The 288,358-nt window shown below is 35.4% G+C and overlaps 1 protein-coding gene, 2 long non-coding RNA genes, 2 other non-coding genes and 1 pseudogene across 53 annotated transcripts; 2 read left to right on the top strand and 4 right to left on the bottom strand.

Annotated features, from left to right (window-relative positions):
* Positions 1-80,377: 80,377 nt before the first annotated feature.
* On the top strand, positions 80,378-85,367 carry LOC144294388 (uncharacterized). The gene is made up of 3 exons (XR_013361787.1): positions 80,378-80,481; positions 83,909-84,034; positions 85,082-85,367. It is a non-coding gene; the product is annotated as an uncharacterized LOC144294388 (long non-coding RNA).
* An 8,046-nt stretch (positions 85,368-93,413) lies between these two features.
* LOC144294164 (uncharacterized) lies at positions 93,414-258,447 on the bottom strand. 49 transcript variants are annotated; one of them, XR_013361563.1, is made up of 13 exons: positions 258,283-258,439; positions 240,974-241,136; positions 231,303-231,486; positions 229,408-229,498; positions 227,074-227,182; positions 127,407-127,669; positions 123,790-123,879; positions 122,100-122,189; positions 120,380-120,537; positions 115,505-115,629; positions 114,032-114,312; positions 94,447-94,513; positions 93,432-93,582 (listed from the first exon to the last, which is right to left on the bottom strand). XR_013361563.1 is itself a non-coding variant. In XM_077865910.1 (6 exons), exons 3-6 carry the CDS (start codon positions 240,989-240,991, stop codon positions 207,888-207,890), a joined length of 330 nt encoding a protein of 109 aa, XP_077722036.1. In that variant the 5' UTR covers positions 240,992-241,136; positions 257,959-258,092; positions 258,237-258,447; the 3' UTR covers positions 207,751-207,887. The 49 variants fall into 49 exon arrangements, 7 of the variants coding, with proteins under 7 accessions (XP_077722039.1, XP_077722040.1, XP_077722036.1 ...); XR_013361564.1 differs by having other exon boundaries at positions 93,433-93,582; positions 127,407-127,592; XR_013361570.1 differs by lacking the exon at positions 127,407-127,669 and adding an exon at positions 257,959-258,092 and having other exon boundaries at positions 93,434-93,582; positions 241,054-241,136; positions 258,283-258,432.
* LOC144294449 (U6 spliceosomal RNA) lies at positions 130,507-130,608 on the bottom strand. Its single transcript, XR_013361827.1, has one exon. It is a non-coding gene; the product is annotated as a U6 spliceosomal RNA (small nuclear RNA).
* Positions 155,102-155,237, bottom strand: LOC144294422 (U4 spliceosomal RNA). Its single transcript, XR_013361805.1, has one exon. It is a non-coding gene; the product is annotated as a U4 spliceosomal RNA (small nuclear RNA).
* Positions 155,409-167,566, top strand: LOC144294168 (uncharacterized). The gene is made up of 2 exons (XR_013361599.1): positions 155,409-155,490; positions 166,355-167,566. It is a non-coding gene; the product is annotated as an uncharacterized LOC144294168 (long non-coding RNA).
* On the bottom strand, positions 172,281-184,381 carry LOC144293594 (hsc70-interacting protein pseudogene; annotated as a pseudogene).
* Positions 258,448-288,358: the final 29,911 nt, after the last annotated feature.

Genomic DNA, 288,358 nt, shown 5'->3' with positions numbered 1-288,358 from the left:
ACTAGTACATTATTTTTAAATAGTGCAAAACAATATAACCAAGAATTATATTGCTGTAAATGAGCAGATAAATGGAAAATGCAGTTTATATTTTCTAAGAAATTATAAATCTTGTGAATTTCAAGGAAAACTTTTTCTGCCAAAAAGTCTACATTATATACTGGCATATCACATTTTTGCTCTCCCCTCTCCCCATCTAAACACATGACTCTATCCATTGCCACTTTGGGGTGCATCATAATTACTACTTGGAAAGTTTCATTTTCTGTATTGATAAGAGTATAGGATATTTTCACTAGGGTTTCCTGCAAGTGTAAGTAAGTAGTTCTTCCCAGGCATCAGGAGCAAGCAAGAATCTAGGGATATTTAGTCTGTAAAAGAGAACAATTAGAGGGATATAGTAGCTGCGTTTTTTAAAAGTGAAAGATTATCCTGTGGAAGAAAGATGAGTTTTACTATCAGAGCATCCAAAAATAGAATCAGCACCAATGGATAAAGGTTTATAATAAGGAAGAATTGTCTTACAATTAAGCATGATTGAAGTTGAATGGCATGGAGGTGGCCAATTCCCTGGTCTTGGAGGATTTTTGCAAATGTTTAGTATCTACTGAGTTTACGAAAAGAGATAAGTGACAGATGGAAGGTTGAAATAGAGCAGTTTTTGAAAACTCTGGGTCACACTACATTAGAACATGAAATCAAATTAATGGATCTTGATCATCATTTTTAAATAAATATGTTAATTTTATACAAGTAGTCATTCATGTTTGTTGCAGAAATATGCAAGTATAGGGAAATCAAAAGAAAAAAAAATCCAGGAACAATATCATAATCATCTTAATCATTGTACTTTCTTCCACACATATTTTTCTGTAGATATATATTTATGCTCATTTATTATCTATCTATACATACATTTGTGCATGTTAAGTCATATTTAAATATATGTATATATGTGTACATGCACTTTAAATATTATCTATACATATAATGGGATACACTTTTTCTCACTTGTGTGGACAGCTAAAGAGCCCTATACATTAAATTAATGCCATGATGATAAAAATGTGGCAAGCCCTGTGCTTTGTACTCTACATATATTAGTTTGCATAGCCCTTATATCCACAATGATGTAGATGTTATTATCAATAAATGAAACTATGTTGTATATTTATACATTAATAATGAACTATCAAAAACAGAAATTAAAAAAAAATCCCATTTACAATTTCACCAAAAAAATACCTAGGAACACATTTAATCAAAGAGGTAAAAGATCTATATACTGAAAAATGTAAAATATTCAAAAAGAAGCAACATTAATATTTCATGCTCATGAACTAATAGTGTTAAAATGTCCCAACCATCCGAAGAATCTACACATTCAATATAATCCCTATAAAAATTCCAATGTCATTTTTCACAGAAATAGAACAATCTTAAAATTTGTATGGAACCACAAAAGGTCCTGACTAGCCAAAGTAATCTTGAGAAAGAAGAATAGGCTGGAATCATTATGCTCCCATATTTCAAACTCTATTGCAAAGCTAGTAATCAAAACAGTATAGTACTAACATAAAAATAGACACATAGATCAATGGAATAGAATAGAGAGCCCAGAAAGAAACCAAAACATATGTAGTTAATTGATTTATGACAAAGGAACTAAGAATATCTAGTGTGGCAAGGGCAATCTCTTCAATAAATGGTGTTGGGAAAACTGGGCAGCCATATGCAAAAGAATGAAACTGGATCTATCTTACATCATACATCATACACAAACATTAACTCAAAATGGATAAAATACTTGAATGGAATCTGAAATCATAAAAATCCTAGAAGAAAACATAGAGGGCAAGCTTCTTGACATGAGTATTGGTGATAATTTTTTTGGATTTGATATCAAAAGCAAAAATAAGTAGAACTGGGGCAGCCTGGGTGGCTCCGTGGTTTAGCACTGCCTTCGGTCCAGGGCGTGATCCTGGAGACCCCGGATCGAGTCCAGTCCCACGTCAGGTTCCCAGCATGGAGCCTGCTCTCCCTCTGCCTATGTCTCTGCCTCTCTCTCTCTCTCTCTTTCTGTGTCTCTCATGAATAAATAAATAAAATATTTTTTTAAAAAGTAGAACTACATCAAACTAAAAAAAAAAAAAAGACTTCTGCATAGAAAGGAAACCATCAACAACATGAAAAGGCAATCACAGAATAAGAGAAATAATATGCAAATCACATACTTGATAAGGGGCTAATAAGCAAAATATGTGAAGAAATCATACAATTCAATAGCAAAAAAAAAAAAAAAAACACAAAAAACCCCCCAAAACCCAAAAATCCAACTTAAAATATGAGTAGGGGATCTGAAGAGACATTTTTTCCAAAGACATGTGCCAGCCAACAGGCACATGAAAAGATACTCGCCACCACTAATCATCAGAGAAATGCAAACCAAAACCATGAGATATCACCCATACTTGCTATAACGGCTGCTATGAAAAAGACAAGAAATAACACATGTTAGCAAGGATGTGGAGAAAAGGAAACTCCTGTGCACTGCTAGTGTGAATATAAATTTGTGCAGCCACCATGAAAAAATACTATGGAGATTTCTTTAAAAAATTAAAAATAGAACCAGCATATGATCCAATAATTTCACTTCTGGGTATTTATCCAAAGAAAATAAACATACTGGGGATGCCTGGGTGGCTCAGTTGGTTAAGCATCTGCCTTCGGTTCAGGTCATGGTCTCAGAGTCCTGGGATCGAGTCCCACTTTGGGCTCCCTGCTCAGGGGGGAATCTGCTTCTTCTTCTCCCTCTGCCCCTCCCCCGCTGCTTTGTGCTCTCTCTCACTCTCTCTCTCTTTCTCTCTGCCAAATAGATAACCAAAATCTTTTTAAAAAATGAACACAGTAACTCAAAAAGATATCCAAAACCTCATGTTCACTGCAGCATTATTTACAAAAGACAAGACATGGATATAACCTGTATGTTCATCAGTAGATAAATCAGTGGGTGAATGGACAAAGAAATTGTGGTATATACATATAATGGAATATTAATATATTATACACTGTATTATATAATAGTGGGATATTACTTGGCCAGAAAAAAAAAAGAATGAAATCTTGCCATTTGCAACAGCATGGCTTGATGTTGGGAATATTATGCTAAATGAAATAAGTCACACAGAACAAAGATAATTACATGTTTTACCATTTCCCCTCCCCCCAGCCACTGGCAGCCACCATTCTACTCTCTGCTTGTATTAATTTTATTATTTTAGATTCTTCATATAAGTGGAATCATATTTGTTCATTGATCATATTTGTAGTGTTTGCTCTTTAGTGACTGGGTTATTTCACTTTGGTTAATGTCCTCTGCATTCACTGATTTTGTCACAAATGGCAGAATTTCCTTCTTCTTAAGACTGAATAATATTTGTATGTAAATACAGTATTTTCTTTATTCATTTTTTGAGGAACATTTAGGTTGCTTCCATGTCTTGGCTATTGTGAATAATGCTGCAGTAAAGGGAGGATGCAGATAGTTCTTTGAAATGGTGATTCATTTCCTTTGCATATACACAGAAGTGGGCTTGATGGATCATATAGATCAATTGGGGGTTCTATACTTAATATTTTAAGGAATCTCCTTAATGTTTTCTACAGTGGCTATTCCAATTTATATTCTATATCAACAGTGAACAGGTTTATCATTTCCCTACATTCTTGCCAACACCTGATCCATACATACACACAAATATTATGTATGTATTTGTATGTATAGTATATATTACATATATTGTATGCATTTATGCACACACACACACACATATATATATATATATATAATTTTTGTAATAGTCTTTCTAACAGGTGTGTGGTAATAGTTCATTGTGGTTTTGATTTGCATTTTCCTGGTGATTCGTGATTTTGAGTACTGTTTCATATACCTACTATTTGTATTTCTTCTTTGGAAAAATGTCTATTTAGATCCTTTGACCATTTTTTATTGGATAATTTAGATTTTCTTCATCTTATTTTGCTATTGAATTGTAAGAGTTCTTTAGGTATTTTAGATTTTTAACTACTTCAGATATTTGATGTGCAAATATTTTGTCACATTCTGTAGGTTGCCTTTCCACTTTGTTGATTGTTTCCTTTGGTATGCTGGAGTTTTTTAATTGGATGTAATCCATTTGTCTTTTCTTTTTCTTTTGATGCCTGTGCTTTTGGTGTCATATCCAAAATACTATTTTTCTAATGGATTGTTTTTGTTTAATCAAGCAGAGTGGAATAATGCCTCATTCCTACAGGAATTTGATATGGTTTCTGTGAGAGAAAGTAAAATCCAATTTCAGATGATAGTTATAACATCTGTCACTCAACCTCTCTACTTTTACATTATTAATATGTCAAAGTTTTTTGGCTTTCTTTTTGTCTGAAAAGAAGAAAAACACATACGCATTGAAGTTTTGCATTCTACGAGACGAAAACAGGCACTCTGGTTCTTCCAGTGTCGTCTCTCTTTCCTTGTAAACATATGGGTGATATGTTTTGAAGTTCTGTGGAAGAATGCTATAAATTAAAGTATTTTAACATAGAAGTCTTTCATCCATCCTCAGGAGGAAGATGGAAACTTTTCAAGCTATAAGAGTTTCTTAAAATTTTTTTGAAAATTACTTTTGTTCTTTTTATATAATTATTACTGTATTTTAAAAGGAAATACAATAATCTAACTTCAATTCTAGCCCCACTGTTTCAGAATACCATCTTTATCAAACAGTAAGAGCAGCAAATCATAATAGCCTAGCATTTTGAGTGTTTCCCTTGGACAAATGTCTGGTAAATGCTCTATGTAACTTGTCTAATACATGTATGCAACTTGTCTAGTCACATCAACACATTAGTTGAATACTTATATATTCATTTTGCCAATGAAGCTGAAACACAAGAGCATAAGTAACTTTACTAATAATAAAAACAATACATTTTTGTTATTAACCTATTCAATTTGTTTCCAGTGCCCAAGCCATCAACCACTGAGTAAATACTACCCTGCTCCTACAGTATCTTATATGCAATTATATGTCAGATGTCTTTTTCCTCTAGTATAAATATTATGTTATCTTAATTACCATTGGTTTATAGAATATGAAGCTGAGATCTGGTGTAGCAAGTTTTCTTTCATTGTTCTTTATTATTTTTAAATAATATTCTATATTGTGTATTACTCATTAATTGTATATTATCCATATAGTAATTTTGAATTAGAGTGTCAGATTTCATAATACACACTATAAGGATTCTGATTAGTATTACATTGAATATGTGATTGCTTTAGGAAAAATGTTTTTTATATAATTTTGAAGTTTTATGTATACAACATGGTGTGTCACTTGATTAAAACATTTTACATGCCTTCCATAAAAGTTTATACTGTTTTATTTAGATCTTCAATATTTGCTGCTAGCTATGTTTAAAAGGGCTCAGGAGTATTTTTGCTATTTTGAATGGCATTATTTTCTCTTTAAAAAAAAAAAAACGTTAATAAATACATTATTGAGGTTAGCCCAGGTGGCTCAGTGATTTAGCGCCGCCTTCAGCTCAGGGCATGATCCTGGAGACCTGGGATCAAGGCGCACGTCAGCCTTCTTGCATGGAGCCTGTTTCTCCCTCTCCCTGTGTCTCTGCCTCTCTCTTTCTCTCTCTCTCTCTCTGTGTCTCTCATGAATAAATAAAATATTTAAAAAATAGTAAAACAATAAAAAATACATTATTGATGGTTTATAAAAACTTGACATTTTAGAGTTAATTTTAAAATAATGTTATATTTTTTTAATGGTATCCTATATACCTTTCACTTAGTGAACATCATGTATGTCAATGGTGTAATGATAAGTAACAAGAAATCAATATCCATGCAAATATTATCAACTGAAATAAAGATGCTATTTGGATTTCACCTACTATTAAGGTCCTTTTTCTGTTCCAGGATCCCACGGTGAATTTAGTTTTTTCCTTCAATATGTGACATTTGTCCAACTTTTCATTGTCTTTCACAGCTTTGGCATTTTTAGAGTACTGAACAATGATTTTTTTAATTTTTTTTTTAAATTTTTATTTATTTATGATAGTCACAGAGAGAGAGAGAGGCAGAGACATAGGCAGAGGGAGAAGCAGGCTCCATGCACCAGGAGCCCGATGTGGGATTCGATCCTGGGTCTCCAGGATCACGCCCTGGGCCAAAGGCAGGCGCCAAACCGCTGCGCCACCCAGGGATCCCTGAACAATGATTTTTTTAAACTGTCCTCAATTAAGGTTTATCTGATTTTTTTTTTTAATTTTATTTATTTATGATAGTCACAGAGAGAGAGAGAGAGAGGCAGAGACACAGGCAGAGGGAGAAGCAGGCTCCATGCACCGGGAGCCTGACGTGGGATTCGATCCCGGGTCTCCAGGATCGCGCCCTGGGCCAAAGGCAGGCGCCAAACCGCTGCGCCACCCAGGGATCCCTATCTGATATTTTTTCATGAATAGACAGACATTATGTCTTTTTGAAAGAATAATACAGAAGTGACATGTCCTTTTTAGTATTTTTATGTCATTGTCAATGACAATGCTTGTTACTGGTAATATTATTCTTATCACTTGGCAAAAGTGGTGTTTGCTGGGTTATAAACATCTTGGGGGATATACTTTGAGACTATGCAAATATTGCTTTTTTTCTCAACCTTTGGCTCTCTAATTTTGCTACCCATCCTTAAATCTTGCCCATAGCAATCCTTGTCATTTTTTCATTCCGTCATTCCTTTTACATTTGGAATTCTTTAAGGAAAAACTTCTCTCCCCTTGTTTGTGTATTTACTTACTCAAGTGTTTATATCCATTTGGAATCATAAATATTAATTTTATTCTAGTTTTTAATCCAGTACTATCCTTACTTATTTTCTTGCTCAACCATTCCAGTTTTGTCTTTTGGGAATACTTTCTGTTTGGCCCCTGCACACTTTTTGACAGGTCCTTATCCTTTTTATGAGCATTTTCTTACTTTCTGGCAAAAGAGGTTCCAGGACCTCTACCCCCTCTCTGGGGAGCTGTGGTTCTGATTTTTGTGTGCTGATACTGAATTTTAAAGTATGAATTAAAAAAAAAGTTTGACAGGATATTTTCTATTCTGAAGTATGTTAGAAAATATTTCCTTAAATATTTTTCATCTTAGTTTATCATTATGTGTCTTTATCATTATATGTTTCAGTTTATCACTATGTGTCTCTATTTCTATTTTATAGAAAATCAAAGGACACGTATTTTTTTTAATGACCTAGATCTCATAGCTATGGAATGGCAAAAACCTGGGCTTGGTAGTGTTCCTCTGATTTCCGTATGCATGCTTTCTGTCCATACCACTGAGCCTGTCCTAGGTGGGGACATCCAGCATCTTCTTATCAGACTCTTAAGCATGTAAGCCTCTGTTCTTGTTAAACCATGGTGTTTATAACTTTTGTAGTTCTCCTGAAATCTCCTGCTAGGCAGCCCTAACACTGCACTCAACCCATTCAAGGTCATACACCTACTGTCTGGTAATGAGATTTGCACTCAGGTTCACCTCAATTTAAATGCTATCCTACCCTGAATTCTTGAAACATGAGCAGTCTGATAAGATATTAAATTTCAAAAGCTTTTCTGATGAAAAATATTAGTTAATGGCATCACAAATCTTACAATTTTTATATACTTTGATCAGTCAATAATCAATAATTTGCTTGAATAAATATGAATAATACATTCTTTGCTTAAGCTATGGATACAAATGGAACCCTTTTGTCTATGGCTATATATTATCTTCTTAATTTCAAAAAGATAGTAGTAAAATAGATAGTTCAACGCTAAAGAGCTATGAGTAAGGTGGACAAACACACATTTGTTGTGGCCCTTAATTATTTTCTTAATCTAAAATAGTTCATGTTCTGGCAAGTGTGACTTTTGCAGGGACAGTTTTTGCATTTGTTACTCTCAGGCCACCTAGAATGTAGTTCTCTATAGAAATTTCACAGAAATAGCTCCAAATAGGAGAAAATAACCAATTCTATAACTTGAAACATCTGAGAGAAACATAAAATCCCAGTGTACTTCAACAGCAGCATGAGCTTTGGAGCATGAAATTTGACACAGTTTTCATAAGTCACTGGATATTTTTGATTTTGGTTTGCTAATCACTACAGTGTTTTTGATAATATCTACCCATGAAGGTAGTGCAAGGGTTAAGTCAGATACTATAGGTAAAGCCATCAGCACACTGCTTGGCATGGATGAACTGCTCTGTTAATGGTGGAAATAACTGATGGTCTTATCATTGTAGTTGTGAATGTTACTGTTATTACTAATATTAAAATTAAATAAAGTCTCCCATATATGTGCCTGTATTTAGTCTGAAATTGGATTTCTTTTTCCTTCTTTATAAAACAAGTTTAGCTGACCTGGTGCAGCTACACTCAGAGATCCCTGCAAGTACTTTGCTAACACCTGAATTTGGAAACTATGATCCTGGCAATGATTGAAGAAAAGGACAAGAATCCACTTCACTCAGCAATGCTTTATAACACAGTTTCAAAAAGGACAAGTGCCTTTCCCATGACGGTTTTATTATTACAGCTTTTGTCTCCACAGGCAGAATAAATACAACCTTCATAAGATGTGCTCCGGATAGGCCAGCAAATATCTCACTGATTTCTGACACAGAAAACACTGCTATTATGAATGTAATATCATCATGTTTGTTTTGTCCTTTGGAAAACCAGCTAGAATATTGAATATAAACCTGTTTTGTAGAAATGTTAATCATCTGTTAAACTATATTATATGAAGCAGTCTCTCTTTCCATTCTCCAGATCTTGTACTCTTTCTATTTGCCATACAAACATGCAGGTTATAGATTAATTGCTCTTTATATGAAGGTACATGTGACTTCCAGATGAGATTAGAAAACATGCTGAAGTCTGCCTTTAGATATTTGCATTAAAAACATTCAGGGCAAGCTTTGAAATACTAAGGTAACACTTCTCATTGAAAAAAAGTTACAATAGACAAAATTGAAATCATTACTCTTATTTCAGTTCACATCCTCAATTCTATCTTAAGGATATAATCCTAGATTTAAAGTTGCTGATTTTGGGCAGCCGGGGTGGCTCAGTGGTTTAGCACTGCCTTCAGCCCAGTGCATGATCCTGGAGACCCAGGATCAAGTCCCACATCGGGGTACCTGCATGGAGCCTGCTTCTCCCTCTGCCTGTATCTCTACCTCTCTTTCTCTCTGTTTCTCATGAATAAATAAATAAAATATTTTAAAAAATAAAAAAACAAAAAAAAGTTGCTGATTTTAGGAATATGCACTTTGAAATATATTAGTTACTTGAGTAATCTTTGAGCTCTGAGTTGGGTCTGCCTGAGTTCATTTTCTGCCTTCTTACCAATGATGTGATTTAGATAAATTTTTTGGCTTCTCCATGCACTGCCATTCATTCAATAGAGATTTATTGAGCTTCAGCTATAGGCCAAATATCATTCTGAGTTCTGGGGACACAGGCAGCATTCTACGAAAATAATAAAAATCTGTACCCAGTAATGCTTACATATTAGAGGAAAATCAAATTATAAATAAATGTATGTCAGATAGGGCCTCATGGTTCTCTGTTTCTGTCTCTGTCTCTGTCTCTCTCTCTCTCTCTCTGTATGTATACAGGCAGAGACAGAGACACAGATTTATTTTTAAAGAATCAATGCATGCAGTGGTGCCTGGGTGGTTCAGTCTGTTAAGTATCTGCCTTTTGCTCAGGTCATGATCCCAGAGTCCCAGGATCAAGTCCCACATCAGGCTCACTGCTCAGCAGGAAGTCTGCTTCTCCCTCTCTCTCTGCTTCTACCCCCACTTGTGCTCTTTCTCTCTTTCTAAAATAAATAAATAAAATCTTAAAAAAAATAATTGACTCATGCAATTACAAAGGCTGGCGACTCCAAAATTTGCAGAATAGGCTGGCAGATTGAAGACCCAGAGAATAATTGATGTTGCTGTTTGAGTCCAAAAGCCATTATGCCAGCAGAATTCCTTCTTTTTGGGAGGGGAACTCAGTATTTTTCTTAAGGCTTTCAACTGAATGGACAAACCCTACCCACATGATGAGGACGAATCTGCTTTACTCCAAGTCTACTGATTTAAATGTTAATCTTATTTAAACAATATCTTCAACACATTTGACCGAATGTCTGAGCTCTGTGGCCTAGCCAAGATGACACATAGAATTAATTATCATAAGCCCACTCCTTGTCAATTTGGCACCCATAGTCATCTTAAAACATGATTAATCTTTGAGTAAGCTTAGTAGTAAGGTAATACTTCCACCAAACAAGATGTAACTATACTGCATATAATAATAATAATAAAAAAAAAGCACTAACTCTTTCCAAGGAGAGGAAGCAGAGTCTTTGGGTAATGTTCATTCTTTTCCTATAACTTAAACACTGTCATATAAAGTCAGTACATATTATGTTATCTGGTAAGAGGATAAGATAGAGAGGAAAGCAAAAATACTTAAAACACACAAATATAATTAAATAAGAAATACATATGGAAAATTACAGTGCTTATTTCTGTAATTGGTCGCATGATTGTAGGTGGCATTTGCAACTATCTTCTTCTACTACCCCTTCCATATCCCCTTTACCCTCAGCAAGCACCTTAGCTGGTTGTGGCTCTCACCAAAGTATCCTTATCCCATCCCAGTTGGCTTATTTGCTTATTTCTCTACTGAGGACATAATCCCAGAGTTAAAGTTTCTGATTGTAGGAAATTCAAACCCTCATTCCTAAAGTGTTTGGGCCATAAATAGTTCTGCTTGGATTGGGTTGTTGTAGTTTGCATTAACTTTAATCACAGGGCATGGAAATACTAAGAGAGATGCTTTATGAGATCTCTCTTGAATTGCAAGCATACTATTCCTTACTTTTCTTTGGATTTGCAGTCCAACTTCCTCTTGTTAATTGTGAATTGTCCCAGCCAGGACAGTAACTTTCTTCTTTGATAGTGAATCAGAAGCATGAGGAACTTAACGTAGCCAGGTGGCCCTCTTAACTTCTAGTTCAATGGAATTATTGTTTCTTCTGGTAAAAGACTTGTTTGTTCCCTTTAGAACTAAGACCTCTAGGTCAACAGAATATAAATTGTAGTGACAGAGGCAATAATTTTGTTAATATGTTATTAGGAGTAAGAGAGATTGGTGCCACTCCTGCCTTTACTCCTTGATTCCTAGATCCATAAATCCTGGCTATGAAAGAAATAGCACCACATATTGGATGCTGATGGAGTATATACAACCTTCTGAAAAAATTGGTCTCAGCCTTTGCCCAAGATACTACCATTTATCTGGCACTGTTACCAAGTCCTCAAAAAAACATTTCGCTATTCTATCAAGTTAACTGCTTTGGGATTGTGGGGAACATGGTAGCACTAGTGCATTCCACAATCATGAGCCTATTGCTGTACTTGCTTTTCTGTGAAGAGATTTCCTTGATCATAAATAATGCTGTATGAAATACGATGGCTGATAAAACATTCTATAAATTTATTGATAGATTTTTGGCAGAAGCATTGCATGCAAGAAGGCAAATATGTATTCAGAGTAAATGTCTATTCTAGTGAGAACAAAGTGTTGCTCTTTTGATGAAGGAAGTGGTCCATCAGACTGTCAGGTCTACCAAGTAGCTGGTGATTACCCAGGGGTTGGTGCCATTTCAGGAGCTCAGTGTTTGTTTCCTCTGTTGGCAATTTGGGCACTCAGCAATGGCTATAGCTAGATTGGCCTTGGTGATTAATACGCATCTTGTGAGTCTATGCATTGTCTCCATCCCTTCTGCACAGGCTAAATAGGCAAGTTGAACTTAAACAACATAAACTTAAAGGACACTACATCATTTAAGTTTTTGATTGAGGCATTGATCTCTGCAGTCCCTTCAGGAGTGTAGTGTTGGTTTTGGTTTACTATTTTCTTAGGTAGAATAAATTTTGATGGGTTCTACCTGGCCTTTTGTACCATAATAGCCCTTACCCTACATTACAGAGGATAACCTTCTTTATTCAAAGTCTACTGATCTAAATGTTAATTTATTTTAAAAAATACCTTTACAGAAACATCTAGAGAGAGTTCGAATATATGGATACCACAGTTCAACCAAATTGACACATATAATTAACTATCACACAAGGAAACAAAATAAGGTCATTTCACAATTTTGTTAAGCCTAGGCAAAAACAAAGTCAATGTGCCATCCATAAAATGTCAAGCATATACTTTCTTCAAAAATGAATGACCATTAACTACTTCTTTACAAACTCAAACTTTATCCTCATTTTCTTTCTCTACAGATAAGATTAACTGAGATATTCATACTATTGAAACACCAATGCTTTCGGAAAGTATTCAATTTAGAACAAACTCCTATTTTCTTAGATCCCCAACCAAGTTACTTAGCCAAAATCTAAATCCTATAATGAGTTCTGATACCAACTTAATGAAATGTCATATGATTCCTGTGGTATATGTCCAATCTGTGCAAGGAGTAATAAAACCAACTTATTCAACTGTAGATATATTCCTGATGGTCACTCTGGCTCTAAGGTATTGACATGGATAACACTGTCATGTAAATTTACATATTTGATGGCTTAAAAATAAAAAATTTATTAGGTATATAGTCTATGATTTACAAATAGTGTAATATAGTCTGTTTAAGAGGATGTAACTTAAGGGCAGTGGGGTAAGGTTAGTGAAGAGAGTAGTCTGGGTATCACATGACTAAATATCTATATTTTATCTTAAGGAAAAAGAAGTAGATAAGCTTTTGAGAAGTAGCAGAATCAGATTTTAGAAGCACTGAGACACCTTATGTTATTTACTTTCCATCTGTATTAGGTTGGTCACTTCAGAACTGATTATCTTATATGAAGCATGGAGGCCATCACTTCAGTTTTTATAGAGAGAAGCTGAGCCCACTTAGAAGGTCTGTTCCCCATTAAATCCATATGGATGAGATTTATTTTTTTTTCATTTTTTTTCAAGTTTTTGTTTAAATTATTGTCAGTTAACATATAGTGTAATATTGGCTTCAGGAATAAAATTTAGTGATTCATCACTTATATATAACATCCAGGGTTCATCACAAGAACTACCCTCCTTAAAACCTATCATCTTTTTAGCCCATCCCCCATCTACCTCCCCTCCAGGTACCCTCAATTTGTTCTCTATAGTTAAGAGTTTCTTTTAAGATATGCCTCCCCCTTCTTTTTAATTTCTCCTGTGTTCAACTGTTTTATTTCTTGAATTCCACATATGAGAGAAACCATATGGTATTTGTCTTTCTCTGAAGGACTTGTTTTGCTTAACAGAATACACTCTACCTCCATCCATATCATTGCAAATGGCAAGATTCCATTCTTTTTGATGTCTGACCAATGTTCCATTGATTATATATGCTACATCTTCTTTACCCAAATGTCCATTGGGATCTTTCCATATTTTGGCTATTGCTGATAATGCTGCTATGAAATTAGGGTGCATGTGTCCATTCAAATCTGTATTTTTGTATCCTTTGGGTAAATACCTAGAAGTGCAATTGCTGGGGCATAAGGTAGTTCTATTTTTAACTTTTTTTGGGAAACCTCCATACTATTTTCCAGAGTGGTTGTACCAGTTTGTATTCCCATCCACAGTGTAAGAGGGTTTTCCTTTCTCCACATCCTCACCAACATCTGTTGTTTCCTGTGTTGTTACTTTTAGCCATTCTGACAGGTATGAGGTGACATCTCATTGTAGTTTTGATTTGTATTTCCCTGATAATGAATGATATTGAGCATCTTTTCATGTGTCTGTTAGCCATCTGGATGTCTTTGGAAAAATGTCTATTTAAGTCTTCTACACATTTCTTGACTGGATTTTTTTTGGGGGGGGCTTGAGTTTGATATGTTCTTTATAGATTTTGGATACTAACTCTTTATCAGATATGTCATTGTAAATTTATTCTCCTATTCTTCTATTATGCATAAAATTTAGGCCAACAGGAAGACAATGTAGCAATGTGGGTTGGTTTTATGATCCCATTTCTTTCAGAGAATGAAAACTGAATAAATAATAAGCACTTCCATATAGCTTACAATGATGGAATATCAAGTTATTGGAGGAAAGGGTGCATTAGAACAATAGATCTTATTTTAAACAAAGAAACCAAATCTCCAAAAATTAAGAATTAAGAGTGTATGTTTACTAAGAATTTTTTTCTTAATTTCTTTTCTCACATACCAGACCTTACACATCATCTTCTTAATCCTTACAAATACCCTTGTTATTTAATCACTTTATCTTTCTTTCTAATTGAGTATGGTCGCATTACTTCATTACATTCCTGTTTCAGAGATTAGCTCTCAGTATGTCCTTGATTTCACCTTTTTGTACCTTTTTTTATACTTTGACCAATCATTTATTCCTTTTCTCTCAGATTTTGGCATGTTTACATCTGAGAAGATAGAACAAGTAAGTGGTCAGGAAAATGTTATACTATTATTAACTAAGCAATTTTTATGGTTAAGAGAAAATCCTAAACTGTGAAAGGTAATCCTTGAAATCACTAGCATAATTATCACAGCAACAAGGTATAGTTGTTAAATGACAATAACATGATCAGATTTCTTTTTAATGTTTTACATTAAATATTTCAATAATTACAGCTATCAATATATTTTCTGAATATATGATTTTATTTTTATGTTTTAGTGCTAAGGAGCTTACATCCTTAATATTAAAAAATCAAAAGTTACATGAGAACCATGTAACAATAAATTCCATAACAATTAAATTGTACTGAATTAATCCTGCTGAAACATCAATGAACTAGCACACTCATTTTAAAAAACAGCACCAAGAATAATTATGTACTATTACAGGGTCCTCTATCAAGGGTATAAAAAGGGGATGAGTAGGATGGATAAGATAAATAATAGAAAATGAAATCATTTGGACCAATAAGGAGATAAGGAGTAGGTAGGACATACTCTGAAGAACATAGAAGGTAATCATGTCATTATGGCTACCTTACATTTCAAGAGCTGGTACGGAAGGTGAAAAATTGTTCAGATTTCCATATTTACTGATAAAACTAGGAGACCACAGGCAAATTCTTTTTAACACATCTGTGACTGAGTTTTATCATCTGGAAAATAGGATAATAATAATAACTACTTCACAGAATTGTTGCCACATTTTCAATTAGAAAATCTGTGTGATAATCACCCTGTTGAATGAAAAACACTAACTAAATGTTACTGTTGTTTCTAATATTAGTTCAACTAAGTGGGTATTGTTAAGAAAATTTATAAAAATATTCAACCTCAGGGATTGTAAAATACCCACAGTAAATGAGGTACTATTTACTAAAAAAGAAGACCAGTCTTTATTTCCACTACTGATCAACCAAGAAAATAACTCTTCAAAAGCATTAAATTAAAAAAGATTGCCATATATAATTATTTTAGAAAAGTGACAAGTATAATTAAATAAGTTATTAAAATTATTTTTGAGTATAGCTGACACACAATATTATATTAGTTTCAAGTATACAACATAGTGATTCAACTTCTCTATAAGTTATGCTCTGTTCAATAAAAGTGTAGCTCCTCTCTGTCACCGTAAAACACTATTACAATGCCATTAACTATATATTCCCTATATTGCGCCTTTTATAGTCATGACTTATTCATTCCATAATTCAAAGCCTGTATCTCCTACTCCTCTTAATCCATTTTACTCAGCCCCCCAAACTTCACCTTCATCCAACCATCAGTTTGTTCTGTGTATTTATAGGTCTGATTCTGCTTTTTGTTTGTTTGCTTATTCATTTGTTATTTTTATTTTTTAAGATTCTAAATATGAGTGAAATCAGGTGGTGATTGTCTTTCTCAGTCTGACTTATTTCACTTAGCATAATAACCCCTAGTCCATCCATGTTTTCACAAATGGTGTGATCTCATCCTCTTTTATGACTGCATAATATTCTATTATGTGCATATAGTACATCTTCTTTATCGATTTCTCTATGGATGGACATTTACATTGCTTCCATATTTTGACTATTTATTATAATAAATGTAGGCATGTATCATTTCAAATTAGTGTTTTCATTTTCTATGGATAAATGCCAAGTAGTAGAATCACTGGATTATTTCTATTTCTAATTTTTTTGAGAAATTTCCATACTGTTTTCCACAGTGGCTATACCAATTTACATTTAATATAGCATATATATTTCTGCATGTGGTATTGCATTGCACAAAAATTTTTAAAGTTGAAACAATGCAAAAGCTAGTATATACATACATAAATATATTTAAAGTGGGAAAGGTGACATAATTAAACACACCAAAGATGTATTTAAAATCACAAAAAAATGCATAATTCAACAGTATAATTAAAGGACAATATACCATGACTTTCTTCCAGAGTCATGAAGTTTCTTCCAGAAATGCAAGGATAGAAGAGTATTAAGAAATCTATGAATAAAATATATCAGATAAATGGATTGAAGGAGAAAGATTGCACAAAGATATATTATATATCCTGAAAAGACATTTGAAGTGATAATATCTGCTCTTAATAAAATATCCTAATAAAATTCATAATATGAATATTACCTTAGCATGAAGAATATATATGCCTATTGGGGAACATTAGATTAATTATGAATAACGTCCGAAGGCCTAAAAAACTGTTCTAGAGGTTTTATCCAACAGAAATATAAAAAAAGAAAGAAATGGTCCATGTAAGTATTGGAAAAGAATATTTAACATGATCACGATTTTTAGATGAATTAAATGTTTTCTAATGGGATCAAACAAACTCTCACAAATGATAGAAAGTTTTAAAAGGTTGTTGAGTAAAACATGTATTAGAGTTTTATATTTAAGAGACATATGAGGAAGAACACATTTGGCAACTACACCAAAATAAAACACCTAGTAATAAATATGCAATACCAAGAAAAACTGTATTAAAAATATATAAAATCTCTAGAAAGAAACTTAAAATGTTACCATGGGATACAAATGAAAACATAAACAAAAGGAAACATAAAGCATGATAAAAATAATAAGTATCATAAAAAGAAATTACTTCTAAGTTAACAATTATCACAAAACCCCAAAAATTGTCAACAATTTTTAAAAGTTGATATGGAAAAAAACTCGAACAAACAAACAGGAATTTTACCAGAGCCTAACCTGCTGAGGTTTTATCAGATCTTGGGGAAAGGAAAATACCCAAATATCCAAAATACTCTCTAGACATTCTTCTCATTTAAATGGGCAGAAAAGGGGCACATGGGTGGCTCAGTGGTTGAGCATCTGTCTTTGGCTCAGGGCATGATCTCAGGGTCCTGGGATATAGGACACATTGGACATCCCATGGGGAGCTTGCTTCTCTCTTTGCCTATGTCTCTGCCTTTTTTTGTGTGTTTCTCATGAATAAATAAATAAAATCTTTAAAAAAATAAATAGGAGGAAAATAATTGAGAAAAACTGATGAAGTTAACAGTCCAGGAGCTCACCTAAGGACAGCCCTAATTATAGGACTGTAAAATGTCCCCCCTCCCACTACATTACTAAAGACCTATTTACCACAATTCTTTTTACTAAGTACATCATGTCCACTTTTTAATAAAAAGTTACAAGGCATATTGTACTAGAAGGCAAAAAGCACACTGAAGGGACTAGATCAGTATGAAAACCAGACTCGGATATGGCAGGGATATTGGAACTTTAAACTACAAAACTCACAGAAGATAACAAAGGAAGAAACCTAGATAACTTTGGGTATGGGGATGTATTTTTAGACTATATCTTTTCAAGTTAGGGTAAATACCCAATAATGGAATTACTTGATCATACAGTATTTCTATTTTGAATTTTTTGATGCATCTCCATAGTGGTTCCACCAATTTACCTTGGTATATGAGGATTCCCTTTTCTCCACATCTTTGCCAACACTTATTTATTATATTTTTGATACTAGCTATTCTGACAGTTGTGAGATAATATCTCATTGTGGTCTTGATTTGCATTTCCATGATGATAAGTGATATCAAGCATCTTTTAATGTGTCTTTTGGCCCTCTATTTCTCTATGGAAAAAATGTCTATTCAAGTCTTCTGCCCATATTTTGATTGGATTTTTTCTGTTTTGGTATTGAGTTCTTTATGTATTTGGGTTATTAACCCCTTATCAAGATAACAAAAATATTATCATTGCTGTATAATGTATGCAGGTAAACAATTATAATAAATTTTATTATAATCTTTGGGTATAAGAGATATATAAATATACCTAAACACTTAACAATATCTAATTAGAAATAAATGTTTTATTTAGGAATATGGTTTTCAAAATATATTTTAAAACTTTATAGAGAAAATAGTTAAAATATTTAGGAACATAGAATGACACTTAAGTAGATGGAGACGTGTTTTCTTTGTCATAAAAATGATGATTTAGTACCAATTACTATATAAATGATCACCTTGTCACATTCTCACAACATTAGTTTATGTGAGAAGACTAGATGGTCTTTGAAGACAAATCACTAAGCAGCATCACTAAGGGATGCCCAGTGAATGAAAGAAAGAATTAAAAGGAAGAAGTATCCAGGTCAAATATCTTTGTAAATTTCGTAGTAAAAACTCACTTAAAAAGAAGATAGTGATATTGGCTTTAGTAAAGAAGCCTTTATTAACCAATTCTATTTTCAGGATATCTAGGATATTCGAGATACTTGTTTATCTAGGGTTTCTTCTGATAAAGAGTCTGTAATTTAGATCTATAGCATGTGGCTCCATGTAAACTATGTATCTGGGTATAACATGGAGGTGTTTCAGGAGTGCGCACCTTGTTTAGAGACCTTGTATGTTTTTCTGGAAACACACAGTGGCTTGATTCTGAAAAAAAAAATCTGTATGGCTTTGGAGGTCTGGGACTTCTCCCTCTTTTACCTGTACTTTGAGATTATTTGTACCCTTGAAACTAATAGTCAAGTTTGATAAGGATAAGGTTTCTGATTCACATTAGCTGATGTGGCACTTTAATACTTTATGTTATCTCAAATACAAAAATTAATATGGAAGAGTAAAAGGGAAACATAGCACATGATTTACTATGATTTTAAAAGAAGAATTGGAAATATTGACTGGCTATGCCAAATATCAAAGCTCACTTTAAATCCATTGTAATGAAATCAGGTACTTTGGGTGAAACCAACACTCTATAGCCAAAAATGGTATTTTAGATGATGTGTAAATCAATAACTTCTGTTCATAGAAGATAATACCCAGAGAGTAAAAGGTAAATCTCAGGATGGGAGAAAATATTTGCAAGACAGCATATTTTATTTTACACATTTGCTCACTAAGAAGATTATTCTCTTTGGAGATTTGATTAACAAGTGAACATTTTTTAGTGAACATCATTTTTAGTGAACATCACACTTGATGGTACACTTTTTTATGGTATACATTTATGAAACATCTTTTTAAGAGCAGATTGGAGAGTCATATTCAATTTATTAGCACATTAGAAAAACATCAAATGGATTTTTAAAAATAATTTATGATCCTTCACTTAAAATATTTATGATAAACCATTCACAATTACAAAAATAACTCCTCACTATGAAGATGGAATTTTAAAAGATTTTCATTTCTCCCAAGCAGTGTGTGTATCTATGTGTTCTTTAAGGCATACTTGGTTTAGCGCTTCCATGCTATGCCGCATTTAGATGGTTGTCATGGAGACAACTTCTGCTTAAGCTTAGGTGAGAATTTAAGTTAATTTTTTTAAAGTTAATTTTAAATGAGTTGAAGGAGTGAAATTTTTATAAAGTGAATAGTAACTATATTTATCTAGCATATCAGTTTTAAACACTCAAATCATTAAAGTTTTTTTTTATCCATAGAGTTTTTTCTCCTTTTTAACCTGTGCCTATTTCTTCCTTTAATTCCTACTTTTTCCTTTCTTTTTATTTTATTTTTTGTCTCATTCCATTTCTTTGACATGTTCTTCCCTACTTCACCTTCTGCTTCCTCCTACTTCTTAATGAAAATAATAAATTTTTAGTATAATTTTAACAAATAACTAGAAAATAATTTTACTTTTCTAAATTGAGTATGCTCTTGTTTTGATTATTTGGTTGTCTGTAACATTTTTACAGTGGCTACAAATACAGATTATCATTCAGATTACTTTCTTTCAGTGTAGCGAGTACTTCTCTTTTAACTCAGCCTAGGAGAGTTTTCAGAAGTCTGCCTGAAGAGCGTCGTATGTGTGTGTTGAAATTGGTGGAACATTGCAGAGTCAGATCTACACCTCAGTAAGAGGGTAAGAGGCTAGCTGCAGTAGTCTGTAGAGCAGAGAAGAAGTCTGAGATTTGGGCAATGTCTACTTGTACCCTTGGCAGAAGGAATGTGCAAGTTTCCTATGGAGCAGAGGTGGAGAAAGAAGACTGGATCAAAGACAGAAAAAGAAGTAAGACTCTGTAGGCCATGGAACCCTGAGAGAGCCTGTTAGGAGGAGAAACTGTGTATGGGTGGATGAGTTCTGGGTAGACAAAGAATCCCCACATTAGAGGATTCCCAGGGCAAGGGGGAGTCTCCCAAGAATCCATAAAACCATCCCACAGGAAACAGGCTCAACATGCCTCAAGAGGATACAAGAGTCACATTTTTCAAGGAGACTCAGGAAGGGAGACATGTGTCCTTAACTATCTTCTCTCCCAGCTCAGCAGTGGAGGTGCCAAGAACTGAAGCTGACTTAGGAAGTAGGGGGAAGCAGGAAAAATCACAGAAAGGTCAAATTTGTCCCCTCTTCTCAACAGACTTTCCACCATTGCCAGGCTTGGGCTGATTGAAAGGAGAAGCTTTAACTTTAAATCATTTTGAGGACTGGGCATCTGAATTATTAAATTGACATCATTCTTGTGTATAGGGACCAATGGCCTCTTTCTTTAGTTACCTAAGAGTAAATAGAGAAGTGATGTTTCTTGGCTAAATAGTCATTTACAGACAAAGGGAAAATTAATCTGAGAGGGAAGGTCACTAAGAAAGATGAGATCTGAGAGAGATGGGAAGTTCTTTGACGATGATTTCCTCCTTATTCTGTTTTTAGATTCACCATGCCCACTAAATAAACATTCCAAGTCATCAATCTTTTAGCCATCTCTAAAAAAACAGTGTTTATCTGTTATCTTAGAATCCAATGGTTTGTTTAGCAACCCACTAAATTTGGGGTCCCAGTGACTCTAACATTTTTTAGTGTCTCTTAAACTTTATTTATGGTAAAGTTGTTTTTACTTTGCAGGTGGTAAAGAATCAAGCACTGCTAAAGTGACAATTACAGTAATCTACTATTTCTATAAATATGGGCCTTTGGATAATATTTCTTTTAAGTGTTAACATACTAACACTGCAAACATACCATTTGATCAATAGACCAGCACGTTACTGTTATACTGACAAGGGGAAGTGCACTGTTTACAAAAATTCTGAGTAAAATCACCAGTCAACATCAGAAAGGCCACATTTCCAGACTGATACTTTCAAATTAGTATTTGCATGATAAAACAATCATTACTCTTCATAAAAAATAAATCACTCAAACAGTGTCTAATGAATGTGAAACACATCACTTTTGTAAAATACATATAGTGAATAAATCAAGATTTAGTTTGACAAAACAGCACACAATTTGGTAAACAACAATTAGTGTATCATGAGTTTGCTAAGACCTTGGTATGACAAATTTTCATTTAGTTTAGATGGAGAAAAAAAAAACAAAACAAACTTTTTGTGCACTAGATGTATAAATAGTGTAGGTCTTTTCCTGCTTTTCCTCATTTGATCTTTCCAAAACATGTCTCTAAGGGAGTTATTATTGTTTGCCTTTGACAAATAAAGAATAATTGATCACAGCAAATTTTTCAAGTCTTATTTTGCTGTATCTCTTCAGATCTTAAGAAGTACATCTTTAGCTCCTTTAAATCACTCCTTCCTTGGCTTTGGAAATACTGCTCCCTCCTGGCAATGTTACCTTTCAGGGTCTTTCTTCTCCCCCTCAGTCTGGTTCCTGTTAGATGCATAGTTAAAAGCTTTCCTAGAGAGATAGCAAAGAATAGCAGAACATCTACTATTGTTACTTCTACATCATTATGCTACAGGCCCTAGCTAGTGCAATATGGCAAGAAAAAATATGAAATATATAATTAATCGGGAAAGAATATTTTTTTTGTCAGATAATATTATCATAACCAGAGAAAAATACAAAATAATCAATGAACTATAAGAATTAATAAGTAGAGCAGGTTTTACCACATTTAACCTGTTATAAAATTAATTATAAATTGCATAAAAATATTATTACAGTAACATCAAATAGCTCAAATAAAAGAAATAGATCTAATGAAAGTTGAACAAGACTTCTAATCTGAAAACTACAATCACATCAAGAAAAATTAAAGAACATCTAAATAAATAGATGGTCATGTTATTATGTTGGACAACTCACTATTGTCATGATGTAGCAGCTCTTCTTCAATTGATCTATAGATTCAATCCAATCTCAATCAGTATCCCAGCAGAGCGTTATTGGAAATTAACAAATCAGTCCTAAAATGCAAAATGGAATACAATAGGCCAAGAATATTCAAAGCAAACTTGAAAAAGTAGAACAAATTTGGAGTGGTTACACTATATTATATTAATTTAAAATTACAATTTTCACACTTTTTTTGTCCAATTAATTCTCATTCAACTTCCAAATTTGATCTTAAATTCTAGACATTTCAAGACCTCTAAATAATTTGGTACCATAATCCCATTCTTTCCCTTGTGCTACTAAGCATTCTTTTTATAATTTCATTTATTATTTGTAATCCTCAAAAATTATAAATGTTTCATACATATAGAAGATATTGTAACATGCATGTCAGCACCTATGAACCAGATTTAACAAGTATTCAAATATGTTAATTTTAATATTTTTAAAAAAGATTTATTAATTTATTTGTTCATGATAGAGAGAGAAAGGCAGAGACACAGGCAGAGGGAGAAGCAGGCTCCATGCAGGGAGCCTGACATGGGACTCGATCCGGGGACTCCAGGATCGCGCCCTGGGCCAAAGGCAGGCGTTAAACTGCTGAGCCACCCAGGGATCTCCTGTTAATTTTAATATTAGCACTATATTCTAATGGTGATTTACATGTAATCATTATACCTATGTATGCATGTATCTGTATATAATCACATTTAGTGCGTGGAGCCTCAGGATGATATTGAGCATTCTATAATGCACAAAATAACCATTAAAGAAAGAATTTTCTGATGAGAAATTGCAATTGTGCTGTTGATAAATCTTTTCACATGGACAAATGTATCCTCAATTTCATTCCTCCTTCCCTCACTAGCCAGAAACTGCCAGGTTCCTGAAGTTAATATGCACATTTATTCTATTCTTTGCTGGATCATAAGCCCCTTGAGGGTTGGGATTGTATCTTTCCATCTTTGCTATATTCCAGTATCTAACACATAGCATCTAACATAACGTCTGTGTTCCAGGCCCATATACACTTAATATATTTTTTATCTGATTGTCTATATTTTTAACATATTTTTCAGTATTACATTTTGATTTATCTGCTGGCACCTTGGCTTCATCTTTTTATATTATTGTTATGCATTATTATCGTGTCTTCTCTGGGAATTTCACTACACATAACTTTTCAAAATCTGTTTAGAGTTAACCTCTTCAAAATGTAGCACTTCAAAAAGTAGAAACCTTTTGTAAGACTACATAAGTCCCTGGGATCCCTGGGTGACGCAGTGGTTTAGTGCCTGCCTTCAGCCTAGGGCATGATCCTGGAGTCCCAGGATCGAGTCCCATGTCATGCTCCTTGCATGGAGCCTGTTCCTCCCTCTGCCTATGTCTCTGCCTCTCTCGCTCTCCCTCTGTGTCTCTCATGAATAAATAAATAAAATCTTAAAAAAAAAAAGTCTACATAAGTCCCTTTGACCATCCCCAGTGTAATTCATGTTATAGTTTTCCATATATATTATATCTACATATATTGAAACACAAAAGCAGGCAAATTTTACTCTAAATGGTCATATCTATATTAAAGAAGTTAAGAAAAATATTTTATGTCTATTCAGCTATTTACCATTTCTATCGCTCTTTATGTTTGAAGATGCAAATTTCCCTTTAATAATATTTCTCTTAAACCTAAAGAGTTTTCTTTAGGATTTCTTATAGAGTCTATATGCTGGTAAGCAATGTTCTCCTACTCTGACTTCACTTGAGAATCTATTTAATCTTTATTCACTATGAGCATTTCTTCTTGAAGATCTGATTCTTTTTGACCACAGTGGAATGGTGATCCCTATTCCCCCAGATTTTTTATAACCTACTAATGATTTGGTCACAGATATCTCTTCTGTTAAGGTGTAAGATCCTTAAAAGTATAGCGATAGTCTATCTCCATGTCTCTGTTACCTAACACAGTATCCGATACTTACGTGGAACTCAAAATATGTTTGCTGAAGAAATGAGTGAATGAGGCTTTGAGAATTGAGATACTTCTAATTTCAAGGTCTGGGGTATTTCTACTAAGCTAGTTTGAGTTTATGTAAGATTTTACCAAAAATTATTTCATTTGCTAGCATATAAACATTCACACACACACACACACACACACACACACACACACACACACACAGAGGAAGCATTTCCCCTGGTGGTTCTTTACAATTTATCTGGCCTGAGAGAATTCTCATTCCCATCCTTTCTGCTCTCATTCTTATCTGATGGCTTGAGTATTACCATCTTTACAAAGGCATGGGAATATTGAGCACACATTTTCATTTTTGTCTTTTTCCTTTCTCTCCTGCTGTATAATTCTCACTGCAAAAGGACTCACCATTGCAGATTTCCTTGTACTAAATAGTATAAAACTCAAAAAGAAGGGGAAATTGGTATTCTTTAAATATCTGGTTGTTGTCAAATGCTTTACTTAGCTTTATCTCATTGTATTTTTCAATCTTAAAAAATTAGTATGCCAACATGCATTTTCAAAATGGGGAAATTGAGCCCTGAGTGTTATACACATTTGATGAACTCTACGTCTGAAACTAATGATACACTTTATGTTAGTTAATTTAATTTAAATAAAATAAGATTTAAAAAATAAATGAGGAAATTAAGGTAAGGAGAATTTAGTATCAGAGATAAAGTGAGTATCAGAATGAATTGAGGCTACAAATGCCTGCTTCCTAGGTTTGCTCTAGTGCATCAAGCTGTATGATTGTTGTTAGGACCAAAAGGGGTATGGCTGTGAAGATTTACTATTATTTGTTATGTAGATGTATAACTCTTATAGGAAATTAGGCCAAAGTGAAAAATTAAATATCAGTTCCAAAAAAGAGAAATGTAAGCTAAAGACCAAATAGCTATTAGAAAAAGAGAAATATTTATGAGAAGTGGACTGAGGAAGACTGGAAGGAAATCAGAGGAAACTCAAGTCACCATTTGTATCATTTTGTTCTGTCTTCTCTGGCTTCTTTGAAATTCTGTTCCATCAGATAAAGTTTCTCACTTCTTCTTCTGGCTCTTTCCTATCTATCTCACAACTCTGTTAATTAAACAACAACAACAACACTTACCTCCTCTTGTTAGTGATACCTTCTTTGTTCCTGTCTATCCTCACATTTATATCTCATTTTCAAACATTTTGGAAGTATAAGTTTTCACACGTATGCCCCTATGCTCAAACTTTGAGCTCAAACTTTTCTTCCAGCTGTAACTTCTTGGAAAGACATCCAGAGCTGGATGATCACTAAATCAAATGTCCTTTTCCATCCTTCTCAGCAACTCAACAGATCCTACATGATTAACACATGTCTTTCTTTGAAAATATTTATTTCTTGGACTTCTCTGTGAATCTTATCTTTCTCTGATTCTAACTTTACTGATTCTTCTTAAACATCTATTTTTCCTCCTTTTCTTGCAACATGCGTGTTTCCTACTCCCCTATTTCTACTCTTTTTCTGCCTTACACTATCACCACACACAAGTTCCTTCTATTCCTCTGGTGAGTATTATCTCTGCTATCTACATGACTCTAAATCCCTTGAGATGACTCCATACTTCTGGTAATAAAATGATACATAAGAATTCTGACTGACTTTTCCCTCAGAAACCGTAGCTCCAAACCTCACTGCACATCTTAATCTTCAGTTCCACATTTGCAGTTGTTGTCCCCCCAGATGTTTCTCTGACATTTCAGATCAAAAGTAACTTAAGCAGGACTTACCCTCTTCCCATTTACTTTTCCCCCGACATCTCTATTGTTAATGGCAATAAAATGACTCGAGTCATCCAGTCTTGAAACCTCAGATTTATCTTGGTTTTCATCTCTCCTTTGACATTTTCACCTGCCCTTAAGAGGCATTCTTTGATAAATTTATTCCTGAAATATCATATCCCTTACTTGAGATGTTATGAGGTATTACTCAGGAGGCAGAAGTTGAAGTTGACCATTCAATTTTGGATCTTAGTTCTGCCACTTATTGGTGGATGAGATTACATAAATCACTTAATCTAGACAATTGGAACAAAAACATTTCATAGGATGGCTGAAAAATTAAACGAATTCAGGTGTATAAACCACTTGGCAGGATTCAGTAAATATTAGCTTTTATTATTGCTCAGGCAATCCTTATTAGTTTTCACTTTTTCTTTTCCTTCAAAATGAAGACCTATACCAATTTATGCTATGTATTTAGGCAGGGATAATTATTTTCAACTCCTGAAATTTCTTTCCATGTGCCTGGAGCCTTCCTTTTCACTTATCTCTGCCTATTTTAGTGTAGGTGATATGAATTATCTTCCTGATAAACACAGAGATAAACCCATCTTGGAGACTCAGATCAACTCCTCTGCTGACAACTAGCTTGCCCTGAGTCACTGTTCTAGGACCGGCTGGGTATGTTGGTCTAGTTCTGAAGTTCAGTTGGTAGCCCCTTTAAGTTTTCACACTAAACTCTAATTTAGTTTCTATCAGCACTAATGACCACAGTCTGGCCAATATCTCTCCCTCCATTATCTCTTTTCTCAAAAGCTGAGGAGATGAGTTCCTCTTCCCGATGCCCCTTGGAAAAACACACACATACCACTACCAAAGCTCACTCCCATCATGCCATTAAAAAGAAAAATTATGGGATCCCTGGATGGCGCAGCGGTTTGGCGCCTGCCTTTGGCCCAGGGCGCGATCCTGGAGACCCGGGATCGAATCCCACGTCGGGCTCCCGGTGCATGGAGCCTGTTTCTCCCTCTGCCTGTGTCTCTGCCTCTCTCTCTCTCTCTCTGTGACTATCATAAATAAATAAAAATAAAAATAAAAATTAAAAAAAAAGAATAAAAAAAAAGAAAAATTATATATTTCTTTAGACATTCATTCAACAAATACAAGCTAAAGAGGGGCTTGGGTAGTTAGGGGGCAGTGACAGTATCTAAATAATAATTTGGTGCATGTTGAAAGAGAAATGAAGTAAAACCACTGGGCTGGGCTTACACTTTTCCTCACTGATTTTTTTGTTTGTTTGTTTTATGCTTATAGGGCCTCTATATTGCTGAACTTTGTCATGAAAGACTGATTAGATAGATGCGAGCCTTTGTCTTTTGTGCTTCTACTGCATTTAGTTTATACAGCTCTCATCATATTTATCACACCTCTCCCTGTATTATACTTTCGTGATTTTTTATTGTAGCTATCCAATGAAAAAGCAAGCTTGTCCATGAGAGATACTATATTTCTTTCTTCCTTTTTTTTTTTTGTATATATATTTTTTTATTGGAGTTCAATTTGCCAACATATAGCATAGCATCCCCATGCTCATCCTATCAAGTGCCCCCCTCAGTGCCCATCACTCAGTCACCCCAACCCCTGCACACCTCCCTTTCCACCACCCCTTGTTCATTTCCCAGAGTTAGGTGTCTCTCATGTTCTGTCTCCCTCACTGATATTTCCCACTCATCTCGCCTTTCCCCTTTATTCCCTTTCACTATTTTTTATATTCCCCAAATGAATGAGACCATAGAATGTTTGTCCTCTGATTGACTTACTTCACTCGGCATAATACCCTCCAGTTCCATCCATGTTGAAGCAAATGGTAGGTATTTGTCGTTTCTAATGGCTGAGTAATATTCCAGTGTATACATAAACCACATCTTCTTTATCCATTCATCTTTCAATGGACACTGAGGCTCCTTCCACAGTTTGGCTATTGTGGACATTGCTGCTAGAAACATTGGGGTGCAGGTGTCCTGCCTTTTCACTGCATCTGTATCTTTGGGGTAAATCCCCAGCAAGGCAATTGCTGGGTGTAGGGCAGGTCTATTTTTAACTCTCTGAGGAAACTCCACACAGTTTTCCAGAGTGGCTGCACCAGTCCACATTCCTAGCAGCAATGCAAGAGGGCTCCTCTTTCTCCACATCCTCTCCAACATTTGTTGTTTCCAGTCTTGTTCATTTTCACCATTCTCACTGGCATAAGGTAGTATCTCATTGTGGTTTTGATTTGTAATTCCCTGATGGCCAGTGATGCAGAGCATTTTCTCATGTGCTTGTTGGCCATGTCTGTGTCTTCCTCTGTGAAATTTCTGTTCATGTCTTTTGCCCATTTCATGACTGGATTGTTTGTTTCTTGAGTGTTGAGTTTAATAAGTTCTTTATAGATCTTGTATACTAGCCCTTCATCTGATATGTCATTTGCAAATATCTTCTCCCATTCTGTAGGTTGTCTTTTAGTTTTGTTGACTGTTTCTTTTGGTGTGCAGAAGCTTTTTGTCCTGATTAAGTCCCAATAGTTCATTTTTGCTTTTGTTTCCCTTGCCTTCATAGATGTATGTTGCAAGAAGTTGCTGTGGCCAAGTTCAAAAAGGGTGCTGCCTGTGTTCTTCTCTAGGATTTTGATGGAATCTTGTCTCACATTTAGATCTTTCATCCATTTTGAGTTTCTCTTTGTGTATGGTGTAAGAGAATGGCCTAGTTTCATTCTTGTGCACGTGGCTGTCCAATTTTCCCGGCACCATTTTGAATAGACTGTCATTTTTCCAGTGGGCAGTCTTTCCTGCTTTGTCAAATATTAGTTGACCATAGAGTTGAGGGTCCACTTCTGGATTCTCTATTCTGTTCCTTTGATCTATGTGTCTGTTTTTGTGCCAGTACCACACTGAGAGCTACACTATATTTCAAATAACTATATCAAGAACTAATGCACCAAGAAAAATGTCAATAAATATTTGATGAACAAACTAATATATACCAGTGGAAACTGTATTATCTTTTTGATTAAATAAACACAAAGTTAATATCAGCTTTTTCTCTCACTAGGCACTCTTCCTTCTCATATATAAATTGGAATAATAATATAGAAGTGATCTTACAATTAAATAGAATAATGTATGTGAACACACAAATCACAGTACCTGGAGATGGTAAATGGTAGATACCTATTAATGTGCTCACACATTCCCTAAATATTGGAAAGATATGCACACCTTGCAAGAACATTTGAAAAGTACAGAACTCAATTGCCTTTCATTACCAATTTCTTCAAATTGCCCAGTATAAGTACTTGGAGAAACTACTTCGATAGTGACACTCTGCTTTCTGTCTAGTGTGTATTATTTAAGTGTTAATATCTGTGCTGCATAATTTACATTCTTGGAACTGTTAGTTTATCAAAGAATTCAGGATTGCTGACAGATGCCCAGGTAACTGTAATGAAGCCTACATTGGAAGATATGTCACCACCTAGCATTAATGACCATTAGTGAGGCAGTAGGGGAGCTCAGTGGGTTCTCAAATCTTACTAACAAGATGACATTATTTAGATTTTTGTTTAAGTTGCTTAGTTACAAGTTTCTAAATCTTTTTCATGTTGCTCATAAGAGTATTTTTTTAAAGGAAATGTTCATGGTTTTCCATTTTTCTTAAAAAATAACACACATGCAAATCTAAAGAAGACATCTCTCTTCTTAGGAAAGTTGTGATTAGAGAATTATAGGTGATTAGAAGGATTGATACCCCCTAGGTAAAATTCTGGGGATAGAGAAGCTAATAGTTACAGTATTTTGGAAGAGAGATGAAGCAAACCAAAGCAAGCATTGACCAGCAAAAGAACATGGATTGATATGTTCTAACATTACTACAAACAAAGCCGTTGTCTGTTCATTAACATCAAAAAAGATAAATTACTATTTGGGGCACTTTATTTGGACTATGACTTGATGTTTATTTATTATATTGCTTTTCATTGACTTGTCTGAAAAATTGGTAAGGACATGTCTGTCTTCTGAGCATCAGTTAAGTCATGTTTGGTCCATGACATTAGAAAGAACTCAATTGATACCTCTGACTTCATTTTTTACTCCTATAAAACTGAGATTGGAATTAAAGAAGATACTACCCCGATGTTTATAGCAGCAATGCCCACAATAGCCAAACTGTGGAAGGAGCCTCGGTGTCCATCGAAAGATGAATGGATAAAGAAGATGTGGTCTATGTATACAATGGAATATTCCTCAGCCATTAGAAACGACAAATACCCACCATTTGCTTCGATGTGGATGGAACTGGAGGGTATTATGCTGAGTGAAGTAAGTCAATCGGGGAAGGACAGTGTATGTTCTCATTCATTTGGGGAATATAAAAAATAGTGAAAGGGAATATAAGGGAAGGGAGAAGAAATGTGTGGGAAATATCAGAAAGGGAGACAGAACATGAGAGACTCCTAAATCTGAGAAACGAACCAGGGTGGTGGAAGGGGAAGTGGGTGGGCGGTGGGGGTGACTGGGTCATGGGCACTGAGGGAAGAACTTGATGGGATGAGCACTGGGTGTTATTCTATATGTTGGCAAATTGAACACCAATAAAAAATAAATTTATAAAAAAAATAAATAAAGAAGATGCTAATTTAAAATATATTTATTATAGTAAATTACACAAAGATTAATGAAATTGATTATCTTAACCATTTTAAAGTGAACCGTTCAGTGTTAACTACATTCACATTATTGTGTAACTATCACCATTATCTATTTCCAGAACTGTTCTCATCTAGCAAAACTTAATCTCTATGCCAATTAGATAATGGCAATTTTCCCCTTCTCTCAGCTCCTGGGAACTGCCATTCCACTTTATGAATTTGGCTGCTCTAAGTATCTCATATAAGTGAAACCATACAATGCATATTTTTATGATTAGCTTACCTTACTGAGCATAACGTGCTCAAGGTTCATCCAGGTTGTAGCATTTGTCAGTAATTCCATTCCTTTTTTTTTGAGGTTGAATAATACTCCATTGCATGTATATACCCCATCTGCTTATTCATCCATCTGTCAATTAATACTTGAGTTGCTTCCACATATTAGCTTTTGTAAATAATGCTGCTATGAACATGGGTGTACAAATAATCTCTTCAAGACTCTGTTTTCAATCCTTTTGGGTTTTCATCCAGAAGTAGAAATGCTGAGTAATATAATAATTCTATCTTTAATTTTTCTGGAGAGCACCATACTGATTTCCATAGAGGCTTTACCGTTTTATATTCCTGCCAATAGTGCACAAGGGTTTCAATTTCTCCACGTTCTCACCATGTTTGTTATTTTCTCTGTGTATGTGTGTGTGTTTCTCTCCTTTTTTGATAGTAGTTATCCATACAGATGTGTGGTGGTATCTCTGATTGTAGTAGTTTTGTTTGGCATCCCCTATTGATTAGTAATCTTGAATGTCTTTTCATGTGATTGATTATTGACCATTTGTGTATCTTCTTTAAAAATATGTTTATTCAAGCTCTTTGTTCATTTTTTAATTTTTTTTGTTTTTGTTACTGAGTTTTATGAGTTCCCTGTATATGTAGGATATTAATCCTTAACAGATACACAATTTGCAAATATTTTCTCCCATCTTGTAGGTTGCCTTTTTACCTGGTTGATAGTATATTCTGATGCACAATTTAAAAAATTAATGGTGCCCAATTTTTCTGTTTGTTTTTCTTTTATTGACTATGCATTTGGTGTTATAGCCAAGAAATTATTGCCAAATCCGATGTCCTGAAGCTTTTCTCTGTTTTCTTTTAAGAGGTTATTTTAAGGTTTTACATTCTGCTTTTGTCTTTGATTCATTTTGAGTTAATTTTTGTATCTGGTGCTAGATAAGGATCTATGTTTATTCATTTGCATGTGGATATCAGTTTTACTAGCACCATTTGTTGAAAAGACTGTCCATCTCCCATCGAATGGCATTGGCTTCTTTGCTGAAAATTATATATGAAGGTTTATTTCTGGGCTTTTTATTATAGTTCATTGATCTTTATGTCTGCCTTTATGACAATACCATATGGTTCTGATTACTGAAACTTTGTAGTCAGTTTTGAAATCTGGAAGTCTGAGTCCTCCAGTGTTGTTTTTCTTTTTCAAGATTGTTTCAGTGATCTGGAGTCCCTTATGATTCCATATAAATTTTAGGAAAGATTTTTCCATGACTGCAAGACAATATGAACATTTTGATAGTACATTGAATCTGTAGATTGTCCTGGGTAATGTTGCCATCTTAATGATATTGACTTCTAATCCATGAGCATGGAATTTCTTTCCAGTTATTTATGTCTTCCTTAAATTCTTTTTTTTAAAAAAGATTTTATTCATTTATTCATGAAAGACACACACAGAGAGGCAGAGACACAGGCAGAGAGAGAAACAAGCTCCTTAAGGGGAGCCTGATGTGGGACTCGATCCCAGGACCCCAGGATCATGACCTGAACTGAAGGCAGATGCTCAACCACTGAGCCACCCATGTGCCACTGTCTTCTTTAAATTCTTTTAGCAATTTTCATTAAATAAGTAATTTTTCATTAAATAAGTCTTTCACCTTCTTGATTAAGTTAATTCCTAAGTGTTATTCTTTTGATGCTACTGTGAATGGTAAGGCTTTTATATTTCCTTTTCAGATTGTTTGTAATAGTAATACAACTGATTTTTGTGTGTTGATTTTTTATTTTGCATTTTGATGAATTTGCTAATTACTTTATTTATTTATTTATTTATGATAGTCACAGAGAGAGAGAGAGAGAGAGAGAGAGAGAGAGGCAGAGACACAGGCAGAGGGAGAAGCAGGCTCCATGCACCGGGAGCCCGACGTGGGATTCGATCCCGGGTCTCCAGGATCGCGCCCTGGGCCAAAGGCAGGCGCTAAACCGCTGCGCCACCCAGGGATCCCTGTTAATTACTTTTAACAGTTTTCTGTACAGTATTTAGGTTTTTCTATGCATAAGATCATATAATTGAAAAGGATCAGAAGAAAATCTGCTCATTTGTGAGTAGAAAAAAAATGTTTTCTATATATTATTTGGATGCCTCTTTTTTTTTTCCTTGCCTAATTGTTCAGGTTAGTACTTTCATTATGATGTTGAATAAAAGTGGTAAAAACAGGCACCCTTTCCTTGTTCTTGATATTAGAAGAAAAGGCTTCAGTCTTTCACTACTGAATATGATGTTCTCTGTGCATTTTTCATATATAGCATTTATTATGTTGAAGTAGTTTCCTTCTATCCCTAGTTCCTTTTAAGTATACTATCATGAAAAGGTGTTGAATTTTGTCAAATGATTTTTCTGCATCAATTAAGGTGATCTTTTTTTCCTATGTTTTATCAGTGTATTGTATTCTGTGGATTTATCTTTATATGCTGAACCATCCTTGCATTTCAGGAATAAATACTATTGGGTCACTATTTAATATGCTTCTGAATTCAATACATTGCTATTTTGTTAAGAGTTTTTGTACCAGTGTTCATAAGAGAAATAATTGCAGTTTTCTTCAATTAGTGTCTTTGGCATCAGGGTAATGATAACTTCATAGTATGAGTGGGAGAAGGGGCATATTCTGAGCAAATGCTTTTGGTAGGTGAGTAAATATTACAACCAAACATTTACCATTTAATCTAGCAAAATGGTGATCATTGGTGTCCTGGCCTTGATAGAATAAATTTCAATAGAATTGAAGTTGCAAACTTGATTGAAGTGGTCTCAAAGAGAATGGGAAAAGAGAAAGGGAAGACAGTCATGATTTCTTTCAAGGAATTAGTTGTAAGGGTATGGAGAGAAATGATGCATATTCAGGGTGAAGTAAGTAAAGAGGGGCTTGTGTTTGTACAATTGAAGCTTTGTTCAAATGGAGTAGTAAGAACTGGTTTTAATGCTGATAGGATTTATCCAATAGTGAAGAAAATCATATTGTCATATCTACTGCACAAATAGATGAACTGGCTTTCAGTAGGAATATAGATACTTCTTTTGGTAATGGAGAAGGTGGAGCATGTAGACCCCAATTTAAGTGGCTGAGTTTAAATGGTGGGAACTTATGAGTATGCTTTTTGATTGCTTCTATTCTTTCAATAAAATAGAAACAAGGACATTTGCTGGTAATTAAGGTGGAGAAGAAGTAATGGTGTTTTAACTTGCTGGTATTTTTTTTTTTTGTTTTAGATTTGGATTTAAATATATTGTGTCTTGGAAAAGATATTTATTAATAAGACTCAGATGTCTGAAATATAATTGTTCCTTTTCAAGAGAGCATTTATATTTTTGTAAAAATCTTCAGATTCCACTGTTCTTAGACTAAGAGAATTCATGTGTACTAGCTTGGGAAGGTTTGTGTTTTGTTTTGTTTTGTTCTGTTTTTTCTATGATGATTGAAGACTTGACCTATTAGGCAGAAGACATTGGGAAATATTTAAACCCAGTAATGTATTTTCCAGCATGCATATATCCCCGCACATTTACAGAGACAAGAGAGAGAAAAATAGTCAGCCACACAGTATTTAACAGCATGAAAACAAGTATGAAACTTTCCAGAACATACAATTTCCCAACTAATAACAGTTTCATTCAATTTGTCAGGGATGAGCGTTCATCTATCTCAGATGATAAAAGATTACAGGACTTTTCCAGGCAGAGAAAGGTTTCCATTTAAACAATAAACTCCAGACACTCTTTCTAGGTAAATGACCTGAAATATATTCTATAATTATGACAAATAGGAGACAGTAGCACCACACATTGAGCTCATCAGCACCCTGCATCTCCACTGGAGAAAAAATTCAAGTGATCATTCATCATTTCAATTGTATTACACCATGTGCCTGCATTATTTTAGCATTAACCTTTCTCACCTAATATCTTTCAATAGAATTTACTTTAAATTGCTCAGAGAGAAGGTGGCTAACTTCTTTCAATTTATGCATTTGGTTGGGGGTGGGTGGAGGTACATCTACAGGGGAACAAGTTAAACAAATTTTTATTTAGTTTAAAAGCTAACCATTCAAAACCTAATGATTATTTGCATCTGGTTGATTTATTTTAGGAGGGGAGAAGAGAGACAACAGTGCCATATATTTTATGAGAGACTTGTATATGTGTGCATATATGACATACAGATTCTTTTTTTTTTTTTTTGACATACAGATTCTAAAGTACAGTATAAAGTATACAAAATCAACACAAATTTGGATGTAAGGGCCAAAATCTGGCTATTTATCATTATTTTCCCACTGAAACATAAAATTGGTTTCTTTTCCCAAAATAAGAACATTTATTTAATTCTTCAAAATCTCTTCTTATGGTTAGGAAAAAGAGGAGCAGATTTCCTTTTTCTTAAAATAGCTTTAGGGAGACAGGAATTACTTTGTAATCCAAGTGCCTACTTGATGCCTTAATTGGGAATAAAAAACAGACAAAAGAAATAGAGACTCTGAAGTTTTTCAGAGGCCTTAGAAGGTCAATCTTCTATCTCAGGGTTTGGCAACTTTTTATCTAAAGTGACAAATAGTAAATGCTTTTGGTTCTGTCCGCCATAGTTCCATCGTCTCAACTCAACTCTGCCCTTGTAGCTCCAGAAAGGTCAGAGGCAGTATATAATGAATGGGTATAGTTGTGTTCCAAGGAAACTTTATTTACAAGAATAGGAGGTATGCAGAATTGGTCTTTGAGTTAAAGTTTGCCAATCCCTGTTTTGTCCTATAACATATCTCTTGTTTTTCTACTAAAAAAAAAAAAAAAAAAAGTAATTATTGTTTTTCACTTCAGAAAACAGTCAATAAATAATGAAATAAATCTAATTGGAAATACAGGGAAGTTTTAAAAATTCAAATATAGAGTTTCTTAGTAAAAAAAATCATTAACCTCAACTTATAAAATGAGTGTATGAAAATATGGTTTCTTTACTAGCACCAAGTACAATGTTGCAATACATTGTCAGGGTGGTCACGAGGGTTATTGGAGAGTCAACACTGAGCATAACCCTTATCCTCTACTAGAGTCACACTTAACCTATATTTGTGTAGGGCCCTAGGACAGGATGCACAAGATATTAATTAATTGTATAGTCAACTCAGTGTCTCTTGGAGAGAAGGTCCAAGGAGAAGGCACCATTATCTCTAGGCTTGTGGTGTCATTTGTGACTTTGTCCTGAGGATGAAGATGTTCAGAATACATGTATTTCTGCTGTAATGCCATATATGCATTATGAGTGTATGTGTATCTGTATCTATATACTTGTGTGTGTGTGTGTCCCAGGAAATCTCAGCAACATAGGACACTAAAAATTACGGAACCTATGGTGAAAATACAGTAGAAGAAATCATTAAAATTTATGAAACTTTATAACAATAACACTGGAAAATATTAAAAATCAAAACAAGCAAAATGAAAAAAAAAAATACTAGCATGGTTAAACCTCCACTGTCATCGACATCATTATCACAAATACCTCAGCCAGTTGATTCTTCACAACCTTAAACTGGATCATGTGCTTCTTCCTCCCAAATAAGGCCCTTGAGGTCATTTGCTTTTAAGAGAAAAAGGTTCTTTATTTATTTTTTTAATTTTAAAGACTGTATTTATTTATTCATGAGAGATACAGAGAGGCAGGGATATAGGCAGAGGGAGAAGCAGGCTCCCCATGGGGATCCTGATGCGAGATTCAGTCCCAGGTCTCCAGGATCATGACCCGAGCCAAGAGCAGGTCTTCAACCACTGAGCTACCCAAGTGCCCTGAGAGAAAGTTCTTTAAACTAAAAATCTAATCTAGAGTGTAGAAGTCTTAATATTCAATTATTTTAATCCTAGGAAAATGTCTTTGTAGCTACTTCATCTATATCCTGATACTTCATAAGGTTCCCCATATAATTTAACATGATGGAAAGTATGGCAGTTTTTCAATCCAGTAAAACAATTGTATTATTTTTCTATTGTGTAATAAATTATCACAAGCTCTGCGACTTACAGCAAAGCACATTTATTATCTCACAATTTCTGTGGGTCCAAGTCTGACCAGCTAAACTTGGTCCTCTGGTCAGAGTTTCACAAGATGGCAATTCAGGTGTCAGCCAGACTGTGTTCCTTTGGGAGCTTGCAGTTCTTGCTTAAGCCACATGATTGTTGGCAGAATGCAGTCTCTTGCTATTGCAGGACTGAGATTCCCCTCTTCTTGCTGGCTGTCAGTGGGGGCTAGTCCAGCTTCTAGAGGCTACCCATAGATCCTTGCCATGTGTCCTCCTCACAGGCTCTCACTTAACCCTCTGATAACACTGCAACTACTTCTAGGCTATAAGGACAATCCATATTGCAGTCTGCCAAGACAAAGTCTAAAGTAATTTAACTTAATCCCTACAGTACTATTCCCATCATCTTAGTGATATTATATTTACTTGAAGAAAGTTGCAGGTTCCAATCACATTCAAGAGGAAAGGATTATATAAAGGCCTAAGTTATCAGGGGCTACCTTAGGATGTATCAGCCATACCAACCAACCAGTACTCGCACTAAAAGAAGGCATTTTTCGAAGACTTCCACCTTTTAAAATAATGCCTTCATACATTGCAAAGTCTTTCTCTTTACATGAAGACACAGTCCAGAATATTTCAAATCATTAATATATTGAGGGAAATCTTGTATGAATCAATATAATTTTGATGTTTTATATATCACTCCTCTACCAATTGGATTGAGAATATTTGGATTAAAAAACAAGTAGTCATACAGTTGTATTTGTCTCCTTTGTACTTCAAATAATTTTGAGACTTAAATACAAGAAAAAGTGAGTGAAAAAACTGAGGAGTTAGCATGCAGTGGGTATCATTGAGTTAGATGGGATACAATGGGATATAGCTTAGGCTTCACTGGTTTGACTGGTTGGGAACTCCTGTTATAAGAATTATGAGGATGAGTGGAATTTTTAGACTCAAGAAAGTATGTCACTTAAGATGGGGTCTTATAATAGACAAAGGGTGAGCAAAATTTAAATTTAATGTATCATTCCCCTTGGCAATCACCACTTTGCTCTGTATTTAAGAGTCTGTTTTTCATTTGTTTATTTGTTTGTTTGTTTTTTAGGTTCCACATATAAGTGAAGTCATATGCTATTTACCTTTCTCTGACTTATTTCACTTATCATAATACCCTTAAGGTCAATCCATGTTGTCACAAATGACAAGATCTCATTCTTTTTTATGGCTGAATAATATCCCATTGTATATATACATCACATTTTCTTTATCCATTCATCTATCTATGGACAGTTGTGTTGCTTTCATATCTTGGCTATTGTAAACAATGCTGCGATAAACATAGGGTGCATAATAATGCATAATGCATAGGGTGCATTTTCAAATTAGTGTTTTTGTTTTCTTGGGTAAATATCCAGTAATGAAATTACTGGATCCTATGTCATCTCTATTTTAATCTTTTTGTCTACTTTTAATCTTTTTATCTTTTTAGCCTAACCTCCAAACTGTTTTCCACAGTGAGTGCACCAATTTACATTTCTATGAACAATGAATGAGGGTTCCTTTCTCTCCACCGATACTCATTATTTCTTGTCTTTTGGATACTAGCCATTCTGACAAGTATGAGGTGATATCTCACTGTGCTTTTGATTTGCATTTCCCTGATGATGAGTGATCTTGAACATTTTTTAGAAGATGCCCAGTTTTCCTAAAAAGTTTTTTGCTGGAATCAGGGACCTAGAATAGGAATACAGAGCAAAGTCTTTCTCAGAGTCTCAGTATGGAGGACACCAAGCCTCAGTAGAAAGAGGAATCTAAACTAACACACCGTAGGTTTTCTCTGGAGAGATAAAATCAAAAGTGAAGTGGATTGAAATAATCCTGCAACCTAACATCATGTGGCTAAATTGTGGAATGGATGGAAGTGAACAACCACCAATCCTCTCTACTCAATGAAGCAATGACAAGTCTTCCAGGGGGAAATCATGCTGAGCATTTTCTCTGACCACAGGGAAATTACACTAGAAATCTGTAACTGAAAGTAAGTTTGGAGAGTAAGAAACATTTCTAAAAAGTCTCTTGATCAAATAAAAATTCATAGGGAATTCTTTTAAATTTTGAATAAGGGAAACTTTTTAAAACCATGCATCAAAACTTGAAGAGAGCAAATAAATTCATAACTATAAGTGCATATATTAGAAAAGTGGAAACCAGTGATTAAGATTCCATCTTAGAAAACTGGAAAAATAAGAGCAAACTGAACCCCAAAAACTTAAGAGAAGCAATAAGAAAGATAAGAGCAGAACACAGATGCACAATTTAGTCAACAAAGACTAAAGCTGGTTCCTTGAAAAATAATAAAATAAGTACCTGGTAAAATTGATGAAGATAAAAAAGCACAATTTTCCAATATCAGGAATAAAAAAGAAAACATCATACTATAGATCTTCTAGACATTAAAAAAAGATAATTAGAATATACTACAAAGCATTTTTTGCTTATTATTACAAAATTTAATGAATTTTTAAAAATCTCTGAAAAACTGAATTTATATCATTATGGACACAAGAAAAAATAGAAAGTATTAATATTCCTATATCTCTTTTATTTTCTTTCTATCTACAAAGAATAGTTCCAGACATTTAAGAAATAAATAATACCAAATATTTCATAAACTCAGGGAGTAATTGGACAGAGTATGTTTTCCAACTTACTTTGTAAATTCAACATACTGCAAGGATCTGGCAGAGACGAAATGTATAGGCTGATAATTCTGAGGGAGACAGATACAAATGCACTAAAAAATTTATCAAATTATAATGAAATTTAAGCAAAATATTACAAAAGTTATATATAAAAATATGACTCAAGTGACATTTATTCTAGGAATTCAAGATTGATTTAACATTTGAAAAGCAATCAGTGGAATTTACCATATTAACAGAATAAAAGAAAAATAATCATCTCAAGGTGCAAAGAATTTGTTATAATTCAACACCAATTCATGATAAAACTCCCAGCAAAGTGGTAATATTAAAATGAAAAAAAAATCTTATTTATGTAACACTTAAGTTTGTCTATTTCATATGTGAAATTTAAGAAGCAAAACAGATGAACATAGGGAGAGGGGGAGAGAAAAAGAAAGGGAGGCAAACCATAAGAAACCTAACTATAGAGAACAAACTGGGGATTACTGGAGGAAGGTGGGCAGGGGATGGGTTAAATGAGTGATGGGTATTAAGGAGGGCACTTGTGATGAGCACTAGGTATCATATGTAGGTGATGAATCACTAAATTTTACTCCTGAAACTAATATTATACTATATGCTAACTCACTAGAATTTAAATAAAAACTCAAAACAAGCAAATTAATTTAAAAATCCAATCCAGCTCAATTCATATGAGCATTTGTGTGCCAGCACTGAGTTCCTAAGATACTTGCCATCAGCATTATGGAAGGGGTCAGGAAGAGAGCAAAAGAGATAAATAATTTAACAATGATTTTTTTTTTCCTTTAAAGTACACCATAAAGAAAATAAAAAGACAGCACACACAGTGGGAAAAAAATATTTGCAAATTATATATCTAATTAAGGACTTACCATCTAAAAAATAAAAAAAATTAAAAAAGGACTTACCATCTAGAACATATAAAGAATGCTTACAACTTGATAATAAAAAAGATAAATAACCCAATTTAAAAATGGGCGAAGGACTGGAATAGATATTCTCCAAGGGAGATATACAAATGGCAAATAAGTACATGAAAAGATGTTCAACATCATCATTAGGTATCAGGGAAGTGCAAATCAAAACCACAATGAGATATTACTTCATACTTACAAGGGTGGCTAGGATAAAAAAAATCAGATAATAAGAAGTGTTTATAAGGATTGGAGAAATTGGCATCATCATATATTGCTGATGGGAATGTGGAATGATGAAGATGCTTTAGAAAATAGCCTGAAGGTTCTTCCAATGATTGAACTTACAGCTGCCTTATGATTTAGCAGTCTCATTCCTTGAATATGCCAAGATAAATTACAGCATATGCCTGCACAAAAACTGGTGTCTGAATGTTTATAGCAGCATTATCTGTAGCTAAAATAAGAGCTGAAAGGTAGAAACAACTCAAATGCCCATCAGCTGATGAATGGGTAAACAAAATGTGATCTATACATAAAATGAAATAGTATCTTAAGTGAAAGGCAGTTACATTGGTCCATATACTATATGATTAAATTCATAAATGTCCAGAATAAGGAAATATATAGAAACAGAAAGTAGATTAATGGTCAGTTATGGCTAGAAAAAAGGTTATAGCTAAGGGATTTCTTTCTGAAGTGATAAAAATGTTCTAAAATTATATTTTTCACTGCATATATTTGTGAATGACTAAGAGCCATTGAATTATTTACTTTAGTAAATTGTATGTTGTATGAATTGTATCTCAAGCTGTTAGAAAATGGGTGTTATAAATGGAATCTTCAAGAAGCAAGAATGATATTCAATATAAAGAAAAAAAACTAAATACAACGAGTGCTATTTAGTAAAAAGAGTACAAATCTTAGCATCTTAAATGGGTTCTATTGTGAAGTCCCCTGATGACTATTTCTATGATTTTAAGCATCAGAGGCTGCTTTCTCATTTGGATAATAGAGATATCATCACCTACTTTAAAAGTTGTTTTTAGAATTCATTGAGAAAATGTGTGAAAATCATTTGCACGGTGCCTGACACACAGCACGTTCTCCCAAAATGTGTTAATTTCCAATTCCACCTCCCCGTTCTATGGAATGGAATCACATTAGAAGTGCCATGGTATCACATGCAAGAGAGCAACAATTGGCAAGTAAGGCCTGAGCTCTGAGTTGGGTTGAAGAATGCTAAGGATTTTACCAGGAGAGATTGTGGGACGTGGAGGGGGAGATGAAAAGTCAAGTACAAGGGGCCTATTTCTACCAGAGCAAAGGGAGGGAAGTATGTGATAGATAGTCAAAGTTGTATGTACATTTCCATTTTAGAGGCAAGCAAACGGAGTCTTACAAGGGTGAATGACAGATCAAAGTGCCTCAACTGATATGTGGCGAGGTGACACATGAGCACAGATCTTCTGACACCACATCTGAAGGATCTTTACAGTGAAAAATGGAAAAGTCCTTTCCTTTCTAAGTTTCTATAGGTGAAATTAGCTGTCATCAATGACGCCAAGTTCCCATATATCCTAATTCTTATGTTATCCCATTTCAGTCTGGTGAGTAGTCTTTGCTGTGTGTTCTCTCACAGATCCTACTACCATATACTCAGTGAGACTGTGCATCTCAGAGGAGGAAACATGTCTAGTTTGGTATCCAGCAAGACAAACATCTTCATGATTAGAAGAAAATGAGTTAAGTACAGTCATCTTCTACTTTTTGAAAGATCAAGTTATGGCACTTCACTTTTACGAAAGAAAGATCTACCTTAGTCCCTGTTTTCTTTAACTGAAAGAAATCTGAAAAGCATTTACATGTATATGAAAAAAAGAGAAAAAACAAAAATAGCACTCAGCAGGTGTTTTGCCCTGAGTAAGTATGGAGGCAGTGTGCTCCCCGAGCAGTGACAATGGCACCACCAAGCTCCTTCCCTGGGATTCACATTCAGTACCTCAGCATTAAGCTGCCATAGCTTTGACTGGTACATGTGAGCATCTGTGCTTTATCTCGATTTATTGTGTGTGTCTGTTAGCAAGATGTGTCCTGAGGTATCAGAATAGCATAAGAAAGGTCATTTTTGAGAGTCTGGGAATGCTAAAATTTTTCCATGTAAGTCAATGATAATTGCTTCTTTGCTTTATGCCATTTCAGTTTATGAAAAGTTTCATAGGAACCCCATACTTCCAGGTAGCAGGGGAAACCTGTAAAATGTATTCAATTGTAGAAGGTGTAATAATAAATCTGAGTGTTTTTGAACCATAAACACCTTGAATTGTCTTAAGGAACAAATCATTTTTTTAAAACGACTAGCTGGAACTCTTTGGAAAATCAGGGTTATTTCTAAATATTTTGGACCAATCGTGTATAAATTCTGATGCATTTAGAGAGGCAAAGAATGAAAAATAAGTGTTCATATCAAATATTCATTGAGATATGCAATGCAAAGATTTCTTTTGCCACAGAATAATATTGTAATTGCTCTCCTGTGAGTACTCAAAATATAAAATTCTGCACCAATTCCAAGAGAAGCTCCTTTATAATAAATAGATGATGCCTGTGCTTGCCTTTGTGGGAGCGCCTAATGGTAGTGCTTCAGTTTTTATCCCTCTCTGCTGTCATAAAAGCATATTTCAAACATTTTTGGGCTGCGATGTTCAAAGACACCTAACATCTTGATGCAAACATATTTAAAAATTATTCCCAGTAATAATGAAATCCCAAGCACAAGGTCAACAACCATCTGTAAAAGTTTTCCGTGAGTTTATTTCACAGTTCACGCAGACATCTGCAGATGAACACTAGCTGTGATTGCACTCAGTGGAATATTAAAAGTACATTATCCTTTACATTTTTCATAACTTTCACTTCAAAGATGTTGTCTGTACATATTTTGAAGGTTTTGTGCTTGTGTTGTGTGTGTGTGTGTATGTGTGTGGTGTTTGTTAGGGGATGGAATTTTTTTTTTTAAGATTTTATTTATTTATTCATGAGAGACACACAGAGAGAGGCAGAGAGAGAAGGAGGTTCCATGCAGGAAGCCTGATGTAGGACTTGATCCCAGGACCCTAGGATCATGCTCTGAGCCAAAGGGAGATACTCAATCGCTGAGCCACCCAGGCGTCCCTAGGGATGGAATCTTTCTTTAGTAGTTTGTTTTCTCCAACTGTCTCTATGTTACTATTTTTTTCTTGCCAGTTCTTATCTCTTTCTTCCACAATTTGATATGCTTAGCCTACAGTATTTAGAAATAAATTACATTTTAAATGTATATTTCTATCTTACATTATATTTTTATATTATATTTTAGTGGTACACTATATATTAATATTATGGGTTTTATCTGTATTGGGGGCGATTGGTGGCCTGTTTAATCCCTTTTACTAGACCAATGCGCCCATCCCTCTCCTACTGTGTGTGGTAGCTGCTGATGACTATACCAACCCCCCTCCCCCGCCCACTTCTACTTCTTTTTAGAGAATTGTTCTCATGTGAATGGAATATACCACTCTGGAAGTCGTGGCTCTCATTCACCTGGGAAGCCAGTGCCTGACTCTTGTGTACAAAAGTCTTCCTTCCTTCCTTCGTTGATTAGGCCAGGGATAGACTTACACTAAGATGCCTTTGCTCAGTTGTTTCCTTGTTTCTATTTTACTCTCAGAGTTTTTCTTAGAAGGAGGCCATCAATAAGTCACTTATAAGAAAATTCCCATCTCAGCCTGTTTCTGGAAAAGCTGACCTTAGGGGTACCTGGCTCAGTGGTTGAGCATCTGCCTTTGGCTCAGGTCGTGATTCCGGGGTCCTGGGATCAAGTCCCACATCAGGAATCCTGCAGGGAGCCTGCTTCTCCCTCTGCCTATGTCTCTGCCTCTCTCTCTATGTCTCTAATGAATAAATAAACAAAATCTTAAAAAAAAAAAAAAGAAAAGAAAAGCTGACCTTAGTTGCAATCCCTGCATACCACTACATCTATCTACGTATAGTTTATTCACTATTTAGTGAGACTTTATTCTAGGCCCAAGAATTGCCTTAAAGACCACTTAATGCTGACAATAATTCCATGAGGAGAAGTAAGCAATATTTTTGTTTGTTTCTTTACATTCTCATATCTTTTGAAATGGAGCCATACAGGGACCTCCAAACTAATGCAACAGTTATGCATGAGAATTCATACTTATTAAATGTAATAATAGGCATGGAAATACTTATGAAATATATAGAAAATACAAACAGAAGCTATAATATAACATAATGTTACATAATATAACAAAATATTCTAAACTTCTTCACGTTGCTAAGGATAAGGTCCTGAGCAAGCTCTATTGCCTGCCCTCATGCCCAGGGGATATAAGGAATGACAGGTATGGAGAAAGTATACAAGTTAATAATTATATTGTGTTTGTGAAATTTCCCAAGCAGTAAAAGTAAGGATCGTTTAATAAACATTAATTCAACAGTACTGGAAAAGAATTGGAATATAGTTATAAAAGTATATTTGAAATATATATATATTATTAAAATAAGGATTGTTTATATAAATGTCCATTTTTTCCTCATGGGCTTCGTTAATATAATTGAATTTTTGTATGTTGAAATTGCATTGAATAACTCCAATCCTAGAGGAAATTCTTAGAGGTGGTGGGAATGCAAATTAGTGTTACTCTTAGAGGAAAATTTGAGACTCAAAATAATATATATATTAATTATTAATTATATAATTTAAATATATAATTAAATATTATATAATATATATTATATATTAATATATATGTTAACCGAGTAATTTTACTTTTAGTTTTATTTCTTGGAGAAAATTCCTATGTGTATACAGAATAGAATGTACAAAGTGTTTTTAGGGTGCCATGTATAATAGAAAATCAATGGAAATCACCTAAATATCTTTCAATAAATAAATTATACTACGCTCATATTATGGAATACTCTGCAAGCTTTACAGGCAGGAAATATGAATTGTCAAGAAAAGGGATATGACATTTATTTCTTTATTTATGTTTTTATTTTTGAGAGAGAAATAGAGCAGGGATGAGGCGGTGGTGGCGGTGGAAGGACAGGGGGAAAGGAAGAGAGAGAAATTTAAGCAGGCTCTATGCCCAGCACAGAGCCTGATGCGGGTCTGGATCTCAAGACTCTGAGATTATGATATGGACTGAAATCAAGAGTTAGAAGCTTGACTGACTGAGCCACCCAGGCACTCCAGGACATGACATATTTTAAGTGAAAAAATAAGTTGCAGAAAATGTACAAGATATATTTGTCTTTGGGTCATAAATGTAAGTATAATACATATTTGTTAATATAAATACATAATTATACACCTAGTGGATGTTCCTAGAAGTTCATAAACAATATACTAATAGAAGTTAACAAAGTTAAGAGAATTCAACTTTCTACCTTACATATTTTCTAATTGCTTGGTTTTTAAAATTTGTGCATATTTGGTATTTTGTAAACTTGAAAGCAATAAAGAAGGAAAAATAATTTGTGCTAAAAATTTTATCTATTTATTTGTTTTTAATTTTATTTATTTATTCATGAGAGACACACAGAGGCAGAGATACAGGCAGAGGGAGAAGCAGGCCCCATGCTGGGAGCCAGATGTGGGACTCAATCCCAGGACTCCAGGATTATGCCCTGGTTGAAGGGAGGCGCTAAACCGTTGAGCTACCCTGGGATCCCCTAAAGATTTTAATTTTAAGTGAGATTATTTTGTGGAATCTCTGAAGCATCCCAATGTATACTCTTCAGATGCATCAACTACCCTTGGGTCCAAATTAATTTTTCTGTAGCCTTTTCATAATGTTCAAATCTTGCATTACTCATTACAAAATTATTTCTTCTGAGTATATAGCTGATTATACAGGAGAAAAGTTGGACAATATATATGCCTTTATGAACAGAATTGGGAAGCTAATACTCAGAACTACAGATCCCCTGTTCAGTTTTACTTCAAATTAATGAGATTATGCACCCGATAATTACATTCATTCAGGTCTCTCTTCACCATTACTCAAAGATAATTTAAAAATATGAGTTACTTTTTCTCTCCATTCTGAGGCAGCAAGAACAGTGGACCCTGTCCTTTCAAACACACTTGAAATCTTCTTTCTTAAAAACATTTCAATTTATTTAGACATGTCAATGAAATTTTAATTGTTCCTGCTTTATAAAAGTGGCAAGGTCACCTATTTATTTTGTAGAATGTAATTCTTAAGAATTACTATGTGGCTAAAAGTTCTACTAAACTCTCCTTTTGGATGGAGGAGTAATAGTAATTTTCAAAAAGAATCTTAAGTCTTTGAGAATAAAATTAAAAAGAACTATTAGAAAATAAAACCATTTTGCAATTTTACAATTTGATGTATTACACTATGAATAGCTCTTGCCAGAGGAACATGTTTAACTATGCCACGAAATGCGGCCAGTGAGGTTAACTCTAATCAGCAGAATCGACATTCTCAAAGTTTAAAACTCCTAAATTGTTGATTGGGTAAAACATTTTTACATATGTTTTCACTTACTTCTGCTTTAGTCAAGTTGTTTTGGCCAATAACTTATTTATGGTTGAGGAATACATCCTCTCAACAGGGTTGTGTATATGTGTATATATGCATGACATTTGTGCATTTTTAGAGATTTAGTGTATTTCCAAGATTGATTTATTTTATGCTGAGAGAGAGAAGAAAAAATGTCAAGCCTGGTGAATTTCCTTTAGAGCAGGACAATTAACAAAAAATTAAAGTAGATATTGATCAAATATTAAACTTTGTTTATTTTTAAAAAGTGTCTATAAAGCAACTGATAGGAATTTTTATGCTATCATTCCACAAAGTAATTTACTAGGTTTCATGGAAAATTAATTATGATAAGAACCTTCAAAAGTTAAACTGGTATGACAAGCTCTTGAATTAATAAGCTTAAACAGGACATAAAGAGAAAGGGACAGGAGTGCACATCTAACTATTGCAGTATTTTTGGTATAATTAGGAAGGGCTTATGAAACATTTGCCAGACTGTAGAAATCTTTCCATAGATCATTTATTGGAAGCGGAATTTGGGAATCATAGGTAGATAAATAGGCAGGTAAATGGGACTTGTGGAGGTACCTGGGTGGCTCAGTGGTTGAGCACTGCCTTTGGTTCAGGTCATGATCCTGGGGTCCTGGAATAGAGTCCCACATCAGGCTCCCTGCAGGGAGCCTGCTTCTCCATCTGCCTGTGTCTCTGTCTTTCTCTCTGTGTCTCTCATGAATAAATAAATAAAATCTTTAAATAGTAACTGGGACTTGTGAATGTTTAAATAATACCATCCTATAAAAGATTTTTTATATTAAGGCTTGATATACAGCAATCAAGCAACAAATAAATAAATAAAGCCACAGAAAACATATCTTCATTCTAAAGTATTTCAGTTTTATTAATCACTGATCACTTTAAAGTTCCATATTATAAACTTACTTTGAAATTTTGTAACAAGAAGATACATCTCTGATTTGTTGCTTTATTTTTTTCTTTGAAATGAAATTTAGGTTTCTTTCTTTACAATGTCTTCCAGAAACCTTAGAAATAGATTTAATATTCATGCACATTAATAGATTTGCTTAGAAGATGACTGGATTTGACTTCCGTTCTGCAATTTGGATTGGACATGTTCCTGTGTATTTGTGTATATGTGTGTGAGAGAGAGAGAGAAGGAAAGAGATGCTCATTATAGTTGTAAGACACTTCAAATCCATTTGAAGGAACATGCTACCAGATGGAAACTTGGTTCTTCAGGAAGCAATGAAAAATATCAGCTATAATTTTTTAAATTGTATAAATATAAAAGATTATCTTTTTTTCTGTTAGACTTTTAGATTTACTTGATTATTTAGAGCAAACATTTAACATTGTCTTTTGGGATTTACATTATATAATGATATACATTACAACTGTAGCCTAAAAGGCCTGGGAAGGGGAAGGGAAAGAAAATAAAGTAAAATAAAAACAGAGGCAAACCATTAGAGACTCTTAAATATAGAGAACAAATGGAGGGTTGCTGAAGGGGAAGTGGGTGGGGGGATGGGCTAAATGGGTGATGGGCATTAAGGAGGGCACTTGTTGGGATGAGCACTGGGTCTTGCATGTAAGTGATGAATCACTGAATTCTACTCCTGAAACCATACTACACTATATGTTAACTAAAATTTAAAAAAAAATAAAAATCTTTTAAAAAGAAGACAATATTCAGCAGCCCCTTCGGGACTCATGCCCTGCTCTCCACAAAGCATTGCAGCATCTTTTAGAAATGATCAGCATTTCTGAGTGTGTCCTTTTTTAGGTATAAGAAGAAATTTTCTATAAATGTTCTATTTCTTTCCTTCTAAACCACGGATGACCTTGGAGAGGCACTCACATTTTCAATGCATTTTCTAAATATTAAATACTGTAAAGGAGATTGAAAAGATTATTATGAAATTAACAGCCCCCAAAGTAGAGGCAGGGTTTATATTACAGGCTGATTATATGTGAAACTATTCTCCTTCTTCTATTTTTTTTCCTTTGGATACCTCCAAATCACACACAAAAAACATTTTAAAGTAATAAAGTAATAAGAAATACACTCAACTTTCAATACATGATATGGTATTAACATTCTAATTATTTGGGACCATTGACTGGGTATATTTCTGTGAGCAACTGTAAAGAAAATGTCTTATTGTTCGTCAGTGCTCTTGGTTTTCAGTGATATTGTGATTTTGCTGACAGAAATTGCTGAATTGATTGGGGTATTACGGTTTATACATTTTCACATGTAGTTTTATTTTATTTTTTAGCCAATGATTCCACTATGAATTAATTATTTTTTAAGTTTGTGCTCGACATGTAACATTTTTCTAGGTGCTGTTCAACTCTCTGCTTCTAACTTTTTCACATCAGGATTCTGGTGGCACAGCTTCAGAAAAGAATTGTATTTAAGTAGTTATTCATAAATATGAAGAGTTGATAAACATATTTGAATGCTCACAATGTAGAAAAATATAGGTGTTCATTTTAGTATAGGAAGATTGGTAGTCTGTAAGCTGATCCTGAGCAGGAGAAGCTGAACAAGCTTAGCTCTTAGAGTAAATACATTTCTTTTTTTTTTCTTCAAAAATTGGTATCAAAACAGCAGGATTTTATGTGATTATTGCATTTATATATCTTGTTTTAGCTATCTGAAGTTCAACAAATATAATTTTGCTTGCATCCTAATTACAATTTAGTATCTCAGAGCCTCTCAATTATGGTTTGAGCTTACTGTTTAACTCAAGTTAGTTCACATAATGATTCAAAGGATTTGTCACTGGAGTGTACCATATTTGGAGTTTGGACTCTACATTTTGATATTGTTTCATTTAGTAATAAAGGGTGGCATTGGTGTCAAAGAAAATTGCTTAATTAATATTTTGTACGCAGGTCTATATTTCAGTTTTATATTTATTAATGGTAGAATTAAAGCTTCCATTCTCATTACATTATAATAACTGGAAACTTCTGGGAACACTGAACCCTGACTGGATGTTCTAAGTGATAATTTTCCCCTGAAGTTTGTAGTTCCTGTTATGAGGCCTTAGGCAAGTCCCTTACATAGTTTGACCATCATCATTCTCTGTGAAAAAGACTCTGGACTAGGCAAAATCTCCATCTAGTTCTAATATTTATCCTACGATATTCTTCACATACTAGTCATTGAATTGTGTTCAAATGCAATGAGCTTTGTCTTAATGAATAAAACAGATGAAAGTATAAAAAACTGAAAGTTTAGAGGAGGTGCATATATAGAGTGACTAGGTATTTTAACTAGATCATCAATAACCTGTTTCCTTTTGTCTCTTCTCTGCCCAGACTTCTGGGTTAAAGTATCTCTAATTGAAGTCTAGGAAAAGATACCCTGACTTCTTGCAGGTATTCCAGAATAACAGAAATCTGTGTCTCCAAAGCCTCCATAATTCTTGCCACAGTAATTATTGACTTAAACTGGATACATAATTAGAACTGGTTCTTGAGCTAGGTAAATGCAGTGTGTGGACTGTTGTACAATTAATCAAGAAAAACTTGTTCTGAAAGGCAAGGACACTATCGATGACTACTGGACTATGTCCAAAGGACACAAGAATGGATTTGAAAATCTCTCACTAGTCAACGATGTAATAATTTAAACATAATTTAAGCACACCAGAAGGTGGCCCAGAGACAGTAGACACTGGACATGCTAAAATGGGGGTGGTAAAATCTGATCTGTGGGATTGCTTTTTGCTTCCTGTTTATTGAGGCTTTGTTTTTTACAGGCACATATTCATTTACATTGTCATGACTTTCCTATAAAAATTACCTTTTTATTGTTTTGAAACACCTTTCTTTATTTCTGATAATACTCTTGCCTAGAAGTATATTTTATCTGATGTTAATATAGGCATACCTCATAGATATTACTAGTTTGGTTCCAGACCACCACAATAAAGTAAACATCAGAATAAAATGAGTCAAATGAGGCTTTTTGGTTTTCCAGTGTATATAAAAGTTATGTGTACACAATACTATAGTCCATTAAGTATGCAAAAGCATTATGTCTGAAAAAAATAACATACATACCTTAATTTAAAAATACTTTGTAGTTAAAAAATGCTAACCATCATCTGAGCTTTCCACAAGACATAATCTTTTTGCATATGGAGGGTCTTGCCTCTATGCTAGTGGCTGCTGACCCATTAGGGTGGTTGTTGTTAAAGGCTGGGATGGCTGTGGCAATTTCTTAACATAAGACAACAATAAAGTTTGCCACATGGCTTGGCTCTTCCTTTTACAAATGATTTCTCTGTAGTATGAGATGCTGTTTGACAGCATTTTACCTACAGTGGGGTTTTTTTTCAAAATTAGTCAATCTTCTCAAGCCTTGCCACTGCTTTGTCAACTACATTTATATAATATTTTAAATCCTTTTGTTGTCATTTCAACAATCTTCAGAGTGAATAGATCCCATTTCAAGAAACCATTTTCTTTGCTCATCCATAAAGAGCACCTTCACATCCATTAAAATTATGATGAAATAGAAGCAATTCAAATATAATAATAATGAAAAAAATTGAAATATTGCAAGAATTACCAAAATGTGACACAGAGACACAACTTGAGCAAATTCTGTTGGAAAAATGGCGTCATCAGACTTGCTTGAAGCAGGGTTGCCACAAACCTTCAATTTGTAAAACATGTAATATCTGCCAAGTGCAGTAAAGCAAAGCGCAATAAAACAAGGCGTACTTGTATAGCCAATTCAGCTGTCTTTTCCTTTCATTTGTTTTTACCCAGTATGTGTCTTTATATGTAGAATGTGTCTTTTATAGCTAGCATATTACTAGATCTTGTCTTCTTATACACCTTGATAATCTCTGGCTTTAAATTGGAATGTCCAGACCATTAATATAAATGTAATTATTCATTTGGTTAGAATTAGATATGTCATCTTTTATTTTACCCTTTGTATCTCTGTTTTTTTGTCCCTCTGTTCTCCATTTTTTAACTTGTTTTTATGACTTGAATTCTTTACTTTGTTCCATTTAATTTACCTCTTGGCTTTTGGCTATATATCTTTGTATTACTCTTTTAGTGGTTTTCTCTAGGAATTAAAATATGCTTTCTTAAACTTTCAAAGTCCTCTATCAGTAAATATACCATTTTACAAAATTATGCAATAAACCTATAGCCATAGAGGTTCCTTTAGCTACTTCCTGATACTCTTTATAGAATAGTTGTCATATGTCTTACCCTTACTTACAGTAAGCATTCAATAAGACCATGTTATAATTTTTGCTTTAAATAATTATATATATCTTAAAGAACACAATGAAGAAGATAATATTACATATTTACTGAGATATTTGCTATTTCTAATGTTCCTAATTTGTTTTCATTTCTTTTTTTTTTTTAAGTTTTCCTTTAAATTCTAATTAGTTAACATAGAGTGTTATATTACTTTCAGGTGTACAATATAGTGATTCAACACCTCCATACAACATCCAGGGCTTATCCCCATCCCTTATCTGACCCATCCCCACCACCATCCCCACCACACCTGACTCTCTCTCTGGTAACCATCAGTTTGTTCTCTACAGTTAAGAATCTGTTTCTTGATTTCTCTCTCTCTCTCTCTCTCTCTCTCTCTCTCTTCCCACTTTGTCTGTTTGTTTTATTTCCTAAATTCCACATGTGAGTGAGATCCTATGATATTTGCCTTTTTCTGACTGACATCTTCCACTTTGCTCCATCCACATCATTGCAAATGATAAGATTTCATTCTTTCTGATGGCTGAGCAATATTCCCTTAAGTATATATACCATTCTTCTTTCTCTATTCATCAGTCAATAGACATAGGCTGTTTCCATAATTTGACTATTGTAGGTAATGCATTTCTTTCTAAAAATATTTCTTTCTGATAATTTCACTTCAGCCTGAGGAACTTCTCTTAGCACTTTTTCCCTCCTAATATAGACCTGAAGGTTATAAAGTGTCTTGATGTTCTTCAGTTTAAAGTGTCTTTGTTGGGACACCTGGGTGGCTCAGCGGTTGAGCTTCTGCCTTTGGCCCAGGGCATCATCTTGGAGTCCTGGGATTGAGTACCACATCAGGCTTTCTGCATGGAGCCTACTTCTCCCTGTGCCTTTGTATCTCCCTCTCTTTCTATCTGTGTCGCTCATGAAAAAATAAATAAAATCTGTTTAAAAATCTTTAAAATAATTGTTAAAAAATAAAGTGTCTCTGTTTGGCTTTTATTCCTGAAAGATATTTTTACAAGATATAGAATTCTGACTTGCCAGTTTTTCATTTTTTTAAAGTACTTTATAAAGTTTGTGCTCCGCTGTTTTCTGGCCTCTGTGATTTCTCATGAAACATCCATAGTCATTACAATTATTGTTGCTCTATGTGTAATTTTTTTTATTTTTTCTACTTGAATTTCTTTACTTTTTAGCTTTTATAAGTTTAAATACCATAAATTTGGCTCACTCCTTCCTTTCCTTCCTTCCTTCTTTCATTCCTCTCTCTCTTTTCTTTTCCCTTTCTTTCTATTTATCCTATCTGGGGTTTGCTGAAATTCTTGATTCTGAAAATTGATGCCTTTCAACAAATTCAACAGTGTTGATCAATAGGCCTTCAAATATTTTTCCTGTCCTACTCTTTCTCCTTTTCTTTCTGGTACAAGAGTTGTACATGAGTTAAAACTTTAATGATGAACCCATCCCCCCTCCCCATCCTTAGCTGATTCATTTTCTTTCTTTCTTTCTTTCTTTCTTTCTTTCTTTCTTTCTTTCTTTCTTTCTTTCTTTTCTTTCTTTCTTTCTTTCTTTCTTTCTTTCTTTCTTTCTTTCTTTCTCTTTCTTTCTTTCTTTCTTTCTTTCTTTCTTTCTTTCTTTCTTTCTTCTTTCTTTCTTTCTTTTTTTCTTTCCTCTGCAGATTGGATAATTTGCATTAAATAGTTTCCTTTGTTTATATTCTACTAGTAGTCCCAGTGAATGTTTTATTTAATATAGTAATTTTCAACAACAACAAAAAAATAATATACTAATTTTCAGCTGTAAATTGTTATTTCTATTTATTTGCTGAGATTTTTCATGATTTTATCTATTTTTTAGTGCATTTCCCTTTGTTTTACTGAACATTGTTAAAAATAGTTGATTTCACATGTTTGTCAATTGTAACATCTGGATTATTTTGTGGTCATACTCCTCTGATTTTATTTTCTGTTGAGAGTGGGTCACACAAATTTTCCTGGTTCTTGAATGTTAAGAAATTTAGGGGTTGGTCTTGGATATTATGAATGCTCTGATATGAAGATTCTGAATTCTGTTACATTCTGTCAAACAATTTGATTCTTTTTGGTCGTTGTTTTATTGGGCAATTAATTTGTTTTCATTCAAGCTAAACACTCTGACTCTTGAATAACAATAAAATTCTTAGTTCAGATCATTTATTCTTTAAAGGATGATTGAATATGTCTTGCTTAGACATTATTTAGTGGTCATCCAAGTACTTAGACAAGGCTATGCACTGATTTAGAGATCGCCTCCTGTGGCTCTCCTTCATGGAACTACATATCACTTTTCAAATATCTAGATTTTCTATGCTTTATTTCTCCTTGTTTTTCAGGTCAGAAAGATAGCGTGATTTCCATTAAAGTTCTAGCAGCTCTTTGCACCTAAGTGCATTCTATATTTAGAACAAAACCTATAGGAGACTGGAAAACCATTTTGTGGCACTCCCTTTTCCTTAATGTCAGCTTTCTACAATGTTTGTCTGCTTTTTATATTTTCTAGAGCTTCTGATAGTTCTTTTAAAAATATTTTTAATAGAGTTTAAATTTATTATTTCAGATCCAAAAAAAAATGTCTTGGAAGTTATCACTTTTATCCATCAGAAAAATCTGTAAAAACTAAAAATAAAACTAATTTTTCTGGACCATCAGAGAAGTGAAGCTGTAGGATAAATTATTAACTCTGGAATCTGGTGTATTCAGAAACTTAGGAACTGAGATTCTGCTCACTAGGAGCAGAAGCTGCTAAATCCACAATCTAAAAAGATAAAGCAAGCATCAGAACTAGTCTCAGATATGACACAAATGCTGTATATTACTTGGGTATATGAAGTAACTAGGATTAATATGTTTAAGGATCTAATAGAAAAATAGAAAATATGCAAGAATATATGGGTACTGAAAGCAGAGAGATGGGAACTCAAAAAAAGAACTGAAGGAAGTAACAGAAAAAAAAAAAAAGAAAAAAGCTCCCACTGTAACAGAAAATAGAGTCTCTTTGACAGGCTCATCAGAACACCCAAGAGAGAGAATCAGAGGACTTAAAGATAGGTCAACAGAAAATTCTCACATCAAAAAAAAAAAAAAATTCTCACATCAAAAATCAAAGAAAAGGTATTTTTAAAAATGACACACAATAACTATGGGACAATATAAAAAGCTGTAACATATATTTTAAATAAACAGAGGATAAGAAAGAGAATGAAACAGGACTATTTGAAGTATTAATAGCTGTGAACTTTCCAACATTAATTATCAAAAGCAAACCAGAGATCTAGAAACACAGAAAACACCAAACAAGATAAACTTAAACCAACTAAACAAACAAAAACCAACTATATATATTATATTCAACTACAGAAAACTGAGTAGAAAAACTTGAAGGAAGCCAGAGAAATCTTAGAGTTCTATATCAACTGAAAATCCTCCTTTAAAAATGAGGAAGAAAAAAGACTTTCTTAAAAATCAAAAATTGAAGGAATGCATTAATCAGTAGACCTGCCTTAAAAGAAATATTAAAAGAAATTCTGCAGATGGATGTAAAATGATATAGGTCAGAAACTGCTGTCTCATAAACAAAACAAAACAAAAAACAGAAAAGTTCAGGAGAAGGAATAGGTAAACATAAAATAACATTTTCTGTGTTTCTTATTTTTCATAGGTATAAAAGATAACTGTTTAAATAGTTTTAATAATTAATAATACTAATAATATCCTGAGTAGCATATGTAGCATGTGGATGAGTGAAACGAATGACCATAGTATCACAAGTATTGGAAAGGAGGAATTGGAAATAATCTGCCATAAGGTACTTGCACTTGGAGTGGAGTTATATAGCAGTATTTGAATCAGATGTGGGCCATTTTAGTGAATGTATATTGTAAATTCCAGGGCAACCACTAAATATAAAAACAAACATAATGATACAGGAGCCAATTCTCTAAAAAGACAAAAGAATCCTTACTGTGTATAAACCTGACAGAACTTCAAAATACATGAGGCAAAAGCTGGTGGAATTGAAAGGATGAATAGACAAATCCACTATTAGAACTGGAGTCTCCCACAATTTTCTTTCAGCAACTGATAGATCAAGAAGGCAGAAAATCAGTAAAGGTATGGATGACTTGAAGAGCATGATCAATCACCTTGACCTAATTGACATTTATAGGTTTCCCATCCAACAGTCACAGAATGCACATTCTCCTCAAGCTTGCATGGAACAATCACCAAGAAATAACACATTCTGAGCCAAAAATACACTCGAATAAGTCGAAAATAACCAAAATGATACAAAATATATTTTCAGACCACAGAGGAACTAGACTAGAAACAGGTGACTAAAAATAGCTTGAACCCCTCCCTCCAAACAAATATTTGGAAATTAAATGACATATCTCTGAATAAACTATGGGTCAAAGAATTATCAAGACAAACAAAAAATTCTTTTAAACTAAATGAAAATATGCATTGTAGATTGTACATTAATTATCTTTCAGTCTAGTAAGACTTACCTGGCCATTAAATTATATAACCGTTCTTAGAAATATTATCTTACTTCTTGTTTTTAAATACTATTTATACTATATAATGCAAACTGTTATTCTCTGGGATTTATCTGGTAAGTTTAATTTTTTCATGTATATTAAGATTACTGATATACTTGGTCTTTCTAGGTTTTAAATGATCAATTTTTTTCTCTACATCTTTCATTTTTCACTTCTGGCCTTCTTAGATTCATAATATTTTCATTAGTTCCTCCAATTTCTTATCTGTTAGTAATGTTCTTAATACTTGATGTGATATGATATATGAGCATGTATAATATTTAACATAATTGTTAAGATGCAAATTATCATTACAGATCCATAGTAGCTTATTCCAATCCCATGGTGCTAGATGTCTTTTTGCTTCAACATTTTTCAGATCTTAGAAAGATAATACATCCATTACATATTATGTAACATCAGGAGCAGGATCTGGAGAGGCATTTCTTAATTGCACATCAATCTGTCTGCACTGAATCATGTGGTCGTTGATACTGAATACGACAAATAAGACCTTACATATCCTTGCACATTAGTTAAGGTCACATTTTGCTGCCAAATTAGCTTTACTTCAAATTGAAGGGAAAGATTTCAAAAATAATTTTTATAATTTTTCATATTTCAGAATATCACATCAGAGGTTAGAAACCTGAATCTTTATCTTGCTTCTGTAGTAATATGGACCAAAAAAAGTTTTTATTAGAATCTTGCACACCCATCATCTTCTGTGTTACCCTTTATCAATATTTTAGCTCTATTTTGAATTTAAACTCCCCAGCACAGTCATCACTATATTTACAATAACATTTCATTTAGATTTGGCAATATGTTGCCTCTTATTCTACTTACCATTATTTCTTGCAACTCATTCCCTTTTCTGTGTGTCTCCTTTTGTTCTAAGGAAAATACTTTAGCATTTATTTAGTTAGTCTATGATTGGTAAGCACTCCCAGTCTTTCTAAGTCATGTATTTTCTTTTTCACATTCACTCTTGGATAACAGTGTAGTTGTGAGTAGAATTCTAGGTTTATACTTTCTCTAAATGTTTGAAAGACAACATTATAGTTGGTTTCCATTTTTGCTGATGAAATGGCTTTTGATTCATGATCTTTCTTTTATAGAAAAGTCTGGGTTTTTAGAAGTCTGAGAACTTTTAATATTTTCTCTCATTCTCTGAGCTCATATGTTTGTGTTTTGAATTTGAAAGATTGTATTTTTCACATCTAGGGTTTCTATTTGGTACTTTTTAAGATATGCCTATACCCTTCTATTCTTGCTTTTGATCATCTTTATGTTTTACCTCTTGATTATCTGAAACTCTTATTATTTCAAGAGCTTAGAATTCTTGTGTTTGGAGGAGATGTGATCATCTCTTTCTTGGTGCTCTCTTCAAATATTCCCTGAGAGACTTAGGGATTGTCTCAATGGGTACATCAGTCCAACCTTTACTATCCTATTATTATCCCTGTACTGAGTCCTCAACTTTGAGCACAAGTTCACTGGTATTACTTCCACGGCCAATGACATCCAGCATCAGCACCATTTCCTTTCTGCCACAACCAGCACCATTGCTACAGGTACAGAGGCTCTTGCAACCCCTTCTGATAATGTCCAACATGGATTCAGTTATATGTAGACCCCTGAAAATGAATACTTTCTCAATTCACATCATTATGCTGGAACAAAGTAAACATGGGAATTCTTTCTTTCTCTACATTGAGATATTTTCTATTATATGGAAACCATAACAAGAGTGTTTGAGCCTCATGATGTTATAATAAATTATGTTCTCAATTTCACAGAAAGATATTTTTTCTCCAAGAAACACACATGGAATTTCTTGAAGTTTCCTAGGCCACAAAGCTTTCAACGAACATCTGTGATGCTCAGTCCAAGACTACAATTATCCTTGGAAATGTTCACTCTCCTGCTCATTTTGGCCTTATTCTCAAGGCCTATGGAAAATTCGTTGCAAATGGACATTTGTACCCCTCCTACCCTTCAAAACCTCAGATCAAAAGATGTACCTGTTTGTTTCAGAGCAGTTTTTACAGAATTGAAATTCTTATGCCAGAAAGTGTGTTAAACTCTGTATATGTACTGGAACGCAAACAAGGATTACTTAGGAAAATCTCTATAGATTAGCAGTATGCCGATATATCTCTGATATGCCCCTACATATGGGCAAAAGATATTTTCTCTTCCAGATTTGTTCAAAATCTAGTAGTGGAGGTGAACAAAGGAATAGATCATCGCAGTACTACATAAGTGCAATTGTGAAGATAAATATTACCTCCAGTCAGACGTGCTCAGAGTATAAAGGACTCACTTTCTTGCAGGACACGTCTCAGTGAGTTTAATGTTGTATTTGCATTTGTTTTGTTTAGTAGCTGCATCAAATGACAGACTCATTAAGCCAAAAACTCAAAATAATTCATTTGTGAAAATATTTCACTACTTCTCTACTGTGTAGCCATAGTAGTTTTCGGAGGGAAAAAAGTAAAAGGAAAAGCATAATAGAAAGTTACAACAGAAAATTCTAACAAGATTTCTACTATCCTTGTTCAACTGTTAATTTAGTTTCACACATTTTGGGGGGCTTTTATTAGCTTTAATAGTGAAACTTAGAAAGTGGAATGAGTAACATAAAATTTTATTAGTAGTTGGAGCTGTTACAGATCATAGTTGAATACAGACATGCATTATAATGAAAAGCAAAAATAGATACATCTAATATTTTCTATTGGAAGAAAAAAGATCCTATTAAAGAAACGAATGTGAAAAAGAGCAAGTAGTAAGTATGGCTATTCCAGTTAAAGTTTTCAGAAGGGAGAAAATATGATAGCTAGCATTTATTAATTTATTCATTTACTCAAGAAACATTTATTAAGTATCTACTGTCTACCAGCTCCTGTATTAGATGCTGATGAAGTACCAAAGAGCAAAACAAGTAAGAATCTATGTTTTTCTGGGACTTAGTTTCTAGTGTGAGAAAAAATAATCAAACATTAACTAGAAAATATATAGATTATGGAAGTGGCCAGTGCTATGGGAAAAAATAAAGCAAGAAAATAGGACATAGTGTCAGAAAACCATGACTTTACACTGGGCACTAAGCAATTCCTTGTGGCATAGCTGATGTTTGAGTAGAGCCAGTGGAGGCAAGTGGAGCAAGTCATAGGTCCATCAGGAGGGAGAGCACTTACTTGCTGTGTTTTACAAGCCACATAGAGAATAATATGGCCATAGAAGAGTAGATGAAAGGAAAGTAGTACAGCTCAAATGTAAAACCAGAGAAGTAATTTTTTCAATATTATGGAGTCATTTCTAAAAGACTCCCCTTGACAATGGAAGCTAGCCTCATCTTACCTTACCAGCCCAGTTTCTTCCTGTTATCTTCTCTGATATCAGGGAGATATCTTGCCATCTATCTATGCTCTGAGCTTATTGAATTCTTGCTATCCTTCCTCCAGATTATCTGTGTTCTTTTCAGCCACCAAGATTTTCACAAAGAAATTCCTTTGCTTAAACAGTTTTCCATTATTCCTTCACTTTAGTGTCAATACTAATCTTACTCAAGAGCTTAAATATATAATTCCTTTAGATTTTCCTTCTCCTAGAATTGGTGAGGCATGACTCCAAGTGCTACCATATTACAATGTGCCTAACTCTTACCACTTACAATCACACCATGTATTAAATGCTGGTTCTGCTTACCTGTCTCTCTATGTCTTCTTGAGTTAAAGAGCCTTATCTTATTTATATATATTTTCCCTATATGCAGCTCAAGTCTTGGCACAAATGTTTATGAATAAACAAAAATTCATTTGGCCTTGAAAATGATGATTACCACGATTACTTTAACCTCAAAAATCATAATAATCTTGCTTTGTAATGAAATGTTCACTGAACATGAGATAATATATTTTTAAAAATTTGACGTTCAGTTTGATTGATTAGCATTAGAAACAGAAAATCCACAAAAAGGGGAATCTAAACACTGAGAAAAAAATCTGAACGATTTCAAGGAAAGCAAAGTAAATTGCTGTTGATATGATTAGTTTCACTCTTTGACACATGTATCTCAGAGGGAAAAAAAACTACTTATGAAGGAGATTAGGCTGTTGATTAGCCTCTAATATGAGAGCAGTATTTCTTATGTATTCAAACTATGTCCTATGAGTGCTTGCACTGAGGGCTTGCATTTCCAAATTTCCAGCACTATTCTCTGTTTGAAGTACTTGAGTTTTTAAATTACATAGATAAGGATCCTTAAAAAATGGTGTCAGAAGAAAAAAAAAGTAGCTGTGATACCTTAATATTTTTGTTAATAAATTAAAATGTTTCATGTAAAACATACCCTCTTATAATGGATATTGCTTTTCCTTATTTCAGTATTTTCAGGTATACTTACATAATCTTGTTAGTTAATGCTATGAAATGGTATTTTAATAATCACAGACAGATGGCTTCTGTTGGTTAAATACGCATCATGCTTTCATATACTTCCATGTCTTGTTGACTAGGGCAAAGGTGAAATTAACTCCAATATATGGCTCCTAAAATTAATCATGTTAGTATGACCACAAATAACTTATGCCAGGATATGTTGATTACTCACTAAAAATATTACTTGCATTAGTAAAAATATGTTATCTGGGCAAAACATACCCCTGATATGAATAAATATCTCAGTGCAATCTTGCATGAATAAAAATATAGACACATATTTTTTCCTGATGATAATCAAATAAGAATGGTTTAATATGATTTGCTTCACATATATGTATGTATAATGTAAATGTATATACATTATTTCTTTCTTTTCTGCTTGCTTCTTTTATTGTTTTCCTCTGTGAAAGTATGAGTGACCAAGTTTAGTTTTGAACTTTAAGCCCTATATTCCTTCATATGCTGTTTTAGCTGAGCTAATAGTAAGATTTATAATAACTAACAGGAAGTGTGATTCCAAGTTCTCTTGATTAATTTCTGGAAAGAGCCATGAAGACAGTGAATAGTTTACTAAATCCAGGTTTGGAAACAACAGGGTATAATTAAGAATACAATGTGAATAGATATTCCTAAAGTCACCTCTAACTGATGCATCCTTACATGGATCTTGTACCTGGCATCCAAAGTATTGCCTAATGTCACTTGCAAAGTGTACAGGATCTATTTTCAAAATATTACTGAATAGATGGAAATAATCATCTGCAGAAAAATAATAGCAAAGAAACCCAGCTTGACATCTTTGGTTGTCTTTGTTTTTATTTTTCTCTGTACTCAAGATCAAGTGTGTTCAGCATAAACTGACCATGATCAAAAGAAGTGTCCCAAAAATCAGTCATCGTAAACACAGCTCACTACACACCATAAATCTAAAAGCTGAATACAGGTAGGTGTCTTCACATGTCTATAAGGTATGTCAGATTTCATTCTCTATCCTGGGAAGTCATTAGATCCAACATTGAATCTTATATCTGGACTTATAAAGAGTTTTCCACTGTAGACTCATCAGAATTGATGAATTAAAAAGACTAATATTACCATGAATTGGCGAACATACAACTCTAAAGGAATGCTCATACATTGCTGGTAGGACTGTAAATTGATGGGAAAAAATTGGTACATTGGTATAAACAACAACACTTTGTTTATATATTTATAGCAGAATTATTTACAATAGCCAAAATATGCAAACAGCTCAAGCATGCATCAATTGATGAATGGATAAATAAGATGTATACACACACACACACACACACACACACAAATATTATTCAGCCATAAAAAAGGATGAAATTGTGTTCCCATTTGGACATGGATGGAGCTAGAGAATATAATGCTAAGTGAATAAGGCAGTCTGAGAAAGACAAATACAATATAATTTCACTTATATGTGGAGTTTAAGAAACAAAACAAATGAGCAAAGGGGAAAAAAGAAAGACAAATCAAGAATCAGACTCTTAATGACAGAAAACAAATTCAAACTGATGGTTACCAGAGGGAGGTGGGTGGGAGCTGGATGAAATAGGTGAAGGAGATTAAGAATACCCTTATCTTGATGAATGCTGAGTAACATAAAGAACTGTTGATTTGCTATATTGTACACCTGAAACTAATATAACACTATATGTTAACTAACTGGAATTTAGATAAAAACTTAAAAAAAAAACATTTTGAAGAAACTTTTGCAGTTTCTACTAAATCTAGGTATACAAATTCCCTTTGACTCAAAAATTCTGTTCATTGGCATATAACCAAAAGAAGTTGCATGCTTATGTATATTCAAAAAATATATGCAAGAATGTTCTTAGATGTTTTAATAATGACAACTAAAAGCAATAAAAAGTCCCACATACCCATTGACAGTAGAATAGGTAAATAACTGTGACATATTGAGAGAATATCACAGAGCATTGAAAAAGAATCAGCTCTGATATACTCAACAGAAAGGATATATTCCATAGATACAATATTGAGTGAAAGAAACCAAACACAAAAGTAGTGAATTTTATATGATTACACTTATACAATGTTCAAAAACTGAAAAATAATCTAAGGTGATAAAACCTAGAATAGTAATTACCCTTGAGGTATACTTATGTGGATGCTCTACATCTTGATTTGGACGGTGTCACATGGATGGTATTCTGTGAAAAAAGCATCAGCCTATATAGATTTGGAATGTGTGTATTTTGTGTTTGTATGCATATGCTTTCTCTCACATTCAGAATATAACCACATCAACTGTCTCGGAACTTAGAGCTCCCTTCTAGCAAATATGCTGGAAGTAGGGAGAGAGCTCTGAGCTGCACAGCAGGTTGATATGGTGATAGGGTAATCAGGCCTTCGACTTGGGACAGGGAGTGTCATGAAATCAGCTGAGGGTGGATTGAGAAGCTAGAAAACAAATAGCAGAGTAGGGGGGAAATACAACTGGGCAATGGGGGAACAGGAATCAGATTCCAAGTTAAGGGGGCGCCTGGGGGGCTCAGTCAGTTAGTCGTCTGCCTTCAGCTCAGGTCATGATCCCAGGACCCTGGGATGGAGCCCCGCATCCGTCCCTGCTGAGCAGGGAGCCTGCTTCCCCCTCTCTGTCTGCCTACTGCTCCCCCTGCTTGTGCTCTCTCTGTGTGTGTCAAATAAGTAAGTAAGTAAGTAAGTAAGTAAGTAAGTAAGTAAATAAATAAATAAATAAATAAATAAATAAATAAATAAATAAATAAAATCTTTAAAAAAAAAAACAAAGGATTCCAAGTTGAGGATTGGGAATAAAAAACAGACAAACATGAGAAGGTTCCAGAGGTTTACTCCAGATACAGGAAGAGGGAGGTACCTAAAGAGTACCTTAAGGCAAAAGGGCAGGTATCAAGAATGTTGAGTTAAGTTAAACATAAGATGTCCTTCTTATTCTGTCTCTTGGGCAGTGATTTCCCCTGGTTCACTTCTGCTCCGTGGGCTTCCTGACGTTTGGAGGCAAGCTCTGTCACATACCTCTCCAGAGTATACCACTGGACAAGCATGTATGGAACATGTACAGTGTGCCAGGTTCAGCAATCATCATTGCATCATCAGATTTAGCACTTGCCTCAAAGCTTCCTCAGTTTTCACAAACCAAGTCATTCCAGTCTGTTACCAAGGCTAGAAGGTAGTGAGTAAGAAATTAAGGAGGCTTGTGCCTGGAATTTTGAGCTATTACTAGAAATACAAGTGTGAATGTATATAGGCCCTGTCTTAACCAGCACAAGATTTACTTGAACATCAAGTTCAAGTATTATGTCTTAGTCAAGATTCCATTCATTAAATGCTGACCGAAATACTGATCAAAAGAAAGAATTCTCATTTTGCTATCTCTGCAATGATGTATATAAGTGAATCAACATGCAAGACTCCAGATTTCAACTGTTTGTTAATGACACCCATTTTGCTCTCAAAAGTATCATGGATAATAACTTAGTTGGATAATAGTAACTTAGTCGGTCATTGGATAATAACTTAGTCGGTCATTCTACTTACCTTGTGGGTCACCCTACCTATGATCTATGCATGTACATCATGTTAATGATTGTCATGTGATATTGAAATGTATTGCTTTTCTGTCTCCCTCCATCAATGATAATTTCATTTTTGTACTTGCCATGTATTCCGTGAGTATTTTCTGAGTGAATATGTGAATCACTGATTTAAAAGCCTGGATGTTTCATGGGTTTCTGGGTGGCTCTGTGGTTGAGCATCTACCTTTGGTTCAGATCGTGATCATGGGGTCCTAGGATCAAGTCCCACATCAGGCTCCTGGCAGGGAGCCTGCTTCTCCCTCTGTCTATGTCTCTACCTGCCTTTCTCTCACTCTCTCTCTCTCTCTCTCTCTCTCTCTCTCTCTCTTTCTCTCTCTCTGTGTGTGTGTGTGTGTGTGTGTGTCTTTCACAAATAAACAAATAAAGTCTAAAGAAAACCAGACTGTTTCTATAGTTTGGTGAAGTAGAAAGTAATATGGATAACTAATATGGGAGTTGTTTGCCTGGATGTATCACAAAGCTGGCTCAGGAGAGCAGTAGTTTAAAAGTGTAAAACAAAACAAAACTAGTGACTACAATAGGCATCCAGAAGAAGCATTTATTAGCTAAATATATTCTAATTCAGGAAATAAAATCTCTCTTGGATATTTCAAGTTATGCTAGTTAGAATTTATAATCAACCCATAGTCATTTATCTCATTTCAAAAATAGACAATTATACTGTCAAGTTCAGGTCAGGTAGCTTGTTAGGTAGAGTTTATCTGGAATGAAGTGTGGAAAAAGGAGGAAATCATCCATCACTTAAAGCTATATTAAGAAAGCTAAGCCATCACTGCAAGTATGTGCTTCATCAGCATGATTGCATATTTTTGTTAACATTTTTAGCTTCAAAGTCTCTTCTTTTAATTGAAATCCAATATGTGTTTATTGCTGACACATGTTAAAAATCTTGCTTATACAGTACATAGATCTCTCTCCCAATCCAATAGTCCTACATTGTTTGTTTCCTAATTAGCACAGATACTATATGAAAAATGCAAGAGACACTGCCAGGTGAAGATGCCTATCAGTTTTAATTTTTTTTTTTTTTTTTTTGTCCTGGATAGTCCAGAGGTACTGATGGTTTGGGCTCATCTTGAAGGCTCTCTTAATGAGCACATTTTCCAGGTGTGTTTCACATAATACTAATTTGGAGGTATTTTTAGTAAGTTCTAGATTCACCTCACATAGTGATTGGTGGCAGTGTTGAACAGCAGGGATCATACTTTCTTGTCTAGATTGATCCAGAGTTTGAAATGAAGTCAAATAGGGTAAGTGTCCTGATAACAGAATGGCATAAGCTGCAGAAGACTAATTATAAAATGTGCTCTTTACTTTGAAGCTATTTAAAAAACTCACTACCTAGTCTGCAGCAGAGCTTGAGAAATAGACTTCAAATCTTCTATAGAATTATTATTTTTAATTAAAATACATTTGTTCTTGTGTTCTAGCCACAGCTAGACAATTAGTGGCCTATGGACTGTATTTATGGTACCATGCAATACCCTCCCTGTCTCTACCCTACACACACACACTTTACAATACACCAGCCTTATATGTATAATGAAATTTGTGCCCCTGTGCTGGCACTGACTAGTTATTTACTTTCTCTTTACTGTCTGAAATCAAAGCCATTCCTGCCTTCATTTTTGTATTCCTAATGTGTGGTACATTATCTGATATACTGAAGGAGCTCAGTAAATAATTGATAAATGAGTAAAACCTTGGGCAAACTATGATAAGCTTGTGTCCTCAGCTATAAGATGGAAATGATAATATCTGACCCATATTGCTATTGTGAAACAGATACCTCACACAAAGTATGAAATTCCACATCTAAAATACAAAATAGTATACCAAGGAATTAAGAGTTATATTTTCAAAATAAATTAATATGATTTTCTTTTCTTGCATATAAGTATCCCTGAATTTAGCCGGGAATATCTATGGTCTCAGAAAGGATTAAGATGAAAGATAGCTGATCATTTATTTAAAGGGAGTTGTTCGTTGGTGGAGGAGGGTAGTGGTGGTAGTGCATTTGCACACAGGTCAACACTAAATGTATTAATTCATTCCCCATACGTGACCACTGTCAATTAGAGAAGTATGCTGACATATACTGAGAGTCAACTTTATTCCTGTTGCAGCGCTATTTAATTTACAAACATCTTGTCAGCTAGTCATTACAGCAAACTCTGAGTTTGAAATTATTACCTACATTTAACAAAGGAGGGCACTAAGGTGAGAGAACTCATGTGCTGATGGTGGATTGGTATTCAAAATGCAACTTTCTCAGAATCATGTTTCTTAGGGGTCCAGCAGCCTGAGAGAGAAGAAAAGGGAATGTTCTAGGCATAGGGAAGACCTGAGTGAGTGCATCATGAAACTCCCAGATGCGTCTGTGAATTGTCTTTTCTAGTTTATATTCCCTACAATCTTTAAATCAGAGCAAGATAGAGTTAGACAAGACTTCATTAAATTTGATCTAACTCCCTGACCTTATTTATGTCAATGATAAACTATTCAGTGGCATTTTGTCTCTGTCCTTCTTCAAATTTCTCCTCTTCACCAAGAAAACCCTCAGGTTTCTTAATCCAAAAGGAAGTAATTACAATCAGAAGTATGGCTATCATTTGCTTAGTACATTTTCTAGTAGCAGCCAGTCTTCTAAATGTCAAGCCTGTAAGTTAATTTTATCCTAATTTTACAGATGAGTAAGCTGAAGCCCAGAGACATTAGTGGTTTATTCAAGGTCAAAATTTAGTATGGGACAGTCTCTTCTCTCTGACTCTAACATCTCTTTTCTTTACATCATGCTTCATCTTAGATTGAAATCGTTCAGCATAGCATACACAAAAATCTAACCAAACCAACCAATACACAAGCAAACAAACAAAATGAGGCTGGAAAGTCTTGTGCCAGAAATAATGCACTCCAAAGTAAATGGAGATGTGTCAGAAAGGACATCAGATTTTGAAAAGTCTCCAGTTTATCTGTCACTTTACTTCATTCTATTGTTGCTGCTAATTATTACTGCTCCATATAATTAATTACTTCTGACCTCTAGAGCATATATATTCTCTCCTATTTCTTTGTTTTTACACACTTTCAACTGCTATGATGTAATTCATGATCTGGTTGTAATACTCACTTATCTACTGAATGCCTATTTAAACTCTAAATCTTTTGATGGACACCGAGACTCCTTCCACAGTTTGGCTATTGTGGACATTGCTGCTATAAATATCTGGGTGCAGGTATCCCGGCGTTTCATTGCATCTGTATCTTTGGGGTAAATCCCCAGCAGTGCAATTGCTGGGTCATAGGGCAAATCTATTTTTAACTCTTTGAGGAACCTTCACACCGTTTTCCAGAGTGGCTGCACCACTTCACATTCCCACCAACAGTGCAAGAGGGTTCCCTTTTCTCCACATCCTCTCCAACATTTGTGGTTTCCTGCCTTGTTAATTTTCCCCATTCTCACTGGGGTGAGGTGGGATCTCATTGTGGTTTTCATTTGTATTTCCCTGATGGCAAGTGACGCAGAGCATTTTCTCATGTGCTTGTTGGCCATGTCTATGTCTTCCTCTGTGAGATTTCTGTTCATGTCTTTTGCCCATTTCATGATTGGATTGTTTGTTTCTTTGCTGTTGAGTTTAAGAAGTTCTTTATAGATCTTGGAAACTAGCCCTTTATCTGATATGTCATTTGCAAATATCTTCTCCCATTCTGTAGGTTGTCTTTTAGTTTTGTTGACTGTATCCTTTGCTGTGCAAAAGCTTCTTATCTTGATGAAGTCCCAGTAGTTCATTTTTGCTTTTGTTTCTTTTGCCTTCGTGGATGTATCTTGCAAGAAGTTACTGTGGCCGAGTTCAAAAAGGGTGTTGCCTGTGTTCTCCTCTAGGATTTTGATGGAATCTTGTCTTACATTTAGATCTTTCATCCATTTTGAGTTTATCTTTGTGTATGGTGAAAGAGAGTGGTCTAGTTTCATTCTTCTGCATGTGGATGTCCAATTTTCCCAGCACCATTTATTGAAGAGACTGTCTTTCCTCCAGTGGATAGTCTTTCCTCCTTTGTCGAATATTAGTTCACCAAAAAGTTGAGGGTCCACTTCTGGGTTCTCTATTCTGTTCCATTGATCTATGTGTCTGTTTTTGTGCCGGTACCACACTGTCTTGATGACCACAGCTTTGTAGTACAACCTGAAATCTGGCTTTGTGATGCCCCCAGCTATGGTTTTCTTTTTTTTAATTCCCCTGGCTATTCGGGGTCTTTTCTGATTCCACACATTGGAATATTACTCAGCCATTAGAAATGACAAATACCCACCATTTGCTTCAACGTGGATGGAACTGGAGGGTATTATGCTGAGTGAAATAAGTCAATCGGAGAAGTACAAACATTATATGGTCTCATTCATTTGGCGAATATAAAAAATAGTGAAAAGGAATAAAGGGGAAAGGAGAAAAAATAAGTGGGAAATATCAGAAAGGGAGACAGAGCATGAAAGACTCCTAACTCTGGGAAACGAACTAGGGGTGGTGGAAGGGGAGGTGGGCGGGGGTGGGGGTGACTGGGTGACGGGCACTGAGGTGGCTTGACAGGATGAGCACTGGGTATTATTCTATATGTTGGCAAACTGAACACTAATAAAAAATAAATTTACAAAAAAATATGCAAAAATGTCTTAATAAATTCATAAATATGAAAAAAAAACCTCTAAATCTTAGGTTAAAATCTCCCTCCTCCTTGATATCCTTTTCAACTGCCTTACAAGGACTTAAGGCTTTCTCTTCAGTATGCACATATTAAGTGCTTCCATTCCAGGTATAGTTTATCATTATATTAACTCAGAGTTATTTGAGAGTTGTGATGTTTACTTTTATATGTCAAGCTGGCTAGGTCCTGAGATGAAGATATTTGATCAAATATTATTTCAGATTTTTCTAGATGAAATTATTTTTATACAAGATTAACATTAAATCAGACTTTGAGTAAAGCAGGCTATCTTCCATTCTAGTGGGCCTCATCCAATCAGTTGAAGGCCTTAATAGAAAAAGACTAACCTTTCCTGATGAGAAAAAACTGCCAACAGTCAGCATTTAGACTAGAACTACAGCATCAACTCTTTCTTGGCCTCCAGCATGCTGGTCTCTTCTGTATATTTTGGACATAACAGTCTCCACAACTATATTAGCCAATTTCATAAAATAAATCTTTCCAGATAGATAGGCAGATAGGTAGATAGAAAGATAATATAGATACAGGTATAATTTTCTGAGTGTTCTGTTTTTCTGGATAATTCTAAGACAAAAACCCTGTCTTGTCATCTTGGTATTCTTAGATACTAGAGAGTTTGGAGCAGCATGTTCTCAAAGAATGAAAGGATGAGAGATTTCATAAGAATGGGAAAAAAATGGGATGGTACTGGGTGATATGGAAAAGTCATAAATATATTTAGTATAACAAGAGCAAAGAGATTAGATTTGTTTAGGTTATATGAGAGTAGGTTTTTTTTTAATTTTTATTTATTTATGATAGTCACAGAGAGAGAGAGAGAGAGAGAGAGAGGCAGAGACATAGGCAGAGGGAGAAGCAGGTTCCATGCACCGGGCGCCCGACGTGGGATTGGATCCCGGGTCTCCAGGATCGTGCCCTGGGCCAAAGGCAGGCGCTAAACCGCTGCGCCACCCAGGGATCCCGAGAGTAGGTTTAAATTAAAATGCTTTTAAAAATTATGTTCTACAGTGTGTTGGCATATAGTATATGCTGGCCATTAAGAAAAAAATGTTTTTCTATTCATATACGGAAAAAATAGATGGAGTCTTTAAATAACCATTCAAAGAACCTTTCAAAAGAAGATATCACAGAAATCTCTAGGGTATTAGGTCTATAGGATAAATCAGTATTGTACCATATGGAAAGCCGGTTTGCAATAGATGATTGGAATCTTGGTCTGGCTAACCACCAGGAAAGAATTGTGGAATTATCCAGTGATTCTGCCTGCATATATTATGTTATATTTGAACAGAGTCTAAAAACCATGATTGCTGGATACATGGAAGACATATGAGTCAAAAAAAAAAAAAAAAAAAACTGTCTTTTTCACCTAAATTGTGAATTCATATATACGAAAAGTATTCTTAAATTATATGAAAAATGCCTTTGAGCAAATTCCAAATTACTCTTATTATAAAGAACTAAATTATACAAAATTGATACTATATTTGATAATTTGAGACCTATAATCATATTAGCTTAAAGTGTTTAACACTCTTATAGAATTAAAGCACCTTAAAGATAAAATAAGTTCTGAATTCTTATAAGGCAGAGCTTCTCAACTAGAGTGTGATTTTGCTCCTCCTGGAGGATATTTAGCAAAGTTTATAGATATTTTCGATTGTCACAAGTCAGAGGCATACTACTGGTACCTAGTAAATAGAAGTTAGGATGCTGCTAAATATTCCACATTATGAAGGAAAGCCTCCCACAGTGAAGAATTACTCAGTCCAACAGGTCAATGTGCCAAGTTGAGAAACCTATCCTAGAGATTTTGGATTTTCCTTGAGGTGATCTGGAGCCATCTAAATAATTAATATCAGCATTTTCAAGGTCTTTACAGAAGCAGACCTAAACAACGCCTACCTCCTTGGATGCAGATTTTATTATTTCCCTTTCTCACTTGTGGCAATAAACAAAGGCCATCGAGATGAAAACAAGTGAAGGTTATCTTTATATATAACCCAGCCATCATCAATTTGTGTTTTTGGTCTCTAACAGCCCCACCCACAGACATAACTGCATGGGTTCCAGCATGAATGCTTGACTTAGATCTAAGGATGTCCACTACTAGGCATCTGTGACTCAACCCAGAAAGCACAATTTGAAAGGTTTATACAAATGAGTTTCCAAGTAGGAGATGAGACAATATGTAACTATTAACTTTAGAAAGTTTAAAAAGGGGATCCTACTCTCTTTATAATTCCATTATAGTTTATACATATGTTATTTTTCATGGGTACTCCCAACTCTATGCCTTGATCTTTTCTGCTTGGATTGTATATTCCTTATTTCCTTGCCTGCAAACTCTAGGTCAGTCCCTTCCAGTACAGAGCTCACAAAATAGATCCGAATATGGGAATAAAATTTAAAACAATGAAAACTAAGCCTCCCTGCTTCTGGCATCAACAAGGTAGCAGTTATTAACAATTCCAGGAACAACATGAGAAAGGAATAATCCCAGATTATAGCAGCCCAGGAGGAAGTAGTATTTTACTGGTGAGTCTTTAAAGAAGCATCTTCAGTTCCACAGCAACACACGATAACTTTTGGACTCTGACCCAGACACATCAATACTTTTGGTGCATGGGAATCATGCCTCTCTTTCAGCCATCTTCTTCACTCCTATGCCCCTAGTCTTCTTATACCAGGTCCCTACACTCATATAAGTATATTCAGTGTACCTATTTATATAGAGATATACATCTATCTATCTATTGAGAGAATTACTACTATATACAAGATTCTAACCAATATACTCATAAGTAATGCTCTGGGGAAAATGTTGAGGCTTTGAAAAAGAAACTTTAATTTCACTTAATATAAGTAGAATTTATTAATATCTGATATTTATTGAATATCAGATATTAATTGACTCATGGTTGAACTTAATCTTATCAACAGTGTATTGTTCAAGTAGCCAAGACTGGTTCAAGTACCTGAAGACTCTTAATTCTTTACTTCTACCTCTGTTATGAAGAATCATTGTCTGAGTTTTTTCAAATATGTTACAGAGAAATTACTTCCATTAATTTCCATTAATGAAATTTCTTCCATTATTGTTGGTTACAAAAAACATGCTTACTCAGCAAAGCCATCTATGATGTTCGCTTGGCTACCTTGAAAAACAAAGTATCTACTTTTCCTTTTGGATCATGCTTCCTGTTGATAAACCAAATACAGTTTTAGAGAGTGAAGGGTCATGCTGCTACATCAGCTTCTTCTTAAAGCCACGTCTATATAGGGCTAGGTTCTTTCTGAAATAAATATGCCTTGTAGTAGAATATTTAAATTTTCTAATTGCTTTTCCTTTAAAGCCATCTCTTGTGTTTGGAAAGAAAAGAAAAAGAAAAGGAAAAGAAAAAACTCTGTCTCCCTCACAATGCACACATCCCTTTACCTCATTACACAAGGCTTTCTTGTATTTAGTAAGTTTTCCTGATTTTATTTACATCAGAATACAGATTTAGAGTTCAGTTCTAATAAGATTGAAACAAGGTGTGAGTAGAACCTAAGATGGCAAATTTTGCAGTAATCTTTCCATTACTAGAATCCAATTTCTGCATATATTGTCTTAGAAATAAAGCTGGAATGACAGCAAAAGAAAAAACAACTCATTCTTTTCAGCCTAATTGATTTAGGGAAAGCAATAATCCTTTGATAATTTCTTCCATCAGAGCATATGTTGTAAAGAAGCACATTTAGAACAAAAGTAAGCTACATCAAGTACCAAGAAATAATGCAAAGAATGGTTTGCTTTCTGAATATGTGAGATTTTCAAGAAGCAAAGAAAGAGCCTTTTTCTATGGGATATGCAAACTCTTTCTAAGCAACAGCCACAAATTCTTGTGGGATACCAATCTTGCTATTTCAGGTTATTTCAGAGTGATACTGACTTCTTCCCTCATGGACTATGTTGTTTGAAAGTTGTAATCCAATTCAAAGTAATTTGGATTGCAAAAACACCAATTTTGAGGAAAAGTGTATTTGTTTTAAGAGATAGAAGTATCTCACAGTGTATCAGTTGGCTTCTACTGAAAAACACACCATCCCAAAGCATAGTGCCTTCATCTTAGTCTGTTTAGATTGTTATAACAAAAAAAAAAATTTATTCTGGGTAGCTCAAACAGGAAACATTTGTTTTTGCACAGTTCTGGAGGCTGGGAAGTCCAAAATCAAGGTGCTGGCAAATTCAGCTTCTGGTGACCGTCCATTTCCTACCGAGTTCATAGATAGCTATTTTCTTGCTGGGTCCTCACATGAAGGAAGGAGCAAGGAGCTCTCTGGGGTGTCTTTTATAAGGATACTAATCTCATTCAAGAGGGCTCCACCCTCTTGAGCTAATCATATCCCAAGGCCCCCACCTTCAAATACCATCATATTGGACATTAAGTTTCAACATGTGAATTTTGGGAGCATACAAACATCAGTCTTTAGCAGCCTTAAAACAAGAAACATTTATAGGCACCAGGGCTCTGCCAATTATGGGTCATGGACCACCATATCAGACCAGCAGCCAGTTCTAGTATAATTCAAGGGTGGTTTCCACACTTTTAAAGGATTATAAATGAACAAAGAAGAATATGATATAGAGAAGTTATTTGGCTCACAAAGCCTAAAGTATTTATTTTCTGGCCCTTTCTAGAAAAACTGTGCCCACATCTGGTTTAGCTCATGCTTCTGTTATTCAGAAACACCCTGGGCTCAGCAGTCTGGGTTGTTTTTTGGGTTTTTTGTTTGTTTGTTTGTTTTGTTTTGTTTTGTTTTGTTTTGTTGGTGTTCACTAGGTTCTGTCACTCACCTATGGTCAGAAGCTTGTCAATTAAGGGGCTCTGCTTGTGGAATTAATGGCTGTTGATTGGGAGTTGGGAGTAACCAGACTTATCATCCACTAAGTAACCCAGACTTCTTTACATGGGGGCTCCAAGAAGGAATACAGTAGTACCCAAGGCTTCTCCTTCACATTTTATAGGCTAAAGTAAGTCTCAAGACTGGGGGATGAGAGGGTTATGTGTAGCTGTGTTTACAAACTACCACACGCAGAAAACAAGGGCTACAAGAGCAACGGACATTTCCCTGAACTGTAACAACAAAGTGGAAAGCTTTCAGCCACTGTAACCTCCATCCTGAGGCTCTCCTGCTTTCACATTTACATTTTGCTTTCTCTGTATTTTTTTTTTAAGATTTTATTTATTTATTCATGAGAGAGAGAGAGAGAGGCAGAGACATAAGCAGAGGGAGAAACAGGCTCCATGCAGGGAGCCCAAGGTGGGACTCAATCCCGGGTCTCCAGGATCACGCACTGGGCTGAAGGTGGCGCTAAACCGCAGAGCCACCCTGGCTGCCATTTCTGTATTTTTATATCTTGGTATCCACTCTTTGGCATGGTTCCCATGCCTCTTCATTCTTAGCCTTCTGTGGCTTTCTCTGCTTCTCTTTACCTAGATGCCAACTGTATCTCAGCCACCCCGAGCTCATATAGAACTTCTGGGGTAAGTAGTATCCTTTTCCTCTGTCAAACACACTTGGCAAATGAAGCACAGGCTGGTTTTTAGGCAATGTAATTTCATGGGTAAAACTTGCAAATTCATTTCCAGGAGCCCTAGTCACAGCCTAGTTCCAGATGCCTATGTATCTGCTCACTATGAGTATCAACTAAAACTGACTTCAGCAAGAATCTGACTATGTCTCGTTTCAAATACTTGTTCCTGGCCTATTTGGAGCTCACAGGTGACTAGAGGCATCCTGTGTCCCAACACCTATCCTGGGAGAAAACATCAGCACAAGCTCTGAGAAGCACAACTGGTCAAACTTTTAAAAGAGGTTGTAGAGAAGAAATGATTAGGAAGAATGGCTTGGACTCGTGAATATATTTTGTGCTAGAAATTGGAAGAAGGCTGAGCTTTATTTTATATTTACCTAGAGATTATAAATGACACAAGAACACATTTCTATCTCTGCTATATGTTTTGTATGTTATTATATAAAAACAACATGCTATAATAAACTGATTAAAGAAAAAGGTTTTGCTTTCATAACTTTTTCTCAGTGGGTACCTGAATATTGATGTAATTTTTTAAATAGGTTTTCTCAACCCATGTATCATTACCTCACTATCTGGAAGGATATAATGCCTGGAAAATTTAATAAAATAACACAAAGATGAGGTAAATATTATCAGATAATACTTTGCAATGAAAACTATGTAAAATTTACCAGTTTACTCAAGCATAATTGCATATAATTAAAAACATGCTATGAGATCTGTTATGAATTTTCAACTAATGAAAGCATTTAATTAGTTCTGAGTAAGAAAAGAGGCTACATAACCAGTATAGATTTTCTTTATCGTTCAAATTCTTTTCTTCTGGATAATTCATGCTCTGTTTATCGCCTTCCCACTGGTGCTGAGAAATCAGTATATGGTCTTTTATTATTATTATTATTATTATTATTATTGTAAGATTTTATTTATTTATTTATTTATTTATTTATTTATTTATTTATGAGAGAGAGAGAGAGAGAGAGAGAACCCAAGCAGAGGGAGGGGCAAAGGGAGAGGGAGAAGCAGGCTTTCCACTCAGTAGGGCTCAATTCCTGGGCCCCAGAGTCACAACCTCAGTCAAAGGCAGATGCTTAACCAACTAAGCCACTCAGGTGCCCCTCAATATCTGTTCTTATATTCCCCTATTCCATATTACTTTCCTCAGTTTCTAAATGCATTATCAAACCACATTATGTAACTTAAAACTGTAAAGTATTTATCAAGAGTGCCTCGTTTCCTCCAGAAACCAGGGATGCCTTCTCATTTTACTTAGTACTGTCTGTCTTGCTCGGTGAGGGGGCAAAAAAACAATTTGCATTTGGTGATCTCTTTAGCAAAAAAGATCAGTGGATCCATGCCTATTTCTGTCATTTTGTATGCCTCTGTTTTTGGTACAAAACTCAGAAGACTTACTCTGAAAGAATTCCATGTTCTATGTTGGGGGGCCCTGGCTCATTTTTATTTTCCTGTGTCTTTCATAATCTTTCAAATAACTTTAAGGGTAAACTGGAAGGTGAGTTTTTTGGGCAAGCACAGGTGACTCTGAATCCCAGTTCCAGAATGTATAGCTGGGTAGGGTTTAAGTAAGACACTTACACGTTCTAAGTCTCCATTACAACGTCTGCAAAATGGAAATAAAAATATGTATCTCATTATACTGCTGGGAAGATTAAAAAAGAAATACATATGCATTCTGTGTCTGGGACATTTTTAAATTACTGGAAACTATGTTATTTTGTATTTTTAAATCTAAATAAAGGAAATTCTTTTGCTCTCTCCCTTCATCACCTTCATAGAAGTTAATGAGTGACTCTGCTCCTATTAATACTCTAACAGAGACTTAGTGTATAAGCATTTTATACTAAATGAAGGACTAACCTTTCCTTAAAAGCTGCATCTTTAGGATTCAGCCACATATAAAAGTAATCAACACATGCAGTTCAACTATGTTTAGATTTCACTGATTTTTTTCTCAGATTACAAAGCACCTAAAGGCAGGAGGTCTAGGATTAGTACAGTAGTTTCAATAATACTCCCTTTATCTTCTGCTCTGCCATCCTGTCACAGAATGGCTGTGACAGGGCTTTCTGGGCATTGTGTCTGTGCTCTAGGCTGAAGGAAGGCAGGAGGGGGGAAGCAAAGGCATGACACCTCAACCTGCCACTATTTATATGTGCAAAAACAGCCTTCTTGCTTGTCTTGACCAGTCAACTTCTGCTCATATCACATGGACAATGCCTATACATTGCCTATACGTTGCCTTTTTAAAGACATATTGTCTTACCAAATAAGATTGGAATTCTGTTAGCAAGAGGGCAATGGAAAGTGGTTATAAGTGGGCACCTAGCAATTTTTCACACAGATACCTACAGGCACTTCAAAGACAGCTTCTCCAGAAATATTTTAGCTCTCTTATAATCAGATGAAAGTGTAATGGTAATATTGTCCAGTAGAATAATTCAGACTTCAGTAAATACGGTGATGAGTAAAGTTCTGCCCATGGGTTGAGTTGTGAGGGAAAGATAGAGGTCATCCTCTCTAGATGAGGGGTGGTGTTCCCCTCAAAATGATGGGACAATCCCCACACTGTAGGTATAAACTAAAAAGTGTGGCAGAGTATCCAGATTAAGAACTGAAACATATCTACAACGAAAATCATTTGATATGGTCTTAAATTTTGGAACATTTTTTTCCTCCCTTGAATTGGGAGGAGGAGTACAGTAGGTATGCTATGTAATTTTTTTAAAACTCTCTTAGTTTTCTTTACTGTGTCCTATATATCATTAAAGTATTAAGCACTCACAGAGCCTAATCAGATGCTGTAGGGAATAAAGTCCTGAGACAGTAGAAGGAATCCTGGTCCATTGCAAGTCTTGTTCCCTGCTGCCTGTTGACATTTGGGATGAATTAGCAGTGGTCTCTCAAAAGAACTGTGCATGTAATTCCAAGAGGTGCCCAGTGATGAAGTCTGAGGTGGTTTGCAGGAAGGAATGATTATGAGGAGCTAGCATCTAGGTAGGCAGTCCAAGGGTTGAGACAGCTCCATCTTTCCCAAGATAGACTAGAGGAAGAGGTTTCTTGAAAAATTGATGATGGTGCCAGATTAGCTCTAAATTTCCTATCTGAAAAATTATTCTGGGAGTCTGAATTTTAATGTAGATCTGATGAGTTTGGAGAGGAACCAAAATGCTTTGCAATAATCAAGGTATGGAATGAGCTGCAAATCAGGCACTCCCATTTGCTCTCCAGCATAGTTTTGAATTGGTTCATCTAACAGGAAAGAGCACTGCATTTCTGTTCACCTGTATTATAAGGGGGTGGTACTAAATGTTATTACCAAGCACTTGCCCTGTTTCTCAATGCCGAAAGCATTTTATCCATTCTACAACTGTTCATAAAGAAATATTCTAGACAAATTAATGCATACATGGACTGCCAGAGAAAGCTGCCTGGGAAGTCATTAGCTATCATGTAAATAATAGAAAATTGCTACCAAAGTTTTATAAAAGGACAGATGAAGGAAAATTTTCTTTACCTAGCGGATTAAGGAGTCAGTGGGAAAATGGCCTTTAAGCTGAGCTTCAAAATATGTGTAGAATTTAATGGGTAGAGAAGGTGGGTGGTGTATTCCCAATTAAGAGAATAATGTTGGAAACTCATGGAGTTATAAATTAAAAGGTTAAAACAGAGAGGTGCAGTGGGAGATCCATAGTATTAACTGGAGGAAGACAAAGATAACTAGTTATTTTTCTTCTTCCTGCTTTACTCCTTCCACTCCCTCCCTCCCTTATTTCCTCCCTCCTTCCTTTTTCCCTTCCTCTTTTATCCTTCCTTCCTTCTTTCATCCCTCCCTCCTTTCTCCTTCCTTCCTTTCTCCCTTTCTCTTTTATCCTTCTCTTTTCTTCTTTCCTTTTTTCCTTCCTTCCTTCTTCCCCCTTCTTTCCTTCCTCTTCCCTCCCTCCCTCTTTCCTTCCTTCTTTTCTTCTTTCCATCAATTTTTTTTAACAGATTAATAAGCTGATTCAAGGAAGGAGAAGGGTTTTATCTAAGGTCACATTATTAGCAGCTAGGTATTGTGGCGTCTAAAAAATAAGAAAAAATCAGATCATGAAGCCCCTTGAATTCTACAACAGTTAGACTTATGACTTAGGTAGTCAAATGCCAAAAGAGTAGCATAGCCTTTCTTGGGATTTAGAAAAACAGTTCCAGAACTACTGGAAAGAATATGATTAGAGTTGGGACAATTAGTAAGAAAATAGTTGTAATCTGTAGGCAAGACCTGAGGAATATCACTGTAAAGGATTGAGAGAAGTTGAACATGAACAAAATGAAGATTGTTTAAATGTTCACATTTTGACACCTGAAAAACCTTGTCACAACATTCCATTCTTTATAGATGTGATTATCTATGCAATGCTACTATGACATAGTGGTGACTATAAGATACTGAGAATGTAGATAGATGAATGTGTTTCTTCTTCCATTCCCATTTGTGGGAGAGAAGGTTGGCCTTACATCTCTTCTTGTTCTATTGTCAGAACGCTGCCTGGGTAAGATAGAGCAGTGATTGCTGTTCTACTGCAATACTTACTATCAAAAATCCGTCCCCTGCATCAGTGCCAGATTACCTGTTCCCTACCTCCTTTATCCCTATGGTCAAATATATCAAACTTCTCAACTCCACTATCAATCCCTAACAATACAAACTCTTTTATTTTCATTTATTTATTTACTTTTAGTTTCTTCTAAGTTTAATCTCAGAAAACGTATATATTTAAAAAAAAAAAAAAAAAAAAGAGGGACACCTGGCTGGCTCAGTTGATACAGCATGTGATGTTTGACTTTGGGGTCATGAGTTTGAGCCCCACATCGGATATAGAGCTTACTTTAAAAAAAGAATAAAATAAAATACTGATACGTGGTACAATTAAAAAAAGAGAAGCGATTGAATCATATATCTAAAGAGTATGGGGGACTGTGCTAATTGTTCAGCTAAGTCCTACATCATTTTATAGCCTATCTAGCATGTTACCTACAAGTAATTTCCTCAAACATGTCTTCTATCCTTCAGTAGCTAGTATCATGCTTCTAAGCTTCTGTTTTCTAATTTGGATAGATGAGTGAGCTTGGCTGAGGGGATGCATTGTCAAAGCTGATTTATGTTGTTGTCAATCCAAACTGCTTAGCTCTGTAGCTGAAATTATCCTTTATATGCCCATTGTTCAGAGTTCAGAAAAACACCGTCTGTTCTATTGTTCATCCATAGTCAGGATACAGATTTCCTGCGCTGCTGTTGTTCTTTTCCCTATGTATCAAGCTTTACTGCAATAGCAGATGACTTTACTGCAGAGGTTTTTGGAAGCCACTCATGAAAGGAGAGAGCAGTTTTACAAATGGGCCACAGTGTGCTGGAGGTGATGTAAAAAGAATATCTGAAAGCCTAAATAACTTTACCAGTCATTTTTATTTTCATAGAATACATTAAAATACTAATGAGAGAAACCAGTTTATTTTTTCATTATAGAATAAGCCATTAAAACCATAGTTCTTAGAGAAGACAAAGACAGCAGCATGTCAGAAGTATACATAAAGTGTGCTTAGTGATTATCTATGAGAAGCTCTGAGTAATTTCTCCGACAGTAGAGGGAATGGGGCTTTTCTATATATGCCTTTCTTTGATCAAACAGAATCTAAATAGAAAACAAAAGCTATACTCAAATTTGAGTAATTTGAGAAAGTTTGTTTGTAAATGAATTGTAAAAGGTAAAAAAAAAAAAAAAGGTGCCTGCATTGATCTTGGGAAAACTTTCTATTCTTACCACCCTGCACCAGAGTGAATTGAATGGTTATGGGATCTAGAACTAGAGAGCTATGCAGACAGTTACCTTGAGAGAAAGACTGGCTTTTGGTCAAAGGGACACTGCTAGCACCAGTGTCTCAAGGAGGAAACTAGAGAAACATAGAAGTCCCTACCCTCCTACCTTTCTCATATCTATTGGAGCTCCCCATTGGCTAACCAGAACTGGGAACCAGAGAGCAAAGAATCCCAATGCTGCTGCTATAGGTTACAAGGCAACCTCCAAGATTAAAAAAAAAAAGCAGGATGGAATATGGAGAGGGGCAATCTGGTAAATTATTTCTTAAATTTTCCAATACTTATTTTCTCCTTGAAGTCACCTTTTCTTAAGGTTAATATCTTGACCTATTGATCACTGCATTTTCTTCAAGATCAAACTAATTTATACGTGGTATTTTTTTTTTCTCTCCATACTTAGAGTCTTTACACTAATGCTTAGGAGGCTACGCCTCCCAAGGCTAGGCCTATGACAAGATGTGTGGCCAAGGAATCTGCTCAGAAAGGAAGAAAAAGGATTTTCACCAACTGTATCACCTCTCAGCATGGTTACAAAATGTTTTCCAGTGCTTTACCTTATCCAGTTCTCACAAGACCATGAGATAGGCAATTCTATCCCTGCATCTGAAATAAGAAAACTAAAGCCAAGAAGCTGATTTTTCTTGGGTAGCATGGTACTTCTTTCTTTCTTTTTTTTCAAGATTTTATTTATTTATTCATGAGAGACACAGAGTGAGGGAGAGACATAGGCAGAGGGAGGAGCAGGCTCCCCTCTATCATGGAACTCTGGGATCATGCCCTGAGCTGAAGGCAGGGTCCCAACCTCTGAGTCACCCAGGTGTCTCAGCATTGTACTTCTGTTTTGGGTTCTATATGCTTGGCCCTGAGTCTCTGTATGTTCCTTGGGTCTGGAGAAGTTGCTATCATAATGCAGCTTCTAATGTTTGCTACTGTTTAGAAAACTTCACAACTTTGAAAAAAACTGTACACATCTTGCTTAAGTAAACCAATTCAAATCTTGAAAAATGAGTCATTTATAATAAACAACAAGCATCTGAACAATGGCTTCTGGGTTGTTCAGAGTTACAATTACATCTGCTGGACTGGAATGATTTACCTTTAGCCTCAGCATTATTCATAGCCTTTATATTACATGAGAGCCAAACAGTCTTTGGAATGGTTTTGGATGAATCTAGCAACAGCCCTGCAACTCACATCTTTAAGCATAAGGATAAACTTTGGAGTTCTTCATCTGACCTTTGCTGAAAGAAGGAAGTGAATTTCAAGTGAATTCAACTTTTCCAAGTGAATTCAACTTCTCCTAAGATCATCATTTTATTATATTATTAGACCTAAAATTCCATTTTTCCCCAAAAAGGATTGCTAGCACAGCATATACAGCTTGTCAAGAATTTTGGAGATCTTCCTTTGGAATAATCCTTTGAAATTATTATTATAATAATTCCTTTGAAATTATTCCTGACCTAAAATGAGGGTCTCACTTTCTTTCCTGATTTTAATGACAGCTTAAATCACTTTTGCTTTTAGCAATGCCTGTATTCCCAAAGTGAGATCTTGTATTTCCCCCACTGTGTATGGAAAAGTTAGACTCAAACTGGAAGTGAACATTTTGTTAGTCTTAATTTAAGCACTTTGTAAAACATCAAATATGAGCATTTACCTAGAGATGGGAAATATACTGTAAAAAATGGTCCTATTCTTTCCACTTTATAATGTAAATTGAACTGAAGAAATTCATGGATTTTTCCTTTTTGCAGTTAGTTAGCTTTCAATAGTTTCTTAGTAAAATGCATTTCAGAAAAAAAAATTCAATGAAGTCATTTTTGAGCTTCTTTCTTCCCACATTTGTGCTAGTGAACAAGAAACAATCACAGCAATGAATTAATTACTCTAATAACATCTCTCATAATCACATTCTTTAAAGAACAAGGGTCTTTTTCCTTCTTGTATTGAAGAGCAGCCAATCAAAATACAGAGATAATTGTTCTAAAACCTCCTTGCTCTCCTTTTTAATATAATTATTTTAAATATCTAGGGAGAAAAACTAAGGAGGCACAATCAGAGGGGGAATTAATTACTCTATTAACTTTGCTTTTACCCAGTTTCATTTATTCACAGTTCTGGAAGGGGCCCTCCAGAGGTCACCATTCCATGTATCTGCCACCTGTCAGGGATGCTTCTAAGCTGTGCAGACAGATGGGTACCCTCCTAATGTTTTGCTCCACCATGTAGGTTTCATTTTTTTTTCTTTCTCTGTCTTTCATTATTCCTTTTTCTGTGCCTTTGGGCTATAATTACCCGGAAGAATAAATAAATTATATATTATATACATCTTGTACATCTGTATATATATATACAGTATCCTCTCCTTTTTTTAAAATAATTTTTAATAATAATTTATTTTTATTGGTGTTCAATTTGCCAACATATAGAATAACAACCAGTGCTCATCCTGTCAAGTGCCCACCTCAGTGCCCGCCACCCAGTCACCCCCCCAGGCCTCCTCCCCTTCCACCTCCTCTAGTTCGTTTCCCAGAGTTAGGAGTCTTTCATGTTCTGTCTCCCTTTCTGATATTTCCCTCTTATTTTTTCTCCTTTCCCCTTTATTCCCTTTCACTATTATTTATATTCCCCAAATGAATGAGACCATATAATTTTTGTCCTCTCCGATTGACTTATTTCATTCAGCATAATACCCTCCAGTTCCATCCACGTCGAAGCAAATGGTGGGTATTTGTCATTTCTAATGGCTGAGTAATATTCCATTGTATACATAGACCACATCTTCTTTATCCATTCATCTTTCGATGGACACCGAGGCTCCTTCCACAGTTTGGCTATTGTGGACATTGCTGCTAGAAACATCAGTAGCCTCTTCTATCATTGTCCCTTCCCGCCATGATAGGTAGCAGATGAGCAGCCTGGCGGTGGTGCAGGGAACCCACCCTTTGCTTCAGTGGGCTCGCCTGCATCCCCCAACAGGTGTTCAGGACCCAAATGTCAGCAACACTCAGCCCTCCTCTTCAAAGTGTGCTCCTGAGGGCTCCACCCAGCATCACTGTAGCACAGTGTGTCACTAACCTTTCTTTTTGTGATATGGAAAAAAATGCTATAAATGTTAGAAGTAGTCATTGTATGTTGTACAAGCATTTGTGGACATGTAAAATAAAAGTTACATAATGCTTCTGTTTAAAAAATATATATACATATACATATACATATATATATATATATATATATATATATATCTATCTTCATTTTTCATTCTTTTCCAGGACCTTCTCCAATTTCTTGAAGATAATACACTATGTCAAAAGCGTACTTCATTAAATCTAGAACTTATTTTTGGAAAGGTAGCATGTCTTTAAAAATCTGTTTCTATTTTGAAGATGTAAGCTGAAAAACTGCAAGATGGATAATGATAGCATTCAGGAAACACTCCAGGGAGTAGAAAAAGACATGTTGGTAATACTGCCTCATTCCTACTCCTGGCCTTAAATTACATTTTGAACAATTTATTGAAAGCTTATTGCTGAGATTTTCTTTAGTCCTCTGCATGTTTATCACCTTTTAAACATTCTCTTTTAACATTTTAAAGAGAAAAAAATAAATTTTTCAAAATAAAAGTGATCATGTTTTTGTGTTTTGTTTTAATCTAGTGCAGTAATATTCTTTTGGAAAAAATTGTAAAATAGTTGAAAGACTCTGTGCTGGGGAATATCAGAGGAAAACTCCTCTAATCTTGTCCCATAAAATGAATGGCTATTGCAACTAGTCCTATATCCACATTCTCATGCTTTCTCCTTCTCAGCATTCGGGAGTTCAGAATTTGAGTTAAAAATTGAGTAGATATAAGTTATAACCTTTGAGTCCACATCTAAAGTCATAATGATTCTGATTTTCAGGAATTTTGGAGCAGAGTCTAGGTAATAATAGTTCTTTGTCCAGAGGCACCCTGTAGCCAGGAGCTTCTGTGGAACTAAATTCAAAAGATTAGATATTTCATACATCAGTCGGGATTCATGTTCAAAGATGCCTAATGATCTCAGGTATTATATTTCCTCTATGTATCTTTTTCTCCTGTGTGATTCTTATGAAAGGTTAATTAACAATACTGCAGTATCTTCAGCACTGGTGTTTATTATATTCATTTCTCTCTGAGCTCTAACAAGGAGGATGTTCACAATCTCGCAAAGAGAAAGACTGGAGTTATGTTCTCTCTGTTGTTTTAAGTTGATTTTGATATCAAATCTGCTCCCAATAAAATGAATATGGACAGCTGCATTAGCTTTTGCTATGGAAAAACATTTTAAAACAGTGGCTTAAAGTATCAACCATTTTCTCTAGTTCAGTTATGAGTTAGCTTGATGTTTCTTCTTGTACATCTGTGGTCATCTGGTAGGTTGGATGGTGGTTAGATAATCCGTGACATGGCCTCATTTGGAAGTTTGGTGGTTAGAAGTCTGATTGGTCTATTGGGGTCTCACGTGGTCTTCTGTCTTCCAGCAGGTTATCCCAAGCTTCTTCACATGATATGTACTTTTGAATAATGCTCCTTCAGAATTTTTGCCTACCTGGAACCTCAGAATATAACCTTATTTGGAAACACTATCTTTGCAGACACAGTAAATTAAGATGAGGTTAAATGGATTATAAGTGGGCCCTATAACCAATTATCCAATAACTGGTGTCCTTATAAGAAGGCAAGAAGACACAGAGACACACACAGAGAAGGCCATGTGAAGATGGAGGTAGAAAAAAAGAAAAAAGAAGATGGAGGTAGAGATTGTAGTGATATAGCTATAAGTCAAGGTAAGTTAAGGATTGCTGAGAGACACCAGAAGTTAGGGGACACATAGAACAGATTTTCCTTCATGACCGTCAGAAGGAATCAACCCTACTGTCACTGTGATTCTAGATTTCTAGCCTCTAGATATGTAAGAAAATAAATGTGTTTTGTTTGTTTGTTTTCAGTACCAATTTACAGCATTTTTAATGGAAACTCTAGGAAACTAATACATGGTGATTTCAGGAATCCAAAAAGAGAAAAGATGAGTAAATCTAATGTCCAAGTGTTTCCTAAGTCTCCATATCACATATGCTAATATTTCATAGATCGAAGTAAGTTATATGGCTAACCAGAGTGAAGTAATGAAAAACAATCTCCAGTTCTTGGTAGGAGGAGCTGTAAGTCACATTGAAAAGAGCCATGGACATATATGAGGATAATATCTGGCTGGTTTTTTTGCATTTCACCTCTGCAAACTTGAGATGTGGCTCCTACCCTATGTCTGAGGGAAGCACAATTTAGTCTATGGCTCAGGTATGCCCCTAAGGAGCATGTTGTTTTGAAAATGCTAAAAAAAGGACATTATTTGATTAACTGATAAAAAAGACCGCCTTGAGTTGTGCATTTAGGTTCTTGAATTTACAGATCAGAAATACAGTCTCTTGCGAAGAATGAACTGCAATTTAGATTTCAATTGGACATTTTGGACAGTTACAAAGAAGAAATTCTCATAGTTGCCCTATTGGCATAAAGACCTCTTAGAAGACAGGTTTGACCAGGAAGTTTCCTAAGGTCATATTCCTGTTTCTCTGATTTTTTTTTTTTTTTGTCTTCTACATGGCTATATCAGTTTCATGCAAAGGCATAAATGACAAGTAACACAGCATCTTTGTTATTGTTGGTTTCTTTTGGTGCGCTGGAACATTAAGAAAACAATTCCCTGCAATTTCTCATATATATTTGTTCAGATGATGTACTAACTAAGCTTAAGTTTCAAATGACTTTGTTCTTTTGAAAATGACATAAAGGACATTACTAAGCCAAATGACAAAATTTTTATGTGGATTTTAGAGTAGACAAAATTACCTTATCAATGTAAATTTATAAGTGTGTCAACTCTATTGGTGGTATGTAGGGGAATATTCCCATTCTTAGAAAATACTCACTGAATATTAGGGGTATCAGGGACATGTATACAGCTTACCTTCAAATGGCTCAGAAAAAATTATGTAAACATCACACATAAGGCATGCAATAAATTGTAACAACTCAATAGAAGTAAAAATAGGTGTTCTTTTTACTATTTTAATTTTTACATTTTTAAGTTTGAAATTACTACAAAACATAAAAGCATCTTATTATTTTACAAAATCAAATAGCAATCAACTCACATCAGTTCTAATTTCTCAAGTTTCTTCTCTAACATTGCACAATATTATTTTTTTATTCTGGGAAAGAGGTGACATTGCCTTCTGTGGGAAGATTTTTATCAGGTCAGCTCAACTTTGGAAAGGCCAAATTCTTATGATTTTTTATACTCATGCAGAGGGTCTAAGTAGGCAAGCAATCTGTCTGTCAGGCTGCACCAGATGTCCCAGCTATTAAGTTGATCTACTACCCAGTGCCCACACTCTCTCAAAGACAGGCTAATGGGAGAGAAAAACAGGTAAGTGAAATGTCAAGGAGAACAGCAGTAAAAGCTCTGAATTGTATTCTAGTCTGCTTTGTAAACAAGAAGATGGATAGAACGTAAAGGCATTATGTTCAATGGCCCTCACTGAAGATGAAAAATAACTTTTTCTATATTAATAAATGGCATTAGGTATATTCATGCCTCCCTTTTATCACAGCCAACACAGTCATGCAGTCACAAACCCAATGATGAATAAGAAAATAGTCAATGTCTTAAAAATCATTTATTCAGTAACCAGTTTGTCAAGAGGGCTCAATGTGGTAGGGTTTAAAGGTGAAATGGCTTTATTTTTTCCATCACAGCTTTGTCAAATTTCACATTGCTATTCATTAATGATATGTGAATTTCACAGCTTTCCATTCACTCACAGTTATTAGAATTTGGACCATGTTAAAGCTTTAGAAACCAAACCAATTCACTGGCAGTTATTAAAATTTGGTCCATTTTAAAACTTCAAAGTTGAACTCAATTTGAAATTCATTTCCTTACCATACTCCACGTAATCCCCCATTCTCCTCCCAGCATCACTGGCAGCCAGTGCAAGCTTGAGCTAGGATGGTGGCTATAGAAAGAGAGGGTAAGATTTCTGGCTCTAAGACCCACACACGTCTTCTAGTCCAGCTCATTGAGAGAGCAGCAGAGGAGCGGGGAGGCATAAGTGAAATTTCTCCTTTATTAACCAGATAGAATTTTAATATTTTTGTTACGGACCATTCCTGTTGCTTGGTCAACACTGGCTGACCCTGGTTATCTTCTAAAGGCAGACCTGCTTTCCTCATGCATCTCACTGATGCATGATATATGTTTGACTATCACATTGTGAGGTCTCCCCTTTTTACCTCTCCATGCTCCTGAGTTTGGAGATCTTAAATGGCACCAGATGACTCAAACTCAGCTGCCATTTGACTCATGGAAAACTCACATATTCCTCTCAGGTGTCTGCTATGTGCCAGCTCACTCTACTTCTCTTCTTATATCCTTAGAAAGATCCAGTGGATTTACTGGTCCTTTGCCCAAGCAAGTGTTCAACCAAACAATTGAAAACCAACCCCTCTCCATCTTGTAGCCATTCTTAACCACTTGTAGTCACTTTCATTTTCTTTGACAAGGAATAGTTGCTTTATTTTTCCTATCTACAAAACTTAAAAGATTTCCAATCCAAATCAAATATAACGTGATTATATTCACCAGATTTCTGATACAAAAATGTTTTTTTTTTTCCATGTTCTATTTCAAGTGTCCTGAAAAAAACGTGTCCTGAAAATTCCTCATAAGGAGCCTGGAATTCCATTATCATTAGGCTATAACAAGGCACTCCATCCCCACTCCATTCTTGCCAGGGGAATGATAAAGTATGGAAAAATGGGGAGCTGAAATTGTCACCCATGCTGGGTAATAATGAACCCCTTTGCAATTCCACCTTTCCATTTCTGTATCCCCCACAATGTGCTTGACAGTGGAGACTCCTATTCCCAGCTGGTAATACTGAGTATGGAGTTACTTCTTCCTTTCCCCAATGGGTTGATGTCAGAGGGGTTCTAGTGGAGAGGTAGGAGTTTTCCAGCCACTCTGCTGTAACTAGAACATTCACAACATGATGTAACCAGCCCCCTGCTCCCACATGGTAAGCTAGAATTCCCAGTCCTACTCAGCAGTAATAAAAAGGCTCTTTCCTTGAATATGAACAGAGATTGCTTGGGAAACCTAGACATTCACCTTCCACTGGCAGCAATGAGATAGCATTACTCTTTTCTTAATGCAGCAGTATCAAAGGAATACCACTTAAACAAAAAATTTAAGTAAGATTCATGTAAATACCCCAAATTCCAGGTTCAAATGAAAAATAAAAACAATTACCTGTCATATCAAGAACTGTGAAAATAACTTGATTGGGAAAAGACAATAGACATCATAAAAAGGGTGACATGAATATTAGAATTCTCTGAAAAGGATTTTTTTCAGAAAACTATAGTTTAGACTACTTTTTGATTAGAAAAAATAATATAGTACAGGGAGTTCCAATATAACTCACCTCCATTTCTCTTATTATTATTATTATATTAGTATGGTACATTTGCCACAATAAATGAACCATTACTATTACTATTACATTGTTAACTGAAATCCATACTTTAATCCAATGTTCTTATTCTTTGCCTGGTGTCTGTTTCATTTCAATTATCCTTTCTAAATAAAACATTACATTTGGTTTTCGTATCTATTTAAGCACCTCTTCTTAGTGACAGTTTTTTAGACTTATTTTTGATGATCTTGACCATTTTGAAGAATGCTGGTCAAGTGTTTTGTAGTATTCCCTTCTATTGGATTCTGCCTCATGTTTTTCTCAGACACAGGCTGGTGCTATGACTTTATAAGAGGAAATTCATGGAAGTAAAGTGTCATTTTCATCATATTGTCACAAGAATACCTACAAGAATACCTAATATCTACATGATTTATTGCCTTTGGTATTGACTTTGATTAATTGGTGGAGATCACATTTGATGTCTCCACTGTAAGGTTCCTCCTCCTCCTTTCCATGGTCTAGGTTCTGGAAGAAATTCTGTTTGCAAAATTAAGACATAAAGAGTGGAGACTTATGGTTGCCTATCAGATTATTTACATACATTATTTGGAATTCTTCTGCAAGTGAAATTTATCTCCTTTATTAATTTATTTATTAAATCATTGCTTTATATCAATATGAATATTGATTTTTTAGTTTGTGATCCAATACTACTTTATTTATTTTATTGTTCAAATTGTTTAAGATTTGGCCTTTGGCAGCACTTTCAGTTGGCTTCTGAACCCATTCTTTTTAGACTTTTTCAGTGAACAGAGAAAAAAATATATGTGTTTATACTAATCTGTGTATACACAAATATTTATAAATATTTCTATGTTTAATTATCTCAATATTAAACAAAATATAATTTTTTACTAATGTCTCTAACTCTAAACCATTAATATATGACTCATTCTTATTTCTAGTCCTTGCTCACATGTGAATTCCACTCCAATGATAAAAAAGCTGGCTACCACTATCTGTCATCCATTTAATTAATTCTTTAATCCTAATATACATGTATGGTGGTTTCCAGTATAAAGTAAACAGACTGGTGACAAAGGACCTAGCTCAGAAATAAACCTATGTAAATATGTTAAACTGACCTTCAACATATGTACCCAGAATATACAATGAGGAGAGGATATGTATATAAGGTTAACTGAATACAAAATGAGGAAGTACAGTGTTGAGAAAAATGGATATCCATATGCAAAAGAATGAAATCAGACCCTTATATGATACACACACACAGACACACACACATACACACAATCAAAATAAATTAAGGACTTAAACATGAAACTATGAAACTCTGAAAAAAATATAGGTGGAAAACTTCATAATATCAGTTTTGGCAATTATTTCTTGAATATGACACCAAAAGCACAAATAACAAAAAACAAAAATAAGCAAATTGGACTACTTCAAACTAAAAGGCCTCTGTACAGCAAAGGGAACAATCAACAGAGTTAAAAGACATCCTATGGAATTGGAGAAAATGTTTGTAAACTATATCTTTAATAAGATGTTAATATCCAAAATGTATAAGGAGCTCCTAGAAAAACAAATAATGCAATTTTAAAAGTGGATGAAGGACTTCAGTAAGAATATTTCTCAAAAGAAGACATACAAATGGCCAACAGGTATAATGAAGGGTGGTCAGCATCACTCATCACCAAGGAAATGCAAATTAAAACCACAATGAGATGTTACTTCTCATCGGTTACAATGGCTAGTATTAAAAAACAAAACAAGCATTGGAGAGAATGTGAAAAAATTGGAACCTTTGTACACTATTGGTAGGAATAGAAAGTGATATAACTGTTATGGAAAATAGTATGGAGATTCTTCAAAAAATAAAAATAGAACTACCATATGATCTAGTAATCCCACTTTGAGGTTTTTGTCAAAAACAAACAAAAACAAAAACCAGGAATCAGAATCTTGAAGAGATGGCTGCATCCCTATGGTCATTGAGGCATTATTCACAATAATCAATATATGGAAGGAACCAAAATGTCCATTAATAGGTGAATGGATAAGGAAAATGTGGTATATACATACAAAACAATATTATTTATCCTTAAAACAAACACAAATCCTGCCATGTGCAACAACGTGAGTGAACCTAAAGGGCATCATGCTAAATGAAATAAGCCAGTTACAGAAGAACAAATACTGCATGATTCTCCTTATCTGAGAGATCTAAAATAGTCAAACTCAGGATGCCTGGGTGACTCAGTGGTTAAGTGTCTACCTCCGGCTCAGGGCGTGATCCTGGAGTCCTGGGATCAAGTCCCACATTGGGCTCCTTCATGGAGCCTGCTTCTCCTGCCTGTGTCTCTGCCTCTCTCTCTTTGTGTCTCTCGTGAATAAATAAATAAAATTCTAAAAAATAAAAAAATAAATAAATAAATAAATAGTCAAACTCATAGACACAGAGAACAGAATGATGGTAGCCAGGGGATGGGGGAAGAGGGAATGGGAATTTGATGTTCAATGTTTATGCAAGATAAGTAAGTTTTAAAGAACTTATTACAGATCTGCTACATAACATTGTGCCTATAGTTAATGCTATGTTGTGCACTTAAAATTTTAATAAGAGGCTAGATCTCATGTTAAGTGTTATTACTATAATACATACATACACAATTGAAATTGAGACCAAAAGGAAAGAGAGAAAACAAGAATTACTAATATCAGGAACGAACTGGAGGACATCACTGAAGACTCTACAAAGGTCAAAAAGAGTGCACTACAATAAGGTGCACTGCAAACAACTTTACACTATAAATTTGACAACTTAGATAAAATGGATCTAATCATCAAAAATCACAAAGTGCCACCACATGGTTAAAATAGATAATTTGAATAGTTCTATAATTGTTAAGGGAATTGAATTTTCTTTTTTTCCCTTTTTAAGAAAGCTTTTTTAAATTTAAATTCCACTTAACTAACATACAGTGTAATATTAGTTTCAGGTGAAGGAAATTGATTTTTTTTTTACATTTCTCAATATTTATTATGATCTGAAAGTCAAAACTATTTAAAAAGACAAAAACGGGGTGCCTGGAAGACTCAGTCATTTATGCACCCAACTCTTGATCTTGGCTCAGGTTGTGATCTGAGGGTCATGATATGGAGCCCCAAGTAGGACTCTGCACTGGGCCTGGAGCCTGTTTAAGATTCTTTCTGTCCCTCTTCTTCTGTCCCTTCGTCTCTTTCTCTAAAAAACAAAAATAGACAAACACAGAAATCCTCTTCTCTGCTTCAACCATTCCATTTCCCTTCCTTCTGTAGGCAACCATTTAAATTGCTCTCTTGTTTATCTTTCCAGCTGCTTTGTGCAAACATATGTATATATTCTTTTTTTCCATTTTTTATTAGCTTCAGAGGTAAAATTTAGTGTTTCATCAATTGCATATAACACCCAGTACTAAAAACAACAACAACAACAACAACAAAAAACCACCCAGTACTCATTACATCAAGTACCCTCCTTAATGCCCATCACTCACCCTCCTTAATGCCCATCACTCAGTTATACCTTTCCCTACCTACCTCCCCTCCAGCAACCTCAGTTTGTTTCCTAGAGTTCAGCATCTCATGGTTTGCCTCCCTTTCAGTTTTCATCTTATTTTATTTTTCCTTCCCTTTCTTTATGTTCAATAGAAAATCTCATGAAAAAGAAATCTCTAGGGCTTGAATGTTTTTATTGTAGAATTCTATCAAACGTTTAAAAAGGAATTACTGTAGCATCTCTTCCAGAAAATAGAAGGGGAAAGAATATTTCCGAAGTCATTTTATGAAACCTTTTGTCACTACCTTGACACCAAAACCAGAGAAAGATAATATAAAAAGAGGAAAAAAAGCAAAACAAACCCTACATATCCTACATGAACATGAATAAAAAATTCTTAAGAAAATATCACCAAGTATAGTTCAGCAATATATTTAAAAAATTATATGTCATCAGACTTGGCCTTAGGACACCAGGAATAAAGAGCTTCTTCAGCTTACTGAGGAATATCTACAAATAGCCTACAGCCAATATATATAATGCCTAATAATGGAAGACTGAACGTTTTACCTCCAATATTAGAAACAAAGCAAGGACATCTACTCTCACCACTGGTATTTGACATCATGTTGGAGACCTTAGATAGAACAATAAGACAAGAAAAGGAAACAGAATGCACATAGATCAGAAAGGAAAAAAATGACACTTTATTTATAAATGATATGACAATCTTCATGGAACATTCTGAGACTCTAAAAGTAGAAATAGCAAAAACAATAAAAACTCCTAGAATTAATAATTTAGTTCAGCAAAGAAATAATGTACTATATAAGATCAACATGTAAAATTCAATTGTATTTCTATATACTCAAAATAAGCATGTGGAAATTGAAATTCGAAATACAATATTTTTTACAACAGTTTAAATAATAAAACACATAGGTGTAAATCTAACAAAATATGTATAGGACTTAGATTTTGAAAATTAGTTCTATATTAGTAGACATAAATACTGTATCTAGTTGTTTATAGATCTGTCTTTCCCAGACTATGTGGTTCTTTAGTAGAAGTCATATCTAAACATTTTGGTATATCAGTATTAAGCATTCTTCTTATTTTGTAAATGTTATGTTTTGTTTTACAAAGAGACTAATAAGTAGATGAAATAATTACAAGTTGTATTTGGAGGTTTGAAACGTAGAACTTAATTTGGTAGTTAAACATCTTTTAATCATTAAATCCGGGCAGTGGAAGTTAACACTGCCTCATGACTTCTGTGTTATTGTGAAGACTAGACTTCATTGTGATTCGAATCTTCAAATGCCTTACAGCTTTCTCTGTGATACTTCCCCATTCTCTTCTAAACATACTTGAACTTTAGCTCTGCTAAAAAGGCAGGGAGGGACTGACATAAGAAGATTTAAAAATAATAATTTTCTAGGAGAAATACCTGCTCACCCTAAGGACATAGAGCAGTTAGTTAATTAGGGTCCTTAAAATCTCTCAAGGAAAATATTCCAATGCCTGTGACCTTTGTTTTGGTTCAAGTTCTTGATTTCTCTCTCTTCTGTGACTTCAATTTTTGCTTTGTTTTATGTTGATTATATAAATCGACAATTAAATGATCTTTAAAGGCAAGAGCATGGCATTATACATCTTTATATCTCTCACAAGTATAGCACAGCCATAATGCTTTGCTCATAGTTAAGTGCCCAAAAATAGTTGAGGAAAAAAAGAACAACTATTTATTTATTGCCTATGTGCAAAGCACTGTGTTACATTTTGAAACACACTGGTGAAAAAAAAAAGACATTTAAGGGTAGGAGGCATACATTAAAACAAATAATCACATATGGAAATGTAAACTTACGTAGTATTATAACTAACATTAAGGGAGATAATTGATTAATATGACTATGGTGGGAGTAGAACTATGCTCAGAGCCATAAAAAATATCTCTGAATAAATTATATTTAAGGTGACCTCTGGGCTGAGGAGTATACCAGGTAAAAAGCAAAGAAAAGAGCAGTCTAACAAGAAGGAGCAATTTTTATGAAAAGTAGGCAAATCCTTGGAAAACTGAAGTAGGTAACATAATTAGGGGCCCTCCCTATCTCTCTCTCCCCCCACTCCATATTCCTTCTCCATCTTTCCTCCATGTAAGAAGTTAGAAGATGCTCATCTCCCAAAGAAATAAGCTAGTTCACTAGAAGGTAGCTCCATCTTACCCATATCTGAGATCTATAGCAGCTGGGGCTATCTAGTCACAGCAAGAGACACAAATATGTGTACCCCTGTTTCTCCAGTGTGATAAAACAAACAAACAAACAAACAAACAAACAAACAAACAAAATCTTACTAACCCACCAAGGTTGGGAGACTTACATAGTCAGGTAACCCTGATGTAAAAAATATTGACTATCTTCCTTATTCTAATGACTTTTGTCTTTAGTCAGTGACTGCTGAATTTTACTAACCTTAGCTACAGCCTAAATATTATTTTGTGTCTGGGAGGTTCATTTTTTTCATTTGGCAATTTTAAATCAAGTGCATTAAAGCACATTTTAGATTTGTTCAAAGTAGAGATACAGTTAATGAACATACCACATCAAATTGTGGGAGACTAAAATATGAATATAAAAAGATTTACTGTGTCTAAATTTTATGTGATTTGAAATTATTGATAGATATACAGTAAATTGAAATTTTTTCCACATCCGTGATATTATCAAAACTAGTTCTCTTTTAAATGACATTGGAAATGCTGTATCATTAAGAAAAAGAAAATTATGTTGAAACCCTAATCAACCTTGATATATAATGTAATAGCCATGCCTGCTATTATTATTAGCCACTGATGTTCCAAATAATTTGAAAGCATAGAGAAGATAGTTTTGTCACAGTGGAGGTCATGCCAAGTAGAATAAACACTAAGCTAAAAAATTAACATGTTCTAGAGAATTCTGGTAAGAGGTAATTTGTACATTTTCCTTTAATTTCTTTTTGTTCTCTTTTTTCAACTTGGGAAATTATCTAGACCAGTCTTTTGTATTTGCTTTTCCAGTAATTGTCAAGTAAGTAAGTCCTATAGCTTAGTATTCTCATAGAAACAGCAGCCCCTATTAACCATCTGTTGTCCTCTTAATTATGGTTCACTCTGATGACCAGAAGCATTCCTGTTAGCTTGAGAGAGTATTTCTATTCGACATCTTTTTATTCCACATTCCAAAACCCATCAGGGAGTTTTATAAGATAAACGTTTGATCTATTTGACAATGGTGTATTAATAAATGATGCTTTTCAATAATGTTTAGGTTTAGAATAATTTAAAGGACCTCCGTCACACAGGAAGAATATGGTAAATTGATGAGTGCTTTGTAGATATAAGCATAACTATTTGACCTCAATATTTATTTTTTTCAAATTTACATTATGAGAAAATATTCAGGTGAATTATTCTTTCTTTTTTACAGCTAAAAGAAATGGAAATAGAGACAAGTTAGATACATAGCTACCAGAAAATTCCTAGTGACACCACAAGCATTTGATATTTGAACAGAGGACTTGGAAAACACAAACTAGGCTCATACTTTGAAAATATCCCATTTCACATGAAAGAATAGGAAAATAACCATTGTAATCAGTGTTTAACATTTGGATTGAAAAAAAACAGTCATATGTTTTGAATTTCCACTATACTTTTTTTACTCAAAAAATAACATTTTAGACAATGAGTTAGGGTAGATAGATTCTGTATGAACATAATATAATTGTGAACTATTCCTGAAAAATTTTATAGTTATGAGACTTTGGAAAAGTTATTCATGTTTTTTGGGTCTAGGTGTTCTCAATAACTAAAAGCTTGCATATTAAACAAAACAATTAAAAGTTGAATATCGTGACTTCGAAATAATCTGTATTTTTCCTTCCTCTAACTTCTTTCAAAATGTTCTCCTTGTCTTTGGTAGCTGCAGTTTCATTATGATGGTCTAGCTATGGTTTTCTTTTTACTGCGTTCAATGTGGGATTTGTTGACCTTATGAAGTCTTTCTATTGCTGTTGTCATTTGTTTTGGAAACTTTGCCTTGCACACTTAAAATATTGCTTTGATCACATTTTATTTCTTATTCTTGACTAGAAATCTATCTGGGCTTATACTTACTATCTATCACTCCCTTTACTCAGGTATCCTTGGTCTTCTATCAGCTTTCTTTTTCTTCTAATGTATACAATTTTATTGAAATATAATTCACATACCACAAATGTTGCTAATGTAAAGTGTGTAATTTCATAGTTTTTAGTATATTTACAGAGTTGTTCAAACATTGCCATAATTAATTTTAAAATATTTTCTTCAACCCCAAAAGAAACCCTGTAAATATTAATCATCACTCCTCATTTCCTCTAAAATGACCCCCAGTCACAGGCAATTAGTAATGTACTTTCTGTCTCCATAGATTTCACTATGGTGGACATCTAATAAAAATGAAATTAGTCAATAGGAGGGCTTTGTAACTTCTTCTTTCACTAAGAATAATGTTTTCAGTGTTCATCCATGTTGTATCATGCATCAATTTTTCATTCCCTTTTATTACCAAATAATCTCTTGTATAAATATACCAACTTTATTTGTCCATTAATCAGTTGATGGACCTTTGGATTATTTCCACTTTGGTTATTATGAATAATGCTACTATGAATATTTGTTGTGGGTTGAATTGGGTCCCCTTTTCATATGTTGAAGCCCTAGCACCTAATATCTCAGAATGTGACTGCTTTTAGAGATAGGGCCTATAAAAAAGTAAATGTGTTAAAATGGGATCCTTGAGATGGGCTATAACTCAATACGACTGATGTCCTCACAGGAAGAGATGATTAGGACACAGAAATGGAGAGGGATTAGCAATACCATGTGAAAACTCCCAAGGAAGATGATCAGCTATGAGTCAAGGAGAGAGGCTTCAGAAACAGCCTGACTTATACCTTGATCTCAGAGTTCTAACTTCCAGACATATAAAAAAACAAAACAAAACAAAACAAAACAAAAAATTTCTATTAGTTAAGTCACATAGTTTGTAGTATTTGTTACAGCAGCCTTAGAAAACTAATGCAAGATATGTCTACAAGTTGTTTTTTTAAAAATATTTTATTTACTTATTCATGAGAGACATAGAGAGAGAAAGAGAGGCAGAGACACAGGCAGAGAGAGAAGCAGGCTCCAATGCAGGGAGCCTGACATGGGACTCAATCCTGGGTCTCCAGGATCAGGCCCTGGGCTGAAGATGGCGCTAAACCACTGAGCCACCCCGGCTGCCCAGTCTATTAAGTTTTTATGTCAATATGTTTTCATGTCTTTTGGCTGCATGCATATAAGAGTGAAATTGTTTGGCCCTGTGATAATTTTTAAGTTTTTTAAGCAATGGACAGACTGTTTTTCAATATGACTGTACCATTTAACTTCCCATCAGTAGTGTAAGAGACTCCATTTCTGTTTCCTAATCATCTCTTCCTTTTTTATGTTGTGTATCTTCTTTGGAGAAATTTCTATTCAAGTCCTTTGCCCATTTTTATGATTGGGTATGTGTCCTATTATTGATCAAAATTTGTCTTATATTCTCTAGATGCAACTCCTTTATCGTAAACATATTATCCAAGTATTTTCTTTTTTCCATTCCATTGCCTTTCCACTTTCTTAATGGTGTCTATTTAGGTTGCTGGATTTGGTTTGTTAATATTTTGTTGAGGACGTCTTCCTCTATAGTGATGGCAGATATTGATCTGTAGTTTTCTTATAATGTTTTGGTCTTGTTTGGTATCAGGATAGGACAACTCACCAAATGACTTGAGAAATTTTACCTCCTCTTCTATTTTTTTTTTTTGGAAGAATTTGTGAAGAAGTTATTAATTCCTTACATATTTGGTGGAAATCATCAGTAACACCATCTAAGTCTGGGCCTCTTTTTGTTTGTTTTGCCCAAGGATTTAAAACCTCTGTACTTGTAATAGGACTATTTATGTTTTGTATTATTTCTTGAATCAGTTGATATTTGCATATTTCTAGGAATTAGGGTTTTTTTCTCTAATTTTTCCATTTTTTTTGTACATTTGTTCATGGTATTACCTTATACTTTTTAAATAAAATTTAAATTTTATTTCCTTAAGTTATGTATCAATGTCTTCTGGCTCTAGTCATTTGAGTTCTCTCTCTCTCTCTCATTCTCTCTCTCTTTCTTTCTCTGTACAGTCTAGCTGAAAATTTTGTTGTTCTTTTCAAAGAACCAACTTTTGATTTTGTTGATTTTCCCTACTGTTTTTTTTTTTTGCCAATTCTCTATTTTATTAATTTCTACTCTACTCTTTATTATTGGTTCTTTCTGCTTGCATTACATATTGTTTCCTCTGTTTTATCAGTGTCTTCTGGTAAAAAGTTTTAATTACCGATTGGAGTTCTTCTTTATTTTTAGTACAGACATTTAGAGTTTCTCAATTGTCTTTAAGCACTGCCTTAGCTATATCTCATAAGTATGTGTGTATGTGATTTAATTTATTTTTTTACTAAGACTTTATTTTTTAGAGCAGTTTTTGGTTCATTTTTAAAATGAGGAGAAGTCACAGAGATTTCTTATATGCCTACCAACCACTCCCCAAAAAGTACAGATTCCCCATTTATCAATATTCCCTACCAGAGTGGTATATTTGTTACAGTTGACAAACTTACATCATAATCACCAAAATTCCATAGTTTACATCACAGTTCACTCTTGGTGTTGTACATTTTATGGGCATAGGTAAATGTATAATAACAATATTCATCACTGTGGTATCATAGAGTATTTTCACTGCCCTAAAAATCCTCTGTGCTTTATCGAGTTATTCCTCTGTCACCAACATCTGGCAATCACTGACTCTTTTACTGTCTCTGTAATTTTACTTTTTCTAGAATGTCATATAATTAGAACCATGTAATAAATGTGTTTTATTTTTTTAATATTTTATTTATTTATTTATTCAGGACAGACACAGAGAGAGAGAGAAAGAGAGAGAGGCAGAGACACAGGCAGCGGGAGAAGCAGGCTCCATGCAGGAGCCCCACTCAGGACTCGATCCTGCGTCTCTAGGATCAGGCCCTGGGCTGAAGGGCTGAAGGTGGCACTAAACTGCTGAGCCACCTGGGCTGCCCTAAATGGACTTTCACATTATCTTGCTGTGCTTAGTAATATGCTTTTAAGTTTCCTCCATGTCCTTCATGGCTTGATAGCATTTATTTTTAGCACTGAATGATACTTATTTTTAGCACTGAATTATATGCCATGCATAGATGTAGAAAAAATTTTATCCATATACCCACTGCAGGACATATTTGTTGCTTTCTGGTTTTGGTAATTATCAATAAAGCTGTTATAAACATCCATATTGCAGGTATGTTATACATATTTGTAAGGACATAGTTTTTATTATTTGTTCTTTTTGTTTATATATATATATATATATATATATATATATATATATATATATGTCGATTTTAATTACTGTCTGGTGCTACTTAATTTCATTCTGAAGTACTTCCTTTAACGTTTTTCATTCAATGGGTCTGCTAGCATCGAGTGCTATCAGTTTCATCTAGAAATGGATTCCTTCTGCCTTTATGTTTTTCAGTTTGTTTTGTTAATGTCATATATTAGTACGGTATATTTGTTGAAACTAATAAATCAGTATTAATATATATTATCTATATAAATATTAACTAAATTGAATAATTTATTAAGATTTTCTTAGTTTTTAACTAAATGTTCTTTTTCTGTCCCAGAATCCCATTCAGGATATTGGGACAAATTACATTGTAATGTAATGTCTCTTATGTTCCTCTTAGTGGTGACTATTTATCAAATCTTTTATTTTTTAGTTTTTGATGACTGTGACAGTTTGGGGAAATAATCATCAGATATAAGTAGTCATCAGGTGTGTCAGGGGATGTCCCTGTACTGGAATGTTTTTACACATTATAAGCCTAGAGTTATGTATTTTCTCTTCATTTTTAAAAGATAGTTTTCTGGGATATAAGAATTTGGGTAGCTTTTTTATTATTATTATTATTTCTTGTAGGAGTTTGAATATGTCATTCCACTGTCTTGTGATCTACATTATTTCTGATGTGAAATCAACTGTTAATCTTATTGGAATTTTTTTTTTTTTTTTTTTTTTTATGTACTAAAAGACATCCTTCACTGCTCTCAAGATGTTCTCTGTGTTTCAATATCTATGCCATGATAGGTCTGGGTGTGGATTCCATTGTTGCTAACCTACTTGGTATTTTTCTTGCTTCTTGCATTTGCAGGTTAATGTTTTTTATTCCATTTGGAAGGCTTTCTTACCATTATTTCTTGATTATTTTATCTATTTCTTTCTCTATCTCCTTCTGCTAGTCCCAGTATGCACATGTCCGTAAGCTAAATGAAGTCCCACATTGCTCTGAGGTGTTTATTCATTTTCATTTTCTTTCTTTAGTTTTTCAAGTCACATAATTATTGATCTCTAAGTTCACCAATTCTTTCTCTACCATCTTAAATACACTTTTTTGTAACTTCTATTACTTTATTGAAGTTATCTATTCAATGAGACACTGTCACTATATCTTTCTTTAATTCTTATAGTTTTCTTTAGTTCTTTGAACATAGTTATGGTAAACTGTTTTTAAGTTTTGTCGGTTGAATCCTACATAGGGGTACTCTTACACTCAAATTTTGTTCCCTACATTTTTTCCCTCATGCATGGGTCAAATGTTCTTGTTTCTTTTAGTGCTTTGTGGTTTTTGTTGTTGAAAACTGGAGGTTTTAAACAAAATGTTGTGGTAATTTGAATAGTTATGCCCATTCCTCTGGGGGTTGGTGTTGTTGTTTGTTTGCTTATTGCTCTACTGGTTTAGTGAAAAGTCACTCCTCTGGAAGCACAGCCTTGGCATATGCATAGTTACCCTAGGATGATTGCTTTCAACAGGACTGTCTTTAGTTATCTCTGTCCTTGATCTCTCCATTAAACTGTCTGACTTTGTTGGTCTCACATAAAGCTGTTAGATTCCATTAATTGCCAGCTGATTGCTTATTGATTTTGATAATGTTCCAGGACATACATTGCTCTATAATTTGAGTTCCATAAATTAAAGCCCCTCCATGGTGGTAACTTTGAGGCCAGTCTTTGAGGTTTTTTTTCTCAACCCCAAAGGGCTCTTAGTTGCCTCTTTCTCCTGTTTTCTCTGGCAAAATAGCTGGCCTAGAGTTTAGTTTGGTACTCTCTTGAAGCTACCAGCTTTCTTTTAATTGCTTAACACAAAAATTCTCCATTATTTTCATAGGCGTTGAATTTCTTGAATTTCTTTATACTCTATTCTAATAAAGTTAGCCATTTCATATGATGGGGGCTTCAGAGCTCTCTGTTCTTATGGCCTCTCTCTCACCCTGAGCAAAATCTCTATTTTACTACTCTGGACTTGAGAGCATGATCAATGGCTAGCTTCTCTTGGAGTGACAACTGTGCATTATGAGTTGGGAGCTGGGCAGGGACAGTGGCTGCTGTTTTCCCTAGCATGTCTCTCCCAGCATGGCTTCCATACTATGAGGGGCTGGGGAGAGGTTAACTGAGGACCTAATATACTGGTCTGACACTCCTGGAGGAAAGATTTCACTTCATGAGTGGAGGATGGGTATAGGACAGGAGTCTCTTACTCTCAGCTGTGCTCATCTAGAATTTAATGTCTATAACAAAGATCTGGGAGGATAGGATGAAAATGGTCTTCTTGGTCACTCTCACCTTAAGTGGACATGGAGGTGGTAGGAGTAGCAGCTTGGGTCTCATGTACCATACACATCAGTTCTTCTTTACTCAGATACAGTAGATTTTCTTAAACAAATGTTCTCCATCTTTTGTATGCCTTGAAAACAATTTCTAGAGACTTCAAATAGTTGTTTTTTTAAATAATTTTCATAAATAAATAAATAAATAGATAGATAGATAAATTTCATCAGTTATGATTGTTTCATTGGGAAGTGGGTCTGTGGTTGTCCTCATAATGTCATTTCAAAATCAGATTCTCTTTCCAGTCTCTTTGTTTTTCTTTCATTTTCCTAACTCTATCTTTAATTGTGCACAATGCTTTATATTTTTTAAATTTCAATTGCTTTGTAGTTTATTTCTAGAAGTTTTATAATTCATTTTTAATCATCTATGTAATTTCTTATAGTTCCTAATCTCTGCATTTATTTTCAAATTTGCTTCTTATTTCCTTAAACTTTTCATTATAGTTGTTTTATAATTTCTCTTTTATCTGTTTGTGGTAAATATACATAACAAAACATTAACCTTTTTAACTATATTTAATTGTACCATTAATGGCTTTAATTACATTCAGATTGTGCTCTCATAACTTGATATCTATTTCTTATGTATGTTATTTCTGCTGGTTTTTTTTTTTTTCATGGTGCCTGCTTTCTTGCATGTTTGATGAATTTTTAATGTAAGTCATTGGTATTTTTGGAAACATATTTATGTTTGAGGGCTGCAGTAAAGCTGTGTTTTTCCAGAAATGTTTGCATGAGTTTATTCCAGATACCTAAGAGGATACCCAAGTACCTCCTGAGAGGTAACTACTGTCACTTAAATTAATACATTACTTGAATATTTTTGGATTGCCTCCTATTATAGGCTAAGCAATGACCCCTGAAGATAGCAATGTCTTAATCCCTGGAAACTATGAATATGTTATCTTATTAGATGGGAAAATAAACTTTGCAAATATAATTGAGTTAAAAATTCTGAGATAGAAATATTATTCTCAATTTTCTGGGTAGACCCAATGTAATCACAGAGGTCCTTATTAGAGTGAGGCAAGAGGGTCAGAGTCATAAAAAGAAGATGTGAGGATGGAAGCAGAGGTCAGATAAGAGAGAAGATACTAGCCTGCTGGCTTTGAAGATGGAGTAAAAAAAAAAATGAGAAGGCCTCTAGATGTTGGAAAAAAGAAACAGATTCTTCCACAGAACCTACAGAAAGAACAAATCCCTTCATACCTATCTTAGAATTTAGAGAATATTTAATTATGGTTTACTCTGACTTGAAAAGTATAGTCTTTGGAGCTAAAGTTTTGGGGGAACTGTCTCCTATTAAACTCACTTTGGCTAGGCTTTAGGATTTTCCTCTCTTCTCTGTACTCACTGAAGTTTAAAAGACATCTTGTATTCCATTGGTTTGGCAAATGTCCTCAGGACAAATTATTTTAGGGCTTTGTTTATTTCTTACATTTTATGCATTTATGTAGATACTACCCTTTCCCTTTGTCATCTTATTGACAATTTTAAGATATTATATTATTTTGTTTTAGTTTTGTTCTATTTTGTAATTGTTATATCTTAAATGCTAACATGAATAACTTTCCATATTATCAAAAACCAGAAAATTGTATTATTTCTTTAATCTTTCCTCCTACCTTTATATTTAATGTTATATATATACATACATATACTTTAAATATCTAATATTTAATTTATATTTCACACTATAAAGAACATTTTAGATAATGTAGTATTATCTTCAATCTCCATACTCATTCAAAAGTCCTGTCGTCATTTTGATGCTGTGTTCATGACTATAAATACTTTATGTCATTAAGTTTGCTATCTCATGCTTTCATATGGATGACTCTCCTAGACAGTGTTGATTTTTTTAAAGATTTTATTTATTTATTTATTTATTTATTTATTTATTTATTTATTTATATTAGAGAGACATTGTAGTAGGGGGACAATAGAGGGGGAGGGAGAAAGAGGAGGAAAGAACCTCAAGTAGACCCCATACTAAGTAGGGAACCCAACATGGGACTCAATCTCATCACCCTGAGATCATGACCTGAGCCCAAACTAAAAGTCTGACACTTAACTAATTGAGCCACCCAGGCACCTTGGTGTTGATTTTTGTTTGAGCACTCCTCATGTGCTTTGGATTGTCTGTATATGCTAACAATAGCTGCACACACAGCCACCATTTGAGGAACAATGGGTCATGTTGCTGATCTGTTTTGTATTATATTGGTGAAGGAAAAGGTATGCTGAAATGTGGGCTATCTTAATGGATCTTATCTCTGTATTTGTACACACAGCTTAGCAAACACTGGAAAACTGACCCAAATACCCTCATTTATTGATCTTTCTTAATTATAGGTATTTGAACTCTACCACCAGTATCAAGGGGACCGAATGGAAATAATGCAGTAAATAATTCACTTGGAAACCTTTAGGGAAATTCAAATTAAAAATCCTGTAAATAACCACTGTGTCTCCTCCTACTCTGAGTACTTATATCTTAAAGTAGAAAGCAAATACTTGCATGTATTGGTCAATAAAATTCTTTTTTCCATTTTTAAGAATGGTAAGGAATTTACTCATTTTTAGATTTTGGAAAATTAGAGTAAAATATAGCATGTGTCTGATACAATAACTTGAAATCAATATATAGCATATAGAAATTAGTATAAGATAAATTAATGTATATAAAGTATGACTCTGGAAATCAATGAGTTAAGGATAATTTATCCAACAAATTCTGTTGATATAATTATTTAACTCTTTGAAAAATTGGAAGATATTGTCAGATCATCATGTTTAAGAGGCTGTTTTAGTCATAGAACAAACAGGAAAAATGATAGATTTGACAATGTAAAAATTGAATATTTCTTTTTTTAAAACTGAGGAAATAAATTATATAGTAAACAATTCACAATAACACTTAACATAATAAAAATTTATCAGTTTACTTTTGACTCCCCCAGAACTTAACTAATAGTCCACTGTTGATTGGAAGCTCTGAGTAACAGAAACAGTTGATTAACACATATTTTGTATGTTATATGTATTATATACTGTATTCTGACAATAAAAGAAGCTAGAGAAAAGAAAATGTTATTAAGAAAATGATCAGGAAGGGCACCTGGAAGTCATGATACCAGCAAGGATCCTGAGATTGAGCCCTACATTGGGCTCCCTGCTCAGTGGGGAGTTTACTTCTCCATTTCCCTCTGCTGCTCCCCCTGCTTGTGCTTACTCTCTCTGTCACATAAATAAACAAAATCTTTAAAAAAATAATCATAAGGAGGGCAGCCTAGGTGGCTCAGTGGTTTAGCGCCGCCTTCAGCCCAGGGCCTGATCCTGGAGACCCAGGATCAAATTTCATGTCGGGCTCCTGGCATGGAGCCTGCTTCTCCCTCTGCCTGTGTCTCTGCCTCTCTGTCTCTGTCTCTGTCTCTGTGTCTCTCTTGAATAAATAAATAAAATCTTTAATAAAATCATAAGGAAGAAAAAATAAATTGATAGTACTGTACTGTATTTATAAAACAAAATCTGCTGTCTATATATATTCATCTGATGTTCTGTAATCCTTTCAAAGCCAGAAAATGACCTTGTAAGCAATGAAAGCTTCTAAGTTTTTTGAGTAGATGAGTGACAATGTTAAAGTGTGTGTGTTTTTCTGCATATATGTGTGCATGTGTGATGGTTAATATGGTGGAAACACACAGTTTGATGTATTATAAACTGGGGGTGCCTGGGTGGCTCAGTCAGTTAAGCGCCTGACTCTTGATTTAAGCTCAGGTCTTGATCTCAAAGTCCTGAGTTCAAGCTCTACATTGGGCTCCATGCTGGGTGTGGAGCCTACTTTAAAAAAAAAAAGGTGATGTATTACAAACTGTATGTTCAGAGCTAGGGGTGTAAACTGAAGTATTATAACAAGATTTGGGAAAGGAAGAAAGAGAAAATCTAAAAGGGGTTTCACGATATTAGAGAGAAGGATTAATAATTTATTGATTCTCATATTAAAGGAACCAGAAGAATGAGGGAAGAATCAACACTGTTTATACTCAGAGTGAAAGATTTTTTTTTTTTTGAGTGAAAGTTTTCTGAAAATCTTTTGAAAAGATTCATGAGAATCTCCTTTGATAAGTGCTGATACTAAAGCCAGAGAACCACCTCCTTCTGAAGATGTACATTTAGCCAAGAGTAGGAAATGTGGGAATTATATTCATGTTTCTTTTTATCTTTACAGGATTCTAATATTTTATTGCAAGAATTACAATGATTAGAGCAATGTAAAACAAAATGAAGGCTTCATTGAGTTAGCAATTTAAACTTGTGCTATGTTAGCATCATGCTGAATTATTACTCATCCTTGCTAATACAGCATTTAACAGGGAATTACACTGTCATGCCAGTCTAGTGTAAAAAGAAACCCTAATGGGGCATTTATCTTGCTGTAACATAAAATAAATCCAGATGTAAGCAGCATAGAGCTAGCTTAGAAGCTTTTGTCAGAGACCCATCCTGTTCCAGCTCTTCTTTGCCATCCTTAGGTCACCAATGGCTGATCAATAATGGCACCAATTCTTCACACTTCTCCTATTTAGAGATGAGGTCTATGTCCCCTCTCCTTGCATCTGGGCAGAATAAGTGACTTCTTTGAATAATAGAGTATGGCAGAAATAACACTGTGCCAATTTCAGACCTATGCCTCAAGGTACTGTCAGTTTCTACATCCTCCTTCTTGAAACACTTGTTCTTAGAGCCCTGAGCTGTCATGTAATAAATCCAGCTAGCCTACTGGAGAGATCATCCAGACAAGCTCAGAGACTATATAAAGGCAAGGGACCCAGCTGGGTTTCACCTTTTAGCCATTTGTTTCACAGTGCCAGAAATGAGAGTAAGTTGTCATGGTTCTTGCAAACCAGCCCTGCTGTCCAGCTAATTTTCAATGGGAGACCTCAAACAATGCTCTATGGAACAGAAAAATCACAAAATTGAGATATATAATTATATGTTTGTTTTTTAAGACACTAAGTTTTTAGGGTATTTTATATAAGTGCACCAATGGATATATTAGTAGATAATATATCCATAGATGCTGCAAGTATCACCTTGTGGTGCAAGATAAATTTAAGCCATCATATCATGTTTCAGAAAGACATACAGCAGAAAGGAGAAAAGACAAAAAAGTATATAATCCCTAACTTTAGGAAGACTTCTCAGAATAACACTTCTTTTTAAATGCAGTTGGCCAAAATTTGGTCACATTAGCTACCCATCCAAACAGATTCAGTTATTTTACCAAAGAAGAAGAGGAATGGACGTTGAGTGAGACAAATAGAATGTGTAATATATCCTTTCAATTCTTTCATTAATATAATCAATATTTTTTCTCATTAATTTTTTGATAATTTATTTTTAGGGAAAATTCACTTCACAGCAAAATTGAGAAGTTTCAGAAATTTCCCATATAGTCCCTGCCACCATATGCATAGCCTTCCTCATTATGATACTCCCCACCACAGTGGTATCTTGTTACAATTAATAAATTTACAATGACACATCATAATCACCCAAAGTCCATAGTTTATGATTCATTCTTGGTGGTGTGCATATTATGGGCTTGGACAAATGTATAATGATATTTATCCATCATTATGGTATTAGTATAGAGTATTTTCACTGTTCTAAAATCCTCTGTGCTCTATCTATTTTTTGCCTAAATCCACATCAATCTCTGACAGCCATTTTTGGAGATCTTTTTACCATCTTTATAGTTTTTTTTCTTATTTCAGAATGTCATATTGTTGGAATCATATAGTAAGTAGCCTTTTCACATTGGCGTTTTCGCATAATAATATGCATTTAAGGTTCCACTATGTTTTTTCTTGGCTCAATAGGGCTATTTTTTTTAGCCCTGAATAATATTTCATTCTATGGATGTACCACAAATTATATTTACCTATTCACCTACTGAAAGATTACTTACAAATTTTGGCAATTATGAAAAAGCTGCTATAAACATCCATAGGCAGGTTTTTGTGTGGACATAGATTTCAACTACTTTGGGTAAATGCCAAGGAATACAATTGCTGCATCATATGATATGAGTATGTTTAGTTTTGTAAGAAACCACCAGACTGCCTTCCAAAGTGGCTGTACCATTTTGCAGTCCTACCAGCAATGTATGACAGTCCCTGTTGCTCAACATCTTCATCAGCATTTGCTGTGTGAGCATTTTGAATTTTGGCAATTCTAATAGGTATGTAGTGATACTTCATTGTTTTGATTTGCCTTTCAATGATGACCTCTGTATTAAGTTGAGGAAGTTCACTTTTATTCCTAGTTTACTGAGTTTTTATCACTGGATTTTGTCAAATAGTATTTCTACATTAATTAATATGATCATGTGATTTTTGTTTTTAGCCTATGGATGTGATAGACTATATTACCTGATTTTTGAATGTTTAATCAGCTTTATATGACACTTGGTTGTGGTGTATATTCTTTTTCCATTCTTAGATTCAATCTGTTAATATTCTGTTGAGGATTTTTGTATCTATGTTTATGAGAGAGATTTGCGTGTACTTTTTTTTTCTTCTAATATCTTTTCCAGGTTTTGATACTAGGATAATGCAGCTTCTATCCTTTGAAAAAGGTTATGAAAAGCTGGTATAATTTCTTCTTTAAATGTTTGGTCAAATTCACCAGTGAACTCATGTGGGTCTGATGTTTTCTCTTTTAGATGGCTATTAATTATTGACTCAATTTCTATAATAAATATAGGTCTATTCAGATTTATCTTTTTCCTTGTGTGAATTTTGGCAGCTGTGACTTTCAAGAAATGATCCATTTCAGGTTATCAGAAATGTGGGTAGAGTGTTGTTCATAATATTTTTGTATTATCCTTTTAATGTTCATGGATTCTGCAGTTATGTCCCCTTTTCATTTCTGATATGAATAATTTGTTTCCTACTCTTTCTTAGCCTAATCAACAGTTTTTGAACACTTAACATATTCTCAAATTTTCTTTTTTTCAAAGATTTTATTTATTCATGAGAGACACAGAGAGAGAGAGAGAGAGAGGCAGAGACACAGGTAGAGGGAGAAACAGGATCCATTCAGAAAGCCTGACAAGGGACTCGATCCCGGGATTCCAGGATCATACCCTGGACTGAAGGTGGAGCTAAACTGCTGAGCCACCAGGGCTGCCCTCAAATTTTCATTAGAAAAAAATAATACACAATAAATTTTTATTACTTTTTATTGCTTCATAACAAATTACCAAAAATTTAGTAGAATAAAAACAATATACATTAATTAGCTTCTAATTCTTTAGGTCAGAATTCAGGTGGGCTTGACTGGGCTCTGCATAAAAGTTTCACAGGGCTGAAATCAAGGTTTCATCTGGGCCTATTATGCTAAGCAAAATAAGTCAGGTAGAGAAAGACAAATACCTTATGATTTCATGGGCAGCCTGGGTGGCTCAGTGGTTCAGCACTGCCTTCAGCCCAAGGCGTGATCCTGTAGACCGTATGATTTCACTCATATAAGGGATATAAGAAGCAAAGCAGATCAACATATGGGAAGAGGAACAGAGAAAGAGGGAGAGAGAAACAAATCATAAGAGACCCTAAAATAGTGAACAAACTGATGGTTGATGGAGGAAGATGGGTGGGGGGATGAGCTAAATGGTGATGGGCATTAAGGAAGGCACTTGTTTGTTTGTTTGTTTTTAAGATTTTATTTATTTATTTATTTATTTATTTATTTATTTATTTATTTATGAGAGACACAGAGAGAGAGGCAGAGACACAGGCAGAGAGAGAAGCAAGCTCCATGCAGGGAGCCCGATGCGGGACTCAATCCTGGGACTCCAGGATCATGCACTGGGTGGAAGACAGATGCTCAACCACTGAGCCACCCAGGTGTCCCAAGGAGGGCATTTGCTATCATGTGCATTGGGTGTTATATGTATGTAATGAATCACTGAATTCAAATAATATTATAGTATACGTTAACTAACTAGAATTTAAATAAAATTTTGAAAAGAAAAAAAGAAATAAAAATTTTAAAATGTGTCACCTGAGCTAGTGTTTTATTAGGATGTTCTGATGAAGAATTTACTTCCATGCTCTCACTCAGATTGTTGGTTGAGTTCAGTTCATTGTGATGGCAGGACTGAGGTTCCTGTTTCTCAGCTGGGGAGATTCCCTCAGCAACTTGTGCCATCTGTGCTCCTCTTATCCAGTTTCTCCATCTTTAAAGCAGCAGCTCTGAGCTGAGTTCTCACACTTTGAACATCTCTGACATCTTAGCGTTCAGCCAGAAAAGCCTCCGTATTTTAAAAGATAGATATGTTTGGATTGGGCCCACCCAGATAATCTCCCTGTCTCAAAGTTAACTGCATGTAATACCATATTATTATAATATATTCAAAGGAATGATATCTCATCATATTCACAAGTTCTGTGGATTAGAGAGGAATATCTTTGGGGGTATATTTTAAAAATTCTTCCTACCATAGAATTCAATCCTATATTCATATTTACATGAAAGTTGACACTAAATTCTTCACCAAAATATAAAGTAAAAATAAAGACTAGGAAAGAACCATGTTTGTGATTTGTGCTCACCTGGCCTTTTATGAGTACAGCACTTTTTCATTCTTTCTCTTTCAAGTTCTCTATTAAACAAAAGAGTTTCATGCTTCTATGTCTCTGCCACACTACTAAGAATTCAGTTTCCTAAATGTGTGTTAGTGATCCTGGTTTTCAGATCTTAATTCAACTATTACTTCCTCTATGAAAGATTTCTCATTCTCCCCTTTAGATCCCAATAATGCTGATAATTCCATTTTTGTTTTCCTTGTATGTTCAACAGACTTCTATCCTTGTTTTCCTTGTATGTTCAACAGACTTCTATCCTGAATTACTATCCTGAATTACTATCCTGAATTACTAGAATTGTTTGCTCATATTCTACTTTGCCTACGAAACTGAAAATTATAAGCATGCATTTGTGTATGTCTATAATATTTAGCATTGATCCTAATACATGGATATCTGACATATATTTGTTCACCAGAGGAAAAGCTAGAAGACATTGAAACTAGTTTAAGTGGCCTTTAGGAGGACTCCACCACCCTGCAAGCATATATAGAAGAATTCAGGGAGAGAGAAACCATTAAACAAGCTGTAATTTAGACATTTACCTCAATAATTTTTTCTGCTGCTTAAGCTTATGCATAACAGTGAGAGAATTCTTTATTTTTCCATTGGAATCTAGAGACACCTTTTATTTTCTTTAAAATGGTTCTTAGATACTGTCCTACATAAAAAATCACTACTACTTTTAAATTTTTCACAATTTGGGACGCCTTGGTGGCTCAGAGGTTGAACATCTGCCTTTGGTTCAGGGTATGATACTGGAGTCTCAGGATTGAGTCCCACATCAGGCTCCCTTCATGGAGCTTGCTTCTCCCTCTACTTAAGCTTCTGCCTCTCTCTCTCTCTCTGTGTGTGTGTGTGTGTGTCTCTCATGAATAAATAAATAAAATCTTTAAAACTAAAATAAAATAAAAATTTCACAATTAAATTGGATTGCCTATGTGAAGAGCTGGTTCCCAGTGCCATCTTTTGCATTGTGCAATTTTGGGACGTCATTCATTCAAATATTAAGGATTGAGTTTGAAAAATTGATGTTCACAGGATGGGATAAAGCTATAGTGTATGTATTGGAGAGTCCCAAAGTTCAATGGGGAAACAGACAAGGAAATAACTGAAGCTAATATCATTTGGACTAGTTTGGTCATGGGCAGCCCAGACTATATTAAAAAACAGTAGTGATGTCCTGGACTTTAATGAAAGGGAAAGCTTCCATGAAAAGTGACAGCAGAACTAAGTGTTAGCATCAGGGGAAGTGATGGTGGGGAGGAGAGGTCCAGCAGGGTTTCTTCTTTCTGCAATAAAATTACAAAATTTTCTATTTGGAGTTTAAGGGAAAATCAAACTGCCCTTGAGGGAGCAAACACAGCAAACCGTACCCTCCCTGCACTTTTTAGACTTTAAACTCCAAAGACAAGATTATCATCACACATTGTATATTGGAAATATTTACAAATAACAGTATGAGAACTTTGTTCCTGCTTTTTGACTCTAGACGTACCTTTGGTTTTTTGGTTTTTTTTTTTAAATGGCTGCTAAATCCTGTCTTACGTTACTTTTTAAAATTTCACAATTAAATGGTTAATCACGTACCTTAATTACAAAGGGAAATTGAAGGATACCATTATTAAATAGAAATGGCACATTAGTTACCTCTAATGAAAAAACTCAACAGACTGGATCATAGGACTTCAATGAGTTTAGAAAACAATAGGTAGATGGGGCCAGTATTTTGAATCACTGTACATAATAAATTCTTCCATGGGTCTGCTCAGAAAATATTTTTCTGCTGGTTGCTCCTGAAGAGTTCTGAGTTTGTCCTCCCTTTGACTTTGAATCTCTGTGTGTAGTAGTTTTCAGAAATTAGCTTTTATGTGATCAAACTGCTCGTTTTTGATTCTGGATTCAAAGCTTTTGTAATTATGTTCAGAGCACTGTAAAAAAAAGTATAAATGCATCTTTAATGTATGGAGATGGGGAGATCAGCAGTCAAGTGAAACTCTGCAGCATAGGAGAGAGTGCACAGGAGGTCAGTGGAACTGTTGAAAAGAATAGAAATTAGATCCTGTCAAAAAGAGGTGAAAGAATCAGATTCATCCTAGAAAAGAGCTGCCAAAGAGGAATTTAATAATGTATTCTTTTATTTGTGGAGGCAGAATATTAGACATTTATAAAAATGTAGACAATATGAAACCTGGCAATACTCACTACCTACTTACCCACCTACCAATTCAGGAAGAATCCAATTATTAGGTATTTTAAAAGTTCTATTGCATAGACAGCATTTGCTGAACATTAATGGAAATGTACAGCAGTTCACAGAGTGTTTACAAATATCCAAGACTGAGAAGGAAAAAGCACATACAAGGTAATATATGTTACATTATGAGAGATTTTTTTAGACCTCCAAAAATAAAAAGAATTGTAGAATTAAAAACTCTTCTAATTATTCTCTTATGGTATAAAAATCAAAGTGTGTCCTGGAGACGAAATTTTGAAAAAAAACACAAACAAACAGTACCTCACATTCAATGTACTTTTTAGATTTCTGAACGATGTACCTTTTTGCAATAAGCCCCTTGGCATATGCTCATTACCAAGGAAAATAAAACAGTGATATGACTAATTAGATTTCAGTATATCAGTTCAGGAAAAGCCTGACAACCCACCCCTTGTTATCATAAACTAATGATGCCTCCCCACATTACATGAAACAATCAGTGGTGGTTCATTACAGCCATGTCGTCTTGCTCCATGAATGTCAAGAGATTAAAAGTGAAAGCTTTAGCTTCACGTTTTTTGTAGATGGGTTTTTAAAAGTTTAATGTAGTTGGATTATTTTAGGTGACAGTGACAGTTTCTTCATGATACCAAAATGTCTAGTAGAAAAGTGAAAAAACTGGTCAAAAACTTCTATTTATTCCTATTTGTATTCATATCAAATACTTTGTTTTATTGATTTCTTTCTTTTACTGTAATAGTTCACTGACAGGGTAAGCCAATGTTTGGAGTTTTAGAGACAAAAAGGCAATCTTTGTGTTTCTCAAACAGTTTATGGTGAATGAACTTTGTGCACACACAGTGCTCTAATTGCTTAGCATATGAACTTCACAAGCACAAAGGTACCTTTCTTTTAAGATGTTCACAGCTTTCAGAAAGTCTGTTGTTTCATTTAGTTCAGTTCAGCATCTCCATGGTTTTGTAGTTAAGGCAATCTCTCAGTGTGCAATACTGTATAGAAATGATGTTCCCTGAAAAAAAAAAAAAACACTATGGGAAAAGCTGTTTAAATTACAGTGTGGAATGTTTGTGACACACTCAACTCTGCATGAAAATTCTGAATCATTCATTGGAATAGATTTCTATAATAATGACAGGAGTCTATAGTAGCCTTCTCACCAATTTAAGCCTTTTACTGAATAGAAATCCCTTCCCTATTCTAGTTCCCTAATTATTCCCTCCAGAATTCAGTAGGAAATTAGAGATCACAATTAGGTTGGTTGAGTTTGAGGGTTTCTTTAGGAGTTTTTCCTCAGCTAGAAAAAGAGAGTTGGACTAAACAATTTCTAAGATCATTTGGAGCTTCTAATCTGATGTCTCAATGACCTAATTCTGTGACTAATTAATACCAAAAAAATCCCATTTCCTAAATGCTTTACATCCTTCATTATTATTTCAATATTCAACTATCCCAAAAAATACTATAGATTAAACAAGATGGAACACACAAAATCCATGGATAAAGTAGCAATAACAAAAGTAAAAAGCAGTAACATTTTTTGACATCTGCTAAATGCAATACATTCTCTAAATATGTTACTATGATTATTTTACTTAACCTTCATAGTAAACTTTCCTGCTGCCATACTAATAGTTCCCATTTACAGATGAGATTGAATCTCAAAGAGTTTGTGTAAACTACTCTATAGTTTACCCCTAGAAGTGGAACCATTTGGATGCAAATCCGGGTCAGGCTAATTTCAGTTTCATTTCTTTTTCATGTTATTTTGCTGGTATTACCATAGAAACAATCAATTTTAAGTTGAATGAAGAAAAAGAGATGGAAGCAAAAGGCATTTTCAAAAAAAAAAAAAAGGCATTTTCAAAGAATGGAAAAACTAAGGAGAATCTGACTACAGGCACCCACTAGTAAAGCCCCGGGTAAGACAAAGTGAATATAAAATCTACTTAACTGAGAATATATTCTCAGAAAATAAAAAAATGCTGATAAAAATACTGAGCTGAAAAAAATTGAACTGAACACCTGATTTGTATTCAAACAATTAGATTGCAAGAGCAGGTTTTGTTTAATTTGAATTTTTCATATTCACATTTTTGTTTATTTTAAGAACTATCTTAATGTTTTAAGAACCTGCATGCCACACGAAGCAGGGGATAAGAAGTAGTGTCATGGTTTTTATTGGATTCTGGAGAAATATGGACTGTTAATGAGACCAAACCCAGACTGCAGTAAAGAGGGTTGTTGAACTACAGGAATTTAAACTGTGATGAAGTGAAAACAATTTTGTTAAAAAAAAAAAATCAATTGTTTTTAGAAATCTAGGCTTTTAAAAAATTTTCAGTTCAAAGATATTAATGCTGTCTCATGTTTAAGACACTTAAAGCATATTTTAGTGTTCTTTTAAAGAAATGAAGAAGAAATAAATTTCCTCTGAATAAGATTTTAGCAATTGTGTCAGTAATAGTCTAACTTCTCAGAGAAAAAACTAAAGGAACATTTATTTCAGGGATGATGGGGAATCTAGAAAACCAAATCAATTTTCCACTGAGATGTTATTCAGTTGCTAGAGAAGACATGATAATGGTCATAATAGAGTGTGATCAAAGGGTTAAAATAAATGAGAAGAAAAAGAAAAAAAGACCCAGAGGAAAAGAATGCCACAAGAAAATAGGCCCACTAATGAATGAGGAAGGGCATGAAATTAATGATGGCTCTAAAACGGCTGAGTTATTGAACTCATTTTTTAAATCTGCCTTTAACAAGAGAAATGAAGCAAAGAAATATAGACAATTAGAGAGTAATGAAGACATTGCAAAAATTGCTCTGGCCAACATGAAGATAAGGGAATTCCTTACTTGGCAAACATTGAAAGGCCCACATCACCCTGAGTTATTCACAGGATAGGTCAGCATGTTTACTAATCCACGCATGTTCATTCTTAGAAAATGAAAGAATGTTAGAATATTGGAGAATATGTAGAAAAGAATTTCTTGAAAGGCAATGGAAACTTTTGCCCAGGAAGGTAACCATCAGTAAAGGTGTGGCATATGATACCCATGAAAAATATTAAGAATGGGAAACTGGTCTACTACCTTCAAAATGAATAAAATGGGACATACGAATTCATACCCCAGAAGAAACTGAAGGGAAAGTTTTTAAAAAAGCAAAAGTCAAACATTGGGACATTAGGGTCACTTTTGATTTGCTAAGTCACCCAGTTGTGCATGAAAAATTAATCTGATTCAAAGAAAAGTGATTTAATCATGGCTTTGGAAATAGGTCAAAGATCATCATGAGTGATGAGAATATATGGCAAATTATATAAATAACTAATGCATCTCAGTATGGGCTGGTATTGGTTCTGTTTTGTTCTAAAGCCTTGTTATTTATGATTAGCAATTGTTTAAAAGATTTTAAAATGGTATTATTCTCTTTGGCAGGGAATACTTGCAAAAAAGAACCAAAAAGATCAAAGCAGAGATTTACAAATCTCTAAATGAAGGTTATGCTAAAATGGAGGGGAGTGGTGAGAGTTCTACAGATCTCAGGGTCTGAGGTAGAGAATTATGCAACATCTTGCAGTTCAAATGGTGCAGAAGGTTAACATTTGTGGGAGCAGCAATGATGAAAGAGATCCCTGCATGTTCCCTTTCATCTTAGCTGTGCTAAAATTCTCTCAAAACCGGAAAGACTAGTTAATGTCATTTCTAATTTCATCAATAAAAAGCATGGGAAACATTGCATCTTGAGAACTGTAGATTCATAGAAATGCCGCTTAAAAGAAAAAGAAATGGACACAAAAGAACCTGATGATGAGCAAGAATGCATTAACAAATCAGAAAACTTTGAGAACCTTAGTTCTGGGCTCCAGGTTTTTGTGAGGAAATTTAGCAGACGTACCCAATTCAGAAAGTGAAAAGACTAGGAAAAGTAGAACCAGATGAGAAAAGTTCTGGTCGAGTTGGTGAAAATAAATAGATTAACAGGAAAATATAAAGTCACAGAATTCGAAATGAAGCAAAAGGGTAGAGTAAGCAGTGATGATTTGGCAATGCAAAGAAATAAGTCATAAGGCATCTAATGAACACTTGCTGTTGCCTGGGATAACTAGGATGTGACAGCGGTAACTTCATCCACAGAGTGAGCTGGTGGGCCTTCTGATGCCTCTTGTATTTCACTCATGAGATGGAAGGGGAGGTATTCTAACTACCCAGTTCAAGGCATTTAAGTTCTTCTATTGATGAAAAGGCATCACTTCTCAAAGAAGATACATTATGTATTTTCCTTCTTTTCTTTATATAAGCAAATACTCTCTCAGTGTTAAGGAGAGCTATACCCTAACAAACACTTGCAATGTCTGACACACTATTTTTTTTAAAAAAAAAATTTTAAGACTTATTTATTTTATTTATTTATGATAGACATAGAGAGAGAGAGAGAGGCAGAGACACAGGAGGAGGGAGAAGCAGGCTCCATGCTGGGAGCCCGATGCGGGACTCGATTCTGGGACTCCAGGATCGCGCCCTGGGCCAAAGGCAGGCGCTAAACCGCTGAGCCACCCAGGGATCCCCTGACTCACTGACTATTATCACTACCATTCACATCACCCTTCCAGGGCAGACATTGTTATTTATGCATCACAATAAGGAGAGGGATAGCATCTTCAAGTAGCATTTCCAGTGTTGCATAGTGAGGAGGTGAGGAGGCTGGATAGCAAACTCCGGTAACAGGCTCTAGAACCTCTTCTCTTGTTCCACGCACTGAGACCAACTTAAAGTGCAGGATATTCTGTTCCTCTCACTCTCTGTAAAATCTCTGGTTTCACACTTTCTGTCAATGCTCTTTAATATATATATAATATTAATTAATTTATTTATTAATTTATTTGAGAGAGAGAGAAGCAGCTGAGCAGGGACCCCGCTGTGGGGCTGGATCCCAGGACTCGGGTATCATGACCTGAACCTAAGGCACACACTTAATGACTGACATTGTTCTTAATCCAAAGGAACTGAATTGTGTCCTTGGCAGAGTCAGTGATCTCAAGTGGAACAGCCCAAAAGGATTGCTAGTGATGAAGACATTTCCCTCCCCTGAAAGGTCTATGTCACATTGGCCCAGTGGTCACAGTTCTGACTACGGCCTTTGATGACTTGCCCTTGATACAAAGCATCCGCAGTAGTTCTGTAAACACAACCAGTGCCTGTAACTCCCATGGCAGTTGAGTTGTAGTTTCTGTGCTCAATAGCTATGTTTTGCCTGAACAAAATTCAGCAAGAGATACGGGAGTTTTTGTCTTATATCCCTCGCACAACCATCTATATGCATACCATATACATACAACATCTATATACATACAGGCACTCATCTTGGTGGCCTGTGATTTCAAATTCTTAATTCAAGGTTTTGGGGGTTTGTGCCAGATATCTAATTATTCAGAATAGCTGTTGATAGAGATGTAGGTGTCATTGGGTTCCTTTGAAATTCAGTATCTTCCTGAGCATAGCTTTATGTGAAAATATAATGTCAATTACCCAAGTAGTTCATTCATTCATTCATTTATTTTATTCATTCATTCATTCATAGAATCATTATACTTATATGTGCTAAGCTCTGACAGTATTTCAGGCATGGCATCCATCTTGGAACACAAGGACAAAAGCAAAAGATTCCATATATCCTCATCTTTTACTGGTGAATCTATTAAATTATGAAGCATTTGCTATTATTCGTTAAAACACTAAAATTTACAGATGACTTACCTATTATATAAAATAGATTCAAGGTTTTCCTTTTAATGTTTCACTCCCATGATTCTAATATGCTTTCCTAAATATGGAAGCAAATGAATTACTAACATAGAAGAATAAATAGCTTATAATTTTGAATATCCCCTTGGGAGTATATTGCTTAAGTGAACCTGTGGTTAAAACAGAAAAAAAAATAAAGTTGAAAAAGACTGGTTATTCACATACAAAGTGTGTATGAATGACATGCAACCACAAATGTTATGCTATACAAAGCACTGTGAGAACACAGAGTATACTGGGCAGTTTCCTATCAAAGTTGAAATTAGAAGTGGTCCACAATAGAGGAATCAGGATGATGAACCCTACCAGTGCAAGAGCCTAGTGCAGAGAGCTGGATTGGTGTCATGGATTTAAGCAGTGGTTTTGTCTAAATGGAGCACAAAGTTTATGAGCAAAGTGCTAGAATGAGCTAAGTTGGGAGAGGTGTCTGAGGGCGTTTTAAAATCATGCTAAGCATGTTTTGGACTGCATAATATAGTTATTGGCAAGCCTGCATACAACTACAGAAAATTTCAAAATACCACTCTTTTCATAGGCTTCTTTTCAAACTGCAATTATGAGCTAGGTCATCCAGGGCAAAGCAGCTTCTAGGTTCACGGAGAGTCAGTTCTGAGTTTGAGCCAGGCAAATTTCAGCCCCTAAACCCTCTCGGCAACAAAGGACAATTGAGTCTAATCCACCATGATGCCCAGCCCTGTGTACCTTATTCACTGTCCCAAAAATCTCAAGCCATCAGTCTTCCACTATAACTCGACTGAAACCATTCTAGATGCTCTGCCTCACCCAGAGTTTTTGATGCCTTCTCCAACTCTCAAATATTTTTCTGTGCCTTTGAGGTTTCTACTTCTTAACTAGAAAATCCTCATAGGCTCTTAACCCCTTCTCTGAGTGTATTTGTGTTAATTGAAATAAAGCTTTTACCAAGTACACTTTCTCAAGCTGCACATCTCCTCATCTTAGAGAAGCCTGGATAATTTGTCATGGGTCAGATTTGCAAGCTACATTAGGGAGAATTCTGGACTTTTAAACAGTCTACATTTAGCCCAGGTCAGAGGATCAAGAAGGCCAATGGGAATATTTCTTATTTAGGAAAACTTATGTAGACAGAGAGGGTTTAGAAATTAAGAAATCAGATATTCTATAAAAGCAATAAAAACAGATTTGAATCCTAATCGTTAGTTATTAATGCTCTTCTATTCTAGGATCTCATGATTCCTGTATGAAGTTCAAACTTAAAAAGGCTTGTTTTGGGAGACAAAGAGAAAGTATGAACTATTAATATTAATACACTGTAAAATCTGTTGTAGTTGAAGTATAAATAAATGTTATGTGAATATCCACAGAAAAAAAGTTTTGTAAAACACTAGCTTTCTCCTGAAGAAGTCCAGTTTGAACACTGAATCCTCATAGTATTGAGTTTCGCTCTATAGCCCCAGTAAATTCCCACCAATTCTCCAATGTGTCAAACTCTGTGTTATTACTTCTCTTCTGTCTGAAACATCCTTTTCCATCCAATACCTTTACTCACTTGACTAAGTCCTTCTCGCTTTGTAGATTGCAGCTAAGATGTTACTTTTTTTCTGAAAGCCTGACCTTATTCACCAAGTGAAGTTTAGGTGCCTCTAATATAAGTTCACATACAACTTATATTTTCCTTTATTTTAATACATGCCATGATATGCTGCCACTGTTTGTTCCATATTCCTTGATTTCCAACACCTGGAACAAGGCTTGCCATCATCAGTGTTCAATAAATATATCACTTGAACAAATAAAAGATGGAATGGATGAATGATAAAATTAGTAAATTGATGGATGTATATAGTTCTTTTTTTGCTAGTTTCTGAATGTTATACCAGAGAAAGTTACCATGTATAAAAAGAATGAAGTCAAATGAACTCAGAATTTAATCGAGAAATATACAAAAGTCATATTGAATTTATTTATTCTTATTCAATAATCAAATATTTATTAAATGCCTAGTTGTTATATCAAAAGTAACCCTTTTTAAAAACTGATTAAAACGTTTATTGGATTCTTACTGTGCATGTCATAAAGTATTCTTGCTACTTTGCTCCAATAATTTGTAGTTTTTCATGTGTTTTAGAAGTGAATCATGAGCTAAACCATTAAAAAACAACCTATCAGTTTTGCGTATAGCACATATGTCAAAAGCTTGTTAATATTTTTTCTCTTTTCTTTCAAAGGACTTTTAAAGCATACATTAAAGAATACGTATGCATATTCAAAATAAGTGATTGCAAATCAATAGGGAAATTAGCTCTGTTCTGTCTGTATAGAGATCTCATTCGTAGTTTGGTGATCAGCATTCAGAACAGCTATAGCCCTAAGATTGAAGGAGAGCTCTGTCGATATACAGTCCACCATACACTAAGAATTACTTCAAGAGTTGAAATCTTGTTTCACTTAAGAAATTTTTAAAAAATCAAGGTGAAACTAGGCACATGCAAAGAGCAATACTTATTTCAAATTAGACCTGAACTTCTGGATATCTAGTCAAATAGAGTAAATTGTCTTGAAGGTGGAAGAATGTTTGTAGATGGAAAAAAGATCTCTGAATATACCAGCCTTCATTCCTTATAAATCCCATGCCTTGTGGGCACCAGTGCCATCATTCTCCCCATGTTTGGAGTTGGCTCACTATCTGTCCTTAAATGACCTACTGATAATGTTACTATACTTACCAAGGTGTGGAAGCAAGCACTTTTTACCCAAAGAAACATGTAAATATCTCCAGGAATTTATGTAGTGTTTTTATCAGTATAGGGGCAGAAAGAACAAAAGTAAAAGAAAGGATGCATATAAAGTTATTAATATGGATATTGAGATAGATTATATAGATAGATCTCATACATAGAGAGATTATATATTCTAAACTAGATTTGGATTGTCACTGTTTATAAATTAGATGAGATTCTCCATTCCAACTACAGCCAACTTCTAGCTTTTGTTTGTAGGCTATATTCCAGTAAGACCCCTCTTACCTTAGGCTGGGTTGCAGATATTAAACCTTGACTTACCTGGCTTGTTTCATGAGAAACAGTTTATGTTACCACCACTAGCGGCCAAGCTTATTTTTAGTAGCTTTTCTGAGTTTCTAGAGTAATATGTAGCAAAACAAATCTCATGAGAATGAAAAAATATTCAGTGATCTCTGACAGTGCAATGTAATCAGGTTCCAGAATGTTTATAGCCTTTGTCAAAAGAATGGAACTAAGAGGAAACTAAGGTACTTGGTACAATATTTCACAATCCCTCCCATCACCATAACAACAGATAACCCAAGTATCTGGGACATTAGTAGCATATCGAGACACTCAGCTTTCCTTTGTGAACTTTACCTTCAATTTGTAGATGTTTGCCTTTGGAGGTTTCATGTGCTTTTTCTTAAGAAGTTTTGGCAGCTTAGGTCAGTATGCACAACTTAGGATCTGGAAAAATATTCCCAAGGGGACTAGATGTAACCAACATTTTTGACATTATGCATATTACTGTTCTTGCTTCTATACAGACTCAATAGGCCAAAAAATTAAATAAATTAATCTTTTATACTATCTTAATAAACTGAAAGGTAGTAGAGAGTGAGTTGTGTTACTGTCTAGGGTAAAAGCCATCCAGACAAGAGAAATCAAGGATGCATGAATCTTAAAACAAAAGAACCCAAGGAATGTTTGACAAGCAACACAGAGATGCATCTAGCAGGAGAGGAGAGAGAAGGAAGAATGGAAGTGGAGGCTAGACCACACAGGGACACATACATCTTTGCGAGGCTTTTGGAAGCTCCTCTGTGTAACATGAGAAACCATTGAAATATTTTTTTAAATTGAGGTGAAACTCACATAACTTAAAATTAACCATTTTATTTTTTTAAATATTTTTTATTGAAGTGTAATGAACATACAATACAGTCTTATGTTAGTTTCAGGAGTACAGTACAATGGCTCAACATTTCTATGTATTACTCAGTGCTCATTACAATAAGCATACTCTTAATCCCTTTTATCTATTTTAAAGTAAACAATTCATTTAGTACATTATAGTGTTGTGCAACCACCACCTTGATCCAGTTCAAAACATTTTCATCAGTCTAAACTAAGACTCAGAATACATTAAAGAATGACCCCCCATGTCTTCCTACCCTCAACCCTTGGTAACCATCAATCTGCTTTTTGTCCAGTGGATTAACCTACTCTGGATATTTCCTATACATGAAGTCCTTCTGTGACCTTTTGTGACTGAGTATACTGTTTTTTAGGTTCATCCATGTTGTAGCATGTATTAGCACTTCATTTCTTTTTATGGCTGAAAAATATTGCAATAATATATGAATACATGAAGATTAATTTATCCATTCATGTACTGATGGACATTTGAGTTGTTTCTACCTTTTGGCTATTGTGAATAACGTTTCCATGCACATTCATTTGCAATTTTGTTCGACACCCGTTTTCAACTATTTTGGATATATACCTAGGAGCAGAATTGCCTAGTTACATATAATTGTGTATTTAACTTTGTAAGGAACAAAAACTTGTTTTCAGTGAAGGAATTTTGGTAAGAGAAAGGGCCTAATACAATTTATGATTTAAAAGATTTTCTTAGTACTATGAAGAGAATAGCTTTCAGAGGATCAAGGCAGAAGCAATGAAATAATTCAGGTTTTAACTGCAATCATCTGCCTTGAAGCAGCATATAAGCAATGGAGAACAGAGAAAAGTGCTCCAATTTAGGGTAGTAAGGAAAAGATGACAAAATTTGCTGATGGCTTGGACATAATGGAAATAAAGGTGGCAAGGATGATTGTAAAATATCTGACTTGAGGAATTGGAAGATAGAAATGACCAGTGTTTTCTAAAAGGGAAACTGAGGAGTATTGGGTTTAGGGAATATAACCAAAGGTTCAACCTTGTATATCTTAAATTGGCAATATCTCTTTAACATCTGTATCAGATGCTATAACTATGTAACAAACTGCTACAAAATTTTGTGGTTTATTTGGCTTATGAATCTTTGTATTAGCAACTGGGTCTGAGCTCAGTTGACTGGTTCCGCAGACCTCATAGGGGGTTACTTGTAACCACAATAAGCTAGTGGATTAATTGCAGGATAGTTGACCTATGGTGTCTAAGATGGGTTAGATCATTCACCTCCACACGATCTTGTCCTCTGATACACTATCCTAGGTTTTTGTTTTTTGGCTTTTGTTTTTGTTGTTGTTGTTGTTGTTGTTTTACTTTGAGTGAGAGAGAGAGAGAAAGAGAGGGAGGGAGATAGTATGAGCAAGGGGAAGGGGGGAGGGGGAGAGGGAGAAGCAGACTCCCTGCTGAGCAGTCCCTCCCCTCCCCCGCTGATGCAGGGCTAGATCCCACGATACCGGGATCATGACCTGAGCCACAGGTAGATATTTAACTAACTGAGCCACCCAGGAGCCCCCATCCTAGACTCTTTTATGTGGAAATTTCAGGGCAAGATAAGAAAGTATGAAAATTGCAAGTTACTTTGAGTTTTGGCTTGCAACTTACACAATATCACTTTCACTACATGAAAGAGATCAATGAAATAAGTTATAGATTCAACCAAGATTCGATGGGGCAAAGAAGATTCAACCTCTTGATAGGACTATCAATATCACATTGAAAAGATATATATATATATATATATATATATATATATATATATATATGAAAGAAAAGATATACATAAAGCCAGAGTAGAATCAGTGGCTTTTTAAAAATAGTTTAATCTATCACAGCATCAAAGTTGTGATATTGTACACATAATCAGTTACATGTTCCTGAAGTTCAGGAGGGAAGATTTGGCTGACAAGTGCATGGAGACTGATGAAGAGAATCTTTCCAAATGCTGAGCCCTGATGTTATCTGGAAATTTGAAAAACAATGAAATAAGGAGGAAACGGATGTATCAGGGAGGTAAGAGGAGACCAAGTAAAAGTTGTGTCCAGGAAGTTAAATTTGGCATTGAAATGTGCCAAAAATGACTGTGCATTTGTTGTTTATGCAGTAACTAGTGGCTTTTCTAACAGTTAAATATCTTTGAAGTTACCTGACCAACATAGTGACTGTTTTCTCTGTAGCCCTAGGCTAAGAGAGGGGCAGTAGTTTATGTGAATACCAAAATTCTTTCTGTACTAAGCTCATTAAAAGATCTAAACTTCCATTAATATCCAGGGAAAGTAGGCCAGAAATTGTCTGCAATGCTAATGGGAGCTATGAATTTGAATTTTCATTGAAGTAATAAGGCCATGTGTTTTAAACAGTGGTAAAACTCAGTGGTGAGGGCAATTGAAAGACATTCACTTTATAACCATGTTGAAAAGCATAATATTTATTAAACATCTTCCTATCCATAAAATTTTTCTAGGTCCTCACAATTACAGAAGATTGAACAAACCACTTGATCTTGTTTTCCAATGAGTTGCCATTTAAATAGGACCTCATAGATGAGATAATGAATTGTACAAACTGCTAAGGAGAAAAGAAGACTGATCATATTGACACAGAGACATACCTATGCAAATCATGGAAAGATATACTTAGTAACAGAGTATAGGAGAGAATGCATACATTAAAAAAAAAAAAAAAAAAAAGAGTAAGCATTAGGGGGCCGGAGCAAAATCCCAAACAATTAGTAGTGTCTATAAACAAATCTCTTAGTCTAATAAAAACATCAGCTCTCATTTATGGTTTTCACAATATTTGAAGCACCATTCTAAGTACACCCATATCTATTTACTTAGTCATCGCAGCAACTAATAAGGTACAAAACATTCTCTTGTGCTTACTTGTTTGCAGTGCACTTGGCCCGCACCCACCTCCCACAAATGCACATTCTGTGACTCTCTGCTTTCCTGCCTCTCAGAGTTCCTCTAAAGCCTTAAAGCCACACAGGTTGGGAGCAGTCCTTAACCAATGAGGGACAGGAGTGAGTGGATAAATACCTCAGCTTTCTTCCCTTTGGAGAGATCATCTTGAGATGAATTCTGTGGAGTTCCTTGCACAATCCCCAGAGCAACTGAGCTTTAGTTGTCCACCAGAGAAGCTAGTTTAGAGATGCATCTTTCATTACCTTTTCTTCCTTTATTATTTCATTGTCCTGTTTTCCTCACTCTGCTTTCTGTGATTACCTTTCAAATGAATTATATCCAAATCCATGTCTCAGGTACTGTTTGTAGAGAGCCCAAACTAATCCAAACAAATTGTTCTTCATTTTAACAGATAGAAAAAGGAGGTTATAAACATTTAAGAATTTGATCAAAATCATCTACAGACATTATTAGAATTTAGATTGGCCCCTAATCTATCATTAAACAATACTTAATCTCTCAGAATCAAGATTTTCATTATTTAATTTTTACACATAAATAAAAGATTTATAAACTCCACTGTAGGATTCTATGATTCCAAATTATAATTTCTTATGCATAAAATAAAGAAAATGTACTTTCTTGATAAGAAATTAAGACAGAACACTAAATATTCTGTGACAGAAAAGTTGTATTTCTCTACTATTCTCAAAATAAATTATTAAAGGAATATTCTCATATTTTAATCTCTGAATGCTTTATTGCCATAGGTAATACATTGAAAGATCCTATTTTTAGGATTCTTAAAAGGTTTTCTTTGTAATCTCTAACTGGTGGTTAAGATCCTTCCTCCTGGATTTACAGGGACTTAGATGACAATTATAGCCTCCACTTATATGCAATTTTATTGTTTAAAGTACTTGCACATATGTTATTTCCCTTAACTGTTACAACAACATTATGAGGTAGACGAAATAATTTTACAGATGAGGAAACTTAATTGCAGCGATTGAATCTTGCCCACACTAATGTACTTGGCATATAGCAGAGCTAGGTAATGAATCTATATCTTCTTGTGACCCAAAGCAGGGATTTGTCTCCCGTAGCTTAGCCATTTATGAAGTCTTTGACTACAGCCAATGCTGAGGAAGACAGTAAGAAATTAATTCTCGGGGTGGGTCATGTGGAAAGGAGATGGTTTGTGAGTTTACAATAGCGGCTTCCTGTGAATTGCCATCTTTTATTCTCTACATTTCCAAAGTCCATGTGGATGCATAGAGAAATTGGGTTCTAATAGAAGTTACAGAAAAGAAATATAGTGTTTCACTACCAAGAACTTAAGTTTTAGATCCAGACAGGAATAGGTCATTATTCAACTCCACTGGAAATTCTTACCGCTTACAGTTCTTCAGTCTCTTCACCTTCAGTTTGTTAACCTTCATAATTTATTTTAAAGATGTTCTTTATTTGTTCATGAGAAACACAGAGAGAGAAGCAGAGACAGAGACAGAGGGAGAAGCAGGCTCCCTGCAGGGAGTCTGATGTGGGACTCGATCCCAGAACCCTGGGATCACCACCTAAGCCAAAGGCATATGCTCAACCACGAGCCACCCAGAAGTCCCAGTTTGTTCATCTTTAAAATGATACTGATAGGGGCAGCATGGGCGGCTCAGTGGTTTAGCGCCTCCTTCAGCCCAGGGCTTGATCCTGGAGACCCGGGATCAAGTCCCACGTCAGGCTACCTGCATGGAGCCTGTTTCTCCCTCTGCCCGTGTCTCTGCCTCTCTCTCTCTCTCTCTCTTTGTGTGTGTGTCTCACATAAATAAATAAATAAAATCTTTAAAATAAAAAAATAAAAGTAAAATGATACTGATAATGATGTTTCAAATAAATATGAACATGAACTTAATTTCAAACATAGAGCGGAGTCAAGTCATAAATAGCCATGATCAATCTTTTGCTAATTTCTATATTCTGTTTTTCAACACATTGAAAAGGAGAAAACAAAAGAATCTATGTAAAATTACTTCACACTGGCCCTTTCTTAAAAGAGAAATCATTTTTAAGTTAGTTTTTTCAATCTGAGCAGTTTTATAGGGCAAGATTTTATATGTTCTTCATCCTTTCACCCCCAACTGAAGAGTGAGAAATTCTATCTGCATGATATTTTCATGTAATATTAACAAGTCAACAATACCTACTCTGATCTACAATACCCCAAGCTCTGTTCTAATCTGTTGACACCATGTCTTCTTTTTTTCCTACAAGTTATTGATATCCTTTAAAACGTTTATTTTGGTAAAATATACATAAGATAATATTTATCATCTCAACTCTTTTTTTAGAAGATTTTTATTTATTTATTCATGGGAGACACACACAGAGAGAGGCAGAGACACAGACAGAGAGAGAAGCAGGCTCCATGCAGGGAGCCCCATGTGGGACTCGATCCCGGGTCTCCAGGATCAGGCCCTGGGCTGAAGGCAGCGCTAAATCACTGAATCACTGGGGCTGCCGTATCATCTCAACTCTGTAAATTTATTCACATGGTTGTGTAACCATCACTACAATCCATCCTTATAAACCCTTTTGTTCTGTAAAATCAATATTTTATATATATTAAACAATAACTCCTCTTCTCCCCTCTCACCAGCCCGTGGCAACCACCATTCTACTTGTTGTCTCTGAATTGGACTACTCAAAATACCTCATATAAGTGGAATCATGCAACATGTATCTTTTTGTGGCTGACTTATTTCACTTAGCATTATGTCCTCTAGGTTCATCTCACATTGAAACGTGTATCAAAGTTGCCTTCCTCTCTTTGAGGGCTAAATAATATTATACTGTATGTATAAACAACATTTTATGTATCCAATCATCCATTGATGATGCTTGGATTGCTTCAACTTCAACTCTATTGTCAACAGTGCTGCTCTGAACATGGGTGTATAAATATCTCCTAGATTGTGCTTTCAGTTCTTTTAGATTTAGTAGACTTGCTGGATCATTTAGTAGTCCTATTTCAATTTTTTGAGAAAATTCCATGCTATTTGCCAGAAAAGAAGTTGCACCCTTTTTCATTCCCCTCAACAGTAACCAAGAGTCATGAGGTGACTGCTTATTATAGTTTTGATTTGCAATTACCTAATGATTGAGTATCTTTTCACATGCTTGTCAGACATCTGTATATCATTTTGGGGGGAGATCTCTAAACATCTTCTTTGCCCATTTTTAAAACTATGAATATTTCATGTGTTTGAATATTGTCCTTGCACCAGAGCCTGTTAATCTTCTCTGTATCTTTATAATTTTAGTATATATGCTGCTAAAGCAAACATCTAAGTTGTTGATGCTTAGTTTGAATTTTTAGTGTTTCATTAACACATTTTCCTCTTCCCAACAAACCACCATCCCCCACTGTGCACCTACAGTTAACATTTTTTCCCATAAAAAACATAAAAGGAGATTTGTATATATTCTTGAACTTATTTCTTGTTCATGTTAAAGTTATTGTATCTTTCCCTTGCTTGATTATTTATAGTCTTTGAGTTTTGTTTTGTACTTTTTCACATCACTATGTTTAGGGAAGTGGAAAACTTTAAGGTCTGACTTAATGATGCCACCTTAAACAGCCTGATCAAGGTAGAGATGAGTAAGGAGCAATATTTCAACCTTGCATCTAAAGAGGACATTAATCTTGTTCTTTTTAAAAAATTTTTAATCAGAAGTTCCTAATTTTCTCACCATCGATGTAAAAATCATTTATGCTTGCAGTGCAACCAACATAAATCATTAACACACAAAAGAATAGTAAGCAATCTTTAATCAATATCATTTCCTTCTATGAGACTCAGTGGAAATGAAAAAAAAATACAATTTGTCATCGATCAAGAGTCTCGCAAATATTTATCCAGGGTCCCATATCTTCCCAGTTACCTACTTTGCTGTAGCCATGCTGGCCTTTTTTATGTTTTTAGGACAAATCAAGGTCATTTTCTTCACATGAACTATGCACATTTTTTTTTTTTATTATTTCATCTTTCATAGAGGTTTTAGCTCAATGTCATCTCCTTAGAGAGGCCTCCTGACATCTAACTCAATGGTGCTATCTCCTGGCCTGTCATTTTCTATTGCTGCATCCACTTTGTTTTCTTCGCAGCACAATGACCTTCTGAAATTATCTTATTAATTATTTACTGGTACACTTTTATTTTCAGCCACCCTCCCTCATTATGATATATGTTCCATGATTGCAGAGGACTGTGTCCTTGTTCACTTCAGTGCCTGAACCAGTGCCTGATTAATAGTATATGTTTAGGGATCCCTGGGTGGCTCAGCAGTTTGGCGCCTGCCTTTGGCCCAGGGCGCGATCCTGGAGTCCCGGGATCGAGTCCCGCGTCGGGCTCCCGGCATGGAGCCTGCTTCTCCCTCCTCCTGTGTCTCTGCCTCTCTCTCTCTTTCTATCATAAATAAATAAAAATAAATAAATAAATAAATAAATAAATAAATAAATAAATAAAACTTTAAAAAATAGTATATGTTTAATAAATATGTGATGAATTAATACTTGGCAACAATGTCAATTAGAGATAAAAAACATTTTCTGTAAAAGGACAGATATTTTAGGTTTTGCAGACCATATGGTCTCTGTTACAACTGCTCAACCTTGCTAGGGTAAATCAAAAGCAGCCATTATAAAAAAAGAATAAGCTTGACTGTGTTGTGTAAAATTTTATTTACAGAAACAAGGAATAGACTAGATTTGGCCTATGGATCATAGTGTACAGACTGTCAGAGTAGATCATCTCTTGTCAATTTTAGTGGCAAGGTATACTCAGGTGCTGATTCATTCATTTTGGCTAGTGTTTGCAAAAGAAACAAAGATAAAATTGAATTTACTTCAAAACTATAAGTAATAATTTAAAGATTAAAAGAATATTCCAGATTTTCTGTGGAGTAGTATAATTCTTGTTCAATCAGCAGCATTAGTGGGAAAAGGCAATTGGTGTTAAAGATAACATGTTGGTAGGAGAGAATGTGAAATCATCTTTACTGTATAGCAGTGGTACTAATACCTGAGTGTGCTTTCAAATCATCAGTGATTGCCAGTTCACACCCCAAGGTGACCAGTAACTCTGGGGTGGTGCCTGAGAATTTGTGCTATCTAGTTCCAGGTGATGCTAATGCTGGTGGGGTAGAAGCTGGTAAATGGAGAGGAGATGCATGTGAAGATGTGGCTAAGGTAATATAGGTAAGAAATGGTCCGCATGATGGTAGGGGCTGTGGAAAAGATGAGGGAATTATCCAGAAGAGTAGTACACACAAGAGTTAATTTATAGAAAAACTGAATTTATGGGAAAAAGATGAAATGGCCCTTGGGGGATGTACTGAATAAGAAGAGAATAAAGCCTCAGAAATAAACTATATTAGATTAACTGCATTTTTTTTTTCTTTAACAGAAATACTAGACTCTAGTCATATGGCTGCATTGGATTACACATGGCATTTGATGATATATTTCCTGATATTGGATGAATCGACCCACTGACTTTGACAATATATGGCATTAGCACCTGCTTTATGAATGTAGGCAAAGGATGTTGACACATGTGCAGAACAATTGCGAAGGAGGATGACTAATGGTGGCAGTGTCTTCCCTCAGCCATATACCATTGACATATATGTCAGGATGGCTAAATTGATGTTTTTGACATAAAACTAGAGGAAATATGTTAAATGAGAGAATGTTTGTGACATGATGAAGTAAAAAGTTAAATCTTATCACATTTTTTTAAATAAACAAATAAATCTAGCTCTTTTCCTAGTAGGAAAAGAGAAACAACATGTGGAGCTGAAAGATATCAATACTAAGATGGGATACACAAACTTAAGTGTTTATGTAATCTAATTAAGTATAAATGGACCAAACTTTCCAATTAAAGGAAGAAAGCTTCAGATAGGCTCAAAATTTAAAATTAGAAGTTAAAAAAAGTCAAAACTGGACTATATGTTGTCTACATGATAAGTTGAAAACAAAGAATAGAAAAAAATATGGCATGTACACTTTAACAAGAAGAAAAAATACTAAACAAAGTATATTTTAAGACAAGGCTTATTACCCAAAATAAGGTGGAACGTTCCATCATGATAAAAGGAAGTTACCTAGGAAAATATACTAATACTAAATGTGAATATACCTAATAAGAGAGCTTCAATAGGCATGCAGCAAAAGCTATCAGAATCAAAGGAAGAAATAGAAAAATCTACAATTAAACTTGTTAATGTTCATTCCCCTCCTTCAGTTATTGGCAGAACAACTAAGCAAACAATTCAGTAAATATATAGTGGACTCAACATAATCAGCTTGAATTAATCGACGTTTAAGGAATCTTCTCCTAAAAGATCAAAAGCTATAAACTTTTGGAGGAAAAGAAGCAAGTCTCTGAGTGGCTCTCCACATTTATTATTTTCCAGGCATATTAGACATAGCTATAGGAGTATATGTCCTTTTTGGGACCTGTGCACCCTCTGCAGCCCACTTCCTATTGAGAGTTATTTTAAGACTTGCCAAAACAATAACAGAACTTTCAGATGAGGCTAATGTTCTTTGCAACTTAATTTTTTCAAAATCTGATTAGCTTTCTTATTTTTTTACTTCTAATCAGTTTTATGTATGAGTAGCCACACCAAAAATTATTTTTGAAACAGTTCTCCGATGTTCTTTATTTACTTGTTTTCCAGTTCCCTTAAACAGCTCAACTTAACAGCAGAAACCTAAGGAGATGAGGCCTGAATACAGTACACCTCAAATCTGACCACTTTACTGAAGTAAAAATGATCATCATGTCTTTGTGAAAAAAAAACCCCACAAATTTCTAAATGTCCAATTTTTAGTTCGCTCCTCAACAATGTAAATGCGAAGTTCCATATCCAAAATAATTATATTTTCTAACTATTTTTTTTATTTTCTAACTATTGACAAAGGGTGTAAGTTCAGCTTAACAAGCACTTCATTCATTTGTTGTTATTAAATTATTTGCAAATAACAATTTCATTTAGTTACATAATTTTGTGGGTTAGGAATATGGGAAGGGTTTAGATGAGTAATTTTTCTGTTCCATGTGGTTTCCATTGGAATCATTCATTGCTGTTTTAACTGGCAGGTGAGTTTGAAGTGTTCAAGATGGCTTCATGTATATGGCTGTTGTATTCAAGGCCAATCTTACATAGAACCTCTTCCTATAAATGAATTCATAGGGTTTTTTGGTTCTATCTCTCTAACAGAATAATGGAACATTTTCCAGTTAGCTCAGACATCCAAGAGAACCAGACAGAAGCTATCAGTCTTCTAGACTCGGAACATAGAAGCATAAAATCACTTCTGCCAAAATCAATGCAAAGGAAATATTCTCCATGTTGCATATGTTTTGCATAGGACATAGTTTTTGTAAAGGGGACATCTTGCCACATGCCTAAGCTTGCAGACAGAATGAATCAGATTAGTATATGCTCATGAAAGGGCCCAAGGCTTTCTTGAGCAAGTCAGTATTCTCAGAAACAGAAACCAAATAGCAACCAGGTTTAGAAGCATGAAGCTCTGTCTTTCTGCTTATTTAATTTCAACCAGAATCAAAAATAAGAAACATTGCCCATGTACTCAAACAGTAGTCTAAATTATACCTTATTTTGGAGATTGAGAAAGAGAGCACAGCCAAATGTGAAACCCAACTTGGGTGCAATACAGGGGAGAGGCAGTTCAGGCATACGTTTAGTTTTTGTGCCTTTCCTTCAACAATCCAGGGAATCTGAGAAGCTTTAAACACTAATATGATCTAATTTGGGCTACAAAATCTTAAGTGTTTTACCTTGTTTCTGAAGTGTATCCACCACCCACCCTTTAACTTGCAACACCCTTAACTTGTTCCTTGTCTCAGCTCACTAAACCTTCCTGATATATCCCCATCCTTCTTTTAAGAAGCTTATTATTATCATTATTATTACTTTGCTTTAGTAAGAGGTGGGAAAGAAGTCTTCATTATGTAAAATGTGATATATAAATCTGTGTGGAGTGCTTCTAAAAGTAGAATGTCTGCCAAGTTCTTTAGCAACGTTACCAGTGTATAATTAAGTACTCATTTAAACTATAGTTTATGTTTGTGTGAAGGGAGAGTGTGGAACTCAGAAATAGAAGTTGTTGTGGGGTGGGATTTTTTCTGTATTTTTAAATTATATGTTAGATTCCGTTTTTGACAGCTATGACTTTTAAAGTCACAAAACTAGATTTTCAGTTCTAACAATATGGTGGTCTTGGTGACCAGAGCAATCCTTGAGAAATATAGTACTTAAAAAAGTTCTGGATAAAATATAAGATGTAGATTGAAATAAGACAATTTACAGAGGCCAAATATTGAGAAAGAAAGTAAATTTAGAACAGTATTGAGTATTGACTATGGTACATTTTCTGGAGTATTTGATTATCTCTGATGGCCTAGAGCTAAGTATTTAAGTCAGTCTTTTTGTGTTAGAATGGAGATAAAGTCAGAGACCCATGCAATGCACGTGGATTTCATACAAGACCTTGTTATTAAATCTGCATTTATGAAAGCCAAAACCCACAGTGAACTGAAGAAAAAATGATACAGTGGGAGATGGACCAGATAGCTGTATTTCATCCTTGATTTTGAATGGAAGGTAATTAATATATAATAAAATAACTATAATTAAATATACATACATAGATTCATACACATGCACAGTTATTTTGCGAGTTGCTAAAAATAGTGACAAATTTAAATATTTGTGTAGCAAAAACCCTCTCAAAGACAAAGTTTAGTTTAAGGTCATCCTATGTTGGTTAAATGTCCCTACATGAAGAAAAACTGAAATAAAAAATACTCTCTGGAGAAACATAACTTAGAACTTAACCTTCAGGAATCAAAGATGTTTTACAGATAAGGTTTCAAAAACTCATGACTTCACAATAGAAATAACAATAATAATAAATAAAAATATCTTATACACAAGAAACCAAGCCACTAGGAATAGAACTTCTGGTGAGAGATTAAAAAACAAAACAATACAAAACAAAAAATAGTGAGATCACATATATTAAGACAGTAGATCTTGAATTTATCAGTTGAATATATTTAATAAAAACATATTAGTACGACTTTTTAAGATTCCATTATATGTATGAGGAAAGAATAAAAATCAAATTAACAGATATACATCTGTAAAAGACAAGAATTATAACAATTATATATACATGGATATAGATACAGATAAATGTATAGTTTTATTTTTTTATTTTCATTTCAGTTTATGTACATAAATAATATATATGTAATTAGAAAATGGACAATCTAAAGAGCATATTAGACAGAGTGAAAGAGAGAAATAACCAAGCATTGCTATGTCTGATAATGCAGCAGACTGCAGACATTAAAAAGATGAAAACAACATACAAAAAAGATGCTAAATGACAATGATGAGTAAGGAGTCTAACTTGAAGACAAATGCAATTCTAAGGAGAAAACCTCAATGAGAAAAAGAATTAATATTTGGGAAAAAAATAACTGAAGATTTTCCCAAATTTATGAAAGAAGCAAATCATCAGATTCAAGATAACCAAAGAATCCTCTAAACTCAATATTAAAAAAAAAAACAACTAAAAATAATAAAAATACCTACACCAGTATATCATAATTTAAGTTAGAAGACCAGAGTAAGAGAAACTATAAGCAGCCAGAGAGAAAAATAGGTTATCATGAAATAATAAACTGAGAACTGACCTCCCAAAAACATTAGAAGAAGGCCCAAATCAGTCTGATAATATCAAAAATATGGAAAGAAAAAATTGCAAATCTGCAAGTATATTTAACCTTACATGGGGTAAAAAGATGACATTTTAAAAGACAAAATATATTTTGTATTTAAAGACATTAATTGATGACATATCTAAAAATGTGTACCTGAGGTGAAAGAAGTCTTATTAAACAAAGGAAATACTAAACATGTGAATAAATCTAAATAAATGTTTATAATAGTACTAAGAGTCTTTAGTGTTAAAAAAAATTACAAGGTAAGTGGGTCAGTAGGTTAAGTAGCCAACTTTTGATTCTGATCAGGTCATAATCTCAGAGTCCTGGAATCAAGCCCAGTAGAGACACCCACACTCAGCAGGGAGACTGTTTGAGGATTCCCTCTCTCTCTCTCCCTCTGCCCCTTCCCTGCTAGTGCTGTCTCTCTGTCTCTCTAAAATGAATAAATATATCTAAAAAAAATAAGGTAAATTTTAAATGTACACAGCCTAAAACATAGATAAGAAAAGGATTCAATAATACCTAAGATCTTTATTGGAATTTTAGACTTGTCTAAATGTGTAAATTCTGATCTAACTTTATATTTGTTTTCCTCTCTGTTTCCTTTTGGACATTTTCTTATTGAACTGTTTTTAGTTTTCTTAAAACTAAATTTAGTGTTTCTTAAAACACCTTTTACTGTAATCATTCTATTTTTGAACATATTTCCCAACTTGGATATTGTATTGTTCATTTTCAGAATGTCCCTTTGGTTCTTTAATATAGGCTTCAATTCTTTATTGAAATTCACCATATTATCCATCTTTTCTTCTATTTCCTTTAACTTAATAATCATAATTTTTAAGTGGGCTAGTATATAGTCAGCTCTTTCATTGATCATAAATATGTTTTATTTCCTTCTATACATATCTAGTAATTTTTCATTTTATGCCAGACATGGTAGCAAAAGAGCCTACTAAGATTTAGATATTTGTATTTGATAAATTAAAATTCTCTTTAGGGAGGAAAAAAGAGAAAAGTTAATAACATTAATTCAATTTTAAATTAATCTGAGTTAGGAGTACAGTATAATTTGAAAGGTTTAATCTTTTGAGTTCCCCCAATCTTTGGTTGAACCCAACCAGGATTTTGACTCAATCCTTGTGTCTTGTGGGTCTCAGTTACTTCAGCTTTAAGGAGTGGAGTGAGAGTGGGGTGTGGGGAGAAGGAAAACTTCAGGAGACAGTGTTCTGTCATCTGTCATTCAGTTTCTAGCTCAGGTTCTTGGTATTTTAATTCTGTAGGTCTTTGTTTCTTAAGAAGCATAAGACCAGAAGATAATACTCTCTGCCTTTCAGAATCTTTTAACTTGAATCTGTAGCTTTCCAAGCAGCCATAGCACTCATCAAATGTCCCATAGGGAAAACTGACCATTATTTGTGTTCTCTCAAATTTCTAATTTGTCATGCTAGCACCATTAATAATTTGCATATTTCTATAACACTTAGCAGAGGTTCTCTGCCAGAGCAAGCTGGATCCTCAACTTGCATCCAATAACAGAAAATTTTCTGGTAAAATTTTTTTTTTTGAGAGTTGGAGAGTTCTAACTTGTCTCAGAGATGTTCTCTCACCTCTGAAATTTAATTTCTGAGCCTCATTGCTTCCATTCCTCTACAATGCCTTTAAATTATGAAATTTAAATTTTTTTTCTATTTGTTGCAGGAAAATTGTTCTTCAGTGAACTTCCACATCCTATCTAGAATTCTTGAATTTCCCTGATGGCAATGATGTTGAGCAAATTTTCATAGATTTACTGAACATTTGGATATCCTCTTCACTTCTCTTGCCAAGATTTTTGTTTTTTTAATATCTGTTCTTATTGATTGATAGGACTTTGAAAAATTTAGTGAATGGGATCCCTGGGTGGCGCAGCGGTTTGGTGCCTGCCTTTGGCCCAGGGCGCGATCCTGGGGACTCGGGATCGAATCCCACGTCGGGCTCCCTGCATGGAGCCTGCTTCTCCCTCTGCCTGTGTCTCTGCCTCTCTCTCTCTCTCTCTCTGTGACTATCATGAATAAATAAATAAAATCTTTAAAAAAAAAAAAAAGAAAAATTTAGTGAATGATTCCTTTGACATTCGTAGACATTGCAAATATCTCCTGTTTAGAGCTTGACTTTTTACTCAATTGATAACAGGATTTTTTAATTACAATTTAGTTCAGATGTGTAAATTTTTTTTCTTAGTAGTTAGTGATATTTGAGTCTAGTTTAAAATACCATTTCCTATTCCATGGTCATTAGTATATTCCTCTATGTTAAGTCCTTGAAGATTTATTGTTTCATTTTTCACATTTAGGTAAAAAATTTACCACAAATGATTTTTATATGAGGTTACCTAGTTATGTTACATTGTTTTTCTATGTTCATATCCAAATAATCCAATATAATTTGGTGAGAAGACTGCCATTTTTTTACTCTTCTACTTACCAACTGTATCATAAATCAAAAGTTCATACATGCATCTGCTAACAAATACTGTTGTTTCTTTTGTTGTTTGTTTATCCTTTACCAGACAACATACTGTCTTAATTAATATAAATGTTTTATTCCTTAGTATATAGTATAATAAATCTCCCAACATAGTTCATTCTCAAGATTATCATAGCTTTTCATAGCTCATTTCTCTTTGTGAGTATGTTGAAATACTATTTACTCAGACTAAAATGCACATATCAGTAACTATATAGCTTAATAAAATTTTATATATGTTACACCTATATAACTCTCACAATAAATTCAATTTACACAAAAAATACTTGCTGAGATTTTGAACGGGTTTTGTTGTAGACTGACTTCTTTACTGGCCCTAATTATTGATCTCCCTCAATCTACCCTATGTAATATAACTTCGCTGTTTATCTCGAGAAATATAGTTTATTTCTATTCTTCTTAAATCTAGAATAGCCTTATAATTTGCATGGCCAATAAGATTTAGCAAAGGTGACATTGTCTCAGTGCAAACCTAGGCCTCAAAAGGCCTTGCTTACTTCTACTTGGTCTTATGAACCTCTTCCTTTCCATGAAAGAATTGCCCGACTAGCCTGTTCGAGGGATATAAGAGCAACACCAACAGTTAGCCAATCCATGGAAACAAAGCTACCTAATTTTGAAGCATGACAGAAACTGGTTGAGATAAAGAGTGTCCAGCTAAAAAAAAAAAATGTGTGTCCAGCTACAGCCATATATCAACATATAGAATTATAAGCTATATAGGATATTGTTATTTTATGTCACTATTTTTTGTAGGTTTTTTTTCTCCCATAGCATTATTTTGGGAGTAGATGGCCAATATAGGTTTCCATTATTGCATTATAAATCATTTCAGTATAATCAACATCTTTACAATGTTAAATTTTCTGTTTCACGAATATAGATTAATCTTCCATTAATTTAAATCTTTAATTTCTTTCAATAAAATGCTATGTATGTAGAAGTCTTACACACAAGCTTTTAGATTTAGTTCTAAATATTGACTATTCTTATGCTATACCTAATCATCCCTCAGACTTATTTCATGATCATTATTATAACATAAAAATAGTTATTGGTTGTGATTGTATTTCATCAAATTGATAAATTCATTTATTAACTATAATACATCTAAATATTTTTTATTTATATGAATAAAATCTGCAATTAATGGCTGGTTTTGTTTTGTTTTCAATTCACATAACTTTTTTTTAAATGCTTCAAGTTTTTATTTAAATTCTAGCTAACATGTAGTGTAATATTAGTGTTAACATGTAGTGAAATATTCGTTTTAGGAGTAGAATTGAGTGATTCATCACTTCATATATAATAGCCAGTGCTCATCACAAGTGCCCTCCATAATACGCATCACCCATTTAACCCATTCCCTACCCACTTGCCTCCATCAACCCTCAGTTTGTTCTTTATTGTAGTTTCTTTTGTTTCTCTCTCTCCCTCTTGCTTTCTCTCTTCTTTCCCTTTTTCATATGTTTATCTGCTTTATTTCTTAAATCCCATATATAAATAAAATCATATGTTATTTGCCTTTCTCTGACTTATTTCACTTAACTATAATACCCTCTAGGTCCATCCTGTCGTTTCAAATGGTAAAATTTCATTCTCTTTTATGACTGAGATACATATATTCTTTACCCATTCATCAGCTGATGAACATTTGAGCTTTGTCCATACTTGGGCTATTTTTGATAATGCTGTTATAAACATCAGGGTGCATGTGCCTCTTCAAATCAGTATTTTTGTACTCTTTAAGTAAATACCTAGCAATGCAATTGCTGGTTCATAAGGTAGTTCTGTTTTTAACTTTTGCAGGAAACTCCATACTGTTTTCCAGAGTGGGTACCTGAGTTTTCATTCCCACCAACAGTGTAAGAGAGTTCCCTTTCTCCCCATCCCCACTGAAATCTGTTGTTTCCTGAGTTGTTAATTTTAGCCATTCTGACAGATGCGAGGTGGCATCTCATTGTGGTTTGATTTGTATTTCCCTGATGATGAGTGACGTTGGGCATCTTTTTATATGTCTAGTAGCTATCTGCATGTCTTCTTCGGAAAAGTGTCTATTCATGTCTTCTACCCATTTCTTGACTGTATTATGTTTTTTAGGTGTTGAGTTTGATAAGTTCTTTATAGATTTTGATACTAATGCTTTATCAGATATGTCATTTGCAAATATCTTCTTCCATTTTTAAGATTGCCTTTTAGTTTCTTTGATTGTTTCCTTTGCTGTGCAGAAGTTTTTACCTTGATGAAGTCTCAGTAATTCATTTTTGCTTTTGTTTCTCTTGCTTCCAGAGACATGCTACAGCTGATATCGGAAGTTGCTGCTTGTGTTATCCTCTGGATTTTGATGCTTCTTTGTCTCACATTTTGACCTTTCATCCTTTTTTATTTTATTTTTGTGTGTGGTGTAAGAAAATGATACAGTTTCATTCTTCCACGTGTTATCCAGTTTTCCCAACACCATGTTTTGATGAGATTGTCTTTTTTCCATTGGATATTATTTCCTGTTTTGTAAAAGATTAGTTGACTATATACTTGTGGGTCATTTATAGTTTTTTATTCAGTTCCATTGGTTTATGTGTCTGTTTTTGTGCCAGACCATACAGTGTTGATAAACTACAGCTTGTAATGTAGCCTTAAATCTGGAATTTTGATGCCTCCAGCATTGCTTTTCTTTTTTTTTTAATAAATTTATTTTTTATTGGTGTTCAATTTACCAAGATACAGAATAACACCCAGTGCTCATCCTGTCAAATGCTCCCCTCAGTGCCCGTCACCCATTCGCCCCCACCCCCCACCCTCCTCCCCTTACACCACCCCTAGTTCGTTTCCCAGAGTTAGGAGTGTTTATGTTCTGTCTCCCTTTCTGATATTTCCCACACATTTCTTCTCCCTTCCCTTATATTCCCTTTCACTATTATTTATATTCCCCAAATGAATGAGAACATATAACGTTTGTCCTTCTCCGATTGACTTACTTCACTCAGCATAATACCCTCCAGTTCCATTCAAGTTGAAGCAAATGGTGGGTATTTGTCGTTTCTAATGGCTGAGTAATATTCCATTGTATACATAAACCACATATTCTTTATCCATTCACCTTTCGATGGACACCGAGGCTCCTTCCACAGTTTGGCTATTGTGGCCATTGCTGCTATAAACATCGGGGTGCAGGTGTCCTGGCATTTCATTGCATCTGTATCTTTGGGGTAAATCCCCAACAGTGCAATTGCTGGGTCGTAGGGCAGGTCTATTTTTAAGTTTTTGAGGAACGTCCACACCGTTTTCCAGAGTGGCTGCACCAGTTCACATTCCCACCAACAGTGCAAGACGGTTCCCTTTTCTCTGCATCCTCTCCAACATTTGTTATTTCCTGCCTTATTAATATTCCCCATTCTCACTGGTGTGAGGTGGTATCTCATTGTGGTTTTGATTTGTATTTCCCTGATGGCAAGTGATGCAGAGTATTTTCTCATGTGCGTGTTGGCCATGTCTATGTCTTCCTCCGTGAGATTTCTGTTCATGTCTTTTGCCCATTTCATGATTGGATTGTTTGTTTCTTTGGTTTTGAGTTTAATAAGTTCTTTATAGATCTTGGAAACTAGCCCTTTATCTGATACTTCATTTGCAAATATCTTCTCCCATTCTGTAGGTTGTCTTTGAGTTTTGTTGACTGTATCCTTTGCTGTGCAAAAGCTTCTTATCTTGATGAAGTCCCAATAGTTCATTTTTGCTTTTGTTTCTTTTGCCTTCGTGGATGTATCTTGCAAGAAGTTACTATGGCCGAGTTCAAAAAGGGTGTTGCCTGTGTTCTCCTCTAGGATTTTGATGGAATCTTGTCTCCCATTTAGATCTTTCATCCATTTTGAGTTTATCTTTGTGTATGGTGAAAGAGAATGGTCTAGTTTCATTCTTCTGCATGTGGATGTCCAATTTTCCCAGCACCATTTATTGAAGAGACTGTCTTTCTTCCAGTGGATAGTCTTTCCTCTTTTATTGAATATTAGTTGACCATAAAGTTCAGAGTCCACTTCTGGGTTCTCTATTCTGTTCCATTGATCTATGTGTCTGTTTTTGTGCCAGTACCACACTGTCTTGATGACCACAGCTTTGTAGTACAACCTGAAATCTGGCATTGTGATGCCCCCAGCATTGGTTTTCTTTTTTAAAATTCCCCTGGCTATTCGGGGTCTTTTCTGATTCCACAAAAATCTTAAAATAATTTGTTCTAACTCTCTGAAGAAAGTCCATGGTATTTTGATAGGGATTGCATCAAACATGTAAATCGCCCTGGGTAACATTGACATTTTCACAATATTAATTCTGCCAATCCATGAGCATGGAATATTTTTCCATCTCTTTGTGTCTTCCTCAATTTCTTTCAGAAGTGTTCTATAGTTTTGAGGGTATAGATCCTTTACCTCTTTGGTTAGGTTTATTCCTAGGTATCTTATGCTTTTGGGTGCAATTGTAAATGGGATTGACTCCTTAATTTCTCTTTCTTCAGTCTCATTGTTAGTGTATAGAAATGCCACTGACTTCTGGGCATTGATTTTGTATCCTGCCACACTGCAAAATTCCTGTATGAGTTCTAGCAATCTTGGGGTGGAGGCTTTTGGGTTTTCTATGTAGTGTATCATGTCATCGGCGAAGAGGGAGAGTTTGACTTCTTCTTTGCCAATGTGAATGCCTTTAATGTGTTTTTGTTGTCTGATTGCTGAGGCTAGGACTTCCAGTACTATGTTGAATAGCAGTGGTGAGAGTGGACATCCCTGTCTTGTTCCTGATCTTAGGGGAAAGGCTCCCAGTGCTTCCCCATTGAGAATGATATTTGCTGTGGGCTTTTCGTAGATGGTTTTTAAGATGTTGAGGAATGTTCCCTCTATCCCTACACTCTGAAGAGTTTTGATCAGGAATGGATGCTGTATTTTGTCAAATGCTTTCTCTGCATCCAATGAGAGGATCATATGGTTCTTGGTTTTTCTCTTGCTGATATGATGAATCACATTGATTGTTTTACGAGTGTTGAACCAGCCTTGTGTCCCAGGGATAAATCCTACTTGGTCATGGTGAATAATTTTCTTAATGTGTTGTTGGATCCTATTGGCTGGTATCTTGTTGAGAATTTTTGCATCCATGTTCATCAGGGATATTGGTCTGTAATTCTCCTTTTTGGTGGGGTCTTTGTCGGGTTTTGGAATTAAGGTGAGGCTGGTCTCATAGAATGAATTTGGAAGTACTCCATCTCTTTCTATCTTTCCAAACAGCTTAGGAGAATAGGTATGGTTTCTTCTTTAAACGTTTGATAGAATTCCCCTGGGAAGCCATCTGGCCCTGGACTTTTGTGTCTTGGGAGGTTTTGATGACTGCTTCAATTTCCTCCCTGGTTATTGGCCTGTTCAGGTTTTCTATTTCTTTCTGTTCCAGTGGCTTTCCAGGAATGCGTCCATTTCTTCTAGATTGCCTAATTTATTGGCGTATAGCTGTTCATAATATGTTTTTAAAATCGTTTGTATTTCCTTGGTGTTGGTAGTGATCTCTCCTTTCTCATTCATGATTTTATTAATTTGAGTCTTCTCTCTCTTCTTTTTAATAAGGCTGGCTAATGGTTTATCTATCTTATTAATTCTTTCAAAGAACCAACTCGTGATTTTGTTGATCTGTTCCACAGTTCTTCTAGTCTCGATTTCGTTGAGTTCTGCTCGAATCTTTATTACCTCTCTTCTTCTGCTGTGTGTAGGATCTATCTGCTGTTTTTTCTCTAGCTCCTTTATGTGTAAGGTTAGCTTTTGTATTTGAGTTCTTTCCAGTTTTTGAATGGATTTTTGTATTGCGATGTATTTCCCCCTTAGGACTGCTTTTGCTGCATCCCAAAGATTTTGAACAGTTGTATCTTCATTCTCATTAGTTTCCATGAATCCTTTTAATTCTTCCTTAATTTCCTGGTTGACCCTTTCATCTTTTAGCAGGATGGTCCTTAACCTCCACGTGTTTGAGGTCCTTCCAAACTTCTTGTTGTGATTTAGTTATAATTTCAAGGCATTATGATCTGAGAATATGCAGGGGACCATCCCAATCTTTTGGTATTGGTTAAGACCTGATTTGTGACTCAGTATATGGTCTATTCTGGAGAAAGTTCCATGTGCACTTGAGAAGAATGTGTATTCAGTTGAGTTTGGATGTAAAGTTCTGTAGATATCTGTGAAATCCATCTGGTCCAGTGTATCATTTAAAGCTCTCGTTTCTTTGGAGATGTTGTGCTTAGAAGACCTATCGAGTATAGAAAGAGCTAGATTGAAGTCACCAAGTATAAGTGTATTATTATCTAAGTATTTCTTCACTTTGGTTATTAATTGATTGATATATTTGGCAGCTCCCACATTCGGGGCATAGATATTGAGGATTGTTAAGTCCTCTTGTTGGATAGATCCTTTAAGTATGATATAGTGTCCCTCTTCATCTCTCACTACAGTCTTCGGGGTAAATTTTAGTTTATCTGATATAAGGATGGCTACCCCTGCTTTCTTTTGAGGACCATTTGAATGGTAAATGGTTCTCCAACCTTTTATTTTCAGGCTGTAGGTGTACTTCTGTCTTTTTTTTTAAATTTTTATTTATTTATTTATGATAGAGAGAGAAAGAGAGAGGCAGAGACATAGGCAGAGGGAGTAGCAGGCTTCATGCACCGGGAGCCCGATGTGGGATTCAATCCCGGGTCTCCAGGATCGCGCCCTGGGCCAAAGGCAGGGGCCAAACCGCTGCGCCACCCAGGGATCCCGTACTTCTGTCTTAAATGAGTCTCTTTTGGACAGCAAATAGATGGGTCCTGCTTTTTTATCCAGTCTGAAACCCTGCGCCTTTTGATGGGGTCATTAAGCCCGTTCATGTTTAGAGTTACTATTGAGAGATATGAGTTTAGTGTCACCATGATAACTATTCAGTCCTTGTTTTTGTGGATTGTTCCAGTGAACTTTTTCTTAAAGGGGAATTTTAAGAGTCCCCCTTAAAATTTCCTGCAGAGCTGGTTTGGAGGTCACATATTCTTTCAGTTCCTGCCTGTCTTGGAAGCTCTTTATCTCCTTCCAGTTTGAATGAGAGCCTTGCTGGATAAAGTATTCTTGGTTGCATGTTCTTCTCATTTAGGACCCTGAATATATCCTGCCAGCCCTTTCTGGCCTGCTAGGTCTCTGTGGAGAGGTCTGCTGTTACCCTAATACTCCTCCCCATAAAAGTCAGGGATTTCTTGTCTCTTGATGCTTTAAGGATCTTCTGTTTATCTTTGGAATTTGCAAGCTTCACTATTAAATGTCGAGGTGTTGAACGGTTTTTATTGATTTTAGGGGGGATCTCTCTATTTTCTGGATCTGAATGCCTGTTTCCCTTCCCAGATTAGGAAAGTTTTCAGCTATGATTTGTTCAAATACATATTCTGGCCCTCTGGCCCTTTCGGCGCCCTCCGGAACCCCAATTAAACGTAGGTTTTACTTCCTTAGGCTGTCGTTTCAAGATTGCTTTGGCTATTCAGGAAATCAGGAAAGAAGCCAAACTTTCACTATTTGTAGATGACATAATACCCTATGTGGAAAATCTAAAAGACACCACCAAAAAAATTGTTATAACTATTACATGAATTTAGTAAAGTTGAAGGATACAAAATCAGCATACGGCAATCTGTTATAATTCTATACATCAATAATGAAGCAGCAGAAAAATAAATTTAAAAAATTCTGTCTTATTTGTTTTACAATTACATCAAAGAACATAAGATACCTAGGAATAAACCTAACCAAAGAGGTAAAAGATCTGTACTCTGAAAACTATAAAACACTTATGAACAAAATTGAAGATGACACAAAGAAATGGAACAACATTCCATGCTTATGGATTGGAAGAACAAATATTGTTAAAATGTCTATACTACCCCAAACAATCTGCACATTTAATTCAATCCCTATCAATCCACATATCTTTTCATTATTCTACTTGCTTCATTGTGCTGGCATGGGTTTTTAGCCCATTGACAAACAGACCGTTCAAAAGGATGTTTTTGTTAGTCATTTACAGATAACTTTATATAAGATAAAGAAAGTACTCTTTTATTTCTGGTTTATTAGAGTTATTTTTTTCATAAATTTCTGATAAGTTGTATCAAATGCTCTATCCTTTTCTCTAAGACAGTTAAATTAGATTTATCTACATCCATGAAAGAAGCTGGTCTATATTTTGTTTCTTTTCAGATATCCTGTCAGAATTTGGGTATCAGATTCTATTCTACTCATAGTTACCTAAGAAGATATCATAGATCTGCTTGGTGGTATTTGCCATGGAAGGCAGGTAAGCATTGAGATCTCCATGTTTGAATGATTCAATTGTAGAATCATTAAAGAGTTATAATATAAGCTGTTTATTTATTCTTATATTAGTTCTTAGAATATATCTATTTCTTTTTAAAGATTTTATTTCTTTATTCATGAGAGACACACAGAGAGAGAGGCAGAGGCATAGACAGAGAGAGAAGCAGGCTCTATGCAGGGAGCCCGATTTGGCACTCAATCCTGGGACTCCAGGATCATGCCCTAGGCCAAAGGCAGATGCTCAACCACTGAGCCACCCAGGTATCCCTATCTATTTTTTGGCCAATTTTCAAATGCATTGCCATATTTCATATTTTTGTATCTTTTAAATATTAGTAGAATCAATATTTCTGCCTCAATTATTCTTCCTCATATCAGTCATTAAAAAAATCTGTCTTATAAGAATTTTTTAATCTAATTATATGTATTTTTTCATTTTGTTTATTTTGTTTCCTTTGGTTTCTTTTATTTCTTTTTTAAAGTGTATTTTACAGCCACCACGGGGCTCAAATTCACAACCCTGAGATCAAGGGTCATACACTCTACTGACTGAGACAGCCAGCCACGTCTAATTTGTTATTTTATTTCTAACTTCTGTAGATGATTGATTTTTAATCTTCCTTCTCTTATAATACATGCATTTAAGGCTATGTATGTCCTTGTAAAAACATCTTTAGCTATTTTCCAAATATTTCATAGATGCTGTTTCTTTCACTGAATTTGAATTTTAAAATATTGCCTAATGTCCATTATTAGTTAATATTTTATCCATTCATCATTTAGAAGTGTATGAGCTAATTTCCAATTATTCCTGATATTTTATGTTGTTCTATTTGTTATCAACTTTTAACTTAGTTCTATTTCTATAAGGGAACATCTCAGTATAGTTTCAATCATCTGAAATTTGTTAGAATCTGCTTTCTGGTCCAGCCTAGTATTAAATTTTCTAAGTGTTTTATATGTGCTTGAAAAATATGTATTCTATAGTTTTGAGGTATAGTGATTAATGTATCGGTTACATTTATTCATGTTACTCAAATCCGATCCATATCTTGTTTTTTTGCATTATTTGATGAGTTACTGTGTGTTAAAATCATCCACTATGTCTTCAATTGCTATGTTCAGAAGGAGAAATGATAAAGAGGTACAATAAAACTTTCAGGAGTGACAGATACATTCATCATTGTGATTGTGGTAGTGATCTCAAGACTGCATATACATGTTACAATTTATCAAATGATATACTTTTAATAGGCTAAATTTACTATATGTAAACTGTATCTCAATAGAGGTGTTAAAATGAGCCAACATATTTCATTACTTAACAAAGTAAAGGGGAATGCAAGGTGATCATAATAGACACAAAAATTCATTTGATAAATTTTAATTCATTCATGAAAGAAGATATTAGTGTATTAGAACCTGATAGAAAATTTCTTAATCTTTTGTAAAAAAAAAAAAAAAAAAATTGCTGAGGTGGTTAAGCAGTGTAGCATCTATCTTCAGTGCCGGTCATGATCCCAGAACCCTGGGATAGAGACCCACATCAGGTTCCCTGAGCCTGCTTCTCCTTCTCCCTCTGCCTGCCACATTCCCTGCTTGTGTGTGCATGCTTGTTCTCTCTCTCGCTCTCTCTCTCTGTCAAATAAAATCTTCAAAAAAAAAAAAAAATGAAAATAACAGACACAGATACTTTCTCTGCTTTATTAGTCATTTTTAATCAACTTTATGTGAAACTTCCTATTGAAGTTCCAATTAAAGCCAAAAAGATAAAAGGGTTTCAATACTGCAAGTTTTCACTGGAGTATCCTATCAACAGAAACCAGTGCTGGGTATACACATGCACAACTATGGCTATCATGATATTTAGTGATGAAGTATTCAAAGCCTTCTTCAGTAGAATGAGAATGAGTTAAGTTCACCCTCTATTGCTCTATATATTATATATTAAACACCATACTAGTTAACTTAGATATAGTTAAATCTATACTCAAATTAGTGATTTAAAAAATATTGACAGATAAATAAATAAATGTGTCAAGGATCAGAAATTGTATTTCTAAGAATACTTCCGATCTCTATCAAACACTTAACTGTGATTCTTAAAATGACTAAGCTTTAATGCCCTAACTCATCTATTACATTTAATGAATGAACTTCTATGCATCTAGATGGGCAAAAGTTCTATATCATTATTAGGAGAACTTAGAAAGTAGTCACTCTAATCATTTTCTGTGTTCCAAGGCTCAGATGAAGAACTTGGGTTGAATAAGGCTGATTGAGACCATGATTAAAGATTCTAATCACACATTTGTAAAGATTTCTTAGTACAGATCTTCTTTAATTTATCATGGGGTTCCATCCTGATAAATGCATCATAAGCTGAAAATGCATTTAATACACCCAAACTAAAGAACATAAGTAGGACCACCCTACCTCAACCATGCTCAAAATACTTATATTAGCCTAAAGTTGGGGAAAATCATATAACATGAAGTCTATCTCATAATAAAGTCTTGCTATCTCATGTAATGTATTGAATATTGTGGAAGTGAAAAAACAGAATGGTTTTGTGGGTACAGAATTGTTGTAGGTATATTTGTTGTTTACATTTGTGAATGGGTAGGTGACTGAGAGCTGAAGCTTCCTGCCACTGCCCAGAATCATATTACATATGATTGCTCATATTACATATCACTAGCTTGGGAAAAGATCAAAATTCAAAATTCAAAGTACAGGTTCTATTAAATGTGTATCACTTGGCACCATTATAAGTTGAAACATTGTAAGTAAAACCATTGTAAGTCAAGGACCTTCTGTACTGTACATGTGGCTGTAGAGCAATCATTATGTTCAGTGAGTCTTTTTCAAAGGTTTATCGTTTTGAAGAATTTTTTTTTTTTGATGGCATACAGAACTTAGGGTATGGATACCTAACAGCAAATAAAATAGCTATCATTCACTTCATTAGATGATATTAACTATAAATTGAGTGACTGTCCTCAGGAATATTTATGAGCCTTTCCTTTAACAAATGTTACTCTTGTTCTGAATCTCCTCCATCTGCTCAAGTACTTCTGGATACTTTTGCACTGCCCTCAGTAAGTTTTGTCAGCAAGAAAACTTTGTAAGTTTCTGCTCAAATGCAACAATCACTACTTGTTATTTTTCAATTTAATTTCAGTATAAATTAACTTATCTCTGTGCAAGTAGCATTAAAGCTAATAACCCTAAAAAGGATTAAGATTAGAAAGTAACGCTGTCAGTGACAAAGCTCATTAACAGCTTTTATCACTACAAGCTGATGAACTACATCTAGGATAATTGGTCTAATTATAATACATTTGTTTCTTTAGCCAGGTATTCTTTGCTTCACTCTCTACTGATTACTTATGGGTCTCAGTTTGGCCAATTAAATTTCTCTTCCCACTCTATCCATTTCTAAAACTGATAGCATATAGCTCAGATGTCAGTATACCTGTTCTCTGAATAGAACTTCCTTAAGGAGATAAGAAATAGGCAAAGGGATAGCTTTATCCTAGGGTGTAGGTCATAAAACAAGATATAGAGTGAATAACAATTCTTTTAGGGTTTCCACCCTAAAATTTTAAGTGGAGTTGCTAAAATTTATTTAAAACCTAACTATCCCATAGACCCCTAATATATTCTACTTGCATCATTCCCATAGAACACATTCGTTTATTTTTTACTTTCCTAGCAAGGAACAGAACATCCAACTAGAAGTGACTTAACAACAAAAAGAGTTAAATTACTTTATATAACAGATTATCTGAAGTTAGAGAATTTCACATTTGGAAAAGTAGCTAATGAGTATCTCTAAGGAGATTTTTGCTCAGCTTCTACTCTATCATCCTCAGGATATCAGTTTTTCTTTCTTGTACCTATAAGCCCTCATTGTCTCAAGACTATTTCCATAGTTCCAGGTATCTGGACCACACTCAAAGCCTAAAAACAAGACAGAAATTAGAACAGAGAAAGTGAGTCATCACATGATTTTCTTTCCTATTGTCAGAAAAGCAAAATAGTTCCACAAGACCTTCCCTTACATTTTATTGGCCAAAAACTGATAATATATTCATGTCTAATTGAGAGACATTGGGAAAATACCTGATTTTTCAGTGTTTTTACTTAGAAAGGGAAGGAATAAAAGTGTTTGGTAATGACTTTTGAATTTCCAACTAAAGGTGTACTTAAGAGGAAGATTGTCCCTTTTTTAGTTAAGTGGAAATCTCCATGAAACTTTATTTCTCCCTATTTATCCTTACTGTATTGTGTGTATTATAAAGGGATGAATTTGAATTCAAGTACTTGGAGATAGATCAGTATTTCCAGCTGAGTTCTCCTTGAACATTAGGATTCACTACAATGACAGTGATCAAGTTATTCATTGTCCAGAATAGATATATTTGAGACTGAAAATGGGGACTAATTACTCTTGGACAAGTGAAAGCTCAGTAATGTCCCAAACAAACTGGTACATGCGGGACCTTACCTTTAAAAGCCCTATGTATATCAGAGCCATAATATCACTGATTCCTAACTGTTGGTTTTATGACCAAGACAGGTAAAAATGACAGATTAATAACAGATAAAACCATTGGTGAAAGAGTGAAGCAACTGCTGCCAACTGATACCGAAATACATAGGTGATTCATATGTAAAACCAGCCTGAAACCTCTTCTTTCCCCTTCTCATTGCCATTGTCAACAAAAAGGAAAAGCTTCCAGATCTGAAATTCATCGATACTCCTCAGGCTGCCCTTGACAAAAGCTCTCACTCTGACTACAAGGCTTATTTGTACTCCAACTAAAAAACAACGGGGCAAGTAAAAGTAAAAATACTACTTAAACTGGATTTAAGAAGTGGTTACCTGCAACCCAAACCTATCTTTTGGTTGATCAATCTATCTCTCCCCTCAGTCACATTCAATTTTACAGAGAGAGAGAGAGAGAGAGAGAGATAACTGTCTTATATTAGGGTTTTAAATCACATATGTATTTTTAGATTTTATTTATTCATGAAAGATGCACAGAGAGAGGCAGAGACACAGACAGAGGGAGAAGCAGGCTTCTCGCAAGGAGCCCAATGCGGGACTCAGTCCCCAGACCCGGGATTATGACCTGAGCGAAAGGCAGATGCTCAATAGCTGAGCCACCCAGGCATCCCTTAAACTATATTTTATCACAAGTTTGCCATGGGCTTGTTTCAGTTTCAGTAAACTGAGTATACATAAACTTTATTTATGGGTTCATTAAAAATATTATATTAAATAGGGCATATTAGTCAGGAATTTGCATTTAGCTGCGTGTAACACAACCTTCTCCCACCCATCACATACACATGCACAAAGTTAGTGATTTAGTAAAATGAGACTATATTATGTTTTCCTTGGAATAATAGCTTTGAAGTTATGAAGTTGTAGTTTGTGATCCTATGGCTCAAATACTTTTCAACAAAAGAATTCTCTTGGCTTTTATTTCTTAATTACAAGAGGTTGGTACAGTTTCAGCCATCAGGTCAATATTCCAGGCAAGAGAAAGGAAGGAGGTGACAAAAAAGAACACCATGTGCCTTCCTCTGCCTTCTTTAAAGAGTATTCCTCGAAGTTTTACCTAAAAGTTACCACTTAAAGCTCAATGAACAGAAATGTGCTATCAGTGTACATATATATCAAATAATTAGGTTGTATACTTAAATTAATACAATGTTATACATCAATTCTGTTTTAATAAAACTGGAAAAAAATAGTATGTTACTATCATTTGGAAGCAAATTAAGCTGGACACATTGCTGCATTAAAAGAAAACTGGTTTCTTTTAATAGGGATGAGAAGATATATACTGCAGAAGTCCTTGTAATATATATGGTATATAATAATGTGACTGATCATTTATCAATGGAAATTTAACCATCCTTTCCCTCAATTTTCACTATTATTATTAGTATTTCACATCTGTCTTTAAAGTGATGGTAACAGCAACGCAGTATCATAAAGTTTCCCTCTCTCAAATTTGACAAAACTATATCAAAATATAAGCTATGATCAATTAGTTTTTTCTTTTGTTTTACTCCCCTCACCAAAAAGTGGAAAAAATTCTCAAACTTTTCATAGATACTCTCAACTTAGTTGGGAAGAAGGGTAAGGTGACAACCTGGGAAAAAAAGTTTGTAATGCTCTTCTCTCCTAGAAATGTCTATTCTTTTATATGCTTCACTGTAATGTTTTTCCCTACTTCCTTTCAGGAAGGTAAATTGCTATTTATCCTTTGATTATACCTAAAAACCACACTTCTCTAAGCAAAATGTTTTCTATCCAATGGTTCTTTTCTTATATGTATTCAGAGATCATACACCTGTCTTTCAGAATACTTAAACAGCATTTGTGCTGGTATTATCTGTGTGATTGTTTAATTATTGTCGTATTTTACTGTATACCTTAAGTGCTCTATATTGAAACAATAATAATTAATTTTATAAGTGTATATTGAATGTTTATGATATACAAGGGATTGTCTAGTGCTCAGGATACCATGGTTAACAAGACACAAACAGGAATAGAATATAGTGATTTAGATGAACTGTATTTGATAAGGCTAGTACGGAAGACATTTAAGAATAAATGTGATACATGCAAGTTAAAGATATAAAGAATTAGAAAGAAATAGATATTTAAAAAGCACGAAGGAGTAAGTAATATCAGACTTACAACCTAGCTGTAAAAATTCTAAAAATGGATAAAACATTCGAGGCAACTGTGTCTGGCACTCAGAACCATGACAGTTAAGAAGAAAAATAAACAAGCTGATCTTCTGACTGTAACAGGCCTAATGGAGTAGGTCTTCTGTGGGCTGATAACTGAACTGAGAGAACACCCAAGATTACATAATGCTGGTTCCAAGAATAATTTTTTTTAAATGGACGAACCCTAATAAGAATAAAAACAAACCTGACAGGAGTGAAACGACCTGCCAATAATTTATCTGTTTATAAAAGCAAAAATTACCCTGTGGAGGAAGGTAGGTATTCCAAACTCTGTACAACGTATCATCCATGATTTTCAGAATAAATTAAAAAATACTAATTATAAAAGTAGTAGAAAACATAGCCAATAATTAGTTTTTAAAAAGTCAATAGATTCTGATACAATATAAATGTTGGAAATAGATTAGAAACTTTACAACTAGCAATAATGGTGCCTTGGATAAACCTAATTGACTACAATACTACCACTGTGCAAAGCTAGGTTAACAACTTTAATGCAGCTAATAAAAGTATGTTTGGCATTTTAAAGAGAAATAAGGCATAATGGGCGATTAGAAAGGAAAACTTAGAAATTTTAAGAAGGTAGAATGGAAATTCCAAAAATAACAGTACAGTAATTGAAATGTATAATTCATCCAATTTGCTTAACAGGAAGAGGTAGAGGGCAGAAAAGAAGAGCCAACAAATTAGAGAACAACCTAAAGAACACAGAAACTTCTGAAAGCAAAGCAGGTAGGTTATTAATGATCAGTATGCAATGTGAAGGGATTTTTTTTAAGATTTTATTTTGTTTTTTTTTATTTATGAGAGAGAGAGAGAGAGAGAGGCAGAGACACAGGCAGAGGGAGAAGCAGGCTCCATGCAGGGAGCCCGATGTGGGACTTGATCCTGGGTCTCCAGGATCAGGCCCTGGGCTGAAGGCAGCACTAAACCGCTGAGCCACCCGAGCTGCCCAATGTGAAGGGATTTAATATTAAAATTTCAGAGTCCCAGAAAGAGAAGGGAGTTATCAAAACAGAAAGAAATAAAAATAAAAATAATTAAATTTGAGAATTTTCCAAATTTGATTAAAAATATAAACTCACAGAGGCAACTAAAACTATATATAGACACAAAAGTGCCAAAAACCAAACTCAAAGAAGAAATCTTAAAAACAAACCAAGAAAAAAAAAAAAAAACCACATTTCTTAGAAAGGAACAAAAATAGGATTAATGGCTTACTTTTTGTCAAAAACAGTAGAGACAAAGACATAATAGGATTAGAGGTAAGACTAAAATTAAGCAAAAAGCTACCCAGAAGTTTATATACCCAGAAGTTTAGAAGTTTATCTATAAGTGAAGATATCCTTTAAAAAATAATATTAAACAGAGCCATTTTAAGATAATCAAATGCTGAGAGAATTTATTGACTGCTGATGTGCTCTACAAGTAATGCTATAGAAAGTTTTTCAGAGAGAGGAAATACACCATAAGGAAACTTGAGTCTACAGAAAAAAATGAGAAACAAAGAACATGACAAATATGAAAGCAAATATAAGATATTATACCTTGTTCTTTCTTTTGATTTCTTTATAGACAATTGAAATTTAAAAAAAAATTATAACTTTGTAAATTGTTATATACAACATATAAATTAAAAGCTCATGGCAACATTACCACAAAAATTGTGGTAGAAGAGTAGAATTATACCACTGAATGTTTCTTACACTTTACACAGAGTGGTACAATATTAATTCTAAGCAAACAGAGATAAGTTAGGACACACACACACACACACACACTCACACACATAAACAGAGGATCAACAACAACTAAAAAAAGTCCATGGAAGTGTTAAAATAAAATATTGAAAGTAACATATTTAAGCCACAAGTAGGAATAAAATAATGAAAAAGGAACAGGAAACAGAATGATCCAGTGGGGAAAAAAATTCAAGATGATATATTAAATCACAAAAAAAATCATACATTAAATGTAAATGGGCTAAATACTCCAAATAAATGCAAAGATTGTTACACTGATTAAAAAGAAAAAAAAGTCAGTGTAGTTTGTTTATAACAAACTATATAAGGATATATACCTTAATGGCTCACATAGTTGAAAAGTAAAAAGAGGGGATCCCTGGGTGGCGCAGCGGTTTGGCGCCTGCATTTGGCCCAGGGCGTGATCCCGGAGACCCGGGATCGAATCCCACATCAGGCTCCCACTGCATGGAGCCTGCTTCTCCCTCCGCCTGTGTCTCTGCCTCTCTCTCTCTCTCTGTGACTGTCATAAATAAATAAAAAATAAAAATAAAAAAAAAGAAAAGTAAAAAGATGGAAAAGAATGTATATTTAAAAGCACGAAAAATCATTTGTTATTCTTAATGTTAATCAAGATAAAATCCTAGACACTTAGTATTACCAGAGAAAAAAAGGGGAATTTTATAACACTAAAAAAATCAATTTGTCGAGATATATATATCCAAAAGTATATACATGTAAAAACATTAAAAATATATTCAACATAAGTGAGAGAAGAGGAAAAATAGACAAAAGGATAATTTCTAACCAAGGTATTGATAGAACCAATAAAATACCACACTAGTTTTCCCTTTAAAATGCCCATTCCTCATATTTTGTATGGCTGACTAAAATGCTCCTTTCTCTCATCAATTGAGTCTTAGCATTCTAATTCAAAACAGCCTCCCTTAACATTCATCTAGAAGGAAACATGACTGACTAGTATTTTTTTTTAGTGTTACTTTTTTATGTAGAATGTATTGGTTTTATTTATTTATTTATTTATTTATTTATTTATTTATTTATTTATTATTTATGTTGTCATTGCTAGTTTCTCATCTACCCAAATGTAAGCTCCATGACTGCAGTCTTCTCTGCCTTACTGCTCGCTGTTATGCCCCCACACCAGCAGTAGGGTCTGACAGAGAGAGGCTACACAATTAGTATGTCCTGAATGTGTAGATACCTGAACATAGAATGATAAGTTTATGATCTAATGTTTTTAATTGAAGACAATATGTGTTGATTATGAAGAAATACAATGTTAAGAATCATAAACATTTAAAGAAAAGCTTTGTAACATAATAAAAAATTTTTTTAAATGTGTTTGTGTAAGAAAAAATAGAGTACTGGCAATGTAAATAGGAGGCAACATGCCTGGGTGGCAAAGTTGTTTAAATGTCTGACTCTTGATTTCAGCTCACTTTGTGATCTCAGAGTTGTTAGATCAAGGCCCTGTGGGGCTCTGGGCTGGGTGTGGAGCCTGCTTGAGATTCTCTTTTTCCCTCTCCCTCTGCCCATCTCTCCTTCTCTCTTTCTCTCTCTAAAAAGAAAAAAGAGAGAGAGAGAAATAGAAGAAAATAGGATGTTAAACAAATTTAAACATACTAATTTAATTACCTTTCATAGTAGGAAATTATTATACTAAAAAGTTGATCAATTAAGAAATTGAGATGTTAGTCTCTCATTAGAAAATATAAAGGCGGGATCCCTGGGTGGCGCAGCGGTTTAGCGCCTGCCTTTGGCCCAGGGCGCGATCCTGGAGACCCGGGATCGAGTCCCACGTCGGGCTCCCGGTGCATGGAGCCTGCTTCTCCCTCTGCCTATGTCTTTGCCTCTCTCTCTCTCTCTCTCTCTCTGTGACTATCATAAATAAATAAAAATTTAAAAAAAAAAGAAAATATAAAGGCAAGCAGCAGTAATAAATTAAAATTTAGGCTCTATACATTTCAAGTGACTAAAGATAAAATAAAAAGGAAAGCAAAAGCAATATAGCAAATATAACACATATAACAAAAGATAGATACAAAGGAAATAAAGTTAATTCTAACAATGATAAAAGTAAACTGGAAAATTTGGCTGAGTAAATGGGAAAAACAATGTTATGGAACGTTATTCTTGTATAAAAGAGACATATGTAAAAGAAAGTGACACATTATTATTGAAAATAATAAGTATTGGCAAAGACACACAGGCACATGCAAACAAATATTAAGCAGGGTCCTGACATTAACATCACATGAGAGTTAATTAAAGGCCAAATGCATTGTACAAGACAAATGTGCTGTGTGCCTTATAATTATAATACATGCAATCTACAGAAATATGTAACAGTTATGAATCTTTTTATAAACCAAACAACTTGGCATCAAAAATATAGATTCAAAACTGGATGAAATTAAAGTAGAACTAAAAGCTCAATAATTCTTTCAGCCAATAGTAGATGAAAAAAATTAAAATAAATAAGCCTATAGAGCCTTTGATTAATAATTTGTTCAATAAAACATACTCTTTTAAAGTTTTCTTAAAATAATTTAAAATGGCTATACATTAAGCCACAAAAAAATCACAACAAATTCCAAAATCTGTAAGCATATATTATAATCTTTTGAATACTAGTGGGAAAAAGTAGTAAAAATTAACTAAATTCTATGCAATTTAAAACTATCTCTCTCAAATAATTCTTGAGTTAAACAAGAACCGTTTTTATCATTTATTTATTACATCTTTAAGACTTTACTTATTAGAGCAATTTTAGGTTTACAATAAAAATGAGAGAAAGGTGCAGGAATTCTCATTCACCTCTTCCCTCACATATGCATAATCTCCCCTATTATCCACATCACTCACTGAAATGCTACATTTTTACTGGGGATGAACCTACACTGACACAACATAATCATCCAAAATCCATAGCCTACCTTAGGGTTTGCTCTTAGTGTTTGTATAGCCTATAGGATTGGACAGATGTAGAATGATAAATATTCATCACTGTAATCCTATACAGAGTACTTTCACTGCCTTAAAATTCCTCCATGATCAATCTTTTCATTTCTCTCCTTCTCATAGTTTATTTTTTAATATAAGTGAAATATATCCAAACCCACAGAGTGTAAGTAACCCTAGTGTAAAAGGGAAATTTTTGCCTCAAACATTCAGATAACTGAAGAAGAAAGAATAGAAATGTGTAAAATAGTGAAATTCAATTTGTTTAAATTGGAGAAAAAAAGAAAAAGAAAAATTTAAGAGGAAGGCATTTGCAAATATAAAGCAACACTTATATGCTTATAAACAAGATACTTACAAGATAATAACAAGCACACATGATTTAAAAGCTTAGTGAATTATTAGGAAAACAAAGAACAAAACGAGTCACTAGATAAATAAAAAGATAAAAGTTTATAGACTGAGAACTGAGAATTCAGAAATAATTACAAACATATGGATTTGGAAATAAGTAGTGAGAAGTATTCTCCAAGTCATGCAAATACATTTGAAGGTCTATACAAAATAGATGGCTTCTCAAAAAACATCTTGACAAAAATTACTCAAGAAGAAAAAGAAAATATAATTAGATCTATGATTACAGAATATACTAAGGAAGTTAAAAATAATGTCGGGTCAAGGTGTTTTCTCAGTTGAATTATTAAAACCTTCAAAGAGCAGGTATCTTAAGTGCTATATAAATAGGGCATAGAGAGAGAAAAAAAAAAGTTTTAAAAATAATCCTAGAAAAGCAACAGGGAACAAATAACACAATATGCAAAATAGCAAATAGGAAAGTGTAGACCTGCACTGCCCAATATGGTAGTGACTAGGCCAATGTGGTTTTATTAATTTTAACTTTTTAAGATTCAATTTCTGAGTTGCACTAGTCACATGTCACATTGCAACTGTTTTTTAGCTTTTTATTTTTTTTTAATTTTTATTTACTTTTATTTTTTGACAATAAGTTCAATGTTTTTTGCATGAATTCCTTCTGCATTTTTTTTGTATATTTTTTATTGGAGTTCAATTTGCCAACATATAGTATAACATACAGTCCTCATCCCATTAAGTGCCCCCCTCAGTGCCTGTTACCCAGCCACAACATCCCCCCCGCCCACCTCCCCTTCCACTACCCCTTGTTCATTTCCCAAAGTTAGGAATCTCTCATGTTCTGTCACCCTGTCTGATTTTTCCCACTCATTTTCTCTCCTTTCCCCTTTATTCCCTTTCACTATTTTTTATATTCCCCGTATGAATGAGACCATATAATATTTGTCCTTCTCCTATTGACTTACTTCATTCAGCATAATACCCTCCAGTTCTAGCCCCACTGTGCAACTGTTTAATAGCCACATTTGGCTAGTAGTTTCCCTGCTGAATGTTTGAGAAACATAACACTTCAGACTTCACAAGCAGTTGTAGAAGAAAGCCCTAGTGAATTCCTCATTCTTGAACACATCACTGAGAAACAAACTGGGATAGTCTAATTGGCTAAACTTGATCCATCAACCCACCTCTGAGGCCAGAGAACAGGGATACAGGGAGACACTGTGATTTATGGTTCCTGTAGAATCTCAAGGTAAAACAAACAATCCATGTCACCACACACTTTAAAATACACTATACTTCCTTGGCACAAAAGCTTTCTGAGACACATAGACATCACACAGAATACAAACAGAAACTCACAGACAGAGACACTAGGAAATTGCTCAAGCTCATTCTGCTGAAAAAAAATGCCAAAGCCAGCTCTTAAACCTAGCTGTTCTGAATATAGGCCCCGTGGAGTCCTTATGATATATCACTGGATGCTTGCTCAAAGCAGGTACTTTGGCATTCTCCTGGTGCTTAGAATTATTGGCATAGCATGTGTCCATGTTACTGAAAGATAATTTGTAATCCACAAGAGCCTACAAACTCTTAAGTGTAGCATATAGAATCCAGCATGTAGATTTTCAGTAATAATATTAGCACTTGTCATTTGCCAGGTTTGATAAACATTATAACATTTAATATATTGTATGCAAAAAAGAAAGAGAGACAGATGTGGGGAAAGAAATTATTTGGTAAAAATAATAATATAAAGGAGATTGGGGAAAAAATAAAGGAGATTGGGGAACATAATGCTGATCCAATTTTATACAGAAACAGATTAGGAAAATAAAATATTCTTTGTGAAAATGTCTAGCACACATACACATGGTAGGTACTTAAAAAATGTCTGTGGCTGTTGTTGCTGGAAAACTTTAGAGAACTGAAATGTATCTCCCATACTTTACAAACAAGTAATGGCCTTTTTTTTCTTGGAAACCAGCTATCTAACAGTAGGGCCTAAGAATAAATTAAGGAACAAGTACTATATATTGTAATATTTGTCAATCTAGTGGCCTCCTTTTTGGTTTGACTATATAGGATCAGTGTCAGTGGAATAATTGAGCTGACCTCAAAACAATCACAAACTGAACTCTAAAATAAAATGCCCCCATTGCGGTTTGCTGCCATTCACTTCCATAGCAGCATCCATGCCCAAAGCACATGCAATGGCAGATCTGATGCTAGCAGAGAGGGGAGATTAATCTGACTACAGATTACCAAGCTCATGTAATGCATATGTCCTGACTCTGGGTATTGACACAGCTGCAGAGTGTACCACCAGGAAGCCTATTTCTGTGGACGTGGCCAGGAGAGTTTTCCTCTTAGGCATCAGTGGAAGACCCAGGAGCCTACTTAACCATGAAACTAACTGGAAAATTGGAGTGAGGAAAGGGAGGGAGGTACATTGAAGAATGAAATTCACCACTCTGAAAAATTCGAAATTGCTCATCCTAGGTCTTGGGCATGGTTCAGGAAGGTATTAAACTGGCAGAGTTCTAACAACACATTTGGAGAAGAGAATGCTATAGATAAGACGACCAGTGAGAACACTAACAGTTTCAAAATGGATGCTATAGTGGGGTTGGGAAGACAATGGTTCAGAGTAAGAGACATCAGCAGTTTGATGCACTGATTTATTCACTCAACCAAAATTGATTATCTATTATAGAAAAACTCTTTTTTGGTGAGAGGCTATGACAAAGAGAAGAAAAAATGTCCAAAACCCAAGCACCTATGTTTCAAGAAGTCGCAGACTAGAGTAGACAAATACATATCAATAAATAATAAAAGTATACTAATAACTTCCATTTGGTAAAATCTATGAGTAAGAAGAAATAAAGTATGATAGTGATGTTTCTGAGAAACATAATGAGAACTGACCAAAGAAGTAGGTTTCCTATAACAAGATAAGAGATTTGCTTTTGTATATAAGTTTAAGATTCCAGAATAGACATGTGTGCTAAGGGTATGAGCAGGGAAAGAGACATAAATAGGATGAACTAACAGGCAAAATCAACACAAAAAAAGCCAAAAAGTTCATTTTTATCTCATTTTAACACAGAATGTTGCATTTGAAGTACCAGGGAAAAGCATATGCTGATACCAGTATCTAGTGGTAAGGAGGAAATATTTATGGCATAAAAAACATGCAGTTCTGGTAGTGTGGAATAAGACCTAAGAGAAATTGCTTATTAACTTTAAAAATTCATTTAAAAATCATAAGAAGTCAACTATGTCATTTTTGTGAATAAGAAAAGTTAAAATTTACTTTAAAAAAAAAGGCACAGGTGCTGAATGAATGCAGCTGCAGTATCCATGTTGTGATCATAGATGATGAATTTCTCCTAAATGGCATCCTTCCCACCAGTGGAAAATAAAAAATGGTGAGGATCGGTATACTCACCATGGTCCTATGAGACATCAAGAACTTTAAAAGTGTATGGAATTATGGGACGCCTTGGTGGCTCAGTGTTTGAGCATCTGCCTTCAGCTCAGAGCTTAATTCCAGGGTCCTGAGATCGAGTCCCACATCTGGCTCCCTGCAAGGAGACTACTTCTTCATCTGCCCATGTCTCTGCCTCTCTCTCTCTGTGTGTCTCTCGTGAATAAATAAATAAAATCCTCAAGAAAAAATGTATGAAATTAAAAATGCTTTCAAGTACTTAGCAGCATTTTTTTTTAAATTGAAATGGGCAAATTAAGCATGGAAATTCAAAGACAAGACACTGTTCAACTCTTCAAAAGTCCAATTGAGAATTAAAACACATTAACAATTAAGTATGGGAAAACAAAATGCTTTGTTAAAGGCATTTATTTATCTGTTTACAAAACACATTTTTTTCTTTGACCACTTAATTCTGACACTAATGCAGAGATAATAACTTAGTAATAATAGATTTATCATCCTATAACATAGATGAGGAAAAAGAACCAAAGATCGCTTTATTGACTGGAAAATGGTTAAAGTTTTTGCAGGACAAGAATCCAGGTTTTCTAATAGTGAATGATTGAGTTTTGCATTCAAGTAATAATAGGCTTCCAAAATAAGAAATGGATTTTTCCTTATTATTGAAATGGTAAAGATACAAAACAAGACACCATGTCTATAGAAAACCAAAAAATCAGTCACATTACTCAATGATTCAGTATATTATCTGGAAATACTTTCTCCATGATGTTATTTATCTACATTATTTGCCTTGTTTACCAAGTTGGTCAGACATTTTGGCATGGCTTCAAGATGGATGGTAGCCTAACATTGGAAAAATATTTCACCCAATGACTCCAAATGCTATTTACATGATCTGCCAAGATTGCCTTGCTGCCACTAGCACATATTCTTAGACTAAAAACTATCAAAGGTAAGAAAGACAGCACATTTCAGGCAGATGGTTAATAAATGATAAAGATTAGGCTTTGTACAGTCTTACCTTCACTTCAGTGACGGCAGAGAAGAGAGAAGATAGTGAGGCACTGAATCTCCAAGGGATGTCCACATTCAGATCTCCATCCCCAGATCAAGGGATCCCCACATCCCTTCCCAGCTCTTAAACTCCCTAGCTACCTTGGAGAGAATTTCAGATATGTCTTATATTGGTCAATCCTTGTATAACTTTGGATTAAATCGGAAGATTAATGTGAAGTCCAGCTACCAAAATTATCCTCAGAATTGATAACCTCAATGTAAAAGGATAATAAAACTTGATATTTATCAAATGCCTACTTATTTTAGGCCCTTGTCTTAATTTAAAATATTGTAAGATAGATGGTGGTGTGTTTTAATTATAAATTCAAGAATTCAAGGAATCATGGAAACAATAGCTTGACTACACAGTGCATATTTTATTTCCCTCCATGAGGTACACTAAGCTGTCATCTAGCTGACTAAGCACCTCTATTTTAGGCTTCTGTATTATTTGACAACAGATCCATTACTTCTTATGCCACATCGCACAATTTTCTATTCCCTTTTATTTCATCCATTGCTGTAGTAGACACCTAGACACAGGGGTAAATCGACAACATTTTGTCTCAGCTGTCCAAGGGTATATATTGCTTCCATAGGTATTCTCAAAGATCATAGAGATCTACAGGAACCCCCTCACTCTCACTTATACACAAATATGGAAATATGAGGGATTTAGCACCTCTTGTGACAACTCTTACCAATGAGGCATGGGAGCCAAAAGAAAACTGCTCTATTCCTTGAGTAGAAAGTTCTGGGGTGCATGACATTTTGAGGAATCCAGCAGGGGACTGATTCCCAGTTGCCAGAGCAATGATAAGCTAAACAATGCACTCTTTGAATTGCTTTCTCTCTTTTCTGCTTTTGTACTTGCCTTTTCTGCATTCCTGTACCTTGAATCACTTCCTAAAATAAAGTATCCACTTGTGTACCTTTTTCTTTGGCTTTGTTTACTGAAACAGAGACTACGACAGGACAGTCACCAGCCATTATGAAGAAAGACACTTTCCAACCCTGACTTATCATGTACAGTAGCCTCAAGGCTCTCTTCTCTCATTTACGTGTCTGATTTAAAAGGGATTCATATTATCCAATCCATGGATAGATGAGTGAATAAGCCAGGGGAGTAAATGTGGCTAAGTTTCATGTGCTTCAAATTAAAGTAATCTCTAAGGTTGAAGAAAAGAGCCCAAAGTATGGCTTCCAAACTAGTTGTAGGCAAAATGTGAAATATGAAGGGCCTAGGGTCTATCCAGTTTCCACCATGACACTTCAGGATTCCAGTAACATAACACTAATGCAAAACCAATTAACCTGTATTGTGGACCATAAGAATAATGATTCTTAAAATATTTCAATACTAATAATCTGGAGGCATAGTTTAAATAAATGAACTCAAAAGTGGTGGTAGTAAAATCCGTAGGGTGTCTCTCTTTAGGTATGCAAGCTAACATAAGAATAAAGAGTGAAAATAGGAATATGAGGAAACCAGATGTGGTAAGTTAGAATTCTGGGGGTAGTACTATATATGTCTATGTATTTTCACCTGAGAAAGACCATCTCTAGTCTTGAGTCTACATGTACCTGTGTATGTGCTGATCCCATTGAGAGCTGGGACAGTTGGAAATGTGTCACTAAGCAATAACTGTTTACTGTTGAATTGAACATCTACCAACTGGAAGTCAATGTGCCAAGCAAAAGGATATATTCTTATTCACCTGACTTTGAGTCCAAATACTTGATTTGAGTAGCTTAGTAGCTGTGTATCTTGGACGAGCACAGACTCACAAGGTCTTGCTTTACTGTTTATAACAGAGGGTGTTCATTCTTTATTGATCTGTCTTACAGAGTTCATAAGAGTGTAAAAGGAATATATGTGTGATAGAGAATTTTGATCATACAATATCATATACACTTGAAATATTATTGCTGATTGGGACCCTCCCAGATCAGGCCACTATACCTGACTGAGGTTTGTGTTTTCCAGGGCACCTGGAGCAGACTACTGGAGAAATGAAGCCTTTCCCATTGAGTCCTCAAAAGATTGAGAAAATAATTCAAAGGCTGAAAGGATTGATCTACAGGGCAAGATTAAAGGAGGACATGTAGTTTATCATTCTGTTAGGCAATGCCTAATGGAGGGTCAGGCCTGCAAAGATATATTTCAAAGGGGTAAACATTAAAGAGGGGGAAGAATTATTTCTGTTGAGACAAAAAGAAATAAGTAAAATCATTGAAAATGAAATGAAAAGTATGTGGATAGCAGAAAATGATCAAAGTTCTTTTATTTGGAATCTTTCAAGCTAACATAAAAAGCCTGGGTTTTTCCATCTTTGCTCCAGTTTGTCATTGAGATGGTCTCCAACGGTATTGCTCTGACCCACTGACCCCCTCATTAGATAGATGCTCATCCTGAATCACAATCTTATCTTTTGAATTCAGATATCCATAGGAGAAAAATCATCACAAAATATGTTATTTGTTCCAAGGTATCAAAATCTTTTCCATTTAGCTTTTTAAAAATTTTTGAAAAGATTTTCTTACCACAAACTTTTCATTTCATATTTTTCTTGGGGAATACTTCTGTGAGTGTATGAGTGGAACTAATTGAAAAGATCAAATTTCATAGAATTTAAACTTACTAAAGGGGGAGGTAAGTTTAGTTGCATTACTATCTGAGGGGATGTGACAAGACCAAGTGAGATCTTAAGAACAGCTACTGGAACAGCTCCGTAAATGTTGTAAACACTGGAGTCTGCTTTTATATTCCTTGAAAGAAGATAGACATAATTCAAATAAGTTGTCATAATTTTTTAATCCAGAGGGGCACATATCAGTATGTTTTATTCTGGCAAAGAAATGTGGTCCAAAGATGGGAAAGAAAAAAAAAATAAATTCTTCCCACTCTCAAAATAGCAAGACTATATTTCTCTTCAGATTCAATAAAGAATTGTTGTTTCATTTGAAGAAGGCAATAGTTTATATGATACTTTTCAAGGGATAAACCATTGACAAAACTGTGACACTGGGTAAGTTTGTTTTCAACTTGGCTTAGAGTCCATCTTGAGTTGGTCTTGAGCCCTAGACTTCTCTTTTCACATTGATGGAAGTCAGTTAGTTACCTGGATTCCCATTTAGGCCTCATTCCCATTTAGGCCTGCTGAAAGTAAATGATGATGAGGACTTGCTGTACAGTGTAGCACAGCCTTGTATGTATTTGGTTTTCCCAATAATAGTAGGCATATTGATTCTTAAATTCAGAGGTCCCTCCACTTGCTCCCATTGTATAAAGTTCTCATGTTCTGGTACTTTTGATCCTGGATCTTCCTTGCCATCAAAATTACCCACTTTGTGACTTTTTTTCCATCTAGGGACTGTCATGAGCGAATCCTGGAGGTTGTAGGAATTTAGTCTTTAATTTCAGGGTTGTGAGTTCTTGCATTAGTCACCCACTTCTTTGACTCTGTTTCTGCGTGTAATTTAAAGACAAGATGGTTTTTAAACATTCTGTCCCATCACCTTAAACCAGGACTTTTCAAATTTAGCACCATTGACATTTTAGGGTGGATAGTTGTTTGTTGTAAAAGGATGACCTGTGCCTAATAGGGTCTTTAGTAGCATCCCTGAACTCTACCCAGTGGATGTCAGTGGTCAATAGCACCTCTCCAACAGACATCAAAAAAGTCTTCAGATATTGCCAAATATTTTCTGGAGGGGCTAGGGCTTAGGGGTGTAAAATCACCCACATTAGAGAGCAATCAATCGAATTTCACTTTAAGAAAGCATTTCCTCTTACAAAATGGTAACACAGGTCTCAGGCAATTATCTTGAGGAAATTCCTCAATCCTAAAGTGACCTAAAATATGAATTCCATATTTAGTAGAAATCCATTGCCCACTTACCATTCCTGCAATATAGCAGATCCATCTTTTCTCTTTCTCCCCTGTTTAATGCTGCTTCTGCATCACCATATGTGGCCTGATCAAGGCTCCCTGGACAATGTGTTCCAAGACGATTTGCCACAGCTGGTGCTGCTACATTCAGTTACAGTTTCTGTCTGTGGCTACAAGTAGGCCTGTTCCAATATCAGTCTTTGTGCCATCTTGTTATGCTCCTCTCCTCCCCTCCCTGAAGTCCTATCTGCACACTCACCTCACCCTACTCTGCCCCACCTGAAGAGGTTCATGGTTTCCTTTTTATGGCTTACCCACCCCCACCATGACTGTTGAGGGGAGCCACATCTGTGAAGAACTGTTTCTCCACCTGCACTGTGTCTGGAACAACCATGCTGCTGTGTTCTCTGGGTGATGTGCCCACATCTCAACACTGTGCTATTGGGGAAAATGTATGAATAATAATCGGTGCATGTGTAGCCTGATGCTATGAAATGAATATTTGAAAGTCCATGCCTTATATTCACACTCTTTTTGGATTTAGCACAGGCATGCTATATAATGCCAAAATTAAAAATCATTTATAAGCATTATTTTATATACTTGTTAATAACAACTCTATATGGATTAAAAATGTGTTGATATATGTTGAAGACTTAAAACAAAAGCTTTAGTTTTGTTTTTGCCAACAATGCAAAAAGAATCTTTTGGATTCTTTAAATAATTATGTATTCCCTTTTCCAAGACCCTATTGGGAGGATTATTTTCATTTGAATTACTAGGGGACAAAACTCTGTCATAAATACAGTCTCTGGAAACATTATGTAGATAGATTCATTCATGTGACAGTCAGGCCTGAGATATGCCAGGCAAAAGAGATCTCTACCTACCTAGAAGTTTAATAAGTTTTGGAAGATCTGATGAACAGTAATACTTCCATTCTACATGTCATCATTTCTCTAATACTTCTGCCTCCACTAGTAAATATTAATGAGAAAAATTGTTATAATTAGTAAGTACAATGGTGTCTCTTACCATGATTATTGCATTTACTAATTTCAAAGTTGGTTAATGGCCTGTTTGCATGATCAAAACTGCTCCAAGGCAAGGCTAACTAGGACTGGACTTTTCTTTCATTTCATTGGGCCATCAAGAAACCAAGGAAGCCATTTGTCATTTACCAGGCACAAGATGGGATCCTTAGTCTGAACTATAAGAAGCGGAATTCTGGAACCAGCCATTGATGTGTGTTCTAAATTCTTTGGCTCTAGGCACCAAGAACTTCCCTGGAGCAGTGAACAATCTAGTGAGAGACACAGACTAAGCACAAAAAACATACAGGAGAGAAAATCAGTGGCATATGTTCCCATCCAGGTGCAGTTCTTCACTAGATGGGATGGTCCATACAATAAATGGAAATAGTTATCATGAAGAAGATAGCAGCATAAAGGATTCATTTTCAAAGATAACAGCTCTGTCCTTAAAATTCAACTCTGTCCTTAACATTTTCTCTGTAAGAAGGCCCTCATGGTTAATACAGTCCCTTGGCTGCTCTTAAACAACATTTTGTAAAACATCTTCATTGAGATACAATTCACATGCCATATACTTCACCCATTTAAAGTATACAATTATCTTTGGCATATTACACGATTAATTAATTTAAGTTGTGATAAAATGCATGTTACAAAATTTGTCATTGTTATCTTTTTAAGTATATCATTCATTGACTTTAACTGCACTTACAATGTTATGCAACTATTACTTCTGTTTCCAAACTTTTTCATTATGCCAAACAGAAGCTCTATACCCCTTAAGCAATAATCCCTCCACTTCTCTCTCTCTCCAGCTCCCAGGGGGGAGGGTCTAATCTATTTTCTATCTCCTTGAATTTGCTTATTTTAATTATTTCATATAAGAGAAATCATATAATATTTGTGCCTGGCTTATTACAATATTTTCAAGACTTATCCATGTTGTAGCTTGTTCTGCTACTTCATTCCTTATTATGGTTGAATAATATTACATTGTATATATATACAATGTAATATTATATATATATATATATATATGGTACATATTGCATTTGGGTTGTATCCACCTTTGGGCTATTGTGACTAATACATCAATGAACCTCGGTATTCAAGTGCCTATTGCCTTCCTACTTTCCGTTCCTTTGTTTATATCCTAGGAATGGAATTGCCAGATCACGTGGGAATTCTATGTTTAGCTTTTGGAGGAATTGCCAACTCTTTTCCATAGTGTCTGCACCCTTTTATAATATCATTAGCAATGCATGAAGGTTTCAATTTCTCTATATCCTTGCTAAGACTTGTTATTGTCTTCTTTATTATGACCATCCTAGTAGATGTTAAGAGGTATCACATTGTAGGATTTTTTTTTTAATTTGTCTTTCTGTAACAATTAACAATGTTGAGGATCTTCTCATATATTAATTGGTCATTTGTATGTCTTCCTTGGACAAATGTCTACTCAAGTTCTTTGCTCATTTTAAAATTGGATTGTATTTTTTTTTTAGTTATTTATTTTTAAAGATTTTATTTATTTACTCATGAGAAACACAGAGAGAGGCAGAGACAGAGGCAGAGGGAGAAGCAGGTGCCATGCAGGGAGCCCAATGTGGGATCCTGGGACCATGGGATCACGACCTGAGCCGAAGGCAGATGCTCAACTGCTGAGCCACCCAGGCATCCCTGGATGTCTTTTTATTGTTGAGTTTTAGGAGTTCTTGATATGTTCTGGAGATTAGCCCCTTGCCAAATATATGATTTCCAAATATTTTCTCCCAGTTTATAGGTTGTCTTTACATGTGCTCGATAATGTATCTTGATGTAAAAAAGTTTTTAATTTAGATGAAGTTTTTTATCTATCTGTTTTATTTGCATGACTTTTAATAAAGCAAGAATTAAATTAAAGTCAAAATCTAACACTTAAATATGAAATTATTGGCCAAGTAAGAAACTACAGCTGTTATGGGTATTGCCTTACATAATCACTATAGGTATTACATATTATACCCAGCATTACAGATGCTTGCCCAATTAGTATTAGTATTGCCCAATACCATTATTCTGTGAAGAATAATAGTATTGATGATGACAATGAACAAGGACTATCTTTTGCCCAAAAAGAGAATGGAGCAGAGGGAGGCATGGTGAAAACAAGTAGAAAGCACCTAAAGAGATGGGTATTTTCTCTTTCTCCAGGAAAGGTCACTCTAAACACAGAAATATAAAAAGAAAACTATTCCCTTATTGCCCCTATGTGGAATAATGCAAAACATGTATTTTCTATATCAGTTGAGAACCCGGCTAAGTAATCCAACTCTACTGCAGCATTATAAAAATCATCCCTTCACCACAGTATAAGATTTAAATGCATCTGCACAAGGGTGCACACTATATAGAGGAGTAAAGTTGCTGCTACCCTGCCAACCACTTCTGGTCCTGACCCAAGTCCTACTGTAATATCAGTGGTCTGGATGGTTTTATCCAAATCAATCATATTTTAGAAATAAAGCATTTAAAAAGACAGGTCAAAGTGTCTCAGTAACCATATCTCCAACTCAATTTCATCTATTTAAATGTTATATTTGCCTTCTGCTAATAAGTCTTTATTTCACTCAAACTAAGAGATAAATCTTCTACACTGAGTATCTTCCTTGCCCAATTAGTCCAAAGGGAAAAAAACCCTGAAATTATTAGTAAAGAAAAATGTAAGGACTAACACACTATTTAAATAAGTTTTTTAAGTATTTTTAAGGTTTAAAAAATGTTTAAAGTTTGTAATTCCTAGTAGGAAGACATCTGAATGAATACCCAAATGGCAAACCACTGCAGAATGTTTCAGTTGTATATGCCACAGAGGGGTATGAATTCTCTTCACAGTACACCAGCTTTCTTCATGAAACGGTCAGAAGTATACTGGTTTATATTATTGTGACATCCATTGGTGATCAAAGTTGTTTTTCCTTCAGGAAAGGCTTTATTTTTAAGGACATTACACATGACCTCTAAATTTGGCTAACAATTTACTGATCAGATTCATCACCTTTGGGTTACTCTGATATTTTGACATATTTGTTGGGTTCTGGGTCACATCCTGGAAGGCCACCACCACTTCTGGATCCTGCATAGCTTTAAGAACCTCTGGATCACTAAGAATTTCATTGACCCCAGGCATTCCTGCCACTCCAGGCATCTCCCTGCCATTTCAGGTATTCCCCCTGGGAAAATTACCAGGCATTTTCCTGAGAAAGCCACCTAGGAAAGAGCCATACTGAGCTCCTGGTTGTCAGCTGACTTCTTGCTCCCTCTGGGCTCTCTGATGTTCTTCCAAAGCCTTTGCAACCCTTTCTATTCTTTTTTTGATCTTTCACTCCACATTTTTGCTCATACTTTCTCTGACACTCAGCAATTTTCTGGGCCCTCAGTTGAACTTCTTTCAGCATTGCACTAGCATCTTCACCATAACCCAGTTTACCAGCAAGGGCAAGATCATGTGCTTTTTTCCCCCAATGGCCCAGAAGTCTGTGTGCTTTCCCTGGCCACTTCTAAAGGCTGAGCTGAATCAGGATTTCAATAGCTCTGTCACAGTCTCGAATGTGGCTTCTGTAATTTGATGAAGACACTGGCCCTCTTGGCATACAGAATGGCCAAGTGAGGATTCAGTTTGATGGCAGTGTGAACAAGTCAATGGCTTTCTGTAGTTCACCATCATTTAGGGCATCCACAGCAGCCACTTTTTTTTTTTAATCATTTACCTGATCCATCATTTCCTCGGTTATCTGTACATTTTCATCTCCTGTTTCTTGAGGGGAATCAGTATCTGGTTCAATCAGATCTTCATTGTCAATTTCTAGATCACTGTCCTCAGTTGATGGTTCTTCTGTCTTTATGTTTTCCTTCTCCTTCTTACTATCTATTTTTTCTTCCTTGATACTGTCTTCTGATTTAGTTTTTTGAGCAGCAGGTAGCATTTTACCCCCCCCCATACTCTCCACCCACCCCACAGCAAGGACATGTCTTTGGTGTGCAGAGCGCTCAGATCCGACTTACACATTTTCATAAAAGCTAGAAGCTCCCTAACTTTACAAGAGTCTATATGGTCCAGAGGTGTGGCAGGCCTTGCTAAGGTTGGGGCCTGATTCCAGGCATGGGTACTAGCTCAGAATGACCGTGTGGAAGGGGACAGCTGTTGTGAGGCAGAATAGACTAGAACCTCCCTGGCCATTGGATCCTCTTACCCAACAGTCTCCTGACCCCAGGTGCTTTGATGGTCAGTTCCTTCCCACAATCTCTGCCTCTGCCCCTGCACACTGCCTAAAACCTTCCAGAAGTGTGTCTGTAGGTTGCTTTTTAGTTTTGTTGGCTGTTTCTTTCACTGTGTAAAAGCTTTTTATTTTGATAAAGTCCCAATAGTTTTATTTTATATTTTATTTTATTTTATTTTATTTCCTTTGCTTCATGTGACATATCTAGTAAGAAGTTGCTGTGGCTGAGTAACATCAAAGATGTTACTGTGTGCTCTTCTCTAGGATTTTGATGGTTTCCTGTGTCACATTTAAGTCTTTCACCGATTTTGAATTACTTTTGCGTATGGTGTAAGACAGTGATCCAGTATCATCCTTCTGCATGTTGCTGTCCAGTTTTCCCAACACAATTGGTTGAAGAGATAATTTTTTTTCCTACTAGATAGTTTTTCCTGCTTTGTCAAAGATTAGTTAACCATACAGTTGAGGGTCCATTTCTGGGTTCTCCATTCTGTTCCATTGATCTATGCGTCTATTTTTGTGCCAGTAACACACTGTCTTGATGACTACAATTTGTAGTAGGAATATAGCTTGAAGTCTGGAGTTGTGAGGCCTCCAGTTTTGCTTTTTATTTTCAACATTCTTTTGGCTATTCAGGGACTTTTTGGTTTCATAATATTTTTTAATAATAAATTTATTTTTTATTGGTGTTCAATTTGCCAACATACAGAATAACACCCAGTGCTCATCCCGTCAAGTGCCCCCCTCAGTGCCCGTCACCCATTCACCCCCACCCCCCTCCCTCCTCCCCTTCCACCACCCCTAGTTCATTTCCCAGAGTTAGGAATCTTTATGTTCTGTCTCCCTTTCTGATGTTTCCTACCCATTTCTTCTCCCTTCCCTTCTATTCCCTTTCACTATTATTTATATTCCCCAAATAAATGAGACCATATAATGTTTGTCCTTCTCCGATTGACTTACTTCACTCAGCATAATACCCTCCAGTTCCATCCACGTCGAAGCAAATGGTGGGTATTTGTCGTTTCTAATGGCTGAGGAATATTCCATTGTATACATAAACCACATCTTCTTTATCCATTCATCTTTCGATGGACACTGAGGCTCCTTCCACAGTTTGGCTATTGTGGACATTGCTGCTAGAAACATCGGGGTGCAGGTGTATCTTTGGGGTAAATCCCCAGCAGTGCAATTGCTAGGTTGTAGGGCAAGTCTATTTGGTTCCATAATAATTATAAGATTACTTCTTCTGTGAAAAATGTTGGTGTTATTTTGATAGGGATTTCATTAAATGTGTAGATTGCTTTGGGTAGTATAGACATTTTAACAATATGTGTTCTTCCAATCCATGAGCATGCAATATATTTCCATTCCTTTGTGTCATCTTCAATTTCTTCATCAGTTTTTTATAGTTTTCAGAATAGAGATCTTTCACCTGTTTGGTAAGTTTTATTCCTAGATATCTTACATTTTTTATGGAATTTGTAAATGAGATTGATTTCTCTTTCTGCTGCTTCATTATTGACATATCAAAATGCAACAGATTTTTGTATGTTGATTTATATCCTGTGACTTTACTGAGTTCATGTATCAGTTCTAGCAAAATTTTGGGGGGAAACTTTGGGTTTTCTATATCATGTTATTTGCAAATAATGAAAGTTTGCCTTCTTCCTTGCCTATCTGGATGCCTTTTATTTCTTTTTGTTGTTTTATTGCTGAGGCTGGGACTTCTAGTACTGTGTTAAATAACTGGTGAGAGTGGACAACTGTCTTTTTCCTGACCTCAGAGGAAAAGTTCTCAGTTTTTCCCCATTGAGGAACATATTAGCTGTGGGGTTTTTTGATATATGGTCTTTCTTATGTTGAGGTATGTTCCTTCTAACCCTACTTTGTTGAGGGTTTTTATCATGAATGAATATTGTACTTTGTCAAATGTTTTTTTCTGCATCTGTTGATAGGATCATATGGTTCTTGTGCTTTCTTTTATTAACGTGGTGTATCATGTTGATTGATTTGAGAATATTGAACCACTCTTTCAGCCCAGGAATAAATCCCACCTGATCATGGTGAATGATCCTTTTAATGTACTGTTGGATTCAATTTACTAATACTTTGTTGGGAATTTTTCCATCCATGTTCATCAGGGATATTGGCCTATAATTCTCTCTTTAGTGGAGTAAATTTTGGTGGTTTTAGACTTAGGGCAGTGCTGGCTTCCTAGAATGAGTTTGGAAGTTTTTGTTCCATTTCTATTTTTTGGAATAGTTTGAGAAAAATAGGTATAAACTCTTCTTTAAATGTTTGGCAGAATTTCCCTGTGAGGCCAACTGGCCCTGGACTTTTGTTTGTTGGGAAATTTTTGATTATTGATTCCAGTTCTTTGTTAGTTATCAGTCTGTTCAAGTTTTCTATTTTTTTCCTGTTTTCAGCTTAGGTAGTTTATATGTTTCTAGGAATTTGTCCATTTCTTCCAGATTGCCCAATTTGGCATTTAATTTTTCTTTTTTTTTTTATGATAGTCACACAGAGAGAGAGAGAGGCAGAGACACAGGCAGAGGGAGAAGCAGGCTCCATGCACTGAGAGCCCGACGTGGGATTCGACCCCGGGTCTCCAGGATCGCGCCCTGGGCCAAAGGCAGGCGCCAAACCGCTGCGCCACCCAGGGATCCCTAATTTTTCATATTCTCTTATAACTTTTAAAATTTCTGTGGTGTTGGTTGTTATTTCTCCTTTCTCATTTGTGATTTTATTTGAGTCCTTTCTCTTTTCTTTTTGATATATATGGCTAGGTGGCTATCAATTTTATTTTTATTTTTTTCAAATAAACAGCTCCTGGTGTCATTGATGTATTCTACTGATTTTTTAGTTTCTATATAATTTATTTCTACTCTTATCTTTTTTATTTCCCTTCTTCTGCTGGCTTTAAGCTTCATGTTATTCTTTTTTTCCTATTTAAGTTTAAGTTTAAGATTAGGTTTAAGATTAAGATTAAGATTAGGTTGGTTGATGGGGTGGTGGAAAGGGAGGTGGGTGGGGGCTGACTGGGTGACAGACACTGAGGGGGGCACTTGATGGGATGAGCACTGGGTGTTATGCTATAGGTTGAACTATAAATTGAACTCCAATTAAAAAAATATGTAAAAAAAAAAAACTACTGAAAAAAAATAAAAAAAGATTAGGTTGGTTGTTTGAGATTTTTCTTGCTTCTTGAAGTAGGCCTATATTACTATATACTTCCCTCCTAGGACCACATTTGCTGCATCCCAAAGGATTGGACTGTCCTGTTTTCATTTTAATTTGTTTCCATGTATTTTTTAAATTTCTTCTTTGATTTCCTGGTTGATCCATTCATTCTTCAGTAGCAAGTTGTTTAGCCTCCATGTATTTGTGGTCTTTCCAAATTTTTTCTTGTGGTTGACTGCAAGTTTCATGGTCTGATTAGAAAATATGCATGGTATGATCTCAATCTCTTTGTACTTGTTGAGATCTGATTTGTGATCCAGTACATGATTTATTCTGGAGGATTCCCGTAGTCCACTAGAAAAAAAAAAAAATGTGTCTTCTGCTGCTTTAGGATGAAATGTTCTGAATATATCTGTTAAGTTCATCTAGTCCAGTCTCATTCAAAGCCATCGTTTTCTTGTTGATTTTCTGGTTAGATGATCTTTCCATTGCTATAAGTGGGATGTTCAAGTCCCCTACTATTATTATATTCTTATCAATTAGTTCCTTTATGTTTGTTAGTAATTATTTTATATATTTGGGTGCTTTCAACTTGAGTATATAAATATTTACAACTATTAGATCTTCTTGTTGGATAGACCTCTTTACTGTGATAGAGTGTCCTTCTTCATCTCTTATCTTTGGTTTATTTATTTATTTTTTTAATTATCTTTTTCTTTTTTTTTCTTTTTTTTTAAATTTTTATTTATTTATGATAGTCACACAGAGAGAGAGAGAGAGGCAGAGACACAGGCAGAGGGAGAAGCAGGCTCCATGCACTGGGAGCCTGACGTGGGACTCGATCCCGGGTCTCCAGGATCGTGCCCTGGGCCAAAGGCAGGCGCTAAACCCCTGCGCCACCCAGGGATCCCCTTATCTTTGGTTTAAAATCGAATTCATCTTTTATAAGTATTGCTACTCCAACTTCCTTTTGACTTAAAAAGGGACTTTAAATTTACAAAAAGAACAGTAGGTAAAGAATATTTAAGCTAAAGACACAAGCTTGAGTGTTTGCGTAGCTTGGAGACAGGGGGTGGAGATTACCAATGTTGATAAAGCCACACACCTTTATTCTTGTTTTTTTCAGTTTGGCATTTTGTTGATCATTTTTCTATTTTTAAACATTTGTTAAGATATAATTCCCATCCTATTAAATTTACTCACTTAAAAATGTACAAGTTAATGCTTTTTCGTATATCCAAAGGGTTGTGCAACTATCACTAAAAACAAAGTTTAGAACTTATCCCCCAAAGGATTGCCATACCCATTAACAACAACTACACATTCCTCCCATAATTCCTTTTCACACCTAGCCCTAGGCAACCACAAGTATACTGTTTGTCTCCATGGTTTTCCCTATTTTGAATATTTTCTATAAATGGAATTTTGAAATTATGTAATCTTTTGTGACTCGCTTCTTTCACTTAGCATGTTTTCAAGGTTCATCATGCTGTGACATGCATCATTTGATTCCTTTTTATTGCTAATAATTCATTCATAGTTAATGTTATGATTGATTTGGTTATATTTGCACCTGCCATTTTGCTCTTTATTTTCTGTTTCTTGTTTTAGTTATTTCTCTATTCCTCCACATATTGCTTTCTTTTGTATTAATGGAATATTTATAATATTTTGATACCTCTAATGATTTGTTAAATATATTTTTTACTTTTCCTAGTGATTACACAAGAGCTTACAATATATATCTTATCAAAATCTATTGTAGAGTCACACTTTTACTGGAACTCTTGTTTGTTCATGTGGTTTTTATTTATTAACTGGTTTTCCTTGGTTTCAGCCTGGAAAACTTCTTTCAGTATACCGTATGAATCAGGAATATGTAGCAACAATTTTATAAGATTTTGTTTTTCTGGCAATGTCTTTGTTTTGTCTTCCTTTTGGAAAGATACTTGTTTTTGGATATAAGATCCTTCACTGACAATTTTTTTACATTTAGCCCTTTAAATGTGTTTCAAATATGAAGTCAGTTGTTAATCTTATTGGGGTTCCTTTGTGCATGATGAACCACATATCTCTTAGTGTTTTAAGATTTTCCCTAACTCTGGCTTTTGAAATTTTTACTGTGATATGAATCTCTTTGACGATTCATCCTGCTTGAAAGTCATTGTGCTTTTTGGATATGTAGATTAATGTTTTTCATCTAATTTGGGAAGTTTTCAGCCATTACTTTCTTAAACATTTCTTTCTCTCCTTTTATCTTATTTTTGTTAATCCCATTGTGCATATGATGCTATGTTTAATCATGTCCCACTTTTCCTTAGGGTTCTATTCATTTTCCTCTTTCTTTTTCCTTTCTATTCTTCAGATTGCATAATATATCTTCAAGTTTGTTGATTATTCTCTCCTGTCAGTTCTAATCTATTGTTGAGCCCTTCTCTTGTTTTTAAAATTCTGGTTATAATACCTATCAACTCCAGAATCTCCTTTGGATATAGATGTAGATGTAGGTGTAGATATAGATATAAATGTAGATTTTTTTTTCCTGTCTCTACATTGATGTTCTACATTTGGTGAGACAATGTCATTATACTTTCCCTTAAATCGTTAGATGTGGTTTTTGTACATTCTTTTCACTTATTTATGGTATCTTCTCTGAGTTCTCTGTCTGTTAAGTTAGATATTTGTTTCCCCCCTCCATGCTACATTTTTTTGCTTTCTTTCATTCCTGTGTATTGGGCATGCTTTCCCATTTTTTGATAAGTCTTATATTTTTCATGAAAATTGGCCATTTTAAAAAATATATTGCAGGGATCCCTGGGTGGCGCAGCGGTTTGGCGCCTGCCTTTGGCCCAGGGCGCGATCCTGGAGACCTGGGATCGAATCCCACGTCGGGCTCCCGGTGCATGGAGCCTGCTTCTCCCTCTGCCTGTGTCTCTGCCTCTCTCTCTCTCTCTGTGACTATCATAAATAAATAAAAATTAAAAAATATATATATATATATATTGCAGTAACTCTGAATAATGATTCCCTAGCCCCTCCTTGGGATTGATATTATTTTTTGCTTGGTCATGTATTTATTGTTTAGTGGCTTGGCTGAACTAACTCTCTGAAGCTTATTTCCCCCACTGTATACAGACTCTGATGTCCCTATTCATATATTGTTCCTTGTTTTCATCTTTTAGGCTGGCTACCTATGTGTTGCCTCTGGGTCAGCATAAAGTAGTTGTTAGTGAAAGGTTGCCCTTGAGTCCCCTAGCTATTTATTTCTTACCTTTTAATGTTAGATGCATATGGCTTTGAGGCTGTTATCCTATTTTATTTACATTTCTGCCCCATATACAACCAGGAAATGGTAGCTTGGAGTTTTCTCTTTAATTTCTTCAGAAAGGGCAGCCTAGGGCATGTATGCAGTTTTACAGACTATTGAAAATGAGTGTGATTATTTTTTAAAGTCTGCCTTCCTAGAAATTTCCACTGGATAAGAATAACTTACTATTTAACCAGTGTTTGGTCAGTGGTTATAGACTTAACCTTTGACCAAACAGTGAGGCTTCACCCTCGTTGATGGATCTGTGTGTTAGTTGGGGAATGCTTGCAAGCCTACTTCATTATGTTCTGATCACTCCTAAGTAGATGAAGCCTCACACAAGTGCAGTGTTTCCAATCCCAAAGGTTGTTTGTGATCCTAGGAGGCCTCTTCTTTGCTATGTCTTTTCCTGGTGCTCTCTATTAAATTAGCTGCCCCCCATTTTATATGTTGCTGTCAGAGTCATTTCTGGGAGAGTTAATTTTCTTCCACTTCTTCTTGTCCATTGCTTGACAAGGCTTCTATTGTTTAAGCATGGAATTCTTTACATGATGATCCAAATAAAGTCAGTCCTCTCAGGCATGCTTCTCACCTTTGGGCACAATCCCTAAGCTACTAAACCAGAGCTAGTATGAATAGTGGACCTGACAAGCTTCAGTATCCACAGCCTGTCATGTCTCAAGAGATATTTTACCATATAAGTAAAGACTATGAAGGAGAAAATAAGTCTTAGTCCTTTGTTCTTTGCCCTCCAGAATAGAGCTTCTGCAACACAAGATTGGGGAAGGGAGTGAGGGGGATGAGAAAAACCAGTGGTCTGCATCTCTTGTGTTGAAATCATGTAGCCCTAGACTGGGAGCCCCTGTCTTCTCAGCTGTACCCACTGGTTTCCATGAAGCGGGGACAAAATTTGGGTATCTCAAATACCACTGACTCCTGGTATTTTAATGAGATATAGTTGATTTTGTTGAGTAAGTGTGTTTCTATGTTATATGTGCTTTTTAGAAAATTTCCAGAACTTTAAAGAAAAAAATTTTTTAATGATTTGTACCAGATAAATTATTGTTTTGCTTGGCACAGGTTCTGCAGACCTTGCTCCTCCACTCTGGAGCTCCAACCCTCAGTAGGTTTCTAATGTATAGTCAAATAAAATTATTCTTTTTAAAAAGATTTTATTTATTTATTCATGAGAGCCACAGAGAGAGAGGCAGAAAAATGGGCAGCTGGAGAAGCAAGCTCCCTGCAGGGAGCCCAATGCAGGGCTCAATCCCAGGACTCTGGGATCACAACCTGAGTCAAAGGCAGATGCTCAACTGCTGAGCCACCCAGGTGTCCCTAAATTGTTCTGATTAATAATTATTTTCCTTCAATATCTAATTCCTGAATCATTTTGCCCTTTCTGACCTCACTGAGGACACGGTCATGAATTTGGTAGACACTTATTTCTTGAGGTTTCCTATCTTGGACAGATTGCCCCAACCTCTCTACTTCTATTCTACCTATTACTTAGTTTTTAGTTTTAGTTTTTAGTTTAGATTTTAGTTTTTCCAATTTCTTCACATATTTGTTAATCTTTTCTCTGATTCCCTAATATAGCCATAAGGGTAATGTGAAGATACATGCTTTTGCTGTTTGTGACTTAAAGGATCATTATGTCCCCTGTCAAAGGAGACCTATATCAGTTGTTGTTAAGATGACCATCTTCCTCTTATCTGGAGAGGTTATAACTAGGGCATTTCAGATTCTACAAAAAGGGTAAATATCACCCTAATTGCAGTTCAGTTAACTTAGCATTTAAACTGGTAATCATTTATTAAATGCTAAATTTCTTGTGAAAACAGATAAAATTTTCAGTAATTTTGCTTGGATAAAAGTTTTATGCCCAATATTTTTAGAAAAACTTATCTGGTTATTCTTGTGACTTAAAATTTCTTGTCAACTGGAAACATCCTTAAGACTGAACAAAATTGGGATCCCTGGGTGGCGCAGTGGTTTGGCGCCTACCTTTGGCTCAGGGCGCGATCCTGAAGACCCGGGATCGAATCCCACGTCAGGCTCCCGGTGCATGGAGCCTGCTTCTCCCTCTGCCTGTGTCTCTGCCTCTCTATCTCTCTGCGTGTGACTATCATAAATAAATAAAATTAAAAAAAAAAGACTGAACAAAATTAATAATAATGTTCACATAATAATTAACTTTCACAACTGTTCAAATATTTTCTCCAAAATAGCTTAATGATGCATATATTTTGCATTTTTGATGAAAAAAATTAAAGCATAGATCACTGTTCAACTTTGCATATTGATAGCACAAGTCTGTCTGAAGCTTGTCTTCAAAGCCTATACTCTGAAGTATATTCTAAAGTGATTGCTGTAGGGATCCCTGGGTGGCGCAGCGGTTTGGCGCCTGCCTTTGGCCCAGGGCGTGATCCTGGAGACCCGGGATCGAATCCCACATCAGGCTCCCGGTGCATGGAGCCTGCTTCTCCCTCTGCCTGTGTCTCTGCCTCTCTCTCTCTCTCTCTCTCTCTCTGTGACTATCATAAATAAATAAAAAAAAATTAAAATAAAAAAAATAAAGTGATTGCTGTAAATGGAACATGCCCTCAACACTTCTGTGTATCTGGGAAATGGAAAACAAAGACCATGTGCAAAGACACAAAGGAATAGGCAATGCACTGCTTTGCAACAATCTGCTTATAGACAGGAGCCCTTGAAGCCCAAGCAAGGCATCAGATTCCTTCCAAGAAGATCTTGTATATTATCACCAGTCTATGGAAACTAATTCTTTTGGGAAAGGTTCAATCATCTAAACTCATAATGAAGTAATGAATTAATTCAAAGATTTATATCATGAGTCATCATCACTTCTCTCCCTATTATCCTTTGTCCCTGCTCTCTTCACCTGGACAACGTGTTCTCTTTCACATTTCACTTAGGACTCTCTCACTAGTAAGTCAGCTGTTCTGCTCTGTAATTTCACCCTCATGGTGCTAATCCCATGGTAGATTTGCTACCATTTCCATGCTTCTGTGGGATTGCAAGGTCTGCTAGGAGAACCTCTGGAAGTTATCCCATAACATCTACAAATTTATTCAATATAATAATGAATAAAAATATCCTCTCCTATTATTAACTCCTGAAGATAACTGTGATCTTAGAGTTTTCATATCTCTGTAGAAACACTTGCAACTTGTTATCCTTCCCTCTTATTTTCTAATTTTCTTCTTACCTTCCCCTGATTTTATATCTTAGTAATAAGATTATTTGACTTTCTGTTGTTGAGAGTACCTCTTTGTTTAAAAATAGTAATAATGTATACATGACAGACTTTTTGGACCATCCAGCTCAGCAATCTAGATTGCCTAGAATATGAACTTAGATTTTTATTGATGAATATAGATTTTTTTCTCTTTTACAATATTATACTTTTAAAGATTTTTTTAGAATTCAATTTGGAAAACCCTTTCTCCTTTTATCTTATTAATAAACCCTCATCTTTGTTTTTCAGTCCAATATATACATTTATTAATGGCAATAATGTGAAAAGTACTTTGGTTGGTGATGCTGGTAATTAAAAGGCAAATAGGACATGCATATGTTCTCCAGGACCTTACTATCACAGGGGAGCCAGACAAAAATAAATCACACACCACACACACGGCAAGCTGTTATAAGTATTCTGAAAGACATTCCTCAGTAAAACAAGGTGCCCTGTGTTCTAACATTAAAGTCTGTGACTTTAATGATCCCATGCACAGTACATGATAGGAAAATTTTTTTACTCTAGGCAGATATTTCCTGAAAATATCATGATTTTAGGAAGGAAAGCATGGAATACTTACTGAAAAGAAGAATGGCAAAGTAGGCAAAATGTTTTGGAGAGTGGAAAAGAAGAATTATTTATTTTTTTGTTTTGTTTTGTTTTTTGCTTTGGTCACAAAAGGTTGTTCATCCTTTGTAGAGGAACTGCATTTCCTTGACCATATACTACAAAGAATGTTCCCCAAACAGTGATATTTATCTATATGCTTGTGGCCAAAACAATGTAAATCTATATTTCCTTTTCTGTTGTAGAATTCATTATTTGATAATAAACTCCTATGCTCTTTGTTGCTTCAATTCACCAGTGTTTTCACTGAGCTTTCAACCTAAATGTTATTTGAACTTGGGTAAATTCGAAATTGATGCCAGGCTTCAGTTCAGCTTATTTCCCTAATAGCCTACTCCTCCATCTCTTCTGGGATCATCCACCAAAACACTTGTAAAGAAGGGTTTCTCAGCTTTACTTGAATGATTCAGAGTCAGTCTTCTGCTCCGTGCTCTGGAAATATTAAAATCCATCTCAGCCGTTTCTTCAATATATGCACTATTCTCAACTGGAATTTCCAGTAAACATAAATTGAGTCTTTCAACGTAAAAAACAAAACAGAACAGAACTAAGTTTGAATGTTACAGGCAGAAACATTTTTTTATTGCTCTTGGGTTTCTTGGTTATCAGTTTAGTGTTTTAAAATTATATACAGTCTGCTTCTCAGAAATCAAGGCACTATTTTCTTCTTAATATTACATTTTTTTGGCACACAAAACAGAGTTGAAGTTTGATTTTCTCTTTTCTACATTTAAACTCATGGTCCTTTAGTTCAGCTTCGTTGTCTAGCTGGATTCTAAATGTATTAGTACAGTATTATTTCCAAGAAATAGGAATTCTCAATTTCTCCCACTTTTTAAGGATTACATATTTAGCTTTGAGATTTCTACTTCCTTAAATCAGAAAAATGTTTCACTCCCACTAGAGTAATGACTCAGTAAGTTGTTTTTTTGTGGTTGTTATAACCCAAAATTGAAAGACTATAGAAAATCCCAGATTAAATGTCTCTATCAGTGAGCATGTAGCTATATCTTGAACCTGCTAGCCTTAGGAAGTTCTCAGACAGTGTTTCACTTTGAGAAACTGCTCTTTGATTCATATGTTGTGTCGTAGTTACTTCTTTAATTTCGAATAAGTTAAAATTTCCTTTCAATTTATTGGTTATGTTATAGATACTGGCTTCAGACATACTACAACCTGTAATATAAATAGAAGACTTATTTCACAGAGGCCTGTAGCTCATATTTGGATTAAATAGAAGCTAAGTTCATCAAAAGTGCACATCATTAACAGAGAAGAGAACTATCCAATTATATTTTAATAAAACTACTCAAAAGGTAGAATACATGCTTAAAATTTATTGTTATTTTATTTCTTCCTACCTCTGCCTCACCCCATGTTTCACTGTGTTGCTCATGCTTTAATACAAAAATAATGAGCTCACCATATTATGTGCACTTCCTAAATCTATGGATTTTTCTAGACTGACATAGCACTGCTATCTTTAACCCAGGTGACAAGAGGTTTGAGGAAAGAAAGAAAATACACCCTGAGGTTTAATGGTGAGGAGGGTCTTTCATGTTTGAATCTTTGCTATTATCTATAACGAATGCAATTTATACCATTAAATTCTAATTCTTCCTTTAAGTGAAGCATGATACCAAAAAACTATTTTTAAAGAAATATTGCAAACCAGTTAGCAACATGTTAAAGGAACCCATCACTTTAAGCACTTGAGAGTGCTGAGTGATACCCTTTCTTGTCTTGTGAAGCATGGATAATATACAGAATGCTGACAAGAAATTCTGCCAATCTGGTACCTCCAGATGGTTGGGAGATAGGAATTTATCAATCAGATTGCTACCTTTACCAAACACATCATACAGTGCTGGTCATTTTTCTCCTTATAATATGCCTCATTAAGTAAAAGATTTTAAAGATGCTTGAATAAAATTGTGCATAAGATGGTATCCAGGTGTCCTGAATAACTTGACTCAGCTTCCCCATGAATAGGACTTACATTTGCAGATTCTCTCGGCCTTTGGACATTTTAGTTCTCTGAAACTTTAAGACATTATCTAGTGCTTAGGAAAAGTTAAGGGCACCATATCACTTTAGGAATATTAAATTCATCTTCTCATACAACCCTTTGACATTTTTATGCCCTCAAATCAGATATAGGCATCCATATACATGGTTAGGTTTTGCATATATGGAATTTGAGAGTTTTTGTTGACAAGTTGAAGTAAGTTTTAAGATTTCAAATAAATAAATATAATGCAGCCATAGTATATAATCACATTACTATCATTGCCCAACTACCAAATAATTGACATAAATTCAAGTGACAGTCACATAAAGTTTCTATTTGTAGCTTAACATACCATGTGCCTTCATTCAATAGGAAATGGATGAAAATGAAGCTGAACTTGGAAAGAAATATTATGGCTATTAAATTTCATCATGGAATGTGCAAGAACTGACCATCACACATCAAGCTGAACTACATATTGAATTTTCTTCTCAATCTAGTTCTACAAGCTTTGAATTCAGTTTTCCAAAAACCTTGATTAAATCACTAATGAACATATTGGACTCACCAATACATTTTCCTGACACTTCCTGGTCAGTTTAAGGGAGACCACTAGGGAATGGTAGAGCATCTTAGGGTGAATGACAGAGGGAAGCAATTGTCAAGTGTAAGCCTGAGGGGATAAATAAAAAAAGATGTTGCTACAACATAGACCAAGACCTATCAGGTGGGGACCCCAGCAGGATGTGGCCTGTCAAAAGGAAATACAACCACCACCAATCCATGGTCAGGAGGAAGAGATCCAGGAAACTGAAAACAATGTCTCTTTCTTATTCCAAACATCTGCTTAGGTCTCTTATTGACTGGACACAACCTGAAGTCTTAGAATAAGGAAGTGTTGGGTCAGTCTCTCAGGTTATGGAGCATGGTAGGGACATGTGAAAAATAAATTTGGCATTAGAAAGTTGCTAAAAGAGTAAATCCCAAAATTCCTCATCACAAGAAAAGGAATTGCTTTAGCTATGTGAGGTGATGGAAATTAGGTAAACTTATGTGGTGATTACCACATAATGATTATTTCACAATGTATACATATGTCAAGTTATTATGCTGTATTCCTTAAACTTATACAGTGTTGTATGCCTATCATTTATCAATAAAACTGGAAGTGAATAAAAATAAAGTAAAAGTAGATTTGATGTGACAAACAGAGAATAATATCTGGATTCAGGAACTGTGCTGATTCACAATCCCAGGTGTGGTTGGCATACTTCGTTCACATTATAATCATAAAGGTAAAATTTGTCTGGCTTGTTTATTATTATTTAAAGAAATTTCATTTATGAAAAGCAAAAATGACCTCTGTTCTCCAGGGCACACATTCTGGAAGCAAAAATAAGATTACATTAATAGCTTCAAAATAGATTTTTTACAACCCACTTAAATATCCATTTTCCTTTTCCATTGAAGTACCTCCCACTTCATGATTTATGATAGTTCAGCAGGGCCTGGACTAGGCTGAGGCAAATGGGACACTCATATCAGATGTAAAATTAAGAGAAGAGCAAAATCTCAATAATCAAGATGATTAATATCTTAGAGCAGTACCTTAGAATAATATTTTAAAAACAAAATTATGCAGGAATCCATAATGAATAGTGCAGGAATCCATAATGAACAAATTATCACAATTTTAAATGAGGATAATACCCAACCCCACTCTTGAACAATGCTGCCTCACTTGTTTTACCCTAACTCTTGTCCATTGCCACAAACATTTCTCTTCATGTCTACCCTAAACTGCATTATAATGGCAAAAGTTTAAGTGAAACCAAAACAAATATGTAATGCAAAGGAGTACAAGAAAAGTTGTCAATTAACTAGAAGATATATAGTGGATGAAATTAATTTTAAAGAAAAATAAAACATTAAAATAAAAAATAAAAACATTAAATTAGAGTCCAATACACTAAAAGTAAGATTTATGAGCAGAGACCCAGAAATGCTCAAAGCTGAGTCAACAAATGTAAAGTCAAAAAATCTTCAAGTGTAAAACAATCACATGTAGTAAAAAAAAAAAAAAGACTTAAAAGTCAACAAATTTAAGAGCAAGGGAGATCTCACATAGAAGAGGATATGCCAAACAGTTTAGAATTTTCCCTAATGTATTTTAAACTAATTTAACTTAATTTTATTTCACTGTTTTATAGATTTAAATATTTTCATAGTTAAAAATTCAAATAATGGAAAAGACCATATGATGAAAACTTAATAAAGCCAAGTTATGAGAGAGAAGAATGAGGGTATAAAAAGGGAATAAGCAACACTACATAAACAATAGAATAATTCAAGGAAGGAAATCTTAATTTGATAGATTCCAGGAGATATTACAGAAAGAAAATGTAAGAACAGGACACAATGGAAAGGAGCAAACAGAAATTAGACAGAACATCTTAGAAATTAACATTATAGAGGCACCTGTGTGGCTCAGTGGTTGAGAGTCTGCCTTTGGCTCAGACTTGTAATCCTGGGGTCCTGGGATGGAGTCCCACATCAGGCTCCCATCAAGGAGCTGCTTCTCCCTCTGCCTATGTCTTTGCCTCTCTCTGTGTCTCTCATGATTAAATAAATAAAATATTTAAAAAGGAGAGAGATAAATTAACATTATAATTGTCAAAATAATTTAAAATATTTAACACAGAGGTTGAATAGATATACTTTTTATAGTTGACAACTAAATTCATTTGAAGGTAAATTCAGTTTTATTACAGGAATCCAGATTAAAAAGGCAATAAGTACTTGTTAGTGTACTTTAAACTATTTGCTGTGTAAAAGAACTTTACATGTCTTTAATAAAAGTAAGTCAGCACTTCTGGGAAGCTCTTGTCTAACCAAAGATTCAAGAACCCAACCTTCTTACACCTTCATTTCACCATCTCATGACTTCCAAGTTGCACTGCTATTTGTTAGCTTTCAGGTGAAGGAAAGAGAGAACATGACATAAACCACTTGTTATCTACATCAACATGTACTGAAAGGACACAGATAACTTTATTTTAACTTCCCATTGGCCAGACTATTCAAACACACAGGGGCACTGGGAAATGATGTTTTACTGAGTTTCAATGGGAAATGACATGATTTAGTGACCAAATGGCCTTATATCCACCACAGAGGGAAATAAGTAACCTCATAGAGGAATGTAGAGGTTTGGAGAAAATATCCAAGTAGACTGTCATCCTTTAGTAAGAATTCTAAATGGAGAGAAACAGGCATAAATGAAAAGGAAAAATAATGAATTAAAAGAGAAGTGTTCTGGAATGAAGAAATAATTATATAATGAGGTGACATATTGAGTGGGAAACAGGATTAATGAAATGTTGTTCCCATATACATGCATTGAAAATCCATAACCTCAGAAACAAAGGGAATATTATAAAATCTCCCAAAGAGCAACAGAAAGTTATTCATAAAAAAGACAACTATCCACCTTCTCAACAATATTGAATACAAAAAAATGAAAAATATCCTCAAATTATGAAGGAGAAGAATCACTTTTGAACTTTCTATCCCCAATCAAAGGTGGGAACAAAGTAAAGAACATGAAAGACGCTAGGACTCTCATGATCAAAACACTTTATAAAACACATTCATCAGGATGTTGCTTCAGCAAAATTAAAAGTAACATAAGGAATGACATGCGCTAAAATAAACAATGGCAATTGATCATGATACATAACAGGAAAGCTAGAAAAAAAAAACCCTGTAACTTAGCATACTGATATACAAGTACAATTCAAGTTGATAATTTAAAAATTTATAGGATCTAAGGTTAATTTTCTTCTATGTGATTTCAACTATAGGATCCCATTGTTTTATTAATGAGCTACAGGTGCACATAATCATATTATGAATTCTATTATTTTTATTTTTAAAATCATAATATAGACAAATCACAAAGAATTCAGTGTTATTTAACAGAACAAAATGTATATGCTATAAACCTTATTAATGTAAAATACAATATTTATAATAATTAGAATAAGGATGTGAGGTAGAAGAAACAATAAGACCTTTAACCCCTTCTCTTTTATAGCAGGAAATTAGTAGGTGCTTTCAAAGTTTAATTAATGAAGAAATGGGAATTAAGGTTTAGTATTTAATCCTAAAATGTCAATCTTTGCAAGAAACACAAAGAACAATAATATATTCAAAATTATTGAGGGTGGAGGGTGGATGGGAACAAAGTTTGGAAATGGGAAGTAATGTATGAACCAATTTTCTAAAGCACAGAAATAATAAAACTTGTCTAGAAAACAAGAATCAAAAATGGAAGTACACATGTATTACACAATGTAAAAATGATAACCAAGGAAACTAACCAGAAATTTTTATTTACTTTTTTCTCTAGGAAATGGGATTAAAGAAGAGACTTATTTGTTATTATATTACCGTCACCACAGTTGGCATTTTTTTCATTGTGAAAATATCTCATTTTTATACCTACAGCATAAAAATGATATAAATATTATCCCCAAATAGTGTTGTTAGTTCTCAGGGATTATTTTATATATAATTCACACAGATTCTGTAATTTTTTTCCTAAGAAGACATATGCTCCACTTATAATTTTTTGTGGCCTGGGAACATTCATTAATGTTTATTTTTAGCCTTATGACACTTTCTAAAGATAGATGCTATAAATTAGATGGTACTCATGGAAATGAATGTCCATTATTCCCAATTGTTTATCCTTTGAGAATGCAATTAGAAGAAACTTGTAGGCTGATGTCATGAAAGTTAAAAGTAGAACTTAAAGAGAAGTGAAGCAAATGACTGGAATCTTAAGGTAGAGTGTGAAAAAGTACAGAAAGCTAATGCATAAAGAGGAAGAATTTGAAAGTCAATGAAGATGGAGTTTGGAGAAGTGTGGAGAAGATCCAGGTAAGTGCTTTGCCTCAATATCATTGGGTTGCAAATTGATACTTCCTATTCAGACTTAAGAACCAAGGTCAACTTCTATTTCTGGGCTGATAATAAAAACTCATTTAAAAAATAAGTAAGTATATAAAAACACCCATGTCAAGAGGTTGTGATTTTTACATTTTTTTGAAGACTATAAACAGCACACATGTGTCGTCATGATTGTATCCTTTTGCGATTTCAGTTTTGATTTCATCTTTGTGTTTCATTAGGTTGGTGTGTTGAGGTTTTCTTTAAGGTTTCCATAGGAATGATTTTCTAAATTCCTCATGAGTGGTTAAACAGAGGCTTTTACTGGAGTATAAAGCTTTCCCATATATTCATTTATTCAAACTGATTGTTTTCTCTGGGCAATCTGCATCTCAATTTCATGATCTATATAAGATGCTATGAGTAAGTACTTTCTGTCAATTTTTTCTTGCAACATCTGAGTTATCCATTTAAATTGATTTATACTGTGATGCCCATGGATGGGTTCAAATTGTGTATTTTACCTTTATTATCTTATACTATCTTTCTCTTGTTTAATATTTTAGACCTGAAATCAAATTTATTGGCTATTTTTATTGCATTCCAACTATCTTATTAACTTAAATTTAGCAATTGTTTTTCTATTCTTTGAATTTTGAAAAATCCTGTATTCAACATACAGGTTGGGTTTAAAAATTTGAGAAAATCTGGTTATTTTAAGATGTACAAACATTCTATTTATATTTTATAATTGCCTTTATTCCTTCCTTTCAAATCCTTTTTATACCTTTTTTGTTTTATGCTTCCATGATTTATCGTATAAATTTTCTTCCAGTTATTTTGTAGTACTTTATATTTGAATAAGCATATTCCTCTGCTAATTTGGAAGTAATGGATTCCTATAAGAGCTTCTAGTAGTTACTGTTGTAAACCGGAGTGGACTCTACTCATCCAGCTCTTGTCTTAGTTGTCCGAATACATGGACTACTAGGATATACTAGGAGAACAGAGAAAATTAGCACAATCATATCAGTCCCACTTCCTCTCTCTATTTTCTTTTATTGAAGTAGACACAATGTTGTGTACAACATAGTGATTAGACAGGTCTATATGTTACGCTGTGCTTGCTACAAGTGTAGCCACCATCTGTCATCATACAGCACTATTATAATACTGTGGATTTTATTCCTTACGTTGTACCTTTCATCCCTTTGACTTATTCATTCTATAAATGGAAGCCTATTATCTGCCACTCCCTTTCACACATTTTTCCCATCTACCACTTCTTTCCTCTCTGCCAATCACCAGTTTGTTCTCTGTATTTATGGGTCTGTTTCTTCTTTTTCTGTTTGTTTAATTTTTTAGATTCCATATATAAGTGAATTCATATGGTATTTGTCTTTATCTGATTTATTTCATTTTGCATAATACTTTCTACATCCACTATGTTGTTGCAGATAGCAAGATTTCATTCTTTTTTATGGCTGAGTAAGTCTATCTATAGCCTATATAGACTATACATATATATATGTGTGTGTGTGTGTGTGTGTATAAAGTGACTTTCTTATCCATTCATCTATCCATGGACACCTGAGTTTCTTCCATATCTTGGCTATTGTACATAATGCTGCAATAAATATAGAGGTGCATATATTTTTTTCAAATTAATGTTTTTGTTTTCTTTGGAAAATACACAATAGTGGAATTATTAGATTATATGGTATTCCTACTTTTAGTTTTATAAAATAGAATGACATACAATCTACCTATTTTCATTTACTGGTTTTATGTGGTTATATTCTTAGTTCCAGTTTTTTTTTTCTTTTCTGGAGTTTCTTTCATTTCTTCATACAATATACTAAAACCACTGTGTTTTTGGGTTTTTTAAACCAATGTTATTATATTTTCTTCCTTTTTCTATCTATTCTGAGGGTTTGTTACATTGTTGTTTGAAGATTTGTTTATTTATTTTTGAGGGAGATGGGGAAAGAAAGAGAGCATACAGGTGGGGGGAAGGGCAGAGGGAGAGAATTTTCAAGCAGACTCCCCACTGAGCATAGAGTCCAATGTGGGGCTCAGTTTCATGACCCATGCAATCATGACCAGAACTGAGACCAACAGTCAGATGCCGAACCAACTAAGCTACCCAAGCACCCCTGTTGCACTGTTGTTTGAATTTACATTTTCAAGTTTTATAATTTGTACTTTATTAAAAAATATTTTGCAAAGTTGATATGTCACTAAATCTGTATTCTAATGAAGTCATTCCCACCTATAATTATCAAGAGTTTTTCTCTCAACTCTTGTTGGGTAGACATGCACACTGGTGTGTGTGTGTGTGTGTGTGTGTGTGTGTGTGTGTGATTAATCATAATTTACTTTGTTGCTGTGGTCCTGAGCTTTTTTGGTTTGACTAAACTTACCTGACAATCTTATATATAACTTATAACTTGACTATGTATACTATACTTTTGCATTGGTTCTCCTCAAAACTGTTTTTCAAATCAGGCTGCATATTAGAATCATCTAGAGAGCTTTTAAATCTTTCAGTGCCCAAGCTGCTTCCCAGACCAAATAAATCAGAATCTGTGGAGGTGGGGAGCAAGCATTTTTGTTTTGTCTTTATTTTTTCTGTATATATTTTTGTTAACTCCCCAGTTGATTCCAATGTGCAACTAGTTATCAAACCATGTCTTAGATATAGTGAGACTCACTCAGTTCCATCTAGCCCTGGATTTGGGGTCAGCTGAAGATTGCATAGAGTGTTCCCCCAGCCTCAACCTGACTATGAATTTCATTTAACTTCCTTTTTTCTTAAAGAAGTCTTTCATTGTCTTTAAAATTCATTTACTTAAACATGTGTCTGTGTACTCATTGTACAAATATGCTGTTAGAATATGATATGCCTTTTAGATTTCACAATCTATTCTTTCTCTAATTCAAGAATATTCTTGCTTTTATCTATACTCTTATTTTCATTTAATCTTGATCTGAGTTTATACTTGCTAAACATTTCAATATTCTTTTACATCTTATTGATCAAACAATAAAATTTAAAATTCTATTTTTTTGTAATTTTTTTACTTTGAATTTTCCTTTTATTTTAGAATTATTATCATATGTCTGATTAAGTGTTTTTATTTTCATTGCATTCATAGAAAATTTTGTTTGATTGTCTAGCACTGGGACTTATGATTATGTTTTGTCCATGTTGGACACTTTCCTACATCCCCATGTTATATCTTCATAATTAAATCTTGCATATTTAGGATTTCAGTGGCCTGTAAAAGGGAGGAAACTCTTGCCAAAGGAATCTTATAGAACATATCTTCACCCCTTGTCATCAGCAAAAATTAACTTGAGGAGCCTTGTCTTTACTCCAACTACTAAGCCTGTTGTGTCTCAGAGAGCTGTGCCAACAGTTTTGCTTTATTTAGCAGGCTCCCATGCTAGTAAAGCTGGGTATATTTACTGAAGCTAACGGCAACTCAGGTTATTGCTGGTACATTTCCAGTTGAAATCTAACCACATCAACTGCACCTGGACCTGCCTCCCTCCCTAGTCTTAATTCTGAGCCACAGATAGGCTGCAACTTCCCTGCTGCTGGTGACTCATTAACTTTAATCCAGTTGTTCTGGCTGCAGGTATTATTTGTGATGCATACCTGGTATCCTAAGTTACTTTTGCCTCAGCCATTATAAAGCCACATAAGGATTGGTAAATACCATGTGCAACTCTTAACGATGTTTCTTTGACAAACCAGGTTTGCTCTAGCCTCTTCTAATTTGAGTTGTACAGTTTGGGGTTCTGCTTATCCCCATACCACTGCTTCCCAAATGAACTTTACTTAAGCATGTGTGAAATTGCTGGTATTCAAAACTCTTTCCATCCCATCACACCTGCACAATGCCTTCCAGAAATGTTGAAAAGTTTATTGCTTACTTATTGCCCATTTCTTTTATTTTTTGGTCATTTCTGAGAGAACTTGGAAGAGAATGAAGGTAAATGTGGAATCAACTCTCCGTCTTGCTCTGACCTGGTCCCACATTCTTGTTCTTCCTTATCTATAAAATGTCCATGAACTTATGTACAGAACTAGTTATTTCTTCAAAGTCCATAATTAATTTTCTCTGCCCAGAGGAAAAATAGTTTCAAAATCATATGAATGTAAAAATGAATCATGAATTTGGTGACTTCTTTTTCAGTTCTCAAGGACCCCTGTGAAATCTAACTTCACAATATCATGTTGTCAACCACTTCACATTATCATCAACTCATGGATAAGTTAAACATGTTGTATTTGGTATGTGATGCTCTTGTTTGGGATTACAGAACTTTACACACACACACACACACACACACACACACACACGAACAGCAGTCAGTCCTTTGGCTTTCCCAAATGCTGTTCTTCAGGATCTGTGGCTCTGAAGAACAGATCTCCTTAAATGTTTATATGTGAACAATTATATGCCAACAAACTAGACAACCTAGAAGAAATGGACAAATTTCTAGAAACAAAATCTTCCAAGACTGAATCAGGAAGAAATAGAAAATCTTAGCAGAACAATTACTAGCAAAGATGTTGAACCAGTGATCAAAAACCTTTCAATAAACAAAAATCCAGGACCAGATAACTTTACTGATGAATTCTACCAAACATTCACAGAAGAATTAATAGCAATCCTTTTTAAATTCTTCCAAAAAATAAAAAAAGGACTTCTAAATTCATTTTACAACTCTAGCATTACCATGATAACAAAACCATACAAGGACACTGCAAGAAAAGAAAATTATAGGGCAATATCCCTGATGAATATAAATACAAAAATCCTCAACAGAATATTAGCAAACTAAATTCAACAGTACATTAAAAGAATCATACACCATTATCAAGTGAGATTTTTACAGATGATTCAATCATCTGTAAATCATACCAATCACTGAATATGCCACATTAAAAAATGAAGGATAAAAATTATATGATCATCTTAATAGAAGTAGAAAAAGTATTTGACAAAATCCAACATCCATTCATGAAAAAACTCTCAACAAAGTGGGTATAGAGAGAACATACCTCAACATAATATAGGCTGTATGTCATAAGCCCACAGCTAACATCATACTCATTGGTGAAAAGTTGAAAGCTTTTCCTCTAAGGTTAGACTTAAAATAAGCATGCCCATTCTCGTTATTTTTATTTAATGTAGTACTAGAAGTTCTAGCCAGAGCTTTTAGGGAAGAAAAAAAAAAAAAAAGGGATCCATAAAAGACAGGAAGAAGTGAAATTATCTCTATTTGCAGATGACATAATATCACATATAGAAAATCCTAAAGACTTTACCAAAAAAACTGTTGGAACTAATCAACAAATTCAGTAATGTTGAAGGATACAAATTCAATATATAAAAATCAGTTGTAATTCTATATGCTAATAATGAACTATCAGGAAGAGAAGTTAAGAAAACAATTCCACTTACAACTGTATCAAAAAGAGTGAAATGCTTAGGAATAAAGCTAACCAAAAAGGTGTAAGATCAGTACACTGAAAACTATAAGATTCTGAAGAAAGAAACTGAAGAGGACACAGATAGGTGGAAAGATACACCATGCTCATGGATTGGAAAAATTAAGATTGCTAAAATATCCATTTACCTGAAGTGATCTACAAATTCAGTGCAATTCTTATCAAAATTCCAATAGCATTCTTCACAGAAATAGAAAAAAATCCTAAAATTTGTATGGAACTGTAAAGTATCCTGGATCACCAAAGGGAACTTGAGAGAGACTAAAGCTGAAAACATCACAATTTCTGATTTCAAACCTTATTATAAAGCTATAGTAATCAAAAGAGTATGGTAAAAATGATACACAGATCAATGAAACAGAATAGAGAGCCCAGAAATAAACCCAGACATGGTCAATTGACTCATGACAAAGTAGCCAAGAATATAGTATAGGAAAAGAACAGTCCCACTTCTGGGGATATATTAAAAGGAAATGAAAATTGAATCTCACAGAGATATGTGTACTCCCGTGTTCATTGCAGCATTATTCACAATAGGCAAGGTATGGGAACAACTTTAATATCAATGAATAGATGAATGGATAAAGATGTGGTACACATATACATATACACATATATATGTGAAATATATTTAATAATATATAGTATTTCATTATACTTATATAAAAGTATACTTATATACTCTACTTATATCATTATGTAGAGATATATTCTTATATAAATATAATGAAATATATATATTTTAAATTTTAAAAATATATATTATTATATAGAAGTATATAAATATATTATGTATTTATTATATATAATATTATATATATGAAATATTATAAAGCCACAAGAAAGAAGGAAATCCCACCATTTGTAACAGCATGAATGGAATTGACAATATTATGCTAAGTGATATATAAGTCAAACATAGAAAGACAAATGCTGTGCGATCTCACTCATATGTAGAATCTAAAAAAGCCAAACAGAAACAGAAACTGGAATGGGTGTTACTAAGAGCTAAGAGGTAGAGAAAATGGGAGATGTTCAAAGAACCCAACATTCTAGTAATAAGATAAGTACTGGAGATCTAATGTATCACATGATAATTATAATTAATAATACTGTATTATATATTTGAAAGTTGCTAAGAGAGTAGATTTTAAATGTTTTCACCTCAAAAATGAAATGATAATTATGAGATAAGATTGGTGTATCAGCTAACACTATAGTGGTAATGATTTTGTAATATATATCAAATCAACACATCATATACCTTAAACTTATACGTCATATATCAATTACATCTCAATAAAATGGGAAAAAAATGCAAACAAACAAAACCCCACAAACGTCTATTTGTCATTTGAATTTTTAAAATTTTTGTCATTCTAAAAAGTAACTTTATGGTAAGGTTACTTTTAACCTAATGTCAGTATACGCATTTATTGACAAACAAAATGATGAGTATTGCTTGTAGAATTAGAGATCATTAGAATTTTGAGAACTGGGATCCCTGGGTGGCTCAGCGGTTTAGCACCTGCTTTGGCTCAGGGCGTGATCCCAAGGACCCAGGATCAAGTCCCACATCAGGCTCCTGCATGGAGCCTGCTTCTCTCTCCGCCTGTGTCTCTGCCTCTCTCTGTGTGTCTCTCATGAATAAATAAATAAAATCTTTAAAAAAAAAAAGAATTTTGAGAACTTTGAGGAATCAGCTACTATCCATGGGGACACAAACTTAACTGCCTAAAAAATGAGTAGCAGGGATCAGCCCTGAGAACTGAAGAGTGTTTTTTCAACCCTGGACCAGCCAATCCAAATTAGTCGGAGGATCAGTTTGTGTATATGGCTTTCAGAGAAGAATAGTCATAATTCAACTGCCTCATTTTACTAATGACAAAGCAGAGGTCACCAGATGGGAGATTTTAGTGTCATTGTCAGTGCCATTGTTATGCTAGATACGGGTAAGACATGCGAGTGCCTCTGTCTTCTAATTTTTCTCCAGGACACTTGTCACTGAGAAAATAGAAAACTTACATGTGTATCTTCCAGACAATCCATCCTCAATTTTTCTATTAAAATCTTACAAATTCTACACCAAAAATTAGGGAACACAAATGATTTCTACAGTTGCATACTGTGTGCAGTTCAGAGAATGATTAAGACCAATATTGTAAGTCCTAAAATGTCCTTCTGAAATGAATGAATTTGTTTTGTCCTCATAATGAAGATGTAACGAATTAATTTGTCTTAGCAAGTAATGTAGATTGCAGATAGGCCTGAAATAAACACTATTATGTAACTGTGGAAGGCTCTGAAATGGATTCTGAATAACAAATTGCTGCTAAAGAATATAGACTCTATTTTCTAAGTGACACCTATTGAACTCATTACACAATCAATACAAAATGAGATTATATCTTTTGATGCTGTTTGCAGAAGTGACACTTAGCGACTTCAGAATGTTAAATGAATCTGAGTTAATAAAAACAAAAGAAAGAAATATGATAATACTGCAGAGCAGTGTATATTTATATAACATACATATGAAACAGGTGACATAGTACATAGATTAAGTTATATATTTAAGAATCTGGCTGGATTTTTTGTTTGTTTTGTTTTGGTGGAGTGGTGAGGTAATGTGGTCAGAGGCAAAACATTTCAAATAAATCTTTAAAGAAATCCAAGACCACATTGCTAATAAACTATTCCTTTAAAGGAATACAAAGTGAACCTTTGACATAAACTAATCCAACATTTCAAATCCTGCATCTTTTGTCCAAAATGTTTTATTATTAACCTAAGCCCGAATAGCTCCAATTAGTTAGGCCGTGAAAAATAAACCCGTAGCATTTAACAAACCAGGGCTAAGGAGAAGACTGAGAATCCTAAGCTTCTGATGTTTTAAAATCAACTAAAGTTTGGTTTCAGGAAACAAACAAACAAACAAAATAAATAAATAAATCTCTGGAAAATAAACATACACAATAAATGTAAATAAAAATATTTACTTTGTTTTTTGGGGTGTGGATGAGCTCAGTTCTGGATAAAATTGTACTATAAAAATAGAATTTAGAATATGCAGAATTTTGTATTTGTAGATTACTTTAATTCTTCCTAAAAATTGCTAACATGATTAACAAAACTCAGCTATTTCAATCAAGTTAAGATACAAAGGATTTCAACCACATATGGCTAAATTATAAACACAATAAAAAAAAATTGTCAGCTGAGATTGCATTTTCTTTTCAAGAGACCACTAACCATTCAATTTTAAGAAATCTATTAAGATACTACATTATTTAAAAGGTTAAGAAGGGAGAAAAAGCAATTATCTTCATAGTTGTAGAAAAGGTGTTTGATTAAATTCAACATCCATTCCTGATGAAAACTCTTAATTTAAAAAGTAATAGTTACTATTTTAACATTAAAAATATGTATGTCAAGCTGAGATATGTATTTCAAGCTGAGAGTCACAATCATGCTTATGATCACATTATTGGAAACATTCTTGTTAAATACAAAATATGACAAGTAAAGATATTATCTTCGTTGATACTGAAAAGCTTCTAAGAGGAATTATACAAGAGAAAGATACAAGCTCTTCTAGAATTTAAGCTCCACAAGGGTCACATTTGTATCTAATTCAGTATATATTTACTATTGAATTAATTGCTAAAATACATAAATTAAAAAGAAAAAAATGTTTATATTTTTAAATTACTATGATCATTAACTTAAATGCCCCAGAGGAGCAACTAAAAGGCAATTAGATGTAAATGATTAACAACAAAAACAAAATTTAGGATTTATAAAAAGCCTAAGGCAAATAAAGAACATTTGAATAAATGGTATAAGACACCTAATTTGGAGATAGATGATATTCATATTTTAAAAGTAGTTATTAAAACAAAATTAACTGAAATATTTGATTTTTTACTATAAAATTGATCAGAGAACAACAAATATCACATGATTTCACTCATATGTGGAATCCAAAAAACAAAACAAACAAATAAATAAAAATCAAACAGACTCTTAAATATGAGAACAAACTGGTGGTTGTCAGATGTGAGGTGGATGAGGGGGTAGGAAAAACAGATAATGGGGATTAAGAGGTACATACTTCCATACATAAAATAAATAATGGGGATGAAAACTACAGCATAGGAACTGTAGTCAACAATACTATAATAACATTATATGGTGACAGACTGTGACTACACTTATTTTGGTGAACACTGAATAATGTATGGAATTGTTGAATCGATATGTTGTATATCTGAGACTAATATAGTGTTGTATGTCAAATATACTTCAATAATAATGATGATAATAAACTGATTATAAATTAAATATGAAATAACATATTTGTGCATGAGGAGCAAAGTATATCCTACTGGGCAATAAAATGTGTTATAAAGATGAAGTTAAAAGAATATGTTAATAGTTCAGGAATATACCCTTTGAAACAAAAAAGAAAGTATAGAAATAGGCTCAAGTAGATATAAACATAAAATGAGATTCACAATCCAAATCAATGAAAGAAATAGATCAGTTAATGAAACCTACAGCCTAAGTTACCAAATGCTTGATTATTCTACCCTAAAGAAATTCTGGCTAACTTGATTTATGAGCTGTTCCGTAGTAGTTGACCCAACCACCTATAAGACTACCAAAGGCTGGAGGAAATGGATAGAAATCCTGCAGATGCCAGAAGGGACCAAGAGGGAAGGAAAGTAACCTAACACAACCTGAGATCTTGCTCTTCCTTCATGCTAGTGCTGCCACTTTGTACTTACAAGGTATGTACCTGTAGATCATTGGGTGACACCTTCACAGACACATCCATATTTTCTCCCTACCTCACCTTTTCCCAACCTCCAATCACCTGCATCCACTTTCAAAACCCATAGAATCCCATAAATAATCAGTTCCCCTTATCCTCTCAGAGGTGGATTTGAAAAATTTCTTCCACTCCCCTTGCTTGGCGCCCTGCCACCACACCTCTTCTCTGCCACAAAAAAACAAAAACAAAAACAAAAACAAAAACAAAAAAAACAGTGTAGGTGTCTGGCTTCATGTAAGCCTAGCAGCAGGACTTGGTTGGCTAACATTAACAAACAGAGGCACAAAAAATCTGAACACAGGTAAAGCCAATTTATCTTACTTCTTGCTCAAACAATGGTGCATGAAAGCATGAAAATAGTGAAAAAAAACCTGTGAGAACTCAGAAGGCATAACAGAGTGAGAGCATTAAAGATTACTACCCTTGTTTTTTAAAATATAAGGTGACAAACATAAAGTCAAAAGACAAACGATAAAATGGGAAAATAGGGGGATCCCTGGGTGGCTCAGTGGTTTAGCGCCTGCCTTTGGCCCAGTGCATGATCCTGGAGCCCCGGGATCGAGTCCCGCATCGGGCTCCCAGCATGGAGCCTGCCTCTCCCTCTGCCGGTGTCTCTGCCTCTCTCTCTCTCTCTGTGTCTATCATAAATAAATAAAATCTTAAAAGAAAAAAATGGGAAAATAGTAGTTTTGACATGTATACCTTACAGAGGATTAATTCCAGCTTTACACTTAAATCATGCATGTTCTCTGACATTAATAAGGAAAAAAATTCATCCAGGAAAAAAATGGGGGAAAGATATGAAAAAATATTTCACAGAAACTAAAATAAATAAAGGAATTTTTTTTAAAGGTTTTATTTATTTATTTGAGAGGGAGAGCATGAGAGAGCAGGAGGGGAGGAGGGAGAAGGGGCAGGGGGAGAGGGAGAAGCAGACTCCCGGCTGAGCAGGGAGCCCCACCCAGGCTCTATTCCAGGACCCTTGGGATCATGACATGAGCTTAACCAGCTGAGCCATCTATTTACAGGATTTTTCTTTGCTGGTGCCCGCGGATCTTGTTCACACAACTTCAAAGAATGAAGAGGTAGAACAGACAGTGGTGGGAAGAAAAGTAAGGTTTATTGAGGAATAGGAAAGTGATAGTACAAAGCTCCAGAGGAGGGAGGGGACTCAAGAGGGCTGCTACCTGCATTTCGAAGTCTAGGGGCGTTTATGGGCTTGTTGGCTGGCTGTTTTAATCTGATTAACCCTCCCTGCGCCTGTCATCCAATCCGGTTTTTGTGACTCGGGAAAGGGTACTGGGCTCCTTCCAGACTGGTATAAAGTCCTTTTAAGGATAGTTTCCTCTTGGGATTGGGGTAAGGGGTGCTTGTCCCTGCCTGCCTTTCAACTATCCTTCATTACCTAGGCCCCCCAAATAAAGGATTTCTTATAATAAAATAATTTTAAAACACTTGAATTAAATAAATATATATTAAAATAATGAGATAGTACTTTTTAACCAAACAAATTGGCAAATATAAACTATTGATTTTACAAGTGCTGGTAAGCATGTAGAAAACTAATCCTTTCATCCAGTTCTGGTGATAATATAAAGTGTGCTTGGAAATTTGTCATTATCTATCAAAATTTAAAATGCATACTCCCTTCAACCCAAATTTTGCTTCTACCATTCTCTTATGTGTCATGTCTTCTGTAAAAGGCTGTGTGTTATTCAGGAGAAGAGGACTCGGTTTAAACCATTTTAATGTAAAGTTATCTTTTAGTATAATAATATTCCTTTAGGTCTGTTCCTTAACCAAACCAAGGCTACTCTAAAAGCAAGTATTTCTTGGTGAGGGTTAAGGTGGGACTGGGGTGGGGTGGGGAGGTTATTTGGCATTTTCTTACTGCCAATAATCTCAGAAAATTCACTCTAAGTGCAAAAGTCATTCTCATTAAGCATCTAGGAGACAGCGATTGTCCTAGACATTTATATAAACACTGCTTCTAATTCTTCCTTTCATTCATCAAGGTAGGTGATCTTATCCACATATTAAGGATAAGGGAATTTGCTTTTCAGGAATGAAAGAGCAAGTTTGGATCCCCAAGGGGAAAAGATCCGATAAGGTAACATGGTGACAAGTATTGTATAAGAGGTGAGCAATAGCTACTGTCTATGGCTGAGCTTAGAGAGAAGAATTCAGTATCACTTTATGTTAATCTCTAGGTCAATGCAATTAGTTTCACCCTGAGAAAATTTGCTTTCTTCAAATTTATATAACGTAACACAGGAAGCTAGAAGTCAGCAGAAGTTAAATTTGAATTTATAGAAGTATTCTCCTAATCATCTTGCAGTATAAAGAAGGATAAGCCTAGAGGCTCTTTACACTGAAGGTAGACATAAGAAAATATTACTGACCAAGTTTGTTCAGTGCACTGGAATATTTACATGAAGGGGATTGGATGATTCCTATTTATGAGAGTCTTGATCTCAATTAGGATGCTTACAGCTACAAATATCTGCAAATCCAATAAACATGACTTAAAGAAATAGGAATTTGATAGCCTTGTGTAACAAGAAGTAGAGGGGCAGAGTAGGCCCAGGACCAGTGAGTAGATTGGTTCAATGATGTCAGGGCTTTCTCATTGGTTTCCCTGTGACTACCTCAGAATTGTAAGGTTGCTGTCAGATAGCAAGCATCATATCCAAAACATGGATAGGGAGATATCAGATTTGCGTTTCTCCTTACAAGTGAAAATAACTTCCCAGAAGGCCTCTAACATTTTCTTGTATGTCTCATTGACTAGGGTTGTGTTCTGTGCTCGTATCAAAATAATCACTGGTCAAGTCAGGAATTCCTATGGACAACTCCTTTTAATCAACATTCAGTGATTGGGATTGATGAGTAGCCCACAAAACATGTAAAACCAAGCTTGAATAGCCAGTGTCTGCAAAATCATTATGGAATCACATTGTTTTTAAATGCAGGATGATTCCTCAAAAATTGGAAAAAAATTTTCATATTCTCCATTCATCTCTTATACAAGTTCTTGTCTAAAATACCAAAATGGACACATTTCTTTATGTATTTTGGCATATTAACACTTATAAATAACACATATATATATATTTTATATAAGATATACATATCTTATAAATATATTTAGTAATTATTTAATGAATATTCTAATTCTGATCTCTCTGCCAATGGAACTGACATTGCTGGCACACTTCCCAAACTGACCATGGCAAGACACAAAATAATTCTCATAGTTGAGATGACACCACATCTTGTGAATCTCTCACTTTAAGTAAATAATGAAATATTATTATTTTTATATATTCCTTTTTTTAAAAGGTTTTATTTATTTATTCATTAGACAGAGAGAGAGAGAGAGGTGGAGACATAGTCAGAGGGAGAAGCAGGCTCCATGCAGGGGGCCCAATGTGGGGCTCCATCCTGGGACTCCAGGATCATGCCTAGGGCCGAAGGCAGGCGCTTAACTGCTGAGCCACTCAAGCATCCTTGAAATATTATTAATCAGCCTTTTCATTCACTTCTGAAAAGAAGTTTTAAATTCAGGTGCTTCCATAGTCTTAGTTAATTTTAAAACTTCAGGACTGAAGAAGCCCATCAATTTGGGAAAAAAAAAATCCATGGATTTATTTTATTTCTACTGATTGAAATATATTGGTTTTTAGAGGAACTGTCTTCTGGTTCCAAATTATGTATATTGTGCAACCTCTGTATGTATTTTCCAAGTGATTTAAATGAATTTGAATCAGCTCATTAGGTTCCAGACTGGTGCTGAACATAATGACTCATTCCTAAATTAATATTGTCTACCCTGAACTACTCCTGTCTAAATCACTTTAATCACTGGAAAGATTCATACTTTTCAAAAGGACAGTCACATTCAAATGAATCCTGCAACAGTTCATTAGGTAATGATGTCATTTACGTTTCCTGGGTCAGCAACTGTGTTCCTGCTCAGCTTTAAAAATGGACTGACTATGAGCAGATAAACAGGTACTTTGTATGCATTTGACATTCATACATGCACAGAAGGGAGGCATTATGTTGGCATGAAATGTTTCAATTTGGGACATTGGTATGTCTCAGATTCAGCCTCATTTTTTTTTTTTTCTTAGCTTAGCAGCTTTATTGGACACATGTTCCTGTTTTTCAGAAGCAGTTAATGTGTCAAATGCTTTGTCACATGTCAGTGACACCAGACAGTTTAAAAGGAGGTTCTAACTGGACTCTAGTTTGGGCACAACATAAAGCATGCTTTTAGAAAGAACATCATATTTGACATTTAAATGAAGGGTACTTCAGGAAGACCCTGGAAGTGGTAGACATGATTACATTTCTAAGGAATAGCAAATAAATAAGACACACACCCCTTCTCTGTCCCTTGATTTTTTTTTTTAAAGATTTTATTTATTTATTCATGACAGAGAGAGAGAGAGAGAGAGAGAGAGGCAGAGACACAGGCAGAGGGAGAAGAGGATCCATGCAGGGAGCCCAAAGTGGGACTCGATTCCGTCTCTAGGATCACACCCTGGGCTGAAGGCGGCGCTAAACCACTGGGCCACCGGCGCTGCCCTGTCCATTGAATTATTTTAAAAAGGACAAACTGGGAGGAGTTGAATGTGCTTAACATCTTAGCATACTGATGACCCATCTTTGAAACCAACTTGTCTGGCAGTTCCTGAATGTGTATTCAAGAGTAAATGTCAGGCCAATTCCACGTGAATCACCAGGGAAAGAGTCCCCTGCCCTCTCCTACAAGGTTCTCCTTCAGGTGAGACCCACAGAGGTATGTGATTTATCTTAGTTCATAGTGCTGGAAATAAAACAAGAGTTAAACTGTGATCCTAATAGCAGATTCACAAATTTACTGATCTATTAAATAATCCAAAGCATTTAGTATGTAAAATATCTACCTGTTGAGTGAGCTAATCTGACACTAAGATTTTTAAAATATTAAAATATATAAAATAAAATATTTTTAAGATAAAATAATTTAATCTTTATAGCAGTTTTATATTATGGACAGAACACAGTTGGGACAGGTAATATATGCTCTGTGACTACTGTCATCTCAAAGTTGGAAGACTCAGACAGAGCCTGAGGTGGCTTCATTGGCTAGGGACTAGAATTTTTTTTTTTTAATATTATCTTCATTACATATTTGATAATTGATGCTGGCCATTTGCTAGGAGCTCACCTGGACTTTTCAGCTGTGACACTTCATGTTACCTTGACACGTGGCCTGGGGTTCCTCAAAGCATGGTAGCTGTGCTCTCTGGGTGAGCATTCCAAGAAAGCCAGGATGAAGCTGAATCACTTTTGTATGACCTACCTTCAGAAATCAATTAGTTTCTTTCTGCTTGGGTCACGAGCCTGCCTAAGTTCAAGAGGCGGGAACATAGAGACACATTCCTCAATGGAAGGAGGATCAAAGTTGCATTGAAGGGCATGAGAGTTTGTTACAGCCATCTTTAATAGATGAAATCTGCCACCTCTACTTGACTAAAATAATGGAAAGCAGCCACTAGACCAGAGAACGTGAGCAAATAACCAAATACTGTAGATTTCTCTATAGGCTTACTGGTGTACCAAGTAAAACTTTATAATGGAATCCTAAATATCATATTTAAAATGCTATGCAGGTGAACCAGTGACTATGTTTATGTGATTCTTTTCTTTCAATGAGGGACTTATTCTTTATTTTCTTTGCCAGTGCACAGAGCAAAGTATCTCAAGTAATAGTAGGCCTCCTCAGGCAGAAAAGTTGTCCATTTTCTTTATATTAAATAGAAGAAATGGTTTGAGGAAAGACACACAAGTTAAGGAAAAAGCCCACAGGAGAATATACAGTATTAAAACCTGAAGAAATGGATTCTTCTAAGAACTTATTTTATGATAACTTTTTATTAATTTTTTATGAAGTTCACAATTAGATTAAGATGTGAAACACAGATATTTTGATATTGTAACTCTAATTGTAGCTAATGCATTTTCTCCTCTTGCAAAAGTGATTAACGTGGAGAAATCTTTTTCTAATCTGTTGTATCATCTAAAGTTATCCAGGCTATTTTTTTAACTCTGCCATCTAGGACAAGAGTGACAAAATATAAAAATCTGCAGGAGCCCAAGAGGTGATGGTAGAAAGTAAACTGGCTGGTAAGATGCAAGAACATTCTTTAGACAAGGAGCATGGTAAAAAGACATATATATAAATATGATATGTGTATGTGGAAGACGGGAAAAGAGAATAATCATCTAGAAGTGAAAATTCTGCAAAAACAAACAAACAAACAAACAAAAAAAACGGCGCGTACATTCTTATTCTAAAGAGTGCATTAATCATTGAAACTCAGATAATTGCTGCCATGTGGGAAAGTGACCCTAATGCTTCCTGCTGTGCTAAAAACCTTAAATAAACTGGAAATGTAGATTTTATTTTTAAAAAATACTTTGAAAATTTATTGATGACAAATTCATTTTCTCTAAAATATTCTAGCACAGGACAGGAATTCCTTCATATTCTGGTCTCATGGTATAATATTTCGGTGAAGGCTTTATTCCTCCACTTTCTCTCTTTTAGGAATGATTACCCCATTTGGGGGGAAGCTTTTATGTGTGAATCAAGGTCTTGATCATATAATGCCTTAAAGGTGGGACTGTCTGTACATTGTTCAATCTTGAATCACTGGCAACCAACACAAAATCTGGCACTGACACAGTCCTAACAAAAGAATGAAAAAAATATCAGAACATTGTTTCGAAGTTAGATGATTTGCATAACCTTAGTCTAATTCCAAAACATCAAAGAAAGGAATGGACTTCAAGCCTGAGAATAGCCAGGGATAGAAATCCCCACATGAGGTAAATCTCCATTTCTTTGTAGTCCCTGATGGAAACATAGCATATAGCCGATTGGTCCAGCTGGGTTGAAATAAATCATTTTTTTCTAATATATATTTCAAAAAACGTTTCTTTATGGATAAGTGTTTCTGTCCCAAGAATTACTTCTAAAATGAATCTGTAATAACAAATCTTAGTTGTGCTATTTAGGCATTGAAAATATTCCTATGGCACATTTCTAGACATGTGTTGTTAAAAAAACCTGAATCCTTAAAATACTGGATTCATCAAATATTAAATTTCACTACTAGTACTAACCTAGTTAGTACTAGTACTAACTGGCATTCCTTTTGAATGCTTAACAAACTTAATATTCCACCATAAGTAAATGAAAATATCTTGTTTCTTCACATTCTTATCAATATAAACATTAACAATGCTTATGATTTTTTTCCAATTTAATGAATGAGAACTAATAATTTGTTATCAATTTATGTTTCTCTGAATGCTAGTGAATTTAGGTATAGGTTCATGTATTTATTGGTGTGTTTTTCTCTTTCTGTGAATTACTTGTTCATATTTTTTAAAGATTTTATTTATTATTTATTCATTAGAGACACATAGAGAGAGAGGCAGAGACACAGGCAGAGGGAGAAGCAGGCTTCATGCAGGGAGCCCGATGTGGGACTTGATCCGGGGTCTCCAGGATCATGCCCTGGGCTGAAGGTGGCACTAAACCGCCAAGCCACCTCAGCTGGCCTACTTGTTCATATTTGCCTGATTATCCCTGGGCTCTTTTATTGATTTTTATTATATTTTTATATATTATATATATTAACCCATGATATATTGTATATATTAACCCATGATTTCTTAAATATGTTTAATTTTTTTTCTTTTTGCCTATGTATTTAGCTTTGAGCTAATTTCTGTCTCTGTAGATTAAGAATGAGAGAATGTGACCTGGTGAAGCAACTTAATCTCTCTGTGCCAAATTTTCTCAGTTAAAAATGATAATAATCATAATATGGTATTTTGATTATTCAACAGGTACAATGTGTTAATACACGTAAATTGGGTAGCACTGTACCTGGTACATATTAAGCAGTCAATAAATGTTAACCATTATAGTTTTTATGAGGAATCATACTTCGTATTAATTATAATTTTGTAATTGGTGGATTTGGTTCTCATATTTTCTTTATTTTTGTTATCAGTGTTCATAAAAGAGCCTGACTTATAGTTAGGTTCTGTACTGAGCTTTATGGATTCTGATGGTCTCACAAAATCAACTACACAAAGCAACATAATTCATCTATGTTTTTGTTCTCTTCAAGAAGGAGGCAGGAAATTATTTCTGAAGGTAACTCATTTGGCCTCTGAAGTTCTTAATTCCAATGTCTATTTAAGAAACAATCCACAACTGGATAAGCATACAAATAGCTCCAATCCAAGTTTTCCAATCAATGCTAATGACAAAAGTTCATGTGTCTGAGACATGATACAAGCAAGTTAATATTATCATAAATGCACTTCATTCTTCACTATAAACATTTCTTTCCTGTAGAACATGACTTGTACAATATAAAAGGTCTTGATGAGGACAGAATTCATTGCCAAAGTCCTACAAATTTGATTCTTATCATTTGTTATCCACTCACAACCATGCAAACTGTGCAAATAAGAAATGAATACTGGCATGTAGCATTATATGACCACAAAAAATCCCAGATGTAGACAATAAGATAAATTCCATGATGTATCTTATTTTGATGAAAGAAGGTTGCTCTATTTCTATGTCAACTGAATACAAGGGGAACTCAGAGAAGACATTGACAAAATCAAACGAGCCAGAAGTCAAGTCACTGAATAGAGCCTCTTTTAAAAGGGGAGAAATATGGAAGCAAATAATTCTAATAATTCTTGATGCACAACATTCCTGATATTGGTGGAAGACAGAAGTAAATTAAGACAAAATGGAGTAAATTTGGAAAATACTGATAAAGGGAAATGAAGATGAAGAAGGATAAGAAAATGAGGGCAAATAAGAGAACTCAAAATTACAAGAACTTTTATCTTTTACAATTTTTCTCTAGTTGTTCATAGGAATAGACAGCCTTTTTTCATTTTGTCTTATGTTTGTGTTTTATTTAATTACACCATTCCTTGAAGTCTTTCTTCTTTCTGATTAATGTCATTATTCAAAACATATTTTGGAAAGGAAGATCTTTACTGAATATAGTGGGAAAATCATGTTTTTATGTTTCAAAACAGAAACTCCATATACACCAGCCTACCACTAAGTTCTAAAATTCAAAAAGAAAAAAAAACAAATTTATTTTCTTCCCTTATATTTGCCAGAGCTTTAGAATCCCAGATTTTTATATGCTAGGATATAGCTTTTATCATCTTTTTAAAAAGATTTTATTTATTCATGAGACACATACAGAGAGGCAGAGACATAGGCAGAGGGAGAAGCAGGCTCCCTGTGGGGAGTCCAATGCGGGACTCGATCCCAGGATCCTGGGATCATGACCTAAGCCTAAGTTAGATGTTCAATCACTGAGCCACCCTGGCATCCTCCTTTTATCATCTTTTATATATAAATCTCAGAGTTGGGATGCCCAGGTGGCTCAGCTGTTAAGTGTCCGCCTTTGGCCCAGGGCATGATCCTGGAGTCCTGGGTTCAAGTCCCACATCTGGCTCTCTGCAGGGAGCCTGCTTCTTCCTCTGCCTGTGTCTCTGCCTCTTTCTGTAGTCTCTCATGAATAAATAAATAAAATCTTTAAAATAAAATAAAATAAATCTCAGAGTTTACATTATTTTTATCTGAATGTAGACAGTACCATTTACTGGCATAGTTGCTTATTCCCCACTATTAAAAAAAAAAATGAAACTTATGTTAAAACAACTGAATGGGTTAAATCAGCATTTGGGGGAGCTATCTTCTCCTTAGGAATGTTTAGTAATGAAATCTATCAGACGATATTGTAGCTTATGTATTAAAAAGGAAGACATGGTTTTGAGGGTATAGATCCTTTACTTCTTTGGTTAGGTTTATTCCTAGGTATCGTATGCTTTTGGGTGCAATTGTAAATGGGATTGACTCCTTAATTTCTCTTTCTTCAGTCTCATTGTTAGTGTATAGAAATGCCACTGACTTCTGGGCATTGATTTGGTATCCTGCCACGCTACCGAATTGCTGTATGAGTTCTAGCAATCTTGGGGTGGAGGCTTTTGGGTTTTCTATGTAGATTATCATGTCATCAGCGAAGAGGGAGAGTTTGACTTCTTCTTTGCCAATTTGAATGCCTTTAATGTCTTTTTGTTGTCTGATTGCTGAGGCTAGGACTTCCAGTACTATGTTGAACAGCAGTGGTGAGAGTGGACATCCCTGTCTTGTTCCTGATCTTAGGGGAAAGGCTCCCAGTGCTTCCCCATTGAGAATGATATTTGCTGTGGGCTTTTCATAGATGGCTTTTAAGATGTCGAGGAATGTTCCCACTATAGAACACTTCTGAAAGAAATTGAGGAAGACACAAAGAGATGGAAAAATATTCCATGCTCATGGATTGGCAGAATTAATATTGGGAAAATGTCAATGTTACCCAGGGTAATATACACGTTTAATGCAATCCCTATCAAAATACCATGGACTTTCTTCAGAGAGTTAGAACAAATTATTTTAAGATTTGTGTGGAATCAGAAAGACCCCGAATAGCCAGGGGAATTTTAAAAAAGAAAACCATATCTGGGGGCATCACAATGCCAGATTTCAGGTTGTACTACAAAGCTGTGGTCATCAAGACAGTGTGGTACTGGCACAAAAACAGACACATAGATCAGTGGAACAGAATAGAGAATCCAGAAGTGGACCCTGAACTTTATGGGCAACTAATATTTGATAAAGGAGGAAAGACTATCCATTGGAAGAAAGACAGTCTCTTCAATAAATGGTGCTGGGAAAATTGGACATCCACATGCAGAAGAATGAAACTAGACCACTCTCTTTCACCATACACAAAGATAAACTCAAAATGGATGAAAGATCTAAATGTGAGACAAGATTCCATCAAAATCCTAGAGAAGAACACAGGCAACACCCTTTTTGAACTCGGCCATAGTAACTTCTTGCAAGATACATCCACGAAGGCAAAAGAAACAAAAGCAAAAAAGAACTATTGGGACTTAATCAAGATAAGAAGCTTTTGCACAGCAAAGGATACAGTCAACAAAACTCAAAGACAACCTACAGAATGGGAGAAGATATTTGCAAATGACATATCAGAAAAAGGGCTAGTTTCCAAGATCTATAAAGAACTTCTTAAACTCAACAGCAAAGAAACAAACAATCCAATCATGAAATGGGCAAAAGACATGAACAGAAATCTCACAGAGGAAGACATAGACATGGCCAACATGCACATGAGAAAATGCTCTGCATCACTTGCCATCAGGGAAATACAAATCAAAACCACAATGAGATCCCACCTCACACCAGTGAGAATGGGGAAAATTAACAAGGCAGGAAACAACAAATGTTGGAGAGGATGTGGAGAAAAGGGAACCCTTATACACTGTTGGTGGGAATGTGAACTGGTGCAGCCACTCTGGAAAACTGTGTGGAGGTTCCTCAAAGAGTTAAAAATAGAGCTGCCCTACGACCCAGCAATTGCACTGCTGGGGATTTACCCCAAAGATACAGATGCAGTGAAACGCCGGGACACCTGCACCCCGATGTTTATAGCAGCAATGGCCACGATAGCCAAACTGTGGAAGGAGCCTCGGTGTCCAACGAAAGATGAATGGATAAAGAAGATGTGGTTTATGTATACAATGGAATATTACTCAGCTATTAGAAATGACAAATACCCACCATTTGCTTCAACGTGGATGGAACTGGAGGGTATTATGCTGAGTGAAGTAAGCCAGTCGAAGAAGGACAAACATTATATGTTCTCATTCATTTGGGGAATATAAATAATAGTGAAAGGGAATATAAGGGAAGGGGGAAGAAATGTGTGGGAAATATCAGAAAGGGAGACAGAACGTAAAGACTGCTAACTCTGGGAAATGAACTAGGGATGTTGGAAGGGGAGGAGGGCGGGGGGTGGGAGTGAATGGGTTACGGGCACTGGGGGTTATTCTGTATGTTAGTAAATTGAACACCAATAAAAAATAAAAATAAAAAAATAAAAAAAAAAGGAAGGCATGGTTTCATACATTGATTAATGATCATCCAAAAAATTATGATGAAATCAACTCCCAATAAAATGATAAAATTTAATTATTTAATAAAATTTAATTATCTTTCTGTTTTAAAAATTACTTATTATATATATATTATATATATATAATATATATATAATATATATATATTACATTGCTTATATTTTAAAGCATCAAGGGTTGTAAGAAAATGAGGGCTAGTGGAATAGAAGTCCAGAGAGGAGAGACCAGCAGAGGTGACCTGAAGATCCTAGTCATTTTTGCTCTAGTGACATTTACTAGGTTTGAGTGCAGGTTAGGAATTGAGATGTGTGGCACATTTCAGGCAGGCGGACCTTCCTAGGGAAGAGAAGACAGCAGATCTTTCACCAGTTATATAGAGTTAAAGTGAGAAAGAATATATACATGGAGAGACCTCTTATACTATTGTGGACTTGCTTCTAAAATTTCTGATTCCTGAAGCTATACAGAAAACTAAAGAAATAAGCCTAAGCATTCTAAATGGCAAAGGAGCATCCTGGTCTTTAGAAAACACCAGAGAGTATCAGTGTGCAAGCGAGGAGGTGAAATCCAGACTTGGCCCTGACAGAAAATCTCCTGCCTTAGAAATAGAGGCAATCAAAGATCTCTTTACCAAAATGTAACCTGATTTATATTGAGGTTGTCAGCCCCACATTCTTTCTGCCTAACAGAGCACAGTGTTAAACCCGTCTGGCTGACTATTACATAATCTGGAGTCTGTGGTTCTTTTTTACACAATCAAAACACTAAACTTGAAAAAGTACAAGACTATGTGAATTGTAATCAACAATTTAAAAAATAGTCAATAGAACAAGACCCATGGATATTGGAATTAGCAGGAGAAGATTATGAAATATATGAATTAGCAGGAGAAGATTATGAAATATATGAAAATAATTATGAAAAATATGCTCGCGGGATAGACAAAAAAAAAAATGAAAAAAGAGAGATAAGAGGATGGAAAATTGCAACCCAAAACTGAAACCTATAAAAAACAAATGGACATTTTTGAACCAAAAAGTAAATACCTGAAATTAGGAACTTTAAGGTGGATTTAACAATAAATTGGACATAGCATGATTAGTTAATAGAAAAACAGATAAATGAAAAATACAAAACTGATGCACAGACAGAAGCAGGGGAAAAAGGGTGAGAGACACGTCCCACATATTCAATGAGTCTGATAGTTGTGTAAATGGAGTCTCAGAGGAAGAAAAGAGAATGAACATGATGGTAGAAATTAGAAATAAAGAGATAATCACCAAACATTTTCCACAATTGATGAATGACATCAATCCTGATACAAAGTTAACAGAAAAGGAAACTGAAAATCTTAATCTCATCTAAATCTGAATCAAGAATTTGAATCTGTTATTAAAAACAATTCCAGAAAGAAAAACCCAAACCCACATGGCCTCAAAGTGAGTTCTTCTGAATATTCAAGGAAGAAATAACACTAATATTGAACGAATTTATCCAGCAAGTAAGAAAAAGAAGGAATACTTTCCAGCTCCTTTGTAAGACCCAGGGAAATCCAACACCAAAACTTCACAAGGATATTAAAGGAAAGGAAAATTACCAACTAATTTCTTTCAGCCACATAAATGCAGTGATCCTAAATCCAATCCTAGAAAATCAGACCCAGCAACATATAAATAGGATAATATATCACGAAACGTGTGGTTTATTCCAGGAATATAAGGTCGGTTTAGCATTTGGAAAAATGCATGCATATGTTCACTAAAAGACATTCACATGAATATTCATAGCAGCAGTATTCATAAAGCCAACCTGGAAACTACCCAAAGGCTTATCAACAGTTGAATGGATAAATAAATGATGGTATATTCACACAATGCAATACTATATAGCAATGAGAATGAACAAAATATAGCCACTCACAAATATAGTATTGAGGGGAAACAAGCCAGAAAGAAAAAAAGTACCTATCTCAAATGCAATTTACATAAAGTACAAAAAGAGGCAAAGTAATCCATGATGTTAAAAGTCTGGATAATGGCTCCCCTGCGGTGAAAGAAAGATCATGATTAGAAAGAGGCATGAGGGGGGCTTCTCTGGGTTAGTACATTGTGTGTTACATTTGTAAAAACGTATTAAGCTTTACACTTATGCTATATGCACTTTCCTGTGTGTATCATCACTTCAATGCCAAATTAACGAATAAATGTGTTCTATGTGGGGAAAGTGCCTCACTTCAGGACAATCTTTAAAAAAAGGAATTTAGTCTCTCCCTCCATCACTCATATTTGTTATTTTAGGAACAATACTCAAGAAAATAAGAAGTGTGGGATGAGGTTGTGTTATTTGAAGTATTGAGACTATTTATGATTGATTTACTTAATCGAGGACTGTGTTTGCCTTTTACAAATGATTATAGGTTTACATTTTTCTGCAGGTGGAATTATTCACTCCAGGATGAAACAAAGGATACCTACTGATCAAAAGTAAGAAAACAAAAGATATGTCTGGGACAAAAAAAAAAACTCCTCTCTAACAAATCCATTAGAGAAGTAGCTTAACTTTGAACAGCATCATTTACAGAATCAATCTCATAATTTTCTCTTTTGGCAGATTTTCAAAGTTTCCAAAATATAACTAGTTTTATAATTTAAGTCCCACAGCAGTGGTGCCGAGTTAATTTTCTAATTTCTTAGTATGAGAGTCAATCTGCATAATCAGTTTCTGAAACAATGGTGTATATTTTCCCTGTTAAGTATCTGCATAAAGGAGAGTATTCTTTGATCGGTGATTTATAAAAGAGAAAGATAATGAAGCTAAATACAATTAGTTCAGATCAACATATATTTTTTAAAATTTTATTTAAATTCAGTTTAGCTAACATATACTGTATTTTTAGTTTCAGAGGTAGAATTTAGCGATCCATCAGTTGCATAAATACCCAATCCTCATTACATCAAGTGGCCTCTTAATGCCCATCACTCAATAACCCCATCCCTCCACCCACCTCCCTTCCAGCAACCCTCACTTTGTTTCCTATAGATGGAACTAGAGGGTATTTTACTAAGTTAAATAAGTCAGTAAGAGAAAGACAAATAGCATATGATTTGACTCATGTGGAATTTAAGAAACAAAACAGATGAATATAAGAGAAGGGAAGGAAAAATAAAATAAGATGAAAATAGAGAGGGAGGCAAACGAACACACATTTAAGAGCATCCAAAATGCCCAAGTACTTGCTATGTGATAATTCATATGTTAACAATGGCTACTAGTTTGTAAATAATTAAATTAAAGCAACTTTAAATAATTGAAATTAATAATGTAAATACAGAATGTGTATTTCTGAAAAAAAAAGCAAGGATTTATGTTCCTAGTATAGAGTTCTATAGAGTATACAGTTATGTTCCTAGTATAGTATAGATGGCTAACCAGGAAGTTCATATACATTCCTCAGACAGATAAAGTAAGAGTAACCCTCCTGAAAGAAAGGTATTCTTTCAGGAATACCTACAATTTTGCAAGGTATTGTGTTTTCATGGAAATGTAAAAAGTATAGTATCAATCAATACAATTGACAGTTGGGAATAGGTTTTCAGAATAAGTTGGCTTTTGTATGCTACTCATAGGTAATGGGTCTTTACATAAGGACCTATGGGTCCCATGATTAGGTCTGCCTCTTAATGAGAGGACTAGGGCATTAGATTGGAAATAGATCTGAGATGGTGAGGAGCTGAGCAAGCATGGCCATCAATTCATCAAGGATGCCTCAAGTGACATGCATAGAAGGGTAAAACATTAAGTGAAATTTGGATACAATTCTCAGTCATATTCTGTTTTGTGTGTGTGTGTTTTGTTTTACTGGTCAACAATTATGGAGTTCTCGTTTCAGATATGGGAGTAAAAGCATCTGGAAATCCTTCCCATATAGCTATAATATTCTTCGTTAAAGTAACATTTCCAATCATCAGTGTTTCAGATGTGTAAACGTTCCCATGAGTCTTATGCAGACAACTGTGGACCCCTGTGGATATGCATTTCCAAGTATCCTAAGATATCTACCTATTTACCTATAACTTTCTATCCCATAATAATAGAAGCTGTGTACATGCCTTGAGAAAGGCTAACCATTACTCTGTTGGCTCATCACTCTTCCCCACTGGAAGGGTAAGGTAATCTTTCAAAATAATATATAAAGTCACTGTTTTGGCCATCCTTACTAGCCATTCTGATGCACTGACATAACACCAGTTAACACAAATAATGGAAATTTGCTATATTCTAAGGTAGATGAGCTGAAACAAATACATATTGAACTTTCATCTTGGAGTATGAGCTCAGTATCCTGAGAACATAACTTAGTGCAGTTTTGGCTACATAGCAAAGGGTCAGTACATACTTAATTGAACTGAACTGACTGGAAGAACATAGTATTTTTAACTTATGAGAAGACTATTTCATTATACCAACTGGAAGTACTCTCTAGTAGCCATGATTTCTTCCACAAAATGGCCAAAAGCTAGTCCTGTTCTAATGTTTGTCATTGTCCCCCTGAACTTAATTTATTAAGCTCTGATCATTAATTTACTAAACTTCATGGGGGACAGTGTGGTCACAGTGAAGTAGAATATCATACAGGGGTATGAAAATCAGAATTTTCTACTTGAGCTCATCTGAGACTTGGGTTAAGTCACTGGCTTTTCTGTCTCTGGAAAATGTATTTGGCATTTAGATATGTCGCTCCCAAATATGAGCTACTTTATATCTAGGGATTTCTGTAAAAGGTAATATGGTTGTTAGGAAGGTCCTTTGAGATTATTTGAGGAAAAGATCTGACATGTGACATGTGAGAGCTTATTGTTTTATTAAATTAGAGTCAAGTGGAAGGTTCTAGTTCAAGAAATTACTAGCAAAATAGTACTCAAAAAGATTCAAAGAGCTAATGTCCAGAGAGTGATATGCTTGGGAAATATGCCCTGCCCTCAGAGAGCTGAGTTTTTGGAAACAATAAACATTAAACACTGAAGATTAATTTTTTGGTCTATTTTGCATATTTTCCCTCAAAATCACAGCAAAGATAAGCTCTATATTTTAAATTTTTGTTGAAGTCATTTTTACAATGATATTCTTCTTTTCAGATTGCTCTTGAGATACTAGTTTAATTGCATCACATAATTAACTGTTTTGCATATACAAATAACATTTTGTTATTTGGCTGGGGTACGGCTTCCATCCTTTGTTGAAAAAAATTAATTATAATCTGACACAGAGATTAGATAAATTACTGTTAGTTCCAAATGTTAAAACCAAGGCACTATTAATACTTGCTAGATCAAATATTAGTAGGCCTACTAAATATTCATTAATTCTCAGATACCTAATATACCTAGAAATCATTGCACTGTATCCTGTCCCTCCCTGCTCCGCCACTGTATCCACTGTTGTATTTACCGTCACTAACAATGGGGTTTTGGCTGCCTACTCTGTATGTCATGCTGCAGGACTGGCTGTTGAGCCTGCCTTTTAAAATACAAGGAAATTGCAAGAAAAGACAAAGGAGTAAGATTTGCCCAGTATTCTATGCTGTTAGGTCATATTCTAGAATTGCTCCCTATCCTCCAATTCTTTTGAGCTAAAATTTGCCAAAGTAGATAGAAAATGACTAAACTATTGATTTTATTTGCCACATGAATGTTTGTCTTTTTATGCAAGTGTCCAACATTATAAATCATCTATGATACCTAATACAGATTTAAGTATCCTACATTTACCTAATACAGATTTGCAACAAAAGTTGCAAAACATTATCAGTGGTGACACGGTGGTGATAATGATGAAGATGAGCCTATGTCATAAAAAGTTTCCAGCAAGAATTTAGTACAGTTATCAAGCACTTCTAGAAAATGAGCATGCACCAACGTATTTCACACATTCCTGAGAAATGAGTCTGGGGTAGAAATGGTGGTATAAATTGCAGTGTAATGTGATATAACATAAATATGAATTTTACAGTATATCATTTGGCTTTTGGCTGCTGTTACTGAATATTTAAGTGTCCTCTGGATGCCTGCAAATCGCATTGCTTCAGAAACGGAATGTGGTGAGGTCCTTTTTGTTTAAATATCCTGCAACAATAACTCACCCACCATCAACAAAATGGGCCTGCAGATGAAAAAATGGTAGCATTTGGAAGTCAGTTGATAATGTGTTTTTGGACTTTGGATAAGCTGCTTATTTTGAAGAGCTGCTGCCAATATCTCTTCCCACCACCAAGCTGTCAGGAGCATTTTGTAGTCGTGCTTAGTGTAGTGCATTTATGGATATGTTTGCCTGGGTGTTTGAATGATGAGATCACAGGCCTGTGTGTCACTCGTGGAAGAAAGCTGGAAAACAATCCTGCCTTGCTAGGTGTTCAGTAACATTTGTGGTTAGGGAATTTGGGAGGAAATAAAGGAAATTTTGAATTAAGCTTCAAGAGGGAGAAAGAAGGAAGCAAGGATGAAGGTATTACATGACTGTATCAGACTTTCTAGACTAAAATAAATCCAGATTATCATTCCACAGCAGTGTTATACAGTAGAAGTAAATGCAAACCATATACGACAAATTTTCTGGTAGTCAGATTTAAAAAGTAAAACCAATTGGGCAGCCCAGGTGGCTCAGCGGTTTAGCGCCGCCTTCAACCCAGGGCCTGATCCTGGAGACCCGGGATCAAGCCCCACTTTGGGGTCCCTGCATGGAGCCTGCTTCTCCCTCTGCCTGTGTCTCTGCTTCTCTCTCTCTCTATGTGTGTCTCTCATGAATAAATAAATAAGAGTTAAAAAAAAAAAACATTTAAAAAGTAAAACCAAATGGGTGTAATTTGTAATAATATACTTTAGTTAATCCACAATTATATTATTTCAACCTGTAATCAATAAAAAACTATCCATGACATATTTTACTTTTCTTTTGTACTGTATCCATGACCTGGTATATATTTTACATTTGCAGCACATCTCAGCTCAAGTTAACCACATCTCCAGCACCTGACTGCTATATGTGGCTAGTGGCCACTCTACTAGATGCTGCAGGACCAGAGCTCCTTATAAGATCAGCTTAAAGCCAATCCCTAGTGAAGACCACATCACTTCTTAGCGTCTACCCCTTACCTATTCTGCTTTTTTCATCTATTTCTCCCCCAAATACATCACTTCTACAAAAAAATTCTCATCTTGGGCTTTGCTTCTAGGACAATTGATCTAAGCCAATGCTTCATAAAAGTCATTATTTAATGATGAATCAGACGTATTTCTTATTGATATGACCTCAGCCTTGCCATAACTCCTGTCTCCCTGCTCTTCAACTTCTACTCATCTCTTCCCAATTCCACCTGTACTGAAGAACACAGTGGTGTTCTATAGGAACCACCACAGTTGGCTGTAGGACTTCTCCCTATCCATTGAAAAGGAGACACTGAGTCACATAGTAAGGTGACAAACAGTGATGACTATGGATTTGGACTTTATTTTCCAATTTGGAACTAACTTTTGTGCAAGGTGTTCATAACACTTCTATCTCTGGAATGTGTTCTGCCTGTTTTTAATTTCTCCAAATGCAATCCCAGGTCAGCAAGAATGTTCAGAGTGAGCGATAAATGCACTGAGGTAAAATATCAAAACAAAAACCCTTTTCAAAAAACCAGTATCAAAATGGAGAATAAGATTTTTATAATTCCCTGTGAGATATATTTGAATATATCCTTAACTGTATTCCATTTTTAATATCACTCACTCAAGTTCCATTAAGAGAAACAACAAGCATTTGTTTCCTCTCATCATTTGGGAGCAAAATAAAAGACCTTTACAAGCATTCCCATTTTTATGTAGCCCAGGCATAGTGATGGGTAGATTGCTAACTATTCCCAAGATGGCAGACAATTGGCTAACAAGGGAAAATGTAATGCATCTTCAGACAGAATTGACTTGAAGATAACACTGAAGCCGTCTGTCTGTCAGGCAGCTATGCAATTTTATTTTATTGACTTTTTTTTTGCTTGCTTTTTGTTTGTTTATTTTTAAGACTTGAGCAGAGGCAAACTGGCAAGTTGCAAACCTGCTGACTGGCAAGTGGTAAGAACATTAATGACATTTTAAAATCAGTTCAAAAGAAGTTGAAAGTAGAAAACTTCACAATTTTGAATTAAGCTTCAAATAGTTCTGATATTTGTTCTCATTCATTTGAATTCATGGTAATCTCAAGTGCATTTTTTCTAAGGAATTCTTAGAAAATTAGACATGGTCATAAATAGGAGAATTGGTGAACACAAATTTTTGTTTCTTTCATCAGTGAAGATGATCAATTGAAATAGAGGATAAGAAAAGGTAATAAAAAAATGAAGGAAAAAAAAATAAATGACATCAAAGTAAACCAAACTGTCAAGTGAAAGATAGAATATCATTAGGATGAGTGTTTCAATCCAGTCAAGCAGCTATAACAAATGCAATAAACTGGGTAATATATAAATGACAGAAATTTATTTCTCACAGTTCTGGAGTCTGGGAAATCCAAAATCCACGCACCAACAGATTTTGTGTTTGGTGAAGGCCCATTTCCTAGTTCATAAATGGCCACCGGTCTTCTCTCTTTGTCCTCCCTTGGCAGAAGGGTAAAGGGAGCTCTTTGGGGTCTCTTTTATAATGGTGCTAATCGCATTCAGGGCGGGGGCTCTGTTTTATGACCTACTAATCACCTCCCAAAAGCCCCACATTTTAATACCTTCACATGGGTGGTTAGTTTTCCCCCACATGAATTTGGGGGTGGAGTAGGGGCAGGGCACATGCACAAATAATCAGTTTATAACAGCAAATATCAAACTGATCAGATGATGGGAATTATATTCGTTAACATCTGACCTTACTGGAAACACTCAACCTTTTAGAGCCACAGTGTTCATCTGTAAAGGGGAGGACTGGACTAAGTAATTATTAAGCTCCCCACCAGTACTATGGTTCTCTTATTCCAAGTCATATAACTATTGTAAGATTCTTGATGTGGAACTGCTTGCTTTGCCCTGACTGGAGGTATATTCCTGGGTCAGTACGTATGGTGGAAAGAGTTTTGAGGACAGATAAATTCAAGTTTAAATTCTACACCTTCTACTTATCTTTATGACCTTGAGCAAATTACCGGCTCATCTGAAAAACAGAGATAATAATACCTACTTCCTGAGTTTTGCTGACGTCCTTGAACAATGTCTGGAACAAAATAGGCTTGGGAAAAAAAAAAAATCTTCCTTTTCTTTTCAGTTACTGGGAGGCCATTTTCCTGACACATCTCCCCTATATGTGAGAAAATATTTCTCCACAGGAAACTGGCTTCTTCCTTAGCCTGTGCAAAGCAGTGTGGATGGAAGAAGGCCAAGGGGGCCTCAGTCCACTCCTAGAAACAACTTGTGATGCCCCAGGGGATGCCATACTATGTTAACCATGTCCCCCAGAAGACCAAAAGAATCTAAGGGGACCAGGTGGCTGCTTAGGTAAATAAGCAGACTGATACAAAGAAATGTTTCCTAAGATTCAACTTACAACAAGAGATCTAGAGAAATAATGCAGAACACTGCAGAAGAGGAGTTAGGAGAGAGAAGGGGAAACTGACCTATGGATCTGTCTTGATTCCTGGCAGCTTTCATGTGGGATCAGGGCACAATTGACTTTCAGTACACTTGGCATTTTGATCCACTGGCAGAAGAAAGGATTTGGGAGTTTTCCACATCAAAATTGCAAAAAGAATACTGCTTTATATTTTTCATAATGTAAAATAAAGCCACTGGCATTGTGGTTCATTTTCTCTAGCACTTTCTCAGTAGATAATAAGCAACATAGGTTGTGATGGTGGTATCTTTTTGCATGATTTTTCTGAGTAGATGAAGATATTTTGTATGTCAAATCATCATTATATCTAATATCTCCCGTTTAATGTGTCCAGGAACATAATTTTTGATTTGAGCAATTTGCATATGCATATTGTCTCATTATCTTAATACAATACTGTTTGGGAAGACTGATTCCTAAACACATGATGGGAATACAATTATTCTGATGAGCTCTGATTTAAATTATCAGAAAACTTTCTAAATGTGTTTACATTCTGGATTGTATAAATTAATCATTAAAAAAAGAATTAAGGATTTAGTAGAAAGGTTGTATGGCTTCTTAACTAGGTTTCTTCTTTTTTTTTTTTTTTCCTTTTATACATGTATACTGAGGTGTTCCCTATTAACTGTGAGTTATGTCTAGACTGCTAATACACTGGAAGAGAAGTGAAAAGAAAGCAAGAGAACCCTGATATTTAGGACAATCACATCAAAGTAGAAAGAGGTTGACCATTTTATTTATTTTTTTAAGAAAATTAGATTTTTACCAAACCTGTAAATACTAAATATAACTTAATAATCTTTTAGTAAAACTTGTTTGCATGAAGAACTCCATTTTAATTATGGGTCTTAGCTTCGATGCTTCATGTGTATTATAAACTGCTTGAAGGATAATAATCAGTAAGGACTACAGGAACATGGATTATCTATCATGCTACATAATCATTCATTCAAGAAAACATTTACTGCCCACATGCTATGTGCCAGGCACACAGCCAGAAGCCAAGTGTATAGCAATAGTGATGACAGAAACCGTGTCACAGGAACTGTCAGCTTAGCAGGACAGAGATAAATGAGCAATTACCATTGACTCTTGTGTTGCTCAAAGCTGAAGAGCAAGACCCCTCCAAAAAGCCATAGCATTCCCACAGTTGTAATTAATATTCCTTGTTCCTCCTACCAAATGCATGCAGATATTTGGGTTTTACAACCTTCTTATGTTCAGAAAGACGTGAATATGCTGTGCTCCCACTGAGATTTGTGTCTTATACAGTTTTCTGTTCTAACTGGTGCTGTTTCTATTCTGAAAATACTAAGTAAATTCAAAGGAAGAGAAGAAGGGAAGGAATGGCGAAGGGAGGAGGAAGAATCATTCTACTATTGCATAGTTGGAATGCATGGACTTTGGAGTCAGAAACAACTGGGATTTAATTCCCTGTCCTCGATTTCTAGTTATGTGACTTTGAAGAAAAATCAATTAAGCTTTAAGAGACTCATTTCCTTTTTCATGCTATGAGAGAGGAGACTCCTATGCCACAGGGTGACCATAAGAATTAGAACAGGTAATTATATACCATTTCTCTGTACCTCATCTGTGAAACACCATAGATGCAGTCCTATACAGAAAAGGTTTAATTCAGCCGATGCATCAGCATTTGACTGCTTAGACCATAGAACTGGACTCAGAATTTGAACAGCTTTGCCCATTAAAAGCTTTTTGGACCTGTCTATCGTCCAAATTCTCCTGAAATCTCAAAGCCCTCCACTTAGCTCCATTTCCTCATAGAGGAAGCCTTCTCATACCCCAGCCATTCATAAGTTGTTCTCTGAACAACCCTAAAGCATCAGCACTTTTAAGATTAATACATTTATGCACAAGGCATTTAAGGTGATAAGCTTAACAGAAGAAACAAAGGCTCTGACCATCTTTTGCTAAGAGAGTGATGCATTGACCTCTTTGAGTCTTGGTTCTTTCATCTGTGAAGCAAGAGTAGAACTCCCTATGAGTATTTAGTGAACAACAGACGGTCTGGCATAAACATGATGACCTATAACATGAATCCTGCAGATTCTGATTACTTTCTCTACCAGTTTCCTAAGGTTAACATGGCAAATTACTACAAACTGGATGTCTTAAAATGTTGCAAGTGTATCCTCTGACAGTCTGGTGGCCCAGAAATCCCAAATCAAGGTGTCAGTAGGGTGGGTTCCATCTGGAGGTTCTGAGGGATAATCTGCCGCACGTTTCCTTCCTAACTTCTGGTGATTGCCAGCAATTCTTGACATTCTTGACACAGTTTGTAGCTACATCACTCCAATCTCTATCTCAGTCTTTACATGGACTTCTCCCCTCTGTGTGTATCCTTCGGATTTCTGCTTCCAAGTCTCTGTCTCCTTTCTCTTATAAAGATGCTGGTCATTGAATATTTAGGACTATAGTATGACCATATTTAAACTTAACTAATTATATCTGCAAAAGTCCTATTTTCAAATTATGTCACAATCTGGGGCTCCCAGTGGATGTGAATTTGGGAGTGGGGGCACTATCCCACTCACTATCCTTTAATTATATTCTGGTGTCCCCCCATAACATCTTACATAATGCTGAGCATATCGGAACTATTGAACAGGTAGCATTTAGGTAATAATGAGCCTGAGCTTTTTCAAGAAAAGCCTTGGCTTCATAGCCAAAGACTGTATCTCTTAAGCTTCAAATGTACTGTCTGAAAAATTCACTCTTTTGTTCACAAACAACAAAATTATTAGCACAGCAGACCGAAAGTGCTTTTTAAAACCCATACCCATATTAGTGATGACTAAGTAATAGCATAAATGCAAGAGACAGGAACACTTCCTGCTTAAAGCATACACCGAGGCCAGCATTTTCCTTATACTGTGAAAATGTGTCTAAAAGCTAGAAGTATACCCACACGCAAGCAGGAATAATTTTTCAAATGAATTAGATCTTTTTACTCACATCTCAATACCTACATTTCGGTGATAACTGTGTGTGCTCTTTGCCTGAGGTTTTGTTGGTGTCCTTTCTAAAGTTGGAAGTCATGAACCAAAAGAGCATGGAGTTAATCCTGCTATCTTTTCTATCTAAAATAATAGGTCCGTCTAGTCTTTTACTTTATCATTACTGTTTCTCGTGAGGATGTAGGAGCTTTTGAATTTCTAACCCTTTTGAGAATTGCAAAGATAAACTGACCTTTACAGAATCCATTTGGGATTTAGCAGTTCTTCTCCCACTTATCTTACAAATCACCACCTCTATTTCCTAATATTATAGTAGGATGTCTTAATACAAACATTTAAAACAATATATGCAGAAAATTACAATATGTTGTAATTAAGGGTATATTATTATTAAACAAGGAATTCAGCCTGAATACTTACTCTAGCAAGGCATCCATGAGTGCTACTCAAATGGGAGGTACATGACCATCTTCAGAGATTGTTGATAGAGTTCATGCTTTTACTTCTGGGATAAGGTCTACAGTCTTGGGGCACCTGGGTGGCTCAGTCAGTTAAGCATCTGCCTTTGGCTCAGGTCATGATCCCAAGGTCTAAGTTGAGCCCAACATTGGGATCCTTGCTCAGCAAAGACTCTGCTTCTCTCTCTGCTCCTCCCTGAATGCTCATGCTCTCTCACTCTCTTTCTCTCTCTCTCTCTCAAATAAAAATCAAATCTTTAAAAAAAACAAACAAACAAACAAATGAACTCAGTCATGGTATGCCAACCAAGGGCTTTCAGAATCTATTCCTACTTTCCCCTTGCCCACCTATCTTTACCTACCATGACTGTGCCATAATTATTCATCCCTGAAAACTAATGAACCCTGAGCATTCCTTGAATATACCAAGCTTCCTAACCTCTATGCCTTTGTGCACATCTATTTTTCTGACTGATTCCAGTTTGATTCCAATCTCCTTCCCTTTGGGTTGTATGTTATGTGTACTTAAAGATATATGTGGCCCTAGGGAGGAAAAATCTATAGTACTATGTCTTTTCTTAAGTACACAAAATTAATTATAATTGTTGGTTATAAACAAAAATAGAGTCCTTATCTCACTGAATGAGGCAAGTACCTCCAGAAGTGGAAGGAAGGGAAGGCCTCCAGCTCTGCTCTTCTGCCATTCTCCTGTGTTGGCTGCATTATCGGAGCATAGAAGTTCCAAGAGGTGCATATTAGCATACCTAGTAGAACAAAAATTAGTCACTTTTGTCTTGTGCTTCTTTCATTGGAGAGAAAATAAAACCTTCCCAGAGCTCACAGAACACACCTTATTCCTGAACCAGATACCAGGTTTTCAGGATTCACATAATCTAATTATTTGGGGTGCATAGATGTTGAGATTCTACTACATTATTATTGTTAAATCCCTGGAATGAGGGATGGAATGGAATGTTAAATATCCTGGAAATGAGGGCAGAGGCAATTGAAATTTGTCATAACCCTCAAATTTCAAAATCCAGGTCCAAAGATGCATTATGATCTTGTGCACCCAGGTCTTCATTGTGAGGGAGGAAACAAAGTCTTCATTTGATGGTCCCACTTACTAATTATATGATATGAATCAGTTAATTTTGTTCCTCTGGAAACTTGTGCGTTTGTGTTTATAATAAATAACTTTGGTAAGAAATTATGTTCTCTATGGGTTTTATTTATAATGACTAGATTTTTGCATTTGTATGTTAAAATTAAAGCTCCAGTGCATTTACAATGCTATAAAAATATACATAGTAGGTTAAGTAAATCTGGATAAATATGAGGGAGATAAAATAGTGTGTTTAAGATGGGATTGATGAGGTGGTTCAAAATTTCACATTCTCGGGGATCCCTGGGTGGCGCAGCAGTTTGGCGCCTGCCTTTGGCCCAGGGCGCGATCCTGGAGACCCGGGATCGAATCCCACATCGGGCTCCCAGTGCATGGAGCCTGCTTCTCCCTCTGCCTGTGTCTCTGCCTCTCTCTCTCTCTCTGTGACTATCATAAATAAAAAAAAAAAAAAAAAAAAAAAAAAATTAAAAAAAAAAACAAAATTTCACATTCTCATTTGCTATTCCTTTAGTCTTCATTCACACTATTAATGAGCTTACAAAGCTGTCACTTGGCCATTGTCCATTACTAGAGATGTACCAAAGAACTTTCTACAATAATGGAAATGTTCTATTACTATTCTATCCAATATGGTAGCCACTAGCCAAATGGCCATTGAGCATTTGGAATGTGGCTACTGTGACTGAGAAATGGAATTTTAATTTTTTTTAAGGTTTTATTTATTCATTGGAGACACAGAGAGAGAGACAGAGAGAGGCAGAGACACAGGCAGAGGGAGAAGCAGGCTCCATGCAGGGAACCTGATGTGGGACTTAATCCCGGGTCTCCAGGATCAGGCCCTGGACTGAAGGTGGCGATAAACCGCTGAGCCACCTGGGCTGCCCTAATTTTATTTCATTCAAATAAACATATGGCACTAGATTCTATTGGACAGCCAAGTCTATAGTCTCAATTGCTCCCTTGCTTCACTTCAGGTATAATCAACTATAAGCGGCTTTCACAGTTGCCATGCCATTTTGTGTCTAATGTACCTTTGTCATCATCTCTTCCTTGCCTGCAGTGCCCTTCCCCTTTTATCTACCTGATAAACTTGCTCCTCTTTTAAAATCAAATTGTCACTTCCAATTAACCTATTCATCCCTAATTGCTCCTTCCTTTGATGTTTCATGATAGTGTGTATTACTATTATCCTTTTTAAAATAATGTTAGGTGAAACTATTATGTCACTGTTCATTATTATTCATCTCAATGTGTTTGCAAATAAACCTAGCTTTTAGGATTGTATTTTTTTATAGTACTGTGATTTTCAGAAGATTAATTGATATTGTGACAAAGAAATGTCAGTATATGATTATGAGAATTATAAACTTGCTATCTGAGAATCCATGGAGACAGTGGAAATAGCTCTGCCAAATTAATTGATAATAACAAATTCACCTAAGTTAGATTAATGAAAAGTAAAAACAAAGACAAATTGACTGTTGATATTACTATAAGGGGTAACATTTCTAGGGAAGAAGCATGAAACATGGGCCATTAGTAAGAAATACTGCATAAAAATATTCAATGAGAAATACCCCCAAACAATGCTAGACTACTCAGTTGATGCTGAAATATGCTGTAAATATTACTGAATCCTCAGCATCAGTTTTAACATTAGTTGGTGAAGTAGTTAGTATAATGGAAACCTGGAAAATGTGATTCTCATCTCACCCCTTAGATTTGCAGGCTCTGTGATCTTGGGTGTTAGAAGTTGGAAGAGAGTCAGTAAAGTGTCCTTCATATTGAGAAGGCACTTTGAGACCAAAAATGAGGGAAGCCACTCCATACTGTTTATACAAACATTTATTCAGAGTAACTTACTGACAAGAGGGAATTGGGCTGGTGAATGATCCATGCAGCTACACAATTCTGCTCCTCCATCCTCTGCCAAGTCCCAGCCATAATCCCCAGCCTACATATAGAGCAAAGGGCATGGTGGTAAGGTCACAAGGTAGTTGTCTAAAACGGTGCCATCTATGCACTACCTTGGAGAAGATCAGAACAAGCATCCCCACATTTTGGTCAGAGCATTCATTAACCCACATGAGGTTCAGAACACATGGCCCCCAGAGAAGTCATTGGGCAGGCATGAACAAGATGGAGAGGCAAAACCAGAGCCCGTATCATCATCACTCCTACACTGAGAACGTTTCTTAACTATTCTGAAGTTTTCCCAACTACAAAATTACCTGGCTCACATACAATCCCATGAGATGATAATGCATGTGAGATGTATTCTATAAACTGTATAATAAAGACATTGCCATGGTGGTGATGCTTATTGTTATTATTTCCTAGTCAATCTATTCAATAAATAGTTTCTGAAAACCTGTCTTTTATCTGTCCTATGGTACCATTTCTTCCAATAGGTACTATTTAGTAGACACATGAATAGAAGTTAACATTCATGGAAAAGTTCTAGGAAGTACCAGATACTCATGTCTAAAAATCAAAGCATTTAAGATCTAGCAACCTGAAGGACAAATGAAGTTTGATAGGACAAGCCAGTTTGATATGGAAGGTAAGTACAGAATTCTATAGCACTTTATTATTACTGCTCAATAAACATACTAAAAATTATCTCTGCAATTTTGCTTTTCTACCCATATAAAATCTTCAAATCATCTTTGACCACATCATATTCTTTATTTCCAGAGGATATTAACTCCATTCCTTCCCATTCATATTACAATTTTTTTTTAAAGGTTTTGCAGGGGCTTTGGTTTTTTTGTTTTTTTTTTTTTTAATTTTTTTTTTATTTATGTATGATAGTCACAGAGAGAGAGAGAGAGAGAGAGAGACAGAGAGACAGAGAGGTAGAGACACAGGCAGAGGGAGAAGCAGGCTCCATGCACCGGGAGCCCGATGTGGGATTCGATCCTGGGTCTCCAGGATCACGCCCTAGGCCAAAGGCAGGCGCCAAACCGCTGCGCCACCCAGGGATCCCTCATATTACAAATTTCTTGATAGGTTTTCTTTCTCCCATGATTTTTGTTGCTGATCTACTCTTCCCGATTTTTCCAGGTTGGAATGCACTTTCCAAATTCAAATATGTCATCATTTTCCTCCATAGATACTTCCATTACCGCTGAAGGACTATGGATGAACCCAGGTTTCTTAGCTGGTTTACAGGACCCCTTGTCTCATTTGTAAACCCATCTCCACCATTCTGACAAACATGTCCATGTTGTTTGCATACTGTGGTTTCCCTGGGAACAGAGTTTGTTTGGATATTTCACTTCCTCTGTAAGAGCATCCTTCATTACCTCCATTGACTGAAGAACTTTCATCATCAAGATTTAAATGAATATAATCTCTATGTACCAAGCTCCTCAAAACAGGACTAATCTATCACTCTTATAGGATTCTCGTTAATGTGGTTTTAGCTCTTAATAGTGAGTACTTCCAGGATCCCTGGGTGGCGAGCGGTTTGGCGCCTGCCTTTGGCCCAGGGCGCGATCCTGGAGACCCGGGATCGAATCCCACGTCGGGCTCCTGGTGCATGGAGCCTACATGGAGCCTGCTTCTCCTTCTGCCTATGTCTCTGCCTCTCTCTCTCTGTGTGACTATCATAAATAAATAAAAATTTAAAAAAATGTAAAAAAAAAATAGTGAGTACTTCCCAGAGGTCTGAACATCCACGAATGACTGCAAAAACCTCTCTGAGGTCCTCAGCATGCAAAGGACTTAAGTTATAATAAGAAGAAATAGCACACCTGGTATTTAGGAGCAGAAGGTCCTAATAGGCATCCTCGAATCACCCCTTTACTGGCTGTTCTGGCTAATCATAATTTAAGTCATTATCGAGCCTCTATGAGATGCCAAGTGATTTCTTTACAAATGTTGCACAGGGGACATCTAGGGAATTGGTTCAGGATAACGATTCTGCCATTTTTATTCCTGCAAATATAGGACAAAGCAGCAAATAGCATCACCTGAGGGGTGCAATGCTCAGGAATTTCAATTAAAAAAAGTAATAAGTTAAATTTCACCAAAAATGTTACCCACTGCTCTTCAAGTGAGTACAATAAAATAAATGCAGATTTGGAGTTTTATATCAGACTATATTCATATCGGACTATATTTATATAAAATACCAGATAGAACTGATTTTTTTTAGAAAGCTGGAGAACCTACACTTCTTTTCAAAGGCTTGTAACTTAAAAACTGCTTCTATATTTCAGTCAAAGTTTTCTGAAAGGAATTTTTCTTCCGGCCAGAGATTTTACAAGAAAATGTTCAAATGTGGGGGGGAAAAGGAAAAAAAAAGAAAAAGAAAAAGCTTTTAACAGAAAGTTAATAGGGTGGCCTAAATGGAACCTGAAATGGAAGCATTCACCCCCTTAATGTGACTCTCTGTGGAACTTCAAAAGAAAAGACAGCCTGACAGGCCTTCACTAAATGCAGGAATGAGGGTGGGCTGCAGTTGTCATTAGCTGGGATGGCTACTTCATTTCTCAATGTATTTTCTCTACAACTAAAGCAGTTGCTCATAGTATTTAGATTATTTAAGCACCAAAATACTCATTGGCTAGAAAATTAGTATGTTTCTCTGTGGACTTTGTTTTCAGCTCTGTGGAGAGAACAATCATGTTGAGTTGTCATTTTTCATCTTAAAGAAAATGTGCTCCTAAGAACAGAAGGCATTAGAGACACATTCTTGTACTTTGGGAAAAATAACTGATAGTGTGATATTTTCCATTTTCTTTCTGATCTTTGTCATGAAAATGAGAGCTCTGACTGTGAATATTTGTTCTCTAAATGCCAGTGATGGTCCTTCACACTCATACATGTGAGTGTTGGTGGAATATCCACTTCTTGTGCGAACAGTGGCTCTTTGCTTGGTGTGAGGTAACACTTGGAATATTACTTCAACATGAATTATTTCATCCTCAATCTTGCCCAAAGCCTGAGATATGAAATATTATTATCTACATTATCTAACCTCTGGGTTTTTTGAATTTAGGTTTAGCTCCATTTATAGTTGAATAGTTTTGTGTGAAAACACAAAATATAAAATTTAATAATGTAGTATAGTTGGCTCTCCACTCAGAATAATATTTATTAGCATGTGATTCACACTTGAATGTCTAATAAGTAATATATCTAAGCTATTACTGCTATATTCCTGTTTTCATCAAAATTCCTCCTAACCAAAACCTTGAAGAGACCAAGCTTATGTGGGATCCCAGGGCCAAGGAAAGAGCATTCCATTGACTAGCAGCCCCGAGGGATGAAGGCTTTGTGAGATGGATCATGGGATAATGAACAGCCAGATGCCCCATCTGCCCAAAGCACAAGCACAAGGCTAAGACAAGAGGAGTCAAAGCCAGGTAGAATCAGGAAGCAGGCACACATGATGCACAGATGATGATCAGGAGAAAGTGTAAGCCAATCAATTGAGCTAGTGGAACGGTATAGTGTATGATTCATGGTATAATCTGAAAAGGCACAGAAATGGCACGAACTTCTTTATTCAAACAGTTGTCTAGAAAAGAAACAACTATACCTGGAGGTCTCAAAGAAATAAAGATAGATTGAGATATGTATAAAATACCTCTTACTGATAACTGTAGTGCCCAGGCCACAGAAAGCAATTTTCTAGGGGTAGTTCTGAAAGCAAGCTCATTCCACCGATTGCAGAACTTGAATTTCATGTGAACCACTTACTAGCTATGTGACCTTGGGCAAGGTTGGCTTTTTTTTTAAACATCTCTTTGCCTCAGTTTTCTCATTTCCTAAGTGAGAATTAAATAGTATATCTCATACAATGTTGTCATTAATATTATATGAGTCAATATATATTTAAGTGCTTAAAGCACTGTGATTATGGGTCGTGTTTCCCAGGACATTGCTAGGATAAGAAAAAAGCTTCAGAGTTGTAATGGCCATGTACAATAAAAGGAATCTGGAAGCTCCCCAAATATAGATCTCATCCTCCCTGCTTGCCTGCTATTCTGGCCGACTACCTGGCATTGCAGGAGAGGTGGCAGAGAGGTGGGCGTGTGCTACAAGAAGGAAATCTCTCATAGCCATGAAGTATTTATATCCCAAAAATCTTCAAGAGGAAGAGTCCTAAAATTTAAAAGAAAGCAAGATATATGCACAATGAAGATTTTAAAAACCAAATGTGAATTGAAACTAATTAAAGCTATACACAACTCAAACACAGTTCAATACCTGAAAAAAATCAAAGAGAACATTCTTTCTCCTTATCTTCCTGACCATAGAATTTGTATGGCCCTTTCGGTGAAAAATTTTACTCCAGTCTTTATTGTTTGTACTTAAACCAAATGTCCAGAATACAACAAAAATGTATGGAAAAGCATAAAAGATTTGAAAATATGACACATAAGCAAAGGTAAATATATACAGTACAAGCAGACCCACACATATTCTGACATTAAAATTTTAAAACAGTGTGTTGAAAATCAGTATTATAAATCTGGTAAAGAAATTATTGGAAAAAATGGACAAAAATGTGTTAGATGATGGAGAATTTCAGCAAAGAAAAATGAAACAGAAAAGTCAATATTTAGAAATATGTATTACATATGTATATATATGTATATTACATACCATACATATAAATATATGAGGAAGAATAGATGAACAGTTCAAAACAGAGAGCCCAGAAATGAGTCAAATGTAATCAATCAATTTTTGTAAATAGAACAAAGGCAATTCAATGGAGAAAGGATAGTTTTTTAAATAAATGATTTGGGAACAGCTGTACATCCATGTGCAAAAAAAATTAATCTAGATATCTAGATACAGACCTTATACTTTTCATGAAAGTTACCTCAAGTAGAATCATAGACCTAAATGCCAAATGTAAACTATAAAACTCCTGGGAAATAATATATGACAGAATCCAGATGACCTCAATTTTGACAATAATGTCTTAGACACAACAGCAAAATTAATAAATTAGGCTTCATTAAAATGAAAAATATCTGTTCTTCAAAAGATTTGGTTAAGACAATAAAAAAACAAGCCCCTGACTAGAGAAAATATTTGCAGAGCACATACCTGAAAAAGGATTGGTATCTAAAATATGCACACACTTTTAAAACTCAACAATAAGAAAACAAACAACCAGATTAAATAAATGGAACAAAGACCTTAACAGACACATCACAGAGTAAGATATGAAATACAAGATAAATAAGAAATAAGATAGAAAACAACCGTATAAAAAATGCTTCATATCCTCTGTTATCAGGGGATTGCAAATTAAAAGAACAAGGAGGTATCATTATACACCTATTAAAATGGCCAAAATCCAAAACAATGACAACACCAAATGCTAGCAAAGATGTGGAACAACAGAAAGTTTGATTGAAAGTGGGGATGCAAAATGGTATAGCTCTTTGGAAGTCTGTTTAGACATTTCTAACTTAGCATACCTTTACCACAGGACCCAGCAATCATGCTCTTTGGTATTTAACCAAATTAGCTGAAAACCTACATTCACACAATAACCTGCAAATGAATATTTATAGATTCATTTATTTATTTATCTTAATTTTTTCAGTAAAGTTGACACACAATGTTATATTAGTTTGTATATAAGTGATTCATCTTCTCTATATGTTATGTTGTGCTTACCACAAGTGTAGCTAGCTACAGTCTGTTACCATGCAACTCTATTACAGTATCATTGACTGTGTTCCCTACGCTGTACCTTTTATTCTCATGACTTATTCATTCCATAACTGGAAGTCCCTATCTCCTACTCCCCTTCACCCACTTTGCCCATCCCCCAGATCTCTTTCCTCTGGGATCCATCAGTTTGTTCTTTGTTTTTATAGGTCTGATTCTACTTTCTTTGTTTATCCGTTTCATTTTTAGATTAGCAGTTTTATTGATAACTGATTGATATTGGAAGAAATCAAGATGATTTTCAGTAAAATAAGTGAATGGATAAGTAAACTGTAGTATAGCCATACAATGAGATATTATTTAGCAATAAAAAAATGATCTATCAATCCACAAAAAGACATAGAGTAAGTTCAAAGGCACATTGCTAAGTGAAAAGAAGCCAGTCTGCAAGTCTCCATACCATATTATTCCAGATTTATGACATTTTGGAAAAAGATAGACTATAGGGACATAAAAAGATCAGTGGTTGCCAGGATTTCTGGGGGAAGAAGAGAAGGATAAATAAGTGAACACAGGGAGTTTTTAGTGCAATGAAACTGTTTTATGTGCTATAATGATTGATGCAGATCATTTTACATTTCTTAGTCTATAGAATATATAACACAAGGAGTGAACTCTGATATAAACTATATATTTTTAGTTAATAATGTACAAATATTCATTCATCAATTGTAACAAATGACCACACAAATATTAATAAGAAGGAAACTGGGAGTAGGCTTATAGGGCATATAAAAACCCTATTTACAGGTGTGCCTGTGTGGTTCAGTCAGTTAAGCATTTGACTCTTGATTTCAGCTCAGGTCATGATCTCAGGATTGTGGGACGGACCCCACATTGGGCTCTGCATTGGGCATGGAGCCTGCTTACGATTCTCTCCCTTCCTCTCCCCTTCCATTCTCTCTCCCCCATTTTCTTAAAAAAACAAAAACAAAAACAAGACCCAAAACCTATTTAATCTCTCAGTTTCATGTAAATCTAAAACTTCCCCAAAAAATAAAGTCTATTAATTACAAATAAATAAATAGATGATAGGTAGATAAATGTGTAGAAATTCTAGAATTTAATATCTGATGTTAAGAATTTTTTGGATGTGCAAAATAGAAGCAAATAAATATGATTAGTGAAACTAAAAAAAAAAAAAAAAAAGGTCCACTATATACTTCCCAAACTGAAGACAGCTTGGGAAAAGAATGAAGAAGTAAAATAGAACAATAGAGAACTATTTCAAATGGTTTAATATATGATTAATTGAATTGCCAGAATATTGGAAAGAGAGAGAATGAAGAAGATGATATTTTTGAGAAGCCAATTGCTAAGATTTTCCAAAACTGGTGCAAAACATTGTCCCACATATGCAAGAAATTCAGTGAACCCCAACCAAAATATATTAGAAGAAAATTCCACCTTGAGCATCATAATTAAACCACTGAAAACTAAAGATAAAATGAAATTCTGAAAAATAACCAAATATTTTATTTACAGTTTTTGTTTGTTTGTTTTTACTTTTGGATAATTTCCAGTCTGGGGCTCTTATAAATTAAAGTGCTATAAACATTTGTGTACAAGGTCCTGTATGAAAATAAGATTTCATTTTTATGGAATAAATGCACAGGAGTACAACTGTTGGGTCTTATAGTAAATCCATTTTTAGTCTTGAAAATAATTGCCCAGCTAGTGTTCAGCATGACTACAGTCTCTCCTGCAACCTATGAGTGATGCAATTTCTCCACATCCTTGCCAGCTTTTATTATCACTATTTTTTTTAATTTTAGCCATTGATGTACTGCGATATCTCACTGCAGTTTTAACTTTAATTTTTTTAATGACTAATGATGTTTGATATCTTCTCACTAGTTTATTTGGCATCTGTATATCTTCTTTGGTGAAACAATTGTTTATGGTCTTTTGCCCATTTTCTAATTAGATTGTTTGTCTTCTTAATGTTGGGTTTGGAGAATTTAATACATTCTGGATATTAGATCCCGGCCAGGTATGTGACTCAGGTATTTCCTCCTAGTGTGCTATTTGTCTTTGCATCCTTTTCACAGGGTCATTCACAGCACAAAGGTTTTAAATATTGATGAGGTATAATTTATCAGTTTTTTTTTTAATGGATCATGCTTTTGGTGTCAACTCTAAAAACTCTTTGCCTTGTTCTAGGGCTTGGATATTTTTTCCTATATTCTTCTCTAGGACTTTTATAATTTACGTTTTAAGGCCATGACTTACCCTGAGTTAATTTTTGTGGAAGGTGTGAGGTTTAGATCAAGTTTTTGTTTTTGTTTTGATCTTTGGGTTTTTGTTGTTGTTGTTGTTGTTGTTTTTCTTTTAGTCTGATCATATATCTGGAAAAGTTACTGAAATCTATTATTAGTCATAATAGCTCATTGTTGATTCTAGTGCTCTTTCTATATAATATTATAGTCTACAATAAGAAGACTTATTTAAAATTAAAAATTTTTTGAATTTAAAACAGCTTAAGTACATGGTATAATTAAAAACATCAGCTGACTTTCCATCAGAAACACTGGAAACTAGAGTCAATGAATTGACATCAAAAAAATATTGAAAGTAAAAACACAATAGTCTAAAGTTGTATAACCAGCAAAAATATACTTATTAACAATATCAGGAATAAAAATGGAGTGCTCTTCAATTCCCGTGAGAATTATGTGGGTAATATGAGAATATTTGAAAAAATCTTATGCCAAGCAGTCCTACAATTTAGATGAAACAGGTAAATTTTTTGAAAGACACAAATTACCAAAACTGATACAAAAATAAAATATCTGAGTTACTCTATATCTATGAAATCTAGTAAAATAAATACGTAGCTAAATTTCCCTGAAGAAACCTAAGCACAGATTACTTCACAGGTAAATTAAATCAAACATTTGTAGAAAGAATACCAACCCTACACCGACTCATTTGGAAATTAGTGGAAAAGGAAACACTTTTTAGCTCAAAAGACCAGCATCACTTTGATACTAAATTCAGAAAAATGTATTAGAGGAGTAGAAAGCTATAGATCATTATCCCTTTTGATCACAGATATAAAAACCCTTGACAAATATGTGCAAATCAATTTCAACAATATATAAACAAGAAAATGCATCAAGGTCAGGTCAAACTTATCCCAGGAATCCAAGATTGCTTTAATATTTAAAGTCAATTAATGCAATTTACTATATATACAAAAGAGAAAAAAATATCATCACCTCAATAAAGACAAATCATCACAAAATTTTGTATATATTCATGGTAAAAATTTTGAGCTGTTAGCCTTATGGGATTTTTTACAGCATGAAAATCAGCAAATGTTACAAATATTTTTTTCTGCCTCTGAAGAGCTGGTTGTTGAACATTTACTGGCACACCACTGATCATACAGTCTTGTGGCAGAAGGAAAAATTCAATTTGAAGACACAGAGAGAACAGTACTCATAAGCTTCCTAAATTAATTTAAAAGGTTTAGGGCATCTGTGTGGCTTAGTTGGTTAAGCCTGCCTTTGGGTCAGGTGATGATTCCTGGTCCTGGAATGGAGCCCCTCATCCGGCTCCTTGCTCAGCTGGGAGTCTGCTTCCCCTCCCCCCTTCTTCCCTTACTTCCTTCCTTCTTTCCTTCTCCTTTTCCCCTCCCCCACTTCCTCCCTTTCCCCCTCCCATTGCTCCTGGGCACTCTCTCACCTGTGCATATTTTCTTTCTCTCAAATAAAATCTTTAAAAAAGCTCATAATAAATTTATTTTGGCCAGTTATTTAACTCCAATTTATCAATTTATGCTAAATAAGAATAGGTATTTATTTTTTTAAGATTTTATTATTTATTAATTCATGAGAGACACAGAGAGAGAGAGAGGCAGAGACACAGGCAGAGAGAGAAGCAGGCTCCATGCAGGGAGCCCGACCTGGGACTTAATCCCGGGTCTCCAGGATCACGCCCTGGGCTGAAGGCGATGCAAAACCGCTGAGCCACCTGGGCTGCCCAGGTATTGACTTTAAACATAGGTGTTTATGTTTTAAATCTTACTATGTATATTATTTCTTCGCTAATGTCTATCAAATTTTTTGAGGTGTGATAATCATGAGGCATATGAATAGATAGGCTAAGCAATTCTTACTAACCCAGATTGATTAAGCAGGAGGATATTAGAACTTTGGAGTTTGATACATGATATTAATTTCAAATTTCCAGATTTCTGTCTTGCCTTGTGGCATACAATAAAGAGTAAGGAAGGAAAGCTAAAATAAAAAGATGACCAAGCAGTACATAGTCTCTTTTTTCCTTTCTCTCTCTACAGGTATACAAAAAGGAAAGATTAAAAATTAGCTCATTTAAAGTAAAAATAAGCTATTGGGACTACATCAAAATAAAAAGCTTCTGCACAGCAGAGGAAGCAATAAAACTAAGTCAACCTACAGAATGGGAGAAGATATTTGCAAATGACAAGTTTGATAAAGGGTTAGTATCCAAAATATATAATTTATAAAACCCAATACCCAAAAAACAAATAATCCAATTAAAAAATGAGCAGAAGACATGAACAGACATTTCTCCAAAGAAGACATCCAGATGGCCAACAGACACATGAAAAGATGTTCATCATCACTTACCATCCGGGAAATGCAAATCAAAACTACAATGAGATATCACCTCACACCTGTCAGAATGGCTAAAATCAACAACACAAGAAACAACAGTTGTTGATGAGGATGTGGAGAAAAAGGAACCCTTGTCCACTGTTGGTGGGAATGCAAACTGGTGCAGCCAGTCTGGACAACAACATGGAGGTTTCTCAAAAAGTTGAAAATAGAGCTACCTTGTGATCCAGCAATCATACTGTTGGGTATTTACCCCCCAAAATACAAAAGCACTAATCAAAGGGATACGTGCACCCCTATGTTTATAGCAGCATTATCTTCATAGCTAAGGTATGGAAGCTGCCTGCATGTCTATCAGTTGAGAATGGATAAAGAAGAGGTGATTATATAGATATAGATAGATATAGATATAGATATAGATATATAGATGTCTATATATATAGATATCTATATATATAGATATCTAAATATATATAGATATATATATTTCCATGATATGTATCATGGAACATATTATTCATCCATAAAAAGAATAAAATCTTGCCATTGGCAATGATGTGGATGGAGCTAGAGTGTATTATACTAAGCAAAATAAGTCAGAGAAAGACATATATCATATGATTTCACTCATATGTGGAATTTAGGAAACAAAACAAACAAAGGGGAAAAAAGAATAAGAGGCAAACCAAGAAACACTCTTAACCACAGAGAACAAACTGATGGTTACCAGACTGGAGGCAGGTGGGGGGGATGGGGTAAATAAGGAATGGGGATTAAGGTGTGGCACTTGTAGTGATGAGCAGTGGGTGCTCTATGAAAGTGCTGAATCACTATATCGTACACCTGAAACTAACAGTGTATGTTAACTAGAATTGAAATAAAAACTTAAACAAAACAAGTAAAAAAAAATAGCTCATTCATTTCTATGGCTCATTCTGTAAAGAGAGAAATTGATATAATACAAAAGTTCTTTTGGTATTTTACTTCTTAGCTGCCTCATGCAGCTTTATTTCTCATACCTCCATTCAGAATTTTAAAAATGAATCCCTTTGTCTCTTGCATTTGTCATCTTTGGGATATTTTTAGCCAGATTTATTAAGTAAAAAAAGTAGTCTTACAGTTTTCCTACTAGGCATGCTGGGGTTAGCTTCAGACAGGAGAAAACAGTGCAGTTCAATAATGCTCTTCCTTTGATTACCTCTTCCCGGGCAAGAGATGCTTTAGCTCTTCAGAGGATTCTTTCTCCAAACTCCAAATTTACTGCAAGGAAAGCCAGAGCACCTACATAACAAAAAAATGAAAATAAATTTATGGATATAATTTACCTGCTTTCATAGTTGTTGTTGTTGTTGTTTTTCTACTTAGAAAGGTAGCCTAGTGTATTGGAACACTGTGGATGTTGGGCCCTCAAAGAGAGACTTTTATCACAGCACTTCCTCTTGCTAGCTGCAAATCCTTTAAAATCTCTGAGTATCAATTTCCTTTCCTATAACAAAGAAAGGCAATACCCACCTCAGAAGTCATTATGGGATTAAATGAAATCCTAATAAGCACTTGACACATAGAAAATGCTTGTGAGCCATTGCTTGTGTCGTTAGAGTTATTGCAATAATTGACATTGCTATAGGAAATAAAAGTTGTCATTCCTGAGATTCACATATTTTTGGTAATAGCTAGGCTTCAGCCAAACAGGAATTATGTACTAAGATTATCTTTGAAATTGGGAGGGGGTTGGTGGGTATGGAGTTTATATAGTATTTGAAAGTTTTGGTAGCATAAGAATCTCTTGGGATACATGTTAAAAATGCAGGTTCCCGTGTTGCAGCCATAGAGCTTTTGATTCAGCAGCTCTGCTGTGGAACTTGAGGGACTGCACCATAACAAGCCACCTTACGATTTTCAGGCAGGGCATTCCAGGACCAAATCGGGGATGTATTCATTCATTTCTAGATGGGCCATGCAGTCTACATTTGTTATCTCATTTCATTTTGAGGGTTCAAATTGGGGGAGAAAATGGAGCTGAGAGATTTTAGATCTATTTCAATATATCCATAACGGAGCACGTGTTTCAAACCATTGCTTAACCTAGTCACAGCAGCTCTGTGCGAAGCCTGCTGGGCCCTTGGCAGAGGGTAGCACATCAAGTTATGTTTGCTTAATCTGGGTCTTCTTGAGCCATACCCTCCCCCAGGGATTCATGGATGATCATCTAGGGGATATGGGGTACAGAGCAGTCTTGCCTGGCATATGACCTGTGCAGACCCACAGGGCTCTGCACTAAAAAAGGCCCTATACTTGCTTTAATGCTTTGCTGTAATTGTCTGGACATTTTCAATAATTTTTGAACAAGGTATTTCTCATCTTCTTTGATATTGAGTCCCACAAATATGTCCCACAATGAGGAAGTTTGATCATATCAAGGCATTAAATCACTCTTAGGTAACAAAGTAAGAATCTCAGATATGGTTTTATATGCCCCACATCACATTGATCAAAATGAATAGAACCTAAATAATTTGAATTGAGGTTGGTATTGGCCGTGAGATCCTTATTCTGCAAGTAACTATAGAAGCCATCCCGGGAAAGGTCTACATCCAGGAGAAGCCCACAGGCAGCAACGCAATTAAAGAGCCGAGCCGAGAGGAAGATTAGTGTTTAAGTCCTAGGGACTGGTCCTGCAGCAGTGCAGACAGCAACCCCAGGCCCTCCTTTCCTGACTTAATCATGCTCCCATCCTTCCTGCTGCAGCTTGAAGCCTATTTCCCTGGGCTGCTGGTGCAGGAGAGATAAAGATAACCAAAAATATTCCTCTTTTGCACCCTCATTTTCAACTTAAAAATATTCACTACTTTTTGTCCTACTCACATTTTAAAGTAACACAACAGCAACACAGATACAAATGTTTTCTCCCCTTTCCTATGTTCCATGCTCCTCCTTTGTTTTACATTTGACCTGCAAAGCACGCCAAGATAAGCCCCATCTTTCTCTCCTCCCTTCATCTTCAATAGCATTTCGCAAGGGTGTTTTTATTTATTTATTTTTTTTATACCTACTCCTTTATTTATTTATTTATTTTTATTTTTTTTAATTTATTTTTTATTGGTGTTCAATTTACTAACATACAGAATAACACCCAGTGCCCGTCACCCATTCACTCCCACCCCCCGCCCTCCTCCCCTTCTACCACCCCTAGTTCGTTTCCTAGAGTTAGGAGTCTTTATGTTCTGTCTCCCTTTCTGATATTTCCCACACATTTCTTCTCCCTTCCCTTATATTCCCTTTCACTATTCTTTATATTCCCCAAATGAATGAGAACATATAATGTTTGTCCTTCTCCGACTGGCTTACTTCACTCAGCATAATACCCTCCAGTTCCATCCACGTTGAAGCAAATGGTGGGTATTTGTCATTTCTAATAGCTGAGTAATATTCCATTGTATACATAGACCACATCTTCTTTATCCATTCATCTTTCGTTGGACACGGAGGCTCCTTCCACAGTTTGGCTATCGTGGCCATTGCTGCTATAAACATCGGGGTGCAGGTGTCCCGGCGTTTCATTGCATCTGAATCTTTGGGGTAAATCCCCAACAGTGCAATTGCTGGGTCGTAGGGCAGGTCTATTTTTAACTCTTTGAGGAGCCTCCACACAGTTTTCCAGAGTGGCTGCACCAGTTCACATTCCCACCAACAGTGTATGAGGGTTCCCTTTTCTCCGCATCCTCTCCAACATTTGTTGTATCCTGCCTTGTTAATTTTCCCCATTCTCACTGGTGTGAGGTGGTATCTCAAAAGCAGTCCTAAGGGGCAAGGGTGTTTTTAAAGTGAAGATGAAAAAGTAACACAGAGGGACTATGAAAGAAGAGGAAAGAAATGCTAAGTGATTAAGAACTGTCTTGCAGTTTTCCTGGTGATCGGTATCGGAAACAAAAGCATTTGGCTTTGTTTCATTTATAAGTAGAGCTAAGCTAACTCAGTAACACCTGTAAATTTCAAGGCTCAAATATGTGTCCCCACAAACCAGAAGTATAGTACAGGTGTCACAGACAACACCAGAGGCTGCTACATAGAAGGTAGAGCAGTGAGGAACGGGCAACGAGGGATTGGCAGGCAGGCAGGTGAAAACAGTTTTGGCTCCCAGATGAAGCATTTGAGAATTGTGTTGCTTGGGAGTAATTTTGAGCTTCTGTCAGCCGGGGTTTCTTCATTCCTGAAATGGCAATTGCATTAGAGACATCAAAAGGTAGATGCTAATTTTTTTTAAATCTTTTTTAAAGAAGACTTTATTTATTTATTCATGACAGACACAGAGAGAGAGAGAGGCAGAGACACAGGCAGAGGGAGAAGCAGGCTCCATGCAGGGAGCCTGACGTGGGACTCGATCCCGAGTCTCCAGGATCACACCCTGGGCCGAAGGCGGCACTAAACCGCTGAGCCACCTGGGCTACCCGGTAGATGCAAAATTTAAATAAAAATGGATCGGGAGCTGAAAGAAGAGGGTTAATTACCCTTCCTGGGAAAGGTTGCTCTCATAACAGTGCCCCTGCAGCTCAGCTTCTTTCCATCCAGAGAGATGGTGGAAGGATTGACAGCAAAGTGGGGGAAGCAAGCAGGGTAGAGCACAAACCAAAAGATCCACATACGTGAGAAAATCAGTGGAACAGGGGAAATCGAACTGGCCACCAAACAAGGATGCAGCCGGAGCAGGTATGAGATGCTAGAGGGGCAGCACCAGGGAGATGCTAGGAGCCCTCATGTCTCTCCCGTGAGGAGATCAAGGGCCCAGGTTATTTGTCAAAAGGCAACTTTGCCCCTCCCAGTTTCTGGTACTTTGGAAATTTCTGCCAGTTCTTTGCAGTTGTACATAGACATTGTTTAATTGTAAAGAAATGTGTAAAGAAGATATAGAAACATCGAAGGGGAGAGTAGGACAGCTGTGACCTTTGAGGACATTCTTCCTGGGGACATATTCCAAGATGGTGCTTCCTAAACTGTAATGTGTCACAGAATCCCACACAGGAGTTTGTTAAAATTGGTCATGAGATACACCTCCAGACTTTCTGATTGAGTAGAAGTGGGATAGATCCTAAGAATGAACATTTCCAGTGGGTTCCCAGGTGACGCGGATGCTGCTAAACCAGGGACACTCTGAGAACCACTGTTGATGGAGATTAGTTTAACTACAATTGGAAGCAGTTACTACAGCTCCAAAATCAGCATATTGGTGGTATTGTCTTATCTGCAAGTTTCCTATTTTCAATGCCCAGCACAAAGTGCCATCAAACTGCCATCAGAAATTACTAGACATGACTGGCCCCCCAAAATGAAGTCCTAAAGGAGGTATTCATCTTCCAAATTTGAAATCGCTCTTTGTATGTCTTCAGTGTTTGATTTTTCCCCACTTCAAAGGCCTACTTTGTTATACTTTCAATAATAGTTGCTTACAGAAAAAAGGGGTAAAATCCTTACACAGGAACGTAACCTTTTAAAAACCATTACAGAACACAGCTGAGCCTCTGAAAGGTGCATTAGGAGGACAGCTGTGGAGGAGGCATTTTGAGGAAATCTCCAAGCCTGCAATTTGAAGTTCCTTTTAACCACCTCCAGTGTCCCAAAGATCTCAAGCTTTCATTCTTCAAGACAAAATGATATTTCCAGAATTTTCCCTTTGGTTGCCTAGGATTCCAAAACATGAACTCCCATTTATTTTTTTAATTCTTTTTATTTCTGACTCCCTGGAGATGTACTCAGAGTTAGCTCCAGGCAGTCTGCTGCAGATGTATGAGAGCATGGGCAGCAGACCCTGACCATCTTCAAAAAATAGCATTCATGATACATTAAGAATAAAATCAAAGAGGAAACACAAGAGAGTGATATGCTGAGCAAGATATTTAATCCTTTCTGGTATTTGCCTCTCACCCCAGTAGGTAAAGACAAGCAGATTTATGTGGGAATGGCTTGCTTAAAGTTTGGGGCCATATAGGCATTAGGCTACATCAGAATAGATAACTAGAAGAAAACAAAAATCATGAGACCACTTTTTGTGGTTCTACTGGGTAGAAAGTAAGGCTCAGCAGCAGCAGCATAAGAAACAAGATGTTTGGTTGGGGATGTCTACCCTACATATCACTTTCCATTCAATGCATACGCACATCTTCCTCCGATCCCTTGGTAGGTTCCTGTAGCAAAAAGGCAGAGAAGATGTTGGCAACTTTACCAATTTAAAAAAAAAAAAAAAAGATAAAATAAAATAAAAACAAGGGCTTCCAGAGTGTTATTTCTTTATCATTTTTTTCCAGACTGTCAGATTGTTCTTTTCATACCTTGCAAGCACTGCAGCTAAATATGATATTCATACTATTTAATAACAGGCATGGCATGGGCAGGAGTTGATCAAAATAGGTGCTGACTAAACACCGCTAGTGTGGATAAGCTGGTGCATATTAGCTGAATCCCCACTCTGATTTGAGTAATGGTCAACCAAAAGAAAATATCCCCTTCATCATTATCTCTCCAAAATCACTAGTATGTTTTATACTTGTATATTTTAAAATAGTGGCTTAGGATCAAATACAGGATGTGGAACATTCTCTGCTCCTTGTACTGTATCCCATAAGGCCTACCAAAGTTGCTGAAAATTATCTTGGTAATGAAACTTTAATGGGACCCACATGATTGAGGAAATAACATCCCAAAACATACTAAGAAGAGGACTTCCATAAAAAGTGGCAGTAAAAGAAGACAGTAGCCCCATTGGTACTTCCAGTCTATAGATGACAGAGACTAGGAATAGGATGTGACCAACTTGTGAAGAACTCACCAAGTGGCCTCCACTTCTCTTGTTCATGTGGGTTATAGCTATTTCATGGCTTCAGAATTAAAACTAAAAATAATTGAAAATATTTACTTATTATCTTAAAATAACATGAATAAACCTGTTAAATTGTAACAGAAATGACACATTAAAAAATAACTATATTTCCCCAAGGCGAAATGAATTTACTGAGAAGAAAACACAGTTTTTCCTTTTACAAATATCTCTAATTTCCAACTGAAAGAAGACAACTGGTTTCTCATACTGCCTCTGCATGAAATGTTTTGTGGCCTTTTGTTTTAGTTAAAGTAAGTGAAAAAAAAATTGGCCTCACATATATACAGTTGGGAAAGGGAGGGTGATTTTCAGAGCCTTTTCAGGTAAATATGGATATTCTTCTTTGAAACACGCCACTCTTCTCAAGTGCTCGTTTTGTAAATGTTAGTTAAAATGTAGAATCTGAAACCATATCAATGAAAATTTTCATACTGTTATATTGAAACTCATTGTTCTATCTTGCATGTTAAATGGGTATTTTATTCATGCGTGATTTCATAACCCAACACAACATACACACACATACAGGTTATACCAAGGAAATGCTGAACAGAAAAAAAGTGAAGCAATATTAACATTAGCCAAAATTGACATGAGGCAAGCAGGATAAAGGATTTGAAGAGAAATCATTTCCCTCCAATATTTAGGGCCTCTGCAACATATCTTTTATATCAATAAAGCAAAATCTATGATAATAATAGAGCAATTTCATGTCCCTCTCTCAGAAGTTGGCAGATCAGAAAATAAAGAAAAAACCTAAAGGGAGAGGAAATTTGAACACTAAAAATGAACAAGTCTTATTTCATAGATGCAGTAAGAATAAAAGAAAGATGAAGGAAGGAAAGAATCTTTGAGTCCAGTAAATATAGAATGCTAATTCTTACCAAATGTATTTATGATATCAAGTACATGTTGATGTAAGAAAGATGTGAGGTTCAGAACCCATGGCCAAGAAGGAATTCTTGAGATGTCTTTGGTGCAAAAAGGTGGTTTTATTAAAACACGAGGACAGGGATTGTAGAAAGAGCTGCACTGAGGTCGTCAGGCTTGGCCCATTATAGACCTTCAAGTTGGGAGGGGGTCAAGGGCAGCATAAGTCTCTAAGGAATTTTAGAAGCAAGATCTCCAGGACCAGGATGCCTGGGTGGCTCAGCAGTTGAGCATCTGCCTTTGGCTCAGGGTGTGATCTCGGAGTCCCAGGATTGAGTCCCATGTCAGGTTCCTTGCATGGAGCCTGTTTCTCCCTCTGTGTATGTCTCTACCTCTCTCTCTGTATCTCTCATGAATAAATAAAATCTTAAAAAAAAATAAAGATTTCCAGGGCCATGAAAGACTGGCTATTGTTGGGGAAATGTCATTTATTGCTGTCTAATAAAACCGTAGTCATAAGACCCTTCAGATGTATAGTGGTAGGTCATATGCTTGGGGGATGATTGCCAACATGCATCTTAGGGGGTAGAGATAAAAGGAAGTTTCCAAAGGAATTTTTACATGTGAAAGTAGACTTACAGGATCCTAGAGGTTGGGCTAAGATATCTTTTGCCTTTAGCAATGTATTAACATCCAGGCAGCTGAGTTCATAGAGGAAGATCACTCTGCTTGTTTCAAGAACTTGTGAATGGGCTGTAAGTAGTAAGAAAATTTAATTTTTCTTTTGCCTATACTTCCCACATCACATGTGATATGATGTGATATTAGGCTGCAAAGAAATCTTCACAAGTTACAAAAAGCAGTAATCATAAATGCTATTCTCCTGACCATGACACAGAAATGAACATACAGACACAAAAAATAGAGCTCCCAAGTATCTTTCCACTGAAAGTTTAAATTATTGTCCCTGGTTACACAAAATGTAGTCAGAAGTAGTCAGAGAAAATATAACAGGCAAACTGCATTAGTTTTAATGTAAACTATCCCTGGAGAATGAGATGGAAAGTGTATGTTTGTTTCCATCTTTCTGCAAAATAGGATTTATCTTTATAATAATAATTTTACAAAATCCAAAAATTGAACACAAAACACTGTATGTATGTAAATGACAGAAGCTTAATCAATTAGGATTCACCATATGCAAGTGTCCATTGAGTGGATTTAGTTGAGACATGAATGAGTCCAAGTTCTTCAAGGGATGTCCTCACATTTTGTCTCTTCAGCCTGGGCTTCTATGTGGTCTTTTTCAAGTGTTGATTTTATGCTTGTTGGCAAAAACAATATCAAGCATTTCCAGATCTGCATCCTACTAGTATAGCAATTGCAAGTAAAAGTGAATTTCTCTTTCCTAATAATTTTAGCAAAAATTCTGAGTAAGAATCTCATCTGTAATGTAACTCCCTACAATAGCAAAGTGAAATGTTTGTGGGAAGTGTAGGAATATGTCATTTCAATTGATGGCAAGAATACAATTGGTGATTTTTAAAAATGCTCATTTGGAAAGCTAGATTTTAGCCTAAGATTAAGGAAAACTCCAAAATTTGATTTAGCTCTCAAAGAGAAAACAACAATGAAGCTTTAAATAAGCATAAAATAAGATTGAAATGAAATATGACATACACATTATGGGATGGTAAAATGTGAAATTATAAAGATGTCAATCCCTTCCAAATTCATCATGATTGAAGTCCCAAAAGAATTTTTAAAGACTCTTGGAAAGGATATTTTAAAATTTATCTGCTCCACTAGAAAAAAAAAGTGCAAGAAAAGTCAAGACAATGTTTATGAAATTATGAGATCTTTGTCAGCATGCAGAAAAAATACTCTAAAGAAACAATAATTAGTCCACTGTAATATTAGCATGCGAATAGATAGGTAAATGCCAGACTCCATGGAGAAAGACCCATGAATAACTAACTGAAAATGATCTTTATGATTAATTTCACACTTTAAATCACTGAGGTCAAAATAGACTCTTTAATAAATTAATATGTTGATAATTTATTGGTAACCTTTGGGGGAACACTATTAGATTTATTTTTCTCACCTTGCAAACTAGATTTCTCCATGTCAGCAGGCATATTCTTGTATGTTCCTATTTTTATTCGTATTTATAAAAACATAGATTACTTTATCTTCATAAAAATGATTAAAGACCAAAGAAAAGAAGGAAGTAAAAAAGAATTTTTATTAAAAAAATTCTAGCAATTTTATATCCCCAAAACTACAATTTTTATAATGCTTTAAGTTTAAAAAGAGATTATGGTAGATAATCCTCTCTGGGGAAGATGAGTTGGGGGTGGGGATAAGTGAAATATATTTGCTTTTTGCCATTTTATTGGCAACCACACAAGCAAGATTAACTTAAATTAGCAATACATGTCATCTCCAGAATGAATCGTCTACATATCCTCAGTACTCATGTCCTGGCTCTCCTCCTCGGGTTGGTTCTCATTGGCTTTCACAGTCGTCTTGACTTTTTAAATGTCCTGTTCTCTTAGACATTATTTTTTTCAGATCAGACTCCTGGAATTACAGTCATTGGTAACCATGAGGATGGGTTTCCTGGGACCAACCTCCAATTTGGTAGAGTCCTATTGAAATGTCAATCAAAGTTCTAGGCAGCCGGGGAAGAAGGCTTCCCGGGAGCATTCATATTCTGAAATGTAAATTATGGTTTGCCTTGACTTCCACTGCAATCTTTAAGATGTCCTCCTCCCTTTGTTCAGAAAACATTCTCAGTGCAGCTGGGAATGCTATTTCCAATTAACAGATAAATCTCCATGTAAGGAAAGTAAGACTATTAACATTCTACAGTTGAGTTTGGAGGCTTTTTCTCATAGGCTACATCAGCTTTCCCATGTCTGGAAAGAATCATGGTTGGGGTGGAATATGATAGATTTAGAATGGAATAAAATTTTACTACGAAGTATGCTTATAGAGCTCAGGAATCATGAACGAGAAACTCTTGCCAGCGTATTTAGGTTTGTGTACTATTATAATTAAAGAGCATTTTATAAGTGCAAATAAATAAAAATCTATTTTGTAATTCAGATTATCACTTTAAAATATTTATTTTCCTTTGAGAAATGTTAAAAATAATGAGGAAGAATCACTTTTGAGGAATATCAAAGTTATACACACTCACTCATTCACACATACACGGACACACTGATGGCCTGTTTACATGCCTATTATACCTTTTCCCAAATGTGCTAGAATTGAACTATTACCTTCAACAAGTCATCCTCCCATCTGTATGCACCTTTGCCATGTCATTTTGCTGTCTCTTTCACTAAAGGTAGAGCGCGTTTCCCACTGCTTGATTTTGGACAATGGGATATTTGCAGATCTGATGCAAGCAAAGGCTCTGAATGCTGCTTGAAAATGCTTAACTGACTCTGCTTATTTAACAGCTTAAGGGCAGAACCAACTATTAAACAACTTAAGGAAAAAGTTTCTGATTTGGTGCAGTTAATGATTTCTATGATATAAATACTCCCACCATAGCCAGTTTCAAGCTACCCATGAGACACTGGTGAATGTGAAACTGGGAAGAAATATGTAGTAACAATACCATTTTATAGGATGTCCAATGAAGGGACGGAAACATCCTTCCTCTACGCTTCAAGGTCTTCCAGTTGGACTAGAATTAAATTGACATGAGACAGATTAAGGGGAGAAAAACCTAAAGATTTATTACATGTGCACTGAGTCCCAATAATGAAATGGAGACCTAAAGAAATGACCAAGGCAGGCAGTTTTTATACTTTTTAGACAAAGAGATAAACAATCTGAGAAATTGACAGAACAAAGACAACTTAACTTAGGTGAGCTTCAATTAGTAAGAAATTCTGAGCCTTATTTGGACTGAGGTAATAAATTAATAAAAAGAAACAGGGTTGTTTATATATACACTTCTCAGCTCTAAATTTCCATATTTGGTGATGAGGATGTCTCTTTACCTCTTGGTACATGGACGACATCTTTCACATGGAGATTTATTTCCTGCTGTCAGAGGGACAGAGGGTCTTAGTGTCCTTCCTGCACAGGCTGTCTCTTAAGTAATTTGTATTTAAAATAATCAGCTTGCCAAAGTGGCACATTTGGAGTCAGCCTGCCCTTTGGCCCCTACCATACAGATACAATAGACCTAAATGACCTCAAGTTTCTAGATAATAAGAGAATATTAAAAAAAAAATCAGCAGAAATGGTGAGTTTTGAATATTTGTCTGTTTTCAATGTATTTAACTGTATATAATTTAAGTCTTAATAATGGCTGTTTTTAACAATCAGCCTACAAAAGGCTGAAAACGTAACAATCAACTCTTATAAATAAGTACAACCAGCTGCAGCACACCTCTGCTTGAAATGAACTTTTCTCGTTGGCCATGCTCCACCTCATCCTTGCCATTTCTCTGAGAAGAAAGCATCTGGGCCAGCTCACTGGTTCAAGGGGAATAAAGACATGAAGCAGTGTCTCCCAGCTTATTCACAAGCTTGCAACCTGAAGCAGAACCTCCCTGCTAACGTCTCCCGGAGCTTGAGCAGACAGACCTACAACTGCTGAGATCCATGCAAATGAATGATTGCTATTACAAGCGACTGAGTTTAGAAGTAATTTGTTACCTGGTATTAGTGTAGTAGTGTGTGATTAACATATCAAATTCTTTCTGAGAGTTAAAGAAATAATATCCTATTTTTAAAATTATAAGTCAGTAAGTTATTAATCATTATCTGAGCTAATTATTATTATTTATTTTCATAATTTTTGATGGAAAGGAATTTAAAAAGATACAAAGTTATATCCTGGATCATCTGTCTGGCCGGTTTATTTATAGGAGTCATTGTGTTACTTTAGTGATTGCATTTGCTTGATATTTACAATTATTTTGATACCAAGTAAGTATTCATAGTAACAGCATTTAGCTATTAATGTGTTGGTAAGCAAACCTGACTGACATCAGGAGGGTGTGTTTTAATGTCAACTTGTCCAAAGTCATCTCAGGCCTACATCTGTTTTAAATTACCAGTAATGTAGATACACTTCTTCTCACAATAATAACTCACAATCAGAGGATAGTTCTACAGAATGAGATTCTGTGGTTAAGTTTTTAATAAAATGAGGCATTGATTTGACATCATGAAAATGCCAATGTAAAGGAGGCAATGGAATTAATTTCATTGTTGTCTAATGAACAACAAAAGCATAGAAAATAATTTAGTATGCAACCATCTATAGACAAAAAATGAAAGTCATGGCATGCAGTGTAGCCATAGCATGTAGGACAGTGATGGTTTCCCAACTGTTAAAAAAAAAAATGGAGGAAAAAGAAAGAGAGAGAGAAAAATAAAAGGTCCCATCACATAGACCTTACAAGTATGCTAGCCTTAAAATCACACATGGATTAGCAAGCAATTTCATATTTATATCACATCAAAGAGTGCTCTGCCAGAAACATGTCACTTCTTCCAACTTCCACTGCCCCCACCCTGGTCTAAGTCACCCTGAAGTTGTACCTGCTCTCTCCCTGAACACCACTCCTTCTGCCCTTGTTTCCTATACTTATTCTGCTAAAACAGAACTCACATCACAATCATCTGCTCAGAACCTGCCAAGGCCTTCTCATCTCACTTAGAGGGGCTTCAAGTGTCTCTGGGATCCTTCTCACCTTCCTGCTTGCTCTCTTCCTTCACTTTCTCTTCTATTCCACCCTGTTTCTTACTGCTTTGCTCACCCTGAGAGTACAATTCCCTCTCTAGACAATCAACCACCATGTGCTAGAACTGTGAGAGCTTTAGTTATTGCTATTCTCAGGGCCCCAACTTTGCTCCCCACATTATCCTTACTGTTGACTCCTTATACTCAAGTTCTAATAAGACTGTTTTCTTAGTGAGGCCTTCTCTGACCATCTTACTGGAAGTTGAACACCGTGCCCTTTCTCTCATTACCTCTGTCAATACAAAAATAACTATATGCTATATTATGCCAATTTATATCATGATCTCTTTCCTTCCACAAGAATGTAAGCTCCATGTGGGCAGGAATATGGATCTATTTTGTTCACTGCAGTATGTTCAGCACCCAGAGCAGTGTCTGCACATAATACATGCTCAATAAATAGCTGCCAATTAGATAATTGTTTGCTTATAAAGCTGTGAAGGTTAGATGGGGTCACCTATGCACAAGGTTTGGCATTGTGTATTGTTTTACAGAAATCTCCCAGCAAATATTAGTGGTGATCATAATCTTTTTCTTATTGAAAGTCAAATGAAGGTGACAATGTGTAAAATATGGAAGAGGGACTTAAAACTTAAGAGTCGGGCACATTTTTTAAAAGTGTTCTAAATAAATCTCTAACAGACCTGATGATTTTTCAAAACTATTTAGAAGCTTTGGACTTAACATTATAAAATACCAAATTTCAAATTCACTCAGATCTCTCTCCATTTCAATTCTCAAGAGAAAGTAAATAAAGTGACAGATGAAACAAATGTGATGAAAGGCTTACATTCTTGGGTACTTCTCCTTATGTTCGAACTCAATAAAGAGCTGACTTGTCTCTGGAGCCTTTGCCAGCAAATAAACACACTTTTCCTTTGCTGACTCTCCTTCCTGGCAGGCTCACTAACGATGCATTGTTCCAAGCTCTTTAGTTTCTTCTTCAAGGCACTATCCCTCAATGAACTCCCTGCTCATGTGTTTGTAGCTATCACCCAGGCTCAGATTGTACCCAGCTTCCTCTGGTTTTCTTCATTTCTCCTTCTTTCTACAGTTTTACATTCCTTGCTATTTCTCAATCTCTTTTTATCTGTCATAACTCTGTTAGAAATGTGGAACTCTCTCACTAGGATATCACTTGCCTAAGTTATTCTACTGTCTTCACTCTTTACTTTCATTCCCTTGGAATGTTTCATCAAAGATCTTAACTTTTTTTTTTCTTATACTAATTAATTCCTTGGATCTTTCTTTACGTTTTCCACCTGCAGTTGCATTTGCAACAAAGTATATTGAAATACATTAAGATATGTTTCCATTGTTTTCTGATTATTCATTAGTACTTTTATTATAAAATATTTCTGCAATATAAAGTATACTGAGAAGAAATATCTAATATCCATATACCTACCACTCAGAATGAGAAACACAATATTAGAAAATGTTGAAGCCCCTTATGCACTCTTCTGTGATCAGTCTTTTTTTCCACAAATAACAACCGACTTACTAAATTCATTTTTTATCTTTCCCATGCATGACTTCAAAGTAAAGCTATACATTTTTGTTTATATTTATTTCTTTAAGCAGTAACTGATATTTTTCATGTTTTACATTTCATGTGTTATCATACTGTTTTTATTCTTGGCATTATGCTTCAGAGATTCATCTGTGGTGACATATGTACTTCTAGTTCATTCTTTTTCACTGCTATATAGTACTCTATCACTTAAATATTCCATAATTAATTTTTGTAGTTTGCTATAGAATCTTATTTGATCTCCTCTGCCTAACAGCTGCTTAAATAATCTTTCTTAATTGCCAGCTTAGGAACATAAGTAGCTCTCCATTGCCTATAATAACACTAATTCTTCTATGGCTAATATTTAAGATATTTTACTGCACTCTTCAATAGCACTACCATTCTCCCAAATATTTTCTCTATAGCTTGGTAAAACCTATCCTATTCTCATCCCTTAATAACATCTTACAAATACACCACAGGAAACTAGCCACTGCAGTAATTTTTCTTTTCCTTCACTCTTTTATCTACTACCCTGTTATTTCAAATCTTTTACATGATTTAGACCTGTTTTTTCTACTTTAATCTCTACCTACTTCTCTTTCTTGCCCCTGCCAACATCCTTCTTACACTAGTGGTAAATATTCTTTTTCATGAATACTCATTCAAAGTACCCATTCTCTTTAAAAGTATTCATTGGACCTCCACTGGGAAGAGGTGGGATACAAAGCCAGATACAGATACAGAATAAAACCCCTGTCCTTTAGAGACTCAGATAATTACATGTCCATAGGCAATGAAAGTTCAGCAGAGTGAATATCATGTTCAGATTTTACGTAAGGTGTTGTAGAAGCACAGACATGACTTCTTGCTTGCCTTAGGGAGAGAGGGAAGAACAGAACTTTAGGAAGAAAATAATAGACCCATAATGAGTTTTAAAGGATGAATAACCAGTTGAGAAGTAAGATGGGAAGCAAATGGAAAGAGGAAGGAATATGAACAAAATCTTACAAGGTACATCAAATCACACAGTGGGAAAAATTTGAAACTTGAGAGTTAGGGAGTGATCAAATAGCATTTCCCTCATAGAAGTGTTGTAAGGATTAATGAGTCAATATATCTAAAGTGCTGTACTTTTTTAGTTCCCAACACCCAGTAAATAATCTTTAATTGTTAGCCAAACAATAGGAGGCCTTGAATGCTAGGGTACAGTTCTTGGATCACGGCAAGTTTAAAAAGGGATTTAAATGAGGAAATGACATAGTAGGCTTTGCTCTTTATAGGGAACACTCTAAAGGTATTGTGAATGGATAAGACAGGAAGGAGGGGCAAGAGTTAAGAGGAAACTGCAGTTCCCACTAAGGAGGCCAGGCCAGGTAAAAGCAGTTGCAGTGAAGATGAGGAGGATGAGTGTTCAACAGCCATGTAAGCTGTTGATCTGCCACTGAATGTGGTAATTGAGGGAGAAGGAAGACCCAAAATGGTAGACAGATGGCTGCAAAGAAGAAGGTGCACCAAGTGAAATGAGGAAATTCTCTTTAAGAAACTGAGAGCATTTCCTGTTTGTTCCTCACTGAACCATCTAATAATGGCCTAATATCTGGCTCTCAATACAATGTGCCCAAAAATGTGGTTGATGATGACTGAGACCAGGAAACAATGATCTCTAATGAGGTGTATTATGACATATGACATTAATGGATCATGTACATTAAAAGCAATTAGAGCAATGTTAGCTGAGCAGAATGAGCACAGTTTCTGGTACCTAAGGAAAAGGCAGGTATTAATTTACAAAAACAAAAACATGCTTCTGAGAGTGATTCCTGGATTGAGACTGAAAGCCACTTTTTTTATGATTGAGAAAATTTTGTCTTCAGAGTAGTATACTAATTGCAGCTGTCAGATTCATGTTCTTTAGTTGCTCTGTTGAGATAAATGTAATATTTTAAAATATTAATGCCATAATGAGGCTTAAAATACAACCAGGAGTGTATCATGATAGCTTCCTAACATGGAGACCAAGGCCTAACTAGCTGTTTTAATTCAATAGCCATTAAATCAACCTCCCTTGGCTTCTTCTATGTTTATCAGAGGTCAGGAAGTATTTTAGGAAGTGGAGAAAAAAGGATAAAGAACAAAAATTCTGCCTTGGATTAGATCACAGTTAACCCCAAACAAATAGACAAATAAAATAGAGAAGAACCCAATTATAGCAAAAGTATGCATAAGACACAAGGATAGTCTGTCAAAGGTTTGAGATCTAAGAAAGGATGTGGCAACATATCTGAGATATATTTCCAAAGTATCTCTTTGTCTATAATGTGGGGAATGGACTGAACAAAACCAACACGAGAGACAGGAGGATATGATACATGGCTGTTGGACTGTCCAGTTGAGGAAAGAATTCATACTTTAACTAGGGCATAATGTAGAATATGGGGGGATAGAGATGAAGAAGATGGTGGCCAAAGGAGTTTTGGAGAAGAGCAAAGAACATGAAAGTGGTGGTCTACTGAACATATGGTGATGTAGGCATATGATTTCCATCTAACACCAACTGGATGAACCAGCAGAGGTGACATGATATGGTGGATGAGGGCACACTTTGCCTGAATTTGAATCCTGGAATCGCCACTTATTCTGCTGAGTGTCCTTAGGCTTTTTTGCTTACACAAGCCTCTCATTTTTCATGTCACAACAATCATCAGAGACCTTAATCTCTAGAGGAAATAAAACCAGCCAAGTCACATAGTTACCATCCTGAGACATTACCTCTCTAGTACCTACCTTATTGAGTTATTGTGAAGACTTAATGCATTAAAATGTAAGAGTGCTTAAAATAGTGTCTGACATATAGGAAACACAATGGGAGTGTTGGCAATCATTATCTTATTCCAACATCCAGGTGGACAGTCTGGTAGCATCTGAGAATTTCCAGAGGATGTATAATATCTTGTACATCCTAAAAGTAGATGATGCTTTCCTGCCAGAAGGAAAGTGTGGCACCCAGGGAGAAGCTGGCACTCTGCATAGCTCTCAACACCCCAACTTTGCTCCCACTCACCAGAACTTCTTCCTCTCTTTTAATTATGGCCTTGCTCGGCATCATTCAGAAAAGTCCCTTATGCTTAATCTGTGACTCATAGTCCAACCATTTGAACAGTACAAATGTTTCCTCTGCAGAAAGGAGCAGATGCTCTGGTGGAAAACAAGGAGGGGGGAAATAAAGCAGGGAGACTCATAAATGCGGAGGAAGTTGGGGCTAAAGAAATCACAAGTTTTCACAGACATATTAGCTTATACAAGCTCCTTATTTTTCATAACACAATAATCATTAGTGACCTTTGTCTCTACACAAGATAAATCCAGCCACAGTCACATCAGTTACCATTCCAAGAGTGTTGATCTGCCATTGAATGCCACACTGAGTGGGAAAGGCTTCTCTCCAGGTAGCAATAAAAGAGTTATGAACTCACTCTGGTACTCCTCTGGGACCCAAAAAGAAAAAAAAAAAAACATCTAAGTCTGGCACCTAGGTACTTTCCTGAGTGGGTTGTCATGGCAACAGGACATAGCAACTGTTTTCAGGATTCTAAGACCTTGGCAATTCTCACGAGTTTCTCTGCCTCAGCTTCTATGTATGCACAGACATATGGATACTAGAAATGGTGCCAGAATTGAGAAAACGATTTGAAATTCATGCCAGAATTCCTCTGGGTTACACAAGACCTCAGCCGACCTCACAGAGTTTAGCTTGCTCGGCACCACCACTGATAGTATGACCCATCCAGTTCATACTGCTGGGGCTCAGTTGCTCCAGCTATAAAATGAAAGGGTTGGACTCAGCAAGCACAAAGGTTAATGTGAGCTTCACAATGTTATGAGTCTTAGGAATTTTACAGAGTATACTTCTAGAGTTCTTCATGATTAAGCTTGACTATGCTGTTGCAAGAAAGAAAAAAAGAAAACCTCCACTAGAAGTATTATTGATGTAATCATTTACTATTGATTATGTAGCTTGTTATTCAAAGAAACTATCTAACTTATTGTGTACAATATACAATACGTGTGTGTGCGTGTGTGTGAATTCAGCTTTAAGTCAAGCTCTATTCTCCCCCAAGAATCCAGAAAAGGAAGAAAAGGATATACTTTTTATGAGTTCAGTGATTGTGTCTATCTTGTTCACTATTATATCCTTAACACTTTGGACATGATTAATAAATATTTGGGGCATAATTGAATGAATCAATGAATGAGCAAATGAATGATGAACATGTGAATGAGACACAATAGGCCTACCTAAGTTTCTTCACATCTGCTAAAAAGTGCCTCGTGAGAAAGCACACCCTACATGTTGAAGTTTTCTAAAGTTCTATTACAAATAACCCTAAAATGTGGTGGCAAAAAAAAAAAAATCATTTAAAATTTTATACTGGTAGATTTCTGTGAGTCATGAATTCAAGAAGAGTATAGTGTTGAGAGCTCTTTGTTCCCCTGAATGCCTGGAGCCTCAACTGGGGATGACTTCTACAGCTGGACACTGAAAGATATGGAATTGAGGGATGCACTTACAAGATCCTTCTTCAATCATAAGTGTAGTGCTGCTGGAGATTGCTGAAAGTCTGGGCTTATCTAGGAGAACTCCCACATGGGACTTGAGCTTCTGTCAACATGGGGACTGACTTTAGAGAGGGATGATTTAGAGTATGGGCAATTCAACAGATCAAAGCAGAAGCTGCAACTTATTTTGACTTAGCCTCAGAGGAATTGTGTCACTCTGCCATGTTTTATTGACTGTGAGTCATTAAAACTCATCCAGACTCAAGAATGAGTGATAGTGCACAGTCCCAGTTGTGCTGGGATGAGTGACAAGCCACCAGTTGCAGGAAGGATGGCAGAGTACAAAAGGCTCTGTTAAAAAATTTGATGTCAGTCTGATTTTTGTTTCTTTGTACATGGTCTATATTCTCTGAAAGCTTTTAGAGCATTCTTTGTGTCTCTTCTGTTCTGGGATTTTACTTCATTATGTTGAAACATGCATTTTCTCCTTCTTAGTCCTGCTAGACTTTCTATGAGCCACTTCCATCTTAGGTTTTTATTTTTATTTAATTATGGAAAATGTATATTCATCAAGTATTTCCTATGATCCATTCTTTGACTCCTTTTGGAACATTATTATCCAGTCTTTACCACCTCTACTTTAATTCACCTTACTTTCCTTGTATCATACCCTGCTATCTTCTAAGAAAATTCTTCCATCTTGTCTTTCACTTTTTTAACCAGTTTCATCTGTGTCCATTTTGGTACTTATACCATCCACCAAATATTATATTTTGTCTACTAAGTATTTGCTACAAAATATTTTTACTTGTTTAAAATTTAAGACTTCTCTTCCTCATTTCATATTGCCAGTATTTCCCTCACTTGAGGAATATTTATTGTACTCATTTTAAAAAGTCATCTGTTTGACTATTTCTTTCTTTCATAAAGCACTTGTAACTTTCAGGTGTCTAGTCATGTTGATTTGATATATATATCATATATATATAATGTATAATGTAATGGGTAAAAGGTCTGGTCTTGGTGTGTATCCCCACTGAGATACCACAGAATGGCTTTGGATGTACTCACAAGCAATGCTGCCAGTCAGCAAATCACTTTTAGATTTTTAAGGTAAAATGATATAAAGATATTTTTCATTACTGTAATCCACCAGCCATGAGAATTGGGCGGAAGGGGCTAAAATAATGAATACTCAAGAGTTGTTTTAATCAAGCCTTCACCCCACAGGCTCTTTTATACTGCTCTTATACTAAACACTCAACACCAACAACCTGGTCATTGCAATTTCTGTGGGAAAAGGTCAAGAAATAGCTCCGTAAATGTCTAGCTTCTTAACTGCCTCAAGTCCCTAGTACCACCCCCACCCACAACACACACACACACACACACACACCCTGGAGCATGATAGCCTTATATTTCCCCCAAATCCTCTTACCCTTGTATTTTTCTGATTTTAAGAAAGGAGATCCAGCAGCCTATATTCATTTTCCATCTCATCAATAATAAAGTCCTCCAATATTTTCCTAAGTAAATATATTTCAAATAGGAAAGGGATAATGAAATATCATTATTCTCTCTAATGAGGTGCCCAAAGAACACACATGTTTTGTTGGAATTTCACTTCAGACATAATAATGATGATTATAATTATAATCAACATTATCATCATCATCATCACTGTTGCTGTAGCTATTATTATAAACATTTTAATGTATTCACTAGTTCCTTTGTGCCATATTCTATAATAATCATTTTACATCTACAGCCATTAAAAATCTAGGGCCTTTGGACAGGTTCCTTAATAAGGTCATATGCAAAGCTTCAGAATTCAACAGAATGAAATAAAACAAAACAAAATGAAGAGACCAATTCCTTATTCCAATCTCTCAGAGAGCACAAATGGAAACTTAGTCTGCCTCTTTTCCTCACCTTCCTAGCTCTTGGCCTTCCCGTGTTCCCCAGGCTTTCATTATACGCCCTCCTCCCATCTCTTTACTCTGTTGTTTACTCATTTAACTTCTCTGCTAAATTCTTCCCATCTTCTTCCCATCTGATAGGCTCTTACTCTGAGTCTTAAGTCTGATTCTTTTGGGCTTATTCTGTATCACAAGACTTCTCTGGCAGAGATGTACTCTAAATATGGGTCAAACACTGGAAATTTGGAGTTACAACTGAAGTATTCTTTTCGGTAGAGTGAAGAAGGCATGAATATCTTAGTACTTCCTTATTAATATTTTCCTCTCACAAGCCTGTGACCTCATTTACTTCTCTTGACAACTCTATGGGTTAGATACCATAACTATATTTTCATGTGAGGACAGCAAGTCACAGAGAGGTCAAATTCTTGTCCAAGGTTATAGTAGATAGTCTTGTGAATGAAGGAATAATGATTTAGAGACAGATGTTCTGCTCTTGATGCCCATTCCTTAACTCTATGGTATTGCTCTACTTTTTCCTGAGGTACAATTCCAAAAAGAACATCAAAGTCCAGATTCTCGTATAAACTGTCCTTTTCACCTGAACGTTTTTGTCAAGGGAGATATTGTATTTAAAAGAACCTGTCTGAGCATTCTGATTTTGCTCCTGCTTGCTCAAGTGTATCTCCATTCCTAAAAGAGCTGCTCACCTGAGGTCATCACTGCAATTTTAGTCTACATAATTTAATAGACCTGTTACCAGTGTAACAGTTATTAACAACCCATTAGTAGTCATTCAGGTAAAGCTAGACAATCTCATGTACCAAAGCTTTTATTGTAGAATTTTAAGTCATTAGTTTAATAAATAATAAACTATCTACCAGAGATATTCACTATAAAAGACCACACTTTGAATGTGCTGGCATACGTTATTAAATATAATTAAATTATCCAACTGAAGACTTGAAGCAGCATTTCTCACAACCCACTCTGCTCATGAACTTATAACCAGCTCAGGAAACCCAGTACTGAATTCTGAAACCAGAATTCAATTTCCAGTTGCTGTGAAGACAAATATGAGGTTTGTCTACTCATTCGAGATATGCCTACAGAATGCCAACAAGTCACCCTACCTGGAGAAATCTTGTTGTATTTGGTAAACTGAAGAACCAAAAGAAAATAATGGGACTTTTAAGATGTGAAGCTTCATTTGTACCTGTGGGCCAAATCTCTAGTAGCAAAGAACAAACAAACATTTGAACAATTATTTAGAGAATACTTTACCTGCCTTCATAAACAATTCTAGACAGAAATAAACTAGATACATTTTTGTTTCTGGCATGAAAACCAAGGAGAAGTAAGAACAGTCAATTCCAGGGTTCAGAATCTGCAAATCTGTAAAAACTTTAAGATCAAATGATAGGCTTTTTATCCTCCTGTGCAATATTCCAGCTCAAAATAGTTAACTCACTGGTACTCAACAAACAGGTAATGAATGAATTAAGGAATAAACGAACTTTATATTTCTGTAGTGCTTTTTAAGTTTCTTTAAAAGTGTATTTATTTAAGCCCTAATAAGAAATGGCAGGAATTGGTGCTATTATTGCCTTACAAATAAAAAAGCCAAGGCACACACAGAACAATATGGAAGAAAAAACAAGGGCTTTAGAGCAAAGAGGATCCATCATAAATTTTACCTCTATCTTCACATTAGCTTTTAGTTCAGGCATTCCTCTCCAGGCTTGCGTCCCCCAGCAATCCAATGGTAATAAAAATATCTAATTCTGGAGTTGTCATGAAGTGTCAAGGATCATGTATCAGGGAATAACAAGTATCCAATAAATCTTCTTTCTTTTCTGCTTCATTTTCTAGCTTTGTTTATGGAAATCTTGAATGTTGATCTTGCTTTATGACAATTAGAAAGATGTTACTACCTTTGTTGTTATATACAGCTTCTTTAAATTTGCCAGGCTTGAGAAACATAAGATAGTCTGATGGAAATCATTCATTAATTTTACTTATTGACCTAATCTTTCTCTATCACTCACATATTCCTATTCCATCTCATAGTGAGGCCATGCTAGATCCAGAGCTAAGGGAACATTCAATATTGCTGATCTTGTCTTAGCCTAAAATTTTGATATTTGGTTCATCATGAATTTTCTACATTAATTTTAAGTTATATATATATATATATATATATATATATATATATTACATTGAGGGACACTTTCCTCACTTTCAGTAGAGTATGTGACACTTGATCTCAGGGTCATAAGTCCAAGCCCCAAGTTGAGTGTAGAGCTTACTTTTGGAAAGAAGAAGAAGAAAAAGAAAGAGAGAAAGAAAGAAAGAAAGAAAGAAAGAAAGAAAGAAAGAAAAAAAGAAAGAAGAAAGAAAGAAAAAAAGAAAGAAGAAAGAAAGAAGAAAGAAAGAAAGAAAGAAAGAAAGAAAGAAAGAAAGAAAGAAAGAAAGAAAGGAAGGAAGGAAGGAAGGAAGGAAGGAAGGAAGGAAGTTTGGTTACTGAGTTTTTTGAGGATTCTTTAATTTTGCACCCAAGTTGAGTGTATTACTTGCCTCATCCCATTCCAGGCTCTGTAACTCCATGATCATCTTCATATGTTCAATCTCATTTTTCAGCAGTCTGAATCTGGCTTAAGCTAGCAGATACCAGAAGTGTTCAAAAAGTAGGGGAGGCCTCTGCCATTGGACCTTACAAGGCCATGGAAGTAGAAGAACCTCCTACTGTTCCATGAAATTGAAAACATCAGGGCAGAACACAAAGTCTGTTAAGCCCAGAGCTTAACTGGAATGATTGTATTTGGTTTGGTTGTTTGCAAGATTTTTATTTATTTGGTTGTTTTTATTTACTTTGACAGCAAGCTATGGACAATCTTAATTAGGGATTGAAGAGAGGAGATGGAGATGTTCTGTTCTCACATTGTTTGGCCAGTCACTTCCCCAGAGCTGCGATTTACATGACGATAGGCCCAATGAGCTCCATTAAATCCCTCTTGACCCTTTATCTCAGCAGCACGAGTTGCACTTCACAGGGTGGTCCAGAGCCCTTCCTCCATTTTCCCAAGAATATCAATTCAAAACCATGCACACCAAGTAAAGTGGAACCCAGATGACACAGCAGGAACTGAGCCCTTGTGTTTCCTGACCAGCATTAGCTCGGCTTGAGTCAGAGCATGATATGTTTGTGGCTGGGTTCCCAGGAGGTCACTGCATTGGCTACCTTGCTGATAAAAAATTAAATGCTGAGCTTAATACTGATAACAGACCCCATTTTGGCAGACGCTAAAAAATCAGAAATCAAAATTGACTTGGTGCAGGAAAAGTGAACAATGTGGACCAGCAAGCATAATTTAGTTTAGTGCTTCCTAAAATATTTTCTACACAGGAAATTAACAATAATTAACATTTATTGCCTGCTTATGAGGAGCCTGGTGCTGATCTTGGTCCTTTTGTTAATATATTTAACTGTTGCAATGACCTTGTAAGATAGTCATTATTTTTAGACTTGCTGAAGGTCACCCTGCCAGGCCATGGAGCTCTGGCAGGCTCTTGAATCTGTGCCCTAGACACTGTGTAATATACCTCTCAAGTTATTAAGGAAAATAAGCTTTAGAAAAAATCAAGTACACAGAATCTGTTACAGACTGAATGTTTGTGTTCCCCCAGAATTCATATGTGGAAGCTCTATGCCCCAGTGTGATAGTGTTTGGACATAGGGACTTTGGGAGATACTCAGGTTGAGTTGAGGTCCCAGAGGTGGGGCCATCGTGATGGCTTTGGTGTCTTTAAAAGAGAACATACCAGACTAGCATAGGGACTTTGGGAGATACTCAGGTTGAGTTGAGGTCCCAGAGGTGGGGCCATCATGATGGCTTTGGTGTCTTTAAAAGAGAACATACCAGACTAGCTTTCTTTTCACCATGTAGGAGTGTAACCAGAAGGCAGTTGTCTGCAAACTAGGAGGAGGATTCTCACCAGGAATTGAATCTTCTAGCACTTTGATCTTGGATTTTCTAGCTTTCAAAACTGTGAGAAAGAAACTGGTGTTTAAACCATCCAGGCTATGGTATTTTGTTACAGCAGCCTGAGCTAAGGTGCAATACATGGTATGTCTGCTTAAGTATGTATATGTGTTTGGGATCTGTCTCTCCAAGGTCAAAATTTTGAAGGACTGTGTCAAGCAAAGTTAAGTAGATTTTCAATTGCAAACCTTATCAGAACCTTCAATAGACTAAGGTGAACAATGCTTCTCTAAGAGAAGAGTTTTGAGGGTAAGTTTTTCCAAAGATATTTGATTTGGACCATCTCACTGTGTTGCAACCTCGTTTCTAAGGTGCATTTCATTTTGTCCTGGCCCCTTAGTGTTAGCAGTGACTGCCTGGATGGTAACCACAAGTTTACCACCAACAGCGGGTCACTGCTACCACCACATAGATTTCTGCCTGTCTTAAGTTGTTACACCAACCTCTGACTGAGGAATGTTTAATAAAGTGTGGTCACACATGCCCGCCCCGGCCCTGAGAGAGACACAGGCATGAAGCACAGCTGGCCAGGCAGCCAGCTGAAAGTCTAAGTGATGACTCAGAAAGGTATGCAGAGTCATTGGGATTTCTTAATGGGCACTTACTGCCTTGTGGAAAGGGTAAGAAGAGATTTCATGGAGCTTGCTGAGTCTGTTGCTGTGTAAGTCCCACCTCTGGGGAAGTGACTGGCACAACAGTATCAGATGTCAGTGGTGCAGACATTTAGCAGATGCAGTGGCGCCGCACGTGCCAGTGTGCGAGCTACAAGGGAGGATCTGACTGTGTGAGCGTAGGAGTGTGTGTGGATTGGTACTGTTTTTTAAATCCGTTGCCCACCAAGCAGGAGCAGAATTTGAATGGTGGAATTTAACGTGAGATTTGGTGCACATAGGTAGAAGTAGCTTCATTCCCACAGCTGCATTTTTAAAGCAAAAGTCCCAGACATACACACTCTCACATATACATGAGAGAAATCAAATTGCCCGGGGCACCCATGGGAAAGGCGTGCTATTACTCTGCTTCCAAAGCAGTTGTCAGATCTCTGGTAATATCTCAAACCAGAGCCTCGCCTTTTATGTGACAAAGACTCTTAAAAGCCTGATAGCTTGTTCTAGGGAGAAAAAAAAAGAAAGAAAAGAAAGTGAATAGATGGAATTATTCGAAGTTGAAGTTGAGAGAAAAAAAGAGGTAGAGGATTCACATTAATACATGATATTTTATTCTTATTATGCATTTTTATCCTCTGATTTTCAAGCAAATAGTACCCAAAGTAGGGCTGGTCTCAAAGCAGATACTCAGAATTCTTGAGTTGTATTGAATTAAGTTGAATCAAATCAAACCAAATCAAATAGGTTCGGTGAGTGTTCACCTCTGTCCAAGGAAAGATTATGCAAGATACTAGATTTAAGAGAGATACCATGACTCCTCAGTATGGCACATGAAGCAAGGAGAAAATGAAATCTGTGTCCCAGGCAAGAGTCTCTAGCAAGCACGAGAAAGTCTCGTCTTTTATGTCCAGAGTGAGAGCAAGATCAGAAGCAAAGTTTCAGACAGGAAACAGATCTGAGAAAGTAATTTGGAATTTAGAGCCCAGAGAAAAATCCCCAAATCTCTGTGCTCAGGGAAAAGCTTGCTGGGGCTAGGAATGGGTTATTAATGTGGAATATTTATGATGGTCTAGTCAATTGGTCAAGAGTGATAACAAGGAGGCCTGATATTCAGAGTTGCAGACCACTGTGGTGATCAGTATTTTCCAAATTTCAGGAGCAAGGGCTAGGAGAACTATTAGGGCAATGAAATTAGAGCAAGGCTTGGTTTGGGACGCTGATCCTGAGAATCCTCACCTCTCTCAAAGCCAGAGCATTAGAAAATGGTTAGGTGGCTTTCTTCATGTGCATACACGGGGTTGAAGCACATGAGCCAAGCAAAGCATCTATTCATATTAAATAAGATGATTTTCACAGAAATAATTGTGACATTATTTTCTCTAATTATTTGTACTTCCAAAAAGGAAACTCACTTAAATGTCCCAAAAGGTATAGCCCTGCTCCCTTACTTAGCCTTTACTCTAAGTAAATACAGTCTGGCATGCTCTTGAAAAGATAGCAAATCATCCTCCCACCTCAAGGCTATATTTTATGGGTCCCCAAGTGGTTATCAATGTGCTAAAACCATTTAAAAATCTCTAGATCCTCAGCTAACTACCACTTAACCTTCCAAACCTCCTATTTTCCCACTTGTAAAATTTTGCTAAGAGTAATTGCCAGCATTTACCTGATGGTCACTCTATGACAAATTCCATTCTAAGGTCTTTATATGAATTCACCCATTTTAATGCCCATAATCACCCAGTAACTCAGACTACAACTATCTCCATTTTAGGATGTGAAATTGAAGTGTGAAAAAGATAAAGACCTAAGTGAGAACATCCGCATTTGAACCCAGGCCATGTTTTCTAAGTCAATTTATTTAATCAGAAAATTATGTCTCCTTCCAGGGACATTCATTCTTATGTAGTATGAACATAGTAAAGGTGAAATGTTAAAGAGGCACAGGGTAAAGCCTGCTAAATGTTGTTTTCCTTCTTGTTTTATCCAACACTTACTTCCCAGGCTCCTCTCAGATTATGAGCAGGGGAAAGGAAACTAGAGTATATGTGACTTTTAATCCCTTAGGTAATTCTGAAAGAATTCTAAAATTGAAAAGTTTTATGTTTTGTGAACCCATTTCACAGTTTGTAACATTCGTTCTCAGGAGGTTCCTTCCTGACTTCTGACTTAATTCAAACACAAGGAACAATAAGGTGTTTTTCTCTTGTTCTATTAAGAATTCTGTTTTACAACACTCCTAGGAGTTTATGATTATGTCAAACATGCCAAGTTTGTTTGGTCAAAAATCGTTTGGCTCTCTGAAGGAGTTCTTTTTTCTGATGTTTTCTTGTACAGCCATTGCATTTCTATATCAGCAGACATCTCCAGACAGCAAGTACATTCTGCTTCCTGAGTTGCCAACAACTATTTCCAAAAATTAGGTCTGAGTGTGATGTGCTGCGGTATTCTGATTCACTAACTGCAGCCTGAGCTAGATTCTATATGTGCCATCTCTGTGTTTTCCTCCTTCTCCCCATCCTGGGCTTCTTTATAGAAGTCTTTGGAATCCTAGCAAATATCTTAAGAATATGAAAAATATCAGGCCAGTCTAGAACCATTCAATGTCTCCACAGATTATCACATGTTTAGGGTTTAGGGTGGCTTTCCTTTCATGATCAAAGATGAGAAATATATGTAGATGCGCCATCATTTTTTTTTCATAGCTGGATGAATCTAACCTCTGTGCATGCTTATGAAGCATTGCAAAGCAATTTAGTACAGTAGAAAATGAGAACAATAAGATAGAATCAGTATATCTATATCTTTAAGTAAAGATTCATGTTTTATTTGAATAAAATTGGCAAGTAGACATTTTGTAGCATTTTGCAAGAGTGAGGAGGATACTGCCTTCCTACTACTCCCATGGATTATGAATTTTTCAGATGGACTTTGGAGAATACATGAACCCTGAAGTGATATTCAAAATTTTATAGTTGCATTTTGTGGGGAGAGGATTCAAATCTTTTTATTTTTTATTTTTTTTATGTTCTTCAGATGGCCTATGACCTAGTGAATTAAGAGCTAGGGAAAATAAATAGATATGAGCTCAATGTTCATCTCTGTACCAATTGGAAATTTGGCCTACATGTAACTTGTTGTATTTTTAAAAATACATCATCCAAAACTCTTTACTGAGTTTCTAATGTGTGCCAAACACAGTGCCAGTTGCTAAGGACAGTATAGAACTTCAGATCCTTTCCCTCAGAGACCTAGACCCTAACAGGGAATTCATGGACAGGTCTGCATTGGTGCCTGCCACTGGTTGACTCCCAGGTTTGCCATTCACTCTACCTTCTCTATTACTTTCCACTTGAAATGGATTCTCCAGTTCTTGCCCATCTCCTCACCTTTTCTGGACCTCACTGAGAATAAGGAAATAATGGGATGGTTTTTAATGTTTTTCAAGTCTAAGAAGTATCTAGACTCTCTTCCAGCATAATAAGATGAAGGAGTAGGGACTCCTCGGTAGCTCAGTGGTTGAGCGTCTGCCTTTGGCTCAGGGCGTGATCCTGCAGTTTCAGGATCGCGTTCCACATCAGGCTACTGGGAGGAACGTGCTTCTCCCTCTGCCTGTGTCTCTGCCTCTTTCTATCTCTCTGTGTCTCTCATGAAAAAATAAATAAAATCTTTTAAAAGAATAAGATACAGAAGCTATAGGTACAGAAAATTAATCATAATGCTAAGTGCTTGACTGTATTTTTTGATACTCCTGTATGATTTCAGACTTCTATGAAGGTCTCAGTCCTTGCATTCCTCCCTGACTTATCTTGAAGACCTTGTGGGGAAAAAAAAGTTAGACACTGACATTGCAAGGAAGGAGATAGGTAATGGAGGGAGTCCTGAGAAGAAATGCAGAGCCCTTCTGCCAACTGAACCACACAGCCATGGGATGTACCTTAATAATCTAGGATGAGTTTCTGTGCCTGTGGTAACAGCAAAAGCACATGTATGTTGAATACACAGACCATTTAAAAATCTCCACCATCCAATGGTATCATCCACATGATAACTTATCATTTGAGCATGAGGTAAAGCACGGGTTTCTCTAGAAATCTGTATGTGCCTAACTACCTAATACACAGTTTTATAGATACAGTACCACTCTAATCTTTCATGATATCACCAACCAATTCAATAACCAAGTTTTAAGGTTAGAATACAGAAATCAGTTAACATTACTCATCTGTGGACAATTAACTAAATAGTACATTTGCCAAAGTTAAAGTAGGTGACTTATAAAGGGAGGGAATGGGTGTAATGATACCAGGAAACCTAAGCTATTTTGGTTAGTTCCAGTAACTATCAGCTTAACCCTGGACTTTGTATGAGAAAGGATGAACAAAATAAACCGTGAAGTCACAGAACACAGTAACTGACCTCAGTTTGTGGCATGGGGGGAAATAATTTGAAAGATAAATTTCTCGTCCAACCATTTACGCTGACGAAGCTGTAAAGTTAACTCTGAGATTGAAGTTCATTGCAATGGAAGTTTCATATTATAAGTCAGGTTTTATTCCTAAATATTTCTCTGTGTCATTGGCTCAGAAATATTTAAGTACAGGATACGCCTGGGTGGCTCAGCAGTTGAGCATCTGCCTTCAGTTCAGGGCGTGATCCTAGAGACTCAGGATTTGAGTCCCACATCGGGCTCCATGCCAGGACCCTGCTTCTCTCTCTGCCTGTGTCTCTGCCTCTCTCTGTGGGTCTCTCATGAATAAATAAATAAGATCTTAAAATAGAGAAATATTTAAGTACAGTATTCATTTCTGCTTAGGACTTCAGAGCTCATAGAAGATATAGCTGTTGCTGTTGCTATCTGGTCTGATGCTGCTCTAATTTTCTTACTTTCTTACTCCTGCACAAATCCTCAGTTTGGGCATTTGCAGGGGTAGAATCTGTTTTAGTATGTTAACAATTGTCTCTAAAGTGAGAGTTGGTGCTTTTCAAACAAAGCACTACATTTTACTTAACATTTTCTGGAATGAATTCAGGAAAGTTGCTCTGAATTTCAGTTTATATAAACTAAGATTTCAGATTACATAAAATAAAACAGTCTATATTGACTGAGGACTCTATAATTAGTCATTTTGGCCAAGAATATAATTGGAAATATTTCTATGTACTGTGCAATATTCTTGCAACACCTATCTTGGAAACAGGGACCTGTTCTGAGAAAACCTTGTTTTGTGTCTATAGAATCACTGAGATCCTTGACATTATTTAGGCCACTATTAGAGAGAACAAGATGGATCAGCAATTTTGTTTTTAGTTCTTAAACTGTGAAAATATCAAACTATCTTCCCAGTGAGTTAGTGTATATTATATGGAATCAGAGTGACTCTCATCCTGCAAATCTGCTAGACAGGGAGGCTACATAAATCCAAGGGATTACAAACTCACCAGAGAAGGAGCTGGAATGACTGAGCCAACCTACAAATTATTTACCTTGGTCATCCTGTAACCCCACTGTCCTGTCCTGTACATATCATATCTTTAGCCCTTCAATAGTGAATGGGGGCTGTCTCCAAAATTTGGCTATTGTTGATTATGCTGCTATAAACATCAGAGTGCTCATATCCCTTCAAATCTGTATTTTTCTACCCTTTGGGTAAATACCTAGCAGGGCAATTGCTGGATCATATGGTAGTTCTATTTGTTAACATTTTGAGGAACTCCACACAGTTTTCCAGAGTGGCTGCCCCACTTTGCATTCCCACTAATAGTGCAAGAGGGTTCCCTTTCTCCACATCCTCACCAACATTTGTTGTTTCCTGTGTTGTTAATTTTAGCCACTCTGACAGGTGTGAGGTGGTATCTCATCATGGTTTTGAGTTGTATTTCCCTGATGATGAGTGATATGGAGTATCTTTTCATGTGTCTATTAGCCATCTGGATGTGTTTTTTGGAAAAGTGTCTATTCATGTCTTCTGCCCATTTCTTAATTGGGTTATTTGTATTTTGGGTGTTAAGCTTCATAAGTTCTTTGAAGGTTTTTGATACTAACTCTTTATCACATACATTGTTTGCAATTATCTTCTCCCATTTGTAAGATTCCCTTTTAGTTTTGTTGATTATTTACTTCCCTGAGCAGAAGCTTTTTATCTTGATGAAGTTACAATGGTTCATTTTGCCTTTTGTTTCCCTGGCCTGGAGTGAAGTAGTATCTAGTAGGAAGTTACTATGGCTGATGTCAAAGAGACTTCTATCTGTGGTTTCCTCTAGGATTCTGATGGTTTCCCATTTCACATTAAGGTCTTTCATCACTTTTGAATTAATTTTTTGTATGGTGTAAGAAAGTGGTCCAGTCATTATTCTGTATGTTGCTGTCCAGTTTTCCCAACATCATGTGTTGAAGAGTGTCTTTTTTCCATGGAATATTCTTTCCTTTTTTTGTGGAAGATTAGTTGACCATGTAGTTGTGGGTCCATTTATGGGTTTTCTAGTCTGTTCCATTGATGTCTGTATCTGTTTTTGTGTCAGTACCATTCTATCTTGATGACTATAGCTTTGTAATATAGCTTGAAATCCAGAATCATGGTGTCTCCAGTTTTGTTTTTCTTTTTCAGAATTGCTTTGACTATTTGGTCTTTGTGGTTCCATACAGTTTTAGGGTTGTCTTCAACTCTATGAAGAATACTGGTAGCATTTTGATGGAGATTGCATTAAATGTGTAGAGATTGCTTTGGGTAGTATAGACATTTTAACAATGTTTGCTCTACCTCAACATAATAAAGGCCATATACAAAAGACCCACAGCTAATATCCTCCTCAGTGGGGAAAACCTGAGAGCCTTCCCTCTACAGTCAGGAACCAAGACAAGGATGGCCACTCTCACCACTACTATTTAACATAGTACTGGAAGGCTTAGCCTCAGCAATCAGACAAAAAAAAAAAAAAAAAAAAAAAAAAAAAAAGGCATCCAAATTGGCAAGGAAGAAGTCACTATTTGCAGATGACATGATACTCCATGTAGAAAACCTGAAAGACTCCACCAAAAACTTCCTAGAACTCATACAAGAATTCAGCAAAGTCACAGGATGTAAAGTCATTCTGCAGAAATCTGTCGTATTTCTATACACTTATAACAAAGCAGCATAAAAAGAAATTAAGGAATCAATCCCACTTACAATTGTACCAAAAACAGTTGCATACCTCGGAATAAATCTAACTAATGAAGTAAAAGATCTATACTCTCAAAACTATAGAACAATTATGAAAGAAATTGAAGAGGACATAAGGAAATAGCCTTAAAACTAAAGGGTTTTTTCATATCCTCTATATTCAAAAAATTCCTTCTTGGTATGAGTTCTTTGATAATGAAAGAGATATACATACTGACTAAAGAATTCTCCATGTTCACTGCATTGGTTTTGTTTGCTGTGCCTGTGATGAAAGCTAATAAGGGTCAAATACCAACTGAAGGCTTCTCCACATTCAAGACGTTGATAACATTTTTTCTTTTTTATGGATGAGCCAATGTCAAATAAGTGTTCAATCCTGACTAAAAGTTCTTTCATACTGACTACATGTCTAGAGTTTTTCTTTGGTGTGCATCCTCTTGCCTTAAACATAAACCCCCAGATTCTTTTAGTTGAACTAAGAGAGGCATCCCAGAGACAAACAATGGGAAGTCAGCACATTTGTGTCCAGTATGTCATAGTGTCTAAGAATTCTGGACTGAGGTTACTCACCCCAAGTAAGACTAGAAGTTCCTTAGGATTATCTATCCCCTGGTTAAAAGAGAGCCTGTTCTATACACCCAAAATTATTCTTTATATTCTGAGATGCCATTTCTGCAAGTGCTGTCATCCCCAAGTAAAGTTCCACCCGGGGGATTTATATATAGGACATAGAGCTGCAGTTGGCCTTTGGCCATATTTTCAAATCTGGCTCTTGGTCTTTCATAAGCGAGCATACCTAACATCAGCACATTTGTTCTAACTTTTTCTTGTCTACTTTTTTTTTTCTCTCCAAGGAAGTAACTTTTTTTGTTGTTGTTTTTAACCACCTGGGAACACTGTAAGATGTGGAAATGCTGAAAAATAATAGAGAAGTTGACATTTGCCTCTTATCGTATATAATCTTTTTGCTCTCTTCTCTTTTCCTTTTGCCATTTTTCACTCATTCTTCCATCCTTTAATTCTTTTTTTTTTCCTAAATGTAATAAGTCTTGACTGCTATGATTTTGCTTATTCTTTCAGGTCCTTCACACAATAAATACTATCAAAGAATGGAAAGGGAGGGGAGCTCAGATAAAAATAAAAAAGGAAGCTCTGCAGCTTTTGTTACATTCCTTATCCTATAGTCATCTTTCTTTCCTATGATTCAAGGACAGGTTTGTTCTTCTTTTATTTTTTTCCTGGATATCATAACACATATTTGTATTCCCTCCTGAGACATTTATCAGTTAGGCTATAAAACAAGTCATGCCAAAATTAATGACTTAAAACAATAACCATCTGTTAAGCTCACAATTCTATGCATTGTCAGTTTGCACTGGGCTCAACTGAACAGTTCTGCTTATCTGGCCAGGGTTGGTTGTTCTCAACTGGGCTCATCCATTTGTCAGGAGTCAGCTTCCAGACTGGCTGTGGATTAGTTGGTCAAAGGTGGCCCAGGTTGTTGGTTGGTTTCACTTGCTCTTTCATCCTTCGGCAGGCAAGACCAGGCCTACTCACTTGAGTCCAGGGCAGGATAACCCAGTGCTGACAGGAAATGTACAAGTTCTCTTGAGACTGCCTCAGAACTTACAAAATGACATTTGATTGCATTTTATTAAACAATTCAAATCAAATATTAGAAGAGGAAAAGCGACATAGATTCCAACTCTCAATAGGTGGGCAAAAGCTTGCAACCATTCTTGTAATCTACCACAGAGAATAAATAGAGTAGTGCAGTGTAGCTCTGAAGTTTGAGTTTGGAGTCAAAATATCACAAACCCCATCTTTCACAAATGACTAATAATGTTCACATTCTTTAACTCTCTTTGGTTCTGTTTCTAAATGTAAAATAGGGGTAAAAATAATATCTGTGATATAGAGTTGTTGAAGATAAAATAAGAATATATTTATATTCCCATATATTATGAACTTAGCACAGTATCTGATACATAGTAAGAAAATATATTTGAGCTATTGTTGGAGTGTTGTCATATTTTTATTATTAGAGCTCTAGCCTGGTTCTCCATTTAGATATACTATGGTTTATGTGTAATTTTTCAAGGCCTTATAAATTCCATTGAATCCCACAAACACCTTTGTCTTAAAAAAATATTTTTGTGTTTGTTGACCACATACATACTTGACCTTGGGATGGCAAATGACTCTAATCTTCTTCTAACTTCATGGCAGATGCAATTCATTGATTTTGGCAAATTTTTTTTTTCAGAATTTTTTTTGAACAGACCTCCAGAAAATTACTATCTGATGACCAGAGGTGGTACAAGAGATAAAATGTTCTTACTATACTAGAGATGGGGTCAGAAGGTGATGAGCACTCTGGCAATTAGTCTATCTAATTAGGCTAATTAGAACCAATTAGGCTTCTAAGGAGGAAAAATAATTGCAAAAACAAAGAAGCCTCTTTGGAAAGGATCATAATTCATCATGAAAAGTCAGGCTGTTTTCAGAGAGCAGCCTGGCTTATGGGTGAGAGAATGTGTAGGATACCTGTTCTGGAAATCAGATTATATTATAATCATTAGAAGATTTTAGCAATAAATTTACAGAGGAGTGACTTTTGGCAAACCACTTAATCTCTCTGAATCTGATTATTCATCTGTTAAATAGGAAATAGAGCTGTGAAAGACTAGAGAGGAGCTGAAAAGAAACTGATCAAGGCACTTTAAGAAATAAGAGACTAAGCGATCAGTTCAGCTCTGTGTCTAAAATATAGAATATTTAGATTGAAATATGTTTCAAATACTTCAGTGCCATGTACCTCATAGACAATACAGTTGAGAGTGGGTAGTTTCTCACTGTTTAAGAGAATATTTTTGAAAATCTATGTTACAAGAGTTCAAAAGAACTCTGATGCAGTCCCGAGTCTCTCTCCTTAGATGAGAAGGAAAACTACTTCCACATTTATCCTTGCCTCTTCTGATTCACAATTAACCTGATAGGCTTGGTTATAGTGAAGGGGATAACCACACAACAGTTTGTAAGGTAATAAATACTATCTCAAATACTGGTTTGTAGTTTTCCCAGCAAACTTAGTGGGGAAGCCTTGTGGTTTCACATCTTCATGAGTAAGTCTCAGAAAGTGAAGTGCTTTTCCCCAAGATTGTGCAAGAAGTCACTAACAGAGCAAGTCCTCAAAGACAGCTTTTTTCCACTGTTCCTGGCTCAATCCACAATACTCGATGCTTAAGGGAACATGACCACTTGATAAGTTTGTAAATGCCATGTTTGATTGCAAAAGTGTCAGAAGGCTATTTAAATAAATATTTTCAACACAGAATCCTTATGATAAAATGCAGTTAATATCCTCAGTAGAAAAAAATTAATTTGGAGCTTTTATTAACTCCTTATTTTCTTGTTAACTTATATTTTGCATTTACCATATACATTATATGAATAAAATAATCATTAAACCAAAAGTAAATAGGTCTTAGAATATTCTTCTGTTAGCCCCTATGATGGAATTATTGGCTTTTATTCCTAAGGATTCAGAGCACGAAGACTTTATAGTATAAGATGATGATGATGGTCACCATCATTGAGCTTCTGTGTGGCACTTTGGAAGAGTAAAATGTCTTATGTCACACATTATTTTGCATAGCAATCCCTGGAGTTAAGTCAGTAGGATGTGCACTTCACAATTAGAAAAATGGGGAATGCCAAATGTAAGAAAAGCCCAGTAATATGATAACTCTCACCTGATTTTAACACATTTCAAGCAATAGAACTGTCAAGATACAAAAATAACATTAATTTACCACCATTTCAATACTATACTTGGATATGAACATAAAAGAGCCAAGAGGCTTTATGGACATCAAGTGCATAAAGATGATTTATTCATTTATTCAATGACCCAGGTTCAGAGTTAGGTTCTAGAGATACAGAACATAAGTAAGAACATAAACATCGAAATTCCTGATAGAGCATACACTCTCCTAAGTGAAGAGATTGATGAAAAATTTAAACAAGTAAAAAAATTTGAAAATTTAACTACAATGTTATAGGGATCTGGTATATTGAGGGAAGATTGCCTAAAAATGTAATGCTCAAGGTGAACAAGATGGTTAATTTCATGTGTCAACACAACTGGGCTGAGAGATGCCCAGATAGCTGGTGAAACATTTCTGGGTTTGTCGATGAGGGTGTTTCCAGATGACATTAGTATTTGAATCAGTAGACTGAAGAGTATGCCCCCTAATGATTACAGATATCATACAATCTGTTGAGGGCCCAAATAGAACAAAAAAGTGGAGGAAGAGCAAATTCTCTCACACTCTCTACTTGAGCAGGGATATCTATCTTCGTCTACTCTTGCACATTGGAGCTACTAGTTCTATAGACTTTGGACTCCAGGACTTATACCAGTGGCCCCACTTGTTCTCAGGCCTTGGGACTTGGACTGAGTTATACCACCAGCTTTCCTGGTTCCATAGCTTATGGACAGCATAGCATAGCATAGCAAAGCCTTCATAATCATGTGAGCCAATTCCAGTAATAACTCTATTCTTATCTATCTATCTATCATCTATCTATCTATCTATCTATCTATCTATCTATTTGGTTTTGTTTCTCTGGAGAAGCATGATAACATAATGAGGCATTACATTCAGTTAGAAGTGAACTAACTGGAGAAAGAAAGAGAGAGAGAGAGCTCCTGTAGGCAGAAGGAACAGCATGGTTAGAGTCCCAGTGACAAGAAAGAACACTGCATATGCAGTATGACTGGAAGACAAAACTGGCGGGGAATGTAGTGTAAGATGAAACTGAGCAAAAGTCAGACATGGATTTTGTTAAATCTCCTTAAGTGATTTTTAACTTCATCCGAAAAGCAAATGTAGTGTCTTAATTAAAGATAGATACAGATAGTAAATAAGATATGTATTTTTGAAAAAGTCTCTGTGGTTTTAGTATAGAAAGGCATTCAGAGTGAGGAGGGTGCATGAGGATGGTGGGTCCTGCTATGGGGCTGGTAGCTTGTTAAAGGGCACATAAGTTAAGCTAACAAAAAGTAGAGAGATAGAGGTTAAGGAGTAAAGAAATTGAAGGTACATGGATTTTGTTAAATGATAAGATTGGGAAAAAGGAAGAAGTAAGAATAACTACATTTCTGGCTTATTGAAGTACATGAGTGGTGGAACCCTTCACCAAGATGGGAAGAACTGAAGAAGCTTATGGGAGTTCCTGTGATGGTCGATCTGGAAAAGGAATATGGAGGTACTGTGTTTGCATCTCTCAAATATCCCAGAGAATATGTGAGGTCATCTGTCTATTACATCAGGCTAGAATTTGAAGGACAAATCTCAGAAGGTGGTATTTAAAAAAAGGAGTCATTTAGAGTAAACACCCCATTGACCACAGGCCCAATGTTGAGAAATTCCAACTTTTACCATAGAGAAAACAATGTAAATGAGTCAGAGAAGAGGAATATTCAAAGAAGAAAAACAAAAAAACAAAATAAAACAAAAAAACCCCAAGAGAATAATATGCCACAGACACCCAGACACAAGCCTATTTAAAGAAGCCCAAAGTTCCAAGTGCTGCTCAATTATCAAATAAAATAAGATCTATAAAATAATCACTAAATTTAATAGCCATCACTACTCTTAGGTTTTGGTAGAATTATAGCAGCAGAATTCAGCTTGAAGTGCAAATGAAGGAGAGAGTAAAGTGGCTGAGAATGGAGTACAGGGAAAGAGAAGTTTTGGTGTAAAAAGCAGTAAAGATCAAGAGAATGGGAAGACAAGCCACAGACCAGGAAAAAATCTTTGCAAAAGACATATCTGATAAAGGACTGGTATTCAAAATATCCCTGCCCCCTCAAAAAAACAAAACAATTGAAAACAAAAACTACTATTAAACAATAAGAAAATAATCCATTTTTTTAAATGAGCAAAAGATCTAAACAAACATCTCACCAAAAAAGATATACAGATGGCAAGTAAGTATATGAAAAGATGCTCCATTTCATATACAGTCAGGGAAATGAAAATCAAACAATGAGCTGTGACTATTAGATGCACCTATAAAAATGGCTAAAATCCAAAACGCTGAGAACTTCAAATGCTGGTGAGGCTGTGAATCAATAAGAACTTTCATTCATTGTTGGTGAGAATGCCAAATGACACACATCTATTTTTGGAAGACACTTTGGCAGTTTCTTATAAACCAAACATATTCTTACCACATAATCCAGTAATTATATTCCTTGGTATCTGCCCAAAGTAGTTGGAAACTTATGGCCACACAAAAGCCTCACAAAGATATTTATACCAGATTTATTAATAATTGCCCAGACTTGGAATCAACCAAGATGTCCTTCAGTGAATGGATAAACTGTGGTAAAAACAGACAATGGAATATTATTCAGTGTTAAAAAGAAATGTATTTTCTGTTCAACAACACTCATTACCAGTGAAGTTCAAATAAAAACCACCTCACACCTATCAGAATGGCTAAAATCAAAAAGATAAGAAATAACAAGTGTTGACAAGGATGTGGAAAAAAAAAGGAATCCTTGGGCATCATTGGAGAGAATGTAAATTGGTGCAGCCATGTGGAAAACAGTATGGAGAATTCTTAAAAAATTAAAATAGAAATATATTATCTAGTAATTCGACTACCACGTATTTACCCCCCAAAAATGAAAACACTAATTTGTGTTTATTGCAGCATTATTTCCAATAGCCAAGATATGGAAGCAAACTGAGTACCTATAGGTAGCCAAATAGATAAGGAAGACGTGATGTGTGTTTTTACACACATGCATGAAGAATATTACATAGTCATAAAAAGGATGAGATTCTTGCCATTTGCAACAATAAGGATGGGCCTATAGGGTGTTATACTAAGTGAACACAAATACCATATGATTTCACTCATATATGGAATTTAAAAAAACAAAATAGATGAATAAAAATATCAGAATCAAACCTGAAAATACAGGAGGAGAGGGGCAGGATGGCGGAAGAGTAGGGTCCCCAAGTCACCTGTCCCCACCAAATTAACTAGATAACCTTCAAATCATCCTGAAAATCTACGAATTTGGCCTGAGATTTAAGGAGAGACCAGCTGGAATGCTACAGTGAGAAGCTGAGGCCGGGGCGAGTGTCCCCAGGACAGGAGAGCCCCGTCCCGGAGGAGCAGGAGCTGCACCAACCTTCCCGGGCGGAAAGGGGCTCGCGGGGAGGTGGAGCAGGACCAGGAGGGCGGGGATGCCCTCGGGCTCCCGGGGACACTAACAGACACCTGCGCCCCGGGAGAGTGCGCCGAGCTCCCTAAGGGCTGCAGCGCGCACGGGGGACCCAGAGCAGCTCGGGGGGCTCGGGGGCGGCTCGCGGAGGGGGCTGCGGGGCGGGGGCAGCTCGGGGGGCTCGGGGGCGGCTCCGCGGAGGGGGCTGCGGGGCGGGGGCAGCTCGGGGGGCTCGGGGGCGGCTCCGCGGAGGGGGCTGCGGGGCGGGGGCAGCTCGGGGGGCTCGGGGGCGGCTCCGCGGAGGGGGCTGCGGGGCGGGGGCAGCTCGGGGGGCTCGGGGGCGGCTCCGCGGAGGGGGCTGCGGGGCGGGGGCAGCTCGGGGGGCTCGGGGGCGGCTCCGCGGAGGGGGCTGCGGGGCGGGGGCAGCTCGGGGGGCTCGGGGGCGGCTCCGCGGAGGGGGCTGCGGGGCGGGAGCGAATCCAACAGCGCAGCCCCCGGAGCACAGGGCGCCGAGACACAGCCCAGGATCCGGCCTCCCCCGGGACAGGCAGAGGCCCGGAGGGCCCAGGACAGCGAGGACGCTCCTGCCCGGAGCTGAGCAGATCAGCGGCCCCACCCGGAGCCTCCAGGCCCTGCAGACGGAGAGCTCCGGAGCTACTGTGGGAGCTGACTCCAGGGCTCCAGAGCTGGCCCCGCCACTGGGGTTGTTCCTCCGGGGGCCTCACGGGGTAAACAGCCCCCACTGAGCCCTGCACCAGGCAGGGGCAGAGCAGCTCCCCCAAGTGCTAACACCTGAAAATCAGCACAACAGGCCCCTCCCCCAGAAGACCCGCTAGACGGACAAGTTCCAGGGGAAGTCAAGGGAATTAAAGTATATAGAATCAGAAGATACTCCCCCGTGCTTTTGGTTTTTTCTTTTTCATTTCTGATTGCTTCCCCACCCTTTTTTTTTCACCATTCTTTCTTTTTCTTTCTCTTTTTCTTCTCTTTTTTTCCTTTTTTTCTTCCTTGTTTCTTTTTTCTTTTTCTCTTTTCTTTCCTTCTCTCTCTCTCTTTTTACCCTTTTCCCAATACAACTTGTTTTTGGCCACTCTGCACTGAGCAAAATAACTAGAAAGAAAACCTCACTTCAAAAGAAAGAATCAGAAACAGTCCTCTTTCCCACACAGTTACAAAATCTGGATTACAATTCAATGTCAGAGAGCCAATTCAGAAGCAGTATTATACAGCTACTGGTGGCTCTAGAAAAAAGCATAAAGGACTCAAGAGACTTCATGACTGCAGAATTTAGATCCAATCAGGCAGAAATTAAAAATCAATTGAATGAGATGCAATCCAAACTAGAAGTCCTAACGATGAGGGTTAACGAGGTGGAAGAACGAGTGAGTGACATAGAAGACAAGTGGATGGCAAAGAGGGAAACTGAGGAAAAAAGAGACAGACAATTAAAAGACCATGAAGACAGATTAAGGGAAATAAACGACAGCCTGAGGAAGAAAAACCTACATTTAATTGGGGTTCCCAAGGGCGCAGAAAGGGCCAGAGGGCCAGAATATGTATTTGAACAAATCCTAGCTGAAAACTTTCCTAATCTGGGAAGGGAAACAGGCATTCCAGATCCAGGAAATAGATCCCCCCCTAAAATCAATAAAAAACCATTCAACACCTCGACATTTAATAGGTAAGCTTGCAAATTGCAAAGATAAAGAGAAGATCCTTAAAGCAGCAAGAGATAAGAAATCCCTGACCTTTATGGGGAGGAGTATTAAGGTAACAGCAGACCTCTCCACAGAGACCTGGCAGGCCAGAAAGGGCTGGCAGGATATATTCAGGGTCCTAAATGAGAAGAACATGCAGCCAAGAATACTTTATCCAGCAAGGCTCTCATTTAAACTGGAAGGAGAGATAAAGAGCTTCCAAGACAGGCAGGAACTGAAAGAATATGTGACCTCCAAACCAGCTCTGCAAAAATTTTAAGGGGGACTCTTAAAATTCCCATTTAAGAAGAAGTTCAGTGCAACAATCCACAAAAACAAGGACTGAATAGATCTCATGATGACACTAAACTCATACTCTCAATAGTAACTCTGAACATGAACGGGCTTAATGACCACATCAAAAGGCGCAGGGTTTCAGACTGGATAAAAAAGCAGGACCCATCTATTTGCTGTCTACAAGAGACTCATTTTAGACAGAAGGACACCTACAGCCTGAAAATAAAAGGTTGGAGAACCATTTGCCATTCAAATGGTCCTCAAAAGAAAGCAGGGGTAGCCATCCTTATATCAGATAAACTAAATTTTACCCCAAAGACTGTAGTGAGAGATGAAGAGGGACACTATATCATACTTAAAGGATCTATGCAACAAGAGGACTTAACAATCCTCAATATATACGCCCCAAATGTGGGAGCTGCCAAATATTTAAACCAATTAGTACCAAAGTGAAGAAATACTTAGATAATAATACACTTATACTTGGTAACTTCAATCTAGCTCTTTCTACCCTCGATAGGTGTTCTAAGCACAACATCTCCAAAGAAACGAGAGCTTTAAATGATACACTGGACCAGATGGATTTCAAGATATCTACAGAACTTTACATCCAAACTCAACTAAATACACATTCTTCTCAAGTGCACATGGAAATTTCTCCAGAATAGACCACATACTGGGTCACAAATCGGGTCTGAACTGATAACAAAAGATTGGGATCGTCCCCTGCATATTCTCAGACCATAATACCTTGAAATTAGAACTAAATCACAACAAGAAGTTTGGAAGGACCTCAAACACGTGGAGGTTAAGGACCATCCTGCTAAAAGATGAAACGGTTCACCAGGAAATTAAGGAAGAATTAAAAATATTCATGGAAACTAATGAGAATGAAGATACAACCTTCAAAATCTTTGGGATGCAGCAAAAGCAGTCCTGAGGGGGAAATACATCGCAATACAAGCATCCATTCAAAAACTGGAAAGACTCAAATACAAAAGCTAACCTTACACATAAAGGAACTAGAGAAAAAACAGCAGATGGACCCCACGCCCAGCAGAAGAGAGTTAATTAAAATTTGAGCAGAACTCAACGAAATCGAGACCAGAAGAACTGTAGAAAAGATCAAGAGAACCAGGAGTTGGTTCCTTGAAAGAATTAATAAGATAGATAAACCATTAGCCAGCCTTATTAAAAAGAAGAGAGAGGAGACTTAAATTAATAAAATCATGAATGAGAAAGGAGACCAAGGAAATGGAAACGATTTTAAAAACATATTATGAACAGCTATACGCCAATAAATTAGGCAATCTAGAAGAAATGGACTCATTCCTGGAAAGCCAAAACTACCAAAACTGGAACAGGAAGAAATAGAAAACCTGAACAGGCCAAAAACCAGGGAGGAAATTGAAGCAGTCATCAAAAACCTCCCAAGACACAAAAGTCCAGGGCCAGATGGCTTCCCAGGGGAATTCTATCAAACGTTTAAAGAAGAAATCATACCTATTCTACTAAAGCTGTTTGGAAAGATAGAAAGAGATGGAGAACTTCCAAATTCGTTCTATGAGGCCAGCATCACCTTAATTCCAAAACCAGACAAAGACCCCACCAAAAAGGAGAATTACAGACCAATATCCCTGATGAACATGGATGCAAAAATTCTCAACAAGATACTAGCCAATAGGATCCAACAGTACATTAAGAATATTATTCACCATGACCAAGTAGGATTTATTCCCGGGACACAAGGCTGGTTCAACATTCGTAAAACAATCAATGTGATTCATCATATCAGCAAGAGAAAAACCAAGAACCATATGATCCTCTCATTAGATGCAGAGAAAGCATTTGACATAATACAGCATCCATTCCTGATCAAAACTCTTCAGAGTGTAGGGATAGAGGGAACATTCCTCAACACCTTAAAAGCCATCTACGTAAAGCCCACAGCAAATATCTTTCTCAATGGGGAAGCACTAGGAGGCTTTCCCCTAAGATCAGGAACAAGACAGGGATGTCCACTCTCACCACTGCTATTCAACATAGTACTGGAAGTTCTAGCCTCAGCAATCAGACAACAAAAAGACATTTAAAGGCATTCAAATTGGCAAAGAAGAAGTCAAACTCTCCCTCTTCGCCGATGACATGATACTCTACATAGAAAACCCAAAAGCCTCCACCCCAAGATTGCTAGAACTCATACAGCAATTTGGTAGCGTGGCAAGATACAAAATCAATGCCCAGAAATCAATGGCATTTCTATACACTAACAATGAGACTGAAGAAAGAGAAATTAAGGAGTCAATCCCATTTACAATTGCACCCAAAAGCATAAGATACCTAGGAATAAACCTAACCAAAGAGGTAAAGGATCTATACCCTAAGAACTATAGAACACTTCTGAAAGAAATTGAGGAAGACACAAAGAGATGGAAAAATATTCCATGCTCATGGATTGGAAGAATATTCTGAAAATGTCATTGTTACCCAGGGCAATTTACACGTTTAATGCAATCCCTATCAAAATACCATGGACTTTCTTCAGAGAGTTAGACAAATTATTTTAAGATTTTTGTGGAATCAGAAAAGACCCCGAATAGCCAGGGGAATTTTAAAAAAGAAAATCGTATCTGGGGGCATCACAATGCCAGATTTCAGGTTGTACTACAAAGCTGTGGTCATCAAGACAGTGTGGTACTGGCACAAAAACAGACACATAGATTAATGGAACAGAATAGAGAACCCAGAAGTGGACCCTCAATTTTATGGTCAACTAATATTCGATCAAGGAGGAAAGACTATCCACTGGAAGAAAGACAGTCTCTTCAATAAATGGTGCTGGGAAAATTGGACATCCACATGCAGAAGAATGAAACTAGACCACTCTCTTGCACCATACACAAAGATAAACTCAAAATGGATGAAAGACCTAAATGTGAGACAAGATTCCATCAAAATCCCAGAGGAGAACACAGGCAACACCCTTTTTGAACTCGGCTACAAGATACATGATACATCCACGAAGGCAAAAGAAACAAAAGCAAAAATGAACTATTGGGACTTAATCAAGATAAGAAGCTTTTGCACAGCAAAGGATACAGTCAACAAAACTCAAAGACAACCTACAGAATGGGAGAAGATATTTGCAAATGACGTATCAGATAAAGGGCTAGTTTCCAAGATCTATAAAGAACTTACTAAACTCAACACCAAAGAAACAAACAATCCAATCATGAAATGGGCAAAAGACATGAAGAGAAATCTCACAGAGGAAGACCTACACATGGCCAACATGTACATGAGAAAATGCTCCGCATCACTTGCCATCAGGGAAATACAAATCAAAACCACAATGAGATCCCACCTCACACCAGTGAGAATGGGGAAAATTAACAAGGCAGGAAACCACAAATGTTGGAGAGGATGCGGAGAAAAGGGAACCCTCTTGCACTGTTGGTGGGAATGTGAACTGGTGCAGCCACTCTGGAAAACGGTGTGGAGGTTCCTCAAAGAGTTAAAAATAGACCTGCCCTACGACCCAGCAATTGCACTGCTGGGGATTTACCCCAAAGATACAGATGCAGTGAAACCCCGGGACACCTGCACCCCGATGTTTATAGCAGCAATGGCCACAATAGCCAAACTGTGGAAGGAGCCTCGGTGTCCATCGAAAGATGAATGGATAAAGGAGATGTGGTCTATGTATACAATGGAATATTACTCAGCTATTAGAAATGACAAATACCCACCATTTGCTTCACCGTGGATGGAACTGGAGGGTATTATGCTGAGTGAAGTAAGTCAATCGGAGAAGGACAAACATTATATGTTCTCATTCATTTGGGGAATATAAATAATAGTGAAAGGGAATATAAGGGAAGGGAGAAGAAATGAGTGGGAAATATCAGAAAGGGAGACAGAACATAAACACTCCTAACACTGGGAAATGAACTAGGGGTGGTGGAAGGGAGGAGGGTGGGGGGTGGGGGTGACTGGGTACGGGCACTGAGGGGGGCACTTGACGGGATGAGCACTGGGTGTTATTCTGTATGTTGGCAAATTGAACACTAATAAAAATTATTTTATTAAAAAAAAACCTGAAAATACAGAAAATAAACTATGGTTGCCAGAGGAGAGGTGAGAAAAGGATGGGCAAAATGGTGAAGGGGAGTAGAAGATACAGGCTTCCAGCTGTGAAATGAATAAGTCATGGGAACAAAACGCAAGCATAGGAAACATAATCAGTGATATAATAGTGCTGTGTGGTGACAGATGGGAACTACACTTGTGGTGAGCATAGCGTAAGATACAGAGAAGTTGAATCACCAAGGTTTATATCTGAAACTAATGCTAACATTGCATGTCAACTATATTCAGATAAAAGTAAAGTAAGTAAGTAAAAAGAAATACATTATCAAGGCACAAAAAGACCTGGAATATGCATATTACTAAGTAAATTGCATATTATTAGTGAAATAAACCATTGTGAAAAGGATACCTAGTATTATTCCCACTGTATGACCCTCTGGCAAAGGCAAAACTGTAGAGACAATAAAAAATTCAGTGGTTAATAAGGATTAGAGGGCAGTAGCAATAAATGGACAAGGCAAAGAGGATTTTAAGGGATGGAGTTAAACTATTGTCTATGATACTATAATAGTGGATATATATCATTATATACTTTTCAAAATCCATAGAATACAAATTAAGAGCAAACCTGATATGAAATGAGGATTTTGGTTGATAATGATGTATCAATGATGTAGATTCACAGACTACAACAAATGTCCCATCGTAGTATAGGATGTTGGTATTGGAGGAAACTGTGCATATATGGGGGTGGGTGGTATCTATAAACTCTCCATACTTACTTTTCAATTTTGCACTAAACCTAAAATTGTTCTAACAATAAAATCTATTTGAAAAAAAAAAAGAAAGGAAAAAAGTAGAAAATAGAAAGAAGACAAAGAGTTTTTCTTTTTATTTTTTTATTATTTTTTTTAATTTTTATTTATTTATGATAGTCACACACAGAGAGAGAGAGAGGCAGAGACATAGGCAGAGGGAGAAGCAGGCTCCATGCACCGGGAGCCCGACGTGGGATTCGATCCCGGGTCTCCAGGATCCTGCCCTGGGCCAAAGGCAGGCGCTAAACTGCTGCGCCACCCAGGGTTCCCTTCTTTTTCTTTTTAATGAGAGAGTCTTGAACAGGCTTAAATGCATGGGAATAAATCAACTAAAAGGAAAGGATAAGTAGAATAGGTATATAGAGATTTGTTTATTAATCCTAAAAATCTACTATTTTTAATAAAAAATAGTGCAATGTTACATAGAGAGATACTAAATTGACTAAGAAATATAGTAGGACAGGTGTGCAGTGTTGCATACCCACTTGGAATTGGTTATCACAAACTTATAATGAAATTAGTTTATGCTATTAGGTAGGATTCTCTATAAGTGCTCAAATTCTCATCTTGTAGGCATATAAAAAGTGACTATTTGGGTTTATGCAAGGCTGGCATTTTTGATAGATAAGTGAAAGGGTAAGGGAGTTTATGACATTCCCAAGGGTAAATCACAGACTAAAGGTAAGTTAGTATGATCCAAAGAACCCTGATTACTTGATTTTACATATTTATTCATTAATTCATTCACTCTTTATTACCTATTTACTGCATGCTAGAATATTTGGGTTTTGGGTTAGAAAAGTAAAACAACAACAAATTCTTCTTCTGTGGAATTTACTTTTTACACAAATGGACAAATGCATATAAAAACCTCAAGTTTCATGAGTTTATGAAAAAATAAGGCAGTGTACAGAGGATATAGAGGATCTAACACTTTATTAGACTTCAAGGTTGACATACATTGCATTCTGTGTATGTGTTGCCCCCCTCTAGATGTGAGAGAAAGGATGGCCCTGCTGGT

Source organism: Canis aureus, chromosome 22, assembly GCF_053574225.1.
Source record: "Canis aureus isolate CA01 chromosome 22, VMU_Caureus_v.1.0, whole genome shotgun sequence".
NCBI classification, from domain to species: domain Eukaryota; kingdom Metazoa; phylum Chordata; class Mammalia; order Carnivora; family Canidae; genus Canis; species Canis aureus.
Note: the sequence above shows the minus strand (reverse complement) of the source record. Positions and strands in the feature narration are given on the sequence as shown.

Excerpts from the sequence above, each read along its gene's own strand:
- LOC144294164 (XM_077865910.1), bottom strand. Across the intron at positions 227,183-229,407 it reads AGCCCAATTCCCTCTTGTCA|GTATGCTAATATGCACCTCT; the intron begins GTAAGTTACTCT and ends TTGTTCTACTAG. Across the intron at positions 208,000-227,073 it reads CCTTCCTTCCACTTCTGGAG|GACTGTGTCAGTGCCAGATT; the intron begins GTACTTGCCTCA and ends TTCTTTTGTTAG.